A 288,358-nucleotide genomic window follows, 5' to 3' on the forward strand; every position below is an offset into this window, starting at 1 on the left:
AGGATAATCAATGGGACGAGGTAATACCGGGGTACAAAATATATCAGAATGACAGAGTAGGGCATGCTGGTGGGGGAGTGGCACTAAATGTGAAAAAAAGCATGAATCAAATAAAGTAAAAATGTTAAATGTATCAAACTGTCTCATAGAATCTCTATGGATAAAAATTCCATGCTTGACTAATATGAGTATAGCAGTAGGAATATACTACCGACCACCTAACCAGGATGGTGATGGTGACTGTGAAATGCTCAGGTTGATTAGAGAGGCTACAAAAAAAGAAAACTCAATAACAGTGGGGGATTTCAACTATCCTCATATCAACTTGGAACATGTTACCTCAGGATGGGATGCAAAGATAACATTTTTAGACACCATTAATGTCTGCTTCTTGGAGCAGCTACTCCTAGAACCCACAAGGGAAGAGGCAATTCTTGATATAGTCCTAAGTGGAGCACAGGATCAGATCCAAGAGATGAATATAGCTGAATCGTTCGGTAATATTGAGTGTAATGTAATTAAATTTAAGATCCTTGTAGGAGGAAAAATACCAAAGAAACACACCACAGTAGCATTTAACTTAAAAAAGGAGAAGTACACAAAAATGAGGGACTTAGTTAAATGGAAATTAAAAGGAACAGTCACAAGGGTTTCAGCCAAGCTACACGTGGCACAGACGGTAGAGGAAGGCAAATGTTTCAGAAAGACACTAATCTCTCCCCTGAACCCAGGGCTCAGTTAGGTCACTGTCAAAACTCAGAGCAATCTCAGAGCTGCTCTAACTTAACCATCTGGTAAGGGCCCTGTAATGGGGTCTCTCAGGTCCTGCCTCCATTTCCCCACTCTAATGTAAACTACCAGGCCAGCTCACCAGCCAGCGCTTTCAACAAAACTGGCACCAGTGTACAGTATTTCATTCCCTTCTCCAAAGGATGCATTTTTTGTTCAAACACAAACACAAGTGCACATCAATCATGACAGGTAAACCAGGTTCTGCCGCCTCCCCCCTCTTAAGGTCTCAGAGGGCTACAGCGGCAGCCTACACATTAATTATCCCCAGCCAGGTCTTTCATCCAGCTGCTGCAGGAGCCTCCCTCCAGCTCTCCCCCTAAAAGGCCAACAAACACCTCACTTACCTCACCAGCTGGGTGGCAGCTGATTAGTGAGGGCTAAGCCAAACTCCCGCAAGGTGCCAGCCACCCTGGGACAGCCCCTAGGGGCCATGACACAGCCAGGATCACCGGAATGCGGTATGCTCCACCAGGGAAGTATGAGTAGAGCTGGTCAGGATTGTCCGTCAAAACAGTTCATAGGTGGAAAACAAGGCTTCTGCAAAATCAAAATGATTTTTTTTTCTGTCAGAAAAATCTAACTGGAATATTTCATTTGGGGTCAGACTGTCCAAATCCAAAGTTTGTTTCATTCTTCTTCGAGTGATGATCCCTATGTGTGTTGCACACGAGGGTTTGCACACACCATGCACCTAAGTCCAGAAATCTTTTGTAGGCAGTGTCTGTGGTCCACACATGCAGTAGATCACCTCATGGTCTGAACTGAGGGCATAAAGGGCAATATGGACCAACGCCTCACCCCTTTTTTCTTACCACCACATGGCCTGAATTGGAATCCCATCTGCACTTAGAATCATAGAATCATAGAATATCAGGGTTGGAAGGGACCTCAGGAGGTCATCTAGTCCAATCCCCTGCTCAAAAGCAGGACCAATCCCCAATTAAATCATCCCAGCCAGGGCTTTGTCAAGCCTGACCTTAAAAACTTCTAAGGAAGGAGATTCCACCACCTCCCTAGGCAATGCATTCCAGTGTTTCACCACCCTCCTAGTGAAAAAGTTTTTCCTAATATCCAACCTAAACCTCCCCCACTGCAACTTGAGACCATTACTCCTTGTCCTGTCCTTTTCTACCACTGAGAATAGTCTAGAACCATCCTCTCTGGAACCACCTCTCAGGTAGTTGAAAGCAGCTATCAAATCCCCCCTCATTCTTCTCTTCTGCAGACTAAACAATCCCAGTTCCCTCAGCCTCTCCTCATAAGTCATGTGTTCCAGACCCCTAATCATTTTTGTTGCCCTTCGCTGGACTCTTTCCAATTTATCCACATCCTTCTTGTAGTGTGGGGCCCAAAACTGGACACAGTACTCCAGATGAGGCCTCACCAATGTCGAATAGAGGGGGACGATCACGTCCCTCGATCTGCTCGCTATGCCCCTACTTATACATCCCAAAATGCCATTGGCCTTCTTGGCAACAAGGGCACACTGCTGACTCATATCCAGCTTCTCGTCCACTGTCACCTCTAGGTCCTTTTCCGCAGAACTGTTGCCTAGCCATTCGGTCCCTAGTCTGTAGCTGTGCATTGGGTTCTTCCGTCCTAAGTACAGGACCCTGCACTTATCCTTATTGAACCTCATCAGATTTCTTTTGGCCCAATCCTCCAATTTGTCTAGGTCCCTCTGTATCCTATTCCTGCCCTCCAGCGTATCTACCATTCCTCCCAGTTTAGTATCATCCGCAAATTTGCTGAGAGTGCAATCCACACCGTCCTCCAGATCATTTATGAAGATATTGAACAAAACCGGTCCCAGGACCGACCCCTGGGGCACTCCACTTGACACCGTCTGCCAACTAGACATGGAGCCATTGATCACTACCCGTTGAGCCTGACAATCTAGCCAACTTTCTACCCACCTTATAGTGCATTCATCCAGCCCGTACTTCTTTAACTTGCTGACAAGAATACTGTGGGAGATCGTGTCAAAAGCTTTGCTAAAGTCAAGAAACAATACATCCACTGCTTTCCCTTCATCCACAGAACCAGTAATCTCATCATATCTTCTATTTTCCTCTTCTGTGAGCCCATGAATACAATTTGTAAACATTTTAATACTTATGTGTTTTAGTTCTTTGTGTTAGCATAGTTAGTTTAATTACTCCCTGCCCTGGACAGTTTCTCCCACCAAAGAGGGACCATGCCAAGAGTTCTGGGATTCAAGATCTTTATCTCCTGTCCCCATTCCTTCTCCATCAGCAACAACCACCAGCACTGCCTTTATTGCCTTGGGGAGACTTATACTGCCACCAACATCAGCTGCTGCACTCCTTCCCTTCCTGAACTCAGAGAAGAGAAGGGGACATGAATATAAGGACAGATCTTCATCCAGATTTGCCTCTAAGAGAAAGGATCCCCCCCAATCTCGGTCAAAGTCATGTGAGCCCCTTTGCATGGGTCGTGAACAATTAGGTCTGCATAAACCTTTTGTCCAAGAAGGAAAGGCATGAAAGAAGGATCCAATTGTACTGGCTTCAGCTCCACCCCACAAATCTAATGAGTGGTACCCAATGGTTCCATCTGTGGCATCAATACTGGGATCCAATCCAACAGCTTTGATATTCTCGTTTTGGGATCCTCTGAACACTAGATGATTCTGATCCACTACTTCCCCATTCATGGGCCCCACATACATCAGTGAGGACCAAAAACTTTACCTTGCTGGAGGATGTTTTGCCCTACCCACAATCTCTTCTTAGAGACATCCCTACTCCCCACTCCCCCAGAAAGCAGCTTGAGGGGAAGAATATCACCCCTGACTACATCTCCAACTAATGTCCTCCCACTGGTACTGCCAGTGCTCCTGGTAGAATAGGAGCCTAACATCTTCTCAAGTGAATCTGATGCTCCAGTTGACACTCCCCTGACAAGGGAAACAATCCCAGTCAGAAGTCATGAACCTGCCACATCCTTCCAAATACGACTATCCAGAGGATTGCTGGTACCCAATGCCTTTCATAGAATATCAGGGTTGAAAGGGACCTTAGGAAGTCATCTAGTCTAACCCCCTGCTCAAAGCAGGACCAATCCCCAATTTTTGCCCCAGATCCCCAAATGGTCCCCTCAAGGATTGAACTCACAACCCTGGGTTTAGCAGGCCAATGCTCAAACCACTATGCTATCCCCTCCCTCAATATAGAACCCAGGTCTCGGAGACCTAGTCCCCTGTTCTGTCCACTAGGCCACACAGCCTCATCCTCCCCCTCTGGTCAATACCTTACTGGGGTCCGTGGGAGCCATACAGCAGAAGACAAGGATCCGTATGGGTATCACACCGATCCTCATCTCCCAGACACTACCAAACAGCTTCATTAGAAGTTACAGAGGAGGAAAAGATTGCCCGTTCCACCAATTCCAACTGGTATATCATCCTCTTCACCAGATGAGGTGGTTGCTTCATCCACCCGATGACCACAGACAATACCAGGAATTGTTGCAGAGGGTGGCCACCAAGTTGCAGATACCTCTTGATGAAGGGCCTATTGGACATTCTTCAGCCCTCTAGCCCTTCCAGAGTGGCTCTTCCAGTTAACCAAGTCATCCTGGAACCTGACACATTGGTGTGGCACACTCCTGCCTCTTGTGCCTCTACCATGAAGACAGCTGAGAAATGGTATTTTGTACCAGATGAAGAAGCAGAGTTTTTATTCACCTATCCAGTAGCCAACTCCTTAGTGGTGAAAGTGGCTACAGAAAGGTCCTGACTGCAGTACTCCAATACTACCCAAACTGACAAGGATTCTAACCACCTTGACCTTTTGGGTAAGGAAGCACTCTCATTGACAAGTCTACAATTCAGAGTTGCTAACTACCAGGCACTGTTAGCAAAATATGATTTCCTTAATTAAGCCAAATTTACAGATTTTAAAGACAAACCTCCTCAGGAAGACAGGCCCAGTTCCAAGACCTCATTCACAAAGGCAAGCTGGTGGCCAAAACACCATTTTAAGTGGCAGTTGACACAGCTAAAACTGCTTCTAGAACCACTGTCACAACTGTAAGCATGAGGCATGGTTGCAATCTTTGAGATTCTCCAGAGAAGTCCAGAATACCATTGAGGACCTTCCCTTTGATGAATCTAACCTTTTTAATGCAAAGACCAATACATCTTTTGACACTTTAAAACAACCTTATGCTCCCTGGATATTTACATCCCGGCCCCAAAGAGGAAACATCATAAGCAACCCTATAGGCCCAGACCACTTCCTCAAGCGTTTTATCATCAATGCTCATATAAACTCCCACATAAGCAGCAAAGGACTCAAAGACCTAAATATACAGCTTCTTCCAGCTCTACAACCACCACCCAACCCCATCCCCCTCACAAGGGGTTCTTTTAATGGTGCCAACATTGATGCCATGCCTCATTACTCCCTGAACTTTTGGTGGCTGCTTTACCCGCCTTGCTCTCAACTGGGCAGCAATAACTACAGACAATTGGCACTAGATATCATCCTCTAAGTCTACACAATCGAGATTATCTCACAAACCCCCTTCCCAGGCCCTTTTCAGGGACCACTCTCATGAAGAGATTCTGAGTCAAAAGGTAAATTCTGTTCTCCAGAAAGGGGCCATAGAACTGGTGCCCCTTGAGCAACAGGGGTAGGGGTTCTACTCCCTATATTTCTTGGTCCCCAAGAAATCTGGTGGATGGAGATCAATTCTTGACATGTGCCACCTGAACGTATTCATCTGAAAATTAAAATTCCACATGGTCACATTGTCAACAATAATCCCCTCTCTGGAAGATGGCATTTGGCTCATGGGCCTTGATATAAAAGACACTTATTTTCATATAGATATTCACCCATCCCACAAATGTTCCTCAGACTCCTTATTGGGCAGGACCACTTCCAAATCAGATTTCTTCCATTCAGACTGGCTATGGAACCCAGGATCTTTACAAAGGTCCTTTCAGTAGTGGCAGCTTGGATGAACAAAATAGTGTCATCACCTTTCCATATCTCAAGTCCAGTTGATAACAGCATTCCTACGCTGTCTTCTGTCTTCCTTGGGAATATGCGTTTATCACAAAAAGTCTATTTTGACCCCCACAAGGTCCATAGACTCCACAGGAAAAACCTTGGACTCGACTATAGCAAGAGCCTATCTTCTGAGAGATTCCATGTCATGAGCGATCTAATAAAACATGTCACCCTCAAACCCTGGACTGCAGTCAGGACTTGCCTTTCCCTCCTTGGCCATAAGGCCTCATGCACCCATGTTACACCATTTGCCTGGCTCCATGTTAGCTGCCTACAGACCTGGCTTCAGTCCATCTATTCACCAGAAAAAGACAACATCAATGCCAAAGTAACAATTCCAGCCAAAGTTTTGGTCTCACTCACCTGGTGGACAAAGCTGAAGAAAGCCAGGGTCGGAATTCTTTTCCTCACCCCTATGCCCAAGGCAACTACAGTCACAGATGCCTCCCTATTGGGCTGGGGAGCTCATATGAACAGTTGTGCCGTACAAGGTACTTAGACCCCTTGAGAAGCAAGGATGCACATCAACTTACTAGAATTAAGGGTGGTCCATCAGGCCGGCAATGCATTCCTTCCACTCATCTGATCCCTTCATATCCAAGTAATGTCAGACAATATGATGACTGTCTCCATATAAATAAGCAGGGGGGGAGCAAGGTCTTTTCCCATGTGTGTAGAGACATCGACCTCTGCAATTGGTGTCTCAGATATCACACTCTCAGCAGTATACTTACTAGGCACACAGAATGCTTTAGCAGACAGTCTCAGCAGGCATTTTTCAATAGACCACGAATGGGAGATTCTCGAGTCCATTCTCAATGACAACTTCAATCAATGGGGAACACCATCCTGGGATCTCATTGCCTCACAAGAGAACAGGAAACTTCTCCTGTATTGCTCCAGAGCAGCTCTGGGCTGAGACTCGAAGGGCAATGCCCAACTGTTACCTTGGACAGACCACCTCGGTTATGCTTTTCCTCCCATCCCACTGGTATCACAAATATGGCAAAAGATCCATCACAGCAGAGCTCAGGTCATCCTCATTGTACCCAACAGGCCAAGACAGTTCTATTCTCAGACCACCTGAGGATTTCAACCTATCTTCTCATCAATATCCCCCCATTTCTGGATCTGCTGATGCAACACAGTGACACAATCAAGCATCCCAACCCAGGGCCACTGCAAATCACGGCCTGGTATTTGGATTGACATCAGATGTAGAGCACCTGCAGTAGAAGAGGGCCTGAAACATAAGCCATTGTATCAGGTGCCTGGTATGAGGCCTAATGCCTGAACTAAAGTAGTGGTCAAAATTTGCTAATATAAAGCAAAGCTAAGTTGTAAGCAAGAGGCAGGCCCTGCTCACAGAATCTGGCAAGAACAGGGCTGATATTGCAGAAACATACACTTCTAAGTAGTGCTAGGCATAAGAATATATACACAAACATATTCCAGAAAGGTGGTACCAGAACACCTCGATACCAGCACATCCCCAAAGATAACAGGAACATGCTGACCCATCATAAAGATAAGGTCAGGATGACAGAATGATGGATAGAAATGTTTTGATTGAACCAACAAGTACAAAGTAATGAGTGGTGGTTAGCTACGTCAGAGAGTGGCACCTAACTACATCAAGGGGTAATACATAATTCGTTTGTATCTGTGTATAAAGATGCATCTCAGAGGCAATGTCTTTGTGTGGCCAAGGAGAGAATGGAAAGTCCCGCCATTCACTGAGCCGGTCCATTGTCACAAGCAAACATATGTTAGTGTACCTGTAACCATGAAGCCAGGACACTACAACCATGCTTTGTCAGCAATAAACCTGACCAAGATCCTTCACCGAAAACTGAGTCTGGATGTATTAGGCAGTTAGATCAGAGCCTGCTGTACGGGCTATATCAGCAGAGACAGTACAGCACGCAGAGAGAACACACACACACAGCCAAACATCTGACCGCACTGGTGACCCTGACTGCTGATCTGCTAAATAAGCGAGCTGCCCTCTGTAGAAATCGTGATCTAACATGGCAGAAAACTATGTGTTAGGGAATCCCCTTAACCCCTCTCTGAAAATCCCCACAGGGTTTCATAAGGTATGTAGCCTTTAAATGTAGAATATTGTAAACTACAACCATGGCTGTTAAATGCTTAAAACAACATGCCACAAAATTGGTAGAGCAAGTAACAGAAACAAAGAAAGAGTTAAAAAAAGCAGGAAAACTTACAGATCCCTGGAATGCTCCTGCTCTCCTAACAGGGCAGCAAGCAGTCCAGAGACAGCTAGCACAGGAACACAGTAAAACTTTGGAAACAGCTGTAACAAACCTACAAAAAAGAAATGTGCCATCCTCTGTTATAAATAATGGCAGTCAACGGCAGTCTTCAGGTAGCTACCCTGTGTCTGAAGAATGGGGAAAGAAATGGAAAAAGGTGGCCCTAGCAAAATTAACTGTTAATTAATGGAGCCTGCTTTATGATAGCATCAGCCTTTGCTATCAACTAGTTCATATTGCCCTGAGAGAGCCCTTTCCACCAGGGCACAGGCAACCTCTACAGCATCTTTGTGAGACATACCTTTACTAGACATTTGTAGATCAGCTACCTAGAGCTCCTTATGCATTTTCACATGACACCACGCTTTGGGCTAGTCCTCTACTACAGATATAGCTGTGGAGAAAGCAGTCTTACAGACAGCCATAACATCTCCTGTTTGACTTACTGATCTTACATGTGCGGAATACACACGGGGCGCATCACTTGAAGAAGAAATGGAGGTTACTTACCTGTAACTGGAGGTTCTCCAAGATGTGCGGTCCCTGTCTGTATTTCAGTCCCCACTCTCCTTCCCCTCTGCTGCAGATCATGTTTAGATTCATGGTTAGAAAAGGAACAGGAGAGGCGTTGGTACACACTGCCCTTTATGCCTTCAGTTCAGAGCATGAGTTCTACTGCGCATGTGCAAACTAACAGACACTGCTAACTAAAAATCTCCAGACTCAGATGCATGATGCACCCCACTTGTGTACCCCACTTGTGGAATACTGATAGGGACCACACACTACAAAGAACCTCCAGTTACAGGTACCTCAGGTACCTGTAATACAGGTACAGGTATTTTCGGTTCAACATTGAGTTGCATCCCACTGAGCAGCTGCAGTGCTTCATGGGAGTTGTAGTTCAGGTACCTCATGTCCCCATTCCACCCTGTGCACTGGGCTACATCTCCCACTGCATACCAGCTCTGGCTAGAAGGAAATGGTGTATAACTGGCTAAGCCAGTCCTATGCCAGCCTGGGAGTCCCCCACATGAAGGTACTCCCCAGATACTCTTAGAGCAGCTTATTGCCCCCTTTGCCATGCAGTGTGGTGTAAAAGCAACATATCAAGGGCTGAGAATCTGCCCTGTGGGGTTTTTTTTAATGGTAGCATCCATTTACAGAAGATAGCTTTCCTAGCTAACAGGATGATGATGGGATTAACTGCATCCTCAGCAAGTTCACAGATGACATAAAGCTGGGGGGAGAGGTAGATATGCTGGAGGGTAGGGATAGGGTCCAGAGTGACCCAGTCAAATTGGAGGATTGGGCCAAAAGAAGTCTGATGAAGTTCAGCAAGGACAAGTGCAGAGTCCTGCACTTAGGAAGGAAGAATCCCATGCATCGCTACAGGCTGGGGACCGACTGGCTAAGAGCAGTTCTGCAGAAAAGGACCTGGGGATTACAGTGGATGAGAAGCTGGATACGAATCAGCAGTTTGCCCTTGTTGCCAAGAAGGCCAACAGCATATTAGGCTGTATTAGTAGCAGCATTGCCAGCAGATCGAGGGAAGTGATTATTCCCCTCTATTTGGCACTGGTGAGGCCACGTCTGGAGTATTACATCCAGTTTTGGTCCCCGCACTAGAGAAGGGATGTGGACAAATTAGAGAGAGTCCAGCGGAGGGCAACGAAAATGATTAGGGGGCTGGGGCACCTGATTTATGAGGAGAGGCTGAGGGAACTGGGGTTATTAGTCTGCAGAAGAGAAGAGTGAGGGGGGATTTGATAGCAGCCTTCAACTACCTGAAGGGGAGTCCAAAGAGGATGGAGCTCGGCTGTTCTCAGTGATGGCAGATGACAGAATAAGGAGCAATGGTCTCAAGTTGCAGTGTGGGAGGTCTAGGTTGGATATTAGGAAACACTATTTCACTAGGAGGGTGGTGAAGAATCATAGAATATCAGGGTTGGAAGGGACCCCAGAAGGTCATCTAGTCCAACCCCCGGCTCAAAGCAGGACCAATCCCCAACTAAATCATCCCAGCCAGGGCTTTGTCAAGCCTGACCTTAAAAACTTCTAAGGAAGGAGATTCCACCACCTCCCTAGGTAACGCATTCCAGGGTTTCACCACCCTCCTAGTGAAAAAGTTTTTCCTAATATCCAACCTAAACCTCCCCCACTGCAACTTGAGACCATTACTCCTTGTTCTGTCATCCGCTACCACTGAGAACAGTCTAGATCCATCCTCTTTGGAACCCCCTTTCAGATAGTTGAAAGCAGCTATCAAATCCCCTCTCATTCTTCTCTTCTGCAGACTAAACAATCCCAGTTCCCTCAGCCTCTCCTCATAAGTCATGTGTTCTAGTCCCCTAATCATTTTTGTTGCCCTCCGCTGGACTTTTTCCAATTTTTCCACATCCTTCTTGTAATGTGGGGCCCAAAACTGGACACAGTACTCCAGATGAGGCCTCACCAATGTCAAATAGAGGGGAATTATCATGTCACTCGATCTGCTGGCAATGCCCCTGCATATACAGCCCAAAATGCCATTGGCCTTCTTGGCAACAAGGGCACACGGTTGACTCATATCCAGCGTCTTGTCCACTGTAACCCCTAGGTCCTTTTCTGCAGAACTGCTGCCGAGCCATTTGGTCCCTAGTCTGTAGTGGTGCATGGGATTCTTCTGTCCTAAGTGCAGGACTCTGCATGTGTCTTTGTTGAACCTCATCAGATTTCTTTTGGCCCAATCCTCTAATTTGTCTAGGGCCCTCTGTATCCTATCCCTGCCCTCCAGCGTATCTACCTCTCCTCCCAGTTTAGTGTCATCTGCAAACTTGCTGAGGGTGCAATCCGCACCATCCTCCAGATCATTAATGAAGATATTGAACAAAACCGGCCCCAGGACCGACCCGTGGGGCACTCCACTTGATATCGGCTGCCAACTAGAAACATGGAGCCATTGATCACTACCGGTTAAGCCCGACAATCTAGCCAACTTCCTATCCACCTTATAGTCCATTCATCCAGCCCATACTTCTTTAACTTGCTGGCAAGAGTACTGTGGGAGACTGTGTCAAAATCCAGATTCCAAGCTCCCCCCAAGGTGCAGGGTTGTTGTGCGATATGGTTCCAGTTTGGCCCATTACACAGAGAAACCTTTATTATGATATTTGGATCCACATTCAAGCCCAGACTTCAAATCTTCCTCCAACCCAAAACACATCAGGAATGTTTTGATTTGGATTTGCAGTTGGGTCCATCTCTTGTTGGGATGGTGCCACTTCACTGTTGGGTAATAGTGCAGAGAGCACACTTGGGCAGATGTTACATCCTTTGTGCTGTATCATGTAGTCTATTGCTCCCAGAAAAATCCTCTTTATAAACTGCACATGTCTGGTGTGGATAGGAGAATACTGCATTTACCTTCAAGGTCATGGAAAACTAGCAGAAAGATGGGAAGAAAGAAGGGAAGGAAAAATTACAAAGGTTCTAGAGGATCTGACATGATATAATAGTGAGAGAGCAACTGAGACATGGATGTACTCAGAGCTAGATCAACATAAAGAGCCTCAAATCGTTACTGTCTCTCCATAAGACAGAACTGAATAGAGGCTACATACCTTGCCAATACCCTACGCTGGAACTTTATTCTGTGCATGTTTTTAGAGACCCAGTCATTCTAACATCACATATAAAAATCTCTCTCTTTATAAACTCATTTTATTGTAATTTTTAAGGAACACAATATAGTATAAAGGTATTTCGCAATAGAGATGGCCAATTAATGAGAATCAAGACCTAGGATACAACGAAAGAAGAGCTGCACAATATTGCTGAGATCAGAGGTTCCTGAATGTTTCATTAGCAATAAATGAGGTGGCGGGCAGGCAGAGCTGTAGGAAAGACATCTCCTTTAAGCATGCCGAGCAACCAGTGTTGTATGCTGATGCTGTACATTTTTATGTGCCAACAACCAGGGCTCAGCTTGCATTCCCCCATGGTGTCACATTGAACTAAGTCCCTCCTGAAACCTGATCCTCTTGCTACAGTCCCACTCATCAAACTGCACGGGGGACTTGTGAGAAGACAGCTAGCTGGTCACATGGTGCTGGCTAAATTGCACGGAGACAGCAAAAATCTACATGAAATACATTCCTAATATTACATTGTGTGGCAGGGAGGGTATAAAACCGTAATTGGTCCCTTTGGTTCAGGTTCCCCAAATGATCCCACCACCTGGCTTTTGACATTGTGTGCCACCGAGGGCTTGCCTGTTATGGGCTCCTGGTTTAGGCACCATCACTGGACCTGGGTTTCAAACAATAGACATGCCATGAAGGAAACTGACCACATCCTTACCAGAAATCACTCCGTAGTGAAATCTCACCGAGTCTGCAGCAGCACAGAAGCACCAGTAAAGAAGAGCTCTATGTAGCTCAAAAGCTTGTCTCTCTCACCAACAGAAGTCGGTCCAATAAAAGGTGACTCCCCAACCCTATATCTCTCATATCCTGGGACCAACACAGCTACAACACTTTAGTTCTCACTCAGCTGTCACTGCAACTTCCAACTCCTCACAAGCCAGACATCCATCAACAATACAATGTCCAGCATCTCTCTGAGGTTCCTGCTGAAGCCGTAAGATACACCCAGGCTATCGAGGATCACATGCATAACTTTGATACCCTCTCGGATGACATGGCAATCGCCGGAAGTAGTATACATAATGCTATATCACATGCCGCAACTGGAACAATCGGGCATCAGATGATCATGAAAGAAACTGTAGTTTTCTGAAGCAGCCTTTGATATATTAATGAGAAAGGCAGAAGCACACAAGCAGGGAGATATCAAAAAATGTAAACTGGAAAGCCATTTTCCAGGCCATGGCAAAACATGACTATATGATCTGCATCAACTCCCTGGCTGACAAAGCAGAGGATAGCCTAAAGCCAACAATCTGTGTCATGTCTACAAAGCGCACACCTGGGTGGCAGCCACAACCTTCTAACATCCCCATCACAAAACAAGAATACTTTACCTGCTCCTGGACAGATGGAAATCACATTCTGAAAGCATGCTGTACCACACCCCTGCTGACGACTGTCCAGAGCTATGTGACCTGACAAACCACACGGCTGCATTGGTGACAGACACTGATCCTCCATTACTCAAGGTAGTACGAAAGGCCGTCCAAAAGTCATGGAACATACATGCTGCTGGATCAGACGGTATTCCACCTGAGCTGCTCAAAGGTACCTTGAAACATTTCACTGGCCCGTGTGAGCTGTCATTGATGTCATGCAGCTCTCTCAGGTTACAGCAGCATGTTTGTAAGGCAAATCCTGTTTGGTTTTGCTTGTATTTGGTGAGTCAGATCAGAGATGGTAAGGCTGAGATGTTCCAACCCACCTCAGGTTCCACACCATAAAATTGTGACCCACCAATATTTTGTTTCAACATTGTATAAATGAATAGTTTTCAGATCCAGACCCACTCCCTGGGTAACACAAAATGTACTAGCAAAGGGCTGCAGTCCTTGATTCTTCTGCCTTCATTATCTCTGGTACTTACATTATCCTCCATTACCACAGCATCTGCACACCACCCCTGCGAAGCAGGGAAGCGTTATTAGTAACATTTTACAGATGAGGCACAGTGAGGCTAAGTAACTTGCTCAAGGTCACACCGGAAGGTTGTGGTGCAGCATGGAACAGAATCCATGTATTGAACCCAGATGTTCCAGACCCCAGGCTAAGGCTTCCAACACCTACTCACATCAAGGAGCCCTTACTATTGCAATGAATCCCATGGACTTTAGCGAGCACTCCTCAAAGCAAATAAAAGTTTGAAATCTGACCCAGAGTGTTCAGAAGTGGAACAAGAATTCATGATGTTTGGAGAATCAAATGTTGAGGAAAAGAGTCTGTTACTATTGGTGGTGGAATCTTCTTCCTTTTGAAGTTTTTAAGGTCAGGCTTGACAAAGCCCTGGCTGGGATGATTTAGTTGGGGATTGGTGCTGCTTTGAGCAGGGGGTTGGACTAGATGACCTCCTGAGGTCCCTTCCAACCCTGATATTCCATGATTCTATTGATCCTATGGGCTTCAGCTCAAGTTTGTCTGGTATTTACTCCTCGTCTCCTGTGGAGAGCATTCCTTCCAGAAAGTTGGCAAATTTCCACACTTAAATTCTCATGCATTAAGCAAGTATCTCTGTACAGTTATTGGAAGGTCAATCCAAAGGTACTTAGGGAAAAACAGACCACTGTCCATAGTAACTTCCTCCTAGTCTGAAGGTGCAAGTACGTTTCAAGTTAGTGCCAATTGGTTCCATTAATATAGTTTAATTTTTAAAAATTCCCTGTGGTCTCTGGTACAATGCAGGAGCCACAGCCACACCCAGAGTCTCTTTCCAGGCACAGGAATATTTTCAAACCATGGACAAAACCAACCAACCAGTTCCTTAGCCCACCCAGGGCTAGAGCTCCCAGAGGACTTTGCCCTTTGGTCTCCTGCTTTAGGGCCTATGGCAGAATTCTGCTATGCTTTTAGCTCAGCACCACCTCCCATGGCTTTCTTCCTGGAGGTGCTTTCCCTCCCAGCTCCCCCGCAGCAGGTTCCCTCTTCCTCTCCTCCCATGGGACTCTGGCAACTTCTCCTAGGAAACTCCCTGCTGCCCCTGCTCCCTGAGCAGCACCCTGCTTTACTCACAGCTTGGGTCTTTATAGCCCTAGGTGCTGCCCTGCCCGCTAAACTGGGAGCACCTATTCTAGCACGGGGGTGCTGGACCTGCTTCATGCAAAGGGGCCTGTGACAGTCACCTCTGCATTGCTCTGATCCTGGGACAGCCTTCCTGAATTCACTCTCTCCCTGCTCCCTGGACTGCGGGACGCAGGGCTGGCGTGTTTGCAGTTGGCTCCCGCTGCACTTATCTCCAGCTGTAAGGACTGGTGGGTGTGGCTCTGACGCCTGAGTCTCCCCTGCTAGAGGCCCAGTGATGTCAATAGGAGTGACCTGTGCCCTGCAGTGGGAGAACAGGGGCCCAAGTGATCACACCTGCGAGCCAATGGGAGTGTTTTCACAGGCTAAGGAAGCAAGTGATTGGATGGAGAGATGCGGGGAGTGGGAGTGGGGGTTCCCTGAGGTTATGGGACTGGGTAAGGGTTTGGTTCACTGGTCACAGGATCTTTCTGCTCTGCAGAGGGGAGCAAAATGGGGGAGACATGCTGCAAAGCCATGACACTGGGGACACAGTGAAGAGACCACTATGCTGTAGCCTGACCTCCCTGCATAACACGGGCCAGAGAACTTTACCCAGAGAACTTAATAAATGCTGATGGAGCTGCATCAGGAACATGCGGAATACCCCGTGTCTGCTGCAAGAAGAGGCCGCTCTTTAGCTGTTTGGAGAACCTCTGGTGTAACTGGGTGTCCCAAATGGTAATCTTCCTGTAACCTTTCAGTAGCAAAACAATCAACTCCAGTAAGGTGTGATGGTTGCTTCACTGTGATCCAGGGTTGAGTTCAGGCTGTATTGTGCGGCTGTGTCCTATGGTCCAAATGAGTTTATTGGGCAGGTGGATGCCTCTGCCATTGTTCAGGGGTGATTCTGAGCCCCATATGTTATAGGGAGGCACACAGGGTTGAGCTGCATCCCGTGGGTTGGTAACAATTCCAGCTGCCCCACTCCTGAAAGAGCATGGTAGGCTTCCATCCCAGCTCTTGAAGGTCTCACCTCTTGGCCACCAGCCTGGTTTCAGAAGTACTGCATGGGACAGGCTCTGGCTGCGGTTGAGCAATCCCAGGCATTCTTGTGGTTGTGCCATTGCTCCAGCTGGCTGGTGGGAAGAAGGATGAGCCAATATCAGCCCTAGGAGCACAGCAAGTTGCTACCAGCCCATTGAACCAGCCAACGTGCCAATTTTCTGTAATGAATGAGCAGATCAGGACTTTTTTATGTTGACCCCTCCTGTCCCTTACCCTGCTTTCATCAACCCAGAGCTAGTAGAGTTGTCAATGACCTTAGGTTACATCTAGCCCATCCATCTCAGGAGCAGGTGTAGAAATGGGCCCTGCTGATTGTTCTCCAAAGCTTTAGCTGGTCAACTTTTACACATCCCAGCACACACAGTGCAGTTCCACAATTCCCTGGGGAGACTAAGATGCATTGTAATAGAGCTCACACTTAGTTTTAGCTTGTGCCACTCTGAAGTGTACAATTGAAAGGTTACAACTCAAAGGCAGCAAATAAAAAGAGTTTCTTAAATCACAAAAGATTGCCTTTTCTGTCAGAAATGCACATCCTGCCCTTTTCAGGAATGGAGTCAATGCAAATATCAGGTGAATGCTAAGTGACTGCTCAGAGTGACTCTTGTTCAGCTAGTGGCGATAATCCAGCCATTGGACACACATTAAACATCAACTAGGTGTAAAGACAGCACATTCTGGCAGTAACAAGCACTTCAGCTATTCAGAACTAATTCAGGAATGATTTCCTAGCACATTCCTGCTGTGATGCTGAAAGCAATGTCCAGGGGCGGGTGTGCAGTGAGACAGCTGCTGGTGACTGGCATGAAACTCATCTGATCTGGAGGAGAATTTGCAGAACATGACAGGAATTAATCATTCCAAAAGTCTCATTTTATAGAGTACTGAGAGTTTGGCTCCAGTACCCAAAAACTCCAGCTGTTGGGTTTTATACCAGATTAGCCAGTGAAGACAAGACAGGTTAATTATACATTGCCAGTCTTTTAGCAAGAGGCTCCCAGCAGAGTTTCCCATGTGATAAATCCCATATACATCCTTAAAAAGATTTGTCCCTTTGGAGAGACATTACTGGCTCCAGGGGCACCTCCTCAGCTGATATAAATTGGCCTAGCTCCTGCTGAGGATCTGGCATCAGGACTCAGACCAGCAGCCCTTCCAAATGGATGGAGCTCTTTCAGAGGCTTGGATGGAGCGTGGGACTAGGGATGTGTGGTGTGGAATGAGAAGAGAAGCGATTCAATTGTAGCCGTAATGAGCTGGGTGAAATGCTTCAGGTTTCTGACCTCCAAAAATGTGACGAATTTTTCACGCACAAAAAAATCCCAGCCATACCCAAGACAAGTCATTGCCACTTGGCAAGCTCACTAAAACTACGTGCATATGCTGGAAATCTTCCTCCAGTTCCGCACAAGACCCCAATCATGGTAGCCACCCCACCCCCAGGTGCTGCACATTACATAGCAAGAGCCTGTCCCTGCCCCAAAGAGTTCACAGTCTCAGGGCAAGATGGCGCCTTACACTATGCATAATCCACAGTCTTCTCTAGCATCATGGCTCCATCTCCAGGCTCTTCTTTATCTTTCATCAGGGCCATCCTACACTTCACCCCATAGGTGGGCCATTGTGTCCTGCCCACCACAGGAGGGGGAGAAAAAGGAGGATGGGGTGGAGCAGTTTTAGAACACACAAGTGGCTGTTATACCTATGGCTTCGCCAAGCCACACCTAGTTCCACTTCCCTGAGTACTGATGCCCCATGTCTTTTTCCTCTGGAGTGTCAGTAAGTTCTTTAACCCGACAAGCCCCTAGCTGTAAGACCTCAGTTCTAAACCCCATAGCTCCTTCTCCTGGGCTGCCTTTCCTAACACTCACCCAGCACTCCTTTCTCTGGTGCTGCCTCTCTTACCACAGACTGAGAGGCCAAGAAATGGGTGGAGCCTTGACTCTGCCACAGATACTGCCCAGAACAGTTGAGCCAGTCCGAGGTGGGAAATGACCTTGCCTGTCCCTGCAGCGGGCTAAGGGAAAGCTTTTGCTCAAATAATCTGACACGCATTTACAGCAAACAAAATAAGATGGAGGCTGCAAGTGTTGTAAATCAGAAGATAAAAAATGGGAGTGTTAGTTTAGCAGTCTGCACACTAATGAGAGGTATACGGGTAACAAAAAATAATGGATACTTAGAGCTTAGTTACTGCTTTTCATCAGTAGATCTCAAAGCACTTCACAAAGAAGGTCAGTAGCATTACCCCCATTTTACATATGGGGAAACTGAGGCACAGAGTGGTGACATGACTTGCCCAATCACCAGTAGGCCACTGGCAGAGGCAGGAATAGAACTCAGGTCTCTGAGTTACAATCCTCTATCCACTAGTCAACACTGCCTCAAGCACACTAGAAGGGATAAAGAAGAACTGCGATCTCCTGGGCATATCTGAAATATGGGGAGCTGGTTAGTGCGACTACCACATCAGTGGAGAGAGAGAGAGAGGAGAAATGGAGGTGGAATAATACTACAAAACCCTTGTCCTAGAGAAGTCAACAGTCTATAGAACATCTGCTCTGGGACAGCGCCTGAGCATCTGCTGTGGGTGAACTCTTCAGCCTCTGAGTGTGGCCAGCACGAGAGTGGGTGCCCACTTTCAGTTGTTGGTGAGGTTAAGTCTTTCCCAATGCTGGTGAGTTAGGAGGACTCCAAAGTTTATTGGGCAAACTCCGTGTTTCTTGCTCTGCTCTCTCATTGCCTTTCAAGAGGACCAATTTTTGAGCAATTGGAAAACTGCAGCGGCAGCATCTCAGTTCTTTTCTTTTTGCAATGAAAGCCCCCGTTGCTTCATCGGGGGGTGGGGGGTGCCAGGGGCACCTAGCTTCAGCAGAACATCTACCAAAGACTACAGCCCAGACTGTACTCTATTGGGTTCAAATGGAGTCTGTCCTCCAAGGTATTCCTTGGGGCAGGTGTCTCTGGAAGGACTTTTCCTTACCGCTTGGAGACCTGCTAAGGCGGAGCCAGGGGCTGGAGCAAGGCAGTGAGGCGGTGTGATAAATTAAACACACAATGTTTTTCATTCAGCTGACCAAGGTCAGCTTGAGAAAAGGAAAGCCAGCCTCTGCCCCTACCACGTACAACGGCCAGGTCTGTGCTATTTGGGGAGGTTTAAATGCCCCAATGGGAGGTGGGTGCCTCCCTCCCGTGATGACTGTGCTCTCTAGCTGTATCAATAGGTTGTTTGTAGCCAAAGGGCCAGAAGCTGCTGCTCAAGAATAGGTTTCACGGACCTTGGGCTTTCACTGTCGTCATGCACTGCAAAAGGCTTGCCCTGTGCAGCTCTTTCTACCCGCTTTAACCACGCCCTGAGGCACCTTTAATCATTTTGGCAGCCTATATAGGATGGGATTTAAAAGGCACCTAAGTCCCATTGACTCTCAATGGCACTTCCGCTCCTAAGCCAGCTCAGTGCTTTTGACAATCCAGCCCCAAGACCCAGCCGCAGCTCACAGCCCTGCACTGTGGGGTGAAATCCTGGTGTCCTTACCCATGTTTGACTTTCTCAAACTCCCATTGCCTGTGTGCCCCAGTAGGGCCCTAGTGCTTAGCCTCGGGTAACTGGAACGTAGGGTCTACTGCACAGTGCTCCTTTGCAGTGCACCCCATCGCCCCCCTCCTGTGCAGCGTGAGCACAAACTCAGGAGGAAACTCACCAGGGTGTGGAGACCCTAGGCCATGCCCTCCGCACTAGTGACATTCTGAGGCGGGGCTGTGCAGGGGACACTGTTGGAGCTCCATCTCCCTGTGTGTGTCAGGTCGTGGGGTGGGGTGCATCTCAGCACCAAATCCTGTTAAGCTCATATGGAGGAAGTCATTGGGGGTGACGTGGGGAAGGACCAGGAGAATCCACCCTTAGGCAAACCAAATGGCCCAGGACCCCTATGGGGGAGGTGCAAAGGGTAAGAAGCCACGCACTGACCTAGTGGCTGTAAAAGGTGTCTGCTGAGATAGAAGGGGAATAGAAGGGGATTCCATAGTCATGATCCCTCGCATAAGGCCCAGTTACTACGCAGGGCCAAGTGTAATTTCTCCCAGAGTGACTGACCCATCACATGCAAAACCAATACTGATGCAACTTAGAAGCTGCACAGTTAGAATGTTATGCTATCAGGAAAAACAGAAGTGAAAGTGCCTACAAGATCATTATCTCAGGCACAACACCTCTGATTAACTATCTATAGTCATTTCTTTGTTAAACAGTGACAGCGTGTTAGTGTAATGGTTCATGTCTACTTTTCTTGTTAAATGTAGGAGTGTTTTTTTAACATACAATATCCTCTCGAAACAAAATTAAATACACCGCACAGTTTGAAAGAAAATGCCTATTGAGTTGTCGGAGCATAAATCACTCACTTTCTATCCCGGTCATGCTGCAGAGAATGGATAAAGTGCTGCAGACTAGGAATGCAAAAGAAATCTATTGCAGAAAAAATCATTCTCCCAAATATACATTAGCCAAATCACAAGTGGTTTCTTCAATTTTTCCTTGAAAGTTTCATAGATTTGTGAGCTGATCTTACAGTCAGTTGCCCATTCAACTCCTGGACTACATTAGGAATTGCAGCAATCAATCTACATTAATAAATCACCCTTCTTGCACAGCACAACTTGCAGCCCCAGCAGTGAGACACATGGTTAAAAGTATTGTCAGTGACAGACTCAAGGGCCAACGCAGAGCACATGAAATAGCTCACAGCACCTTCCACGCACCGACAGGGAGCTGGGGTGTGCAAGGCGTTTCACTTGTGTTGACTTGCCATCTAGAGGGGTCCCCCAGCCTTCCTCATGCCAGCAGTCACCGAGGCAGCACATTCAACCCCTGGGAGGAGGCGTGGTACACCAAGTAGCATCTGCACATTCAGAAAGAAGCCATATCCAGCCCTCTTTGGTGCCATGGCTGCAACACAAAGAGCTCTTTCAGGTAGGTGTGAAACTCGCCCAGGGCCCTGCAGAGATCTATCCTGGTCATAGGAGCTGAAAGGCTGCATGCAATCTGAAAGAGCTTCTCCAGCTCCTTTATTTGCTCCATTCAGGGCCTTTTCCATACACCTGAGCAAGCCAGAAGGATTAGAAGAGGGCAGGGGTTACTGCCTTTCTGGGGCAGAACAGAGCACCGCCCTCAGAGCTGTGAAGATAGATAGATAGATAATATGCATGTAGACAGATGGACTACCCTAGTTCACCTATCAGCCTGTGTCCATTAGAATACTAGTGTGGCATTCGAGCTGTGGAGCTGGGTGACTCATTTCCAGGTGAGTTGAGCTCTGCTCCCGGAGCTGACACAGCTTGGGGTCTGTGACATCGTTTTCGCAGATGACTCCAACTTGATGTTCAGAGCTTTAATGATTCACGGCTTGTGTCGGCAGGGTAAGGAACCCTCCACCCTGGGGACAAATGACAGAGAAGGTAGGAGATGGATGGGAAAAAGAGGGAGAGCGAATTCACTTTGGAAGAGCTGGATTCTCCATCACTTGGAGTCTTCCCATCAATATCAGGTTGCTCCTTCTGCTCAAGATCAACCAGTAATGGGCTTGAGGAAGGAAGCCCTGAGTGGTGTACTCTGGCCTGTGCTATGCCGGAGACTAGATAGTCATAATTGCCCCCTTCTGGCCTTAAAATCTGCGAATCTCTGAAGATAATAAAGGGAGGGAGGAGCCAGGGTTAAAATGGCTCAAGATAACATTACTCATGATATTGCAAACGTCATTCACTGAGGCAATCGGCCCCACACCACTGAACAATGATTGGCTCTAGGAGATCATTTGGCCCTTATTTTTCACCTCACTGTGTTCCATAGCTGGGCTACTTTAGCATCATTCATTTCCCCCTCCTCACAGGCCTGCTTTAATCTGGGGCTTCTTTTCCCAGCAATAGAGCACAGAAGCCATTCGCATTTCCCTGAGCCCAGCTAGCAGCACTAACATGCTCTGCATTTCTGCTGCCCTTCCTCTCTCCCTGCACTTTAGCTGACCCCTTCTTTCCCAGAACAACCAGAGGCCAGGCAGCAGCACTTCAAGCATTCTTGGCACTATTTGTTCATAAACTTGCCCTGCTGTTTCAGGAACCTCTCTTCTTGCCTTGGTAAAATGAAAGCTGTTGCATTGCAAATTTGGACGCTGAAGGTGCAAATTTGCCCACCTCAAATGCTGCCACAAAAGGCACGTTCTTTATGAGTCAGTCATATGAGTAGCAGCATGCTATAAACAGCCTATTAAAAGCATGCTTTCTCAGGCAAATGCTGCTTCAGTGGCTAGTCAGAAGAGTATTTCCTTCACTGAGACACTAAATTAATATTGGTGCCTGGCAGACATAATGATGCTGAGTAAATAACCTGCAATTGAGTTTCATTGTTATGATGCTTTTTGTTGTTGTTTTAGCCCCAAGAAAATGGCAATGAAATGGAAAGAAAGCAAACAGAAGTCGGTGAGTGCCTGAAATAAATGTGTGTTTTGAGAGAGAGATTAATACTGAATCAAAGGTGGTTTAATATCCCTTCCAAAGTGTTTGTTAGCATTAACTGTTGTAACATCTTACCCACGTAAGTGTCCCATTGTTTTTCGAATCTTGCAAAGTTCTTGATCTCAGTGCTATCACGTGGCAATAAGTTCCGCAGTCTAATTGCATTCCACTAAGACCAGACAGCGAGTGTGTGGGTTTGGGATCTCTAAGTACAGACACAACAGAGAAGCCATAGTAATTCCAGTTAACCAACAGAGTGAGTCTGGATTGAAGTAGAATTTGGCTCAGTGCAGCTAAAGCACAGAGATAGAAACAACATGGCAAAGGGGGACATGGTCTAGTAAATAAAGTCTGGCTAGCACCATAGCATTTAGCAGCTCCCAGCACAGGCCAGGATGCCATTGTGCTGGGCAGAGACAGTCCCTGCCAAAGGAGTTTATAATCTAAGTATATGACAAGAGATAACGGCTGGAGACAGATCGGACAGCACAAGGAAATAATGAGACACTGCTGCTGAGCAGGGTGGGCAGGGCTTTCTGCCCCCCAGCAGCACGACTGCTGTCAAGTTCTTTGTGTTCTGTTCTTGGTACTGCCATAAGCTTTTGTGTGACCTTGAACCATTTGTAACACTGGCCTACATCCGTCACCATGGCTGGTTTGAGGAAGCTCAGTTCAATTCTCACAGGTCACCAAATAGCTGCCATTTGGGTGGTTTTCAGTCACTGCTCAGCAGGGCCAGATTGAACCCAGTTCCCTTTCTGGGCTGGTTTTTCTACCTGTGGGTAAGTGCTCGTTGGTTAGCAGCAGGAGTTGTATTTGGCACATCTGAGCTGATGCCAGTTGAAGAGGGGTTCTACCCTTTTGTAGAATAGACAGACTGGAGGTCAGTCAGGTAGCGATGGGCACAGCAGTCATATTAATTTACGGCGTGTTATTCTAAAAAGATGTTTTAAAGACCTAACATTATTGCCATACAAAGTGGCATTAGTCAAGTAGAATAGAGGCATCTCCATATGGGAGGTTAACATTACAAAATACACATTAGGGTTTTTTTAATTAATCAGTCTAAGCAAGAAGAATGCATTTAAAAATCTAATTAGAAAACTCATTTACTTTAAAGAACCAGAATGAATTAATATTAAACCTCAGAGCCATAAAGTCGATAGAACAAACTACCATGAGGTGAATTATGGATGCTTCCTTTCTTTTAAAGAGTCATCTTGTGAAAATGACAGAAGAGATCATGATATTGTTACCAAATTTGTCTGTTACTTTGGGGTATGCTTATTTATTAGGGTTACTCTTCTTGGGCAGGGTGCTGTAATTCTATCAATGTTCTGCTTGTGTCACTTGTGTTCTCATACGGCGCTCTACTTCTCCTTTCTGCAAGTCCTCTCCCAATGGAGCTATCCTGCAGGACCTAGGTTCCCCAGCACTAGGTTCTTCCAGCCCCAGAATCAGACAAACACACACACACACACACATTAACTGAGCCCATCTGAGAGGACCGGGTTAATCAGCACTCCCAAGCTGACCCTTTATATATCCCTGGACCTGGTAGGCTGCGTTGAGCAGCACTTCCAATCTGTCACCCTCATATGCCATGGGCACCACACTGGAATAGAGTACACATGAGCAGACTGGGTCGAGCAGCACTTTCAAGCTGCCTCCCTTATACGCCACTGGACTCATCAGGCTGGGTCAAGCAGCACTTTCAATCTGCCACCCTCGTATGTCCCAGATTCAGCACGTCCTTATCCCCACTTTCACATTATAATTGTTCTGGTAGTAACCCACTTGATGAGCAAACCCCACAGGATTTTTGGGCGCTGCAGGGATCTTTGGCTTATGTGTGACAAGCGTTGCTGCAGAGCGAATGGGGAAGCCCAAAAACACCCACGAGGAGGGGGAGAGAGAGGCAAGCAGCTTAACCATGAAATTTATTTATTGCCAGGTAATAACCATACAAGGGAAGCCAAAAAAAACCCAACCAGTTATGATATTAAATCTAACTTAAATTTGATTATAAAAGTCAGGTTTAGAAAACTATAACTGATCACACAAATCAGCATCAGAACCTAGAGAGAGCTGGGTTCTCACCACTCCGTGGAGCTTGAATCGATCAAGGGTCCCAGGTGATGGTGGTAGCCGAGGGTCTGGAGTGATGAAGACGGGCAGAGCCCCCAACATGATCAGTCAGGAGATGAAGTCCCAATGGAACTGATGCAGATTTTGGATCCAGGCATCAGAGCACTTACTTGAGCGTGGTAGGGGTTTTTGTAGGGAAAGAACAATGGTCCAAGGGAGAACACTAGATTTCTTTATGGGTAAACTGATGGCTCAAGGGAATATACCAAAGTTGTTTTGTTCAGGCTAGACAATAGAAACTGATCATTCCTGGCTATGGGAGGTGTTCCCTCGAGGGAGCTCACAATGCAATTAGGCAGCTTCAGTATTTAGGATACCAATAAGGGATTTATTACTAGAATTGGTCTGATAACTACTGAGCTGAGTGTGCAGGCGTGGGTTCATTAACATCTGGAGCAGAGGTCCCCCATCATGCAGTGCTTTCCTGCTTTTCTGGTCCCAGAGTTCAGTGCGGTTCTTGCCTTGTAATCTCTGTTCTCCATTCTGTATGCTAATACAGATTTCTCCCTCTCCTATCTTCAATGCAAATGAGGCTAGGGGAGTTTCCTTAATCCTGTCACTCTTGTCCGAAGGGGTTTAGGTGGGTCTCCCACTGCCTTTCCATTGCTTTTTGTAAGTCTTTCTTCTGATTGGCTTTGGTTCAAGCAGAGGCTGGGACGGGGGGTCAGGGGAGGAAGGTCTTTCATGAGTCAGACAGGCTTCCCACGAACACAGAGCTGACAGGTAACAATATTTGATGCCCTCTCATCCTGTATTTCTAAAACCAATTGTGAGTCTTTCTGTAACCTTACAGAATAAATAAAGAGGAGACATCATCTTCCTAACTGTCAGGATGATTAAGCACTGGAATAAATTGCCCAGGGAGGTTGTGGAATCTCCATCGCTGGAGGTTTTTAAGAGCAGGTTAGACAAACACCTGTCAGGAATGGTCTAAATAATACTTTGTCCTGCCATGAGTGCAGGGGACTGGACCAGATGACCTCTCAAGTTCTCTTTCAGTCCTATGATTCTATGTCTCTCTGCATCCTGTGAAATAATCCGCAAACTTCTGTCATTCTGGGTCAGCAACTATACCTGTGATTTAGCAATAAGAAAATAAAATAAAATACAACACAGTAGAGAATCATAGAATATCAGGGTTGGAAAGGACCTCAGGAGGTCATCAAGTTCAACCCTCTGCTCAAAGCAGGACCAATCCCCAACTAAATCATCCCAGCCAGGGCTTTGTCAAGCCTGACCTTAAAAACCTCTAAAGAAGGAGATTCCACCACCTCCTTAGATAACGCATTCCAGTGCTTCATAGAATCATAGAATCATAGAATATAAGGGTTGGAAGGGACCCCAGAAGGTCATCTAGTCCAACCCCCTGCTCGAAGCAGGACCAATTCCCAGTTAAATCATCCCAGCCAGGGCTTTGTCAAGCCTGACCTTAAAAACCTCTAAGGAAGGAGATTCTACCACCTCCCTAGGTAACGCATTCCAGTGTTTCACCACCCTCTTAGTGAAAAAGTTTTTCCTAATATCCAATCTAAACCTCCCCCACTGCAGCTTGAGACCATTACTCCTCGTTCTGTCATCTGATACCATTGAGAACAGTCTAGAGCCATCCTCTTTGGAACCCCCTTTCAGGTAGTTGAAAGCAGCTATCAAATCCCCCCTCATTCTTCTCTTCTGCAGGCTAAACAATCCCAGCTCCCTCAGCCTCTCCTCATAACTCATGTGTTCCAGACCCCTAATCATTTTTGTTGCCCTTCGCTGGACTCTCTCCAATTTATCCACATCCTTCTTGAAGTGTGGGGCCCAAAACTGGACACAGTACTCCAGATGAGGCCTCACCAGTGTCGAATAGAGGGGAACGATCACGTCCCTCGATCTGCTCGCTATGCCCCTACTTATACATCCCAAAATGCCATTGGCCTTCTTGGCAACAAGGGCACACTGCTGACTCATATCCAGCTTCTCGTCCACTGTCACCCCTAGGTCCTTTTCCGCAGAACTGCTGCCTAGCCATTCGGTCCCTAGTCTGTAGCTGTGCATTGGGTTCTTCCGTCCTAAGTGCAGGACCCTGTACTTATCCTTATTGAACCTCATCAGATTTCTTTTGGCCCAATCCTCCAATTTGTCTAGGTCCTTCTGTATCCTATCCCTCCCCTCCAGCGTATCTACCACTCCTCCCAGTTTAGTATCATCCGCAAATTTGCTGAGAGTGCAATCCACACCATCCTCCAGATCATTTATGAAGATATTGAACAAAACCGGCCCCAGGACCGACCCTTGGGGCACTCCACTTGATACCGGCTGCCAACTAGACATGGAGCCATTGATAACTACCCGTTGAGCCCGACAATCTAGCCAGCTTTCTACTCACCTTGTAGTGCATTCATCCAGCCCATACTTCCTTAACTTGCTGACAAGAATACTGTGGGAGACCGTGTCAAAAGCTTTGCTAAAGTCAAGAAACAATACATCCACTGCTTTCCCTTCATCCACAGAACCAGTAATCTCATCATAGAAGGCGATTAGATTAGTCAGGCATGACCTTCCCTTGGTGAATCCATGCTTCACCACCCTCCTAGTGAAAAAAATTTTCCTAATATCCAACCTAAACCTCCCCCACTGCAACTTGAGATCATTACTGCTTGTTCTGTCATCCCGTACCACTGAGAACAGTCTAGATCCATCCTCTTTGGATGGTAGTTGAAAGCAGCTATCAAATCCCCCCCCCCATTCTTCTCTTCTGCAGACTAAACAATCCCAGTTCCCTCAGCCTCTCCTCAGAAGTCATGTGTTCTAGTCCCCTAATCATTTTTGTTGCCCTCCGCTGGACTCTTTCCAATTTTTCCACATCCTTCTTGAAGTGTGGGGCCCAAAACTGGACACAGTATTCCAGATGAGGCCTCACCAATGTCGAATAGAGGGGAATTATCATGTCCCTCCATCTGCTGGCAATGCCCCTACTTATAACAGCCCAAAATGCCATTAGCCTTCTTGGCAACAAGGGCACACTGTTGACTCATATCCAGCTTCTTGTCCACTGTAACCCCTAGGTCCTTTTCTGCCAAACTGCTGCCTAGCCACTCGGTCCGTAGTCTGTAGCAGTGCATGGGATTCTTCTGTCCTAAGTGCAGGACTCTGCATGTGTCTTTGTTGAACCTCATCAGATTTCTTTTGGCTCAATCCTCTAATTTGTCTAGGTCACTCTGTATCCTATCCCTACCCTCCAGCATATCTACCACCCCTACCAGTTTAGTGTCATCTGCAAACTTGCCGAGGGTCCAGTCCACGCCATCCTCCAGATCATTAATGAAGATATTGGACAAAACCGGCCCCAGGACTGACCCTTGGGGCACTTCACTTGAAACCGACTGCCAACTAGACATGGAGCCATTTATCACTACCCATTGAGCCCAAAGATCTAGCCAGCTTTCTATCCACCTTATAGTCCATTCACCCAGCCCATACTTCTTTAACTTGCTGGCAAGAATACTGTGGGAGACCGTATCAAAAGCTTTGCTAAAGTCAAGGAATAACATGTCCACTGCTTTCCCCTCATCCACAGAGCCAGTTATCTCGTCATAGAAGGCAATTAGATTAGTCAGGCATGACTTGCCCTTGGTGAATCCATGCTGACTGTTCCTGATCACTTTCCTCTCGTCTAAGTGCTTCATAATTGATTCCTTGAAGACCTGCTCCATGATTTTTCCAGGGACTGAGATGAGGCTGACTGACCTGTAGTTTCCAGGATCCTCCTTCTTCCCTTTTAAAAAGATGGGCACTACATTAGCCTTTTTCCAGTGATCCAGGACCTCCCCCGATCGCCATGAGTTTTCAAAGATAATGGCCAATGGCTCTGCAATCACATCCGCCAACTCTTTTAGCACTCTCGGATGTAGCGCATCCAGCCCCATGGACTTGTGCTCATCCAGCTTTTCTAAATAGTCCCGAACCACTTCTTTCTTCACAGAGGGCTGGTCACCTCCTCCCCATGCTGTGCTGCCCAGTGCAGTAGTCTAGGAGCTGACCTTGTTCGTGAAGACAGAGGCAAAAAAAGCATTGAGTACATTAGCTTTTTCCACATCCTCTGTCACTAGGTTGCCTCCCTCATTCAGTAAGGGGCCCACACTTTCCTTGACTTTCTTCTTGTTGCTAACATACCTGAAGAAATCCTTCTTGTTACTCTTAACGTCTCTTGCTAGGTGCAACTCCAGGTGTGATTTGGCCTTCCTGATTTCACTCCTGCATGCCTGAGCAATATTTTTATACTCCGCCCTGGTCATTTGTCCAATCTTCCACTTCTTGTAAGCTATTTTTTGTTTCAGAGTAGCAGCTGTGTAAGTCTGTATCCGCAAAAAGAAAAGGAGTATTTGTGGCCTCTTAGAGACCAACAAATTTATTTGAGCATAAGTTTTTGTGAGCTACAGCTCTGATGAAGTGAGCTGTAGCTCATGAAAGCTTATGCTCAAACAAATTTGTTAGTCTCTAAGGTGACACAAGTACTCCTCTTCTTTTTTGTGTTTAAGATCAGGAAGGATTTCACTATTAAGCCAAGCTGGTCATCTGCCATATTTACTATTCTTTCTCCACATCGGGATGGTTTGTCCCTGTAACCTCAATAAGGATTCTTTAAAATACAGTGAGCTGTCCTGGACTCCTTTCCCCCTCATGTTATTCTCCCAGGGGATCCTGCCCATCAGTTCCCTGAGGGAGTCAAAGTCTGCTTTTCTGAAGTCCAGGATCTGTATTCTGCTGTTCATGGTCACTTTTCCCATCTACTTTTGCTTCCCCTACTAATTCTTCCCGGTTTGTGAGCAGCAGGTCAAGAAGAGCTCTGCCCCTGGTTGGTTCCTCCAGCACTTGCACCAGGAAAGTGTCTCCTATACTTTCCAAAAACTTCCTGGATTGTCTGTGCACTGCTGTATTGCTCTCCTAGTAGATATCAGGGTGATTGAAGTCTCCCATGAGAACCAGGGCCTGCAATCTAGTAACTTCCGTTAGTTGCCAGAAGAAAGCCTCATCCACCTCATCCCCCTGGTCTGGTGGTCTATAGCAGACTCCCACCACGACATCACCCTTGTTTAAGGTGTTTGAGGTTTTCCTTGGGGTGTAGGTGGGGCCTTGGGCTACCCCCAGTGGTAGGGTGTTGTCTCGGGTTGCCCCTTCTGGTATCCACTCCAACTGCTACCAGCTTTCTTCTTCTCTGCCACCTCCACCCATTTGGTTCCGATCTCCCCAGCCTCAATTACAGTTTTGGGCTTCCCATCTAGGATGTATCTTTCTATTTCCTCAGGAACACCCTCTACGAACTGCTCCATTTGCATGAGGAGAGACAGATCTCCCCGAGATTTAACACTTGCTCCTGATATTCGGGCATCCCAATTTTTTACAACGTGGTAGGCGTGTCGGGAAAATGCCACCTTAAGGCTCTGAACCACCAATGGGCATCCTCGGGTGTTAGCCCCATTCTAATTCTGGCCTTTTGTTTAAAAAGTTCGTACTTGTTCATGTGTTCTTTAGGCATTTCAGCTGCCACCTCTGCTAAACATCCACTGAGTTGCTGCCTCAGCTCCACCATATACTGGTCTATAGGGGTGTTGCTCCCAAGGCAGGCCCTTTCGAAATTTTCTAAGAAGAGCTCTGTATCATCACCTACCTTATAGGTGGGGAATTTCTTGGAATGGGGAGGGGTACCTGGAGAAGGACTGTTAGGGTTACCTGGTTGATCCAGTTTAGCCTTTTCCAGCTCTAATCACTTCATCTCTAACTCCACTTCCAAGCGCTTCGCCTGCATTTCCGCTTCCAAGTGCTTCGCCTGTCTCGTCTCCTCTCCTCCGCTTCCAACTCCAAGCGCTTCACCTCCCTTTTGTCCTCTGCTTCCAAGAGCATCATCTTTGGGAAGACTGGTTTTTCTAAGGTTTCGGTGCCTGACCTCAACCTCATGCACAGGGTGCTGCACTCTTAGCCTAACTATTTTGTTGCCACGATGCTAGAAAAGAAAAAAAAATAAACTGCTTGTTAGATTCCCTGGCTTGGCAGGCTGAACCCTCTGGTTGCCTGTTCCCCCTCAGGCAGCAAAGGAAAAAGAAAGAAAAGAAAAGAAAACTCCCTGGCTTTCAAGCAGCCAAAAGGAAAAATAGGTCATTTTCAGATTCTGAGGTCTGTGCTTCTGGTTCAAAATGATCCCACCACTCTGCCACCATGTCAAGGCTGAATCCCCACTCTGTCACTGAGTGCAGAACGTGGGGGCCCCCAAGGATTCTAAAAATTAATACTGGCCACTCCAGGCTTGTATTAAACTCCCAAGGGTATAGCTTTTCTCTGACCTTGGCTTGGTAAATGCTGCCACCACCCAAATGCAAAAAAACAAAAACAAACAAAAAAAACCCTTGGACCCAGGAAGGAGTACTTGGGAATTCCTCCCTATGGGGTACCCTCAAGCCCTTTCTCGCTCACACACACACACCCACCCTGCCTCCAGGGAAGAGTTAAGGAAGAAAACAAAGGAAATTAGCTGTTGCCACCGGCTAATCAAAAAGCATAAGCACAGACATCTTAGGATACCAAAAATCCAATCCTGTTCTTAAAAACGTAAATTTTATTAAAAACAAAAAGAAATCATCTGGAATTTAGGCTTTTGCTAGATTTCAAAAGAGCAGTTCCAAAAATCAAGTACCCAAAATAGCTTTCTTGGGGGTTCAGCTTAAAGGTTACACGCAAACTAAAGCATCTGGGGTTAGCACAGAAGTCATCCACAAGCCAATAAGAAATAAAAGAAATAAACCTAATCGCGTTGTTTTTAGACATTCCCTAATTTTACTTACATATCTGAGGCTCTAGATAAGTAGGTATGAGGTATGCATGTACTGCTCCGTGTCCGTGCAGTTCAGAGAACAACAGACAAAGGGAAAGTTTCTTTCCCAATTTTAAAAAGTTCTACCTTCCCATTGGCTCCTTTGATCAGGTGCCCACTCCTTTTTTTTTTTTAACCTGTGGGAGTGTTAACCCTTTACATGTAAAGCAAGCAGAGAACAGACCAAGAGGGATTTTACAGCTGGCTGGCTGGGTGTCCATCAAAGGGAGCTACTCTTGATGTATCACAGTGCCCGCTGGCATGAAATCAAATTGACACCTGATAAGTCCTTTCCAAGGGCCTGGGAGGAGGAAATGGTTGAGGGTATGTGTTTATTCTCTGTTTTTCCCAAGAGTCAGAGGGAAGAAAAAATACCGGGCAGCTAGGAGTAGGCTCACAGTAGGTGTGAGTTAGATGTAGTATCAGAGAAATTCATCATAGGAGTTAGCTCTGGCTGTAGAATTCAACACGCACTTTCCCAGAGAGTGTAGCTGCAGCTTCCTAGAGATTTCTGTGACTTCCTCCCCCACTATAGCCCCCCCAGCACTATAACCCCCCCTGCCTCTCCCCAAGGAAGCAGAATGACAGTGGGGGAGAGGATCAGTCACAAGAGGCAAAGGGATTAGGACGTAGGCTAGGGCGAGCACTGGGAGTGAGGATGGTGTAGGGCAGGAACCAATGAGCCATAGCAACAAGCCACAAAGGGCTGTTTCTTCCTTTGAACTAACCAGAGGGGGATGAGGTGGTGCGGTGCAGTGCAGGGTGAGCTTTTGGGAGCCGCACTCACTTTCCCAGGTCCCTGCAGATTGGCAGCCAGTACCTCCCCATGGCTTCACTCTCCATCTCCGATCACACCAGCAGTAAGTCACCCCAGGCAGACCCTGCCAAGGCCTTGACAGAACGTCTTGGCTGGCTGAGTCTTGTGCCCTGTAACTAGAGTGGGTTTGGTTTTGCAAAGCTAAAAGCTGCCCTGGCACTAGGTCTGGGCTGGGGCCTGGTTTGGGATTTACATTGACAGTTTATAAACACAACACAAGGAATAATTATTATATAGGAATGTAGCATAGATCTAGCCCAACTTGTTCCATATGTTGGGCCGTTCCTTAGACTGTGAGCTCTCTGGTGCAGTGACTGTCCTGTTTGTAGGGCACACAGCCCAACAGAGTCCTGATCTGGGGTATGGTTCCTAGGAGGTGCAACTTTAATTGGCTGAGCAAGGCAAGGCCTTGAAGCCTTACAGACAGAGAGAGGCTGTGGGGCTGAATGTAATGCAATGGCTTTTGAAATCCGCATCAGAGAATTGAAAAAAGTTCAGGGAACCATCTATGTATCAATGGGCAGAACCTTAGTGACTGACGGGTAGGAGGACTGGCTGGAGTTGGGCAAGGGGCCTGGGTGGGCATACAGCTCAGCCTACATAAGCAAAACAGCGTATGAACTTCTAGTACAAATAAATAATAATAATGATGATAATAATTAACTGTTTTTTACTACATCACAGGTGCTTATGGCCTGATTCAAAGCCAGCTGGGTCCATGGAAAGACTACCAAAGGTTTTGGATCAGCTCCTGGTGCCTGGACAGACAGATATTAACATACTGGATAAATCCGAATAAACATGCATCCCAAGGGAGGAGGGCGTTCCCATGAGGGAGGGAAGAGGAAAGCATGGTGGATTCAGTCCTTACCTAGCCCCAGAGGAGCCAATCCCACCCAAAGAGCTGGCTGGGGGGAAGTTGAGACAAACACCTGCAGTTCCGCAATGGGACAGCAGCTGGAATAGCCGAAGCAGGGAACTTTTAGCTCGCATTACAATGATCCTCATAACTTGGAGGGATTGCAGGCTTTTCACAGCTCCATAGGGCAAAGTCAACAGCATGGATGTTGCTGCCAGACTGACTAGCTCTGCAAATGCGGCACCCCTCACTCACGGCACTCCAGACTGAACACTGATCAGTAGGGTACGTGGCCCCGCTCCCATGGTCTGACTCTCCAATTCAGTCCTTCCCTGCTTTCCTTGGTCCTGGTTTCTCCAGAGCGGCTGTGGGGCTTGTAGGTATCAGAGGCCTCTAGCAGAGCAAACAAGAACTCAGGCTCTACTTGCCAGTGTGCTAATAAAAGCTGGGAGGTGAGAGTTGGCGGAAGCTGAAATCCACCTCTGAAATGGCTGGCTGCCCCAGAGTTAGTTGTTCACTGGCTTCTGATGTGCAACTGGCCAAGCTACACACCAGCCTGTAACTCAAATATTTATTAGCAATGCTCGGTGCTAAAATCAAAGCACAAGATGCAAGCGATGTGATGCTCTGTACCAGACCCAGCTGACACAGAGCCCACGGGTGAGACGGGAGCTTGCTGGGGCTGCCTGCTCCTCTGCCTGACACAGCAGCATGCTAGAGGAGAGGAGAGTGACTAGCTGGCTGGCTGCTGGCGCGCTCTCCACTGTAAAGACAACTGCTCAGACACTCCTACTTCCGGCACTCCCTCCAGGTAAGAGACTATGTCCTTTCTGTTCTCTTACACAAGTGTAAATCCAGAGTAATTCTGTTCGCTACAGTTCTCAAGTCATTATCCTTCATACACCCCATTGACTTCCAGTTTGTCTACATCCTTCTGTACCCGTGCCTTAGTGGGTCACAACTGAGAATGTCAAATTCAGGATAAACTACTGAGAAATAGGGCAAACACTACCTAAAACTGGTGGTTATTCTTTTATATGATATACCAAACCAGCCACAAAAGTAAACTCCTGTTTCACCACACTGGCTGACAACAAAACGTAAAGGCAGTTTCCTCAGGCATTCCAGTTCTTATATCACCACCAAAAACACTGGATTCAGAGATGAGTGGTTCTTTACAACACTCTCATCAAATAACAGGGTCTTCTGATCCCAAAGGACTAGCCACACTCCCAGGTCAATATATAACTTAGATCTTACCCAAAAATCACGCTGGTGTCAATCCTTTAGTATCTAAAAATCTAAAAGTTTATTCATAAAAAGAAAGAAAGGTGAGTTAAAATTGGTTAAAGGAATCAATTATATACAGTAATGGCAAAGTTCATGGTTCAGGCTTGTAGCAGTGATGGAATAAACTGCTGGCTTGAGTCAAATCTCTGGAGTACATCCACAGGTGGGATGGGTCATTCAGTCCTTTGTTCAGAGCTTCAGTTTGTAGCTAGGTTCCTCCAGAGGTAAGAAGCAGGATTGAAGACCAACTGGAGGTGTTTCCAGGACCTTTTATAGCTTTTGTGATGTAAAGGGCATCCCATTGTTCTCACTGTAAAAAATTACAGCAACAAGATGGAGTTTGAAGTCACGTGGGCAAGCCACATATTCATGCCCAATTTTGCTCAGTCATTGCAGGAAGCCATTACCTACACTCCAGACAGCATGTTTCCATGACGGTCCACTCAGTGTAGATGGGCATCTCCCATGGTCCACTGTCAAGTAGGAGAAGGGAGGTGGTATTTCCTCTATATTTGACACAGGTGAGACCACTGCTGCAATATCGTGTCCAGTTCTAGGGTGCACCCTCCATAAGGGATATTGACAAACTGGAAAGGGTTCAGAGAATAGTGACAAGAATGATTCAAACTCTGGAAAACCTGCTTGCAGAAGCTCTATTTAGATTATCAGAGAGAAAGTTAAGAGGTAACATGATCACAATCCACAAGTCCTACATAGGAAGATTTTTTAATACCCAAGGACTCTTTTGCTTGGCAGAAAAAAGCAGAAGAGAAACCAATGGTTGGAAGTTGAAGCCAGATAATTCAGGCTAGAAATAAGGTGCAAATTTTAATAGTGAGAGGAATTAATGGAACAATTTCCCACTGACTGGGGTGGATTCTCCGTCATTTGGAGTTTTTTAAGCTAGAAAGTCACACACTTTGTTGCTTATGCAGGCTGAGCTGCAGGTGATGGGAGGGCAGGAAAGTAATGTCTATCCCCGCCTGAACCCGTATCAATTGTACAGGATACTGCCACTACACCTACATTTGCTTGTCTAGTTGCCTAAGCCACTCACCTTCTTCACACTTCCCTTTGACAGTGCCCATGTTGTGCTGCAACCGAGAAGCCTGAGCAGCAGCACTGTGACATCAGAGGTAACTCAGCCAATCACCACTCCTCTCTCCAGTAACCCTAACCTTAAACCCTGCCATCTGCCTTCATCATCTCACCCCTTGCCAGAGCCCACTTGGTGCTGCAGTGGAGCAATCCCTTTGCCTGCTGCACCTAATGGGAGCTGCCTAGATAAACAGTTCTAACTGAGCAAAGCTCAGTGACCTCGCCTGAGCCAGGCAAAGTGTGAAGACAGCCTCACTCCTACTCAGCCAATACAGCTCCTGAACTGAAGCAGCCCCTGTCATTCCCACCCTGAACCCCTGACCCCACTGCATGCACACAAAGCTGCTCAGTCCTGACCTGCAGTTTCATCTGCTGACTCATTTAAATGGGACTGAAGTATGCAAGTGAAGTGCGGGGGGAGCGAGTGATGAGGGACTGTTACCTCTGCAGTCACAATGCTCCTTTGCCCACAGCACCCCCAGATGAGTACTGTATGGAAATCAGGCCTCACCAGTTTTTACCAGAATCCACAGGGTTCTTCCCACTGATGCCTTGAATGTTCCTTGAAACATTACAGCCAGACGTGCCCCTCCGGTGAATGATGGCCGTACTCTGCTCAGTGAATCAACGCTGGAAGCCTCTTTCTTAAAAACATGCTCTAACCGAAGCTGTGCAGGTCAGATTCGATGGCCATAATAGTCCCTTCTGTCCTTAAAAACCCATGAACTAAAATCAGTTGAGCCATCTCTGAGCTTGCTGAGCTTAGTGTTTTTCACCTTTTGAATAACTGTTGCTCAGATACTTTTCTTGTCGGATAGCTCAGGCCTGGGCTCTTTTAAAACATCAGATTTGGCACGAGATGGGCTGAGATCTTCGTCTTGTTCAAAGACATCGACCAACATTTTTAAAAGTGGGGAGGCCGAACGTTAGGTGCCCCAGTCTGTATTTAGGCTCCTAAATAAGTGGCCTGGAGTCCAAAGTGGCGAGCTTGCTCACACTGACCTAATGGGCTGCCAGCCTGGTGGAATGGGGAATGAGTGGGGGGGATTCAACACTGCCAGCAGAAGGGCTTTGGCAGCCAGAGGGCTGAGAGATGGGGAAGAGACAGAGAAACTGAGCAGGGAAGAGAGGTGTCCCGGCCTGGAGAGAGCAGGAGGGCAACAGCAGTGCTGTGTGCAGGGGAGCTGGGAACTGTTTCACTCTGGGACGCCTTGGACTGTGTGTGACCCTCCCCACTCCCTAGGGTCTCATGGCAGGTGGCTGAGTCATGAAGGGGGGAAGCGTGAGGATGGGGGGGGGTGTCGGTTACTATTTGTGAGACACTCTTGGTAAATGAACTCCTCACCAGGAGCACTCAGAATAAAGCCTGCAGAGGTGAATGCACCCGACTAACCACCAGCTCCCCTAGCTGCAGGAGTGCAGTACATCGAGGGCCAGATGCAGGAAACCCATCGGGAAACAGAGATATACTTGGCTGGAAGTAACTACTCCCAATTGCCCTTCTTTACCAGCAGGCACAATATTGTGGGAAGCAGAGACTGCAGATGACTCACTCGCTTTTTTCAAAGTAAGCTTCCCTCGTTTTGGCTTCAAGTAGGTTGATGCTCTGTTATTTTTGGAGGAATATTTCTGAATGTGAAATTCAGCCCAGAGTTAGCAGTTGCTTAAATATTCAGGGCCAATTTCATTTTCCTAGCAAGATGTTTGGAAAGCAAATAATTTGGTCAGTAGGCACCAATTACAGCAGAGAAGCGGGTTAAACAGCAGCCATGTACAAATACCTCCATGGTATTGTATTCAATAGATACACATGGAATATTTACACTTGGACGGCACAGATTCCATTAATAGCCTCCTCCTGGGATATGCTTGGAAAGAGCTCTTCATCCAGAAGTGGTGTTTTTGAGCTCTTAAACAAAGAACATACACTGCAGGTGGAAAAGCGCAATTGAAGGAGCATAAAGAAACACTGCATATTTCCAAGTTCCTAACAGTGGGGCTGGCTGCAGAGGAGTTCCTGTTAACAGGACTAGCTGCAGGTGTTATCAGCCCAACATCTGAGATCCATCTCAAGTCCTGAATCTTGATATGAGTGACCGGTCAGGTGCGTCTCATCTTCCAAGTCCTTCCGTAGGATCTGTGGTGTTCATCATTTTAGATAGAGGCACCAACTTCCAAATTAGCTGATCGCCCCCTACCTAATCCTCTTTCTGAGAACAGCCATGAGATCTCAGCCTCAAACCTGAACAGTTCTGTTTTACTCCATGCTAAAACACAACAACAACATCTCGACATTATTCTTCTCTTCAAGGGATTTTTGCTTGGCTCCTTCTAAACAACTGTTCATAATACCTGCCACTTATCTCAGATCTTGGAGCTGCAATGCTACCAGTCTTCTCCAGAGATTCTGTTTAGTCTCTATCCCCATCCAGTCTATTCTCTATGATAGTTCATATCCCTCTTCTTCCAAAGCCACCAAAAGTCTTAGTTTTGACACAAACTTCTGTGGCCTTGGACAAATCACTTTAACCTCTGTATATCCCTCCTGCTTGACTGCAAAATGGGGATTAGAACACTTCCCTCCTTCACAGGAATACTGTGAGGCTTAACTTAACCTTTGCAAAGCACAGTAACATCAGCATATGAATGGAGTTGCTTGAATCTTCTTTCTGTTGTGGCAGCACTTTTCAGTGGGCAACCTTTACAAACTTCTGGAGTGACCCCGAGCAAGTCATTTGGCGTCTCTGTGCCTCAGTTCCACATCTGTACAATAGAGATAACAGCAGCAGCCTGTCAGAGGCCTGCGTGTGAGGATAAACACATTAATGATTGTGAGGTGCTCAGGTATAACAGAAGTGGCACCTCAGTTTCTCCCATTCTGTGCCTGGGGAACACAGCAGATAAGTCTCCTGAGGCCTGAAATGCTTTAGTTTACCTAAAATCATTGGGCTCAATACACAGATATCTGGGTGAAATGTAATGGCCTCTGATATACAGATCAGACTAGATGACATAATGGTCCCTTTCTTGCCTTAATACTCTATGGAAGATGCTCTATGAAAGTATCTAAAATAGATAATTAAACTCACTTTTCTTCCTAACTGGCTGATCTCCTCTGCTATGGGTCCTTCCATATTGCTTTCTTTAGTACAAATATCTGAGATTGAGTAGGCTTTGCAGTTTTGGAACAAGTGGATTATACATTACTGGTGGTTGAGAAAAGAACAGAACAAAGTCACCCTCAGCAAGGGAAGGATGACTCTAAAGAGGCTCAAATAGCTAGGATTTTCCAGGCTATAACTTTACAAAGGCATCTGTGCTTGTTCCTGTTCTGGTGGGCTGGTCTTGTATTTCTAAACTGCCAGTGAAACAAATCTAAAAGGACCATATCAGGTGCTTAAGACCCCAGATACTGTTTAAAAACATTTAGAAATCTAGTCTGACTAGATATGGTTCCATGATTATTTGATTCAATTCAGTGACTAGTACGTTTATTTGTAATCTCTCAGCAGTGTTGTAAATGAAAAGGCAACAGCTTTGACCAACTCATGAGAACCAGAACGCACACCTCTCCACTTTCAAACCTGCCAGTGTGTTACAAATAATCGAAGCGTATGACCAGTCACTAAAATTTTGAACACCTGGGTTTTGTTGTATGTTGCACCATAATTGACAGGCTATACTTTAACTTTAAAGGAGACTTTCTTACTGTGCAAATTAAATAAAAAAATCAGGAAGAACAAATTATCTCACTTATACCCATGAGTTTCCATCCCATGATACTCCTAGGGGAATTCTGGTGCCACTAAACATGCACAGAATTCACATCCCCCGCAGGTTTCTTTGCTCCCCCGCAGAAAAATGACTTTCTGATAGGGAAGCAAAGGGAAGCTGCAAGAGCAGTGTCATAAATATAAAGGGAAGGGTAAACACCTTTAAAATCCCTCCTGGCCAAAGGAAAAACCCTTTCACCTGTAAAGGGTTAAGAAGCTAGGATAACCTCGCTGGCAACTGTTCACAATGGCCAATGAGGAGACAAGATACTTTCAAAGCTGGAGGGGGGAAGAAACAAAGGGTCTGTGTCTGTCTTGTGATGCTTTTGCTGGGGACAGAACAGGAATGGAGTCTTAGAACTTAGTAAGTAATCTAGCTAGACATGCGTTAGATTATGATTTCTTTAAATGGCTGAGAAAATAAGCTGTGTTGAATGGAATAGATATTCCTGTCTTTGTGCCTTTTTGTAACTTAAGGTTTTGCCTAGAGGGATTCTCTATGTTTTGAATCTAATTACCCTGTAAGGTATTTACCATCCTGATTTTACAGAGGTGATTCTTTTTACTTTTTCTTCTACTAAAATTCTTCTTGTAAGAAACTGAATACTTTTTTTCATTGTTCTTAAGATCCAAGGGTTTGGGTCTGTGGTCACCTATGCAAATTGGTGAGGATTTTTATCAAACCTTCCCCAGGAAGGGGGGGTGCAAGGTTTTGGTGAGGATTTTGTGGGAAAGATGTTTCCAAATGACTCTTTCCCAATAATAAACCCGGTTAGACATTTGGTGGTGGCAGCGAAAGTCCAAGGGCAAAAGGTAAAATAGTTTGTACCTTGGGGAAGTTTTAACCTAAGCTGGTAAAAGTAAGCTTAGGAGGTTTTCATGCAGGTCCCCACATCTGTACCCTAGAGTTCAGAGTGGGGAAGGAACCTTGACAAGCAGTCACACATCACTCCCTAGCGGTGCATGTACATAATTTCAGGCACCCGGAGCAGCTGGTGGAGAGGTAAATCACCATAGGGCTGGGGACACCCCAGCCAGTGGCTTCTACCCTGAGCAGGGATCAGCTGCTAGTCCCAGCTGGGCTGGAGGCAAGAGAGGATTGGATTTCCTCCTCCCCTGCAAGGAGTGGCTGGGGCTGTGTCAGACCCACCCTCAGAAACCTCTCCCAGCTGCAGGAAGCTCAGCATCCTACCCTGCTTCCTGCCCTCATCACTCATTGGCTGTAGGGAGAGGGGCTGTAAGGAGACCTGTTCCTCCATCTACCCAACCCCCAGGCATCCAGAACTCCCATACCCTGACACCCCTGCCAAGTCTCACCCCATACACCCAACCCCCCCCCCACCAGCACTCCATACCCAAACCCCACCCCACTGAACCTCAACTCCTGCATCTGGAGCCCCCTGCCTCCAGACCCCCCACCCCTGCACCACCCTGAGCCCCCATACCACTGACCCCCAACTAGTTGCACCCAGACGCCCACCCCACCAGGCCCCACTCCCCCCAGCACCCAAACTCCCCTGCTGAGACCCCCCACACTCACACCCCTCCACTGAGCCCCAACCACCTTCACCTGTAGGTCCCTGCAGAGTCCTATTACCCCTGCACCTGGAACCCACCCCCCCATGAGCTTCTGTGCATCCAGATCTCACCACAACTAGACCCTCCACTGAGCTGACTGCACCCAGATTGTCCCAAACAGAACCCTCTCACCACACACCTGGATCCCCCCACAGTGAGCCCTTTCACACTTGGATCCTGCCTGGTTGAGCCTGCCTGCCCCACACCTGGTGCACCTGGTGCAGAGGGGCAGGGCCCCCGGGGTGTTTCTGGGCCAGGCCCAGGCCTTGTGCTGTGTTAGGGTCGGGTGCAGTCTCACCACTGAGTCCGTTTTCCAGGGGTGGGGGTGCTGCAGGGTGATCTCCCACCTTCATGCAACCAGTCGCCTGTGCTCCCCACTGCTATGCTGGATCCTCTGCATTTATTTATTGACAAATAAAACTTTCAGAATTTTAAAATATTGTGCACAGAATTTTTAATTTTTTTGGCGCAGAATGCCCTCAGGAGTAACATGAGCTGCCAGCAGGGCTTGAATCCTGGACCTTCAGATCCCCAGCATAGACCACTTGAGCCAGAGGAGTAACTGTAATCTTCTATTTTGTGCAGCCACCAAAGGCAGATCTGATGCACACTTTGCCAGTAGGTCACACAGCTATTTGCTAGACAGAAGTTTAATACCGGGGATAACAGATCCAAGGTTCTATTGCAGGCTGAAAGGAGACTATGGTCAACTGATAGAGTCAGAGGTTGGGCAAAAATTTTAGCTGAAAATTTTACCTAGAATAACCCAAGCACATATATTTGGAAACTTCAATCTGAAAAGCAGTGTGGTAGACTGAATAAGCCTTGAGTCTGCCATAAGAGGCCTGAGTTCTATTGCCATCTCTGCCTAAGGTTTCCTTGTATAACTTCAGCCCTCTCATTTTGCAAAGCAGTTAACAGAGGGTATGAGGCCTTAGCCAGTAATAAGGACTATGAAGTGTACAGACATATGAACAAGTCAGTGAAGGTGAGACCAAAATTCAGAACCATGTGGCTGCTATCTCAGTGCACCTTCCCCAAGGCCACAGGGTACCTGGATGCTCTCCTGTGGAACACTGCCAGATTTCACAGTGCAGTGGCAAAGGCCCCCTTCAAGAGTATGCTTCAGATCCAGGCATTTTCACTAGAAACACAGGGCCTGATTCTGCGTGGCCCTTTGTGTTATTCACACCTGTGCAAAGGGGCATAAAATGCTACCAGTCAGAAAAAACGGCTACTCAAGTTTCGTAACTGTTGTTCTTTGAGATGTGTTGCTCATGTCCATTCCATTGTAGGGGTGTGTGCTCACCACTGCCAGAAGTTTTTCCCGCAGTGGTATCTGTAGGAGACCAGCTCTGGCGCCCTCTGGAGTGGCATGCATTTGTGCCAGAATAAGGGGCGCTGCTGGCTCCCTCCTCCCTCAGTTCCTTCTTTCCAGATCTCTGACAGAGTAGGAGGGTGGGTCATGGAATGGACATGAGCAACACATCTCAAGGAACAACAGTTATGAAAGGCTAGTAATCGTTATTTCTTCTTCAAGTGCTTGCTCATGTTCATTCCATTGTAGGTGACTCCCAAGCAGTGCCATCGGAGGTGTATAGGAGTTCATGGACATGTCAATTGCAACACAGCTCTGCCGAAGCCAGCGTCATCTCTGGCCTGCTGGGTGATGGCATAATGCATCGTGAACGTATGCACTGAAGACCATGCCATGGCCCTGCAGATGTCCTCCACCAGGAAAGCAGCCGAAGACGCCTGAGCCCTTGTCAAATGAGCCTTCCCTATTGGTGGAGGCACAGCCTGCGCCAACTGGTAACAAGTTGTGCTGTCCTGTTTGTGACAGCTGTGTCTCACCTGATTTCCTGACACCACCTTGCATAGAGTAAAAGTTACCAAGAGCTTTGGGTTGAAAGAACTCCAGGTAACAGGCCAGAGCTTGACAGGTGGCTTGCAACGTCTCGACACTGTGCTGAATGTGGACTCTGGAGTGGCCCTTGATGAGCCAGTCGTTGAGGTATGGGTAGATCTGCATACTCCAATGTCTGAGGTAGGCTGCCACTAACAACATGCACTTTGTAAACACCCTAGGTGCCGCTGCTAGGCCAAAGGGGAGTACTGCAAATTGGTAGTGGGCAGTCCCAACCATGAATCATAGGAACCTTCTCTGTCCATGAAATATCAATGTGTGAAAGTAAGTGTCTTTCAGATTGAGAATGGCTGAATCCAGAGAGTCATAGAATCATAGAAAATCAGGGTTGGAAGGGACCTCAGGAGGTCATCTAGTCCAAACCCCTCCTGAAAGCAGGCCAATCCCCAATTAAATCATCCCAGCCAGGGCTTTGTCAAGCCTAACCTTAAAAACTCCTAAGGAAGGAGATTCTACCACCTCCCTAGGTAACGCATTCCAGTGTTTCACCACCCTCCTAGTGAAAAAGTTTTTCCTAATATCCAACCTAAGCCTCCCCCACTGCAACTTGAGACCATTACTCCGTGTCCTGTCCTCTTCTACCACTGAGAATAGCCTAGAACCATCCTCTTTGGAACCACCTCTCAGGTAGTTAAAAGCAGCTATCAAATCCCCCCTCATTCTTCTCTTCTGCAGACTAAACAATCCCAGTTCCCTCAGCCTCTCCTCGTAAGTCATGTGTTCTAGACCCCTAATCATTTTTGTTGCCCTTCGCTGGACTCTCTCCAATTTATCCACATCCTTCTTGTAGCGTGGACACAGTACTCCAGATGAGGCCTCACCAATGTCGAATAGAGGGGAACGATCATCTGCTGGCAATGCCCCTACTTTATACACCCCAAAATGCCATTGGCCTTCTTGGCAACAAGGGCACACTGTTGACTCATATCCAGCTTCTCGTCCACTGTCACCTCTAGGTCCTTTTCCGCAGAACTGCTGCCTAGCCATTCGGTCCCTAGTCTGTAGCGGTGCATTGGGTTCTTCCGTCCTAAGTGCAGGACCCTGCACTCATCCTTGTTGAACCTCATGAGATTTCTTTTGGCCCAATCCTCCAATTTGTCTAGGTCCCTCTGTATCCTATCCCTGCCCTCCAGCGTATCTACCACTCCTCCTAGTTTAGTATCATCCGCAAATTTGCTGAGAGTGCAATCCACACCATTCTCCAGATCATTTATGAAGATATTGAACAAAACCGGCCCCAAGACCGACCCTTGGGGCACTCCACTTGATACCGGCTGCCAACTAGACATGGAGCCATTGATCACTACCCGTTGAGCCCGACAATCTAGCCAACTTTCTACCCACCTTATAGTGCATTCATCCAGCCCATACTTCTTTAACTTGCTGACAAGAATACTGTGGGAGACCGTGTCAAAAGCTTTGCTAAAATCAGGAAACAATTCGTCCACTGCTTTCCCTTCATCCACAGAACCAGTAATCTCATCATAAAAGGCGATTAGATTAGTCAGGCATGACCTTTCCCTTGGTGAATCCATGCTGACTGTTACTGATCACTTTCCTCTCGTGTAACTGCTTCAGGATTGATTCCTTGAGGACCTGCTCCATGATTTTTCCAGGAACTGAGGTGAGGCTGACTGGCCTGTAGTTCCCAGGATCCTCCTTCTTCCCTTTTTAAAAGATGGGCACTACATTAGCCTTTTCCCAGTCATCCGGGACTTCCCCTGTTCGCCATGAGTTTTCAAAGATAATGGCCAATGGCTCTGCAATCACAGCCGCCAGTTCCTTTAGCACTCTCGGATGCAACGTGTCCGGCCCCTTGGACTTGTGCACATCCAGCTTTTCTAAATAGTCCCTAACCACCTTTCTCCACAGAGGGCTGGCCACCTATTCCCCATGCTGTGATGCGCAGCGCAGCAGTCTGGGAGCTGACCTTGTTTGTGAAGACAGAGGCAAAAAAAGCATTGATTATGTTAGCCTTTTCCACATCCTCTGTCACTAGGTTGCCTCCCTCATTCAGTAAGGGGCCCACACTTTCCTTGGCTTTCTTCTTGTTGCCAACATACCTGAAGAAACCCTTCTTGTTACTCTTAACATCTCTTGCTAGCTGCAGTTCCAGGTGCGATTTGGCCATCCTGATTTCATTCCTACATGCCCGAGCAATATTTTTATACTTTTCCCTGGTCATTTGTCCAATCTTCCACTTCTTGTAAGCTTTTTTATGTTTAAGATCCGCAAAGATTTCACCGTTAAGCCAATCTGGACGCCTGCCATATTTACTATTCTTTTGACACATCGGGATGGTTTGTGCCTGTAACCTCAACAGGGATTCCTTGAAATACAGCCAGCTCTCCTGGACTCCTTTCCCCTTCATGTTATTCCCCCAGGGGATCCTACCCATCAGTTCCCTGAGGGAGTCGAAGTCTGCTTTCCTGAAGTCCGGGGTCCGTATTCTGCTGCTTACCTTTCTTCCCTGTGTCAGGATCCTGAACTCAACCAACTCATGGTCACTGCCTCCCAGATTCCCATCCACTTTTGCTTCCCCCACTAATTCTTCCCGGTTTGTGAGCAGCAGGTATAGAAAAGCTCCCCCCCAGTTGGCTCCTCTACCTGTTGAGGTTTCACAGGTCAAGAATGGGGCATAGACAACCCCCCCCCCAGGTTGGGATCAAAAAATAGTGGGAGTAAAACCCTTTTCCGCACAGGTGTAAGGGGACTTCCTCCATGGCACCCACCTGCAGGAGACCTTGTATCCCCTGAGCGAGCAGACGCTCGTGAAAAGGATCCCTGAAGAGGGACAGGGAACGAGGGTGGGGGGAGAGAGAGAAATAAACTGGAGCGTATATCCCCCTGCTACTGTGCTGAGGATCCATCGGTCTGATTTTATAGAGGCCCAGGCAGTGATGAAGGGGGACAAATGGTTGGAAAATAACAGAGGTGTTGCATCCAGGATACATGCTGGAAGGTCACCCTTGAGCGCACCCTCAAAATGCCTGCTTGTTACCCGATTTGCTGTGGGTAAAGCTCTAGTGAGCTGAGTGGGCTGGCTGACGGCCTTCCTGGTGCTTGTAACCCTTTTCCTTCTTGCGGAAGAGCTCCAATTGGAATGGACTCCTGAACCTGTGGGACTGTTGCAGCTTGAACCACTTTCTCACAGGTGCCGGTGTGTAAAGGCCCAGAGAGCGCAAGGTAGTCCTAGAGTCTTTCAGACCATGTAATTTGCTGTCTGTTTGTTCCGAGAACAGTGACATGCTATCTAATGGGAGGTCCTGGATGGACTACTGAACCTCCACTGAAAGGTCTGATGACTGTAGCCAGGATGCAGGCTTCATGGAAATGGCCAAAGCCATGGTCCAGGCCGCAGAGTCTGCCACATCCGAGGCCATTTGAAGGCCACAGCCCTACCCTCATCAAGGATCACCAGGAACTCCTTCCTGAGCTCCTCTGGCAGCGAGTCCACAAACTTGGCCATGGACTGCCAAATACTAAAATCATAACGGTCAAGAAGGGCCTGATGGTTGGCCACTCTCGGCTGGAGGCTGGCCGTAGAATAAATTTTTCTGCCAAAGAGATTGAGCCTCTTTTCCCTCCTTATTCTTAGGCGTTGAGCCCCATTAGTCTCATCTATTGTGCTCATTGGTTGTTGATACAACCAGTGAGCTTGGAGTATGGTGGATATACAGGTATTCAAACCCCTTAGCAGGGATGTAGTACTTTCCTGCCCCCCATTTCCAAACAGGTGGAGAGAAAGGGGGTTTGCTGCAGGGACTTGATCAGTTTCACCACGCCCTTGTGGACGGGCAATGCCATCCTGGAAGGGGCTGCTGCACTTAGCACATCAAACAGGGAGTCAGAGGGTTCAGCCAACTCCTTGGCTTCCAGCCCCAGGTTCTATACCACTCTCTTCAGAAGCTCCCGGTGAGCCCTTGCATCATCCCGGAGAACGGCATGGGAAGGCCCTGCTATCGCCTAATTGGGCGATGACAAAGATGATGAGGCGGGTATAGGGGGGTCTGCCAACTCCGCTGCCTCTGCCAAGGGAACTTCAGCTGAAGCTGGCTGTCCCTGGGGACCTTGCTCTGACTCTGCTTCCAAGTCTGGGCGGGTTGGAGACTGTCGCTGACCGTCTTTCACATGCCCCTGATACTAACTGGTGCCACTGCATCGGTTGGGGAAAACTCCCAGGGGTTCCATAGCTGCCAGAGTACCGGCCACTGGCCCTGGGGCCATGAGGCCTCAGGTGGCCCAGAGGGAAATGCCAATGCCCCTGGTGGGTGGCCTTGGCCTGCAGGCAGATCTTCCTCCTCACTTTCAGAGCCTGAAGAGGGGGAGACTTGTCTGGGGGACCAGGACAGTATTGATGCTGCCTGTCTACCCCTTTCCCGTCAGCCCTCTCCACAGACCTCTGCTAGGGACCTACACAGGGATGATGGCTCTTGGTGCCGTGACTCTGGTGACTGTTGTCGTCGTTTGGCAGATCGTTTGGCAGATTGGTACCCTGGCGATCAACACCTCACACTTTGAGAGCAGCGCCACTCCATGAGTCGGGAGTGAGAATGGGAGTGAGAAGATCGACATCTTCCTGACACAAGGAAGAAAGGAAAGCAGCAGAATACGGACCCTGGACTTCAGAAAAGCAGACTTTGACTCCCTCAGGGAACTGATGGGCAAGATCCCCTGGGAGAATAACATGAGGGGGAAAGGAGTCCAGGAGAGCTGGCTGTATTTTAAAGAATCCTTATTGAGGTTACAGGGACAAACCAACCCGATGTGTAGAAAGAATAGTAAATATGGCAGGTGACCAGATTGGCTTAACAGTGAAATCCTTGCTGATCTTAAATACAAAAAAGAAGCTTACAAGAAGTGGAAGATTGGACAAATGACCAGGGAGGAGTATAAAAATATTGCTCAGGCATGCAGGAGTGAAATCAGGAAGGCCAAATCACACCTGGAGTTGCACCTAGCAAGAGACGTTAAGAGTAACAAGAAGGGTTTCTTCAGGTATATTAGCAAGAAGAAGAAAGTCAAGGAATGTGTGGGCCCCTTACTGAATGAGGGAGGCAACCTAGTGACAGAGGATGTGGGAAAAGCTAATGTACTCAATGCTTTTTTTGCCTCTGTCTTCACGAACAAGGTCAGCTCCCAGACTACTGCACTGGGCAGCACAGCATGGGGAGGAGATGACCAGCCCTCTGTGGAGAAAGAAGTGTTTTGGGACTATTTAGAAAAGCTGGACGTGCACAAGTACATGAGGCATGATGTGTTGCATCCGAGAGTGCTAAAGGAGTTGGCGGATGTAATTGCAGAGCCATTGGCCATTATCTTTGAAAACTCATGGCGATTGGGCGAAGTCCCGGACGCCTGGAAAAAGGCTAATGTAGTGCCCATCTTTAAAAAAGGGAAGGAGGAGGATCCGGGGAACTACAGGCCAGTCAGCCTCACCTCAGTCCCTGGAAAAATCATGGAGCAGATCCTCAAGGAATCAATTCTGAAGCACTTAGATGAGAGGAAAGTGATCAGGAACAGTCAGCATGGATTCACCAAGGGCAAGTCATGCCTGACTAATCTAATTGCCTTCTATGACGAGATAACTGGTTCTGTGGATGAAGGGGAAAGCAGTGGACGTGTTGTTCCTTGACTTTAGCAAAGCTTTTCACACGGTCTCCCACAGTATTCTTGCCAACAAGTTAAGGAAGTATGGGCTGGATGAATGCACTATAAGGTGGGTAGAAAGCTGGCTAGATTGTCGGGCTCAACAGGTAGTGATCAATGGCTCCATGTCTAGCTGGCAGCCCATATCAAGTGGAGTGCCCCAAGGGTCAGTCTGGAGCCGGTTTTGTTCAATACCTTCATAAATGATTTGGAGGATGGTGTGGATTGCACCCTCAGCAAATTTGCAGATGATACTAAACTGGGAGGAGAGGTAGATACGCTGGAGGGTAGGGATAGGATACAGAGGGACCTAGACAAATTAGAGGATTTCGCCAAAAGAAATCTGATGAAGTTCAAGAAGGACAAGTGCAGAGTCCTGCACTTAGAACGGAAGAATCCCATGCACCGCTACAGACTAGGGACCGAATGGCTAGGCAGCAGTTCTGCAGAAAAGGACCTAGGGGTTACAGTGGACGAGAAGCTGGATATGAGTCAACAGTGTGTCCTTGATGCCAAGAAGGCCAATGGCATTTTGGGGTGTATAAAGTAGGGGCATTGCCAGCAGATCGAGAGACGTGATCGTTCCCCTCTATTCGACACTGGTGAGGCCTCATCTGGAGTACTGTGTCCAGTTTTGGGCCCCACACTACAAGAAGGATGTGGAAAAATTGGAAAGAGTCCAGTGGAGGGCAACAAAAATGATTAGGGGACTGGAACACATGAGTTATGAGGAGAGGCTGAGGGAACTGGGGATGTTTAGTATACAGAAGAGAAGAATGAGGGGGGATTTGATGGCTGCTTTCAACTACCTGAAAGAGGATTCCAAAGAGGATGCCTCTAGACTGTTCTCAGTGGTAGCAGATGACAGAACAAGGAGTAATGGTTTCAAGTTGCAGTGGGGGAGATTTAGGTTGGACATTAGGAAAAACTTTCACTAGGAAGGTGGTGAAACACTGGAATGCATTGCCTAGGGAGGTGGTGGAATCTCCTTCCTTAGAAGTTTTTAAGGTCAGGCTTGACAAAGCCCTGGCTGGGATGATTTAATTGGGGATCGGTCCTGCTTTGAGCAGGGGGCTGGACTAGATGACCTCCTGAGGTCCCTTCCAACCCTGATATTCTATGATCTCGGACACTGTCAACATGCCCACGGGGATCCGTACTGGCGATCCGGAGACCTGTGACGGGACTCCAGGGACTGGTGTCTCGACTGTCTGGAGTGGTGCTGTGAGTTTGGAGACTAACTCGGATGCTCCAGGCACCGTGACTCTGGGGACTGGCGATGTGTCTCCACAAGTCTGCACCAGACAGCCGGTGATCAACGCCGGGATCATGGGGAACGCTGCCTAGAGTCTGGGGAATGATGACGAGCACTTAGACAGGTAAGCCGACCTGTATCCGGGGGCTGGTGGTGCTGTTCAGGCAAGCGCTGGGGGGGCACCCCCTGCAGCAGAGACCGGTGCTGCATGGATGGTGACCACTGGAAGGGTTCCAGGGCGGGTATAACCCTCAAATGGGGCTGTCAGGGTTCCTTCCCCACTTTGAACTCTGGGGTACAGACGTAGGGACCCGCATGCAAGACCCTCTAAGGTTATTTTTACCAGCTTAGGTTAAAAACTTTCCCAAGGCACAAACTCCACTTTGTCCTTGAACAGTATGCTGCCACCACCAAGTGATTTAGACAAAGAACCAGGGAAAGGACCACCTGGAGTTCCTGTTCCCCCAAATATTCCCCCAAACCCTTACACCCCCTTTCCTGGGGAGGCTTGAGAATAATATCCTAACCAACTGGTTACAAAGTGAACACAGACCTAAATCCCTGGATCCTTGGACACTGAAAAAAAAAAATCAATCAGTTCTTAAAAGAAGAATTGTATTTAAAAAAAAAAGAGAGAAAAGGTAAATATCCCCTCTGTAAAATCAGGTTGGAAGATAACTTTACAGGGTAACAAAAGATGCACAAAACACAGAAAAAACCCCTCTAGCCTTAGTTTCAAAGTTACAACAAAACAGGGATAAACCTCCCTCCAGCAAAGGGAAAATTCACAAGTTGAGTAAAAGATAAACTAATACGCCTTGCCTGGTTGTACGTACAATTTCTGGAATATGAGAGACTGGTTCAGAACAGTTTGGAAGACATGGGTTGATGTCCGGTCCCTCTTAGTCCCAAGAGCAAACAAACACAGAAACAAATAACCCAAAATAAAGCCTCTCCCCTAACCCCCCAAGATTTGAAAGTATCTTTTGTCCCCATTGGTTCCTTTGGTCAGGTGCCAACCAGGTTATTTCAGCTTCTTAACCCCTTACAGGTAAGGAGGAATTTTAGGCTACCCTTATGGTTATGACAGGGGCACCTCGCGGGCCGACATGAGCAGCACCGGAAGGGACAATATGTCCTTAGTGGCCTGAAAGGCCTCCAGCATGGACGGCACTGCCAGGTGCCGAGTGCTTCTGCGACTTCCCAGGGCGGCAGGCGGGTCTTGAAGAGGACTCTACAACTCAATGGATGCTGAGGCCTGGCCACCATCCACAGGGGAAGAACTGCCCCGCACTCTCCTCTGACTCTCTCCTTCCCTTTACAGGATGTAGGTGAACGCCCTCTCCTGGCCTTTCTTTGCTTTTTAGCTGGTACTGGGGATAGGGATCGGTGCCAGACGGAGGTCAGTGCCTTCTGTGCGCTCTGCACTGAGGCTGCAGTGCTTGGAGTGAAGGCTGATCTAGCCAGCTCTGAGGCTGGTGCAAGGGCTGACTCCATAAAGAATGCTCTAAGTTGAATGAACCGCTCCTTTTTGGTTTGTGATCTGACGCTCTTACAAATGCGACACTTCTCACTCACATGGGTTTCCCCTAAGCACTTCAGGCAGCTTTGATGGGAATTGCTGACTAGCAGATTTTTTGCAGCGGTCACAAGGTTTGAAGCCCAGGGGTTGGGGCATGCCCTGTCCCTAGGCTAAATCCTGTATGGGACTAACTATTTCTAACTTAGGCACTAATAAACTCTACAAACTTTCTAATAACTATCCACAAATGATTCACAACTAGGCACAGTTGAGAAGGTAAGGAGGCAAGGAGACAAGCCAAGGCAAGGAGACATTCCTGCACCGACACTGGCGGTAAGAAGGAATTGAGGGACGGAGGAGCTGACAGCGCTCCTTATACTGGTGCATACGTGCACCACTCTAGTTGGTGCCAGAGCTGGTCCCCTATGGATACCACTGAGGGAAAAACTTCCAGCGCCGGTGCATGTGACGAGCACACACACCTACTATGGAACAGACATGAGCAAGCACTCAAAGAAGACCTCTCCACTCATGGCGGTGGCAGCATTTTAAACCCACTTTATACATTGTGCGAACGAGTACACGAGATGCAAGGCCATTGGAAATCAGGCCAAGAAAGTTAAACTGGCTAGTTTCATTGCCCGGATGGTCTCAGGTGCAAAAAGTAACCAAATGGCATCAGTGGCATAAAGACAATTGGTTTTTCAGATGATTCCAGTTTTAACATTGCTAGGTGACAGCACCAGCAATAGTGGATTTAATGTTTGTTCTGACAGCGTCCCTTCAATAACACAGCTTGTCTGTGAATATGATTTGCTTGTGTCATGCAGTAAATACAGCTGCCGAGGACTCTTTGTAGCTGTTTTTATAGCAACACAATTTTTACATTTCTCCAGAGAGGAAATAATCAGGGTCAAGTAGGGCACCCATGCTCTGCCAGTTCCAGTCTAGACTGAAATGGGATTGTCCGGTGAATGTTAAAAACACACTGCATTGTAACTACTGTGTACTGACAAATATTTGCAGTTAGGAAATGAGTTCATGTCCTGGTATTAAAACCAGAGTAATGATTGCTAGCTTAAGTGGATACAAGCTTGGCATACAACAATATGACAAGACTGGTGAGCAACAGGCTAGAGATGAGCTAGAGCTGCAGAGTGCAGAACCAGCTCTGTGTAGGGCATTTGGACGTGGTTCTGTGGGGAGTATCCTGGGGAGAAGAGTTTGGGGATTAATATTAAGTTTGGGGACATAAGTATTAATACAATCATTCTCTCTACTTCTTTGGGGCTTATGCACAGAACTAAACTTTCTCACAGCATCGGCTAGTTTCAAGGCCGCACCATGGTGAGCCCTGGCCACAGCCCATGTGATCCCTGCCACAATAGCTGGATTACTCTACTAGTGCACTCAGGTACCCCAGTACATGGGAGCCCAGCCTCCAGCGTGGCTCACAAAGGCTTCACACACCACTGCACCCCCCTCTGCTTTGGTCTATGGGAAATATGGTACGACCTCCGTACTGAAGACATGGGTAGCTACACTCTGGCCCACATTATGCAAATGAGGTGCACTCCTGTGGTCTCTGGTAGGTTGGTGACATGGCTTTCAGTTGGGCCAAGGCTGGGCACCCAGCTCTTGCTCTCTGCTGTTTTACACCTGGCATCGTCATTGACACCTGTGCACAATGCATGAGAAATGCCAATGATAGTGCAACTCAGCAGAGAATTCAGATCTGGCAGCGGAATGAAGAGTCAGCCCTTGCCCCTCTCCCCCAACCTTACTTCATCTCACAACAATGATGATGCTAATACTTGAACATGATAATGTCCTTAAATGCACTTTTACTTTTGGTTTTTGAGTCACAGGCAACTGTTAATCACCCAAACAGAAGAGCTGGGAGTAATGGACAGAAATCCAAACCAAGGTAATCCTGCTGCTCATTGCAATTCACAAATGAAAAGCAAATTGTGTTTTTATTTCTGAAGGAAAATCACAAGAATAAAAGCAGTTTCTTACTGAAAGCAAACAGAAAGGGATGAAAAGCTACTGTCAAATGAAAGGCTTTACTTTCTGGGGGGGATGTCTCCAGATGTAGACGATGGGTTTCTTAAAGCTTGGAATTTAAGGCCTTATTTCTATTTTACAGAAACATTCTCTAGTGAAGGAGTACTTGTGGCACCTTAGAGACTAACCAATTTATTTGAGCATAAGCTTTCATGAGCATAAAATAAACATAAAACATAAAACCTTACATGAGCATAAGCTTTCATGAGCTACAGCTCACTTCATCGGATGCATCCGATAAAGTGAGCTGTAGCTCACGAAAGCTTATGCTCAAATAAACTGGTTAGTCTCTAAGGTGCCACAAGTCCTCCTTTTCTTTTTGCGAATACAGACTAACACGGCTGTTACTCTGAAACCATTCTCTAGTGAATATATAAATTATATTACTGTGCTTCATAACTGAATACATAGTTTAATAAAAATGGGTGTTTCTATAGAGAATCTGATCATTTGAAGTGCATCATGCCTGTGTATATAGAAGATGTCACTTTTATTTGCTACTAAGCATTTTGTATCTGTTTTGTGATAATTGTATGTATTCTGTGCCTTGCTACCCAATATATAACTAGCTGAACTAAATAGCAGCCTTTTCTGCACATTCTTGGTGCTTTGCATACCTTTCAGCATCGAAGGCCGCACTCATCTCTGCTCAGTATCTGGGGTTTTATGAGTCATAAATACGCTCACTTGCTGGTAAATGCTGAATGCAATTAGTATTTCAGTCTGCAGACCTGCAAATACCGTGTGTCTAGAAACAGAGAGTTCTGAAAGTGAGCCTGTGCCTGGCAGAAGCATCAGAAATCTACATGAAGGAGAGATTTAAAAACACCCCACGCCCTCTAAAACCTGCTGCAGAATTTAATTGGTAAGGTAAGTAATAAGGGGCAGCAGACAGAACCATTAAGGGTGCAGTGTTCTGGCCCCAGTGCATATTATAAAGAAGTGACAAATTTTCTTTTCAAGGCTGAGAATTAGAACCACATTCAGCTCTTCATTTTACCCACTCTCAGACCATGGTTTGTAATATGTCTTCTGATCAAACGGCTCTATTCCCTTGTCCTTTCTTGAAGAGAACTTATCTCTTCATAGGTGGGATACAAATCACTCCAACCAGCCCTTCTGCAATCTCATCCAGCTTATGTCTGCACTCTTCCTGCAGCTGCTTCAGCTCCCTCTTCAGAGTGGCCTCTTCCATTTGCAGTTTGCTGATCACCTCTGTGGCATTAACAACATTTGTAATGGGCTCCTTCGATACCGAACTGAGGAAACCTGTTTTGTTAGCAGAACGCTTTTCTTTAAATACCAGCCTGTATGGACCATGCATTCCATTTTTTTTATGGGCACAATGGTATTTAAGATCTGATAGTTTTAGCTTGACCGCTTCTGTTATTGTCCTGACAGCAGCACAAAACTCCCTTTCATCTGGTAGTGTTCTCTCTCTTGATTTGACCTGTAGAGAGAAAAACATGGTCAGGCTTATGTGCAGAATTCCTCACTCCAGACACCAATGCAAAATGTCAAGGCTGGAGTGTGCTGTACTGGAAATTCTCTATTTCACGATCAAATGTAGCAAGTAGAAGCAGTGACTGAGCTCAGCATGTAAACCTCTGTGCTTTTAAGAATAAGAGATTGACAAATCTTCAAAGCCCTTGCTCCTCTGATGACTGACATATGGCGATTTCCTCTCCACTCCTTATGGCAATTACAAAAAGCATGGGCAGTTTGAGCCTGGATGAGATGTGTGAAAAAATGTGCATGGCCTGTTTCCCCATTCACGCCTGTAGAAAGGATGTGTAAAACACTACTATTGTAACAGGGTAGTGGGTAATGCCTCTTTTGCACAGGTGTGATTGCACAAAGGGCAGGACAGTGAGGAACCATGTCTGTGGTGAGAGAGCTGAGCCAAAGAAGGATTCTCTATACGGCTTTAATATAGGCCAACTGAGAATACTGTATGAGACAGGGCTGTGTGTGATACTAATTGTGCTGTAACTGGCTGGTGATACAATATGATATGATAGTCCAGATTTGCCAGTAGCCAAACTAATACAAGATACACTAATGACTATGGCCCAGTCCTCAAATGCATACAAAAAAAATGAGTAACTTAACTCACATGAGCAGATCCACTGAAGTCAATAAGACTAAGTACACTACTCAAGTTACTCAAGCATGTGCTTGCAGTAAGGGGCCCTTCAACTGCAGCTTCAGGACTCCTGGTACCAAGGGGTAAATAAGACTTTTAGGGAGATGCAGGCAGAGATCAAATGTCCCTGCTGTTTGCAACAGCACCCCTAAATAGACTATGCATCACAAAACTAACATCACAGCATGTCTTCAGAAACTGCTCACACATTAGAAAAAGAACATACAAGACTATGCAACAGTGTCACCAGGTGACTCCTGGCACCCACTGCAAATGGACCTTACACCTCTTATGATTATAGTTTATCTTTGCCATGTTTCATTTGACTTGATTTCTAGAGTATGTGTTTTGTGATGGGAAAAGAGAGCAGGCAATAGCCCACTGCTCCCCATGGTTCAAGAGAAGACATTAGTGCTCATGTCTAGAAGAATAAAATTAAAAGGCCTAGACATACTATGCAGGACTTGCAAAAAATGGGAAATAATAGAATTGTTCAAAGTTGGAGCGAGATCAACCCAAGGGCTTGATTCTCCTCCTGTGCTTACATCAGTGAGTCATTCAGTATAATGCATTTGGTTCTGCTGTTGAACTCTGTGCCTTCACAAGAGAGGACTTTTCAGGCAAAGAAAAGCACGGCACTTATTTGATGCAAATATCAAATCTTTGCCCTTTAATCAAAAAGCCTTTTATATAGCACTCCCACCTCAAAGCCAGGATTTTTTTCTCCACAACAAATGCCTAGCAGTCGAGTTTCAATCTCAGCCTCGGATACACTTACACGCACTCTGTAGTCCCTGCTCACTGTGGCTTGTTATTCCAAAGAGCCCACCTACAGGAGATGGGATTACCTATATTTGATTCTGATTTAAGGCGCGTTGGCCTAATAGACCAACCACACCTACCACGGGGTGGGTTTCCGGAAGAGTGACATTTATTTTCATTGGGCTAGACATCACCACATTCTTTCAGTAGATTATTTAATTACCTTCTGTTTAACAATGTTACTTCAATTTGCAAATACATCTGTATAGTATACAAACTCAGAGTTGTTAGGATATAGATATTCAGGTCTGTCTGCAAAGGCTTATACGTCAAGAATTTAGGTGTATTCTTATCACTTACCTAGTTATAGAGGTATAAAAGAAAGAATCAAAATCACTGTCTGCCGGTGTAAGGGCCTTCCCCTACTATGACAGTCTGAGGCCCTGTTCTTAGGCTAAGGCCTTTGGCTAAGCAGCAGAGGCATCCATAAACTGAGAAATGTATGGTCACATCCTTACATTCCAAACTAATCACATTGAAAAGGTGCTATGGGCTGTTAGGAATACGGTCCTGTCCTGATAATGCCTATCACCTCCAGAGAAAGGGAAGAGCCTAGAAGATGTAAAAGAAAACTTAGTTTGATAGCATCCTGTCTGGCAAGAACTCACTTATCAATAGTTGGGATGTGAAATCCTCATTTCTTTGTTGTTCTATCACTGTAGTCCTCATTTCCCTTTTGTTTGTCTGTATAATCTGTCTGGTTCTGTGATTGTTTCTGTCTGCTGTATAATTAATTGTGTTGGGTGTAAACTAATTAAGGTGGTGGGATATAATTGGTTAGATAATCATGTTATAATATGTTAGGATTGGTTAGTTAAATTTCAGTAAAATGATTGGTTAAGGTATAGCTAAGCAGAACTCAAGTTTTACTATATAGTCTGCAGTCAATCAGGAAGAAAGGGGGGAATGGGGAATAGGGGTGGGGGAATTGGAATCATGTTTTGCTATGGGGGGGGGGGGGAAATGGGAACAGGGACACAGGCAAGGCTCTGTGGTGCCAGAGCTGGAAAGGGGGACACTAAGGAAGGAAACTGGAATCATTGCTTGCTGGAAGTTCACCCCAATAAACATGGAATTGTTTGCACCTTCGGACTTCGGGTATTGTTGCTCTCTGTTCATGTGAGAAGGACCAGGGAAGTAAGCGGGTGAAGGAATAAGCCCTCTAACGTCTGTACCTGGTGCCACTAAACAGTGTGGACATGAATAGCTACCTATAGATTCATTAGTTCTCATTACAGACTCCTAACTGATTTGCTAATTGTCTTGCTGCACGTGACTGTGTCCCATTTTTCCCAAAGGGTGCCCATATCTCAGCTCAATAGGCCGTAAGGATGTAATGAAATTTGGAAGAGGCCGCAAGCAAAAATTAAAAGCAGATCCCTCCCTAAATGCAGTGTCCCCACAAAAGTAGCTGCAAGCATACGCAAAATATTTGAAAACAAGTCAATTTTCAAGTTAAGAAAAAAGTACCAGTGGGTAAGGGCAGGTACATGATACGCTCAAAAGTGCATGCAGCTGGTTTAATATAAAGAAGAGGAAATACTTTTTCACACAATGCACAATTAATCTGTGGAACTTATTGCCCGGGGATGTTGTGAAGGCCAAAAGTATAACTGGGTTCAAAAAAGGATTAAGTGAGTTGATGGAGGATAGGTCCATCAATGGCCATTAGCCAAGATGGTCAGGGAGGTAGCCTCGTGCTCAGAGCAACCCTAAACCTTTGACTGACAGAAGCCTGGAGGGGAAGACAGGGGTACAGCTCTCCAAAATTGCCCTGTTCTGTACACTTCCCCTGAAGTTCTGGTACTGGCCACTGTCAGAGAGAGGATACAGGGCAAGATAGACCACGGTCTGACCCAGTATGGCCATTCTTAAATTCTTATGCATGATAATCCATTTATCAATTTGCTCTAGGTTTCTTTGTGGCAATTCCCTCCACTTATATTGTATGTATTATAGATGGAACAATGAGCTTGTGAGAGTTTCTGGCAGGTTTTCCATCAAGGTATCACTACAGAGAAAGAGTTAAGTTAAACCTCCCCATCCATCAGGGTTTGTTGGTGTCAGCACTATTAATTAACCGTAGCTAGTGATTTCCAAATTTCTCATAAAAAAGTGATGTGCATAATGGTACATCTCCTTTGGACTAGACTGAACAATCTTAACTATCATCTAACATAGTTTGGGAACAGCAGTATAAATATTTAAGATGAGACAGCTAATAGGCCATTGAACTGTGTTCTGTGGCCACTACAGGATTACTCCCTGAAGCACATTTTCTAGCATTTTATCTAATCTACTTTTAAGTAGGGCTGTCAAGCGATTAAAAACATTAATCACGATTAATCGTATAATTCAAACAAATTAATTGTGATTAATCGTGCTGCTAAACAATAATATAATACCATTTATTTAAATATTTTAGGATGTTTTCTACATTTTCAAATATATTGATTTCAATTATAACACAGAATACAAAGTGTACAGTAACAGCAAGGAGTCCGGTGGCACCTTAAAGACTAGCAGATTTATTTGGGCATAAGCTTTCGTGGGTAAAAAAACACTTCTTAGATTGAAGTTTTTTTTTACCCACGAAAGCTTATGCCCAAATAAGTCTGTTAGTCTTTAAAGTGCCACAGGACTCCTTGTTGTTTTTGTGGATACACATTAACACAGCTACCTCCTGATACTTGACATCATACAAAGTGTACAGTGCTCACTTTATATTTATTTTTATTACAAATACTTGCATCGTAAAATACAAAAGAAATAGTATTTTTCAGTTCACTTAATAGAGGTACTGTAGTGCAATTTCTTGATCCTGAAAGTTGAACTAACAAATGTAGAATTATGTATGAAAAATAACTGCATTCAAAAATAAAGCAATGTAAAACTTTAGAGCCTACAAGTCCAGTCAGTCCTACTTCTTGGTCAGCCAATCGCTCAGACAAACAAGTCTGTTTACATTTGCAGGAAATAATGCTGCCTGCTTCTTGTTTATAATGTCAACTGAAAGTGAAAACTGGCGTTTGCATGGCATTGTTGTAGCCGGTGTCACAAGATATTTACGTGCCAGATGCGCTAAGATTCATATTTCAGAGTAGCAGCCGTGTTAGTCTGTATCTGCAAAAAGAATAGGAGTACTTGCGGCACCTTAGAGACTAGCAAATTTATTAGAGCATAAGCTTTCGTGGGCTACAGCCCACTTCATCATATGTCCCTTCATGCTTCAACCAACATTCCAAAGGACATGTGTCCATGCTGCTAATGGGTTCTGCTCAATTACGATCCAAAGCAGTGCGGATCAATGCATATTCATTTTCATCATCATGAGTAGATGCCACCAGCAGGTTGATTTTCTTTTTTGGTGGTTCAGGTTCTGTAGTTTCCGCATCAGAGTTTTCCTCTTTTAAGACTACTGAAAGCATGTTCCACACCTCCTCCCTCTCAGATTTTGGAAGGCACTTCAGATTCTTAAAACTTGGGTCGAGTGCTGTAGCTATCTTTAGAAAAATCTCACACTGGTACCTTCTTTGCATTTTGTCAAATCTGCAGTGAAAGTATTCTTAAAATGAACATGTGCTGGGTCATCATCGGAGACAGCTATAACATGAAATATATGTCAGAATGCAGGTAAAACATAGAGCAGAAGATATTCAATTCTCCCCCAAGGAGTTGAGTCACAAATTTAATTAACACATTTTTTTAATGAGCATCATCAGCATGGAAGCATGTCCTCTGGACTGGTGGCCGAAGCACAAAGGGGCATACAAATATTATGCATATCTGGCATGTAAATTCCTTGCAGTGCCTGCTACAAAAGTGCCATGCGAATGCCTGTTCTCACTTTCAGGTGATATTGTAAATAAGAAGCGGGCAGCATTATCTTCTGCAAATGTAAACAAACTTGTTTCTCTTAATGATTGGCTAAACAAGAAGTAGGATTGAGTGGTCTTGTAGGCGTTAAAGTTTTATATTGTTTTGGTTTTGAGTGCAATTATGTAACAACAAAAATCTACATTTGTAAGTTGCACTTTCACGATAGAGATTGCACTACAGTACTTGTATGAGGTGAACTGAAAAATGCTATTTCATCATTTTTACAGTGCAAATATTCGTAATAAAAATAATATCAAGTGAGCACTGTATACTTTGTATTGTGTTGTAATTGAAATCAATATATTTGAAAATGTAGAAAAACGTGCAAAAATATTTAATCAATTTCAATTGGTTTTCTATTGTTTAGCAGTGCAATTAAAACTGCGATTAACTTTTTTGAGTTAATTGCGTGAGTTAACTGCAATTAATCAACAACCCTACTTTTAAATATTCCAAGCAATGGAGCCTTGAAAATTGTTTTTATCCCTCTCCATGATAAGTTAAACACCCTTTAATCCCTCTCCCATACTGAGACTGGGTGAAATTCTAGCCCCCTTGAAGTCAATGGCAGAAGTCCCATTTGATTTCAACACTGTGAGGATAGCACCCAATGCACTTATATCAAGCCTTTCATCTGATTATTTTAAAGTGCTCTGCAGATAATCTATCCTCTCCACACTCCTGCAAAAGTGAGCAATAGCTCCATTTCTGATATGAGCAGCGAAATCAAGTAGGAAAAGTTCCTTAGAACAGTGCTACTCAAAGTGATGGTCCGCAGACTGGTGCCGGTCCGCAAGCCATTGGCTGCCGATCTGCACGCACATTGGAAAAAAAAATTGCTGGTCCCCCACATCAGATAGCTTGAGAAGCACTGCCTTAGAACACACGAAGTACTTTATCAATGCAGAGACTTTTGCTAAATTGGTCCCTGTGCTTGTTAAGGGGTTTGCTCAAGTACAGAGGAGAGGGACTTGGTCTTGTAAAACAACCAAAAAAACCAAACCAAAACAAAAAGAACACCCCAAAAAACCAAAACACACACACCACTATCACAAACACTGATGAATCCCAGAACATATCTTAGCTAAAAGAATGTCTGAGGACCAATTTTCTCACGCAGACTGAGGAACAGATCTGAAAAAATAAAGAATTCATGTGTTACTTGGTCACCTCCCCCCACACTGTATGTGATTAAACAAGATGTGAAGTCTGTACATAGGGAACTTAACAATATGGAATACTGGAGGAGAAATGCTCCTATTACTTATATAAAGTGAAGTCCCCAGAAACTAGAGTGCAAATCATGTTATTTTGGAATGACAGACTCATGCAGGACATCTGCTAGCCTGGACATTTTCTAAATGGAACACCTGTTTTTTCATGCTCTTTACTAACCAAAAGGAAAGAGTTTTTATTAACTGTTATGGGTGACACATGATACCTTTACAGGACTTCTTGGAATATCTTGTTCATTCCAGTAGAGAGAGCACAAATTTCAAATGATTAGAGGAACGTTTAATTTTCTGCCATGATGCAGAGCCTGCTGTAAAGATACAGACAACACCATATTCTATCTGCAAATCAGCCAGGACAGCAAAGCTGTAACAAGAGTTCTATCCATTCTACCATGGGAAAGGCCCTACATATTTATTAGTAAAGTGCTCCTAAATTCTGCAGCAAGGCCCCTACTTTCTGGGGCAGTATTAAGTGAAGTCAAAAAAAGAGGTTTTCAAAGAATTAAATATGAAAACAGATAATGCAACCAGCACAGAACTACTCATGTCATTTATGACTGGGAGGGATTAGGAAGGAAGTTTGGGTTTTTTGCACTGAGGAGGCGGCTGAAGTCTTTGATAATGAGTAGCCTAGGTGGCAAATTCCATAGCTATGGAACTGCAGAATGCTCTAGTTGCTGTTTAGAGATTTTACTGGTTAACAGGCATGAAGGTGAGTTACCTGACCTTAAAGTAGTTTGTTTCTCTCCTTTTACACCTTAGGTGCTCAAGGCAATTTCAGCAGCCTCCTCCTGTATATTTAGTTAACTGCTGCTCCTTAAGCTCTCATTGTCTCTCATTAGTCAGCAAATCCTGTTATTCTGGAGTGAAAACAATCTCAGCAGACCACTTTATATTAAACAAACATGTTTGAAGAGATAAGGATCCTCAGCATTTTAAGTCATCAGAATCAGATGAGTATCTCATCTAGCCCAGAATTCTGTATCCCAAAGCTCTGCTTTTCAATTTAGATCTACCAGCTGTAACTGAAATCCACCATGTGCTATGTAGTGCAGTATGACAGCTGCTGCGCATCCTCTCTGAATAAAATAAAGTGACAGTCATAGTTTCTACATTTCTAGAGCCCACTTCACCCCAAAGGAGTCCACAGTGTTTTAAAGAACCATACAGAGAATACATCAACTAACAGTGACATGCAGCCACCCCTGAAATGGAGCAAAGCATGTGTTGAACAGCTCACAGTGATACTTTACAAGAGATTAGTATAGGAAAATAGGGAAAGAACAGGTTACAAAATATTTAGATAAGTTAGATGTATTCAAGTTGGTAGGGCTTGATGAAAGTCACCCTAGGGTACTTAAGGAACTAGCTGAAGCCACCTTGGAACTGTTAGTGATTATCTTTGAGAACTCATGGCAGACAGGTGAGGTCCAATAGGGCCAGAGGAGGGCAAACATAATCTATATCTGTAAAAAGGGGAACAAAGAGGACCTGGGAATTACAGACCAGTCAGCCTAACTTCGATACCTGGAAAGATACTGGAACAAATTATTAAACAAGCAATTTGTAAGAACCTAGATGAAAATAGGGTGATAAGGAATAGCCAAGATGGATTTGTCAGGAATAATTCATGAAAACCAACCTAATTTCCTTCTTTGACAGAGTTACTGGCATAATGAATGGGCGGAAATAGTGGATGTAATATACCTTGATTTTAAGTAAGGCTTTTGTCACAGTCCCACATGACATTCACATAAGCAAACTAGAGAAATCCAGTCTAAATGAAATTACTACAAAGTGGGTGTACAACTGGCTGAAAAAAGGTACTCAGAATAGTTATCAACAGTTTGCAGTCAAACTGGGCAGGCATATCTACCAGGTTCCACAAGGGATCTGTCTTGGGTCCTGTACTGTTCAATAGTAGAATAGGTGGAATACTGTGTCCAGTTCTGGTATCCACAAATTCAAGAAGAATGTTGATAAACTGGAGACGGTTCAGAGAAGAGCCATGAGAATGATTACAGGATTAGAAAACCTGCCTTATAGTGATAGACTCAAGGAGCTAAATCTGTTTAGTTTAACAAAGAGAAGGTTACGGGATGACTTGATCAGTCTGTAAGTATCTACATGGGGGCACTTCAAATTAGCAGAGAAAGGTCTGACACAATCCAATGGCTAGAAGCTGAAGCGAGACAAATTCACACAGGAAATAAGGGTAATTAACCTTTGGAACAACTTATCAAGGGATTATGGTGGATTCTCCATCACTGACAATTTTTACATCAAGAGTGGATGTTTTTCTAAAAGACATGCTCAAGGAATTATTTTGGGCAGTTCTCTGGCCTGTGCTATGCAGCAGATCAGACTAGATTATCACAACGGTCCCTTCTGGCCTTAGAATCTATGTTTTACTGCTTTCCTCTAGTCTAGTTTTAAATGATTTTTAAAAATCCACAGCTAATTAAATCTTTTACATTAATATAATCGCTAAACGAATATTTAAATTTGACCACTTCCATTGGGATACTATTCCAAAGGCTACTATTGTTTAGTCAGGAAATGTTCCTGACAGCCTAAACTTTCTCTTTTTAACTTTATCCCTTGACTCCTCTACAACCACTTGTACCACTCTCTAAAATAATTCCTCTCCTCTTTTGGTGTCTGAACTCTTCAAATTCTCATAGGTGATTATTACAGGGACAAAAGGATTGCCATACCGAAATCAGATCATCTAGTCCAGCAATCTCTCTCTGACAATGGCTGGTTAAGATGCTTCAGCAGAATGTGCAAGGAGGCCCATAGCAGACAATAAATGGAATACCTTTCCCAAAATGGAAGTTTCTCCCTACTCCCATAAGTTGGTGACTAGCTTATGCTTTGAAGCATGAGGATTTATAGGCTTTGATCCTGTCAACATTTGTGCATGTGCTTAACTTTACTACCACAAACAGGACTACTCATGCTAGTAAAGGGACACACATGCTTGTTTGCAGGATCAGGGCCATATAGCCCTTCTAAAAACATGTTTTTATCCTGTCTAACATAACCCTGGATGTTCTCATTATCCATTGTGACAGGGTCAGGCCAGATGGCTACAGGAGAGTGATCCTATTGGGATCCACGAAGTGGGCAGGCAGAAGCCCACCCATTGCTAAAGGGTCCCCCTCCAGCCTAAGGGGACCACAGGACCTGGAAGCCAAGTGATTTCAGGGGACAACTAATAAAATAACAGGAACAGGAGTGTGGTCAAAGGGTCAAACAAAGGGAACCTGACGGGGACACCGAGCAGAGAACCCCGGACAGCGCTCACTGCTCCTCGAAGACGTCAAGGGAGATAGAAGGCAGATATATTAGCCCTAGATTAAGCAGGTCCCTTTCCCCTGGGTAAGGTAACAGGGGAGACTCCAGAATAATCACTAAGTTCCCTTTTACATCTTCTAGGCTCTTCCCTTTCTCTGGAGGTGATAGGCATTATTAGGACAGGACTGTATTCCTAACAGCCCATAGCACCTTTTCAATGTGATTAGTTTGGAATGTGAGGATGTGACCGGTCGCTTCCAAGATTATGGCTGCATCTGCTGCTTAGCCAAAGGCCTTAGCCTAAGAACAGGGCCTCAGACTGCCACAGTAAGAGAAGGCCCTTACACTGGCAGACAGTCATTTTGATTCTTTCTTTTATACCTCTATAACTAGCTAAGTAATAAGAATACACCTAAATTCTTAGAGTGTAGGCCTTTACAGACAGGCCTGAATTTCTATACCCTAACAACAGGCAGGCTAATCAGGACACCTGGTTTAAAAAGGACCTCGTTTTAGTCAGTGAGGGGTGCGCAAGGAGCGGAGAGTGAGAGGGCATGCTGCTGGAGGACTGAGGAGTACAAACACTAACTGGAATCAGGAGGAAGGTCCTGTGGTGAGGATAAAGAAGGTGTTTGGAGGATACTATGGGGAAGTAGCCCAGGGAGTTACAGCTGTCACACAGCTGTTACAAGAAACACAGTAGACAGCTGTGATCCACAGGGCCCTGGGCTGGAACCCGGAGTAGATGGCAGGCCCGGGTTCCTGCCATCCCTCTTCCCTCTATTGGATATAAGAGGAGCTGACCTGGACTGTGGGTCCCACCAGAGGAGAAGGTCCCTGGCCTGTCCCCCAACCCAATAGGTGGATCAGCAGAGACTGCGGGGATTGTTCCTTCCTTTTCCCCATGCTGGCCAGTGATGAGGTTAGCTGAGTGAACTAGCAAAAGTGGCCAAACTGAGGGCTGCCGTGAACCTTTGAGGAGAGCAAATCCGCCAATAAGCGCAGGACCCACCAAGGCAGAGGAGGAACTTTGTCACACCATATAAATACCCCTTTTTTTAGTATCCTGATAAGCTCTTTTCCTCAAGGTCAGCATGTGGCAATGAGTCTACAGCCACATCATGGACTGTGTTCTACTTTTATCATTTTTAAAATTTGCTGCTTTTCATTGAACATTCCTTTGGTCTTGTTGCACTAGAGATGGTAACTCGGAGCACCTGATTTCCTCCTCTAGACCATTTATTATTGTCTCATTTCACCTCTCCTAAAATACACAGTCCCAGTCTTTTTAGTCTCTCTTCCTAGCAATTGCTTAGACAAGCTATACATTTAGTTCTTTTAATCTTTCCCCAGAAATCAGCTCTTCTATCCCTTTATTAGTTTTTGCTGCGCTTTTCTGAACTCCCTCATTTGTCTGCATCTTACTGGTAATGTGGTGCCCAGAACATAGTGTCTGATCCTGGAGGGTGCTGAGAGATTTCTGAGAGGAGCTGAGTTGCCTCATCAGCATTTATTTAACCAGCTCAGGAGGTATGGCACACTGACAGTCATGCAGAAAATGGTTCCTTTCCAGCTAAGCTCACATTCATCCTGCTTTTACTTACACAGAACTGGGTCAACATGTGAGATATCCTGAAGAAGTGCTGGGATTAGGCACCACCATATGACATTTAAATCTTTTTCAATAATACCTGTAAACCTTCCAGCTGCAGAATGACAAGTTCACATCTCCGCGTGTTCAACAGCATTTCACAAGGTAACCCGAGTACTGCAGTGTGTAGCAGAGCACCCTTTGCATCTCACAGTTGTGTATTTGAATGCTGATGCTACTAGCTAAGGATGAAGTTTAAATCTGAGCAGCAATGCGGGTCTTTGAGTTCCCATCACAGGAAAGGACGTGCGTGTGGGTGGCTGGGAGCGGTTCGATTCTGCAAATGGATCGTTGCCAAGATCAGGCTTGACAAAACCCTGGCTGGGATGATTTAGTTGAGGATTGGTCCTGCTTTGAGCAGGGGGTTGGACTAGATGACCTCCTGAGGTCCCTTCTAACCCTGATATTCTATGATCTGTAAAACTGTAGTTAGTGTCACGTGCGAGAGTAGCTGGAGAGCTCTGGGAGAGGACTTACTCCTTTCATTTTTAAACTGCATTCTCTCTTATCAGCTGCAGCCATTCCCAGGACTTTTGCAGCAAATTATTTCAGAATATCAAAATGTTACTGTTCAGAAAACAAACTGCAGCAAGCCTAAAAATAGTAAATGTTCCTCCTCTAATGATAATCATCCCTTCACTGTCACTGATCCTCCTTTTACCCCACTGCCTATGACATGAAAAAATGTATGACTTCCTGTTCAATACATGCATTACAATAGTACCGTTTGTCTTTTGTGTGAACAATGATGTAACCCACTGTCTACCCTTCAGACCTACCTTTTGAGGTTTGATGACATTTGGGGAGTGCATAGTCATTTTATCCAGAGTGGTCATGGAAAAAGTTATTCTCTGATCAATATTAGGGAGGTTGAAGAGGTTAGATAGAGTGAGGCACCCAGCCCAAAGTCGCATGTGGATAGCATAGGAACTTCCATGGACCATATGCAGAGAGCAACAAAATCAAAGGTTGTGGACTCTGGCCTCAAGTCTCTAATCAGAATTCAGAAACAGCAAAGATCTAACAGGTCATATGGTCTGTCCACCAGGCCAGTTCAGGACTGTTCCTACAGCACATTTAAATATTCTGAACAATGGGTTTTCTGCCATTGCCTTTGGGATACTATGCCATAGGCTACAGGATCCTACCATCAGAGCCTTCTCCTGACATATAGTTGACAGGTTCACAGTTACAGGCCAGTATTCAGGGTTTTTCTCTGGGACAGCAGGAACCTGTAGCCCAAAATTAAGCTTGGAAGGATCTGACTGTTATCGCTACATGTTGGTAAACATCAATTTCACCGTACACACAAAAAACAATGTCAAAATATTTCCATCCCATAATAAAAATGGACACACAGGCACAGAAAGAAAAATGCTGCTTGAGAACTCATTAGTGTTTGATTTAAGGATATTTACTTTGTATATTTTGACATGTGATGTTGACAATTTGTGATTTCATGGTTATAAAGCTTTACTTTTTGAATCTCAATGTCTACTGTCATTAAATAATTGTCTGACTCGCCCCAAAGCGTCCCATAACTGAAAATTTAAAATGAAAAATAAGAAAAAAATGCTTAAATATAAACATCAATGTTATCAGTCAAATTACAAAGAAATGAAAATCAAATTCTGCCATGTTGGATAGCACTGAGATACTACAATAAGAGGTGCTCAAGAACTGGGGATGGGTGCATTATAAAAACTTAGATAAATGGATGTGGGAGGGGAAGGTGTTAGCATTGGAAACTGAGGATTTCCAGACATAGACATGGAGGTTTGAAAATTCTAACTTACTGATTTTCAAATATTTGTGTTTAATAACTACAATGTTCAAATCATACTGGTTTAAATTAACTGATAAGTATTTCAACATGGATTCTGCCTTACAGTTGGTGTCTAGGAATTTCTTTTTCTTTAAAGAAAAGCTTCTGGAATGTTCTATTTTATTGACATTGTTTTTAATTATTTACTCAAAAATTATTTTAGAAGAGAATAAAGGAAAGTTCTTACACCTTATAGACAGCACGCACACCTAAACCAATTTCCTTCAGGTGTGTTTAAACCACCCTGCTCCATCCCTCCATTTATATGCACAAGGCACATATACAAATGCATAAACTAGCGCTGAGCGGGGGTGAGGGAATAAGATGAGTCACCATGAACAGTGTGCATACAAAAACTTTGGCAGACATTCCACTCTTGCTCATCTAAGAAGCTCTGAATAGCTCCTCCAAACTGCAGACCCTTCATCCTGCCACACTTTTCATCTTCCGGTCCCTAGTCAAGGCCTTGCTCTTAATCTTTAAGGCCCTCAACAAGTTGGAACCTGGCTACATAGGAAACTGCTTCAACAACGCACCATAACAGCTCCATTCCCCTGAGACAAAGGAGCAAAGTGAATCCAGGACAAGGTTTGCCGAAGCCAGAAATACAGGGAGTCAGCTGAGAAGTCCCTGCCTCTGGCACAATCTACAGACCAACAACAGAGTTGGGAGCTAAGCATTTGCTGAGCACCTGTAAGAAAGCCTTCCTGCCATAACTGAAGAAATTACAGCAACAAGCATGAAAGAAGATGTAGGCAGAAGTAAACCTGACAAACCCAGGAAAGGGGGAGAGTAGAGTCCACCTAACAACTCAGTGCAAACATTATTTGCTATAAAAATGGGCTCCCTGGAAATACCACAGGCAGATCAGACAGCTATGTGAGGAGAAAGGCCTCAAAAATTATTCTACTGCAATCAATTTGTGGGAGAAGTGTGATACGGTAAAGACACAACTTCACATTAATGAGCTGTAAGATATGCACAAGATCATATAGGCTTATACATTTGATTTTGGGTTATATTACCTCATATTATTTTATAGTTGATTGTTTTATTTCACAAAGCAGAGAAGTATAAAACAAGCAGGAAAGTTCCCTTTTGAAAACTCTCAACCTATTTTCTCCCAAAAGAGATGACACCAAGCTAATAAAAGCAAGAGACCCTAGTCATAAATCTTCTCTCTCCTGGCTCTCCTGCAGTCACCACTGATGATTACTTTGTTGGTCACCCATAAGAGTTTGTATTTTGCTTTCTAAAATGCTGACTAGATTTTACTCATTCAGGGGCCTAGCTCCTGCTGAATTAGCCATGCCTGGAGCTGGGGAGCTGTGCAGGGTGCAGAGCTTCTCTGCAGAAGCTATTCCAGCCCATGGCCCATTCAAGGTAGGAAGGAAAGAGATGGCTTGCAAAGCACCAGATTTCCTCTCCCTCTGTCTAACCCAGTTCCATTCCCTATGCCAGGGGTGGGCAAACTTTTTGGCCCGAGGGCCACATCTGGGTATGGAAATTGTATAGCGGGCCATGAATGCTCATGAAATTGGGGGGCTGGGGTGCGGGAGGGGGTGAGGACTCCAGCTGGGGGTACGGGCTGTGGGGTGGGGCCAGAAATGAGGAGTTCAGGATGTTGGAGGGGGATCAGAGCTGGGGTAGGGGATTGGCGTGGGGGGGGGTGAGGGCTCCGGCTGGGAGTGCGGACTGTGGGGTGGAGCCGGGGATGTCGGGCTGGGGGTGCAGGAGGGTGCTTTGGGCTGGGACCGAGGGGTTCAGAGGGCGGGAGGGGGATCAGAGCTGGGGCAGGACATTGGGGTGCAGGAGGGGGTCAGGTGTGCAGGCTCTGGGTGGTGCTTACCTCAAGCAGCTCCCAGAAGCAGCGGCATGTTCACCCTCCAGCTCCTACGTGGTGGCGTGGCCAGGCGGCTCTGCGCGCTGCCCTGTCCACAGGCATCGCCCCTGCAGCTCCCATTGGCCGAGAACCACGGCCAATGGGAGCTGCAGGGGCGGCGCTTAGGACGGTGGTAGCGTGCGGATCCCCTTGACTGCCCCTACATGTAGGAGCCGGAGCGGGGGACATGCCAATGCTTCCAAGAGCCGCGTGGAGCAGAGCAAGCCGCTGACCTTGCTCCCCAGTAGGAGCTCAAGGGCTGGATTATAACATCTCGAGGGACGGATGTGGCCCCCGGGCCATACTTTGCCCACCCCTGCCTTATGCCCTGCCTGGTACACATGCACAACAGAGTTTGCACTGGTTCTGCTGCACTGGACTCTTCAGCCCTACAGGGTGGCCTGCATTTCCCTAAATGCTCTTTGATGGGGCGGGGGGAATCTCACTACATTTTACCCGAGATTTGACTACCAACCATTTCTAACATTTATTTGAAAGACAAAATAAAAGCATCATCTGAGGACAAACCCATGCTGTCAGCAAAGGCATCTGAGAGACGTAATTCTTTTCTCAAGGGCAGAATATCATCATCCACAATTTGCTTGTTAAGAGAGAACTGGCTTTAATTTTAACAAGGGTGCAAAATGGTTGATTAAAGCTCCATGCTATCTGTTTAAGCAATAAAAACAAGGAAATAAAAATTAGGCCTTCTTTCCTCCCCACGTCCCTTAATAAGACTTAACTCAAAGCCACAACAAATGCTCTCTCTCATTTGCAGATTTTCAGCACTGCACAAATTCTGGAATAAGTGTTTAACCAGTGATCTTACTAAAACACACTCCAAGAGCTGAATCAAAATTATTTGAAATCCAGAATGTGCTTTGACTTAAGTTAGGAAGTATTTATAAAACTTTATCCAAATTCATGCTTTTAACTTTCTGCTCTTACTCATTAATGTCTCTGAAGTATATATGCAACCCTTCCTTTAAGGTTTTTTTTTAAAATACGTTTTGGAACATAGGCATTGCTTATGATTTCTATGGAACCAAACACTTTGTTATGATTGCTTTAATATTTCTATGATTAACACTTACAAATTTACTCAAACGTATAAAATATCACTAATTCATGAACTATTTAATTGGTGTGTTCGTGCAATTTATTCTCCAAACACAGACATATTCAGTCCTGGAGAATTGAAAGAAGAACAGATTACTCACTTGGTGCAGTAACTGGTTCTTCAAGATGCATTTCCCTATGTGTGCTCCACTTCAGGCACATGTACCTCTCAAACCCTTGATCGGAGATATTCTGTTAGTGTCCAGCCCACAAGTGTCCTATGACTCCTCATGTTGGATACTGAGGCTATACAGGGGTGCACAGGCGAACCACCCTCACTTCCTTCTCCCCCAAATGTCCCCTAAGGAACAGTCTGAACTAGAGGGAAAGGAGGACGCACCCATAGGGTCACACATCTCAAAGAACCGCACTTACAGCACAAAGTGAGTAACTCTTCTTCTTCGAGTGTCGTTCCTATGGGTGATCCACTTCAGGTGACTTCTGAGCAGTATCCCCAGATGGAGGAGGGAGCTTCACAACAGACTCCAGAATGGAAGACAGTACCAGAACCAAGTGTAGCATCACATCTGACAGCACAGATCAGGGCATAATGTTTGAAAAACAAATGTATTGAAGTCCACGTAGCAGTGCATCTTATTTCAGAAACTGGTACATTCTTCAGTGATGCTGTAGATGTTACCTGCAATCTGGTTGAATGTGCTACACTCTTTGTGGGGGATGGATGGCCGCAACACTATAGAAAATGATAATGCATCCAGAAATTCATCTCGGTAGTCTCTGAGTAGAGATTGAGGACCCCGTGGATCTATCCATGAAGGAAATCAAGAGCCTAGGTGACTTCCTAAATTGCTTGTTCCTATTTAAATAGGAAGGCTAATGCCCTTTTAATATCTAGGGTACCTAAACAGAATTCCTGTAGAGAACAATGTGGCGTTGACAAAAAAAGTGGTAGATGAATAGATTAAGGTGGAACTCTAATAGAACCTCAGGTAAGCATTTCAGGTGTAGACATAAAGCGACCTTATCCTTGAACACTGTAAAGGAGGGATCAGCCATTCAGGCTCCCCAACCCTCCAGGCTGACGTGATGGCTACTAAAAAGACCGTCTTCCTACATAAATGCAACAGAGTACATGTTGCCATCGGTCTGAATGGAGGTCACATAAGAAAATTGAATACCAGGTTGAGGTATATGTCTTGACCAGTATGGAACTGGAAGACGATCTTGGGCAAAAAAGCCGGGTGCGGGCACAGCTGGACCTTGTCCTTATAGAAGACTGTATAAGGCAATTCAGATGTGAGCACCATGATTTCAGACACCCCATGGGCCAAAGTTAAAGCAAACGAGAAGGCAACCTTCTAGGAGAGAAGCAGGAAGCCAAGGGCTGGAAGGGGGGAGTCTCATACTGAAATGGCCACCAGATGAACATTGACCGAGGATCGCAACAGGCCCTGGAGTTTAAGATGGAGCAAATAGTCCGGGATGCCTTGCAGTGGAGCCCCTTCTGCACAAACGTGATGAACTGAGGCCCAACACGTGAAGCGCTTCCACTTCACCATATAGGTGGCTCTGGTGAAGGGTTTCCTGCTACCCAGCAGAACCTGCTGGACAGCAACGGAACACCACTGTTCGTCCCCACTCAGCCATGCAGTAGCCAGGCTGTCAAGTGTAGCACCACCAGGTTTGGATGCAGCAGATTGCTGTGCCTCTGGCACAGCAAATCTGGCCGAAGACACAGCTGCAGCAGGGTGGCTGCCAAAAGACACAGCAGCATGCCAAACCAGTGTTGACGAGGCCACACTGGGGCTATGAGGATGATTGTTGCTTTGTCTTGCTTCACCTTGAGCAGGACCCTGTGGATTAAGGCACCAGCGGGAAGGTGTACATCAGCGCTCCTGACCACGGAATCAGGAAGATGTCAGACGGGGAGCCCTTGTCCCTGCCCTGCAGAGAACAGAACATGTGGCATTTTCTGTTCTGCCAGGTGGAAACAAGTCCACCTGGAGAGTCCCCCACCTGTGGAAGATTAGGCTGACCACCTCTGGATGGAGCGACCATTTGTGGCAAGATGAGAAGGTCTTGCTGAGATGATCTGCCAAAACATTCTTGGTTCTGTGGGTGGCTACTAGATGATTGGCATGTCGCACATAAAAGTCCCAGAGGCTGAGCACTTCTCGACAAAAGGCCGAAGACCTGTTGCCGCCCTTCCTATTGATGTAATACATCGTAGCGGTATTGTCTGTGAGGACCTGCACCACCTTGCCTTTTAGGTGGGGCAAGAAGGCCTGGCAGGCCAGGCAAACCATTTTGAGCTTCCTGACATTGATATGAAGGGCGAGATGGTTGTGGAGCCAGAGGTCCTGGGTGCTGAGCTCGCCCAGATCAGTTCCCCAACGCAGATCCAACGCGTCCAAGACCAGGCTGATCAGTGGAGACAGGATAGTGAAGGAGACTCCCCGCAGTACCTACCTGGGATCCCGCCACCAATACAAAGACAGGAGGATGTGGTTCGGCACCGTAACCATTTGGTTCAGGGGATGCCTGCTGAGGGTGTAGACCGAGGCTAGCCACGCTTGCAGAAGCCACAGATGAAGACAGGCATAGCTGACCACGTATGTGCATGCGGCTGTGTGGCCCATCAGTCGCAGGCATGTGTGGGCCATAGTGAGTGGGTGGCTCTTTATGTGGGAGATTAAACCCAACATGGCCTGAAAACATGCTTCCTTCCAGAAGGAAGGCCATGGCCCACGTGGAGTTGAGGACCGCGCCGATGAACTCTACGCATTGGACTGGCATTAACATGGACTTTTCTGTGTTAGTAACAGGCCCAGGTCACTGCAGGTGGATCGCACCAGATCGAGGCTCCTGCACACCTGCCCCGGAGACCTGCACTTGATGAGCCACTCACTGAGATAGGGAAGATCTAGACCACTCACCATCTCAGGTAAGCTGCTACCTGTGCCACGCAATTCGTTAACACCCTGGGGGCCGAAGACAGACAAGAGGGTAGTGCTGTGAACTGGAAGTGGCGCCCGGCCACTATGAAACACAGGAAATGCCTGTGTCCCAGGAATATGGAGACATTAAAGTAAGCATCCTTTAAGTCGAGAGTGGCGTACCAGTCCCACAGATCCAGGGATAGGATGATGGAAGACAGGGAGACCATGTGGAACTTCAACTTCTTTAGAGACTTGTTGAGGCCATGCAGGTCCAGAATGGGTCTGAGACTCCCCTTTGCCTTCCAGATTAGGAAGTAGCAGCAGTAGAATCCTCTTCCTTCCATATCCTGAGGAAGCTACTCTACAGCCAAAAAGCCCAGGAACTTTACGACTTCCTGAACAAGGAGTTACTCGTGAGAAGGGTCCCTGAAGAGGGACGGGGAAGTCGGGGGGGGGAGGGGCACAAGGGAGGGGTGGCCAAAAATTACGGGGTATAACCCCGAGTCACTACATCCAGGACCCAACGGTCCGACGTAACCCACAACCAGGCCGAGAGGTAGGGAAAAAGGCGGTTGAGGAAAAGCTGGGAAGGATCCGGGCAGTTGGCTGGTGCATTGCTCCCGACCACACTCTCAAAATGAGCGCTTCTGGCCCCCTTGGTGCTTCGCTGGGCCAGGCTGAGCAGGAGAATTGGATGACAAAGGGTGGCGGTGACTAAACCCTACGTCCCTTTTCCTTGCAGGTGCCTGCTGAGGCTGCTACTGTTGTGGTGGTGGGGGAGGCTGGAATGACTGCCTCGACGCCTGAGGAGTATGCATCCCCAGAGAGCGGAGAGCCCACTCTCCAGAGGCATGCAGATGAGCATCCGTTTGGTTGGAAAAAAGGCCGACACCATCAAATGGGAGGTCCTGAATAGAGGCCTGCATCGCTTGGGACAGGCCGGCAGTCTGGAGCCAGGAACTGCGCTGTATGACCATTGCCGAGGAGACCACTCAGGCAGCTGAATCAGCCACGTCCCAAGCCATTTGGAGAGAGCACCAAGCTGCCACGGTACCCTCCTCCACCAGAGTTGCGAACTCCTGGGCTGCTTCCTGGGACAGAGTCCTTGAACTTGAGAAGAGAGCTCCACAAGTTAAAGTGATAGCATCCCAAGAGGGCCTGGTGGTTTGCCACCCAAAACTGCAGGCTGGCCATAGAATAAGTTTTTTGACCAAACAAATACAGCCTCTTGGCCTCTTTATTCTGAGGAGTGGAACTGGTGGGCCCATTTATCCCTCTCGTTGGCTGCCGACAAGATCTATGATCCCAGTGGAGGGTGGGTGTATAAGTACTCGAACCCCTGTCGCAGGAACAAAGTATTACTTTTCTGCCCTTTTGGATGGTTTTGACGATGTTCAGGACCGCACTGGGAGCACGACACGGGCCGGGGTGGATGCTGATAACATATTAAAAAATGCATCTGTCTGCTCCTCTCTCTCCTCTGCCTTTAGGTCCAGGGTGAAGGCCACCCTGCGGAGCAGTGCCTGATGCTCCCTAAAATCATCTGGTGGGTTAGCGCTCAAGGGGCCCGCCACTGCCTTGTGGGGAGGATGACTGGACAACCAGGGGAGGGCTGTCAGTGTCCTCTCCCGCCGGAGAGGGCAGCCTGGGGTGGTACCAGCTCCTCACCTGCAGTGGCTACCAGAGTGTCCTGCACTGAGCCCAGTGCCATTGGTGCAATGGGCGCGGCCTTCAGCCTGTCCGACTCAGCGACCAAGGGCTGGTGAGAGTGGGGCAATGGCATGACAGGGCCCAAAGTGTTCCAATAAGGCCATTGGGTCAGCATCGATGCCGTAGACACGCCCTCTGGAGCCCAATCGCATTGCTTTCTGGGGAAGGGGCTGAACTGTGCCTTCGAGCCCAAGAAGTAGTCACCCTCCAGTGACCAGGGTGGGGCTGTCAAAGCTTGGGTCAGACAACTCACTGGTGACCGGCACTAGGAGCGGTCTGACCAGTCCCAGGTGTAAGGAGAGCGACGCAGTGTCTGGGAGCGGCCTCGAGGTCCAACCTAAAGTCAATCTCTCGAGAAACACTCACAAAAACACACACATGCTACTGGTTTTCATTTAGGAGAGGAGAGTGAAGTGTGCACTTGTTTCCCAATAAAAACAAAGCCACCGAACAACAAAAAGGTTTTTTAGGATGTGTATGCAGAAGAAAACTTCCATAGCTTGATGATAAAGATGACGGCTAAGGGAATGTTGATATAATTATTACTTTTAGCAAATATTACTGTAGAGAGTAGCAATAAATTTAGGCCCTGGGAATTAATGGGGAATAAATGAAAGGGATGCTCCAAGGCTAATGTTTATAGGAAGCATTATTTGCACTGTAAATTGTGAAGACATTTTAGAAGAGTTGTAAAGCTGAGCTACAGCCACTAATGGAACATATAATTATACAAGCAGCTGCATCCCAAATTTTGCCAGGACTTCCAATTAGTGTAGAATGTATGCATCTCTACCGTATGCATTTTAAACAAGAAATTCACTATTCAAAAGCTAGCTCCCAGGTGTCATCCCAAAACAAACTGAAAGGGAAGTTGCAGCGTTCCAAAGTACCTATTTTATCTAAAGCAGAGAGTCACCATCTGAGCGGCAGCAGTCAATGAGAAAGGGATCCTCTGAGTACAGAAGAGCCCCACGTAAGCTCGAAAGCTGACACTTTTTGACAAAAATTTTGTTTAGTTAAAAAACAATTTTCCACTGAAAAACAGTTTGGATGGAAAAATGTTTGAATGGGCCAAATTGGAGGTGAGGGACCTCTCCATCACCATGATCAGTAGCAGGGAGCCAGGACTGGGAGGGAAAACATTTTGTTACTTTTCTGGGAGAAGGAGGCAGAGGGTTGTATTTGGGGCTCAGAGGAAGGGTGAGTTTTGAGGTGTGTCTGTGTTCAGGGTTTGTTTGGGTCTGGCTCTGAGTGAAGGAGGATTGATGACACTTAATTATGGATTTGCCAACAGCCTCATTTTATGTCATCTCCTATGCCAGCCTCACTGGCAAGGGGTCTTGTATGAGCTGGGTATTGTTTTTCCTGTTAGGGTTGGGAGGGACAATCAGCACATTGGAGTGGGGACTAATTGCCCTATGCTGGGGAAAAAACCAGTGGGGAGGTTTAGTATCTCACAATAGTGTGAGACCCTGCAGCATTTGAAAGAGAGATCTGGAGAGTGAGAAGCTGGAGGGTTGGGCTGGGTGATAAAGAAAAGAACCAGAAAACAACCCTATAATTGTTTAAAGTAAAGTTAAAGTAAAGCTAGGCCTCTGTCTTTTTTCTATGCTTATCTGTCTTCTCTCTAAGGTTATGGGTGGAAGGAATGTGAACTGTGTGTAACCTGTACTCCCTGTTTTGGGGAAAGAATTCCTTATACAGATAAGCCTCCATGTTTATACCTACCCCAGAACTATAAACAGACTGGGTTAACCAGCTTGAACTGGAAGAGATATCACACTGTATGTTGAACCAGGCTATAAAAGCCCATCTCTGTTCTTTGTTCGGGGCTTCACCATTTTCCTCTGTAAAGGAATTGTGAGCCCTTCAGCTGTCGTACTTGCTAGCATTAAAATGCCTCACTTTATCAAAGAGCCAAGACTCTGTGTTTTGTTTGGCTAATACAGAAGTCCAGGGAAGGCTACCCTCCTAACCCTAGATGGGAGGGAAAACTTTTTTCCCTAACAATGGCGGGTGAGCACGCTGTGTAAGAGACTTTTGTAGCCTGCCCTGATGTCTTCATTCTGGCATTCTACTATGGCAGGAGGGTCCCATAAGACTGAAAAACACTGCTGGGTGCTGCTGATAAGGAGGTCAAGTTGAAGGCAGGAGAAACAGTGTAGTTCTGGTTCCCCAAGGCAGTAAAAGACCATGGCCAAGATTTTTAAAAATTGTCCTAAAGTTAGGCTTTATAATCATTATTTGGGCACCTAAAGAAGTGGACTGTTTTCCAGACTTGTGGAGAACCCATCAGCTCCCACTGAAGACAATAAAAACCGCTGGGTGCTCAGCACTTTTCAAACACCTGCCATTTTGGGATGAGGAACATGTTCTGATGGTCTGTCCTTGACTGTAAAGGGCACCAGAAGGCCATTACTGTTCTTCTAAAAGGCCACTATTAAGGGATTATTGAGATGTTATAACAAAATTTTAGCCTGGGGACTACTTTTAAAGTACAATAGCACCCAACAAGCTATTTGCCAACTGGGGATTGCTGTAGCACAGCAGTACTTTGGAAATGTCCCTGACAAACCACTTACACAGGGGGATGGCGCAGGAGCTTGTTATGCTAGCTCTGCACCAGCTGATGACTCCTCCTTGCAAAGGGGATCCCTGTCTAGGATGATCTACCAGCTTTCTGGCTCTTGGCACCACCAATTTGCACCAAGAGGCTGCAGTGGGAGAAAACCCTTGCTCTACAGGCCCAAACAGTAGTCTGAGTGCAGACGGCTCAGGTGAAGATGGAGCATCCCATGTTGAACTCTGACATTCATGGGTTGCATGATCATATAAAATGAAGGCAACATTAATTTGCCTATTTTGTGAGGCCCTCAGTTGGGCAAAGTTTTTCCCAGGTTACTGTACAAGTCATAATATCGTGTGACAAACGCAAGTAACCCCACTGACTTCAATGGAGATAGCCCATTGTGTCACTAGCTGCAAAGTCTGGCTCTGTGTGTGCTCGTTAAAGATACACTTATCAAAACCAATACTACACTAAACTACATGCCCCGGTTATGACTGACCCTAAACTAAAACTGATTTCTCCAGAATAAATGGGTAACTTGCAATGTAAAGCTGGTAATTTCACCTTTTCAAGCACCTAACCACTTTTTTCAATTCTCCTGTCACAGCATGGGAAACAGTCTATCGCTTTCCAAACTTCCCAGAGTAATCAAACAATATGGCATGAAACGATATTTATAAACTGATATTTGCAGTGATCTCCTCCAGCCCATACACACCTAAAGTCTTTTAGATTCAAATGACAAAGGCAGAGCTAGGATTTTTCATACCTTACACTCTGGAACCCCACAGAACCCCTCTACCTTTATCTCTAGATATTACATTTTAACTGTGAAAACACAAGTAACTCTGCATATTTCCTAAACAGGCACTAAAATATTTACAATGCCTAAAAAACGAGTTCCCTCATTGGAATGGGATTTCTTCCAGTTTTCCGTTAAATAAAGCTCACCCAAGATTTAGTGAAACATAATTTTTCAGCTGCATTCACGACGTGTTTTATTGACATGGTCAGTATCCAACTTCTTAGCAAACAATATGGATAAAATATTTATGTTAGTTATTGATTACATTATAACTAACTTTGGCACCTGAATCAGCATGTTCCATGTCCAAAGAGATAGGTATTTTTACCCCAGATCAGAGTTAATCCACGTGCCAAGCCGAGGTGACACTCATAGGATATCTGAAGGGGTAGGGAAGTAAAGAGGATATAGCAATGAGAGTGCCAAAAGACCTGAGAAAAGACAGTTACCTTTTCCGTAACTGGTGTTCTTCGAGATGTGTTGCTCATGTCCATTCCACAATAGGTTTGCGTGCTCGCCACGTGCACCGGTGCCAGAAGTTTTTCCCTTAGCAGTACCAGTAGGGGAGCGTCTCTAGCGACCCTTAAGAGTGGCGCCACTATGGTGCAGGATAAGGGGCGATGCGCGCTCCCCCCACCCTCAATTCCTTCTTGCCAGTCAACTCCGACAGTGGGGAAGGATGTGGAATGGACATGAGCAACACATCTTGAAGAACACCAGTTATGGCAAAGGTAATGGTCTTTTCTTCTTCGAGTGATTGCTCATGTGCATTCCCCAATAGGTGATTCCAAGTTATATCTGTTGGAGGTGGGTAGGAGTTCACAGACACTCGGGACTGAGTACTTCTGTCATAAATATAAAGGGAAGGGTAAACCCCTTTGAAATCCCTCCTGGCCAGGGGAAAGCTCCTCTCACCTGTAAAGGGTTAAGAAGCTAAAGGTAACCTCGCTGGCACCTGACCAAAATGACCAATGAGGAGACAAGATACTTTCAAAAGCTGGGAGGAGGGAGAGGAACAAAGGGTCTGTGTCTCTCTGTATGCTGCTCTTGCCAGAGACAGAACAGGAATGGAGTCTTAGAACTTTTAGTAAGTAATCTAGCTAGGTATGTGTTAGATTATGATTTCTTTGAATGGCTGAGAAAAGAATTGTGCTGAATAGAAAACTATTTCTGTCTGTGTATCTTTTGTGTAACTTAAGGTTTTGCCTAGAGGGGTTCTCTATGTTTTGGAATCTAATTACCCTGTAAGATATCTACCATCCTGATTTTACAGGGGGGATTTCTTTATTTCTATTTCCTTCTATTTTTTATTAAAAGTCTTCTTGTAAAAAACTGAATGCTTTTTCATTGTTCTCAGATCCAAGGGTTTGGGTCTGTGGTCACCTATGCAAATTGGTGAGGCTTTTTATCCAACATTTCCCAGGAGAGGGGGGGGTGCAAGTGTTGGGAGGATTGTTCATTGTTCTTAAGATCCAAGGGTCTGGGTCTGTAGTCACCTAGGCAAATTGGTGAGGCTTTTTACCAAACCTTGTCCAGGAAGTGGGGTGCAAGGTTTTGGGAAGTATTTTGGGGGGAAAGACGCGTCCAAACAGCTCTTCCCCAGTAACCAGTATTAGTTTGGTGGTGGTAGTGGCCATTCCAAGGATAACGGGTGTAATATTTTGTACCTTGGGGAAGTTTTGACCTAAGCTGGTAAAGATAAGCTTAGGAGGTTTTTCATGCAGGTCCCCACATCTGTACCCTAGAGTTCAGAGTGGGGGAGGAACCTTGACATGGTGGCACAGTGGTGGGATTAACCTGAAATCATTTTGAGATCCAGTTGAGATTTTTTGAACTAGAAATACAGATTTTAAAAAGGAATTTTTAGGAAGTCCAGAAAGCAGCTTTGAAACTGAAAGCAGCTTGGTTTCTCTCTGCTTTGTGGCCAAGCAGAGACAAAAGGGGATTATCTTGTGAATTACAGGTTTTCTTTGCCTGGAGGCAGGGTACTTAACTCCTGCAGGGAAATTCACAGTCTTCCAACCCAGAGGTTTTTTTTTCCTTTTCTTCCTAAAAGTAAATAGGGGGTGTGTGTTCTACCCATTTGCTTTTTCTTTGGGCTGGGTAAGCAGGTTTCCAAGTAGTTGGAGGTTTTTTGCTTTAATTTGAGCCCAGAGCAGAGACAAGGGAATTGTCTTTTTCTGTAGGCTGACAATCACTATCAGAGAATAGGTATTCTATTCCAGCACAGCAAAATTTTACAGCCAAGTTTTGTTTGTTTATTTCTAAACCTCGGGTGTAAAGTTAGTAAAAACAGAGAGGTTAGAATGGCAAAATCCGCGGCTCGACTACAGCTCGAATTAGCCAAATTTCAGGCTGAGGAAAGACAAAGGGAACATGAAAGACAGATAGAACTCATGCAGCTGAAGAAGGAACAAGAAAGGGAGGCAGAACAACACCAAGAGGCTGCCCACAAGAGGGAAATGGAGGCAAGGAAGCATGTGGAGGAGGAGAGGGAAAAAGAGAGGAAGCATGTGGAGGAGGAGAAGGAAAAAGAGAGGAAGCATGTGGAGGAGATGGAGAGGATAAAGGCCCAGCAGAATATACCAACAAACCCTAGCAATCCTTCTCCAGGTACCACTTCCCATCCCAGAAAGTTCCCCACCTACAAGGCAGGTGATGATACTGAGGCCTTCTTAGAAAACTTCGAAAGGGCCTGCCTTGGGTACAACATCTCTACTGACCAATACATGGTAGAGCTGAGGCCGCAGCTCAGTGGACCCTTAGCTGAGGTGGCAGCTGAAATGCCTAAAGAACACATGAACAAGTATGAACTGTTTAAATCCAAGGCGAGAGTCAGAATGGGGATAACACCCGAGCAGTCTCGTCGGAGGTTCAGAGCCCTAAGGTGGAAACCAGACATGTCATTTACCCGACATGCCTACCACATTGTAAAACATTGGGATGCCTGGATATCAGGAGCAAGTGTTGAATCTCCAGTAAATTTGCCCTTCCTAATGCAAATGGAACAATTCTTAGAGGGTGTTCCTGAGGAAATAGAAAGATACATCCTAGATGGGAAACCCAAAACTGTAATTGAGGCAGGAGAGATTGGAGCCAGATGGGTGGAGGTGGCAGAGAAGAAGAAAACTGGTCGCAGTTGGAGCGGAGAGCAGAAGGGACCACCCCAGACCACACCCTATTACCGGGGGCCGCCCAAAGCCCCACCTACCTCCCAAAGAGCCCTCCAGACCCCTTATCGTCCCACCACCCCGTTCTCCAGCAGCCCTCCTCGCCCCAGTGACCCGTCAGCTGGACGATGTTTTAAATGTAACGAGCTGGGGCATGTAAAGGCCAACTGCCCCAAGAACCCCAACAGATTACAGTTCATTGCACCGGAATCACACCAGAGGTCCACAGGCCCAGATACCTCCCAGATACCCTTGGAGCGGAGGGAAACTGTGAGTGTGGGCGGGAAGAAGGTCACCGCGTGGAGGGACACCGGAGCACAAGTGTCAGCTATCCATGCTTCCTTAGTGGACCCCAATTTAATCAACCCAGAGATCCAAGTGACGATTCAACCCTTCAAGTCCAACTCTTTCAATTTGCCTACAGCCAAGTTGCCTGTCCAGTACAAGGGCTGGTCAGGAATGTGGACTTTTGCAGTCTATGATGATTATCCCATCCCCATGCTGTTGGGGGAAGACTTGGCCAATCATGTGAAGCAGGCCAAGAGGGTGGGAATGGTCACCCGCAGCCAGGCTAAACAAGCCGTGAGGCCTAGCTCTGTTCCGGAAACTTCTATCAGGACCCAGTCAGAGGTGATGGACCTGGACCCCAGGCCAATGTCTGCAACAGCAGTAGTGGATCCAGTCCCAGAGACCCAGACGGAACCAGTCCCAGAACCGGAACCAGCCGAACAACCAACACCAGACCCCGTGTCAGCACTGAATCCAGTACTTGCAACCTCAACACCAGAGGGCCCCACCGAACCTGAACTGGCAGCAGCCGATAACCCGACCCAAGAGGCTCAGCCGGAGCCTGAATCCCAACATAGTGCACCAGCGGAGAGTGGTTCACAGTCAACAGAAACAGCTCCATCCCCTATATCGCTTCCAGAGGGACCAAGCCTAGGTCCACAATCCCATGAGGAACTGATGTCTCCAGCATCAAGGGAACAGTTCCAGACCGAACAGGAAGCAGATGAAAGCCTCCAGAGAGCTTGGACGGCGGCACGGAGCAACCCACCGCCTCTCAGCTCTTCTAATCGATCCAGGTTTGTTATAGAAAGAGGTCTTTTATACAAGGAAACTCTTTCTGGTGGACACCAGGAAGACTGGCATCCTCAGAAACAGTTGGTAGTTCCAACTAAATACCGGGCCAAGCTCTTGAGCTTAGCCCACGATCACCCTAGTGGCCATGCTGGGGTGAACAGGACCAAAGACCGTTTGGGGGGATCATTCCACTGGGAGGGAATGGGCAAGGATGTTTCTACCTATGTCCAGTCTTGTGAGGTGTGCCAAAGAGTGGGAAAACCCCAAGACCAGGTCAAAGCCCCTCTCCAGCCACTCCCCATCATTGAAGTTCCATTTCAGCGAGTAGCTGTGGATATTCTGGGTCCTTTTCCGAAAAAGACACCCAGAGGAAAGCAGTACATACTGACTTTCATGGATTTTGCCAACCGATGGCCGGAAGCAGTAGCTCTAAGCAACACCAGGGCTAAAAGTGTGTGTCAGGCACTAGCAGACATTTTTGCCAGGGTAGGTTGGCCCTCCAACATCCTCACAGATGCAGGGACTAATTTCCTGGCAGGAACTATGAAAAAACTTTGGGAAGCTCATGGGGTAAATCACTTGGTTGCCACTCCTTACCATCATCAAACAAATGGCATGGTGGAGAAGTTTAATGGAACTTTGGGGGCCATGATACGTAAATTCATAAATGAGCACTCCAATGATTGGGACCTAGTGTTGCAGCAGTTGCTCTTTGCCTACAGAGCTGTACCACATCCCAGTTTAGGGTTTTCCCCATTTGAACTTGTATATGGCCGTGAGGTTAAGGGGCCATTGCAGTTGGTGAAGCAGCAATGGGAGGGATTTACACCTTCTCCAGGAACTAACATTCTGGACTTCGTAACCAACCTACAAAACACCCTCCGAACCTCTTTAGCCCTTGCTAGAGAAAACTTACAGGATGCTCAAAAAGAGCAAAAAGCCTGGTATGATAAACATGCCAGAGAGCGTTCCTTCAAAGTAGGAGACCAGGTCATGGTCTTAAAGGCGCTCCAGGCCCATAAAATGGAAGCATCGTGGGAAGGGCCATTCATGGTCCAGGAGCGCCTGGGAGCTGTTAATTATCTCATAGCATTCCCCACCTCCAACCGGAAGCCTAAGGTGTACCATATTAATTCTCTAAAGCCCTTTTATTCCAGAGAATTAAAGATTTGTCAGTTTACAGCCCAGGGAGGAGACGACGCTGAGTGGCCTGAAGGTGTTTACTACGAAGGGAAATGTGCTGGTGGTGTGGAAGAGGTGAACCTCTCCATGACCCTTGGGCGTATGCAGCGACAGCAGATCCAGGAGCTGTGCACTAGCTACGCACCAACGTTCTCAGCCACCCCAGGACTGACTGAACGGGCATACCACTCCATTGACACAGGTAATGCTCACCCAATTAGGGTCCAACCTTACCGGGTGTCTCCTCAAGCTAAAACTGCTATAGAACGGGAGATCCAGGATATGTTACAGATGGGTGTAATCCGCCCCTCTGAAAGTGCATGGGCATCTCCAGTGGTTCTAGTTCCCAAACCAGATGGGGAAATACGTTTTTGCGTGGACTACCGTAAGCTAAATGCTGTAACTCGCCCAGACAACTATCCAATGCCACGCACAGATGAACTATTAGAGAAACTGGGACGGGCCCAGTTCATCTCTACCTTGGACTTAACCAAGGGGTACTGGCAGGTACCGCTAGATGAATCTGCCAAGGAAAGGTCAGCCTTCATCACGCATCTCGGGCTGTATGAATTTAATGTACTCCCTTTCGGGCTGCGAAATGCACCCGCCACTTTCCAAAGACTTGTAGATGGTCTCCTAGCGGGATTAGGAGAATATGCAGTCGCCTACCTTGATGACGTGGCCATATTTTCGGATTCCTGGGCAGACCACCTGGAACATCTACAAAAAGTCCTTGAGCGCATAAGGGAGGCAGGACTAACTGTTAAGGCTAAGAAGTGTCAAATAGGCCTAAACAGAGTGACTTACCTTGGACACCAGGTGGGTCAAGGAACTATCAGCCCCCTACAGGCCAAAGTGGATGCTATCCAAAAGTGGCCTGTCCCAAAGTCAAAGAAACAGGTTCAATCCTTCTTAGGCTTGGCCGGTTATTACAGACGATTTGTACCGCACTACAGCCAAATCGCTGCCCCACTGACAGACCTAACCAAAAAGAAACAGCCAAATGCTGTTCAGTGGACCGGAAAGTGTCAGAAGGCCTTTAACAAGCTTAAAGCGACACTCATGTCTGACCCTGTACTAAGGGCCCCAGACTTTGACAAACCGTTCCTAGTAACCACAGATGCATCCGAGCGTGGTGTGGGAGCAGTTTTAATGCAGAAAGGACCTGATCAAGAATTCCACCCTGTAGTGTTTCTCAGCAAAAAACTGTCTGAGAGGGAAAGCAACTGGTCAGTCACTGAAAAAGAATGTTATGCCATTGTCTATGCTCTGGAAAAGCTACGCCCATATGTTTCGGGACGGCGTTTCCACCTGCAAACCGACCATGCTGCACTGAAGTGGCTTCACACCGTCAAGGAAACTAACAAAAAACTTCTTCGGTGGAGTTTAGCTCTCCAAGATTTTGATTTCGACGTCCAACACATCTCAGGAGCTTCTAACAAAGTGGCTGATGCACTCTCCCGTGAAAGTTTCCCAGAATCAACTGGTTAAAATCGTCCTTGAGATGTGGAAAATATTGTTAGTCTTTATGTACTTGGTAGTATATTTAGAGATGCATGTGTCTTATTAACTCTGTTTTTCCTAGAGCTCCAGGAAGAAATCCCAGCCAGTGTTTCACCCTAGCTGAGATTTGGGGGGCGTGTCATAAATATAAAGGGAAGGGTAAACCCCTTTGAAATCCCTCCTGGCCAGGGGAAAGCTCCTCTCACCTGTAAAGGGTTAAGAAGCTAAAGGTAACCTCGCTGGCACCTGACCAAAATGACCAATGAGGAGACAAGATACTTTCAAAAGCTGGGAGGAGGGAGAGGAACAAAGGGTCTGTGTCTCTCTGTATGCTGCTCTTGCCAGAGACAGAACAGGAATGGAGTCTTAGAACTTTTAGTAAGTAATCTAGCTAGGTATGTGTTAGATTATGATTTCTTTGAATGGCTGAGAAAAGAATTGTGCTGAATAGAAAACTATTTCTGTCTGTGTATCTTTTGTGTAACTTAAGGTTTTGCCTAGAGGGGTTCTCTATGTTTTGGAATCTAATTACCCTGTAAGATATCTACCATCCTGATTTTACAGGGGGGATTTCTTTATTTCTATTTCCTTCTATTTTTTATTAAAAGTCTTCTTGTAAAAAACTGAATGCTTTTTCATTGTTCTCAGATCCAAGGGTTTGGGTCTGTGGTCACCTATGCAAATTGGTGAGGCTTTTTATCCAACATTTCCCAGGAGGGGGGGGGTGCAAGTGTTGGGAGGATTGTTCATTGTTCTTAAGATCCAAGGGTCTGGGTCTGTAGTCACCTAGGCAAATTGGTGAGGCTTTTTACCAAACCTTGTCCAGGAAGTGGGGTGCAAGGTTTTGGGAAGTATTTTGGGGGGAAAGACGCGTCCAAACAGCTCTTCCCCAGTAACCAGTATTAGTTTGGTGGTGGTAGCGGCCATTCCAAGGATAACGGGTGTAATATTTTGTACCTTGGGGAAGTTTTGACCTAAGCTGGTAAAGATAAGCTTAGGAGGTTTTTCATGCAGGTCCCCACATCTGTACCCTAGAGTTCAGAGTGGGGGAGGAACCTTGACAACTTCCCTGCTGAACCTGGCATCCTCCCTACTCTGGGAGACTATCGCATAGTGCAAGGTGAACGTGTGGACCGAGGACCATGCGGCAACCCTACAAATGTCCTGAATAGGGATGTGAGCCAGAAAGATGGCCGACGAGGCTTGCGCCCTGGTCAAGTATGCCCTCACAATCGGCGGAGGGCGAACTCCCGCCAGGTCGTAACAAGTACAGATAAAGGAAGTGATCCAGTTGGAGAGCAGCTGAGTGGAGATCAACCAAACTTTCATGAGTTCAGCCGTGGCGATGAACAGCTGCGAAGACTTCCTGAACAGTTTTGTCAGTTCCAGGTAAAAAGCCAGGGCCCATTTCACATCTAGCATGCGGAGGCGGCGCTCCTCACTAGATGCATGGGGCTTGGGACAGAGCACTGGAAGAAAAATGTCCTGGCCCATATGATAGGCAGAAACCATCTTACAGAGGAAAGAAGTGTGTGGGCGGAGCTGGACCTTATCCTTATGAAATATCGTGTACGGGAGTTCAGAGGTCAGGGCCCGTAGCTCTGAGACCCTCCTAGCAGACGTGATTGCCACAAGAAAGCCTACTTTCCAGGAAAGGTGGGACCAGGAGCATGTAGCAAGTGGCTCAAATGGAGGCCCTGTCAGCCTGGCCAGAACCAAGTTCAGGTCCCACTGTGGGACCAGGGGTCTAATGTAAGGAAAGAGGAGATCCAAACCCTTAACGATTTGACCGGTCATGGCATGAGAAAATATTGTGTGGACTTGTACTGGCAGGTGGAAGGCCGATATGGCTGCCATATTGACGGACGAGGGTGCTAGGCCCTGGGCTCTGAGATGAAGGAGGTAATCCAGTATAAGCTGGATCGGGGCAGCCACTGGCAAGACGCCCCAATCAGCAGCCCATCGGGAAAATCAAAACCATTTTGCTAGGTGGGCCTGATGCGTGGAGGGCCTCCTGCTCTCTAGGAGGACGCGCTGGATTCCCTCCGAGCAAGTCCTCTCCTCTTGGCCTAACCATTGAGCAACCACGCCGTGAGGTGGAGGGCTGCTAGGTTGGAATGGAGGAGGCGACCTTGGTCCTAAGAGAGAAGGTCCAGACGGGTTGGCAACAGCCACAGGGTGGTGACTGTCAAGCTCGTGAGAGTCCCGTACCAGTGCTGCCTGGGCCACGCCGGGGCAATCAGAAGGACACGAGCCTTGTCCGTCTTGATCTTTGCCAAGACCTTGCCGATCAGTGGAACCTGGGGAAAAGCACACAAAACCTGACCCGACCAGGACAGAAGGAAGGCGTCGGAGATCGTGCCCGTGCCCAGAACTCCCCTGGAGCAGAAATGAGGACACCTGCGGTTCTGCCTGATCACGAAGAGGTCTGCTTGGGGAATGCCCCACGTTCACAACATCCTGTGCACCACCTCCGGGTGCAGCGACCATTCGTGTTGAGAGAAGAAGTCCTGGTTCACGCAATCCGACTGAGAATTTCAAAGCCCAGTAAATGGCGGGCTTCCAAGTTGATATCGTGGGCTATACAGAAGTCCCACAGCCTGAGGGCTTCCTGGCAGGGGGCTGAGGAGCAGGTCCCACCTTGCCTGTTGATGTAGAACATTGAGGCCGGGCTGTCAGTGAGAACTCTGACCACCCTGCCTGCCAGTCACTAGCAAAAGGCCAAGCAGGCTAGACAGACCACCCTGAGCTCCCTGACATTTATGTGCAGGGCTAGTTCCTGCATGAACCACAGACCTTGGGTCTGGAGGTTTCCCACATGGGCTCCCCACCCCAAGTCTGACGCATCGGACACCAACTCTACAGTTGGAGGCCGGCCCCTGAACAGGACCCCTTGGAGCATGTTCCCCGGGGTGGACCACCAGCGGAGGGAGGCTAGCATAGGTTCGGGCACAGTGAGAATCTTGTTCATCCTATCTCTGGACTGGGAGAATGCCGAGGCCAAATCAGAGTTTAAGAGACCACATCCCGAGTCTGGCGTGACGAACCACATACGTGTACGCCAACACATGACCCAGGGGTTGGAAGGACGCTTTGGCAGTCGTCATGGGAAACCTCATGACCACCCCGATGAGTTCCCTCAAGGTTTCAAATCTGTCCGGTGGGAGGGAGGCTCTGGCTGATGTCACGTCCAGAATCACACCAATGAACTCTATGCATTGCACTGGTACCAATGTGGATTTGGTGCTGTTTACCAGCAGCCCCAGTGTAGTGCATGTGGACAGGAGGAGTGCTACGTGATCCTGTACCTGTGATCTGGAGCTGCCTTTGACCAGCCAGTTGTTGAAGTGGGGAAAAATCTGGACCCCCGATGCCTAAGATAGGCCATTACCACAGACATACACTTTGTGAATACTCTGGGAGCCATTGAGAGGCCAAATGGGAGGACAGTGAACTAGAAGTGTCCCTGTCCTGCTGTGAAGAGGAGGAAATGCCTGTGGCCCTCTAATATGCGAAAGGGGAACCATGCGTCCAGTAGATTGAGGTTGGCGTATCAGTCTCCGGGATCCAGGGCGGGGATGATGGATGCCAGAGAGACCATGCGAAACTTAAGCTTTACCATGTACTGGTTCAGGCCTCGCAGGTCCAGGATGGGCCTGAGCCCCCCTTTGGCCTTCGGGATAAGGAAATAGCGGGAGTAGACCCCTTGTATCTGAACTCTGCCGGCACCACCTCCAATGCTCCTAAGTGGAGGAGCCGTCTCACCTCTTGCTCAAGTAAGTTCTCGTGAGAGGGATCCCGGAAGGGGGGCAGGTGGGGTAGAGAGAAACCAGAGGGTATAGCCCCGGGAGATGGTGTTGAGGACCCATTGGTCCGAGGTCAGCAATGACCACTCGAAGAGGAAAGTACATAGGCGGTTGCAGAAGGGAAGGTCGGGTGGATCCCTGGTACAAACTGGTAAGTTGTTCCAGGGCGTCCCATCAAAACTGGCGCTTACCCACCTGCTTGCCCTTGGAAGGCCCAGGCTGGGGCACAGGCCGAGACTGCCGCTGTGGGCATTTTTTATAGTCCCTTGATTTTTTATAAGGAGGCTCATATTTGTAGTGGGTGGTCTGACTGGGGGCCTGCTGCGGCTTGAACTTGGTCCTGGCTGGGGCTGGGACATAGAGACCAAGAGTCTTTAATGTCATGCAGGAGTCCTTGAGACAGCGTAACTTCACGTCTGTTTGTTCTGCAAACAGGGCCTGCAAGGAGTTCTGTGCCTCACCGGACAAACCCAACAACAGGAGCCATAACGCTCTTCTCAGAGACATCACAGAGGCCATAGATCTTGCAGCTGTATATGCGGCATCCGAGGCTGCCTGAAGGGCCGCCCTGGCAGCAGCTGTGCCCTCCTCAACCAGAGTCTTAAACTCCTTTTTATCACGCTCCTGGAGGGAGTGTGCAAACTTCGGCTTTGAACCACACAAGTTAAAGTCATATCTGTCCAGCAGGGCTTGTTGGTTCACCACCCTCAGTTGGAAGCTCAAGGAAGAATAAATCTTTCTACCGAGTAAGTCTAGTCTCCTCAAGTCCTTATTCTTAGGGGTAGGAGTGGGTTGGCCCTGACGCTCTTATGGTTGACCGCCTCAACCACTAGAGAGTTGGGGGCGGGGTGGGTATATAGATACTCGTGCCCCTTGGCGGGCACGAAATGATTCTGCTCTGCCCTCTTAGAGATGGAGGGCGAGGAAGCCGAGGTCTGCCACAGGCATTTGAGATCTTTGCCACCCCTTTGTGGAGGGGGAAAGCCACCTTGGCCAGGCGCTGCAGCCAAGAGGACATCATAGAGGGAGTCTGAGGGTTCCTCCACCACCTCAGCTTGTAGATTGATGCTTAATGCCACCCTTTTCAAAAGTTCCTGGTGGGCTTGTGTGTCCTCCTGAGGAACAGGGGGAGGAGGTGCCGTGATTGCCTCATCTGGGGAGGATGAGGATGGGGGTGTGGTACTCTGCGTCCCCACCGGTGCCAACACTTGGTTCCCTTCTGAGCGCAGAACTGGGGAGAAGCGCTCCGCTGACCCTTTCCTGGGGGGCTGAGAGAGGGAGGCCGATGGTCTTTCCAAGGCTCCGGCCACCAAGCGAGCCACCACCGAGGGCTGCATCGGGGTCCACAGGACCATTGGTACCAGGGCGCTGGCCAGGGAGACCGGTGTCATTGCACCTGCTGTGGCACCGTCGGAGCAGACTGCCCTGCCTGGCTCACTGACTGTCAACTCCGAAGGGAGGCCAGGCTGGCATATGATCTACCTCTATCCCGGGACGGGAACAAGTGAGGACGTCAAGAGTGGTGCTGGGCTTGAGACTATGAACCAGGTGTGGAGGAGTGGGAGTACTGTCTGTAACAGCTATTCTGCAAACGGCTCTGACAGGTGGATCCGTGACGGCCTGTTGCCGATGATCTATGCTTTGGGCTGTGGGAGCAGTGCTGTGGCAGGGACCTCACCCGGGACGAAGAGCGGGTGCAACGTCGACATCGGTACCGCGAGGGGCTACAATAGCTTCTCGGAGTCAGCAACCTCCGGTGCCGTCTGTTCCAGTCCCAGCAGGGCACACTCTGATCGCTAGGTCTGCACTTCCTCGAGGTGGAGCGGTGCCTGGATCCCCTGCTGCTTGGCACCCAGCCAGACAACCTGGTGGGGTTCGATGGGGACCAGTGTAGGCTGTGAGTGGAACAGTCACTCTGCGTAGAGCGGCAACGGGAACCTTCCCTCGACTGTGTGCAGTACCGTCTGGGCGGCAGCTGTGGAGGTCTGAGCGCCGGCTTGCCTCTGGACTGGGGAGCTGCTGGCGTCAGTGCAACCCGTACCAGTAGAGATATAACATCTTGAGCTGCCTGCAGGGCCTCAGGCATGGAGGCTACTCCACTCTACTTGAGTCGGAGGCCACGAGGTCGATGGGGATCAAGAGCTGCCCAACACAGGTCTAGTCTTGCCCCCAGCCTTGCCCCAGTGCCTTGATGGAGAAGACCTCTTCTTCGCCTTTTCAGAGTGTCCTGTGGACAGGAAGCGGTGTTGACTTGTGGAAGGCACCATTGGGTTGCCAGGCACTGATGCCACGGAGCTCAGTGCCAACTCGGAGTGGTGCAGTGGTGCTGGGGTCAGGGCCAACTCCATCAAAATGGCTCGGAGCCGTACGTCCCGCTCCTTCTTGGTCCGAGGCTTAAAAGTTCTGCAAATTTTGCAGCAGTCACTGGGGTGGCTTTCCCCCAGACAGCGTCAGTGTGTGGATCACTCACAGGCATAGGCCTTTTACAAGTGTTGCGCGACTTAAAGCTACTTAACTATACTACTACTTTTTTTCTTTTTTTTAAACTACAGGTACTAACTAACTACAAACTAAACGAAGTCCAAACAGAGAAAGCTACAGCAGAGCTGGAGCAGAGCAGTTCCGAAGCACCTTCACTGGTGGCAAGAAGGAACTGAGGGTGCGGGGAGCGTGCAGCGCCCCTTATACCGCACCATGGCGGTGCCACTCCAGGGGTCGCTAGGGGCGCTCCCCTATGGGTACTGCTAGGGGAAAAACTTCCGGCACCGGTGCACATAGCGAGCATGAACACCTATTGTGGAATGCACATGAGCAATCACTCAAAGAAGAGCCAATATTGGTGAGCCTGCGTTGGGGTTTCTAAAATCATTTGAGCATTTTCTTGTTTGAACTTTCAAGTACTCAGTCGGAGGTACTGGCGGTAAGGCATAATAGGGTCCAGAAAACGGGAGCCAAAAAGTCTGGATCTAGCCTGAATGTCAAAGAAACCCCAAGCTGTTCCACCATGACGTCAGTACTGCGATGACCTCAGAGACTCCACATCAAGCCACAGCATCAGACACATAACAGGCTGTCCTTCGGGCATGTCTGGATACTTGCCTCAGCTGGAAGGTGAGCTAAAATAGACAGTGATTTATTACAGGAAATAAAATAATAAAGACCCTTTGGAAATGACTTCTTTACAAGGCAGATCAAATACTATGCTGTCACAAATGGAGCACCTCTCGAACATCAACTGCTTCAACCTGGAGCAGGGTGATGAGACCCAGTCAAGAATGGAATAGCCCAGAGCCAACTGGAATAGCATCCTTATTCTTTGTACTGCAGCAGTGCCTGCTGAAGTGGGGCCCCAAATAGGACTGGAGTCCTGCTGTGCTAAGAACTCTACATACTCAGAGCGAGATGCAGTCCTACCCCAAAGAGCTTGCAATCTAAACAGCCAAGACAAAGGGCAAGTGAAAGAATGGATTATCATCACACTTTTACAGATACGGAATGGAGGCACACAGAGATAAAATGATCTGCCTAAAGTCTGTCCGTGGCAGAGCTGGGAAATGAACCCAGTCCCAGATCTCCAGAGTCCTAGTCCAGTGGTTTAACCACAAGGCCAAAATATGTCAAAGATGCACATCTTATTAGCTACATTACAACAAACACAACAAAACAAAAAACTGCACCTTAATCCCATCTCCCGCTGCCCTGGTGACCCAGCTATCCTGTGTTACAATTGCTAATCAAACGTTCTATCCTTATTCAACCCTGTGCACCCAAGAGTGAAAGATACACCACCATCATTGCTGCCACCTCTCCTTGAAAGAGTTGAAAAATAAAGATTCCAGAAATGGTGCTTGTGTGACAACCTCTCAACAGGAACAGTTTCTCTTGCCCCACTTATCCTGTACAGGTCCAGCCTCTCCCCAGCAATCCCATGGAGAGAAGGGGGTTGTAAAGAGTTCTGTGTGTTGGCTTTACCTTTTAATAATGCAGCAATAACACTAGCAGAAGACAGAGTGGCACTCAGGCCCTGGTTCTCATGGGAGACTTCAATCACCCTGATATCTGCTGGGAGAACAATACAGCAGTGCACAGACAATCCAGGAAGTTTTTGGAAAGGGTAGGGGACAATTTCCTGGTGCTGGAGGAACCAACAAGGGGCAGAGCTCTTCTTGACCTGCTGCTCACAAACCGGGAAGAATTAGCAGGGGAAGCTAAAGTGGATGGGAACCTGGGAGGCAGTGACCATGAGACGGTCGAGTTCAGGATCCTGACACAAGGAAGAAAGGAGAGCAGCAGAATACGGACCTTGGACTTCAGAAAAGCAGACTTTGACTCCCTCAGGGAACTGATGGGCAGGATCCCCTGGGAGAATAACATGAGGGGGAAAGGAGTCCAGGAGAGCTGGCTGTATTTTAAAGAAGCCTTATTGTGGTTACAGGGACAAACCATTCCTATGTGTAGAAAGAATAGTAAATATGGCAGGCGACCAGCTTGGCTTAACAGTGAAATCCTTGCTGATCTTAAACACAAAAAAGAAGCTTACAAGAAGTGGAAGATTGGACAAATGACCAGGGAAAAGTATAAAAATATTGCTCGGGCATGCAGGAGTGAAATCAGGAAGGCCAAATCACACCTGGAGTTGCACCTAGCAAGAGATGTTAAGAGTAACAAGAAGGGTTTCTTCAGGTATGTTAGCAACAAGAAGAAAGTCAAGGAAAGTGTGGGCTCCTTACTGAATGAGGGAGGCAACCTAGTGACAGAGGATGTGGAAAAAGCTAATTTACTCAATGCTTTTTTTGCCTCTGTCTTCACGAACAAGGTCAGCTCCCAGACTACTGCACTGGGCAGCACAGCATGGGGAGGAGGTGACCAGCCCTCTGTGAAGGAAGAAGTGGTTCGGGACTATTTAGAAAAGCTGGATGAGCACAAGTCCATGGGGCCGGATGCGATGCATCCGAGAGTGCTAAAAGAGTTGGCGGATGTGATTGCAGAGCCATTGGCCATTATCTTTGAAAACTCATGGTGATCCGGGGAAAGTCCAGGACGACTGGAAAAAGGCTAATGTAGGGCCCATCTTTAAAAAAGGGAAGAAGGAGGATCCTGGGAACTACAGGCCAGTCAGCCTCACCTCAGTCCCTGGAAAAATCATGGAGCAGGTCCTCAAGGAATCAATTCTGAAGCACTTAGACGAGAGGAAAGTGATCAGGAACAGTCAGCATGGATTCACCAAGGGAAAGTCATGCCTGACTAATCTAACTGCCTTCTAGGACGAGATAACTGGCTCTGTGGATGAGGGGAAAGCAGTGGACGTGTTGTTCCTTGACTAAAGCAAAGCTTTTGAAATGGTCTCCCACAGTATTCTTGCCAGCAAGTTAAAGAAGTATGGGCTGGATGAATGGACTATAAGGCGGATAGAAAGCTGGCTAGATTGTCGAGCTCAACGGGTAGTGATCAATGGCTCCATGTCTAGTTGGTAGCTGGTATCAAGTGGAGTGCCCCAAGGGTCTGTCCTCGGGCCGGTTTTGTTCAATATCTTAATAAATGATCTGGAGGATGGCGTGGATTGCACCCTCAGCAAGTTTCCAGATGACACTAAACTGGGAGGAGAGGTAGATACGCTGGAGGGTAGGGATAGGATACAGAGGGACCTAGACAAATTTGAGGATTTTTGCCAAAAGAAATCTGATGAGGTTCAGCAAGGACAAGTGCAGAGTCCTGCACTTCGGACGGAAGAGTCCCATGCACCGCTACAGACGAGGGACCAAATGGCTAGGCAGCAGTTCTGCAGAAAAGGACCAAGTGGTTACAGTGGACGAGAAGCTAGATACGAGTCAACAGTGTGCCCTTGTTGCCAAGAAGGCTAATGGCATTTTGGGATGTATAAGTAGGGGCATTGCCAGCAGATCGAGGGACATGATCGTTCCCGTCTATTCGACATTGGTGAGGCCTCATCTGGAGTACTGTGTCCAGTTTTGGGCCCCACACTACAAGTAGGATGTGGAAAAATTGGAAAGAGTCCAGAGGAGGGCAACAAAAATGATTAGGGGACTGGAACATATGACTTATGAGGAGAGGCTGAGGGAACTGGGATTGTTTAGTCTGCAGAAGAGAAGAATGAGGGGGGATTTGATAGCTGCTTTCAACTACCTGAAAGGGGGTTCCAAAGAGGATGGATCTAGACTGTTCTCAGTGGTACGGGATGACAGAACAAGAAGCAATGGTCTCAAGTTGCAGTGGAGGAGGTTTAGATTGGATATATTAGGAAAAACTTTTTCACTAGGAGGGTGGTGAAACACTGGAATGTGTTACCTAGGGAGGTGGTGGAATATCCTTCCTTAGAAGTTTTTAAGGTCAGGCTTGACAAAGCCCTGGCTGGGATAATTTAGTTGGGGATTGGTCCTGCTTTGAGCAGGGGGTTGGACTAGATGACCTCCTGAGGTTCCTTCCAAACCTGATATTCTATGATTCTATGATATACATAGATTAGATAAACTAGAGATGGGGTCATCCCAGGGAATGAAAGGTGCTTTGATGGGAATAAACAATATTTTGCACCCGATGGGCACCATGACCATGGGGAAACTGACCATGTCCTGAAATTATTTTCAATAACTGATTTTAAAATGGTTTCCACTAGCACATTCAGAGCAGTGGGACATGGCACAGCTCTGCACTCAAGGGTCCTGGAAATATCACTTTCCAAAACATATTGAAAAGATCTGTCCAGCCAGCCCTCTCTGGAATCCCAGGTCACTTCATAGATCACTGGTTTCAGAACAAAAATAGCGAGATCCCACTACACCTTCGTATACAGTCCTAATCCTGTCCTTGGATGTACTTACATGAGTTCTCCCAAACTCACCTGCTTCCAATGCTCCCTGGAGCCAAATATGATTAGGAGGGCCTCAGACCTCAGCAGAGAAGATGATGCAGCAGTGTTGTTATGTCACCAACTCAGGCCTTAAAATTTTTTGGCCCCAGGGGGCTGCACAAGCAGGTGAGTCTGGGAAGCTGACGTAAACGTATTCAACAACAGGATTAGGAGTCCACAGGAAGGTATGGCAAGGAGGCTTGGATATTCCTTGGGTTTGTATGATGGCAGTATCCTCTTGTTTGTTCCCCAGCCCTGGGAGTCACTTTGGCATGGCAGCTGGCCTTCTCTGCTGTTTCACTTCTGAAACAGACAGCACTAAAGACTTCTGCCTTCGTCACAGCTGCATGTGTTGCGTAGAATATTCAAAGTAAAAGGGACTGATAAAATAAGTAATGAAGAGATCCCAGAATGGAAACCACTACTTATAACAATACAAGTAGTAGTCCAGAAGAAGAGATAGACATATTTGGGGCATCTTTCAGGAATGCCTGATTATAGGCTACCTAATCAAGCATTTCTTTGGTGACCCCAGGGCAAGAGATGGAGAGGCCTACCTAGAGCACACTCCACAGCACAATGTGCGACAGTCCGGTTCTCAGGGGAGGAAGGGGTAAATTACATGGGATGCCCAGTTCCAAGCAATGTCCATGTGCACCCATAATAAGGAGCACGTTCTGAGACAGATTAAATGAGGCACAGCTCTTGGGCTTGTGGGATATGCAGGGGCTCACTACAGGAGCTGACCTTCAAGAGATCCAGTCAGTGCTTACACTAGTTTATTGCAAGTGGCCCTTTTCCAGAAGGCCCTATTCTTCCTCCCTACTACATAATGAGACACCTCTCAGAAAACAAAACCCTCAACCATAGCAGAGGGAGGCACACCACCAACTCAACCACTCAAAGTGTCAGCAGGTTTCACTCACTGGACTTTTGGAAGCAGTTGAGGAACTGAGGGCTGCCACCTGCACCTTAGAGCCATGACATTCCATAAAATATTACAAAGAAGAGGCAAAAGTAAAGAAAATATACACTGAGAGATGAGACCTCAAGAAATGAGACACCCAGCAGATACTGTTCCTAATGAGCAAGCTGAAGAAACAGGAAAAATACAAAAGCACAACTACCAGTAGCCCTAGATGATACCTGCACAGAATGGGAATATGCACCACAACGTACACAAAGAAAGTAGTGGGTTCCAGTGCTCCATACAGTCATGGTTGAAAACTTATGGCATGAGCCTGGGGCAATAATCTCTAGTATACTCATAAGCCTCAATATTCAGATTCATGACTGGGCAAGCATGCAACCACAATGAGTTGTATGGAGGGGTATACGCAACTTCACATGAGCAGATCTACTCGATGCGACCTCATCCTCAAAAGAGATTCATTAGTAGCAGTACAGCATAATTACAACCATAACCCCAAGGGATTCTGGCTTGACTTGGACTGCTGAAGAACACGGAAGACTCCCAAGTTGCAGCATCACACGCCTCACAGAAACTCAGCAGGGTGTAAGTGTCTATCTGAATAAAACTAAAGAAATCATCATCCACAGTCAAACATCTTCAGTGTTTCAATGTGCATTTCTGAATGTTTAACTCAGCTTGAAACCAAATCCCCTCTCAAACTGGGGAGTAAATAATAAATGAAATGCTCAGAAAAGAACAAACAAAGAACAATTTCTCCTTTGGAAGAAGGACATTTCTGCTTTTACAGTTTAATTTATTTCTGAGCAGAGAGTCATTTTTAAAACTTAGTCATTTCATACAAGTTTTTGATCCTTTGCAAACCCTGAAAATGTCTCCAAAGAACAAAGTTTTTGCCTGATTCTAGATGGAATAAAGCCTAGAATTCAGGTCACATTTCTGGATATACAGGTATGTTTTCTCTCTCCCCTCCTCCAAGTTTCCGAACCTATTACTCCCTCACACACAGGTATCAGTAAACTGTCACATCAGTCGAGGTGGCAGAAGTCTGGCAATTGGTACTTATGCACAGAGAAATTCTTTCAGAGTTTGGATTGATTAAAATGTCATTCCAACCACAAGTTCAAAGAAGAGCTGCAGGATGACAAAAACTTCTCACCCAAGAGCTAGTTTTTAATTTTAAAAAGGGATTTAGGACAAATCATTTTAAATAAAAGACCTGCTATGTGCAAACTAACTAAAAAGTCGACCATATGAGTAGCTGAATTACTTTCTATGTCACAATTATAATCAGTCAACAAAGAGCTGGTTTTCTGATGAAAAGCAGACATCACCATTACTATTCACTGAGAAATGCCTACAGTCAGGCTGCCAAAAAATTTTGTTCTAGAAGGCCTTTTTCAGATGCTTATTCCTTTGCTAAGCTTTTTTTACTTTAGGGCTGAAGTTTGGGAAGTTTCTCCTCAGGTTTTTCTTTTTATTTTGAAAGTTTCAGCAAAAATGCTCTCACCCTTTTCAAGACGGAAGAGAGTGGGGAAACATACTTTTGCATTTATTAATAAAAAGCTTGGGAACTTTAAAAAAAAAGACCTAAAGATTCAGTGGGAGGTGACAAGAACTTGAAGTTTACAAAGGAAATAAGCTATGAAAGTTGGAGATGTGCCTTTAGTGGTTGGATGAAAATAGATTTTCACGTGACTGAGATACAGTGGTTCTAATAGCATACTTTGTGGATGCACACATTTTTGTTATACGATCCAATCTAAGCAAGTGGGCACAAGGCTGTAATAAAGACCCATGGGAATCTTCTTAAGAGATCCAAGATTATTTCTGGCCTCAGTAACCCAGGACCGATCCATATCTAAGACAGATCAGTCAGTATCCACTGACTCCACCGGCTACTGTACATCTTCTCTTTTCTGACACATCAAATTCTTCCCTCTGCAGTCTTTTTTCACAAGAATCTCATTTCTCCTGGGGAAGAGGTAGAAGATTGTTTGAGTGGGGGCTAGAGAAGGCTCGGCATTCAGCATGCCCGCAGGAATAAGACAGACTGAGGGGAGACCGTATTATGCGTAAGGAGGACTACTGACAGCTGGGAGGATTGCTATAAGAAAGACTGATGGAGAATCATCTGACTTTCTGCTTCCCAAAAGGCGCTGTCATCTAGTGTTACAGAATGGTTCTTTGTAGGATGTGGAACGGGTGGCACTTCTGATAAACCATCCTTTTAACATCACATCTCACTGTATTGCCTTTGTTTCAATGGTTATACCTTCCATTACATTCACTGAATCTCAGACATACTGCAACGTATGACCAGGACATCAACCAAGTACACAAATCCAGGACAAAAAGAAAAGGAGTACTTGTGGCACCTTAGAGACTAAAATTTATCTGAGCATAAGCTTTCGTGAGCTACAGCTCACTTCATCGGATACATACTGTGGAAACTGCAGAAGACATTATATACACAGAGACCATGAAACAATACCTCCTCCCACCCCACTCTCCTGCTGGTAATAGCTTATCTAAAGTGATCACTCTCCTTACAATGTGTATGATAATCAAGTTGGGCCATTTCCAGCACAAAACCTGGATTTGTGCTGGAAATGGCCCAACTCGATTATCATACACATTGTAAGGAGAGTGATCACTTTAGATAAGCTATTACCAGCAGGAGAGTGGGGTGGGAGGAGGTATTGTTTCATGGTCTCTGTGTATATAATGTCTTCTGCAGTTTCCACAGTATGTATCCGATGAAGTGAGCTGTAGCTCAAGAAAGCTTATGCTCAAATAAATTGGTTAGTCTCTAAGGTGCCACAAGTACTCCTTTTCTTTTTGCGAATACAGACTAACACAGCTGTTACTCTGAAATCCAGGACATTTATTTCAATGTGCAATTAATGAATCCTTACTTTTTTCTTTTATAAAAGTAAGGAAATGAAACCCCAAAAGTTACATTAATGCAATCTTAAAGTGGAGATTTTAAATACACAACGCTATTATGGCATTAATATTATTTAATATGAAGGCAGTATTTAACAGCATTTATGGTAATATATATATAGAAGTCAGAGTTTACTTTGCTCCGGGAACCATACACTGGAATTTTATTTTTTAAAGTTCAAAATCTCAGCTCCCTTATTGCTTTAAAGTAGATTTTCCCATTCAACAGAAGAATGCTATTGGTTGGCCAATGCAATCACAGCTTTAGAAACAGTGGTCAGCCCGTACAAAGCAGCCAAACAAAGGGAAAGAGCTAACTGCAACCATCTCCCCTGCTTTTTGATCCCACATGACACTCTCTCCACAGCTGCTCTCTCCTGTGGTGACCTCTCCTCTCACATCCATCACCCCAAAATGGTTCATGTACCTGTTATCCATATATCAGCAACTTCTACCTCACTCTCTTGATCAACACTCCATTAGCCTCTATTCTCCCCATGCCCTATTGTCTTTCACCCTGCAGTTTTTCCAACCAACTTCTTGGATTTTGATTGCTGTCTCTTCCTCTCATGACAGTCATCCTTCATGACTTAAGCCTCCTGTCTGACACCTCAACATCCTGTCTTCCTCCCCCTCTGACTCATTTGACCTTCAACCCTGGATCAACCCCACTTGTCAGAAGGGCCACTTACCCATCCATCCTTGTCTTCATTACACCTGCTCCCCTCACCATTTCCGAATATCCGAGTTCCCCCTCTACAACCACCACCAGATCCTTAACACACACATTCCCTGATTCACCTTCTTCCACCTGGCCTTGTCATGAGCTCCAATCCATCAACTTCTAGGACTTCTCTTCCACACTCCAATGTCAGATGTCCAATCCTTCCACTACACTTGGTTCTTTTGCCTGTCCCACCATGAAGTCCATTTCGCTAACCCCACAACCTTGGCTCACTCCCAATGTTCTCCTGCTCCTGGCCACTGAATGCCCCTGGAGAAAGTCCACTGGCCACAAAGACTTCTTCCACTTCAACTGTGTTCTCTTCTCCTTCAGTTCTACTGTATTCCTGGGCAAGCAACACTATTCCTCTCTTGCTGACTCCCACTCAATTCCTGTTACCTCATTGCAACCTTCCACTCCCTTCTGAAAACCTCCTCCCTCTCAACTTCCTCAGCCATCTCTAGGAGACTCCCTCTCAGTGAAAACTGACAAGACCTGCTGTAATAAATGGAGTGGGGGTAGCTCCCTTTTATGGACACCCAGCCAGCCAGTTAGCTATAAAATTCCTCTTGGTAGCTGTTCTCTACTTGCTTTACCTGTAAAGGGTTAACAAGCCCACAGGTTAATTAAAAAAAAAAAAAAAAAAAAAGAAGTGGGCACCTCACCAAAAGAGCCAATGGGAAGGTAGAACTTTTTAGAATCAGGAAAGAAACTTTCCCTTTGTCTCTGAGTAGCAGCCGTGTTAGTATGTATTCGCAAAAAAAAACAGAAGTACTCGTGGCACCTTAGAGACTTTAGTGTATTTGTTAGTCTCTAAGGTGCCACAAGTACTCCTGGTTTTTCCCCCTTTGTCTGTTCTCTCTGGGCTGCAGGGACACGGAGCAGCAATGCTATAAGCAGGAATGCTGTGTAAGGTTTGAACCAGGTATGAAAAATTATCTTCCATATCTAGAAGGAATCATTGGAAGGCAGGGAATGTTTAGAAGATGCAGTTAGGTTTATTTCTGTTTATTTTTTAAGGCTTGTGGACTCCACTGTGCAAACCCCAGATGCTTTTGTTTGCTTGCAACCTTTAAACTGAATCCCCAAGAAAGCTATTTTGGGAGCTTAATTTTTGGAATTGCTCTTTTAAAATCTAGCAAAAGCCTAAGTTCCAAATGTAGTTTCTTCCTTTTTGTTTTTAATAAAATTTACCTTTTTTAAGAACAGGATTGGATTTTTGGTGTCCTAACAGGTTTGTGCATATACTGTTTGATTAGCTGGTGGCAACAGCTAATTTCCTTTGTTTTCTTTCTCAGCTCTTCCCCCCGGGGAGGGCTTGAGGGTACCACACAGGGAGGAATTCTCAAGTGCTCCTTCCTGGGTTCAAAGGTGTGATTTTTTGCATTTAGGTAGTGGCAGCGTTTACCAAGCCAAGGTCAGACAGAAGTTGTAACCTTGGGAGTTTAATACAAACCTGGAGTGGCCAGTATTTATTTTTAGAATCCTTGTGGGCCCCCACCTTCTGCACTCGAAGCGACAGAGTGGGGATTCAGCCTTAACACCTGCCATGACCGCCCACACTTCTCTTTGATTAACCTCTCCTCCTTTGCCACCACCACAAACACCATGATTTCCCATCTGATGTCCTCTTCTTCCCCTCCATTAGGCCCAATGATCCCATCCTCTCCTGCCTCCCTCTCCTCCATAGTCACTATCCTCTTACTCCTCCCCTCACTATGCAAGCACATCTGTCTGGTTTCAGAATGTATCCTCATTGGAGTAGGGACCACCATATCTGTCTGGTTTCTGAATATAACCTCATTGGGGTTGGGACTGTACCTTATTTTTTGTTTGAAAAGCACTTAACACTCTGTGGGCATTATCTGAAACAAGTAATAAATAATCATAGTAAGAGTCACAGGAGTTCTGTGGTGAGAATCAGCTCATGGTTCATACACAGTAGCAGTCATCTTGTCCATGACAATAAAATGGAACAATGAGGTATTTTCCTTAAGTCAAGAAATAAATACAATCCTTACCTTTTCATACCATGCTGACTTCTTGCAAGTTACTAGCTCATGCAGCCCATCATGTAGAGTCACTAGATCTTTGGTCAATTTGTCAATTTCTCCAATAATATTGTTAGCAATGTGGCAACACAAGTTAGCATTTGGCAAAGTGTTTTTCTCTTTACAAACATCTTCTGACTTGAATGTATTCGCATCTTCAGATAGGGTATCTAATACAGTTTCCTAAAGGAAAAAATACATGGTAAAAGTTCATTAACTTTATAGTACCAACCGGAAATAATTTGCTTGCCATGTGTTTCCCCAATATTTAATGTTAAGAACCTACTGTGAATTGACTGTGCTGATCTCAGACACAGTTACTCCACATATTTAAAAAAACAGTACTATTACTGAACAGAACCTGCTCAGCTTGCTAATAAATACATGTTTTAAGGTATTTCTGAATTAGCAAACACCCAACGGACAGGAAACTGCCTACTGTAAGCTATACTGCACTGCTGTTATTGAAACCAAACACAATCCATGGAATGTAAGATGGTCACAGATCAGTGCTTCAGAAGCTCTGAACATGGCCTCCAGAGATCTGAGGAAGGGGTGTTCTCTTTATGACCTCTATGTTCAAATGTCAGGACTAGAGGGAGAATTTTTTTATATATATACGTATTTAAGGATTATTAATATAATTACTGCACTCAAAGTGAGTAGTGATTATTTCAAACTCTGGCCTAAAACAGTTAATCTGTTTTGTCTTAAAACTTACCCATACAAGCATCAGTCTTGAATTCAGTGCACAATGGCTATCTAAGGCCATGTCTACACTACAGGGACTGTAATAACAAAGCTACAATGTCATAGCTATGCCAGCATAACTCCATAGTGTAGACACAGCAATGGAAGGGGTTTGTCTGCTGCTATCTGAACTCCACCTCCCCAAGCACTGGTAATTAGGTCAATGGAAGGATTCTTCTGTCGACCTAGTTGAACCTACACGGGGAGTTAGATTGGCATAGCTACAGCTCTTGCGGGTGGGTGGATTTTTCACACCCCTGAGTGCTGCAGCTATTTAAATGTAGACCAGGCCTGAGGATTTGTCCTGAAGCTCGTCAGTATTAGTAGTAGTAGCAGCAGAATAGCACCTTCTACATAAAGTAAACGGGCAAGAGTGAAGTGCTATAGCCCATCAGACCAGGAGTATCAGGTAGAGGAGGCTTTCTTCAGACACTTAACACAAGTTTCCAGATCACAGGCTCTAGTTCTAATGGGGGACTTCAATCACCCTGACATCTGCTGGGAGAGCAATACAGCAGTGAACACACAATCCAGGAAGTTTTTGGAGAGTGTTTGGGACAACTTCCTGGTGCAAGTGCTGGAGGAACAAACTAGGGGCTGAGCTCCTCTTGACCTGCTGCTCACAAACAGGGAAGAATTGGTAGGGGAAGTAAAAGCAGGTGGCAACCTGGGTAGCAGTGACCATGAGATGGTCAAATTCAGGATCCTGACAAAAGGAAGAAAGCAGAGCAGCAAAATACGGACCCTGGACTGCAGAAAAGCAGACTTTGACTCCCTCAGGGAACTGCGAGGCTGAGGGGGAAAGAAGTCCAGGAGAGCTGGCTGTATTTTAAAGAAGCCTTATTGACGGCGCAGGAATAAACCATACCGATGTGCAGAAAGAACAGCAAATATGGCAGGCGACCAGCTTGGCTTAACAGAGAAATCTTTGGTGAGCTTAAACACAAAAAGGAAGCTTACAAGAAGTGGAAACTTGGACAGATGACTAGGGAGGAGTATAAAAATATTGCTCGAGCATGCGGGAATACAAGTACTGTAGTGCAATCTCTATCATGAAAGTTGAACTTACAAATGTGAAATTATGTACAAATAAAACTGAATTCAAAAATAAAACAATGTAAAACTTAATAGCCTATGAGTCCAGTCAGTCTTACTTCTTGGTAAGCCAATCACTCAGACAAACAAGGTTGGTTACAATTTGCAGGAGATAATGCTGCCTGCATCTTTTTTACAATGTCACCTGAAAGTGAGAACTGGCATTCGCATGGCATTGTTGTAGCTGGCGTTGCAAGATATTTACATGCCAGATGCGCTAAAGATTCATATATCTGTTCATGCTTCAACCACCATTCCAGAGGACATGCTTCCATGCTGCTGATGGGTTCTGCTTGATAATGATCCAAAGCAGTGTGGACTGGCGCATGTTCATTTTCATCATGAGTCAGATGCCTCCACCAAAAGATTTATTTTCTTTTTTTGGTGGTTTGGGTTCTGTAGTTTCCACATCAGAGTGTTGCTCTTTTAAGACTTCTAAAAGCATGCTCCACACTTCGTCCCTCTCAGATTTTGGACAGCACTTCAGATTCTTAAACCTTGGGTCGAGTGCTGTAGCTATTTTTGGAAATCTCACATCGGTACCTTTTTTGCATTTTGTCAAATCTGCTGTGAAAGTGTTCTTAAAACAAATATGCTGGGTCATCATCAGAGACTGCTATAACATGAAAGGAAACCACCTCTAAATGGGGTTCGTGAAATGTCTGCTTGAAGTTCAGTGTAAAACTGGTTTATGGTACTTTCTTCTGCATATGTTGCAGGTGATTTATAGTCACAGGACCACCTTTACCTGGTAGTTTAATGCTCATTATATGTGAAGACATGAACCTACAGCTTTTCAAAGAACTGTAATCTTTTTCTGATAATATAAAGGCAACTCTGACCAAAAGCACCCTTGTACTCACACCCTTCACACTATCGTAATAATCATTGTACAATATATGTCTTGTGAGGTTTCATTTGAAAACAAATAACTCACTGGTCAATAACAGCATGGTGAAATGTATGTAGCAATATTATATGTAAAGTTATGAAATCGCCTTGTACAATATAGTTAGCACATGTTCAAATACACACAGGCCTGACTCAGCAAAAGTTGTTAAACAGATCTATCCAGGGCCGGATTTCCAGTTACTCACAGTAGACTCAAGCTTAGGGATGCCAACGTTCTAGGGGTGCCTAAAAATTCAAGGTTTGTTGCTCCTGGCTCCCGGCAGGGGGCGGGGCCAGATGAGGGGGAGACGGCCCCACACAGCCCGGCTGAAGCGTTCCTGGCAGCATGGAAGGTGAAGCAGCCTCCTGTGGCAGGGGAAGAACTCAGAGCAGTCCAACGCAGGGGGCGCTGCTGGGCAAGTGGGTCCTGAGGGAACCCGACCTGGGCAGGCCCTGCTCCTGCTCCAACCTGGCTGATTGTGCTCCTCCCAAAGGGCCATGGTGATCCCCGACCGGCCCTGACCACGCTGCTGGTTCAGCCTGGAGGACAGAGTCATCTCCCAACAGGGCTGGTGAGTGAGGCTGGCGGGCAGAAGGGCGGGGGAGAGTGGGTCTCTAGGGGAAGGTTGTGTCGGGCTCTGGACAGTGGGGGATGGGGGAGGTCTGTGGGTGTTGGGGTACTGGGCAGTGGGCAGTTGTGGTGGTGGGGCTGTGCGGTGGGGTGCCTAAAAGTTAAAAGTCGGGAGTAACTCCACTGCATGTGGTGGCTCGACACTCCTGGCTGCCACCGGGCAGCAGGAGCAGGACCTCCAGAGTTCTGAGCCACCATGAGTGCCCCCTCTACAGCTCCGAGCTGCCACAGGCAGTGAGAGACCCTGGAGCTCTGAGCTCCTGCGGGAGGTGGGGGGAAGTGCAGAGCTGGGGCCCCCGCAGCTGCCCATCCACCCAGGGGTGCTTAGGGGCTCGCAAGGTGTAAATCCGGACCTAGATCTATCATAAACCAAGGCACGTCTGTTTATCTCAATTTACATATATGTAGTAAACATGGTCCTCAAGGCAGCAGGAAGAGGAGTTGGCAGGAGACCAGGCAAATTTGCATTACATCAAACACAGGGGGGTGAAAAGAAAGAACACGGAGCCTTCTTCACCACTAGACTCCAAGTCACGTTCTTTACAGTTTGACTAAACTTTGTTTTGGGGGGTAGCCCTCAGAAGAATCCACTTCAAAGGTTCACTAAAATATTTAAAAAAAAAAAAGAGCAGAAAACAGAGAGCTCTCTCTCTCTCATGCACCTTAGAAGACGAAGGAACCAGCCCTTTGACTTTGTGGAGAACTCCTGACCTGAGAATTTGGTCAGCCCTTTTGTTGGGAACCTGTGGTAAGGATTTTTACCTTGAACCAATTCTAGCTTCTTAAGTTCTAGCTACTAGGAATCGTCTTATCTTTATTTTTCTTGTAACCATTCCTGACTTTAATACCTTACACTGTACTCACTTAAAATCTCTCTTTGTAATTAAATAAACTTGTTTTATTTTTAACCTAAACTAATCCATTGTTGTGTTTAAACTGATCTGTTTGGTAACTCCAGCTAAAGAAGTAAACTGTTGAATATTGGCCTTTTACAGGGGCAATGGACTTTTAATACCTGAACTGCCCAGGAGAGGGTGGGACAGTGCAGAATGCATATTTTGGGGAAATTTGGGATTGGTAGTGTGTTGGGGTCACTGTGCAGGCAGTAACCAAGGGTGGTGGAAGCCAGAGTGTGACTGGAGAGTTGCTGACAGGCTGCTGGGGTCACAGTTGCTGGACCAGGTCTGTGGTTACACACAGACACTCAGGAAGTGACCTGCATGCTCTTAGGCTGTTAGTGCGTGGCCCAGGTTGGGAACTACAGCACCCACGTTGTGGGGCAGGCAGTGACACAGCCCCTCACTTTGCATGCCAGAATGCAACAAATGCCTTCTCTGTGAACGCTATCTTTTCATTGTAAAATGATTTTACAATGCTTTATGGAGAATTTGCTACTTCCAGTCCAGTGGGGTTCACAAATACTGAGAATGTCTATGGGAAAGGATGCAGCTCTAGTTTCAAGTTCACCAATTAACATTCCTGCTTTGCAGTGTAGTTGTAGCCATGTCAGTTCATACTGCATTCTCACATTCCATGTTCCAATGTGCATTCATTTTGGTACTGTGCAATCTGTTCTTTCCTAGCAAACGTTTCACAACTGCCAAAGTTCCCAAACTGCTGGCATGGACCTTTTAAGGCTGGGCGTCATCTGAACCAGTACGGACGTTGTTTTGATTTTTGCGCATTTTGCCAGTTTTTTGGCTTGAGAGAGTACCTAGACTCCCAGCCACCCCAAGTTTAGGCAGCCCCTCCTATCAGTTACCCATTGAGGGTGCCCATGTTGCCCCATGAGAAGATTGGAGAAGCACATTGGAATTGTGGCCTAGTCTGATCCCCACTCCTACTTAAGGTACCATGGGGTTGTCCCTGCCAGTTTTGACTCACCAGCAAGATCTGCTAGCAGGAAATCCACTCAACCTTTGCAAACCCCAAAACCTACCAAGAAGAAAAAACAGAAGTGTATCAAGAACATCTGTAAACTGAAGACTACTCTCAGTAGAAAAACAAATGCAGAAAGCTCAGCAAGGAACTAAAAGTCACTCTCCAAAAGACTACAACTGAGTGGCTTCAGAGAAAAAGCTAACAGCTTGAAAAACAAACACTTTAAAAAAAGGAACATAAGAGGACTTTTTCAGGAAGTTAGATTACTTATCAATAAAGTTAACATGTAACAAGTCAGCTATATAGTAGATAAAGATCAAAAGAATATTTTCATCAGCTACTGAATGTGAAGAGTCAAATGGACCCAACTTTCCCCTGAGACCATCAACTGCAAAGACAATAACAAAGAACATATAGAAAAGGAGTAGTTGTGGCACCTTAGACACTAACAACATATAGTGGAAACAGAAACCAAAACCACAATCATGTCTCTGAAAAATGACAAGGCACCTGGTCCAGATGGTATACCGCCTGAACTGTTAAAACATGGCAAAAAAGGCACTGTCATGCTCCTCTGCAAACTGCGCAACCTTAATTGGAGGAAGGGTGAAGTACCTGAATGTTGGGAACGCTCAACCACTGTAGCACTCTTCAAGAAAGGTGACAATTGTAAAACAAGAATACTGACAAACCATCTGCAGAAAAGCTGCAAACATTTGAAATGAGGTGCCTGTACTGTACCCTAGATGTGACAAGGCTAGATAGACTATAAAATGACATTTACATAAAAATTGTAGAGTTGAAGTTTTCCATGCTTGGTCTCTGTTTGATGGCAAAAATCCTCTCAGGCATTTTTAAGTGCTGAAAGGGTAAAAATATATATATTTGTCCTGTTCTTTAATTTTGATATTTAACTCAAAAGTGGTTGAAATCTGAATTTTCCAAGTTGACATGGAAATAGTTATTAATAACTGCTTTAGTAATGCTGTCCAATACTTTGCTAATATGCATCTGATGAAGTGGGTTCTAGCCCACAAAAGCTTATGCCCAAAAATGTTTTTAATCTCTAAGGTGCCACAAGGACTCCTCGTTTTTACTAATATCTATATTTTGTAATAATATCTGTTTATTACATTTAAAAAGTTGTTTTAAAACAATGTAACAAACATTTGAAAACAAAGAGCTGAGAAGTTGTAGTTGAAAATTCTCCAAACTGCTAGCTAGCTGCACACTGAAAATGAATGCAGTCAGCATGCATGCACATAGAGGAGTTCACCACACAGGTATTTTGTTACAGAAATGTAAAAACTCAGCTGCTGAAGCTGGAGAAAATTAAGAGTGTGAGAGCCTTAATCATTTCAGAGCAACAGGTCTCCAGCAAGTCAGCAGCAGAGCGCACTTGGATCTTATATGCCTTGTGTTTTGCTGTGTGGAGCATGAAGATACTTTGGGGACTGATACTGTATTCTATGAAGGGATAGACAGATTAGAGAGAGGCTTGTGGGCAAGCCCTTCAGACCCGCTATAAGGAGATTAGAAACACCTTGGTAGCTGCTGAACCCAATTAGAACCAAACAAGGTTGCTAAGATCCACCAATGAAACCTGGCCTCGTTTTTCCAGGTCTTTTATATTCAGACATAATGATGCTGCTTCAGCCATTAATGTGCTACAGAGTGTGCTCTAGGGCAGTGGTGGGCAAAATGGAGCGCGACCCCAAGGGGGGTGCAGAGGAATGTTCAGGGGTGAGCGTTAGTGCTAGGCGGCTGGTGCCAGCCCCGCACAGCAGGGCCCAGGCCAGCCCCCACGGGGCCAGGGAGGAAGTACAGTCTTCACCCCCCCCCCTTACTCACCTCAGCAGGTAACCCAGCCTGTGGGTCAATGTGACACACTGATTGCCATTACCAGCAGCCTCTGCTCCCAGTACTGGCTCCACCCCCAGGGAGCATCACACATACCTTCCCCCACCCTGAAAACCTGAGGGAGGAGGTACTGGCCCTGCCCTAGCAATGTAGCCTGTGTGCAAGGTAGAAACAGCGCACTGCTGAGGTAGCCTTGGCTGTGCAATAATGGAGGCGGGGCATGGACAGACTTTTAAGGATAAGGGAGGGCGTGACTGGAAAAGTTTGCACACCATTGCTCTAGGGAGGCCTATCCATCTCTTGCACTGGGGTCACCAAAGAAATGATTTTTTAGGTAGCATATAATCTGGCATTCTTAAAAGATGTGCCAAATATGTCCAGCTCTTCTTCTAGACTACTTAGAATCACAGAAGATTAGGGTTGGAAAAGACCTCAGGAGGTCATCTAGTCCAACCCCCTGCTCAAAGCAGGAACAACACCAACTAAATCATCCCAGCTAGGGCTTTGTCAAGTCGGGCCTTAAAAACCTCTAAGGATGGAGATTCCACCACCTCCCTAGGTAACCCATTCCAGTGCTTCACCACCCTCCTAGTGAAATAGTATTTCCTAATATCCAACCTAGACCTCCCCCACTGCAACTTGAGACCATTGCTCCTTGTTCTGTCATCTGCCACCACTGAGAACAGCCTAGCTCCATCCTCTTTGGAATCCCCCTTCAGGTAGCTGAAGGATGCTATCAAATCCCCCCTCACTCTTCTCTTCTGCAGACCAAACAAGCCCAGTTCCCTCAACCTCTCCTCGTAAGTCATGTGCCCCAACCCCCCAATCATTTTTATTGCCCCTCTGCTGGATTCTCTCCAATTTGCCCACATCCTTTCTGTAGTGGGGGGCCCAAAACTGGATGCAATACTCCAGATGTGGCCTCACCAGTGCCGAACAGAGGGGAATAATCACTTCCCTCGATCTGCTGGCAATGCTCCTATTAATACATCATAGAAGGCAATCAGGTTGGTCAGGCATGACTTGCCCTTGGAGAATCCATGTTGACTGTTCCTGATCATCTTGCTCTCCTCCAACTGCTTCAAAATGGTTTCCGTGAGGACCTGCTCCATGTCTTTTCCAGGGACTGAGGTGAGTCTGTAGTTCTCTGGGTTCTCCTTCTTCCCTTTTTTAAAGATGGGCACTATATTTGCCTTTTTCCAATCGTCCAGGACCTCCCCCAATCGCCATGAGTTTTCAAGATAATGGCCAATGGCTCTGCAATCACATCAGCCAATTTCCTCGGCACCCTTGGATGCATTAGATCTTGGACCCATGGACTTGTGCATGTCCAGCTTTTCTAAATAGTCCTTAACCTGTTCTTTCATCACTGTGGGCTGCTCACCTCCTCACCATACTTGCACAGGACAGAAGTGTGAGAGCTGAACTTATCTGCGAAGACCGACGCCAAAGAAGCATTGAGTACTTCAGTTTTTTCCACATCATCTGTCACTAAGTTGCCTCTGCCATTCATTAAGGTCCCACACTTTCCCTGACCTTTTTCTTGTTGCTAACATACCTGTAGAAAACCTTCTTGTTACCCTTCACATCCCTTGCTAACTGCAACGCCAGTTGTGTTTTGGCCTTCCTGATTACACCTCTTCTTGTATTGTTGTCGGTAATGACGCCCATTCTAGTGCTTCTTCATTACTTATTTTATCAGTCCCTTTTACTTTGAATATTCTAAGCCGACACATACATTGAGAGCTGTTAAGTTTGTGCTGGATTGACTTATTTTTCCAGGACTCATTCTTGGAGGATGTTTAGGACATAGCTTCTAAAGATTTTAAGTTTGGTGTTTTTGCTAATCACATTAGACTTTCATCCTGTGTTAAGTTTTTTTTAAATACAGCACTTGCTTCACCTATGCTGTCACCAGTATCACGAATTATGCTACCCATATAATTAAATTTATTAACAGTTTTCAAGGTTTCTCCTTCCAAGTACATAAAATCAGTAGGTAAATTAACTTTCATAATTTCCATCTTTGATTTAGTGATAATAAGACCTATTTGTTTGGTATAGTATTTAATTACACAATCATACCCTACTATTTTGCCCTAAGACTGGGAGTTCAGTATTTAAATATTTAAGGCAAAATTCTAAGCCAAGGCTTTATTCAGTCAAATTTTAAGTAATCTAGACATGCCGATTTATACAGAATTACTTTTTTTACCATCCCCCATCCCCAAATTTAACATTTTTTATCAACAGCTCCTCATTTCTCATGGTTAATTATCCATATTATATAGTCCTCCCCACGCCCTATTTTTCATACTAGAATTTTAGAAAGCATTTCAGTAGCAGAGCTATTTTAGAAACCTAATTAATTTAATCTCCCTCACTACTGAATGAGCCTAGTTCCTCTCTAGCATTTTTATACTGACAGATTTGTAACAGCCATTCTTAAACCCTTTGGTAGCATTAACACATTTTGCTGTCCTTTTCTTGCCCCTACAAGCCTTAGCTGACACTGCAGTCTCATTTAGTTCCTGCCCCCTTTCTTCATTTCTAGGACAGTTTCATTTCTAGGTTCACGTCTTTGAGCAGCCCGGCAAGAGGGTATGTCAATTAAAAACCCATGGCTGGCCCATGCCAGTGGGCTTGGGCTAAGGGGTTGTTCAACTGAAGTGTAGACGTTTGGGCTTGACCCTGTGAGGTGGGAGAGTCCCAGAGCTTGGACTTCAGCCCCAGCCCAAATGTCTACACATCCATTAAACAGCCCTTTAAGGCTGAGCCCCATGAGCCAGAGTCAGCTGGCACAGGCCAGCCACAGGTGTCTGTAAAGGAAGGACATTCCTCTTTGGATTTGCATGGTTCTCATAGAAAAATCAGGAAGAAAGCAGGCTCAGATATTGATGAAGGCAAACACAGAATGCTATCTGTCAAAGAGAGACTTCACCACAAGGAAATCTTACAAACTTTTGTCATTACCATTCAAAATGCAGAGACCAACTTCTCTTCTGTCACAGGCCTGTAATTCAGACTGCTTCCATCTGGTCACAGAACTCAGCCATGCTCACTTTGCTGCAATGAACTATCAAACCATTTCTCAAAGATCCCTTGCATCAGGACAGACTCTGGGGACATCAAGTACAGCAAGATGAGCACTGGACCAACACCACCCTATTTCTAAGAATTCATCCCACTCAGACAACAAGATGTCCCTGAGGTCAAAATACAGTCCAGGCCACCACCCGCCACTCTAATGCAGGCCAGTCCTGGCCAATGAAAGGGTTGAAAACATCCAGTATTCCTGATAACAGGGATAGTCAACATCTCCTGTGAAGAAGGGAATCTATCACTCCAGCCAACACTTAAGACACTAATATGCAACCCCAGCAATATCACAAAACACTGCCCACTGTTTTTGAAAAAGCTGTCTGAGAAGCTGGAAAAGAACGGACTTCAACTTGATCTACCAGTTGCCAGCATCCTAGATCCCTCTCAACAACATTTCAGGCCAGGGCACAAAACCAAGACAGCAGTGGCTGTTCAGGTGGATGACTTCCTCTTATCCAAGATTCTGTAGATGTCCCTCTGAACTTTGACACAGCATTACATGCTGGTTGATGGTTCTGTCTGGCATGCTGTTTGCATTTGTCCCCTCCAGTTTTCTCAGCGTCTGGCCAAAAAACAGCATCTGGACTAAGAGCAGTTGCCTAAAGCTGGACACTGGTAAGACAGAGGTGATACTGATGGGGACAAGAAGAAACTTACTTCCTGCACTCCAGTCATTTACTGGAACCACAGTCTCTGTGATGTTCTGGACTCCACATGCATAGAACATGCTGGTGAGCTCAATATATAAATCTGTTAATGACTGGTTATACTAGAAAGATAAATAAACCTAAAATGGTAAGTTGAAAGGTGTGAGGGGCTGGGTAGAAAACTGTATGAGAGCAAGAGACAAAGAGAATAGAATATATTTTTGTTGGAATGGAGTGTACACCAGGCCTTTCTCACACGGCTTCTGCCTCCATGCTTGTGAGTTTAAGGGTTCTGAAAATAAAGTCTTCAAGTTGGCAGATGAGATAAAGCCTGGAGACAGAGAAAGGAAAGAGGAATGTGACAGCCAGAATCCAAGAGACTTGGCTGGCATAGATGACTGGAGAGAAGAGGCCATTCATTGTAAAAATGTTAAATAATCTGGGAGTAAGGAAGCAGATCAGGGAATCTGAACTAAATGTAATTGCCATTCCCCACAGTGAACAGAAGAGCTGCAGGTTACTGTGAGGGAACCACTCAGTCCATCAGCTCAACACACAGCCACAGTAAAATGGAGAAATCAGAAATAGAAGGTTACTCTCCTGTAACTTGAGTTCTTGGAGATGATCTCTGTGCATTCCCAGAGTGGGAATGTGCAGAGATCATCTCAAAGAACTAAAGAGACCGAATATAAATGGACCGAATATAAATCAAGGCAGTGAGACTGTTAGCCTAGCTCTAAAGTATGTAGACTCCTGTAGAGATAATAGGTGCAGTTCTGCACACTTCCACAGAAAGGGGCTGACAGCACAGATTATACTACTTGGAACAATCTACATGATAAAGAAAGGTTAAGGAATCGGAGTTTATGCTCACTGGTAAAAGGTGGCCTCCAAAATATGAAAGGGATTGATACAGTTGATAGAAATATATTTTTATACTGTGATGACTTAAAATACTAGAGGATGTAATCTAAAAGTTGAGAAAACTATACATAAGAGTAAACAGGAAATCAGATAGAAGTATCCCATGCAACTGGTGATAAATATATGGGGAAAATTCATCAGGAAAAGTAGCTGATGCAAGCAAAGAGACACTGTGGCTTGCTTCTTAAGGGGAGAATGGATGGGGTCAAATGAAAACCACAGTAGCGTGGAATTAAGAAATGTAGAAGCACTTGTTTTCTAAACCAGATAACCTTTTTCTAATGCAAAAAGTTCTTATGATAATTTTGCTAGATAGAGTTACAACATGGGTCAAAATACATCTTATCTGGGTTCTTTAGTATGTTCTACAGCATTCAAGAACAACAAAAACAGAAAGGAAAGAAAACAGAAATTGATCCCACAGACTGACAGAAAATACACATTTCCAATTAGGAATGATAGTGTGTTAGATTTTCAAATAACGATGTATTATTGGCCAGTATTTATTCAGGACCTCATCCAGCGAGGTGCCGAGCCCATCCTATGATGTTCTCATACCCTCCACAACCAGCTCAGCGCCTCACAGTAGCAGGCCCCTGGTGAGTAGATCAAAGCTCCATAGCAACTGCAGTTACAGTTTGCCTGATCTGAACACTTGCTTGTATGATTCTGGATCTGTGCCAATCCTAATGCTGATACTTTTCAGAGCAGCACAATAATAGAGATAAATAAAGCACCAGCTATTATAGAAACAATCACCTTTGCTGACAACACACACGTGCTAGTGGGTTTTGAAGTACTTTTCAATACAGGTTAGATGATTTTCTACTCCTTTATTTTACTCTCTGTATAGAATAAGGTACACTGACAATTAATGGTCCTGCCTCTACAAATTCTGTAACTCATTTTGTTAAATTGCTGTTTAAGAATTATTTTCAGCAGCTGTAAATGGGTGAAAGTTTAATACAGAAGTGAGATGTATAGAAGTCATAAGATGCACAAAGGAAGACACTGATTTTCTGATGATCATTCAACATAGTTCAAGGGGATTTCAACACACTATCTGGCTGGAAAAATGAAGTTGTTTGAAATTTCAACTGCTTACAAATTTAGTTGTCTTTGAGTCTGTTTCTCTTCTGACAATCCATTTAATTTATAACAAAATGTGTGACTGCTATGTTTAAGAAAACATAAAAGATCAGGCATTTCCATTTGTGATAACTGTAGATGCCTGCAATTCAGCTTCTCTTCCCTCCAGTTTCTTAACTTATCTGAGTAAGTCATACAACAGAGGCTAGAATGATAAGGGAGATCTAATATGTCCTTTAATTTAACTGGCCTCATCTTCAAAAGGAAGTTGTACAGGTTGTTGACAACTTTCATTTTTCCACATATATGGGAAGAATGTTTGAGGAGCAGTCAGTTGTTTGTTAGATGTAAGAAAACTACACCCTTAATATTTAGTTTGATTCATTACCATCCAGTGCCAATAAACTGGTTCCAGTCGTTTCCATTCCAGAAAGGCTTCTAATCGAGAGGTTTCAGACTCAAGTGACTGCAACAACTGGGGAGGGGGAAAAAAAGAAAAGAAAATCAAGTCCCATTTAGTCATCTGTGCAACATATAAAGTGCAATTTTTAACATCTGTTTGGTCTGAATAATGAAGGCTAGCCAATCACATACCAGGTGCCACTTCTTACGTAGGACACGTTCATCATAGTGCACCTTATAGATTGACATTTACATGCAGAAAATTGGTTTGCTAAAGATATAAGGATTTAGAATACATATAAACTTGTCTGGATGTATACATCTCACCCTATTCTGAACTGCAAACATAAATGCTTCTTTCAGAAGGCAATGGGGTACACAGTGAGGAACGGAGTCATGTGTCCAATACTCCAGCAATTTCTTCCCTCTGACTATATGCTGCTATGACTGGGGATTGCACTATACATTATTTAATGGGAAGCAATGTAAATCCCAGCTATGCAAATATGGCATGGAAATGAAGAAAAGCTTTTCCTCACATCCATAAGGTATTCCACTCCCCAGCCATACAATAACCATAAAGCCCATATACACGAACGTGGCTTGACATGTCATTTTGAAGGGATCAAGACAATACAACTCATACATAAAAAGGTCTTTACTCATGTAGATCCTGAAACCTCATGTGCTTCTTAGATACCAAAATTAACAACACGGCTCAGCCACACTCCACACACTGCTGCTAAAGTGGTCGGTCACTATCACATTTGGATCAAACCATGTCCCCCACTATTCTTTGAGTCTGGCCAACATACCAAGTTTCAATCCCTCTCCTCTTTGAGGTCATGCACAGCTGTATCCCAGCCAACATCTCGGACCTGGTCTCTTTTTGCATCCCCTCCAACTCCACCATTCTAGAAATCATGTCAACACCGACATCCAGTTATTTCTACTTCTCCCATCTCTGTGCCTTTTTCCACACTGCTCCTATGCACGGAATGACCTCAGAATCTCAGGATGCCAAGCCCATCTCCCTGTTCCTTATCCAAATCATTTAGAAACACTCACTTCTCCTGCAGTGTCCACAAATAGTAACTGACAAAGAGGAATTCTTTCTGAAATGTTATGTATAGCCAAATTGTCTCCCTAACTGCTCCTGTTACACAAGGAGCTCCTCTACCACAGTTCCTACTTATAGGCAATGCAAGAACTGAGGGTTTTTACAAATGATTTTAAAATTGTGTATACCTAGAGGGGGAGAAAATATATATCACCAGATTCTTCCCCCAGTTTCAGATTGTATATGTATATAATGGCCTCCATTTTCAAAAGGGGTAGCCTAACTTGAGTCATCTTAGAGAGGAGTGGAAATTACTGTACACCTTCCCTCCAGAAATCAGGCTACTATGGCAGCTCAAGCTGGGCACACAAAATTAACAGTCCCTTCGGAAAATTAAGATGAGTATTTAAAGTTGGAGACAGAGATCCCAAGAATGGCTAGTTATACAGCAGTATAATAAAGAGATTCCTAAAACTCTCCTAGCTAGAACAAGATTGATGGGAAAACAGGAGATAAATAGAAGATAAGTAAATTATGTGCAAGTGCCAAAGTCACTCACCATCTTTGTGACAAAGAAAGGCATCAAGGTAAAGGCCATTATTCAAAATGAATGAGTCCATACCACTATGGCATCGCAGGCAAGTTTTTGAAGAACTCCAAAAGCATTTTTCTGTCATGATTTCAAAGATGAAGATCAAGACTGGAGCTCTAATTCAATCTACTTAGTGCTGACATAACTATTTTCAGACAGCTTTGTGTCTTTTACTTACTTTGTACTGCAACGGCTAAGAGAGAACTCAAAAACAGGAGTTATTTGCTGTGCTATTTAACCCCTCAGAAATAATCTGCAGCTGATAGAATGAGGGGAGGAGAGGTACTATGATAAAATACTTGCTACAAATAACTGAATGCTAGATCCAAAACACGTTACACACTGTTCATGCAAACAACACAGGCTGATGTGTACTTCTTTACTGTTGTCAGTGACTGCCAGTTATGCAATAGCAGGATTTTATGTTTGTATAATTTAGAATGAAGGATAAAGAATAATAATGTAGCATGTATTAAATGTATTGGTGTATGAGTTCATCATATCCTGCCAGCCACCCTTTTTGAATAGCAGAAAGGATTGGCCTAATGGGCCATTTGGTAAAGATGTGTCAGCCGGAATCTGAGTCTGGGCTGATTTCAAGGCAGTAGTAGACTTTTACGGTCACTACTTTGTTGTAGGTTTAGCATTTTAAAATAAGTAAAAGAACACCATGATTGTTTTCTTGTGCATTGCAACTTGATGTTCCTGTTCAAAATGTTCTGTGTAAATTAATTCTGTTTTGCGTGTGAATGAGGAATGTATGTGTAAAGAAATAAGCATGAAGGCCATCTCTGAGCCAGATGTACAAGGAAGGAACCGGAGACAGACGCAAGGGCGCCAGGAGGTTGCAACGCGCCCCTATTGAAATGTCAGAGGAGGGCAGATTGACGACTCTAAAGATGAGACAGGCATCTTTAGAGGGGGACGAGATAGTTGTGATAAAAAATGAAAAGGACAATTTAAGAAAACAAGCACTCGTCAAACAACAATTGGTTACAGCATGACGGTGCAAAACTCACTGGTCCCAATGAAGGAAAATCACTATATAAACAGACTGCCAAGACTGCCCCGGAGCATCGTGTCGCGAACGACAGAACCCAGGTCCTCCTACTCATGATCAACCTAGCTGGCCACTAGATTGATCTGGACTGGTAACTATAACATCAACTGGCGGGACAGCGTGTGTGTGGTGTGACTGAATGCATATTCTAAATTGTTGTATCTTCAATAAACGCAGCATATTGCCTTTTCCTCTGAAAAAGATCCCCTGTGCTTCTTAAAAGCATAACATTTTCAGGATTAGCAGGGATGTTAAAGGTGACCTGCAAAGAGGAAGGGGAGAGGAGAATTGGACTTCTGCCCCTTTTTTCTGCAGTATGACAGCTACAGAGGGGCTGATGGTTGGGGGGGAATCTTTGTTCATTTGGGTTTTTCTTTTTGTTAAAAAAAAACCTTAGAAATATCACACGTCAGCTTTGATCTTCCCTAGTTTGGCTGAAGGAACTATGGATATTTGAGAGGATGTATGTTATTAGCTCTCACACCTTAACTGAAAGGCTAAGAGCATTGAGCCTTCACCAAAGGCTTTCTTTCTCTAACATGTTGATCCGTGGAACTAAATATGAGTTAAGTAAAAACAAAGCATCTTAATAAGTCTGGCTACTAACCCCTTCCCTTCCCCATTGCTCAGCTCTCACACACTTAGCTCGTGTGCTTTCATTTTCCCCAGTTCTCCCATAATCCTACAGTCTTCAGGTCTGGTTAGGACTTGAAATTGTAAAGAACAAGCAGTATTTTTTAAAGAAACCTTCCATTAGTCATGTGATGTAAGAAACTACAAAAGGCGTCTGCTTTTCTCATGCTCTTGTTTTAACTGGTTTTATTCAACTCAATTAGCACATGGGAAGCATTCATTTAATTCACCACAGGTCAGAGACAACTGTTAACTAGACGGCTTATGCCATAAATCAGTAATGGGATGATTACAGAGCTAAACCTAGGGGATAGTATTCAAACCCACTGGAACGTTCAGTGACAGGCGACTGGCAGCGTCCAAGATGTTAGTTTCCATCCCTTGAGATGGTTGCGACTATTTCTGGGTGACAGGACTCTGTTATCCTTTTCACAGCTATTGCAGGTTTATGAGGTTATTGCAGCACAGAGACTAGAAGGAAGCATAATATAAGTGGAATCTCTAAGGTGGAATCTCCATCCTTAGAGGTTTTTAATACCTGGCTTGACAAAGCCCTGGCTGGGATGGTTTAGTTGTGGTTGTTCCTGCTTTGAGCAGGGGATTGGACTAGATGAACTCCTGAGGTCCCTTCCAACCCTAATCTTATCTAATTCTATGATAAGCTAATATCATATGATAAGCTAATATCATATGATATCATATGATAAGCTAAGTTCTAAAAATATCGTTCAAATTTTACTGCAAAAATAAACAAACAAAAGCTAGCCTATTTCCAAAAAGTTGTCTTCTGAGTCCAGGTGCCACTAATCCAGACTCATGGGCTCTCTCCTGGTGTCCTAACAGGCAGAGGCTTTCAGTCACACATACCTGCCCTCAGCAGGCAAAGCCCTTGCTGTGATGGGATGTGCACCCCACACCTGAGAGGCCAGTTAGGTTACCTAGCATCACCTGAGGATATGTCTACACTACAAACGTAGGTCGACTTATAGCCACCACAGCAATTACTGCGGTGGTGCATGTCCACACTACCCTCCTTCTGTCAGTGGTGCGCATCCTCAGCAGGAGCACATCCACTGACCTAAGAGGGGCAGTGTGGGGAGCTAAGAGCCCGGTGTCTCAGTTCTGCTGGGAGCCTGGCTGCCCGCAGAGGATCTCGGGCTCCTGGCACGCTGCCCACTCCCCCCCCCATTCCCCACTGAGAGCTGGAGGAAGCCACTTCTCGCCCCCGGGGAGTGGGGTCAAACTGCCCCAGCTTTTTGGCCACCCACCTACCCAGTCCTACTGGGAGCTGGGCAGCCTTTTCAATTTCACAGCTTAGTTCAAAGCCAATGGGCTGGCTCCCAGCTAGGAGTGGAATCCAGCCACCCAGATCTCCAGGGGAGCAGGGAGTAGCTGAGCTCTAGCTGTCCGGCTTTCTTGTCAACTTCACAGTTCCTGCCAAGTTATCAGAAGCTGTTTGAGAGCAAGCAGAGAGCAGAAGGGGGCATCCAATGCCACAAGATTTTCCAGATCTAGACAAGAGGTGGCACACTACTGGTGAGTGGGAACCCCATTACCCTGTCATACCATTCAAATTCTCAAGGCCTCCCTCCCACAGCTCTAATGTCCATCTCTCTCCAAACAGCATTTTGTACCTTCAAAGCCATTTGCCAACATTAAGTAATTAATACTAACTGCATCCATTTGAGGCTGGGATTTTCAAGAGTCTCTTATCCTCATTTTGCAGATGGGGAAACTAAAGCCTAGATATGCTGCTGTTTTGCATCTTCCAAGAAGACACAACTTTCCTCTTACTGCCCCCAACACATATTAGGTTCTGCTTTAATGTGTAATGAGCAATCTAGTCCTCTACTCCCCAAAGCAAGTGATCCATTTAGAAATAACTCTAGAAGAATAAAGTCCTCCATTTGAGCTAAGGACCGATGTGCTTCTCCTTTCTAATAAAACAAAGGCTTCAACATCTACAGGAGGAGGAGCATTTGATGTCTCTCACGATCAAAGGGAAACATTATGTAAAGCAAATTTTTGCTTTGAATGGAAATTGAAGTGAAACTTAGAGATAACATATGAAGATTGTCTCTCTTCGTGCAAAACTGGGATAATGGGAGTCTCATAAGAGATCTGCTATTTTCCCCAGCTTTCTGCAGAAAGTAACTGCCTCAAACTACTTACACTGAAAGACAAAGTAACGCCAAATTCCAGTTACCAAGACCTGTTGCAAAATAACTCCATAATGGATGTTGAAAGCAAATGCTTATTGATAATTTCTTCTGTAAGCCCTTGTTTTAAAAAAAAAAATCACTTGTACAAATGACTTGTCAAGCAATAGAATCATAGAAAATTAGGGTTGGAAGAGACCTCAAGAGGTCATCTAGTGCAACCGCAATTAAATCATCCCAGCAAGGGCTTTGTCAAGTCGGGCCTTAAAAAACTCTAAGGATGGAGATTCCGCCACCTACCTAAGTAACCCATTCCAATGCTTCACCACCCTCCTAGTGAAATAGTGTTTCCTAATATCCAACCTAGACCTCCCCCACTGCAACTTGAGACCACTGCTTCTTGTTCTGTCATCTGTCACCACTGAGAACAGCCGAGCTCCATCCTCTTTGGAATCCCCCTTCAGGTAGCTGAAGGCTGCTATCAAATCCCCCTTCACTCTTCTCTTCTGCAGACTAAACAAGCCTAGTTCCCTCAGCCTCTCCTTGTAAATCATGTGCTCCAACCCCCTGATCATTTTCGTTGCCCTCCACTGGACTCTCTCCAATTTGTCCACATCCTTTCTGTAGTAGCACTAAAGAAACCACATGTATTGTGGATGTCCACTTGATACCGGCTGCCAACTAGTTATCGAGCCATTGATCACTACCCGTTGAGCCCAACAATCTAGCTAGCTTTCTATCCACCTTATAGTCCATTCATCCAATCCATACTTTTTTAACTTGCTGGCAAGATAATAATAATGATAATGATAATAATGGGTGATCACTCATTACTGAGTATGATCATCTTCCATGGGAGTTTTATTAGGTGGCTAATAAAGCCAATCCTTGAACCACAAGTTCTATTGCAATGAGGGCATATGTTTTCAGGCTCAGCAGGAGACCGTTGACTATGACTGGAAGCCAGTCTCTCCTTCCTTCTGCCTCTTATCCTCTTCAGCTTGTCGGCAAGCAAGTTCAAAATGCAGGGGACCATCACGTAGGACTACACTCCAATTTTAACAATCCCGGGCAAGTGTCTTCCAAGCGTCAATGTCAATATTACACTTTCTTAGGTTGTCCTTCAGTAAGTCCTTATAACGCTTCCATTGTCTACTCACGTTACAGTACCCTTCTTTTAGCTGAGAGAACAGGACCTGTTTTGGGAGGCAATGATCTGGCATCCGGACAATGTGACTAATCCAGAGTAATTGCTGATGGATGATCATTGCCTCAATACTGGTGGTCTTTGCCTCTTCCAGGACACTAATATTGGTGCACTTGTCTTCCCATTTGATCTTCAGAATCTTTCAAACGCAGCGTTGATGGTGCCTCTCAAGGACCTTCAAGTGGTGTCTATAGGCTGTCCAAGTTTTGAACCCAAACAACAGTGTTGGGAGAATAACGGCTTGATAAACAAGAAGCTTGGTGTCCATTCGAATTTCATGATCTTCAAAAACCCTGCGCCGTAAACTAGAAAAAGCTACACTGGCTCAGCTCAGGTGATGTTGAATTTCTGCCTTGAATGAAAGATGACTTCCAAGGTAAAGGAAATGATCAACTTTCTCCAGTGCCACTCCATTAATTTTGATAGATGGGGCATGTAATACCTCATTTGCAGAGGGCTAATAGAGCACTTCAGTCTTCTTGATATTAAGAGTGAGACCAAGACACGTGTAAGCATCGACAAACACATTCAAGATAGTTTAAAGATCTTTCTGAGGGTGGGCAAAGATTGCGTTGTCATCAGCATCCTGAAGTTCTACAATAGATGTTGTGGAGATCTTACCCTTGGCTTTCAGCCTGCTAAGCCTGAACAGCTTTCCGTCCATTCTGTTTCAAAGCCAGCTGTAAACTTCCCAACGACTAGGTAAAGAATGACGGCGATAAAAACCACAAACATGGTTGGAGCAATGATACAGCCCTGTTTTACTCCTGTTTGTACTTTGAAAAGTTCACTCTGTGAGCCAATGCTGCTCAGAACAGTCGCTTTCATGTTATCATGAAGCAATTTTAGGACACTGATGTATTTATCAGGACATCCAATCTTAGAGAGTACAGTCCAGAGGGCACGACGATTCACTGAATCAAAGGCTTTAGTTAAATCAATAAATACAGTGGTTGGTTTTGCTTCCGACACTTTTCGTACAGCTGCCGTGCTGTGAAGATCATATCCACAGTTCCACAACATGGTCAGAAACCACTTTGTGACTCTGGTAAAATTTCTTCTGACAGGGTGAGTTGCAAGGATCCGCGCCAGAACTTTGCCTGCAATGGCTAGGAGGGAGATAACACGGTAATTTCCACAATCCGCTTTATCCCCTTTCTTGAAGAGGGTGACAATCAGGGCACCCCTCATTTTACTGGGTATCTCTTTCTTTATCCAGAATTTAAGGATAAGCAGGTAAAGCTGCCGAATTAGCTCTGGTCCACCGTCTTTAAAGATTTCAGCAGGGATCCCATCTAGACCTGCTGCCTTGTTGTTCTTCATCTGCTTGGTGGCATTGTGTACCTCATACAAATTAGGAGGGTCTCCGAGCTCATCCCTTAACGGTCAGAGGGATTTGCTCAAGGATTTCATCTGCAACCATAGAATTACGGTTAAGGAGATCTTCAAAATGTTCTTTTCAGCAAGAATTGATGGCTTCGTTGTCCTTCAGAAGTGTGGTTCCATCCTTGGAGCGACGAGGATTCAGACCATGGTAAATTGGCCCATAAACAGCCTTGGTGGCACTAAAGAAGCCACATGTATTGTGGATGTCTGCGAGATGTTGGAGTTCTTGTGCTTTCTCAGTCCACCATTTGTTCTTGAGTTCTCTGGTTTTAAGTTGGACTTCCGCCCTCGCCTTGGCTTGGGCTTCTCTCTTTAGTTTACAATTTATGTCATTCTGCCAAGCACAAAATGCCATTCTCTTCTCATTAATGAGTTGCTTAAGTTCAGCATCACTCTCATCAAACTAGTCCTGATGTTTTCTGGTTTGGTAGCCTATGGTTTACTCACAGGCACTGATGATTACTGCTTTCAACTGGCTCCAGTGTTCCTCAATTACTTCTGGAAACTTTGAGGGGAGCTTTTCTTCTAAGACTGCTTGGAAGTGGTCACGCTTAATAGGATCCTTCAAATCTTGAATCTTCAACTTGCGCCTGACCTGCTTCTTTTGCAACCTCCATTTGGGAGCCATCTTAAATTTTCATTGTGGATCAAAGAAGGTGATGATCAGTCCAACAGTCATCAGCACTTGTCATTGCTCTTGTGAGAAGTACGGCACTATGATCTCGGGCACGAACTATAACGTAGTTGAGGAGATGTCAGTGCTTTGACCATGGGCATCTCCAAGATGTTTTGAACCTTTCCTTTTGTCAGAAGAGAGTGTTCATTATAAGTTCATGTTCAGCACACTTGGTCAGGAGCAGAATTTCATTTGAATTGCTTTTGCCAACTCCTTCTTTCCCAATTGTTCCCTTCCACAGGTCTGAGTCTCGTCCCACACGTGCACTGAAATCCCCCAGAGGGATGATCTTGTCTTCTGTAGGGGTCTCCAATAAAATGGTTTCCAACTGAGAATAAAAATCTTCCTTTACATTCTCACTGGCATCCAGTGCTGGTGCATACGCGCTCACAACAGTTGCCTGTTGATTTTTGGTGAGCCTCAATCGGAGTGTCATAAACCGCTCATTGATACCAACTGGTACCTCGGAGAGGCACCTTACGAGCTTGTTCTTTGCAGCCATCCAGCCAGGAAAAACAGAGGCAAAACTATTTTCAGGGTTCCTTTTCTAACCCCTGCCCCATGTGGGGTGAGCAGAGTGGATTCTAAAAAGGACTGTTCAGTCATGGGTGCAGCTGCCGAGATGCTCGACCCACCTCAATCCTCGAGGAAGACAACTGTATCACACCCACCGCCTGTGTGTTGGTCTGTAACTAGGAACTTCCGGATTTCACTGTCCTGTTCCCGTCGCCACTTGCCAATCGCCACCAGACTTTTGACTTGTGCAGAGTTATTTTTCCCAAAAACTGGAAGATGCCTGTGGGGGACTTGTTTTAAAGTGGGGAGACTGATGCACAACAGTCACCACACTATCCTTGACAGATAGAGAACTTGAAACCAATGGCATGGGCACCATGACGATTGGAGAGCCTCTATTTTCTGCAGCCTTCATCTACCTTCACAGCCGTTGTAACATTACGCAACAGTTTCACCTCCTTTGTGCAGTTATCCTCCATCTGCTCTGCTGTTAGGGACTTCTTGGATCACACTTTGTCTGGAACCTCGCCCTTAACCGTTCTGCCATGGGTAATCCTAAGGGAGTACATGACTCCAGGCAGCATCACTCTTGGGGTCATTGAGACATGCAAGCCTCTCCACCACTACAAGATGGTGATCCATGGAGAGGTGCTGGCAAGAATACTGTGGAAGACCGTATCAAAAGCTTTGCTAAAGTCAAGATATATCATGGCCACTGCTTTCCCCATATCCACATATTTCATCATAGAAGACAATCAGGTTGGTCAGGCATGACTTGCCCTTGGAGAATCCATGTTGACTGTTCCTGATCATCTTCCTCTCCTCCAACTGCTTCAAAATGGTTTCCGTGAGGACCTGCTCCATGTCTTTTCCAGGGACTGAGGTGAGTCTGTAGTTCTCTGGGTTCTCCTTCTTCCCTTTTTTAAAGATGGGCACTATATTTGCCTTTTTCCAATCGTCCGGGACCTCCCCCGATTGCCACGAGCTTTTTAAGAAGCCTAAACTGACCTTAAATTTACTAGTACCCCAGCACCCTCCTAGGAGCCCAAGAGTCATATGATTTACATGACATGGAACAGATGACATGCACCCTCATCCTTTGCTATACAGGTGTGAACTGCAAACGCTGCAGTTCCCATTGTTCGATGGAGCACACTGCATGACTGGATTTCAGATGGGTTTTGGAAATCTCAGCCTGGGCTAGCACATCTCTTAAAGCGGCTTTGAATAGCTCAGCCAGCTTCTGCGAGTTGCCCACCTGTATTAAATTTGAAGGCAACTTCAGGTACATCACTCAGAAGCAAGCTCAGAGAGAGAGTTCATCTGGTAGTTTGACTTTGACTATGAGAGATCTCTGCAATTGGAAGATATGCCTATTTGTATCTCAGGGTACACATGGGCTAGAGAAGAAAGGTGACTTGAAGACTGGTAGTTATGTCAAAACCACCCTTTCACCCACTATGCTACAATAGGAAAACATGCAGATAACATCTCATATCAGTCAGATCACTATGCAGATAGCACATCTATCATGTGTGTAAAGGCAAAGCTACATCCACATTATACAGCTCATCCCAAACATGGTAATAAAACTTGTATGCTACCCACATTATCATGCATTCTGTATATGCCATCTACTTTACAAATGACTCCAAATTTTTGAAAATATTAACAGGACTGTGCATTCCTCCACTTATACAGCCGGGTGCCTCAGTTACAATCATCTGACCATTCTTGGGCCCGGATTCTGAGAGGAAAGCACCCTCATTTCCTGCTGACAAAGCTCAATGGATTAATCTCTGAATGACGCAGTTTCTGTGTATTTGCAGAATTTGGTTAGGCCACACCACCATCCAGAATATAAGCTGCTGTTGTTTTGTCTTCCCTGCCCTTCACTACATCCACAGAGGACAGTTTTTGCCTGTGTGGTGGAAACACTCTTCCATGAGATCCATGCAGCTAAATCAGTGGGTTCCCTCACACCCAGAATTAGGGCTACATGCTCCTCTCCACACACTTCCACTAATGAGGGGGAGTACAAATCAGTGTACCTGGCAGCTGAGGGCACATAGGGCAGAAGTGCCAGCTCCAAACCATCTTCCCTTCCCCTCCCTCCCATGGAAGACATTCTTGCAGGGATCAGGTTTTCTGGACTGGAAGAGCACAGGAGAGGCTGGATCAGTTGCTCAACAAGCTTCAGATGCTTGGAGCATCCTGGCACAAATCTGTGCTGTCTGGGTTAGAATTAAAACTTGTGCTGGTTTCAGTGCCACACACTGACACTGGGGGGCGGTATAGAGGGTGGAATCACACAGCAGCATAGCTCCTCTGGTATGGAAACAAACAGTCAAGAAGCATTGCACAGGGAGCCATAGCTTTCCAAGAGTGAAACCACTGCTCATTATGAAGGAAGGAGAATGTACATCAGCTGCCAATGGGGTAGAAACTCCAACAGTGGGCACTCAGTTTCCTAAGTTCTTATGTAAGTAGTATCACGGATGATGCAGCCTCTAAACATTATTTTAGTCTGGTTATTTGAAGCCTACTTGCACTTGTTTTTGTGTTGTGCTGCCTATTAATCTTTTTTGAGATAGTTATTGTTACACTGCAAAGCATCCCAATGCATGCAAAAGGTATTCTATAAATCTATAGTTAATAATTTGTAGGATAATGCCTCCTCTTGGTAGGCTGGGTTCCAGAGATCTCTGATGCAATAAGTATTTAATTTCTGGTGCAAATAGATCATAATTCATCTACTATACCCCTGGCAAAAAGGTTCTCCTGGATACTGGTCTACCTAAATATTTTTAAAAATCACCTCTGTATTTTCAATGTGAGCACAAGACAGACTTTCAGAAGTAAGTGGTGTTTCTCTGCTCATCAGAATAGCATCAGTGACTGTTCTACTGATTCATCATGTATTTAGATATGAGCAATTCTACCCTTAAAATGCTGCATCAGTGCTGAGCCACTATAACACTTTAATGAAGGTGCTCTATGCTGGCAGGAGAGAGATCTACCATCGGTGTAGTTAGTCCACCTTCCTGACAAGCTCTCCCGCCGACACAGCACTGTCTATGTGGGGGGTTAGGTCGATATAACTATATTGCTCAGGGGTGTGGATTTTTCAAACCCTTGAACGATCTAGTTATACCGATATAGGTCTGTGGTGTAGACCAGACCTATGACTGCAGACAGAAAAATCAAATGAGATTACAGATGATCTCACACCTTACTCTGAGATTCAAGCAACTCTTGAACTTTGCGGCTCTGGCCCTTTTCTAGTTAAGATGTGAGTATAAGGACCTGAAAGCCAAGGAATTCAAAATTGAAGGTCAAGTTAAAGAAGTATCAAGAAATTGGTAAGCAGATAGGAGATCTATTGTGCTTTTATTTGTTTGATGAGAAATTTAGCTGTATTCAACTTGAATTGCAGATATGTACAATAAAGACACAAAATAAAAAGCTAAAAGGCACCAGTCTTCAGCAAGGCCAATAAAACCAAACAAATTTGGAATTTTGGACCTCTAATGAACGAAAAACATTAGCATATTTTTCAAGAAGTCAGTGGAAGGGATTCTCTCTCTCTCTCTCTGTGGACACAGATCCATGGGGAGGAATGGTTCTACGCCAAGACCAACAGTGGTATACTACTTTTGAGAAACAGCAGCAGGAGGAACAACCCACATGTTATGCATTGATTGCTGAATTTATTCTTTTAGGAGAAAGTTCCTATGTGAGCTCTGTGCAGGTACTAGGCTTCCAGACATCATAAAACTGGAAAGAAAATCATAACGACTTGGAAAATAGAAGAATTATAGCCTAATTTGAACACTTGCTGCTTGTCTCATTCTTACATTGAGAGACCTTAGATGAAGAGAGACATATCCAGGCTCTGAAGACTGGGCAGTCTGTGCTTTACAGAGGAAGTGTTAATTTTTCTTTTCTTTTTTTTCCAGTCTTAGTTTCCCCTAAAGAAGGGTTTTCAAATTCTGAGAAGGCCCCATTTGAAATATCCTCAGCTGGCCCTCTCCGTCTTCTTTGTCCCTAAATACAGATGGAAGTGTTCTACTTCTAGATTAACAAAAGCTTTGTTTAATGGACAGTCTAATTCTAGGTGCAGACTAAATTCAAGAGGACAGCAACTGGAAGCAAAGGGCCCACTTCTCCATTCATCTACCAGTTTTATGCTGTTGACTTCAGAGTTACTCCTTTCTTACATCTTCATGAGCAGAAAATCTAGGGTGACCAGAAGCAAGTGTGAAAAATCAGGACAAGAGGTGGAGGGATAATAGGTACCTATATAAGACAAAGCCCCGAATATTGGGACTGTCCTTATAAAATCGGGACAGCTGGTCATGCTAAGAGAAGCAAACCCACAGTTAAGAACTTAAGTGACAAAGATGATCTTTATAAAACAATTATATATATGTGGAAGGGTCAGAAAACAGCTGTTTAAAATTAAACTGAAAGAAACTGCAATTTAAAGTGAGCAAGTACAAAGTGAAGGATTTGGGGTATAAAAACTGTAGTGCAGCCTCCACAGGGATAAGCAATGAGCTGTAATGTACTGACTAGTACAGGAATTAACAGATTCATGAAGAGATTATTTTCCGTCATTTTGACTTAAGTTTGCTCCAGTGCCATCAATTACCTTCTCAACAGTTATAGTAAAATTTAAATACTGTGGTGCATATTTAACACACGAGGCAAGGAGCAGAAATGTATGGAGTTGGGATTTGAATTTTAATAGACATGATCAAGTTGAATACGTAGCACAAAGTACCTGGAAAAGAAAGAATACAGGCTAAAATTTTCCAAAGGAACTAGTGATTTTTGGATGCCTTAACTTAGCACCCAACTTGATTAAGAAACTGGAATGATACAAATTAACATGAATTATAAATTGACTAATTGATAGGTCTCAGAATATAATTGTAAACAGGCAAGCATCCTCAAATGGGTGTATTTCTAGGGGAGTCCTGCAGGAATCAGTTCTTGGGCCTACACTATAACATTTTTATCAATGGTTTCAGAGGAACAGCCGTGTTAGTCTGTATTCGCAAAAAGAAAAGGAGTACTGGTGGCACCTTAGAGACTAACTAATTTATTTGAGCATGAGCTTTCGTGAGCTACAGCTCACTTCATCAGATGAAGTGAGCTGTAGCTCACGAAAGCTCATGCTCAAATAAATTGGTTAGTCTCTAAGGTGCCACCAGTACTCCTTTGCTTTTTATCAATGACCGGGAAGAAAACAAAAACATCACTGATAAAGGTGTGCAGAGGACACACAGATTGGGGGAATGGCAAACAATATAGATCACTGATACAGAGCAATCTGCATTGCTTGGCAGACTGGTGCAATCAAAAAATCTGTGTTTTAATATGACCAAATGTGAAGTCACACATTTGGGAACAAAGCATGCAGACCATACCTATAGGACAGGGAACTCTGTCTTGCGAAGTGTTGACCCTGAAAATGATTTGGAGGTCATGGTAGACAATCAATTGAAAATGAGCTATCAGTGCGATGCTGTAGCCAAAAGGGCTAATATGATGCTTGGATGTACGAATAGGAGAATATCTAGCAGAAAGATATTATCTCTGTATTTGGCACTGGTATGACAGCTACTAGAATATCGTGTTAATTTCTGGTGTCTACATTTCAAGAAAGATGTTGATAAATTGGAGAGGGTTCAGAAAAGAGCCAAAAGAATAATTAAAGGATTAGAAAGCCTGCCTTATAGTGATAGGCTCGAGAACCTCAATTTATTTAGCTTAACGAAGAGAAGTATTAGAGGTGTCTTGATCACAGTCCATAAGCACCTAAATGGGGAAACAGAAAACTGATATCAGACAGCTCTTTAATCTGGTGAGTGAGGGAATATCTTTTATTGGATTAATTTCTGTTGATGAGAGAGACAAGCTTCCATCCACAGAAGTTGGTCCAGTAAAAGGTATTACCTCGCCCACCTTGTCTCTCTAATATCCTGGGACCGACATGGCTACAACTACACTACATAGCTCTTTAATCCAGTAGACAAAGATAAAACAAGATCCAGTGGCTGGAAGTTGAAGCTAAACAAATTCACACTAAAACTAAATTGCAAAATTTCAACAGAGAGGGTTATTAAGTATTGGAACAATTTACCAAGGATTGTGGTAGACTCTTCATCACTGACAATTTTTAAATTAAAATGTGATGTTTTTCTAAAGGACTTGCTCTAGTTCAAACAGGAATTAATTCAGGCATGTCGCATGGCCTGTGTTCTGCAGGATGTCAGAATAGATTATCACAATGGTCCCTTCTGGCCTTATAAGAATCTATGACACTTTAGCAGCATGATTTTCAGACAGTGCTAAGCACCCATCTTCTGAACATCAGGCCCTTTCAAAGATGCATCTAATTGGGCACCCAAAATCACTATTCATTTTAGAAAATCTTTGCCATATAGTTTAAAAGGATATCATCAACTTAAATCACAGCTCAGTCTGGAAATTTGTTCACATTCTGTTGCTACAAACAGCACCTATGTAGCAGAGATCAGATAAAAACAAATAATTTCTCAGTTTTTCCTCAGTTTATTGCCTCTGTGCATTTAACAATACTTCATCCACAGTCAGTTTTACCATTTTCCTTGTATAGTCAGTTTTCCCTGTTTCTGTGGGTTTTCACACAGCAGGGACAAGAAAAACATTTATAGAAATTGGCAGGGTGCTCAAGGGCTGAAACTACTTCTAGCTCATTTTATGGACTTGACTGGATTTGAAATTAATGGTGCCTTTTAAATTATTCCATTTACAAGTTCCCTAGCTTGACTTGTACACTTGCTTGGTTTGTGGAATGGTGCTAGCCACAAAAGGGATATTTCCTTGGTGTATGGGGAAATCACAAAGCTTAGCAGAGATGATTTCATTAGATTCCCCATTCATTAGTTACCTCCTCCTCACCCAAGACCTACTTGTTTGTCTCATCTAAGTGTTGTGCCTTGTCTTTGAATCCCGATCTTGCGATTTACAGCACATGGCCAACAGCTGCACCCGCACAGAGCCTGTAAGCCAGAGGGCTAACTCATCAGGCCCCTGCACCAGAGAACTATGTTACTAGGAGATCACTTACCCAACATTTTGGTTAAGATGTACTGGGTTGGACTAGCAGAGTTCTTAGATTTCCATTGCCCAACACTGGCAGTAAGCAAGTGCTTCTCATTTGTAAGCCCCTACCTATGGAACTTGCTCAGACCAGTGGTCTGCCAGGGTCCAGGTGCGGAGATCTTATATGATTGTTGCCATTGGTATTTGAGTAACCATCTCAGCAGGTCTTCTATAGTTAACTGATTTTAACTAATTTGTCTCAAAGGGAGACTTTTATAGTATGCTGGTATTAATTTTTGACACAACGCTCAGGTTCTATCATGCTGGGTGTTACATAAAAAGAATAAGGCCAAAGAAGCATATTGGATTTCAATACACCTCTTCCCATATGTCTGTCTTTGGCAATTGTTTAATCATAAGCACAAATGGTCAAGATTTTTTTTTATTTCATATGCCAACTTTCAGCCCAGAATATTACTGTAAGGTGGAGAGAAAAACGTTAACAACAAGGAACAATGACAAATCCTTGACATCAACAGGAGATGTAATTCCTGCAGACTGTATAAACAGGAAAATATTTTCAGTCATTTTGCCAGTAAAGCATGCTTGGATAATCATGTTCACATCAGTCCAGATGCTTGATACAGAGATTCTGCTGAGATGCAAAAGCTGACTCTTGCATTTCACGGATAGCTTCATTTCTTACACTATATGAAACTATCACTACACAGTTCAGCAGTTTATGGAGTTGGTGATGAACCACTGCATCATTTTTCAAGGACCAAGAACTCTACACACTTGGTCAATAAAATGTGCTAAGTAATAATTAATCACAGAAGCTTACCTTTAAAATATGATGATGACTGGAGAACTGTGGCTCTATTAACTCTTTTCTTGTCTGGGGAAGTTTAGCTGGAGGCAATATTAGTGACAAATTGCAGCCTGGGGAAATTTTCAGATCAAGGTAGAATGATTTGCTTTAGTGTTGTTCTATATCGCTGCCAGTTCTTTCAATGGGACACTAATTGCAGCCAGAAGCCACCTTGCTTAAAAAAAAATCTGAAGAAATATTTGAACACTAAAACTGTCAGAAGTCATAAAAAAATAAAGCACCCGTCCCAAGATGTGGCACTGGGAAAGTGAAACTTGAGTGCAGAGTTCACTATGCAAATGCTTGGAAACTCAGTGTAGCAAACAAATACTCTGCCTATAGGCTGTAGAGCTCAAGTATTACAATAATGCTACCACTAACTGACTTGCAGCACTCAGGGTTTCTGCAGATATTTTTCCTTTAATGATATATAAATATGCACGCACACCCCTTCTGCCCTCAGCTGCCCTCCTGTGTTACTTTTTTGTACATCTGTGCTTCTTTGGAAGGCGATTGTTTTGCATCACTTTGGAAGTGGGTTGTCAGGAAATCTGGGGGAGTGGATGGGTGATGTGGCAGAAGTAGAAATGCACTAGTGTCTGATAATGGAATGAGAGAGGGAGTAGCAGCAGAGGAGAGGGAAGAGAGGACTGGCAGCAAGCACAGAGTGGGAGCCAGAAAGTGGAAATAAGTTGTTGGTAGTTTTAAATGCTTCACTCTTGATCCCTAAGGACAAGCACACACCTTATCCTTAGGATTCTAATATCCATTTTATTAGCTCCCCTATACTGCTCACCTCCTTCGCTTCCTCGCCCCTCTCCACTGCAGGTCAGAGCCATTCCCCACTCCCCTAGACCCTCTCCTTCCTTCCCAAATCATCAAAAGTGCCCAGCATTGCCCAGGTACGCAGTAAGCATCACATCCCCGTTAGCCTGACCTTCAACTGCCTTGTGGCTCCGGGACAATTTTGCTTCATCCCCAGGGTCACTGATCCCTTCCTCCAGGGCCCAACCCTCCCAGAAGCAGAAAGAAAAAAGATGGACTGAGGAGTAGATGAAAGGGAAAGAAACATTAAAAAGGAAAAAAAGTGGATACAGGGAGGGGTGGACCTGCCACCACTCCAGTTCCTTCTCAACCACAGAAGTCCCAAGGAAGAGACTCCTAGGCAGAAGAGAAGTGGGGGGGTGGGAGGGGGTAGTGGAGCACCCATAGAGACACACATCTCAAAGAACTCCAGTAATTGTACAAAGTACATAACCTTTCCTTCTTTGAGTGGCATCCCTATAGGTGCTCCATATAAGGAGATTCCCAAGCAGAACCTGCATCGTGGAAAAGGGTGCCAAGGAAGTGGATTCAGTACGGCTCATAAGACAGCTTCACCCAAGGCCACATCAGTGCTGGAGACAGGCATGAGAGCATAATGCTGGTAAAATGTGTGTGGCAAAGAGCAGGTGGCTGCCCTGCAGATGTCTGGGATTGGTACATTTTTGAGAAGGGCTACCTAGAGTGAGCAGTAAGTCTTAGAGGGGTAGGAACTCCCAAGGCTCAGTACCATGACAGGACACAACCTGCAACCCATTTGGCCAGTTTCTGGGAGGAGATCAGTTGTCCCTTCATTTGTTCTGCAACAGAAACGAAGAGTTTAGAGGATACCCAAAGGGGCCTAATCCTGTTGAGGTAAAAGGCAAGAGCTTGCAACATCCAGTGTATGGCAGCTCACTTCTTCTCTAGAAGAGTGAAGCTTGGGGGAAAATACCGTTAGGTGAATCTACTGATTAATGTGGAATTCAGAAGAGACTTTAAGAAGGAAGGGACGTATAGATATAGAGTCATCTTATTTTGATAGACCACCACATACAGTGGGTCCACCCTTAAGGCTCCAAGCTCCCCTAACCCCCAGGACAAAGTAATGGCTATGAGGGAAAAGGTCTTAAGGGATATATGAAGGAGGAAACAACTCCCCATAGGTTTGAATGGGGATTTCCTCAGAGCATTGAGAATTAAGGTGATGTCCCATGGCAGAGTTGATTCCTTGATAGGAGGGAAGAGGTTGAATGGACTTTTGATAGATCTTACAGTGGTGGATGGGCAAAGACTGAGAACCCTTTTATGGGAAGGTGAAAAGCTGTGATGGCAGCTAGGTGAACTTTAATGGATCTCAGTGATAAGCTATGATCTTTCAATTGAGCAGGTAATCGAGACAGTGATCCAAAGAGGATTAGACAAGAACTATATCTTGGCAATTGCACCAAGCCTGGAAGCATTTCCACTTCTGTAGATAAGTTTTTCTAGTTGTGGGCTTTCTGCCATTGACTTATAAACTTTGAATTTCTGGACAGCATACTTGTTCTATACCAGAGAGCCATCAAGAAGCCATGCTTTGAGGTAAAGTGCTGCAAGACTGGGATAGGACACCCAATCCCAATACCTGGGTGAGGAGAGATGGGGTCAGAGTAAAAAAGACAGGAGGCTGTTGGGACACGCAGATCAGCTCCAGAGCCACATCTGCATCAGCAATAATGATTGTGGCTGTAAGGTTGGCTACTACTTTCTCTTGTCTCAATTTGTTTAGGAGTTTGAGCAGTAGAGCAGGACTTGAGGCCACATAATGACATGGGAGTCTCCCACTGAGTTGTGGACACGCCCTTTCCTCAAGCAGAATCATCTGCACTTTTCACTGGAGGGAGTTGCAAAGAGATCTATCTACCTGTGGATGGCTGTTAGGATATAGATATTCAGGCCTGTCTGTAAAGGCCTATACTCTAAGAATTTAGGTATATTCTTATCACTTAGCTAGTTATAGAAGTATAAAAGAATCAAAATCACTGTCTTCTGGTGTAAGGGCCTTCTCTTACTGTGACAGTCTGAGGCCCTGTTCTTAGGCTAAGATCTCTGGCTAAGCAGCAGAGGCAGCCATAAATTGGGAAGCATATGGTCACATCCTCACATTCCAAACTAGTCAGATTGAAATAAGGCAATCTGGGGCTGTTAGAAAGGTGATCTGATCCATCACCTCCAGGGAAAGGGAAGAGCCTAGAGGATGTAAAAGGAAGTTTAGTTTGAGTTTTCTTTGTTCAGTAAGAACTCACTTATCAATAGACACAGCTGGGAAAACCCTTATATCTTTATAGATATAGCTGTGAAATCCTCACTTCTGTATTGTTTTGTCATTATAGTTCCCACTTTGTTATTGTTTGTCTGTGTAATCTCTGTCTGGCTCTGTAATTGTTTCTGTCTGCTGTATAATTAATTTTGCAGTTGTACACTAATTAAGGTGGTGGGATATAATTGGTTAAATAATCATGTTACAATATGTTTGGATTGGTTAGTTAAATTTCAGTAAAATGATAGGTTAAAGCAGAACTCAAGTTTTACTATATAGTCTGCAGTCAATCAGGAAGTAAGGGGGGGAATGGGGGGGGAATTGGAATCATGTTTTGTTAAGGGGGGGGGAATGGGAACAGGGACACAGGTAAGGCTCTGTGGTGTCAGAGCTGGGAAGGGGGACACTAAGGAAGCAATCTGGAATCATGCTTGCTGGAAGTTCACCCCAATAAACATTGAATTGTTTGCACCTTTGGACTTCGGGTATTGTTGCTCTCTGTTCGTGCGAGAAGGACCAGGGAAGTAAGTGGGTGAAGGAATAAGCCCCCTAACATCTTAGTGCGGTGACTTGGATACATCGCATCAGATAGGTGAGTTGCAGCCTGTACGTCCCCCATCTCCAACAGTCCGCGCAGCTGCTTGGAGGGGGTATCGCGAACTCTCGTGATGCTAGTTGCAGGTTCTGGCAAGCCAGGGTAAAGGATTTTTTGGATAAATGGATAAGGAAGAACCAGGGCCCATACCACATGCAGGGGTCAACCTGGGATGAGATTAAAAAGGAAACAGAGGAAGCGTTAGGGGACCCAGAGGGATGGGGGGTGGCTAAGGAGCCCACCCTCCTTGGCACATGGGTAGTGGAAGAAGGTCCCTGCCCATGGGGACTGAATGCCTTCCAGGGAAAGGAGGCACTTCAGTCTGCTTGTGAGAGGTCTGAAGTAAGGGCAGCATTATGGGAAGCTGCCAGTAATCTTTCAAGTTTGGTGCTGCTTCAGCAAGGGCTGCTGAAGGGTTGTAAATTAGTTAGGGGTAGTGAAAAATGATTTGGCACAACAGGGTTTAAAGTCAAAAGCAGAGTTAACAGACTACCTTTAGAGACTGGAGCTGGGACTTGGTCCTGGGGGAGTGGAAGGAGAGAAAGAACGAACGAAAGAACGAACGAAAGGCAGTTTTGCAGGAGCAGGTAACAACCCCCACTCTTCTCCCAGAGCCAGTATGAGAACCTGGGGATAAGGGTTCCCAACTGTTTCAACCCAGGGAGCCTACTCTTGCCTCAGAGCTAACTATGTCCTTTTCTTCTTTTCCTTCTTCTTTTTCTCAGTTTACTTAATTTGCTGCTGGTAGCCTATACTTTAAACTGACCTGACAGGCTTAATTGGTTTCTTCACACCTCTTCCCCCTCCTCTCCCCTGCCTTTCCACACTTTTGTTTTTCTAAAGTTTTAATGGAGGGTACTTTAGATACTTATGAGAGACGTTTTTGGGTTTTTTGGACAAAGTATGAGGGAGGTCTGCTGTATTCCACTGGAATTTTTTTTGGAGTAAAAGATCCATGGGCACCCATAAAGACAAAAGTTTTACTGCCTTTTTGAACAGTCTCAAGGTAAAGACAGCACAGGTTAAGGCAGGTGTGTGGCAATAATTGTACTTGATGGCTAAGGTGTTACAGACAAATTGCACTACCTTAAAGAACTAAATGTAGGAGTAAGTGATTTAAAGAAGTGAGTGAAAAGTTACAAATAGCTTTTGCAAAACTTGATAATACAGGGTTTGGAGGAAAGTAAACATTTGGGAGCTGTGGAAATGGTAAAAAGTAACTGTTGTGAAGATGTTAAAAGAGTAACAGTTATGGTGTTACAAGAAAGACTTTTTTGTTTAATGATAAAACCCATATATATATAAATGTAACTGTATGTACAACTCTGTGCAGTCACATTGGATGGAAGCTTGGTAATTAAATTATCCAACGGGGTCAGGTAGAGTGGCTACAACTACTATGCTTCTGTCCCCAGAAGCCTTTACAGCTATTCTGAGGGAAAATGGGCCCTTTCCCCACAAAAATGGTCTATAAGAGACTGCTGCAGGCAGCAGGCGGAGAGATAATCTGATCAAAATTATTTGACTATTGGGTAATGTAAACAAAATCACTAAAGGAATGTAAGGAGTTTCTATTGGAACTTAACTTGGCTGCCCCTGGTTGTGTCTAGTTGTACAAGATGGGAGTGTAATCGGGGTACAGTTGTATAAAAAAGAGTAATCACAGTGCAACGGATGTTAGGTAAAAGAGAATTTTCTGTGTGCACAGGTAAAAAAGGAAAAGGGGAGGAATGATGGGAACACTAAGCCTTGGGGTGGCTCTGGGGGATGGGACTGTCGCTTTGGTGGGTGTGCATAAAAACTCTGTGGGCATGGGGGAGGCAGTTACACCTTGTGTAAAATTAATATGGCTAATATAATGCTATGGAGGTTAAACTATGGAAGGAATGTGCATTTTCCCAGGATGAGTGCAATGTATATTGGAGAAGGGGTAAAAAAAATGCAAACAAAACATGGTACTTAATTAAAATCCTATTATGGCTCCAAAAGTAGGTTGTGCTTTCTTTTTCAGATCTTTGTGTAATTTGGAGCAGGAGATGAAAGTGGAAAGTAATCAGAACTCTAGTGGAAGTGGAATGTTTCACTTTTAAGACAGTGTCTGAGCTGCTAATAGCTTTGGATCCAAAAGCAAGCTAGAAAGCCTCTGTGTAAATGCAAATTACTTAACTGATGGGCACAAAGGAGCTGCAAATAATGAATACATCTGGTCAGCAAACCAGCTACTAGAAGACTCAGATTATGGCCCTCCAAGAAAGGGAGCCACTCTACAAGCAAGCTGGTACCAGCGAAAGAATAACCCAGAATACCATGGATCTATGTTTTGTGTTTGTCTGTGGTGTTTGTCTTGTTGCTAGCACTGTTGTGTTTTAATTAACAAAAAACCTCATGACCTGGGGGGGGGGGGGTGGCTTCAAAAGGCTGACCTTGGGCCGGAGGGGTGAGATGTGTATGGGAGTGCAAAATGCTCAACTAGGAGGCCAGCACCTGTGTAATAGCTACCAGGGTACCTGGAAATGGAACAGCAACTAAGATGGTACCCACAAACCAAACTACACACATCTACATGCTGCTATCTGAACTTTGGTGCACAAATGGATCTGTGAATCTTATTGCTGTAAATAATCAAACCAGGGTATATTACCTGATTCCATACCAAGTGGTTAAGTTTGAACAATATCCCATTTCTCTGTGAACATTCAAAGGACTTATATGGACAAAAGCACGCAAAACTTGCAGGGGCAGCTTGTTGCAACTGCCAGCAACTGGACACAAGATTGTGACCCTGACGAAGGAGAAGAGGCAGTGTTTTGGTGGTGGCTCGAATGTTGGACCATACTGCAGTGGTCAGGACTCGGTGTTGCTGTGGATTTTGTATTGTTAACAGTACTTGTGTTATGTTGCATATGGAGATAACCTATAAGTAATGTAGTAAGCCCTCCCCACCCTACAGTGTACCAGACAACCCAGACCCAACCTCTTCTGGCCCACTTTAATCGGAAGTGTGGAACACTAATGGGAATAGGTGTGGCATGCCCGTATGTGAGAAGGTGCAGGGCACTATACTACATAAGGGGCAGTGAGACACATGGAGCAATGAGGCATTCCACCTTGATGCCTGGCCCTATCAGGAAATGTGTCATCATACGTCCTATGCTTTTCCAGGGATTCCTGGGCAGGAGGATCCCTAAAGGAAAAAAAAAAAAGGGGGGGGGGGAGTGGAGTGTTAGGATATAGATATTCAGGCCTGTCTGTAAAGGCCTATACTCTAAGAATTTAGGTGTATTCTTATCACTTAGCTAGTTATAGAGGTGTAAAAGAAAGAATCAAAATCACTGTCTGCTGGTGTAAGGGCCTTCTCTTACTGTGACAGTTTGAGGCCCTGTTCTTAGGCTAAGATCTCTGGCTAAGCAGCAGAGGCAGCCATAAATTGGGAAGCATATGGTCACATCCTCACATTCCGAACTAGTCACACTGAAATAAGGCAATCTGGGGCTGTTAGAAAGGTGATCTAATCTATCACCTCCAGAGAAAGGGAAGAGCCTAGAGGATGTAAAAGAAAGTTTAGTTTGAGAGTTTTCTGTTCAGTAAGAACTCATTTATCAATAGACACGCTGGGAAACCCTTATGTCTTTATAGATGTAATTGTGAAATCCTCACTTCTGTATTCTTTTATCATTATAGTTCCCACTTTACTATTGTTTATTTGCATGGTCTCTGTCTGGTTCTGTAATTGTTTCTGTCTACTGTATAATTAATTTTGCTGGGTGTAAACTAATTAAGGTGGTGGGATATAATTGGTTAAATCATGTTACAATATGTTAGGACTGGTTAGTTAAATTTCAGTAAAATGATAGGTTAAGGTATAGCTAAGCAGAACTGAAGTTTTACTGTATAGTCTGCAGTCAATCGGGAAGTGGGAAGGGGAGAAATGGGAACGGGCAATAGGGGTGGGGAAATTGGAATCATGTTTTGCTAAAGGAGGGAATGGGAACAGGGACACAGGTAAGGCTCTGTGTTGCCAGAGCTGGGTAGGGGGACACTAAGGAAGCAAACTGGAATCATGCTTGCTGGAAGTTCACCCCAGGAAACATCGAATTGTTTGCACCTTTGGACTTCGGGTATTGTTGCTCTCTGTTCGTGCGAGAAGGACCATGGAAGTAAGTGGGTGAAGGAATAAGCCCCAGGTAGATATGCTTCTCGGGACACTTTGTTGTCCAGTTCTCACTTGTGGTTGATGCTTAAATGTCTGCTGAGGAAATCCACCATTGCGTTCTGTAGTCTCAATAGATAAACAGCTGAGATCTGTATGTGGGGTGATAGGCACCAGTTTCATAGTTCTATGGATTTGATGCCTAGCATTTGTGGACTCTGTTGGATTGTAGAAATGAGGTTGGACATTCGGCTGAATCTGACCCTGGATAAGTATGCTTTGGCAGAAGAGCAGTCCAGACTGGCCCCTATGAAGTCTATACATTGCGTTGGTGTTCGGGAAACTTCTCCACATTGAGGCAGAGACCCAGAAAATGAAACAGAGACAAGGACCTAGCTGACTGTACCTTCAAGAAGTGAGCAGCCTTTCAGGAGCCAGTTGTCCAGAGAGGCATCATCCATCGTCTTTCCCTATCTGGCAAAAATAGATTGCTGAGGCCAACAGAATTTTGATAAAGACCCTTGGAGGGTGGAGAGGCCAAAGAGTAGGGTGTCATATTGGTAGTGGTCCTTGCCTACTATGAAATGTAGGAAGCACTTGTGTGAGGAATGAATGGCAACATGAAACTATGCATCCTGAAGGTGGAAGAAACCAAACCAATCTCCCACATTGAGAGAGGGAATTATTGTTGCTAGGGTCACCATTCTGAACCTTTGGGAGTGGACAAAGGGGCTTAAAGTCCTGAGGTTCATGATTGGTCTCCACCTCCCCCACCCCCACTTCATCTGTACAAGGAAGTACCAGGAATAGAACCCTTTCCCAATGAATTTCACTGGAACAGGTTTGACCACCCCATAGCCTAGAGAGTTGTACCTCCTGTCTTAAGAAGTCTTCATGAGAGGGACCCTGAAGAGGAACGGGGAAGGGGGGATGGTAAGGAATTAAACTGGATGGAATAACCTGTGGAAATTATTCTAGGATCCATCTGTCCAAGGTGATGTGCTCCCAAGAAGGTTGGAAATGGGAGAAAGACTCCCCAAACGGGTGGGAAGGGATTAGGTGCAACACAGGATCCCGAGTGAGAGGTAGATCATGAACCTCAAGCAATGGGTCAAAACAGATGTTTTGAATATGTCACTGCCTGGAACGTTGCTGAAGAGGCGGCCCCCTTCTTAGGAAATCTAGGCTTCTTCCCGAGAGTTCAGCTGCTCTCGTGGACTGATGATTGACTGGGTGAGATCACTGAGCCATCTGCGACCGGTTATATTTTCTTTTTGTCATAACTGTATAGATGCTCAGAGACTATAGTGTTGCTCTGGAGTCCTTAAGAGAATGGTGGGAGACCCATCCGTGGTGTCTCTCAACAACTTGGGGCCTTCAAAAGGAAGGTCTTCTCCAGTATTTTATACTTCCCCAGGGAGACTGGAAAACTGCAGGCAGGAAACTCGGCGCATGACTACTGCCATAGCCATGGAATGTACAGCTGTATCAGCAGCATCTAGCAAGCCTGCAGAGGTGCCTCAGCAACTATCTAACCATCTGTAATCAGGGCCTAAAATAGTTCTCTGTGCTCCTGAGGCAAGTATCCAATAAAAGATGAAATTTTCTGAATATTCTGTGAAGTTATATTTAGCCATCAAGACTTGACTGGCCACTCTGAACTGCAAGGAGGCAGAGGAGTAGCTCTTGTGGCCCCGTTCCAATCATTTCAGCTCTTTATCAGATGGTGTTGAACAGCACCCATGTTGCATGTTCCATTCGTTAGGAGCTTCCACCACCTGGAGAATTAGGAGTCAAGTGGAAGAAAGAATATTCTGAGCTGGGGGGGATGCGTGAGGATATAATACTTTTTGTTGGATAATTTACATGTAGGTGGGACAGTGACTGGAATCTACTACACCCTACGTGCTGGAGTGAGCAAAGCTTCATTGATGGGCAAAGGGATCTTGCCCTGAGGAGTTGAATGAAGGATATTCAACAAGGGAGTACCCGGTTTCCTGAATTTCTTCTAACAGGATCTGTAAGGTGTCTGTGTGGCAAAACTTGGGGCATCAGCTGATGTTCCTGATGTGACCTCTTTTGAGATGACACCTTGTAGCAAGAGTCGCCATACGGAACCCACAGGTTCCAGTAGGCTCTTGTGGTGGAGCACAAGGGATTGGTGCAGGACTCCAAGGATATCCTTGCCATGGTAATCAGAACTACTTCCATGACAAGGGCCAGGAAAAAAACCCTGAGAGCCCAAAATGGGAAGACAAGGAAAGAGGGCAGGAGAACTCCCTGAAAGCGTGAACTTGTGCTAATAATAGCAAAAAAAATACATTAAGAAAATCTAAAATGAAAAAAAAAAGTATAAGAAATCAAGGTGTAGAGAGCCACATGTCTCTGCTAACAGACAATGCGATGTTCCATCTCAAACTGCAGGCAATTGAGAAGGAACTGGAGTGACAGTGGGTCCACCCCCCCCCCCCACATACCCTTGTATCAGGGCACGAGAGTGTCTCGGACACAGGCGCAGACCCTGCTGACAAAAAATCTCCCATCAAGCATGCACAGCCACACGCATATCCTGATGCGGAGCACCAATAGGGGCACTACTTGAAGAACTGACTCATATTTCAAGGCACAATCACCATGGGATCAGTACTGCCCAGCTGGACAGGAGTATCACCTCCCTCAGAAGCATCAGAGACTGGCCACTGCTAGAGACACTAGGAGTTTGCATACTCTGGTTCTGATGCCAGTTACTCACTGCAACCCTTCATAATTTTACACACATCAATCATACCTCCTTGGGCCTCCTCTTCTTTAATGAATGTTTGACACTGTTTCCCACAGGTTTCAGTAATTACCATGGCAATCCATGCATTATGTAATAAATCTCTGGAAATGCTGAAAATAATAGCGTATGGAATTTGAAAGAAAATAGTATAGCAATCTGCCTGCCACCTTCTGAATAGGGAATTGTTTAACTACCAATACCCAGAGACAAAATCCATTGTTCTCACCACACTCTAAGAGTGGGGCGGGAGCAGTCAATGTCAGACACATTCATTGCTTTCTGACATCTACTGCAGAGGAAGTGTTTCTCCTTCTTGTGCTGAAGTGTGAGGAGGAGAAACACCATGAACTACGAAAGGTTATTTGTTTTTATTTTTAATTGTTTCCTCAATGAAGAATCACTCTCCTTCTCTTCGGGAGATAAAATGTGTCAACTCAGTTATCCCATGCCATACGTATCTATCATTGCTTCAGTAACATCCGTAAGGAAGATTTTGCCATGTAAGCTGACAGAACAAAAACAGGGAACAGTTTTCTCCTAGCTCCATAACCTTCAACTCACCACACATGAGGCAGCTGGTGCTTTATCTCAGAAAGCCTATCTGAAATAAAATGAGAGAAAATGTTCTTGTTTTTAGAGTTACTTTTTAAAGGTGACCCAGGTGGACAAACCAGTAAGAGCAAAACGTTTTAGTATGATGAGCTGAATGTCCCAAATAACCATGGGAAGAGTAGCCTTCCCAATGTAGCTCATCAGTTCTGCAAGTCCTACAATCCTGACCCCTCACAGGTCACTAGCTCTCATGGAGTGCAATGCCCCAGCATTCTATCTGCTCCACTCCTGGCCCCGCATTGCCAGCTCCACATTTGGGGCCCTCACCCACCCCCAGCTGCATCCCCAGCCCCCTTACCCCATCTGCGTCCCCCTCTCCTGAAGCCACAGCCCAGCTCCCGGCCCTGGCTCCAGGGGGGGCAGACAGGGGTAAAGTGGGGCACGAGGTGAAAAGGTTGGGGACCACTGTCCTACAGGTTGGCTGCAGCAGGGCACCATCAGCAGCAAAGGGCACTGAAACCACTAGAGGGCAGCACTCTGTGGCAAGGCTGGACTTCAGGACCTAGAGAAGCAATGAACATAAGATAGCTGTGTCTGCTTGATGAACTGAGAATGTCTTTCTGACCCAGGTGATTTGAGACATTCAGAACATTATATAACGCCTTCAAATTCAATCTGACCTAAAGCTTCCAGTTTTTCTTATTAAAGCAGCCACCATCAAACCCTAGTGGTATGCGTCATTCAGTTTCCTTGAGTTTTTCCTATTTCAGCCTCCAGGCCACAAACAATGTTTAGGTTTTAAGGCCCAATGGGTAACTTAATACACTGTGTTTATATTTCACCTTTTCTTTATAACCACAATGTTTAATTTATCACATTCAGGCAGAGTTTTTTTCCCTTGCTTATGGTATACATATTACATTGATGTCATGTGATCCTCTGCATGTCTCTTAGATTTTTTCCTATCTTCCTTATTGGCCATCCTACATTTTAATTGAATCCTTCATAGATTTTAAGGCCATAAAGGATTATTATTGTCATCTTGTCCAACCTCCTGCATAGAAAAGGCCATTGATTTGCATGGCACATAAAAACACACAGGAAGTCAAAGTTCTGATACTCTGTACTGAAAATTTTGAAATGAATCTTTATAGTTCATAGCTTATTGCTGGTGTTTCTGACAGATGAGAGACCTGGGATGTGTAAGGTGTTCAAACGTCTATACTGAAACATCCCAGACAGGCATGGACTTTTGTGACAATAAGGATTAGGTGGGTTTCCTGGGTGGTTAATTCAAGTTCCACAACACTGGTTATGCAAAAACCTAGCCTTTTAAAGCTTTGCCCTGAGAAGATAGCCATTGACCGGTGATTACCCATTACAAGAGGCCAAAGATCAAACACCCAAACTGTATAAAGAAATGGCTGGACTGTCCCAAGGTGTTTCTGGTTCTTGATCTGAACCCCAACATGAACTCATAACCAAGAAAGCAAACCCAGTTCAGGGGTTTGAAAGACTGACACCTACCAGAGCCCTAGGGTGGAGCTGACCTCTGGTAGGCTTTTAGTATGTGTGTAGGTTTGTTTATTGTTCTTTATATATTTTCTCTATCATGCTTTTGTCCTACAAATAAATGCAGGTTACTTTGTGAAGGCTGGTTGGCAAAACTTGCGTATGCTGTTATAGAGAAAGGTTACCCACAACTGCTGGTCCCCGGTCAGACCTGCTGGGAAATCGCAGTGAGGGGCAGCAGGACTGCAAGCCTAAACGTCTAGTGTGGCGGGACAATGGTTTGGGAGCCTGAAATCTTAAGTGGGTGCTCTCTAGAAAGACGGGGGAGGGGGGGTTCAGAGTTGCAGTTAACCCTGAAACTGTGGCTGTGTTATTCTCACACCTACTAAAATAATTTGTGACATGTATATACATGGTATTTTACCCTTCTCATAACACTATCTCCTCAAGAGAGACAACTATTGGTGCCTAAGTTTGTGACTAGTTATAAAATCTACTCTCATTTGCAACAGTGATATATTACCTTATTTAGACCTACTGCATGCTCTGTTCCCACCCTCCATAACTGCATGGCTCCATCCAATGTAAATGCTTACAGTATCTACCGATAGCACAAGTTAAAAGCAATTTAAATGAGAGAAAACTGGCATCGACTGACATTTTCCAGCAGTGATGGTAGTGAATTTTTTATTACACAAACAAATATGGTAAAAGAAGGTGGCCATAACAAGCACTCAAAAGTTAGGAAATGCCACAGTTAAGGTTGCTCATGCATTTGCATCATAATAGTGTATTTAATTATATGATCACATACTGCTTTTTACATAGGATCCCTGCTTCATTAACTGCACAGGCTGCATGGAGCTCACTTAATGAGCAGGTATTCAAAATTATGTTTTCTCCTCATTGTTCAGTGTGCGCCCTCAGGCCTTATTTACTGCACACTATTCAACCCCTGATCAGAAGACAGGATCATTATTTTCCTCAAGCTTTTCTATGGGTCTCAACATAGCATCTGAGTGCTTCACAAACAAGTTAGTTCACCTTCACAACACCCTTGTGAGGTGAGGTATTATCCTTATTTTACAGATGGGGATTTGAGTCACTGAGAAATTAAGATAAAAAATGCCACTAAACTTGGGACACCTAGGAACTGATTTTTAAGAATACTTAACATTGCTTCCCATCAACTTCAGTTGCAGCTGTGAGCGCTCAGCAATTCTCCAAATCAGACCTATGATTTGATTGGAATTTGACTGGATTTGATTGGAATAACAAAGACTTGATGGGGTAGTTTACATGACTGGAGCACCGTCATGGATGGGTATAAACTGTTCAGGAAGAACAGGTATAGGAGGAAAGGTGGAGGAGTTGCACTGTATGTAAGAGAGCTGTATGACTGCTCAAAGCTCCAGTATGAAACTGGAGAAAAGCCTGTTGGGAGTCTTTAGGTTAAAGTATAGAAGCAAGATCAACAAGGGTGAAGTTGTGGTGGGCATGTGTTATAGACCACCAGCCCAGGAGGATGAGGTAGACGAGGTAGAGTGTTGGGGACAACTTCCTGGTGCAACTACTGGAAGAACCAACCAGCAGCAATTCTCCTCTTAACCTGCTACTTACAAACAGGGAAGAATTGGTAGGGGAAGACGAACTGGGTGGCAACCTGGGCAGCAGTGACCATGACATGATTGAGTTCAGGATCCTCACAAAAGGAAGAAAGGAGAGCAGCAAAATACGGACCCTGGACTTAAGAAAAACAGACTTTGACTCCCTCAGGGAACTGATAGGCAGGATCCTCTGCGAGGCTAATATGAGGGGGAAAAGGAGCACAGGAAAGCTGGTTGTATTTTAAATAAGCCTTATTGAGGGCACAGGAACAAACCATCCCAATGTGCAGAAAGAATAGCAAATATGGCAAGCGACCAGCTTGGCTTAACAGTGAAATCTTTGATGAGTTTAAACACAAAAAGGAAGCTTACAAGAAGTGGAAACTTGGTCAGATGACTAGGGAGGAGTATAAAGATATTGCTCAAGCATGCAGGGGTGTAATCAGGAAGGCCAAAACCCAATTGGAGTTGCAGCTAACAAGGGATGTGAAGGGTAACAAGAAGGGTTTATACAGGTATGTTAGCAACAAGAAAAAGGTCAGGGAAACCGTGGGACCCTTAATGAATGGAGGAGCAACCTAATAACGGATGATGTGGAAAAAACTGAAGTACTCAATGCCTTTTTTTGCCTCGGTCTTCACAGACAATGTCAGCTCCCACACTGCTGTCCTGGGCAACACAGTATGGGGAGGAGGCGAGCAGCCCTCAGTGGTAAAAACAGATTAAGGGCTATTTAGAAAAGCTGGACATGCACAAGTCCATGGTCCAGATCTAATGCATCTGAGGGTGCTGAGGAAATTGGCTGATGTGATTGCAGAGCCAGTGGCCATTATCTTTGAAAACTTGTGGCGATCAGGGGAGGTCCTGGACAATTGGAAAAAGGCAAATATAGTGCCCATATTTTAAAAAGGAAAGAAAGAGAACCTGGGGAACTACAGACCAGTCAGCCTCACCTCAGTCCCTGGAAAAATCATGAAGCAGATCCTCAAAAAAAAACCATTTTAAAAGCACTTGGAGGAGAGGAAGATGATCAGGAACAGCCAACATGGATTCTCCATGGGCAAGTGATGCCTGACAAAGCCGACTGCCTTCTATGATGAGAAAACTGGCTCTGTGAATACAGGAAAAGCAGTGGACGCGATATATCTTGACTTTAGCAAAGCTATTGATAAGGTCTCCCACAGTATTCTTGCCAGCAAATTAAAAAAGTATGGATTGGATGAATGGACTACGAAGTGGATAGAAAGCTGGCTAGATCGTCAGGCTCAACAGGTAGCGATTAAGGGCTCAATGTCTAGTTGGCAGCTGCTATCAAGCGGAGTGCCCAAGGGGTCGGTCCTGGGGCCGGTTTTGTTCAACATCTTTATTAATGATCTGGATGATGGGATAGATTGCACCCTCAGCAAGTTCGCGATGACACTAAGCTGCGGGGAGAGGTAGATATGCTGGAGGGAAGGGATAGGGTCCAGAGTGACCTAGACAAATTAGAGGTTTGGGCCAAAAGAAATCTGATGAGGTTCAACAAGGACAAGTGCAGAGTCCTGCACTTAGGACGGAAGAATCCCATGCACCGCTACAGGCTGGGGACCAACAGCCAAAGCAGCAGTTCTGCAGAAAAGGACCTGGGGATTACTGTGGATGAGAAGCTGGATATGAGTCAACAGTGTGCCCTTGTTGCCAAGAAGACTAACGGCATATTGGGCTGCATTAGTAGGAGCGTTGCCAGCAGATCAAGGGAAGTGATTATTCCCCCTCTATTTGGCACTGGTGAGGCCACATCTGGAGTACTGCATCCAGTTTTCAGCCCCCCCACTACAGAAAGGATGTGGACAAATTGGAGAGAGTCCAGCAGAGGGCAACGAAAATGATCAGGTGGTTGGGGCACATGACTTACAAGTAGAGGCTGAGGGAACTGGTCTTGTTTAGTCTGCAGAAGAGAAGAGTGAGGCGGGATTTGATAGCAGCCTTCAACTACCTGAAGGGGGGGTTCCAAAGAGGATGGAGCTAGGCTGTTCTCAGTGGTGGCAGATGACAGAACAAGAAGCAATGGTCTCAAGTTGCATTGGAGGAGGTCTAGGATGGATATTAGGAAACACTATTTCAGTAGGGGGGTGGTGAAGCACTGGAATGTGTTACCCAGGGAGGTGGTGGAATCTCCATCCTTAGAGGTTTTTAAGGCCCAGCTTGACAAAGCCTTGGCTGGGATGATTTAGTTGGTGTTGGTCCTGCTTTGAGCAGGGGGTTGGACTGGATGACCTCCTGAGGTCTCTTCCAACCCTAATCTTCTATGATTCTATGACCTCCTCAAATTGGGCACCCAGAAAACGAGGAACACACAATTAGTGATTGTCTTGGTTACCAGGCTAACTGCATTCCTGTCCCTTCTCAGGGTCTCAGCGCGTACACCCCCACAGGAGCCAGGTCTCAGTCCTGTACCCCTGCAGAGATCAACCATGACTCCTCCAGCAGGTCCAGTGACATTAGCTCCTGTAAGCCTTTTTTCTCAGTGACTGTAGATGTTTGCAGTGATACCAAAACAGCTTCTTCAGTATGAAGCATCATTTATTTATTCCTGAAAGGTGCAAAGCATTTAGAGCAAAGTGTAACTGACAACAGCACAAAGACTACACGCATGGTTATTACACTTCTGTTAGCTCCCCTCAACCCAGTTAACCCCCACACCTTCCAAATTCCACAACAAATGAGGCAGAAGTCCTACAGACAACAGTCTGATTTACTACACAACCCTGATTCATTCCCAGGGCATGTCCATCTCTGTGCACTAAATGATGTGGGAGGTATAGAAGACAAATATCCTGGAATATATGGATAATAACTATCAATTCCTCCCAGCCCTCAAAAATCGGAAAAGCTACACAACACCTTTGTTTATCCCAAAATAGGGTCCTTCTAGCTCTGATCTCCACCTAGAAATAAAGTCAATAAAAAAAATGTAATGTGAGACAAGTTGTCTAAGAGACCACAAATAAGCTAAGGTTTGAGGTTCTACTCCTCCAAGAATAGAAATTGAGATGTCTAAAAATAAGACTACTGTTAAGTGCCCAGGCAAGAATCTCTCATAATTTATATAAAGATGAAAGTTCTCTCTCCCTCCCTGTCTAGCGAAAAAGAATCTCAAATGTTGCCAAGCAGAGAAACATGCTGCTGACCTATGCATTCCATACTGTGAGTGAACCAAGAGTTTAAAGCGGTTATGAACAGCTTGCTGTGTCAAGGGACCAATTTCTTTGATTCCCCAAATAAATCCAAGACACCTTTTCACCCCAACTTATAAAGTGTGCATTTGTCTGTCTTATTAATCAAATACCATATTGTTCCTTCAATGTTTTTCACCCAGAATTAGAAGCTGTACATTTATCTGCCTTTTGAATCAGATAAACCATCTCTCTTATGTGTGGATCTCTCTTGTTCCATTGTAAACCCTAAGGATGTGAAGTCAAAGAATGTATGGACTAGGACTACTAAATTTAGAGGAATTACTTATAAAAGATTTTTATTTTACTTTCTAAATTATTGTTGCACTACTGAAGTGACATGAACAGCACAGCACAAGGAAAGGGGGATATTGAAAGATATAAGCCCTTAACCAGGGTACAATTTTGAATTGTTAAAAGAAATTGCTTAAAGATGAGGGACTCCAATTAACAGCCTAGGCAATACAAGAAAATACAGAATTACAATCCATGAAATGAATGAAACATAAAAACCTTCCAATTGATAGAAACATCAAAGAAATTTTCTAAATGCCGACACCATCTACTTATATCAACAGAGGCAGCAGAGAAACAGAAAGCTGAAATCTAAGAGCTGTTAACCAGTGTCCAATAGGAAATAAAAGGATTGCCATCCTCCAACTAACCCTGAAAAATAGCATAAAACCTGAGGTCACTGTGTGGGACCCCAGACTTTGTTGACCCTTGGGAGGCTTCTTTCCTCCTCCAGGGTTACAGGACTAAGTGGAGTTGCTGAACCCATCAAAGAAGCTGCAAAACCAGAAGTGCTATGGATAGACTCTCCCCTATCTCTGGCCTGAGAAGAAGTAGTGAGGTTTCATTTCAGAAAATGAATTTCTCTTTTTGTTCTTTAAAATAACTGAAAGTTCCTTGGTGAGTCTATGCTCTTTCTGGCAAGACCTGAAGGAATGGTATTTTGGATTTTTACTAATACTATATGCATGTTTATAAGTCCAAGTACATCGGCCTATGTAGCAGAGTGTGGCAGGGCCCCCTCGGCTTTTGCCTCTGCTAGGTTCACAAAGTAACTCTGAGACCCTGGGTTTAGTAACCACTGGTGCACTTTATTCTCAGGCTTGTTCCCACCACCATTTCAACATGTACAAGTAGCTCTTCACCATCTGTAGGCAGGAGGGAGGGGAGAGCTACCTCCCTGCTTCCATTCCCTGCCTTTTTCCTTTTCTCCTGCTCTTCCCTGGCTTTCTTCCCCTGAGGCTTTTATGCAGCCCCAGGCTCATTAGGTAGCAGCTGTGTCTGCCTCCCCAGTTAGGGCCAGGTTATCTCCAGCCCATTCTAATTGGTTCCACTAACGAGGGAATCTGCAACCCTTTGCCCACCACCCTGTTACAGCTTAACAAATACCTCAAAATATAACTTTAGGCAATTGCTTTTTATATTTTAAACTGGTCTCTTTCAAACCAAACACTAGAAATAACTAGGATCATATTCACAAAAGTGCCTTAAGACAAAGTGCATCCTTACTCCTTGGAGAATGACTGGAAGGCTGACAAACGTATTTGATACTAAAGAACTGATAACAGATTATTTTCAATTAATGCAAAAAACTCTTGAGGATGTATATTGTTCTCTGGTATAACTGATTGACCGCACTATTGTTTATGACAACTGCCTACAAGTTTGGATTTGTTTATTCAGTATAAACAGGGGTTCTCAAACTGGGGGTCGGGACCCCTCAGGGGGTCACAAGGTTATTACATTGGGGGGGATCGCGGGCTGTCAACCTCCACCCCAGCTCCACTTTGCCTCCACCATTTATAATGGTGTTAAACATATAAAAAAGTGTTTTTAATTTATAAGGTGGGGTCGCACTCAGAGGCTTGCTTTGTGAAAGGGGTCACCAGTAAAGAAGTTTGAGAACCCCTGGCCTAGAATATATGTTGTACAGTAGTTACATTTGATTGATGAACTGTATATTGTATATTTATGTGGTTCTTGGTGAACTGATCAAACTTATTTGAGAAACACTGTCCAAGATACAAGCTGACCTGAAAAGAACCTCACATTATAATTAGTAAACTAATGCTCACTGCAATCAATAAAAAGGGGTTATCCTAATTAAATTCTATCCCTGTTTTGGTTACAGCACATTTCAAACTGGGAAATCCAGTTTGTCAGAGTTCAGTTTTAAAATCTAACCAGCACCTCAGCAAATTCATAGAATTGGCTCCCCTTTCATACTTAAAGAGAGACAGGGGTCCTTTGGGGAAAAAATAGCAGGTAATCTTGTAGTTAAAGACTAGCATAATACATATGCATAAGGCAACTGAATTAAGGTTGCACAGGCAATTTCATCATGGGGCATCGTGTTGACACACATGGGCCAGCAGCAGGATTAGAATCTTTAGATCCAATGCACAGACCTCTGCCACTTGAGCTAATGGAGTAACGGACAGCAGTAGTAAATTGTTATTGTTAGAGAATGAGCAGGCTGACCCATCTTGTACAATTGGAGGCAGTCAAGTTTCAGTGGAAACACCTTATATTTCTTTAGCGATTTTGTTTAAATTATATTTAGAAACCATTTCTGTGGGAAAAGGGCCCACTTTCCTTCAGAATAGCTGTAAAGGCTCCTGGGGACAAAAACATAGCGGTGGTAAAAAGAAAAGGAGTACTTGTGGCACCTTAGAGACTAACAAATTTATCTGAGGATAAGCTTTTGTGAGCTACAGCTCACTTCATCGGATGCATGTATCCAATGTATACTCCTTTTCTTTTTGCGGATACAGACTAACACGGCTGCTACTCTGAAACCTGTCATAGTGGTGGTAGTAGCCACCTGACCCCCATGTATAATTTGTTTAACTACCAGGATTTCACCCAATGTGACAGTACCAAGTTGCACATATATTTACATTTACATAACTGTTTTATTCTTAACCACAAACTTTTTTTTAATGACATTAAACTGTTACTCTAACATTTTTAGAACTGTTAACATTTAACATTTCCATAACTCCCAACCATTTACTTCCCTCCAAATTTTGTAGTATTAATTTTTACAAAAGCTACTTGTAACTCTTCACTTAAATGCAAAAGTAAGCAATTTAAAGTAATTTTTTTAAGGTGGTACATTTTGCCTCTAACGACATAGCCACCCTGCAACACACAGCTGCCTCACCCTGTGCTTCCTTTACCTTGGAGTTATTTTAAAAGGCAGAAAAATATTTGTTTCCATGGTCACCTATGGACCTTTTACTTTAAAAATTTCAATGGAATGCAGCGGACTTCTGTCATGCTTTGTCCAAACAAACTTTTCACTAAGTGTGCAAAGTACCATCCATTAAAACTTCAGAAAACCAAAAGTGTGAGAGACGGGGGTAAATTCGGGTCTTTATAAGCAGGAGGGGCTGGGGGGGTGGATAAATGGGGAACAAGAATTTTGCTTTAAGGCATCTATTTGACCCTTCACAGTCAGGTTCTCTGACTTAAGACGATTAAAATCATCCACACAATTTCAGCCATTTTGACTGCCAGCACACTGATGACTTATCATGAGCTATTCCTCAGCAATTTGCTGCAAGGTTTCCATTTTGCTTTTAAGACTGGTAACCTCCTCCCATAAACCTGACACACCCTCACACAGAGCCTGCAACAAAACAGAGTTTTTCTTATCCTGGGAGTATTTGGATGCCAGGGAAGCTTCCACCCACCCCTGGATGGCTGGCCAATCCTGACAATCCTGGAGGTGGGGGGAGGGTGGCAGCGCATAGGGACCCCCCATTTCCAAACTTTGAAGATACATTTCTTGGCAGTAACTGCAGCCACAAGTTCCCTTAATCAGCAGTTTGCAGGGAAGGGAGGAAGGGGCCATGACCCCGAGCTCGTTTATGTAGCTGGGAAAGGAAGTGGGGGGAGATAACACTTCTTTACACAAAGGGTATTCTTTAAACAACCGTATTTCTCATGCAGCTGCACCGCTTATCTATCCTTAACAAGCAGAAGGGAAGGGAGAGGGATGGCACTTTATCAAGTGAAGAAACAGTGCATGTCTGTGCCTCACTCCCTATTACCATGCTAGCAGTTCCCCAGGTCTTTACTTAACTCTTACATACCCCACAGTTATCCTCTATGCAGACCAGCCCTAAAGGCAGATGAGAGATTTTGCTAGTAGGTTTCATGGGTATTTGCTGACACCAGAGGAATGGTGAGACTAAGGAATCCTCGGTTACATTCCAGGCTGTAGTCTTCTGCCCATTTCCTGCTAAACTTGACTCCTTTTGCCTCGTGGTCTACTCCAACCTATCCTTGACCCAGTTCTATCGCTTCCCCATTCCTGGCTCCTTATCCCAGCACCATTATCTTAGATTACCCAGTCCCAGTCTCTACCTCTTAGACTTCTCATCCCAGTCCCTGTCCCTCCCTCCCTCTCCCCCCCCCCCCCCCCCCCAGGCTCACCAACTCCTAATCTCCTGCCATACTCCCAACCTCTAACTGCACACACACACAGAGTCTCTTTGCCCAGATAGACCCAGCTCCCCCCTGCTGGCTCTTCATCCAACCTCAGTCCCCCCAACCTCATCCTGGCTCCTGGCCCCTGCCTCTTTACCCAGCTAGTCCAAGTTCTTCTCTCAAACCCCAAATTTTTGTCAGATCTGTCTCTTCCCCTCCTGCCCCCCGCCATGACCTCCTCCTGGCTCTCAGTTTCCCCATTCCTACTGCCCTAACCCACTTCCAGTCCCAGTTTCCCACCACTGCAGATGCTAGTCCCCAATCGTCTTACTCAGCCAGTATCAGTTTCCTATGTACTTAAAATCATAGAAGATTAGGGTTGGAAGAGACCTCAGGAGGTCATCTAGTCCAACCCCCTGTTCAAAGCAGGAACAGCACCAACTAAATCATCCCAGCCAAGACTTTGTCAAGCCGAGCCTTAAAAACCTCTAAGGATGGAGATTCCACCACCTACCTAGGTAACCCATTCCAGGGCTTCACCACCCTCCGAGTGAAATAGTGTTTCCTAATATCCATCCTAGACCTCCTCCAATGCAACTTGAGACCATTGCTTCTTGTTCTGTCATCTACTATCACTGAGAACAGCCGAGATCCATCCTCTTTGGAACCCCCTTTCAGGTAGTTGAAGGCTGCTATCAAATCCCGCCTCACTCTTCTCTTCTGCAGACTAAACAAGACCAGTTCCCTCAGCCTCTCCTCAGAAGTCATGTGCCCCAGCCCCCTGATCATTTTCGTTGCCCTCCGCTGGACTCTCTCCAATTTGTCCACATCCTTTCTGTAGTGGGGGGGCCCAAAACTGGATGCAATACTCCAGATGTGGCCTCACCAGTGCTGAATAGAGGGGAATAATCACTGAAGAGCTACCTTAATGGAGCAACTATTTAATAGAAGCTAGGTAGAGAGCAGAAGCAGAATATTTCAAAAGGGCAAGCATTTGCTATTTTTGTTCAGAAAGCTGTGGTGAACATAATTATGCAAATTCTAAAGAGCTGTCACGCTGACCTTTTGAAACCATGTGTCCATGGGTGCAATATATACTTTACTAGTGAGCCCTGAAATTCATTAAAGGTCAATAACTATACGATTTTTCTGATTAAGTCTTTAAGGAACTTATTTAACAGGGAAAATAAAGTTAAGCAAAACAGTTATACTCTCTTAGAAACATTAGGTCAGAAAAGCTGCGACTAGAAAGAGTTTGGTAAAAAGTAGGAGAATAACACTGCAGAAAGGAGTCTATCAGCTCTGAAGCTTAGCTGCTTTGGCTGCAAACTTTAACATCACATTCAGAGGGTGCTGATTTGTACGAGTCCCTCAGTCAAAGTGCTAACCTTACCAAGTCCATGAAGAGCTTACACAGCATCTGATCTACTGCCTAATAAAGTCAAATGGTAAAGCTCCCACTGATTTCAGCAGAAACCAGACTAGCGCCTCCATCCTCACAGAAAAAAAACTGTAGCAAACAAAAAAAAAAATCAACAAAATTTCTAAAAAACATTCCAAGACAGCTGATCTTATTGAGAGCAAAGGAATGAAACAAAGTGGAGTCACAAGCCAAGCCACTTCTGAAAATATGATGTTCCAAAAAACATTTTAACGAAAACGGGAAAAAATCGTGTTTTTTAAACTTTCACATCTCTGAAACACCTTACCCAATTAATCTAAAAATTTCCCCACAATTTTCCTTTGGCAGAAGGCCACCAACAGGAGAATTTGTGCTAATGTTTAAGGAATTTGAGGTGGGAACGGGGGAAGTTGTCAAAGGAGCCTTAAAGTAGAAAGCAAGTTACAACATGAACTATGGATCGAGTATGATAACTCTGTAATACATGAAGTGATAAAACTGTGAAATCAATAGTGGCAATGGAGGAGTGAAGAAACGGTTACCTACCTTCTTGTAACTGTTGTTCTTCGAGATGTGTGGCTCATGTCCATTCCAATTAGGTGTGTGCATGCACAAATCACCAGAAGGTTTTTCCCTAGCAGAACCAGTCAGGTAGGCAGTGGAGCCCCCTGAAGTCACGCCTTCATGGCACTGCAGATAGGGCCCTGCCAACCCGCCATCTCTCCAGTTCCTTCTTGCTTGTTTACTCCGACAGAGGGCAAGGCAGGTGGGTTTGGAATGGATATGAGCAACACATCTCAAAGAACAACAGTTACGAGAAGGTAGGTAACGGTTTCTTCTTCGAGTGCTTGCTCATATCTATTCCAATTAGGTGACTCCCAAGCCTTACCTAGGAGGTAGGGTTGGAGTTCATGGAATCGCTGATTGAAGCACAGCTCCGCCGAATGCTGCTTCATCCCTGGTATGCTGGGTGATAGCATAATGGGAAGTGAATGTGTGCACTGAGGACCATGTTGCCACTCTATAGATTTCCTGGTTCAGGACCTGGGCCAGCAAGGCTGCTGAAGACACCTGAGCTCTGGTGGAATGCACTGTCAGAGCAGGGGCAGGAACCTTGGCTAGGTCGTAGCATACCCGGATACAGGATGTGATCCAAGAGGATATTCTCTGGGAGGACACCGGGAGACCCTTCATCCTGTCTGGCACCGCAACAAACAGCTAGTTCGACTTGCAGAACAGGTTTGTTTGTTCGTTCAATTTAAAAAGCCAAAGCCCGCTGAACATCCAGGGAGCAGACAAGGACAAGGACAAGCTCCTGGCTGTTGGCATGAGGCTTTGGGAAAAAGACTGGGAGAAATGTGTCTCGGTTGGCGTTGAAGTTGGAGACCACCTTTGGGAGGAACACTGGGTGTGATCGGAGCTGCACTTGTCCTTGTAAAAGATGATATAAGGAAGGTCAGATGTGAGGGCCTTTAGCTCAAACACCCTTCTGGTTGAAGTTATGACCGGGAAATCCACTTTATATGATAGACAGAGCAGAGAGCACGTCACTAAGGCCTCGAATGGAGGCCCCATCAGCCTTGAGAGCACCAGATTAAGGTCCCAGGCCGGGGTTGGCAGCCGGATCTGAGGGTATAATCTGTCTAGTCCTTTAAGCAAATGCTGCACCATCTGTCATAAATATAAAGGGAAGGGTAACAACCTTTATGTGTGCGGTAACATAAAATCCCTCCTGGCCAGAGGTACAGAATCACTTTACCTGTAAGGGGTTAAGAAGCTCAAATAACCTGGTTGGCACCTGACCAAAAGGATCCATAAGGAAAGAAGATAGTTTCAAATCGGGGGGGGGGGGGGGGGAGAGGCAGGGGGGTGGAAGAGGTTTTGTTTGTGCTCTCTTTGGTTGTTCCCTCTCTGGACGGAAAGAGAGACCAAGCAGCTAAAACATCTCCTGAAAACATATCTAAAATTATAGAAATTGTAAGTAAAGGCGAGGAAATGCATTAGGTTATCTTTTGTTTTAGCGTGTGAATTTTCCCTATGCTAAGAGGGAGTTTTATTCCTGTTTTTTTGTAACTTTGAAGCTGAGCCTAGAGGGGAATCCTCTGTGTTTAAATCTTTTTATTACCCTGTAAAGTCACCTTCCATCCTGATTTTGCAGGTGTGATTCTTTTACTTTTTTCTTTAAATAAAGTTCTTCCTTTAAGTACCTGTTTGATTTTCAGTGTCCTAGGGACAAAGGGTCTGGTCGATACTCACATTATTCTCAAGCCTCCCCAGGAAAGGGGGTGAAAGAGCTTGGGGGAATATTTTGGGGAACAAGGAACTCCAAGTGACCCTTTTCCTGAATTTTTGTCTAAATCACTTGGTGGTGGTAGCAATACCGTCCAAGGACAAAGAAAGAATTTGGGTATTGGGGAAGTTTTTAACCTAAGCTGGTAAAAATAAGCTTAGGGGGTCTTTCATGCAGGTCCCCACATCTGTACCCCAGAGTTCAGAGTGGGGAGGGAACCCTGACACCATCAGGTTAGCAAAGATGGAGAGGTCAGCCTCTTCTGGGTGAAACGCTAAGATGGCAGCCAAGTGAACCTTTATCGATGATTGTGACAGACCCTGCTGTTTCAGCTTAAGCAGGTAGTTCAAGATAAACGGAATTTAAGACTTAGTCAGAGGGATACAGCTCTGCAAACACCAAATCGAGAATTGCTTCCACTTGGCTGAGTAGGTAGCCCTGGTTGAAGGTTTTCTACTACCAAGAAGAACTTCTCTAACACGGTCTGAATATGCAATTCAGTCAGATTCAGCCATGCAGCTTCCAAGCCACGAGGCGAAGAGATTCGAGATTGGGCTGCTGGAGCCGTCCACGATATTGAGTGATGAGATCTGGAATTAACGGCATCTCCACCGACAGTTCCAGCAACATGATTTACCAATGCTGGCACCACCAGGATGACTGAGGCCCTGTCATTCTGGATCTTGAGGAGGACCCTGTGGATGAGTAGGATAGAAGGGAAAGCGTAGAGGAGATGATCCCTCCATGGAAGGAGGGACGCATCTGAGAGAGTGCCCGGGTTGTGGCTCAGGAAGGAGCAGAATTGCAGGCACTTCCAGTTGCTCCCTGTGGTGAACAAGTCGACTTGGGGAAATCCGCACTGTTGGAAAATGTTGTTTATTATGTCCAGATGAATGGACCACTCATGGTTGTGAAAAGACCTGCTGAGATGGTCCAGTAGCTTGTCCAACTGAAACAGAAGCTCTTTACCCCATTGCAAGAAATCAATCCACAGATAAATCATTCACAGGGAAAAAAAAACTGCTGTAAACAACCAATCTGCTTTTTTCAACGGAAGTTGTCAGGAGATCTAGGAAGCAGAATAGACCTATCCTAAAACTTGTTTATTATACAATCTCTTTTAACTTGCCAGTTTTGATGAGAAATTACGAAATCCCACCTGACTGACATAGACCCTATGCACAATGCACATGTGCTGCTTAATATAACATGTGAGTGATCTGTAAGGATTGACTTAACAAGAATTGGGAGAGCTGAGCCCTCCCTAAAATCACACCCTATGAGAGTCGATTTTTGCATGTACTCCACTGCACTATTTAAAAAAAAAAAACTCAACTTCTTCGAGTTCTTCCTACAAAGAAAAACGTGCATTCATGCCATGACAATGGATTGTTCATGGGCACAGATTTGTTTATGTGTACAACCAACATGAAATCAGATAGGTTCATTTATTTGCCACCAAGATCTGGAAGTTAAACACTTTACATCAGAGGTTCCTTAAATTAAGGGCTTCTTTACATAGGAAAGTAATACAGAATAAGGTCAGGTCCAAATCTGAAGTGAAATAGCTACTTGTAGCAGGAAAGGCTGCTGGCCTAGTAGTCAGCTTGTGGCCTTATCTTTAAAAAAGAGAAGAAGGAGAATTTGGGGAACTACAGAATGGTCAACCTCACCTCAGTCCCTGGAAAAATCATGGAGCAGATCCTCAAAAAAACCATTTTAAAAACACTTGGAGGAGAGGAAGGTGATCAGGTACAGTCAACATGGATTCACCAAGGGCCAGTCATGCCTGATCAACCTGATTGCTTTCGATGATGAGAAAACTGGCTCTGTGGATAGGAGGAAAGCAGTGGACGCGATATATCTTTACTGTAGCAAAACTTTTGATACAGTCTCCCACAATATTCTTGCCAGCAAATTAAAAAAAGCATGGATTGGATGAATGGACTATTAGATGGATAGAAAGCTGGCTAGATCGTTGGGCTCAAAGGGTAGTGATCAAGGGCTCAATGTCTAGCTGGCAGTCGGTATCAAGCAGAGTGCCCCAGGGCTTGGTCCTGGGGCCGGTTTTGTTCAACACCTTTATTAATGATCTGGATGATGGGATAGATTGCATCCTCAGCAAGTTCGCGGATGACACTAAGCTGCGGGGAGAGGTAGATATGCTGGAGGGAAGAGATAGGGTCCAGAGTGACCTAGACAAATTAGAGGATTGAGCCAAAAGAAATCTGATGAGGTTCAACAAGGACAAGTGCAGACTCCTGCACTTAGGACAGAAGAATCCCATGCACTGCTACAGGCTAGGGACCGACTAGCTAAGTGGCAGTTCTACAGAAAAGGACCTGGGGATTACAGTGGACGAGAAGCTGGATATGAGTCAACAGTGTGCCCTTGTTGCCAAGAAGGCTAACAGCACATTGGGCTGCATTAATAGGAGCACTGCTAGCAGATCAAGGGAAGTGATTATTCCCCTCTATTCGCACAGATGAGGCCACATCTGGAGTACTGCATCCAGTTTTGGGGCCCCCACTACAGAAAGGATGTGGATAAATTGGAGAGAGTCCAGCAGAGGGCAACGAAAATTATTAGGGGGCTGGGGCACATGACTCATGAGGAGAGGCTGTGGGAACTGGGCTTATTTAGTCTGCAAAAGAAGAGAAGAGTGAGGGGGGATTTGATAGCAGCCTTCAACTACCTGAAGGGGGGTTCCAAAGAGGATGGAGCTAGGCTGTTCTCAGTGGTGACAAATGACAGAACAAGAAGCAATGGTCTCAAGTTGCAGTGGGGGAGGTCTAGGTTGGATACTAGAAAAAGCTATTTCACTCGGAGGGTGGTGAAGCCCTGAAATAGGTTACCTAGGGAGGTGGTGGAATCTCCATCCTTGGAGGTTTTTAAGGCCCAAAAGCCCTGGCTGGGATGATTTAGTTGGGATTGGTCCTGCTTTGAGCAGGGGGTTGGACTAGATGACCTCCTGAGGTCCCTTCCAACCCTGATATTCTATGATTGTATGAATGTAAGTTGTGTCATTCAGGGGTGTGAAAAAATCCCCCCCGCCCCTCAAGCAACATAGCTTACATCAACCTAACTTAGGTCTACACTGCACTATGTCAGTGGGAGATGCTCTCCCACCAACTTAGCTTCCACCTTTCGGGGAGGTGGAGTACTGAAATTGACAAGAGAGCATGCTGCTGTTGACTCCAGTGACACCGATTTAGCATGCCAGTGTAGACAAGCCCTCAGCGCAGAATGAGAATCCACCAAAGGAGTCAATGTTAAATAACTACTGCTCTTTAAATCCACACCCTAGCTTATTCTGTACTAACTTCACATGCAGACATGCTTTAGGGAAAATCCATTTAAAATAGAGAAATGTTTTGGTCAACATGTGACGAGTATAAATATTTTCATAAAATTCTGAAACCAAATGATAAGCTATTCACATCTAAGTGTTAATGAGTTTCTGTTAAGGTTCATTTGGCAGTTCCTTGCCATTACTTATTTGCTGTGTTTGATCTTGCACACAGTAGATTGATTTACTGGCATTTAAAGGTGACTGCTTTACTTATTACTTTAACAATTACACTGATCTCTCTAGTGCCACCAGCATTTTACCAGTGACCTCAGTTCTGCTTGCAGCTTTTAATCTTTCAAAGCAGAACAAAACAAGATTGAGTTCTACACATAAAACAGAGAGAGAGAGGGAGAGAGTGTGTGTGTGTGTGTGTGTGTATGGGTGGCAGTAAATAGGCTGCTTTTCCTTAAAGTTCATTGATCTCTGTGTGGTCACACTTGTGATGAGAATGTTAATTGAACAGGTCTGAAGGACAACATATATTTTAATAGCACAAAGTAAATCACCAGAGATGGGGACAATGTAATGTAGAACTAAGACATATTACTTTTAGACATGTTATAAGAATGGGCTTACATTGTCTTTCCAGGTATGAAGGAATATCATGTTTATCCCACATCATGCCCAGTGTCCTTATAGGCAGGAAATTAACACAACCACTCCTTCAGAGACAATGCTGCTAGTGGAAAATGAGAGGCACCCTTCTCGCCCCTCTGCCTTATGCTACATAGGCTGTGGTACTTGGGCACATGGTACTTGGAAGACCCACAGCACTCTAAGACCATCATGGCCCACAGTGCTAGAGGCCAGAACCCTGAATCAAACCTGGGACGTCACAAGACAGTGAACAGCAACCAAAAACCTAAAAAGACACCCAAGACTCTTATTGCTATTTATTGCTTAGAGCCTTAGATTGTGCCAGAAGCATGCCAGGAGCTTTACAGACAAAAAGATAAACTCCCTGATCCAATCAGCTTCTGAGTTCAACAGATGACACACAGGCAAGGGCAGACGTAGGCTGTCTTCATCACTAGGCAAAGTTCTGGCATTTCTTTGGTGAAAGGCTTGGCACCTATCACCATGGGCTGGCAACAGCAATCAGGCCCCAGTGCCCTTGCCCTTCATGAAGAAGGAGAGGAGCAGGGTTGAGTGCTGGAATCTCTGCCTATGCACCATACAGTGAGAGGGGGGATACAGACGTACTCTTAACCCCATCTGCTGCTCTCAGCAATGGCTGCCAAGGCATATCCACAATCAACTAACCCAATAATTTACATGCCAGAGAAAGTCAAAGCAGTCTCTTGATGCAGAGGGTATTTACACTCTCTTCCAGCTGCCAACAGGAATTGTGTGTGTAAATCCCCTGGTAACTGGTGAGGACACACTGTCATCCCCTAAAATCCAAGCATTTGACGTTTATAAAATACTTTTCAATCCCAAAGACACAGGAATAACTTCACCGACCACTGAAGTACTGCCATCTCAGGACTGAACACAGAATCGAACAGATCACACAAACTCTATCCAACCACTGACATGGGAAGTGATAAAACAATATCACATACAGTTTAAATTGCAGGAGACATTTGTGTAAACAGAACACAATTAACTAAACTGGAATATGACTTAATCCCTGACTAGTGAGAAAGTGGCAAAGATTCTATTACAAATGGAAAATTACCCTCCTATGAAGCCTGCACAGAAATTCAAGAAGACATAAGAATAACAGCTGCTAAAGTTCATATATAAAACTATGACAAAAAAACAAGAAATGGTAATTTTAAACAAGTGAACGTTACATGACTTTTACACTTTTTAACATCATAGCTATCTGTATTCTATCACATTTTGTCTCTCGGGATGAAATCTCTTGTTTTATTATAGGTCAGAGCAAGTTCTCTCACAGGAAATCTCTGATGAAAATGAATTATTGACATCAGTAAAACCAAGCCCAATGTTCCTTCTATAGTAGCTAATTACTGACACTTTGATCCACTCTACATTTCTGTCCATTGAATTATACCCAAAACAGGAATTTATTTATAATACCATCTACCAACAGGGTACATTACAATACGACAAACTGATATGCTGCCTCTTTTTGGTGATCCATAAAGCTATTATTTTTTAAGGTGACAATAATAGAAATGTCACATTACTTTGAGAGAAAAACAAATTTCACAATATTCATACCAAAACTATTTGGTAATGCACAGGCTAATTTGTGCTGCTTGCTGTCTACATTAGCATTTGAAACTCAGATGCTTAAAGGACACAGAACTCAAGTAATAATCTTTAAAAAACCCCAACAATGTTGCAAATCAAAGGCTTGATGCTGGCCGACCAGGTGCCAGCTCATGCCCATGCCAACTCACTTGTGTATTAGTATTGATCAAAGTGATTGTTAAATGTATGAGAATGTATTTGATGTTTAAACTTCATAAAAACTAATAGGATGTTGCATGCATTGTTTTCATTTATCTGTATCCTGTTAGAATGCAATAGAAAATATCAACATTGTATATACTCCTGTAACTAAATAACCCTTCCTAAGAGAAAGGAGCCTTGTATAATGTAAATGAAAAACTTTAACACGAAAATACCAAATCTTGCGCATTTCAAAGCAGGCGGTCATTATATGTGATGATCAGAGATCAAAGACTCAAAATGCATTCTGCTCTCTCTGCTATCAAAGAGCCCATATGTGTAGCCGAACTGTCAATTTGTTGACACAAAGAAAAGTTCATCATCTCTGGACTCTTTGGATTCTAACAGGGGAGAATAACTGAACAAGAAGATGGAGATCAAGAGACTTATTCTGGGTAGCCCTGAGAGACTTTTGGGAAACTAGCAGATTACTACATCTCTGCCACCATTTGCAATTACAGACCTTTACTCACATGTACATATATTTTACCTGCTTTAACCTCTAAAAACTATCATTTCTTTTTCCTAGATAATAAGCATTAGTTAGTTTACTTCAGAATTGGCTCTAAGCATCGTCTTTGGTGTGAAATCTAGGATGTAAATCCACCTGGGTGAGTGACTAGTCTCTTGGGACTAGGTGTAGTCTGGAATATTTGTGTTTGTTAGTGTAAGTGACCATTTAGCACATAGTCCAGCTTGCCTGGGTGGCAAGATAAACAGGAGTGTGAAAGCAGACGGTCTATGATTCCATGGTAAGACTGTTACAGTGACCCAGGAGTTCACATTTGTTACTGGCTTAGTGAAATCTAATTATAGAACATGCCACCAATTTGGGATGTCTGCACTTCTTTGGACAGTCTGTCCTGAGGTAGGCACTCACAGTTGTGAGCCACTCCAGACAGTGTTACAAAAGGTATTTTTGTTAATTTTCATAGAGCACTATTTTGCTCACTGCTTATAACAGCCACTTGAAAACTTGATATTTGAAATGGTTCTGCCCTGGCAACTGTGCACTAGTTTGTTATTGCAGAGCTGCTCAAAAGTACTAGACAGCTGACTTTTTGAAGTTACACTGAAACCTTTGTTTTGAGGAGGAAAGAGAGAGACAAAGAATTATACAGACTTTGAAAACAGAGACAGGACAAATTTTAGGTCCCTTGACAGTACAGAGCATCAGCCTTCACCAGGACTTCCTACAAATGCAAGTTTGTGATAGGAGAATGAAAGGGACATTCAAGGTGTTAAAAGCTTCATATCAGATTATCCTTAGAACATAATTGTCATTCTGAACCAGTTACAGCAATGAGTAACAAAACCAAAGCCCCCATTTATTATAGCCGGGACTCCCCTGGGCCCACAAATGTCATTGAAACATGGAAGTCACAGACAGAAAACCACCTGTAGTTACCTAGTCCCATATTCATTAATAAAATGATCTGCAGATTTTCATTATAATTTTTGTCTTGTCTTGTCCTCATTTGTTCAGGTACAGGCAGCCGATCAGTTGTGTGGGAAAAGACTTCCATGATCTATTTCCACTATCTCAGAATGCCTATAACTTAGAACAAGAGGAATTCCCAGAGCTGTTTGATGCTGGAAGCTCAGCATCTAAAAATAGGCAATCCAGCATGCCAGTTAAAGATGAAAATATGTTAGAAACAGCCTCATTTTCTGTGGAATGTAGACCAGTATGTGTATAAGGACTTCTGAGCATCAGAATACAAAACATGATCTAGTACCACAGCATTACCTGTTTGTAGCTATCTGGTTGTCTAATGAGATCGGTTTCTGTGACAGAGAAATGACCGATGGTCTGGTCCATATGACAGCCACTAGTGTAAGAATGAATCTGAAACAGACAAAATTAGATAAACAGATACAAATAAATATAAACAGACCAGGTCATTAATGACTGAAAATTGGTATTATCTGAAGGCTGCTTGCATGAAGTGAATTGGTAGTCATGACCCAATTCCCAAAAGACAGGTGCACACACAACTGCCTCTTGCTGAATCGGCCCTGTTTGTGACAGTCTCATAGAAACCAAGGCTGAATGACCCTGCGGAGTGAACAACCTTCTTACTCATAAAATGGTCTCACTAGGTCAGCAGTGTTAGCCAGGTGGCATGTGGAAGTTTCCACTGTTGCTGCCTGGTCTAAAGTCAGAGGGTTTCGCTTCCCAAGATGTCTCAGGGTCTAATACTTTTACCCCACAACAGAATTCACCTAAAATATTTATAAAGCATAAAAAAAGTTATTAACACATTTACATGCATACCTGTTAGAGATATACACGATGTACAGCTTCTAATCTGTTCCCTTAATACAGAAAACGCCATTTAGGTGTATTAAATCTTTGCTGTAAATCATAACTAGCTCTTAACTGATGCTGCCAGAAACTTGCCCCAGCTGTTTTGATGATATCATCATCAATTACATGGGAAAGAATCTTCCCAAGTTAGTCAGGGGAACAATAAAAAGCAATTCCCCCTATTCAATGCTGATCCCTTTGTTACTGTAATAAGTGCAGCTGTCAGACAAGATACTAGTGCACATTTGTCATACAATCTTTCACATTTCATTAATATTTCTGTCCACATGACATGAAAATGTTAGTTGTTTTCTTCTCTTGTTCCAATATTACTATTATCATGCACTTAGGAATTGACAAATATTTTAAATTGATGATTAATTATCCTGTCTCCTTAAAACTTAACATAATTCTGGTATTTCTTTTTCAAAACTCACTTCTGGTGGCAATCTGGCACAACACACAGGTCTGTGCAGAAGTTTTTAAAAAAGAAACAGCTCCAAATGCAGTTCTCTCACTCTAAATCATGTCACTGCTGCTTCCTTCCCTTTATTCAGTTCTAGACTCTCCGCCATCCTGATGTATTATGGCTCTGAATCCTTAGGCTTTCTGGAACTAGGATTCAGATCTGAGCTCTCGTCAATCATAAGTCATGTCAAAGAGATCTTAGGACATAGTGACGTCAAGGACATCAGGGCCTTCAACCAAGCCAGAGTACTTGATTGGAATGGACATAACATTGGTGCCATTGTAAAGGGTCAAAGCATTTCCTTCATCGTGAAAGCCTAAAGACAGTTTTCCTGGGCTCTTGGGCAGAAGGGTACACAGATTAAACAGGACTTAGAAGAGCCTCTCCAAGAGGCATCACTAACAGGGCACACATTTTCCCAAAATAGACATTTTGCTGCCACAGCAGACCTGGTATTTCAACTCTGCCTTCTAGGCTAACACCTTCTTGGGAACGTAACGGACCAACAACACACAAAGCCACAGAACAGGTTGAATCCCATAAGATGGCACAATGGCAGGCATTACATTTAAAATACACTACCATAAGCCTCCTTTAACAGACTATAACTCCATACTACTAAAGCCCAAAATCAGGCTGAAAGAAGGAAACAATTGCAAGAAAAATGAATTAATTAATGTTGGGGGACTCAGTCGTTTTTAAGCTGCTAGTGAAAAAAAATGGGCTGGAGTGGCAAGAAAGTAGCTCTTCATATAACCGTGCGCCAAGGAGCGCTGCGCTTCAGGAGGTTCCAAGCTCTCTGCTGAAAACACGTGGGAAGCCTGGGCTGCCACAGGAACTGCCAGGCCAAATGAGGCCAGGTCCACCCAGCCCAGCCACCTAGGACAGTAGCTAGCACCACATTTCAGCAGAAGACACAAGAAATTCTGCAAACGCAGTTATGTAACAACTTGTCCGCAAGGGAAAGTTTCTTTGGTTGAAGCTGGTTCATGCTCTGAAGCATGAAGGTTTATAACCCTTTCCGTACGCTTCTTTTAAATATTTACTACTATAACTAAATAGTCTTGTGGTCTGGTCTGTATAAATGTCCCAACCTTTCTTGAATCCTGCTAAGCTTTTGACCTCAATAATTTGTGGTAAGAATTTCCACAGGCTAAGTGTGCAGCATATGTGAAAAAGTATTTCCTTTCATCAGTTTTAAGAACGACTGAAGGTCTAGAAAAATCTGCCTTACAGTGATAGACCAAAGAAGCTCAGTCTATTTTGTTTATCCAAGAGAAGGGCAAGAGGGGACTTAATCATTATCAAGAAGAACCTACATGGAGAGAAAATATCTGACAATAGAGGGCTCTTTAATCAAAGAGACAAAGGCAGAACAAGATCCAGTGGCCGGAAGCTGAACCCAGAAAAATTCAAACTAAAAATAAGGCATTTTTTTTAAAAAACAGTGAGGGTAATGAACCATTGGAATATTTACCTATGGATACAGTAGATTCTACATCATTTGAAGTCTTTAAATCTAGATTGGATGGATCCCTATAAAAGATGCTCTAGCTCATCCAGAAGTTATTGGGATTGAAGCAGGAATGGTCTGATGTAATTTCATAGCCTGTATTATACAGGAGGTCAGACTAGATTATCATACACATTATTAAGGGCAGAAGGGTTAACATTGCTCCTTTCAGTTTTGCTCATTTCTCTTTGTCTTTCTATTATGAGTAGAGCCCTAACAAATTCGCGGCCATGAAAAACGTGTCAAGGACCGTGAAATCTAATCTACAACCCCGCACCGGGCTCCAGATGCTAGTCCTCCAGGGATGAGGAGAAAGGTGACTTCCTCCTTCCCTGCAGGGGCTGCTCCTGGGGCAGGTCACACTCACCTCTGGGATCTCCTCCAGCTGCAAGAAGCTCCACGGCTTCAGCTGTTGCCTCCCCCCACAGGGGAAGGCTGGGGGCTCCAGCTGTCACCTCCCCCAGCACACGAAAGCTGGGGGCTCCAGCTGTCATCCCCCCAATGGGGCAGGAGACTGCTAGGAAAATGGTACCTATGGTAACCCACCCCTCATACCCTGTGACCCTCACTTCTCCGCTTCTGTTGGCAGTGGCACTGGCTTTATGGCTGGGTCCCCAGCTACCAGCGTCCCTGTCTAGCTGCCCAGCTCTGAAGGCAGGGCCACTGCCAGCAGCAGAGCAGAAGTAAGGGTGGCAATCCCACAACCCCCCTACAGTAGCCTTGTGACCTTCCCACCCTGCCCTTTTGGGTCGGGACCCCCACAGTTACACCACCATGAAATTTTAGATTATAAACATCTGAAAACATGAAACTTACTAATTTTTAAAACATTTGGTTGTGAAATTGACCAAAATGGACCCTGAATTTGGTAGGACCCTAATTATGAGATCCCACATTTCCTCTCTAAAGGTCTGTCTATACTGCACTCCAAAGTGTGTGACTGCAGCTCAGGTAGACAAATGCATGTTAGCTTTAATGTATCTAGCATGGATAAAAACAGCAAGGAAGCTGCAGCAGCATAGGGTTGAGTGCCAGGCATTCTAATTTACCAAGTTTATATCTTAACTTTCTCACACTGGTGTATAAATAGACATGGTTATATTATGAGCAGGTGCCCAATTTTATAAATCCATGATCAGACACCTCATTGAATTAACAGAATTTACCTCTGTGATCATAACTTGCCCCCTTCCAGTTCAGTAGCAATTTCTGTCCTAGCCTTTTACCAGATACAGAGATACCTAACAATACCAAATGGAGAATCATCATGTTTTCCTGAAATTCAGGAAAATTCTGATATTTCTTTTCACATACTTGTTCTGGCACAAAAACAAAAAAATTCAGTTTTAAAAACAATGCCGTATAAATTTACAATGGACACACTTAAAAAGTCCTTTCCTGCTTTAGCCATATTCTGGTTTCCAGCAATATTTCCTATACCCAACATGCAGAATACTGCCAGAACTACTAGTATCTCTAAAACCAGAACAAACTTAAAGTGCATACCCAGTGTCTGTTTAATGACACTCCAAACACAGAGACTAGCCTTCCAGAACCGGTTTGAGTTAACATACTGAAATCTGTAGAAAGTTGCCACCAGTTTACTAAAACTATAAATTATGATCAGCAGTAATAAATTCTGTTCCATATTCAAGATACATATCCTGATAAGTTACTAAACACAATGAGTAAATGCAATAATTATAATTTTGTAGAGCCATCATTCTGAAAATCTGTCAGTACAACAAAAAAACATTACACCCCTTTGCATGTGGTGTTTATGGTTTCATACCAGAACAGCAAGATCTCATATACAAATCATATTAGGTCAGCTGAATTTCCAAATGAAATACCTCAAAAACCTCAATCTTTTGATAGATGGCAGCTTATTTTAAATGATAAAAACTATATTAGTGCAATGGTACGGTATATTTCTGCATCCAGAGGGGCCAGGAAATATATAATAATGGTGCACACAGCAGCTGTAACTTGCCTCCTTTGTGCATATATAGTGTTTTCTGTGACCATGTGTTAACTACTAAGCATTAACATATGTGTAATGGAGCACTGTTACAAGGCATTTAGAACTTTATCTTTCAATTATCCAGAACACAGAGCACTGTTATTGCTACTCTGCACTTAATTCACACTGTAGTGACTAGGTATCAGAGCACACATAATATCATTAATGGTTATGCACTGAATACTAGGGCTCAAATCCATCCTTAGATGCATGCAGCTTTAATTGCAGCTCTGTAAAAACATCAGAGAGCAGAATTTGGCTTAACATCTTAAAAAAATATGTACTTCTATCCTCAGGGACCTTAGATTTATATCTGGCCCATTTACTTGTGAAATCATAGACCCATAGACTTTAAGGTCAGAAGGGACCATCATGATGATCTGGTCTGACCTCATGCACATTGCAGGGCACAGAACCTTACCCACCCATTCCTATAATAGGCACAGAACCTCTGGCTGAGTTACTGAAGTCCTCAAATCATGATTGAAACACTTCAAGTTACAGAGAATCCACCATTTACACTAGTTTAAAACTACAAGCAACCCGTGCTCCATGCTGCAGAGGAAGGTGAAAAGCCCCCATGGTCTCCACCAATCTGACCCGGGGGAAAATTCCTTCCCAGCCCCAAAGATGGTGATCAGTTAGACCCCGAGCATGTGGGTGAAATAGAGAACTGGGAAAGATTTCTCTGTAGTAACTCAGAGCCCTCCCTATCTAGTGTCCCATTACTGGCCATTGGCGATATTTGCTGCTACGAGTCGCAGATCACCCATATGCTATTGTAGCATCAGTTGTTTTACAGTCACCAGCTGTGCAGAGCCCTTTATGATGGTGAAAGAATTAGTTGGATTCTCTTCTGACTTGCATATCATCAAAACAATTATTCTCTTGAGACCCAAGCATAATCTCTGTTGGGGGTGGTGCTGTACAGTACAAAAAATAAAACAAAACGAAAAAAACAGCTTGATTTGCACATCCCAATTTGACCCTGCAGTTCCGGAGAGGGGGGAGGAGAGATGACAGTCCCACATCATGAAGATACCTTTGTAAGTGGCACCATTGTTGTGGACCTTAGTAGAGGCCAAGGACTTGAATCGGCCATGAATCACAAACTGCCCTCTTTTGTTCCAGGTCAGGATTGAGACACATTTAAAATGGGTAGTGTGTAGTAAAAGAGTTCTTCACTGCTGCACATGCAGAACCTAATCAATGCTACATGAAGGACTTCAGCCTCCAGGTTTTCAGTAAGGCATCTTCCTCTAGTGATACATTCATTTAAAAAACAAAACAAAAACTCATTAAAGTCTTATGGTTGTAGTGCCATATATAGCCATTAAAGCGGAGAAGGCATCTTCATTCAAATCCTCTTGTTCTGACTCCTAAGTACTTTCTGATAAAACTTTCCTTTGGGCTGCAATTTCTTGGGCTCATTTATAGGCTCAGAGACTTTATGGAGGTTCCCAGTGGCTCAATTTCAGTTATCCAAGCATATGAAAAAGGTCTTTCACTAGTGAAAGTATTTTGAGTAATTCTTTTTCCTTCCACGGCCATCAGTGCTCCCCACTGGGAGTTGCGGCTCTGAGACTTCCCTTCTACAGGCAATGATGCTCAAAGCTGTTGGCAAATTTCAAGTGAGCATGCAAAAATCAAGCTTAAAATGGAAAATAACCTGCAACCTTGACTTTGCAGCGGCTACTGCCTCTTTGTGATTTGGAATTGCTTTAGCTTTGCTGGTTTAATTCAGGCTTTCACTAGTATTTTAAGAAGGGGGAGGATTGTATTTAATTTTCTAATTGTTGCTACTTTTGAAGCTGAAGTTGTGTCCAACACTTTGAATAAAAACACTGAGAGGTGGACATCTTGCATTACATTTCTGTGTGTCTGTATGAGTAACCTGCACTTCTGTTCTTGCCAAGCAGCGCCCAATTAGGAGGACATGAAGAACAAGCTCAGACATGTTCTGATAAATACACAGTGAACCTATCTTGGTGGGGAGAAGGGTGAATATGCCAAGCTGCAAGGGAGAGCCAGTCAAAGATTATAACCTTGTGGTCATGGTACATAATCTATTGGTTTTCTCAGGATTTTGCATAGAGGGCTGCAGAGGGATATATTTGTATTTACAGGGGTCTACATTTATCTAGATAAAACATTGCACAAAGCTAGTGAACCAGTGTTAATTACAGACCTGGGATTTACTGGTAGGGCATTAATAATAAATAATTCCACTGTGCATCAGAAGAACTTTTACCTTATGTAAGAGTTTACATTGCTCCTGACTCTCAACGTGCAAACTCCGCCACTGGAACCGCAGCCTGCCATTTAACCACTGCAGATATCTGACATCCACTTCTCTTTTCAAACAAGGTTCAAGTGCTATTTCGGTCCTATCCTTCCAGCTGTTAGACAGATTATCTTCACACTAAAAGAAGAAGATAGCAACAAAATGGTTTAAATCACTGTCTACATTTCCAAGTCATTAAGCAGTAAATAGCAGGCAGGATGAATAGGACAAACACCAGCCAAAAAAAATAATCAGCACCAGAAAAGAAAATAATCCCCTGAAAATTAACAGGACCTTTCTGAACCTATGGTGGGTATGCCCTAAACTAATAGTATTTTGGAGGAAAGTAAAAAGAATTTTGAAGGTAACTAAAGACAGGCTACCCACAGAACACATAGTGATTCTACTAGGTTACAGCCTTAGAGGCCCAGCTAAGGTGAGCTTGGCTGAAGTAGAATTAGAGGCCCACAAACCTTAACCCTTAAGTCACTGCCTCATCCTTTTATCCAGAGTGACTCTACTGCCCTGACACAGACTGCCTCGTGCCTGTATCCTGAATGACCAAGGGGTGATTTTAGTGGAAACGAGATTTTTATCATTTTCCAACTTGCACCAAAATCAACAGGCTTCTGCCAACTGAAACGTAGAACATGTCCTGAAATTGATCATATTACATAAAGACCAAAAGAGAAACGCTATCAAGTTCTGTGTAAAGCCTCACTTCGCTCTGCTAAAAATACTATCAGGCAAAAACGAAGTACTTGCATCGTTCCTACTTGACAGGCTGATTGTCCCTTCCTCCCTGTCTCCAAGGCAGAAGTTTTCACATGAAAACCAAAGAAATCACATTTAATTGCATGCAAGGAAACAACCCAATTCTCCAGAATAGCACAGCGCATTCCTATAAGAAAAATTCTTTGGAAGAAAAAGCTTTCTCCATCCAAAATTTGTATGCAGTGTAGTTGTTGAGTATCTTGAGCAACAGGAAAACCAGAAAGAAATCAATTATCTTCTGTCTTATGGTCAGTGTGGCAACCACCTGATTAAGTATTGCACCCTGATGTCAGCCCAGTCAGCTAGAGGAGCTGAGTCAGTGACCTCACAAAGGGACTTGTGTCTTGCCCTTCTCAGCCCTTGCAGGCAAGTTCAGCATCTTCTCCCAGCTCTGTTTTGCCTTCTACCAAAAGAAAAGGAGGCAGCATCTAACAGAAGATTATTTCAATCCATCAACCTCTGTGTTCTGGATCCTGTACGCTCCCCATTGTTCCACCTCTACCATATGTTGAAAGAAAAGTTGAAGTCTCAGCTTTACCAGGAGGAGTATTAGCTGGTGACCCTGGGATCCTGAATGCTCCCTTCACCTGGAGAAGTGGGTCAAATTTTGAATCTGACTATTCACTTCCTACAGTTTCTTTCTGCAAGGGAAGTTGGCTGCACTCAATATTTCCCTCACCCTTGCTTTGTAAATTAGCAAGGATCAGAACCACTTGTTAGGGGGCTTATTCCTTAACCTGCTCACTTCCCTGGTCCTTCTCACATGAACAGAGAGCAACAATACCCGAAGTCCAAAGGTGCAAACAATTCAATGTTTATTGGGGTGAACTTCCAGCAAGCATGATTCCAGTTTCCTTCCTTAGTGTCCCCCTTCCCAGCTCTGACACCACAAAGCCTGGCCTGTGTCCCTGTTCCCATTCCCCCCCTTAGCAAAACATGATTCCAATTCCCCCACCCCCATTTCCTGTTCCCATTCCCCCTCCTTACTTCCTGATTGACTGCAGACTATATAGTAAAACTTGAGTTCTGCTTAGCTATACCATAACCAATTATTTTACTGAAATTTAACTAACCAATCCTAACATATTGTAACATGATTATTTAACCAATTATATCCCACCACCTTAATTGGTTTACACCAAGCAAAATGAATTATACAGCAGACAGAAACAATCACAGAACCAGACAGAGATTATACAGACAAGCAATAGGGAAATGGGGACTACAGTGGTAGAACAAAGAAATGAGGATTTCACATCCCAGCTATTGATAAGTGAGCTCTTGCTATACAGGACGCTATCAAACTAAGTTTTCTTTAAATCTTCTAGGCTCTTCCCTTTCTCTGGAGGGGATAGGAATACAATCCTGTCTTGATAATGCCTAACAGCCCAACAGCACCATATTTTAATGTGACTAGTTTGGAATGTAAGGATGTGACCATACGCTTCCCATCTTATGGCTGCCTCTTCTATTTAGCCAAAGGCCTTAGCTTAAGAACGGGGCCTCAGACGGTCACATTCAGAGAAGACCCTTACACAGGCAGACAGTGATTTTGATTCCTTTCTTTTATACTTCTATAATTAGCTAAATGATAAACATATACCTAAATTCTTACAGTATAGGCCTTTACAGGCAGGCCTGCATATCTATACCCTAACACCACTGTCAAGGTTCCTTCCCCACTCTGAACTCTAGGGTACAGATGTGGGGACCTGCATGAAAACCTCCTAAGCTTACTTTGACCAGCTTAGGTTAAAACTTCCCCAAGGTACAAACTATTTTACCCTTTGCCCTTGGACTTCCACTGTCACCACCAAACGTCTGACTGGGTTTATTTTATTAGGAAAGAGCTCAGAATTCTCCCAACCCTTGCACCCCACTTCCTGGGGAAGGTTTGGTAAAAATCGTCACCAATGTGCATAGGTGACCATAGACCCAAACCCTTGGATCTTAAGAACAATGAAAAAAGCATTCAGTTCTTACAAGAAGAATTTTAATAGAAGAAACAGTAAAAAGAATCACCTCTGTAAAATCAGGATTACCCTTACAGGGTAATTAGATTCAAAACATAGAGATTCCCTCTAGGCAAAACCTTAAGTTACAAAAAAGACAAAAAGACAGGAATATCCATTCTATTCTGCACAGCTTATTTTCTCAGCCATTTAAAGAAATCATAATCTAACGCATATCTAGCTAGATTACTTACTAAATTCTAAGACTCCATTCCTGTTCTGTCCCCGGCAAAAGCATCACACAGACAGACTCTTTGTTTCTCCCTCCCTCCAGCTTTTGAAAGTAGCTTGTCTCCTCATTGGTCATTTTGGTCAGGTGCCAGTGAGGTTATCCTAACTTCTTAACCCTTTACAGGTGAAAGGGTTTTTCCTCTGGCCAGGAGGGATTTAAAGGTGTTTACCCTTCCCTTTATATTTATGACAACCACTAACAGACCCATCAAGGTTTATTTAAAAAACAAAGCTACAAGCAGAAACAATCTGATGGATGTGTTTGCCCAGCCCTTTCCTCCCCAGGTAACCCCTCTTAAAGGAACAGAGTCCACAACCTGAAAAAGGCTGGAAAAGAAGAGGGGGAAATGGTGAGACACCACTCTGACTTCCTCTCCACTCCAGCCTCGGCCTGGAAAGGTGCAAGAGGAGAAAACAAGATGACCTTGACAACAACTGACAGAAATGTGAGAAATTAGAGCGCCACTAGCCATTTTCCAGAAGCAGTTGAATTGGCTGTCTCTCCATGCTCCCCCTTTGCATAGCCTCCCTGATGTGTGTGTGTTTGGGGGCGGGGTGGGAAGAGGAGAAGCTGCAGCGGTTTCTTTAGCCCCATTATTTTCCCTTCAAACCCACTTCCATCAAAAGTTCTACCACCACAGGAGACAATGTTGCCACATGTGCTCCATGTGGGTATGATAATTCTGCCACCTACCCCTTGCTGCAGGGCTCCCTGTGATTACTCTGCTACTGTGTGGGAAGATTCTGCTGCCCCCTGCCTCCCTCGTGCAGATGAGGACTGTGCCACATGTCCATGAGATCTTTCTGACTCATTTCAACCAACACAACTGTAGCATGCAAATTAACTAGGGAGGAATGATGATTGATTATCTCTGATGTCACAATTACAATGCTTAAGATTAAGACCTGAGCTTTTGACATGGCATGGACTAATAGTATAATTAGATACAATAATCATTAATAATTAAGCTTAATTACAACAAATTCTTCAAAGGAGTAATGAAGATGTGTGCATGTGAGAATATTTGGGCCTTCAGAAACTGTGGTTCTGCACCTGACGAGAGCCTCACCCCCCATCCCCGCAAATAATGTCACCCCAAGGTAAGTTTCTTTATAGGGGGCCATTTTAAAGGGTTTTCTCTGCTGAAGTTAAGACCCCATTTTGAGAAAGCACTTAAGCAGGTGCTTATATCCCACTGACTCCAATGGAATTTAAGCACATGTGCTTTCCTGAATCAGAGCCTTCACTGTTAACAAGTAACATCTTATAAAAAAAATTCAACTGGTCCATGAAGGGTGAATGTATTTTCAATTTCAGGCCTAAATTAAAACTGTAAATTGTAAAATAAAGAGATTTTAGTCCTGTCTTAAATATAAATTTCAACACAACCTTGACAGGTGAATTAACCACAATGCACGTTTAACTTAACCTCAGCTACTAAGATGCCCCCGTAATACTGTACAGGTGTATATTTATTAATGAAAATGAAAAAAGGTGGTCTGACTGCAGGGCAACCTACTAGACCTACTGTGAGTCTTTCCCCTGTTCTCTGGTTCAACTATAAGTGCTTACTATGGAAACAGACAGACATCCTCATTTTGCCAATAAGGAAATGCAGTCACCTTCCCTGGATCCCACTTGTCCAGAAGTTCAAGGCTGTTGCCTCTTTAGATAAGTTTACCAAGAGTTATTTAGTAAACAGAACAGCTGCCTATGGCTCACATGGTTTTGCAACATTAGCAGAGGCTACTGAACTATGAAATTGTGTAAAAACAGCAGTGCAGTTCATAAACTTGACAACGCAAACAATTAGCTTGGGGAAAACCCATAGCTGTATATAACATATTAAAGCATCAAATGTATATGCTGCCAAGGAGCTATATCCTCAAACTCAGTGGGTTACAAACACTTATACTAGATTCTGCCTTCCCTGTTATTTACTGTTCAAGTCTTTACAAAGGACTTGTATTAGAGATTTCAGAACACCATTCATGATGCTCCCAAGAGGTTTACCTCAGAAAAGAACAGTATTAGATTTAATTGCCTTGCAAGTCCAGTGACAGAAACACCACCTGGAGCTAAATGTTATTGTAGCAACTTGTTTTATTAATATTAAAATAAGAAAGCCATTGCATTTTTCAACAGAAGCTTTCTATTCCTAGTATTTATTTCACACCTACTTTATGAAACGTCTAGGCCTGCTATGGAATATGTAGCCTGACATAAGTAAACAAGAAAAGGAAGAGAGCCCTTGGATATTAGACTGTGATCTCAATTTCAGTCCCATCTCTAATATCTAGGGTTATTTACTGCTCTCTCACAGACAGAAATCACTAAAATGCTGACCCCAGCTAAAGCCTTTGCTTCTAATATCACTTTGCATTTATCTAATTCTATCTAGCAATAGGCATTCATGCAAATTCAGTACTGTATGCTGAATGGGCAGAGCATTCTGTCAGCAACACAGAAAACATAGCAACGGCAGCCACTGAGCACTCAAACTATCCTTCCCCAAGCGGAACTGCACTAAAATAGCTACAGGGAAACTTCCCTTCAATCACATATCAGAAAAGCTCTTTCCCAATAAAATGAAGTGTTTGATAGAATGAACATTTCTCTTTACTTACTCTGATGGATGCTCAGGGAAAAAAAGACTCATTCACCCAAACTATGGAATGGTGCCGCCTGTGTACAGCAATGAAGTTGCATCAAAGCACGTCAATCTGCTCACCAGAGCTTTTAAGTCTTCTCTAATTGACCAATACAGCATTTGTCTAATCCTTGTATACTAGACTATCTAGAAATAACTGGGATGCCTGTGATGAGGGCAACTGTCCAACAGAATCTCAAATGAGGTCCTTAGTCTCACCCTCATTTAATATTACACTTCTGGAACATCTTCTGCCTCAAAACTGGAAGGTGTTGTTACAGGACCTCGCAGTCTATTTATTGGTGGGTTCACAAACATACACAACCCTGTAAAAATGACAACCGGCACTTGTTCATTAAACAAAAGATCCCCATCTGTGTCCTGCTGTAAGCAGCTCACCTCCTGTTACTGGAAGGGCTATTCTATTCACACTCACAGAGATATAACGCAGGCCCTCTCAGGATTACTTTCTGCACCAGAGACACTTCCCATATGAAAGGAACCATGCCCCTTTTAGAGCTCTCTGGATGCCAAGGAAGATTTATAGTGACTTGGCTGGATCTAAATATATTTTGTGCCTGCACAACACAGCATTAAACCTGTCAGTAACTACAGGCAGATAACAGCATGTCACCCCAGGCACAAGTCTAGAGAGTCTTTGAATCAGGACCTCCATTTTCTTTGTAGCTAAAAAAAAAAAAAATCTTTACAATGATAAAAACATAAGCCACCTCAAGAGCTGGAGATGCCCTAATGCTTTAAACCACCTTAAATGTTTACAGCAGCATAAGCACTTAAACTGGCAGCAAAGTACAGTGTCACTTATGAAACAACTTCAGCCATCTTTAGTCCTTAAAAATGACTGGTGACTACTGATGAGTTGAAAGGTGACCACTGAATAGATGCATATTTAGATTATTGCTCATGCATGTACTTAGTACTAATGAACACTCACAGTTAATGACTTTGCTGTGCCCATGCACAGTAACCAATTATTAATTGGCCTAGCTGATATCCAACTGAACTGTTTTCACATGTTGCCATGGAAATTTTTCTCAATCAGAATGATTTACATGCCAACGTTTTGAAGTTCAGCCATTCAAGTTTCACAGGAACGTGTGTGACAATTATTTTAAACGGGAAACATTTTTTCCCTCCACTGTCCCTCTGCTCAAAAATGAATTTTGCTGTTACACCTCCCTTCCCCACCAAAAAAACCCTCACCACACCATTGGGAAGAGACAAAGCAGTCCCCTTTGTTCTATGGAAAATCAAAACAGTGGTGTTACTAGAGCAGGCTAAAAGGGAAATAAAACAACAAGGCCTTCAATTATATAAATTGTTCATCACAGAACAATGTACATTTCAACATGGACAAATATATTTGCAGATAGGAAGTAATACGCAATATGGGAAGTGTTTCTTAGTGCTAATTATTCAAGGTGGGGTGCTAAGAAATTGGTGCCCTGGCCCTGAGGTGTAGGACTCTGGAATTGTCATGCCTGTTATCTACACCTTGTCCCAGTGGGCCCCCTAATCAAATCCTGCCCAACATCCAACTCTGCATTACCTTTATTTTTCACACTGGAAATTGTTGCAAGATACAACAGATTCAGGGAGATCCCAAAGGACTCGAGGTAATCTGCCTTACAATACACTGTTGTCTGCAGCACTGCACAGAAACCTCTGCATTGTATGGCAGCATCACATTTTCCTGTATTTTTCCTTACCTTTCTAATTCACAGATACCACATCTTCACGTTTCCACAGCTTTTCCATCAATAAACCTACTGTGTTGGTAAAATGGCATATTCTTCAACCTCATCCTTTATAAGCAATGGGAAATTCAAAGACCTCTGCTCTCCGCATTGCTGTAAAAACAAGGCTGAGATGCTCTTTTGTGACTGTGAGCTGCCATCTGTTGGTGAGTTAAGGAATCCAAGGATAGATGCCTCGTTTGCTACTGGCTTTACACAGTAAAGGTGCAGAATTCATCCAAAGGTGAACTTTCTGCTCCCATATACATACACAAACAACTAGCTACCTTCTTCAGATACCACCAGGGTGAATTAAAAAAAATCTGCTTTTTTCATCAAAAAGCATTTTATCAAAAAAATCAATCTAAACATAGTTTTAATTAAAATAGCTCAAAGACATCTCATCATGGAATAGGGATTATAAATTCTAATTCTATAGTATGAGACAATATATTAATGTAATGTTTAAGAAAAGTTTTGTAAATGAGTTCCAACCGTTCATGGATTAGGGACTCAATCTTATGGGATTCCAGGGGCTTCTGCATAAATTATTTAGGTTGATCTTTCTATCTATCCAATGAGACTCAGTGCTCAGTCTAGAAGATACCATCAGAGGTGCTTAGTTTTGCAATTCTCAAACTGGATTGATGTCTCCAGAGATAACATGCTTGTTAACAGCAAAAATGTTTCTAAATAAATCAATAAATATATAGAGGTGAGAAATAACAGACCTTAACCCTATTGTCCCTCTGCAAATTTGTGTACACAGTCAATCCCTTACCTCTCTCTAAAAGTTCAAAGTTTCAAAAAGTTCAATGAATAGAAGATTGTTGGGGGTGGAATAGATCTGGACAAGGAGAAGAAGTCTAGAGATAAATGCGAGAAGGGAGAGACAGGCAGTAGAAACAAAAGTGAAACTGTTTGAGCAGCATATTCCAGAAGTCTTGAGGCCTTTCTGAGTGTAGCCTTCATTGATTTGAGATCTACCATACCATTCTTTCACTAGAAGGGAAATCCTATAATGGCAGCAGGCCATAAAAGAGACCCAGTTGGGGAACATTTTAATGAAGTTCCTCTACCTGTGGGTAGAGGAAACAGTGCAACAAAGAAATGCAAGGCCTGGTTTCCCTCAATGAAACAACATCATGAAAAGTGTTCCTTCGCAGTAGGAAGCTGCTTTGAAGATGATGAAAGGAACATGTCTGAACATGCAGGATCTTCAGGTTGGTAAACTTTTTAATTTCATATTTCTTTCTTAAAGAACTGTCTGTCTTACTTCTGGACTATTCTTGAATTCTCATATTTCAGCAAAAAATATAGTTGTTACTCTATGATACTATCATTTTAGATGCAGTTGTAATAAAAAATAAAGAGCTGAAATAGGCAGATCTTCCTTTTACAATTTCACCTTTAAAGTATTACTGAGTGTCAGTGAATGCAATTGGTAAAACTAAATGAGCAGTAAGTTAATAATAATTGACTAACTGCATCGACTTATTTTGTTCAGGAGAATCCATCCTTAACATACAGGATTCTGAAGACAATCCACCTTCAAGATCACGTCATTTTCTATAGTTTCAGAGTTCTCTGCTAATGATAGTGTTTCAATCACATCATTTATGTCACATAACCACAGTATATGACCTATAGCAAAAAGAAAAAAAACCTCCATCATCCAGAAACAACCATAGTTAAGTTTGTGATAAGAACCAGCAGATTACAAAAAGAGGTAATTGATGAAAAAATTTCCCCGTTTGTTTATGCAACAAACTCTCCTTTCCGTACGATTGAGAACCCACACTTCATTAACATGGTTCAGTCATTAAGACCAGGATACAGTCCACCCAACAGAGCAGATGTTGCAGGCAAATTGCTGGATAAAGTGTATGAAAGAGAAATTGAGCATTGTGCAAAAGGACTAGAGGGTGAAATTGTTAACCTGAGTCTTGATGGGTGAAGCAATCTCCACAATAATCCTGTTATATGTGCTTGTGTGACAACAGAAGAAGGGAATGTCTTCCTTACAGAAACAATTGCTATATCAGGAAATGCACACACAGCAGAATACTTATAAGAAGTAGCAGTAAAAGCTATAACAAACTGTGAAAACAAATTCAAAGGTCTAGTAGGCAGCTTGGTCACAGACAATGCTGCAAATGTATCCAAGATGAGAAGAAATTTAGAAGAGAGTCCCAAACTAACAACATACGGTTGCAGCGTTCATTTGATGCACCTCCTAGCCAAAGACTTCAGTGTTCCAGAAATAAAGACTAATGATGTTGAAATTGCAAAGTACTTCCGTAACAACCACTTTGCAGCAGCTGCTCTGTAAAAAGTGGGAGGAACCAAGCTAACTCTCCCACAAGACGTGCGATGGAACTCAGCAGTGGACTGTTTTGAGCACTACATCAAGAACTGGCCTAACCTGATGACAGTTTGTGAACAAAATCATGAAAAAATAGATGGCACTGTCACAGCCAAAGTTCTCAAAGTTGGGCTTAAGAGAAAAGTTGAACACATGCTGACTACCCCTGAAGCCAACCATAATAAACTTCAGAGCTAAGGTTGAACCATTCAAGAAATATAGGTTTGCTGATGATGTTCTTCTGCCGGTGTAAAATATAGGTTTGCTGATGATGTTCTTCTGCCAGTGTAGAAAGAATATTTTCTTCCTTTGGACTAATTCATTCCCAACTGAGAAATCGTTTGGGACCTGAAAAAGCAGGAAAGCTTGTTTTTCTTTTCCAGATTATGAACAAACAGGAAAATGAGGGTGAAGACGACTGAGTTAGCTGCAGAAGCCAATATTTTACATACTGGAATTTTCTTACATAGAACAGAACAAATAACACCAAGGCTTGTCTACACAGAGCACTCATGTGGGCCTCTGATCTTGCCCAAATGTAACAGGACATCAGCAGACAAAGGTCCCCTCCTCAGAGCAAAGCTTCAAAGGCTGAGCTCTTACATAACCGGAGAGGATATATTTGCGTACACCTCGCCCTATAGTGGGAAACTCATTTAATTTTTAAATTTCATTCTTGTCTGACACACTGTTTCACATAGTCATCTGAAGCTCAATACACTTCCCAGGGTTTTTGTTAGTCATGTCTCCCCCTTAGAGATGTTACACACAATCCCCCAACACATAAATATTTTCATTTTTAATACAATGAACTCCTAACATTTAAACTTTATTCAACAAGGTTTGTCCAGGATATTACAGGAAACTGCTATATCTGTCACAAAACATCCCTTACCATGATGGCATCACTGCCTGCCCCAAATATCTACAAGACAATAGGCAACACTCAGATAGCCACCCCAACCACATCACCAAATTCATCCATTTCATTCTCTGCATAACAACTACATTTAACAGCAAACGCTTTGTACAAACCATGGGAACAACCATGGGTACTAGGCGGATTCCCCAGTATACCAACCTCTTCATGGGCTGCCTCAAGGATGAATTTCTGGAAAAATGCACCAGGAAACCAATGATATTTTGAGATACATGATGATATTTTGATCTTCTGAACACAACAAACTCCACCACAGGTTTCCACCAATCACCATGTAACCACCAAACTCTCTCTTAAGGTATGTCTACACTACGGAATAAGGTCGAATTTATAGAAGTCGGTTTTTTAGAAATCGGTTTTATAAATTCGAGTGTGTGTGTCCCCACAGAAAATGCTCTAAGTGCATTAAGTGCATTAACTCGGCGGAGCGCTTCCACAGTACCGAGGCAAGCGTCGACTTCCGGAGCGTTGCACTGTGGGTAGCTATCCCACAGTTCCCGCAGTCTCCGCTGCCCATTGGAATTCTGGGTTGAGATCCCAATGCCTGATGGGGCTAAAACATTGTCGCGGGTGGTTCTGGGTACATATCGTCAGCCCCCCGTTCCCTCCCTCCCCCCATGAAAGCAAGGGCAGACAATCATTTCGCGCCTTTTTTCCTGAGTTACCTGTGCAGACGCCATACCATGGCAAGCATGGAGCCCGCTCAGGTAACCGTCACCCTATGTCTCCTGGGTGCTGGGAGACGCGGTACGGCATTGCTACACAGTAGCAGCAACCCCTTGCCTTGTGGCAGCAGACGGTACAGTACGACTGGTAGCCGTCATCATCATGTCTGAGGTGCTCCTGGTCGCCTCTGTGAGGTCGATCAGGAGCGCCTGGGCAGACATGGGCACAGGGACTAAATTTGGAGTGACTTGACCAGGTCATTCCCTTTAGTCCTGCAGTCAGTCCTATTGAACCGTCTTATGGTGAGCGGGCAGGCGATACGGACTGCTAGCAGTCGTACTGTACCATCTTCTGCTGAGCAGCCATGAGATGTGGATGGCATGCAGTCCTTCTGCACCGTCTGCTGCCAGCCAAAGATGTAAAAGATAGATGGAGTGGATCAAAACAAGAAATAGACCAGATTTGTTTTGTACTCATTTGCCTCCTCCCCTGTCTAGGGGACTCATTCTTCTAGATCACACTGCAGTCACTTACAGAGAAGGTGCAGCGAGGTAAATCTAGCCATGTATCAATCAGAGGCCAGGCTAACCTTCTTGTTCCAATAAGGACAATAACTTAGGTACACCATTTCTTATTGGAACCCTCCGTGAAGTCCTGCCTGAAATACTCCTTGATGTAAAGCCACCCCCTTTGTTGATTTTAGCTCCCTGAAGCCAACCCTGTAAGCGCCCCTCCCAGCGTCAGAGCAATGGCAAACAATCGGGCATCTGAGAGTGCTGTCCAGAGCAGTCACAATGGAGCACTCTGATGGGGCTAAAACATTGTCGCGGGTGGTTCTGGGTACGTGTCGTCAGGCCCCCGTTCCCTCCCTCCCTCCGTGAAAGCAAGGGCAGACAATCATTTCGCGCCTTTTTTCCTGAGTTACCTGTGCAGACGCCATACCACAGCAAGCATGGAGCCCGCTCAGGTAACCGTCACCCTATGTCTCCTGGGTGCTGGCAGACGCGGTACGGCTTTGCTGCACAGTAGCAGCAACCCCTTGCCTTCTGGCAGCAGACGGTGCAATACGATTGGTAGTCGTCCTCATCGTGTCCGAGGTGCTCCTGGCCGCGTCGGCTGGGAGCGCCTGGGCAGACATGGGCGCAGGGATTAAATTTGGAGTGACCTGACCAGGTCATTCTCTTTAGTCCTGCAGTCAGTCCTATTGAACCGTCTTATGGTGAGCGGGCAGGCGATACGGACTGCTAGCAGTCGTACTGTACCATCTTCTGCCAGGCAGGCAAGAGATGAGGATTGCTAGCAGTCGTATTGCACCATCTTCTGCCAGGCAGGCAAGAGATGGGGATGGCTAGCAGTCGTACTGTACCATCTTCTGCCGAGCAGCCATGAGATGTGGATGGCATGCAGTCCTTCTGCACCGTCTGCTGCCAGCCAAAGATGTAAAAGATAGATGGAGTGGATCAAAACAAGAAATAGACCAGATTTGTTTTGTACTCATTTGCCTCCTCCCCTGTCTAGGGGACTCATTCTTCTAGATCACACTGCAGTCACTTACAGAGAAGGTGCAGCGAGGTAAATCTAGCCATGTATCAATCAGAGGCCAGGCTAACCTTCTTGTTCCAATAAGGACAATAACTTAGGTACACCATTTCTTATTGGAACCCTCCGTGAAGTCCTGCCTGAAATACTCCTTGATGTAAAGCCACCCCCTTTGTTGATTTTAGCTCCCTGAAGCCAACCCTGTAAGCGCCCCTCCCAGCGTCAGAGCACTGGCAAACAATCGGGCATCTGAGAGTGCTGTCCAGAGCAGTCACAATGGAGCACTCTGATGGGGCTAAAACATTGTCGCGGGTGGTTCTGGGTACGTGTCGTCAGGCCCCCGTTCCCTCCCTCCCTCCGTGAAAGCAAGGGCAGACAATCATTTCGCGCCTTTTTTCCTGAGTTACCTGTGCAGACGCCATACCACAGCAAGCATGGAGCCCGCTCAGGTAACCGTCACCCTATGTCTCCTGGGTGCTGGCAGACGCGGTACGGCTTTGCTGCACAGTAGCAGCAACCCCTTGCCTTCTGGCAGCAGACGGTGCAATACGATTGGTAGTCGTCCTCATCGTGTCCGAGGTGCTCCTGGCCGCGTCGGCTGGGAGCGCCTGGGCAGACATGGGCGCAGGGATTAAATTTGGAGTGACTTGACCAGGTCATTCTCTTTAGTCCTGCAGTCAGTCCTATTGAACCGTCTTATGGTGAGCGGGCAGGCGATACGGACTGCTAGCAGTCGTACTGTACCATCTTCTGCCAGGCAGGCAAGAGATGAGGATTGCTAGCAGTCGTATTGCACCATCTTCTGCCAGGCAGGCAAGAGATGGGGATGGCTAGCAGTCGTACTGTACCATCTTCTGCCGAGCAGCCATGAGATGTGGATGGCATGCAGTCCTTCTGCACCGTCTGCTGCCAGCCAAAGATGTAAAAGATAGATGGAGTGGGTCAAAACAAGAAATAGACCAGATTTGTTTTGTACTCATTTGCCTCCTCCCCTGTCTAGGGGACTCATTCCTCTAGGTCACACTGCAGTCACTCACAGAGAAGGTGCAGCGAGGTAAATCTAGCCATGTATCAATCAGAGGCCAGGCTAACCTCCTTGTTCCAATAACAACGATAACTTAGGTGCACCATTTCTTATTGGAACCCTCCGTGCAGTCCTGCCTGAAATACTCCTTGATGTACAGGCACCCCCTTTGTTGATTTTAGCTCCCTGAAGCCAACCCTGTAAGCCGTGTCGTCAGTCGCCCCTCCCTCCGTCAGAGCAACGGCAGACAATCGTTCCGCGCCTTTTTTCTGTGCGGACGCCATACCACGGCAAGCATGGAGCCCGCTCAGCTCACTTTGGCAATTAGGAGCACATTAACCACCACACGCATTATTCAGCAGTATATGCAGCACCAGAACATGGCAACGCGATACCGGGCGAGGAGGCGACGTCAGCGCGGTCCCGTGAGTGATCAGGACATGGACACAGATTTCTCTGAAAGCATGGGCCCTGACAATGCATGCATCATGGTGCTAATGGGGCAGGTTCATGCTGTGGAACGCCGATTCTGGGCTCGGAAAACAAGCACAGACTGGTGGGACCGCATAGTGTTGCAGGTCTGGGACGATTCCCAGTGGCTACGAAACTTTCGCATGCGTAAGGGCACTTTCATGGAACTTTGTGACTTGCTTTCCCCTGCCCTGAGGCGCATGAATACCAAGATGAGAGCAGCCCTCACAGTTGAGAAGCGAGTGGCGATAGCCCTGTGGAAGCTTCCAACGCCAGACAGCTACCGGTCAGTTGGGAATCAATTTGGAGTGGGCAAATCTACTGTGGGGGCTGCTGTGATGCAAGTAGCCCACGCAATCAAAGATCTGCTGATATCAATGGTAGTGACCCTGGGAAATGTGCAGGTCATAGTGGATGGCTTTGCTGCAATGGGATTCCCTAACTGTGGTGGGGCTATAGACGGAACCCATAACCCTATCTTGGCACCGGAGCACCAAGCCGCCGAGTACATAAACCGCAAGGGGTACTTTTCGATAGTGCTGCAAGCTCTGGTGGATCACAAGGGACGTTTCACCAACATCAACGTGGGATGGCCGGGAAAGGTGCATGATGCTCGCATCTTCAGGAACTCTGGTCTGTTTCAAAAGCTGCAGGAAGGGACTTTATTCCCAGACCAGAAAATAACTGTTGGGGATGTTGAAATGCCTATATGTATCCTTGGGGACCCAGCCTACCCCTTAATGCCATGGCTCATGAAGCCATACACAGGCAGCCTGGACAGTGGTCAGGAGCTGTTCAACTACAGGCTGAGCAAGTGCAGAATGGTGGTAGAATGTGCATTTGGACGTTTAAAGGCGCGCTGGCGCAGTTTACTGACTCGCTTAGACCTCAGCGAAACCAATATTCCCACTGTTATTACTGCTTGCTGTGTGCTCCACAATATCTGTGAGAGTAAGGGGGAGACGTTTATGGCGGGGTGGGAGGTTGAGGCAAATCGCCTGGCTGCTGGTTACACGCAGCCAGACACCAGGGCGGTTAGAAGAGCACAGGAGGGCGCGGTACGCATCAGAGAAGCTTTGAAAAACAGTTTCATGACTGGCCAGGCTACGGTGTGAAAGTTCTGTTTGTTTCTCCTTGATGAACCCCCCCGCCCCTTGGTTCACTCTACTTCCCTGTAAGCTAACCACCCTCCCCTCCTCCCTTTAATCATTGCTTGCAGAGCCAATAAAGTCATTGTTGCTTCACATTCATGCATTCGTTATTCATTCATCACACAAATAGGGGGATGACTACCAAGGTATCCCAGGAGGGGTGGTGGAGGAGGGAAGGAAAATGCCACACAGCACTTTAAGCACAGCACTTTAAAAGTTTACAACTTTAAAATTTATTGAATGACAGCCTTCTTTTTTTTGGGCAATCCTCTGTGGTGGAGTGGCTGGTTGGCCGGAGGCCCCCCCACCGCGTTCTTGGGCGTCTGGGTGTGGAGGCTATGGAACTTGGGGAGGAGGGCGGTTGGTTACAGAGGGGCTGCAGTGGCAGTCTGTGCTCCAGCTGCCTTTGCTGCAGCTCAACCATACACTGGAGCATACTGGTTTGGTCCTGCAGCAGCCTCAGCATTGAATCCTGCCTCCTCTCATCACGCTGCCGCCACCTTTGAGCTTCAGCCCTGTCTTCAGCCCGCCACTTACTCTCTTCAGCCCTCCACCTCTCCTCCCGGTCATTTTGTGCTTTCCTGCACTCTGACATTATTTGCCTCCACACATTCGTCTGTGCTCTGTCAGTGTGGGAGGACAGCATGAGCTCGGAGAACATTTCATCGCGAGTGCGTTTTTTTTTCTTTCTAAGCTTCACTAGCCTCTGGGAAGGAGAAGATCCTGTGATCATTGAAACACATGCAGCTGGTGGAGAAAAAAAAAGGGACAGCGGTATTTAAAAAGACACATTTTATAAAACAGTCGCTACACTCTTTCAGGGTAAACCTTGCTGTTAACATTACATACATAGCACATGTGCTTTCGTTACAAGGTCGCATTTTGCCTCCTCCCACCGCGTGAACGGATTTTGGTTGAATGCCAGCAAACATACACTGCAATGCTTTGTTCTACAGTGATTCCCCAGTACGTGTTGCTGGCCTGGAGTGGTAAAGTGTCCTACCATGAAGGACGAAATAAGGCTGCCCTCCCCAGAAACCTTTTGCAAAGGCAGAACCGCAAATGCCAGGGCAAAGTAATCCTTTCACATGCTTGCTTTTAAACCATGTATAGCATTTTAAAAGGTACACTCACCAGAGGTCCCTTCTCCGCCTGCTGAGTCCAGGAGGCAGCCTTGGGTGGGTTCGGGGGGTCCTGGCTCCAGGTCTAGGGTGAGAAACAGTTCCTGGCTGTCGGGAAAACCGGTTTCTCCGCTTGCTTGATGTGAGCTATCTACAACCTCCTCATCATCATCTTCTTCGTCCCCAAAACCTACTTCTGTATTGCCTCCATCTCCATTGAAGGAGTCAAACAACACGGCTGGGGTAGTGGTGGCTGAACCCCCTAAAATGGCATGCAGCTCATCATAGAAGCGGCATGTTTGGGGCTCTGACCCGGAGCGGCTGTTCGCCTCTCTGGTTTTCTGGTAGGCTTGCCTCAGCTCCTTCAGTTTCACGCGGCACTGCTTCGGGTCCCTGTTATGGCCTCTGTCCTTCATGCCCTGGGAGATTTTCAGAAAGGTTTTGGCATTTCGAAAACTGGAACGGAGTTCTGATAGCACGGATTCCTCTCCCCAAACAGCGATCAGATCCCGTACCTCCCGTTCGGTCCATGCTGGAGCTCTTTTGCGATTCTGGGACTCCATCATGGTCACCTGTGCTGATGAGCTCTGCATGGTCACCTGCAGCTTGCCACGCTGGCCAAACAGGAAATGAGATTCAAAAGTTCGCAGTTCTTTTCCTGTCTACCTGGCCAGTGCATCTGAGTTGAGAGCGCTGTCCAGAGCGGTCAGAATGGAGCACTCTGGGATAGCTCCCGGAGGCCAATACCATCGAATTGTGTCCACAGTACCCCAAATTCGAGCCGGCAACGTCGATTTAAGCGCTAATCCACTTGTCAGGGGTGGAGTAAGGAAATCGATTTTAAGAGCCCTTTAAGTCGAAATAAAGGGCTTCATTGTGTGGACGGGTGCAGGTTTAAATTGATTTAACGCTGCTAAATTCGACCTAAAGTCCTAGTGTAGACCAGGGCTTAGGGCATGGCTACACTTGCAGATGTAGACCACTTTGAGTTAAGCTAGCCTTTGGAGAGTGCAGTAGGGAAAGTGCTGCAATCTGTCCACACTGACAGCTTCAAGAGCACTGGCGTGGCCAGATTTGCAGCAGCATTGGGAGCAGTGCATTATGGTCAGCTATGCCAGCATGCAAGTGACTGCAACATGCTTTTCAAATGGGGGGGGTGGAGTGTGTTGTGTGTATGTGGGGGAAGAGAGTGGATTTGTGGGGGGCTGAGAGCATGTCAGCATGCTGTCTTATAAGTTCAGACAGCCGCAGACCCCCTCTTCTTCCCCTCAGCTCCCTCACACACACACACACACAGCATTCCACAGTAATGGTTGCTTTGTCTCAGAGCAGATAAGCATGCCGGATGTCAGAAATTGAGCTTTCAAAGGGCATATCCGCATTCCTACAGTGATTCAAAAACAATGACAAGAGTGGCCACTTGACTTAAGGGGATTATGGGACGTTTCCGGAGGCCAATCAGAGCACAGTAATGCAACACCTCGTTCACACTGATGCCCGGGAATTGTAGCCAAGGAGCAGCAAATGTTATTCCACTTGCTGAGGTACAGTACCAGGAGCGCTCTACGTGCCTTGCCAGTGTGGACGGGTAGTGAGCTAGGGCGCCCGGGGCTGCTTTAATGCGCTCTAACTTGCAAGTGTAGCCAAACCCTTAGAATACTCCCACAACAGCATCAACTTCTTGGACTCCATGATCAGTTTCAACAATCAGCTACAGACAGCTGTATACGAGATCACCACACTTACCTGCACAGATCCAGTAGAACACCAAGCACAACAAGACATCCATTATTTACAGCCAGCTGCTCAAATACCACAGAATACGCTCCAAGGAAAAAGTCAGGGATACACACCTTAACACACTTAAAACTGCCTTTGTCAAACAAGGACACTCCACCAGAGAAGTAGATCCCCTCATGGAACAGCCAACCCAAATACTCCAAGAGAACCTGCTTCAACATGGGGGGGAGGGGGAACAGGGGACTGTAACCGCACACTCCTAGTTGTCACCTACCATCCCACATTGGAACCCATATAGGATATCATCAAACAATTACAACCCAAGCTCGATGGGGACCACATCCTGAAAGAAATCTTTCCCAATCCCTCTTCTGGCTTTCAAGCAACCCCCCAACCTCACCTAGCTCATCATCAGAAGCAAGCTCCCCACAGACCATGGTATATTCAAAGCCGCTCCAGACCACGGTATACTCAAAGCAACCTGCCATAACAGTTGCAAAACCTGCAGACATATGTCCACTGCTATGATAATCAATACCCCCCACAACATACCTTTCAAGATCCATGGGTCCTACACATGCCTATTACAGGATACACCTCATCCAGCGCATCAAACATCCCAACGACAACTATATGGGTGAAACTAATCATTTTGCTCTTGTCAAGGTTCCTTCCCCATTCTGAACTCCAGGGTACAGATGTGGGGACCTGCATGAAAACCTCCTAAGCTTACTTTGACCAGCTTAGGTTAAAACTTCCCCAAGGTACAAATTAATTTTACCCTTTGCCCTTGGAATTTCCACTGCCACCACCAAACTTTAACTGGGTTTACTGGGAAACGTAGTTTGGACATGTCTTTCTCCCCAAAATCCTCCCAACCCTTGCACCCCACTTCCTGGGGAAGGTTTGGTAAAAATCCTCACCAATTTGCATAGGTGACCACAGACCCAAACCCTTGGATCTGAGAACAATGAAAAAAGCATTCAGTTTTCTTATAAGAAGACTTTTAATAGAAGTAAAGGAATCACCTCTGTAAAATCAGGATTACCCTTACAGGGTAATTAGATTCAAAACATAGAGAATCTCTCTAGGCAAAACCTTAAGTTACAAAAAAGACACACAGACAGGAATAGTCATTCTACTCAGCACAACTCTTTTCTCAGCCATTTAAAGAAATCATAATCTAACACATACCTAGCTAGATTACTTACTAAAAGTTCTAAGACTCCATTCCTGTTCTATCCCCGGCAAAAGCAGCATACAGACAGACACAGACCCTTTGTTTTTCTCCCTCCTCCCAGCTTTTGAAAGTATCTTGTCTCCTCATTGGTCATTTTGGTCAGGTGCCAGGGAGATTACTTTTAGCTTCTTAACCCTTTACAGGTGAGAGGATTTTTCCTCTGGCCAGGAGGGATTTTAAAGGGGTTTACCCTTCCCTTTATATTTACGACAGCTCTCAAACGAATTATGCTCTCACGTCGAAAAATAATAAAAGACAAAAAACATCCTATCACCGGTGAGTGAACACTTTTCACAAAGCGATCACTCCATATCAGATCTCTTAGTCCTCGTCTTCCAAGGAAGCCTACACAACACCTTCAAAAGACGAGCCTGGGAACTTAAATTCATAACTCCACTAGACACCAAAAATCATGGGCTCAACCAAGACATTGGTTTTATGGCTCATTACAACAATTTATAACCTACTAACTCTCCTTTGTTCTATGAATGCAGAGGTGCTAATTTCCCACTTCATTTTAACAGGTCTCCTGCAATACCTATTAACCCCTTATGCTTAACCATTTGTCCTACCTTGTAATCAGCTGTGACTGAGCACTTTTCTGAGCTCTGTGTAGCTTGAAACCTTGTCTCTTCCACCAACAGAAGTTAGTCCAATAAAAGATATTACCATACTTCAGATGGGGGCTCGTCTGGGATAGAAGCTTGTGAACTGATTGAGGAACTGAGACTGAGATCCAAAAGAGGTGAGTATGTTTAATTTACCACCTCATTAGACTAGGGATAGAAGTCGCTTATCCCCTTTCAGACACATCTTGTTCCCACTTTTTAAAAATGTAAATGCAAAGGAACCTAGACACATGTAAACCAAGCAGAGGGGTTAACCGGGGTACCAACTGGGAGGGGAGACGTTCAAGAGGGTTATGTACTGTTTAAACTAAGGGGTGTGTTACGGAGGACTTGGACAAACCACCAGCAAGCGACTGGCCATGAGTTAAGCCCAGAACTGGCTGGGTACGCGAGTGGTAGGCGTGCAAACTGGTGGTCCCATTTCCTCATTGCACGTAACATTGCAAGCCCTGCGGGGGAGTCGCACATCCCCATCAAGGCTAACAGCCGTGGAGATTGAGACCATGGTGTTAAGGGGAGGGAGATGTAAATTGCCAACAAGGTCAGCAGCCAGAGCAATTAACAGCTATGGCATCAAAGGGGGAGATGAAAGTCAGCCCTCGGGAATATGTAGAGTATAAACACATAAAAACTCGGCAGGCAGCAGTTAAAATAAAACAAACTATGCTGCAGCTGGACCAGAGAAAGAATTGGTTAAATAGCGAAATGACCAAAAAGGTGATAAAGCAGAAATAGTTTTATTGGATATACTCAACATAAAAGAAAAAGAAAATACAACTTTAAAAGCCGAGAATAAGGCACTAAAAGATAAAAGCCAATGCCAGAATGATAACACTCCCTTTAAAATGTATAACTGTCAAGAAACTGGAAAAGATCCCAGCAGGAGAATCACAATCCCTAGGCCTGGGACATGCATCCAAATCAGAAGAGTGGGAGCTCACACCCAGTTACAGCTCACCATCTGGAGATCTAAGAAATAAAAGCCTGTATCTATGAAAAGGGATGATTCAGCGAGGAAAGCAGGATCGGGCCTAAACAAGCAGGCAGGCAACAAATAAAAAATTAAAAAGCAGGCTGGAAGCCCTGAGGGCACAGTGGCAGGAGTAAAAAAAAAAAACAAAAAAACAAAAAAACACACACCAAGGAAACAAAGAAAAACTGGTACCAGATGAAGAACAACCCAAAATACCATGGATCTACTGTCAAAACAAAAATTGTGTTTATGTTTTGTCTTGTGTTGTTTGTCCTGTTGCTAACATTACTGTGTATTAAAAACTACTGCATTGGAAAAAAAAAAATTCCCAAAGTACAGGAATGGGGAATTCAGATCCCTGGACCAATGCTTGGAATGGTGAAATCTGAGTTAACAAAAGGTGTAGTTTTGGGAGATAAGCAAGTGATTTAAAAAGAAAATACTCAGGTAGCAAAACCATATTAAAAGAAATTAGTTTTAAGGCAAGAATCAAAATAGTCTCATCCACAAGCAGGCAATTCGAGAGTTAAAAAGACCACGGACAGTTAAGAAAGTCCGGAAAGTGCTGGGACTCCTTAATTACTGTAGAATGTATATACCGGAGTACTCAGAGATGGTGCAACTAATCCAAAAATTTACCAGAGGGGGAAATGACTCAGTAATATGGGGCACAGAACAAGAGGAGGCATTCATAAAGGTAAAACAAGCTCTAGCCTCCGCCCCCAACTTGGGTTTACCCAATAATGGGAAAGCCGTTCCACCTTTACTTCACTCACAGTAAGACTCAATATGCTGCTGTGCTAACTGGTGCTGAAACCCTGAGGAATCAGTGGGAGTTGACACTGTGCGTGCAAAACCCCAATTTCTCCAAAGTAAGGAACAAAGGAATAAATGCAGCTGAATACCTGAACATAAATGAAAAGGTACACAAATGTCTCAGATAGGGAAGAGGAAGTGTTAAAAGAAGTTAAGAAAGAGCCATTAAAAGAATTCAGACATAATTTTGTAGGTAGATGTGTCAAGAAACTATGAAAATAAAGTGCCAAACACAGAATGAGCAGTGGTAGTTAGTAATGGAACAGTAATAGTATCAGGTCAGCTGAGTGGTTCAAAACCAGCTCAAAAAGCAGAGCTGACAGCCCTCACTGAAGCTCAAAGAGCGGGGGGAGGACAAAAGGCTCACAGTGTACACAGACAGCAGATATTCATTCAGAGTGGTCCACGACTACATGGACGGGTGGTCATGCAGGGGTTTTATAACAAAAACCGGCAAACCCATTAATAATATAAATGCAATTAAACTAACAAAAGCTGTCAAACTACCATCAGAACTGGCACTAGTCAAAATAGAATCATAGAATATCAGGGTTCTGTCTGGAAGGGACCTCAGGAGGTCATCTAGTCCAACCCCCTGCTCAAACCAGGACCAATCCCCAACTAAATCATCCCAGCCAGGGCTTTGTCAAGCCTGACCTTAAAAACGTCTAAGGAAGGAGATTCCACCACCTCCCTAGGTAACGCTTTCCAGTGTTTCACCACCCTCCTAGTGAAAAAGTTTTTCCTAATATCCAACCTGAACCTCCCCCACTGCAACTTGAGACCATTACTCCTTGTTCTGTCATCTGCTACCACTGAGAACAGTCTAGATCCATCCTCTTTGGAACCCCCTTTCAGGTAGTTAAAAGCAGCTATCGAATCCCCCCTCATTCTTCTCTTCTGCAGACTAAACAATCCCAGTTCCCTCAGCCTCTCCTCATAACTCATGTGTTCCAGTCCCCTAATCATTTTTGTTGCCCTCCGCTGACTCTTTCCAATTTCTCCACATCAAATAAAATCACATCATAAAATCTCAAGCAAGGAACAAAACAAACACCAAAAAAAAAAGTAAGAAGGACAAATCACCTTCGGTATGGGCCGGTGGGAGGAGCTGGTAACCCCTGAGTGCATACGAGCTCCGCTGCTCCATGCCATCCACTCCCCAGCTCACCTGGGATGGAGGCAAATGAGAGCTGCCCTGAAGCACTGGTGGTGGCCAGCCATGAAAAAAGATGCCTTATAATTTCTTAAAAGATGTGCACAAGTAAATGTGGGTAGGAGGAAGAAAGTACCCCTGAACCATCAACCACGGCCAAAGGGACCATGTCAGAATCTGCAAATTGATTTTACTGGGCCCCTTGCAAACAGGTTGCAGAACTACATTAAGGTATTGAACAATGAATTAAAATAAATCTATACAACCAAGTAAAAAAATAATCAAACCCAGCTAAACAACAACAGCAGTCTAAACAAATCTGCATTTTAAGGTGGGGGGAGGGAGGGAGAAGGAAACATTTTGAAGGCACCAAAATCAGGTAAAACAGTTTAAACCATGCTTGCCAATACTAACATAGTCTCCACAGGTGAACAAGAAGAAGGACTGAAGGGTGACCATGAGGAGATTCCTGCTGTGGCTCCTGCTGATCCTGTGGTGCATGATGAAGGACACAAGTAGTGTGTGAAAGGGAGGACTGGATACCAATAGGGCCAGTTGACTAATCCTAGACAGCTTAAAGGATCTGTCAAACTCTATATCCACCTCATTGGATATAACAAAATACCTGGGTCAAGAATTCACCAGCCTGTTAATAAATGGTACCAAAATAAAGGAATTGAAGGAAAGTTGTTGGAGAGCAAGGCAAGCATTGGTTACAATTCTCTGTGTGGTGATGGCCAATCTCCTGGATGGCCGGGTTCTCCCAGCCCTTATGGAAGTGGTGGGACCCCATCTCCACAGTACCCCTCCATGGGTATGGGGAAACAGAGAATGAATGAGAGTCCAAAGACTGGCTTGGACAGGTCATAGCATAATCTTCAGTCTCCTAGTGCCTCTGGGAATCCCTCACTCACAACGAGCTAGAATGGTGACCTCCCTGCCAGTATGGAGGAGAGGTCATGTTACTAAAATAGAAGGCATTGCATATTCCGCCAGGAAATATTCCGCTAGGTCGCCAGGAAAGCGTACTCTAGTAAATGTTGCACCCACTCTAAGAAGAAAATTCTGTGTATGTGCCCTTATAACGTTCGAACAAATCTGTCTAGGTTCAAGGTGGCCGTCACTGAGAAACTGGTGCACACAGAGCTGGTCCAGATGAACGGTACCTACTGGTGTGTGATTGCCCAGAGCCACTCCATTGAATTAAATGGAAAGCCCTACCCCTCGACACATCCATCCATGTGCATGACAGTCCCCCGAAAGGCAACCCTGGCTGTTGACGGGACACAGCTCTACCATACTCCGCCAATGACGGGTAACCTTACATGGGATCCAGAATGGCTCTACGGCGGTAAGTATCTAGAGGAAGGTCTTCTGGCCCTGCAGGCGAAGATCGAGGAGTTGGTGGCCAAGGCCCAAAGACACATTGGGGAAGGCCGTCTGAGGTACACTCGGATAGGGGAGACCATGGACCAGGCCAATGTTAAGTACTCTCAGGCGTGGAATCAGGCAGTGGAGGTTAAATCAATAATTACGGGCAATGCCATCTCAGATGACAAGTCAGTGAGCAGAGTCAGCATAACTCCGAATGCAATTGGGCATCCTTATCGCAAGCTATAGACACATGAAGCGCTGAGAAAGGCCTCACAGTTATTCCCTAACGCAGGGAAGAGATAGTGGTACAATACCCCTCAGATCCCAGACAGAGTTCGGGGAGAGGCCTAATATGATTGACATGAGTTATGACACCCTCCCCTCACAGATGTATGCCAATCCTAGCCCACAGAAATGCAAGGGTAAATTTATAAACAATTGTTATTGTTAAATACTAATTACTGCTTTTTTGCTTTAAAATCTCCAAGAATGTACCTGTTGGTCAACCGGGAAAGCTGCTACCTCATTCCCCTGCACCCCAAAATTAGGATTTAACCTATACACTTTAATAGACATAGTTTGGGGGTAATTACCTGTGTGTCAGCAATATGTTAATTTGAGCCTTGGGCGGAGCCATTATGTAATCTTTTAGACCACTGGCTTATTGTGCTTATCATGTCTTGCTGCTAGAACCTATCCAGTGGCTTGGGAAAACCTGTCCCCATCGCTTCTCTTTGCCCAATGAGCGCCCTATATAATCTATTGTCATTAATTGTTCTGCAGTGCCTCTGAGCCGAATAAGCAAAGTGACACTCCACCAGTGCTGTGCATAATAAACTCCTGTGCTTGACTCTACACCAGGGACAGGCAAACTTTTTGGCCTGAGGGCCACATCGGGTTTCCAAAATTGTATGGCGGGCCGGTTAGGGGAGGCTGTGTCTCCCCAGATAGCCAGCTGTGGCCCAGCCCCGCCTCCTATCTGACCCTCCCCTGCTTCTCGCCCCCTGACGACCCCCCCGGGTCTCCTGCCCCATTCAACCTCCCCCCCCCGTTCCCTGTCCCCTGACGGACCCCCCCCCGGGGATTCCTGCTCCATCCACCACCCCCTGCTCCCGGTCCCCTGACCACCCATCCGTGACGGCCCCCCTGCCGCCCCATCCAATCCCCCCCTCATTCCTGACTGCCCCCCCAGGACCCCTGCCCCATCCAACCCCCGTTCCCCACCCTCTGACCCCCCCCCGACTCCTATCCACGCCCCCAACCCCCTGACCACACCCTCAAACTCCCCTGCCCTCTGTCCAATCCCCCCGCCCCCCTTACTGCGCTGCCTAGAGCGCCAGTGGCTCTGGGAGGCCAGGCCGCGCGGCTCTGGGAGGCCAGGCCGCGCGGCTCTGGGAGGCCAGGCCGCGCGGCTCTGGGAGGCCAGGCCGCGCGGCTCTGGGAGGCCAGGCCGCGCGGCTCTGGGAGGCCAGGCCGCGCGGCTCTGGGAGGCCAGGCCGCGCGGCTCTGGGAGGCCAGGCCGCGCGGCTCTGGGAGGCCAGGCCGCGCGGCTCTGGGAGGCCAGGCCGCGCGGCTCTGGGAGGCCAGGCCGCGCGGCTCTGGGAGGCCAGGCCGCGCGGCTCTGGGAGGCCAGGCCGCGCGGCTGCAGAGCGTGGCACGGCACGCGGAGGATGCAGGGGAGGGAGAACAGCAGGGGAGGGGCCAGGGGCAAGCCTCCCGGGCCAGGAGCTCAGGGGCCAGGCAGGAGGGTCCGTAGTTTGCCCATCTCTGCTCTACACGGTGTGGATTACTGTTCCTTCAGAGCACTTTTCTGAGCTCTGTGTAGCTAGAAACCTTGTCTCCTCCACCAACAGAAGTTAGTCCAATAAAAGATATTACCTCACTCACCTCGTCTTCCTCCTATCCTGGGACCACTACAGCTACAACACTGAATACACAAGGTATTGTACATAATGGATATCTAGGAATCACTTAGACCACTAAAACATATCTTCTTGAGTAAAATGCAGCAGGTGTTTAACAGTGCACAGCAAGGCTGTATATAATATTCAAGGGCAGGAGACTAAAAATGCCACTTACATTTTAGTCATTTAATATATTCAAATGGAAAAAAAAAAGCATGATTCATCTACCTACTATGAAAGAGATAATAAAGGAGGAGACCAAAAAACAAGATACTGTACCTACCAAAATCAATGGACCATACAGCGTATATTAGGGCTTATTTACATGTGAAAGTCAATCTGGAATGAGGTAAAGTGTGAATTTAAAGCAGATTAACTCTTTCTGATTATCTCCATGTGTGAACACTCTTATTTCATACTACTGGAAATTCAAACAGGGAGTTAGGCCTAGTCTAGTCTATTCTAAAATATTCAGTTGGTTTAACTATGTTGGTCAGGGGTGTAAAAAACCCACACATCCCTGAGTGCGGTTGTTATGCCCACCTATGTGCCAGTGTAGACAGCACTAGGTCAACGGAAGAATTCATCTTCAACCTAGCTACCGCCTCTTGGGGAGATGGATTACCTACACCAATCGGAGAACCCTTTCGCATCAGTTTCTACACTGACGCCCTACTGCGGCACAGCTGTGCTGCTATAACATTTTAAGTGTAGCCAAGCCCTTATATAATCTAGGGCCCCTAGAAGCTAACAAGAAAGAAGGCCAGTGGTGCCCTATGGTTGCTCTCACTTGCACTGGGAGCTGGTTCAGTCTCCAGCAACCAAAGGGCTGGAGGAATAGTAAAGCTGGTTTAGGACTATGTTTGCCTCACCGTTATACATGCTGAGCATGAGCTCAGCACAGTTTAGGATTATACTCTCAGATTTCACGAAGATAAAAGTGCTACCTTTAAAGTCCCCACATCAGCACTGCCTCCCACCCTCCACCTTCCCCATATGCTCCTCTCCTGGCAAGAAAAGCCTAGGAGAGAGTGCAAATCCTGCAGCATGTGCTGAAGGTCATCAGATCTGGGTTTGGACAAACAAAGATAGCGAGCAACTTTCAGAACCACTGAATCAATGACATCTCATTGAGAATGTGCTATCACCAACACCCTCACAGTTAAAGTAGGGAGCTACTTTGACAGCCTCTGACAAATGCATCTTCCATGGTATCACAAAGGAAGAGAGGCACTCTCTTTAAATGACATGGCCTATTTAGGGCTTTATAGACAATCATCTGCTGGACAGTGCAGTACACAAGGTGTCAGTGAAACGGGCTCTCTGCAAAAAACACTGCTTAATAAGCAGGCTTCCTCACACAGCCCTCTTTGCAATTCCTGGGTAGTATGATGGTGCAACCCCATGCAGAACACATCATGTGTAACTTCAGATTCAAGCAATACTGTGCATATTTGAAATTCCTGGGCTATCAAATAAACTTGAAAATTCAAATGAATGGTGAATGTGTAATACCTAAAATATAAGCCCTTCTGATCATTTCAACAGACACATCAAGAAAACTATGCCTTGAAGCATTTGTTAAAAATTGTAAGAGTGTATTCAGTACATCAGACAAAAGTAATGCTATTTATTAACCACATTCCTTTCAAATTGCCAAAGGCTCTTGTATTCACTGGATAAAGAGTCTGAAATTCTGAATGAAAAAATCTGAATTTGTAATAACGGTGTGTGTAAGTGAGAGAGACAGACAGACAGACAAGGTGAGTGAGGGAATATCTTTTCAGACGAACTTCTGTTGGTGACGGAGACAAGAGCTCTTCCTCAGATCTGTGAGGTGTCTCTCTATAAACATACACCTAGCACAATGGAGCCTGATCTCAACTGAGGGTACATCAATACTAAAATAACAAAACTAAAAACTTCACGGCAACAACTGTCAGAGCTTGGGTCAATTGACTCGGACATAGACTATGGGACTAAATTTAGTGCTGCAGATGTTCACACTTGGGCTGGAGCCTGGGCTCTGAGACCCATCCACTTTGGTAGGTTTCAGAGCCCAGGCTCCAGCCAGAGTGGGAATGTCTATACTACTATTTTTAGCCTTGTAGCAAGAACCTGAAGGTAGGTCTACAGTGCAATCAGACAACCTCAGCTGGGCCGTGCCAGCTCACTCAAACTCACTGGGCTCAGGCTAAGGATCTGTTTAATTACATTGTAAATGTTCAGGCTCTGGCTGCAGCCCAAGCTCTGGGGCAGTGGTTCTCAACCTTTCCAGACTACTGTACCCCTTTCAGAAGTCCAACTTGTCTTGTGCACCCCCAAGTTTCACCTCACTTAAAGACTACTTGCTTACAAATCAGACAAAAATATAAAACCGTCACAGAACACGATTACTGAAAATTTGCTTACTTTCTCATTTTTATGATATTCTAAAATAAATCAATTGGACTATAAATATTGTACTTTACATTTCAGTGTATAGTATATAGAGCAGTATAAACAAGTCATTGTTTGTATGAAATTTTAGTTTGTACTGACTTCGCTAGGGCTTTTTATGTAGCCTGTTGTAAAACTAGGCAAATAGCTAGATGAGTTGACATGAATTATTTTTCAAATAGAATTTTATTCAGTAACAAAATCAATGCAAAAAAAATCTGAGCAATTTAAAACAAATACATTAAAAACTGAATAAATTAATGGAACAGAACTTTAGAAGGAGAAAGAACATTCATGTCTATTTTACCTGCACGTACAGCAACTGGGGCTGTCACAAGTGTATGTGAAGCTGTGGTTGTCCTTAATGTCCTCCAGGATGGAGTGATAAAAGTAGGGATGTGGCCCCTGATGCCATGTGGAATGCTGGAGGGAGTGCGGGGGGAGGTGCTGCATTGGAGTTTTCTGTGGATTGTTGAACCTGTAGGTCCACAAGAGTCTGCAGCATCTGTTTGCAGTTGGAGAAGCCCCATTATGTCCTGGTGCATCTCCCCCTCCTTTTCCTGCGGCATGTCCTGAGCCGTTCTCCTGTCTGCTCTTTCCTTCCCACTCGGTTTGCAACATTCACCCTCCAGGCCCGTTGCTCACTGTCTGATACAGCCCTGGCTTGCAGGATCTCACTGAACATGTCATCCTGAGTCCTCCTTAGACACTTCTGCTTCAGAGAGCTTATGAATGGCACCACTCAGCTCCAGCCATGGTGAGCACGGCCTGCTGGGGGGAGGGAAATGAGGAAGGAGTTGCTCAGTTGCACGAAACTATGAGTATAGGGCAATGGCTGTAGTGATTTTAGTGGATATCTCACTCCCGAGAATAACCAAGGCACAGATAGCGCAGCTGCTTCTGGCATCCCAAAGCTGCTAGGGCCCGTATGCTGTTATGCCTATGTATTACAATGGTGTCTGCCAATGTTATCACTGACTAGTGTGGGAAAGTGTCCTACCACAGAGGAAGAAATAAGGTTGCAATCCCTAGAAACCTTCGGGAGAGTACAGCAGTGTAACCTCCGTGAAAGGTTCATTGAAATCTCTCTGGAGGATACAAGGGACAATCCTGTATAAACAAGCTGCTCCGCATGGTCCCCCTGCCTAATCCTAGAGGAATGTAAAGCAGATAACAATGTTACTTATCTTTGCTATACCGCCACCTCTTCTAGTACTAGTAAATTAATGAAAATTCAATAGCTGTGTCTGTTCAATTGGAGGCACCATCAATACATCATTGTAATGGGAAATACAATTCCACACTTACCCAAGCTTCCTTCCCCTGCTTTGGGCTCTTCCATGCTGATCTGCTGGCACTGACTGGACTCACAGAGTCTCAAACAGGTCCTGGCTCGCAGCATAGCTTAAACCCCTGCTAGCAGGTCCCCCATCCTCTTCCTCCTCCACCCTCCCATCCTCTCTGATCACACCAGGGGCCTGTGACTCGGGTTCCTCAGAGGTATCCACAGTGTTCTGTGGGCTGGTGGCGGTGTCTGTGCCAAGTATGGAGTGCAACTCTTTGTAAAAGCAGCATGTCTACGACTCAGCACGGGACTGATCATAGGCCTCCTTGGCCTTGATATGCTGCAGCACTTCCTTCGCTTTCACATAACAATGGTGCTGATACCTGTCGTACCTCTTCTCCTGCATCCTCCCATTCAATCTGCTCGTAGATGTCCACGTTTCTGGGGCTGGTCCATGGCTGTGCAAGCACAGCCTCTTCTCCCCACAGGCCCGGGAGAGCCAATATCTCCTGCCTACTCCAAGAAGGGGCATGTCTGGAGCCTGAAGCCAGCATGGTCAGCTGGCCAGTTGCACACAACAATGGAGAGATGCTAGGTATGCTCACCAAGCCAAGCCAGACAATCAGGAAAAGGCATTTTTAAAGGGTAGAGGAGAGCCTTCTGGTCTCCATGACCCTAGGCAGTGGAATTCACAATTTTGACCAGAGCAGTCAGTGCCAGGCATTGTGGGACAGCAGCTGCAAGACTGTCAGGGTCGATATAAGTAACATAGTATCTACACTCAGACTTAGTTGACTTAAGTGCATCGACCATGGCTCAGTGCTGCTCTGGGCGGTGATGTTACTGCATTGGTGGGAAACAAATTTAAGAGTAGACACATGCACAGCTGGGTCGATACAATGCAGCTTACTTCAACCTAACTTTGTAGTGTAGACCAGGCCTGAGTTTATTTGGTCTTGCTGGGGAAAAAAAGGTATATCTGCAGGAGGCATAAATTCTGTGGTATCATCAGTAATTTCTTATTATGAGATCACAAAGAAGGATCAGTTTTCAGATGTACAGAAAGAACCAGGAGCTGATTTAATTGACAAAACCAAGATCCAATGTCCACGCCAATTTCCCTAGTAATAAACAAGAGAATAAACACCACTATTGCCCCCTAAAAACCAGGAGCAGCTACACACACTTAAATTAGTTTCCATTTTAGAGCGAATACTGGTGTCAGCAGTATTCCTCATTGTAATCATAGCGAATACGTAATCAGAGTACAGCTATTCTTTGCACAAGTCATCATTTATTTACAGAATGGAAGAAAGTTGTGTTTCTCACTTCCTAAAACACAGCACTAGTAATTAGGTTCCTGTGAAAGTGATAGATTTATGACCAATGATTACATAAAACTGAAAGAGCTATCAACCTATTTCCATTTATCCTGCAGTATACTTGAAAACTGTTATGATCTGGCAGAGACTAATTGGAATTCTAAATAGTTTTGCTGGTTTTTATTTAACTCACTACACCAAAGAACCTTAAACCATCCCAGTCTGATTTGCACAAGGCCTAAGTACACATGACTTCAAATGAAGTTATGGGGAACTATAGCTACTCAGCACTTCCATAAATTAAGCCCCATTCTTTACACTGGACAGAAAAAAACATTCTTCTTGCACACAGTCCCTGACTAGACAGCAAATAGCCTTTCCCAGTGTTGTACACCCCAGCTGATCCTGCAAGAGCAGTGATGCTAAGATATCCATTCCAAAGACTGCCGTGAGAAACTATGGTGCAAATTCACAAATAATGAAACCAAAAAAGCCATGTTAAATTTTACATATTTAGAAACAAAAGGAAAAAGTCCAAAAAATGGGCACCACATTTTAAAAGGCAAATATTTTTCTTTAGAGAGATTGTAAACAATACAATTTAAAAAAAAAAATAATAATAAATTAGAATGTTGGCTGCTGCACAGAAGTGGCAGCACAAGGTTCCCAGAAAATTCTTGATCTTTCAAGGTGACTGTCATGGCCAGATGGATGCCCCAAAGGTCTGAAGCACACACCTGCCTTTGGAGAACTTTTACAATAAACCCCACCCACCTTTTGTTGTTTTCATGTAGTGGTGAAGTATTTAATAGTGTTCCATTAGTAAGCACTTACTAAAGTACAGTAATGACGTAAAGCATATCAGCAACATGAATGAAGGGAACCAGACATGGCTAAGGGCATGTCTACACTACAATCTTAAGTTGACCTCTATTAGGTAATTACTGTGATGGCTGATGTCCACACTATGCTCCTACACTCAGTTACCAGGAGCACTTCCAATGACTGAAGAGGAGCAGTGGGGGGGGGGGGGCGCTGATAGGCACAGTTCTCAGCTCCGCACAGCTCCCCACCTTCTCGCCTCACCAGTACCAGCTGATAGATCCACACCTGGAGTCCAGTTGGCTGCTGTACTCCTGGCAGGGAGCAGGGACCCCAGGAGGCAGCAGGGCTCCCTGTGGGGAGCGGGGAGCCCAAGCAGCAGCCCAAGCCAGAAGCCTGGGTGGCAGCCCAACTTGGAGCAGAGACCTGTCAGCAGCTGGACTGGGGAGCCTGGAGCCAGCTTTCTTGACAATTTCACAGCTACAGCAGAGCCATGAAATTGACAGCCAACAGCCAATGTGAGGAACCCAATGTCCATAGGGACACTACGTTGCCCGAACTACACCAACATAAGCCCTATGCCTCTTGTGGAGTTGGAATTATGTCGGTGTAGTAGGGAACTTACATTGGCGGGAGTAAGGCTGTAGTGTAGACACTGACATAGTTAGGTCGACATAAGCTGCCTTTGGCGACCTATCTCTGCAGTGTAGACCAAGCCTAAGTCAATGGTTTTCTCTGAATGATTAGGTTTCTGTTTTGCAGTTTAAAATATTAGATGAAGGATAATACATCATCTCACCCACACACATCAAGCAATTCATTGTTATGTTCCTCACTGCAACTCAGCTACATTGCTCATATGCAATATGTATTTTATACTACTCCAGGGACACGCATTTTCTCTCATATCACTGTGCAGAATTATGCTTGGAAAGGTTTACAAATCCCTCAAAATTTGGTAATGGTCCCACCAAAGCATTTATAGACCTTGTTAAAAGCTGGTAGGTTTTGAAAACAAATGTTTAGTATAAATGGTAATGCTTCTTTTTTGGTGTTCATGGAGGAAATGTTTAATAATTTAATACAAAAGATAATTCTCAGATAAAAATTACATTAGGATGGAGTTAAAGCTGAGAATATTTCGGTGCAAAAAAAATTACCAGAAACAAGGATTACAAAGCCAGAAAATTCAGAGATCAGGTTAAACTTAAAAGAAATCCAAACAAGTTAAGGTCTGCAAATGCTCAGTTCAGGCATCAAAATAACACTAACTCAGCCCCAGTAGTGACACCATGCGGGGGAGGGGGACAGGGAGGAGAGAGCCTCATATGCCTTTAAAACTCAGTTTCATGTAAATCACACACTAAATTGCTTTAACCTCTATATTAGAGTGAGATAGTATCATTATATAGTTATTGCATGGTATGACTTTAGATGGTGTATAGCTATTCCCAGGTCAGGCACTAGCCTCTAAAATCATGTGGAAATCCAGCTGTGGGAGAAAAGGAAAAAATGGTAATCAGAATGTTGTGATTTTATGTCTGATCTCTCTCATGAACTATTAAGGCTAGCAATATGTTTTAAACCACTAAAAAGCTAGAACTCACAGCATGTGATGCTCTGCATATGCATTAATATGTGCACTAGTAAAAGTTACCTTCGTGCAAACAAGCACAAAGATTTCTGAAAGTTTGTTCCAATTTCTAAAAATGTTTGAAATATGTCAAAAGCCTAAGTCTATAGCAAATATGATTTCTCAAAGAAAACCTTGAAGTCTCAAAAATAAATAAATAAATAAATAAATGAAATCACACGAGTAAAAGTGCAGACAAAGTACCTGACAAGTTCTGTAAGAGGAAAACATTTTCATTCTCTGGTCTATGAAACACCTGAACAGAATTCCCCAAAAATTCACTTCTGGGATGGTAAAGTAGTCTCAGACCAAATGGAATTTTTTCAGACATTTAAAAACACCTGAAAATAGGATCTTGAAATGGAAGTGCTTCCTCAGCAAGAACGGCACTGTGCATTTAAGTCTGCAAGCTGCTGAGAACTCTGGCCAAAACCAGCTACACACTTTAACATGTGCTTAGCTAGAAGTACGTGTGTAGTCCCAGTAAAATCAATGCAGTTACACCACAGTAACCAAGAGAAGAATCCAGCCACTCTGTGTTTATCTTAAAGACATAACAGAAAGTCAAGAACAGCTACTATGCTTGTTCAAACAGAAATGAATGTAAGTTTAAACATTTTGCACATAGTGACAAGCCCATCTAGTGAGGCAGACATGAAGGGCCCACCCTGTCAAGGGAAAAATGCAGTTAATCCCTAATTACTCTACAATGACAAGTCTTTTAGATTTTAGAATTAAATTCTGACTACTCTACCCAGAACAAGCTATGTCTGAATCACAAATGAGATCTGAAGCCCACTAAATAGCTCATGATATGCCAAACACCATACATATCAAGAGCCAATTATATTAATTCCATTCATTTGGTCTCAAGCTATTGCTGTATGACTCTTCCTTCTTTGCTGTTTCTTAGCAACACAATTTTGCTCTCATTTGCAGTGGATGAAAATGGGGAAATATTTCCACAGACTCCAAAGAACATCAGACCAATTATTTATTTAAACTGAGACACTGGTGTGCATGACATTTTCCAGACAAACAACAAAACCTCCACAAGGATTTTACAAGCTAAGGCCCCAATCCAGCAAAGACTTATGCACATGCTTAACTTTGAACATATTTACGTTTTTTCAGAATCAGAACCTAAACGATTTCTAACACAATAAGCTAAGCAGTGGAGAGGGGCTCAGGGAGGGTTATAGCCAGTAAGATATTGTGAGGTCTTCTTATTGTGTATGCTGTCATATACACAATCTTTTATAAATTACATTAAAATTTAAGAGTGGTAGCTGTGTTAGTCTGTATCAGCAAAAAGAACGAGGAGTACATGTGGCACCTTAGAGACTAACACATTTATTTGAGCATAAGCTTTCGTAGGCTAAAACCCACTTCATCAGATGCATGCAGTGGAAAATACAGTAGGAAGATTACACACACACACACACACCATGGAAAAAATAGGTGTTGCCATACCAACTATAATGAGAGTAATCAGTTAAGGTGAGCTATTATCAGCAGGAGAAAAAAACCTTTGTAGTGATAATCATGATGGCCCATTTCCAACAGTTGACAAGAAGGTATGAGAAACAGTAGGGGGAAAAATAAGCATGGGGAAATAGTTTTACTTTGTATAATGACCCATCCAATCCCAGTCTTTATTCAAGCCTAATTTAATGGTGTCCAGTTTGCAAATTAATTCCAATTCAGCAGTTTCTCGTTGGAGTCGTTTTTGAAGGTTTTTTGTTGTAGATTGTTCTTTTAGGTCGTAATCGAGTGACGAGGGAGATTGAAGTGTTCTCCAACTGGTTTTTGAATGTTATAGTTCTTGACATCTGATTTGTGTCCATTTATTCTTTTACATAGAGACCGTCCAGTCTGGCCAATGTACATGGCAGAGGGGCATTGCTGGCACATGATGGCATATATCACACCCATTTTTTCATGTTCTCTGTGTATAGGTCTTCCTACTGTATTTTCCACTGCATGCATCCGACGAAGAGGGTTTTAGCCCATGAAAGCTTATGCTCAAAGAAATGTTAGTCTCCAAGGTGCCACAGGTACTCCTCGTTCTTTTTATTAAAATTTAAGACAGTGGCCAGTAATGATCAGGATGGCTAGCAACCAACAACAGGAACAAGCTGTTTAACTGCTACAAAATAAAACCAGTAAGTGACAGAGGAAAAAAAGAGCCAGTTCATTTCTGTTTATTATTTCATGTTCTGGATTTTTGGTTTCTGTTATCACTTTTTAATTCACCATCTTTGTAGCCATGGGATTTTCCATAGCACCAGCGAACATGGAACCAAAATGAATCATAGCGTGCGATTCGCTGATTTGCTATCCAGTGGTTGCCACGGGGATGTAGTACCAGAACCCCAGGTTCCCCTCCAAATCCCTAGAGGGAAACAGCCTTAGCACACTTTCATTTAATAATTCCATTGTTCTCTGCCCTGAAAGCCACAGCTTTTCTAGGGCTTTGGGGTTTTTGTTTTTAAACTTAGAAGCATTTGCCAGAGAACTCTTGCAGAACCAGAGACTATGAAATCACAACATGAGACTGAAACCCCAAACTGAGAAGGGAGGGGATTTTCCAGTAGACTGTTTAAAATCCATGACTTGTTTTTGTTAAATCCATTCACCCTGTGAAAGATTCAGCCTTCATCATTATTATTATTTATTTATATTACCTCAGCCTAGGAGGCCCAATCCTGGATCACGATCCCATTTAAGACAGACACTGTATACACACAGAACAAAAAGATGGTGCCTGCCCCCATGGGCTTACAATTTACCCAAACTCTCTACATCTCAGGGCTCAGAAAGCTTACCTCCCCAATTCTCTAGACCTCCGAGGGGTTATCAAGCAGAAACTGGAAAGACAAGACTTGATATTTGGGATATTTCTATGATAAAGACAAGCAAAAAACTTTTCAGGCCTCCTTTATACACAATAAAGAACAAGTTGTGTCCCCTTTGCCCAGCTGCTCTGCCTCACAAATGGGAAGACTCTGGGAACTAGAGGATCAGAATTATCAAGGATTTCAATGCTTTTGATGCAACTGAAAACTCCCCTGTGAAGAGCACGGGAACTATCTGTGGACATGTCAACATTAGAAGCACTTTACCAGTATAGCTATACCCATATACTATATTATGCCGACACAGCACTCCTAGTGTGGACACAGCTTATATAAACAAAGCTGCCCTTTTACAGGAATACCTTACCCCACCACCCTCAAACAAATCTAGCTATCCCAATTAAAATGAAGTTTTGCTTTTATAATTAGGTCCACACTAGGGATTTCTATCAGCACAGCTACGTCAATCAGGGATCACAGCTCTTAATACTCCTGACCAATACAGCTATGCTAGTAGAAGCCTGTAACGTAGACACAGTCTGTATTTTTATGAATATTGTGGAAACCTCTATTTGATTATGAGTGTCTGACTTCTATAGAGAAGCCTAAGGGTTAACTCAGTCCTATGAGGCTCTATAAGACCACAGGAAGGCAGATAATGAGGGTGAATTAAGCCCAATCTCCAATACTTGATGAGAAAGATAACTATCAGTACCAGTGGAACTGGTGGATCCAGCTTGTAATCTTCCTTGTCTATAGGGTCAGGAGGAAGTTCCAGTTGCTCTCTTGGACAAGAGAGGTGATGTGACACCCTATTAGGTCACACAGTCCCTGGGTATCATGCACAGGCATTTCATGGGCACCAATAGGAAGGTCAAAGTTGGGTTGTGGAGGTCCCCAAAGGATGGGGAACCTCCAGTCCCAAGGAGAGTGTCCTGGTTTGGGTAGGGGATGCTGGTTCCAGGAAACTCTTGACCTCCTGTCTGTACAGATCTCGTTGGTGGAAGCAAGGATGGTTCCTCCAGAATATCTGATTTTCCGATTATAAGAAGCTCAAATCTCGCTCAATCAGCAGTGCCAATGGTTCTGTCAAAGTAAAGTCATGGCTAGTAGACAGGAAGGGAGTAGACTTCTCCCAGAGCCAGTGTCTCTTGGTGGAGTCAAAATCTCCCTGCTGAGGTTCAGTCCTGACAACCAGCGCAGATCCAGGAGAACAAAGACATTCACTGAAGTGGTGTGTCTTTCCATTCTCCTTGGGTCACCCACGGGTTTGTCAGCCCATACAGACAGAGCTGAAGTAGGAAGGTTCTGATTTGGCAGATCCACAAGGGACTGGGATGGTACCCCCAGTGGCTAAGGTTCCTGACGGATGCTCTTTGTTGGTACTAGCAGTCCAAGGTCTCTTGATCTGGACAGTACTGCTAGCAATGGCACTGCCAGTGCAGAGTCCGGTAGCAGCGGAGCCTTGCTCCTATGCACCTTTCTATCATCGACATCCTAAGCCTTTGGAAGCTGGGCACAAAGACCTGCCCGACCTGGACGGGGTGAGCGTGGGATCTGTCCTCTTTGGAGTGGACTTCGAAGCAGATCTGCTCTTGTGCTTATGAGACTGTGCTCTGCTCTCCTGCAGAAATCCTGAGAGGTTCCACAGGTGTAGTCTCCTGCATTAGACTTCATGGTAGGAAGCGTGCTCTTTGATCACTCTGGCCAATGTACTGCAGGGTTCATCCAGCCTGGGTCTGATTGAGACCTCTTAGCCTTCTCCATTAGGTGCTTTTTAAGCCAAAATGCTTGCACCTATCAGGTCCAGCTAAGAAAGGAGTGACAGGTGCTGCACCTGCCAGAGATATGCACTTCTCCCAGGCAGTACAGGTGGTCATCACTGATCAGGAAGATACAGAGACAGGAGATGCAGCTTTTCAAGCTTGCTATACTGTGCATAATCTAATTCCCATTCTGGGAAGCCAGAGGGATCCCCAGGGTGGGGATTCTAACTACCCACTAGCTATACTAATAGAGTGGTCCCCAAGGTGGCGCCCGCCAGGGCATTTTTGTTCGCCCACAGGACACCCCACTGCCAAAATGCTGCAGCCAAGCACAGCCACCAGAGAACCACCCACCAAAATGCCGCCGAGAAGCGTTACCGCTTCTCAGCAGCATTTCAGCGGCAATGCTTCTTGCCACTGCCGCTTCTCAGCGGCATTTCGGTGGCCGGTTCTCCGGATGCATTTCGGCGGCGGGGTGTCCGGTACCCGCCACAGTCTTCTGGGAATAGCAATATGCTATTCCCACAGAAAGGTTGGGGACCACTGTACTAATAGAACCATTAACACTAATTACACTAAAGATAACACTAATAAACTTTGAAATATTTACAGGTTTGAAGACAAAGGAGAAGTTCTGGACACTAAAGGTTCCAATTCAAGCCATACAGCAGTAAGAAGGAACTGAAGAGGTGGTCGGTTCACCCAGTGCTACTCCATGGATCCTAGATGCAGAACACAAGCAGAGCAGGGGCGCAGACACGGATCAACAGACACTGCTTTCAAAAGTTCTCAAGTCTCCGGTGCATGGAGCACACATGTACCCATAGTGGAATGCACAGAGCAACCAGTTCTCAAAGGAGGCTAAGTTTACGTAAGGCAATATGCTTTAAGCCTTAAAGCTTTTGTTATTTTTAACCTTTTCTCTGTTTGTGCTGCTCCTATAATAAATAAAGCAGACACTGTTTTGAACAAGCTGTTTTCTGTCATTTCTGGAGAAGATTCCATAGCAGGTGTCAAAAACAGATATGGTTGGTCAACATGGAGTACTGTAGACTGGTGATCCAGTCTAAAAGTGCGGTGAATCAGAGTTCCACTCAGAGAAATGCACATATAGGTCTGCCACTTGAAAAAAGTACCCAAAAAGAGATTACAGATGAAGTTCACCCCAAACCATAACATCCTCCTGAAGAGAATAATTTTGACATTTCTCTCTCTCTCTCGTTGAATATTAGTACTACATTTTTAGAGCTGGAATAGTTATACGCACGGATGTATCAAGACAGTTCTTGTTCACAGTACTCCTTGAAGTCATGTGTTCCTTTTTTTATTGCTCTTGATGTTATTTTGTTTAATGTCAGACCCATTCTCTACAGGCCTAATACATGGAATTTTAATTCTTAAAACTATAAATAAAATCAGAAGAGCAAGCCCACACGGATTCACTCCACACAGTTGCTCAAGTGAGCAGGACTTGTAGGAAGAACTTTGCCCATCCAGAAATGCTGATGAACCTCGGACACCCAGGAAGGAGAAGATCAGACAAAGGGAGGGGTGTCGCAGGACTTTTGTTGTCTTCAAAAATCTGTAACTCTCAGAGTAAAGTCTCTGCAGCCAAGAAATTCCCTTACCAAGCCTGTGTTCCATCCTTTCCTACCACATAGTCCCCAAAGGGACGAAATTAGAAGTCCAAAGTGCCCACAGCCTAGATGGAGAGCGTGCAAGCAATTGGGAGGGGACGTTCAGGAGGTTATCGGGCAGCAGTGCCCCACGTCCCAGGGAAAGACGTTGGGCAAGAAGTCTGAGCCCAGGAGTGTGCTCTATGGCTAAAAACAGTGACAAGACTCTACCCTGACCTAGTTGGCTTGGAAGTGCATGGGACCTAGAGACTGGGTCCACTCGCATCTCACTGGTGAACATGCAGAATACAACTGGGCCGGTTGTAACACTTAGCACTGGCCATTTTAAAAATTTAGCTTGTGTGTCCTTTGGTGCTAAGAGCAGGGAGTTTATTTGGAGTAGGTATGTAAGTGTGGAGGGAGAAATCACCTTTTATAGAATCACAGGACTAGAAGGGACCTTGATAGGTCATCTAGTCCAGCCCCCTGCACTCATGGCAGGACTAAGTATTATCTCTAGACCATCCCTGACAGGTGTTTGTCTAACCTGCTCTTAAAAATCTCCAATGATGGAGATTCCACAACCTCCCTAGGCAATTTATTCCAGTGCTTAATCACCCTGACAGTTAGGAAGTTTTTCCTAATGTCCAACCTAAACCTCCCTCATTGGTGAGGCCTCATCTGGAGTACTGTGTCCAGTTTTGGGCCCCACACTACAAGAAGGATGTGGATAAATTGGAAAGAGTCCAGCGAAGGGCAACAAAAATGATTAGGGGTCTGGAACACATGACTTATGAGGAGAGGCTGAGGGAACTGGGATTGTTTAGTCTGCAGAAGAGAAGAATGAGGGGGGATTTGATAGCTGCTTTCAACTACCTGAGAGGTGGTTCCAGAGAGGATGGTTCTAGACTATTCTCAGTGGTAGAAGAGGACAGGACAAGGAGTAATGGTCTCAAGTTGCAGTGGGGGAGGTTTAGGTTGGATATTAGGAAAAACTTTTTCACTAGGAGGGTGGTGAAACACTGGAATGCGTTACCTAGGGAGGTGGTAGAATCTCCTTCCTTAGAAGTTTTTAAGGTCAGGCTTGACAAAGCCCTGGCTGGGATGATTTAATTGGGGATTGGTCCTGCTTTTGAGCAGGGGGTTGGACTAGATGACCTCCTGAGGTCCCTTCGAACCCTGATATTCTATGATTCCCTTGCTGCAATTTAAGCCCATTGCTTCTTGTTCTATCCTCAGAGTTTAAGAAAAACAATTTTTAACCCTCCTCCTTGTAACAACTTTTTACACACTTGAAAACTGTTATGTCCCCCCTCAGTCTTCTCTTTTCCAGACTAAACACACCCAATTTTTTCAGTCTTCCCTTATCTTCATTTCTTCATTCCCCAACATATTTTATAACACTCGGGCAGAGTTTAAACAGTATCATATGCTAGACCTTGTATGTGAAGTAGAGAATTTTAAATGGAAAGTTATCAAACGTTATTTGTCTGCGCAATTTGTTTGGCCACTGTTTCGGATTTCCCAGTTTCAGCAGATCCAGCAGATTCCCACCCAGCCTTAGCTCGCTCCAGAGCAGGCTTTCTGCATAATGACATCTTTTTATTGGTGGAAGCATAACAGTAAATCTCACTACTCCCTCAGGAAGGCTGAAAGTTCATTAGTTACTCAATGAATAGTGATAGCAGCTATTAGGCACTCAAATATTTCTTAAAATGCTATTTGCCACTTCCTGGCATATTCCACGCACCGAGAGAGAACTCATACAGCCCACCCCTTTGCCTAAATTGTAGGAGAACCCACAGGTATTGTCTAGAAAGGGAAAATCCAGAAACCCACAGTTGCGATTTTAAATCCTACTATATAGTACATTAACAATTGATGGGGTGGGGAGGACAAACAAAAAAAACCTGCTCACCGTGCAGACAGAGGCTTCATCCCTGATTTTCACTCTATTCACAGTCAGTAGCTGCTCCAGCAGGCTGATTCTGTTTAGGAGCCAGGAAAATGCCAGCAGTAACTCCCTGCTACCCTGTGAGCCGTCAGAAGGGAGCTGATAGAATTCTGGCCTGCCATAGCCATGGTACCATAACACTGACTTTACAAACCGAATTTGCGTGCCTGAAAAGTAGAAAAGCAGGAAAATGTGTCACATTCCACTACCCACCCTTTTCCAGGAACAGCTGCTTCCTGGAGAAAATTAACCACATTTCATATCATACTGAGGGTAAGGAGACTGATGTTCTCTGGTTAGGCATGAACAGATACAGTACAGGCAGCAAGAATTCAAGCTTCCCCTGTGCTGCCCCACCCTGACACGCTGGAACCACCTCTATAGAGGGGAATAGAAATTCAGTCTCCAGACCCATTCAGCCCTTTGCCTCTCAGACTAACAAGGCCAATTTGCAACTGGCTTGCAGCTGGTGGGTGCCTTTCCTACTAGCCACTGGACTCAAACTGACCCTCCTTTCATATGGGCCACCAAACACGCTACAAGATGGCAACTCTTCTAGGTCACTGTTGACCTGAGGTGGATCAAAACCTAGAGATGAAAGGTTCCACAGCCTACTACAAATCTCTGAGCACTAGTGAGCAAATAAAGTTACAGTAGCATACATACAACAGGCACAGCAGGCTGCAGAGACTGCATTTTGTGCTCAGCTATATTCTCTTCAATTTTCCTTCATCATGGATTTTACCTGACAATTGCAATGTGACCTGAAGAGAGGTCTGCTTGCCTCTTTCACCAATAGAAGCTGGTTCAATGAAAGATATTACCTCACTCACCTTGTTTCTCTCAATTACAATGCAAATACTATGGATTGTAAAGCAAGAGTCACTTCACTAGGGGAGAAAGAGAAAAGGTTAAACCAACAAATAAAGTTTCTTCCCTTCCCAAGTGAAGTGTTTCAATATCTCCATGTTGTTTCACCACAAAGCATCAGTAAACCCAAACTCAGGGCCCCACGTAGTCAGTGCTTAACTTCCATGTCCTCTATCACATCTGCATGTTCCTCATTTGCCTACTCCCTGTCACTAGCATGATAAACTTCTCGTCTGGTCACATGCATTGTGAGCTTTTTCCCCTGAATGCTGTTGACTAATGAAGCTCAAAATAACAATGCCTGACTGCCAAAGAAAAAGCATGAATGGAAAGAAACATCTGTGACTCTAGAAAAGTTATTTGTTAATCTTAAAAAAGAATTCCTTGGGGAAAAGTGTCTAACCACATCACTTGAGCTGTGAAATGTTAAGGGAGTTTTGCATGCTAGGGGCAATCATACCAAGCTAAAACACAGCCACTAGAAGCCCGAAACTTGAACGTACTCGTTACATTCGAATAGCACTCATTACACTTAAACAGCAGCACATCCTTAACAGTAGTCACTAAGTAGCTGCCTGCACTGGCAAGAGCTAGTAAATCTACACAGGCAGTAAGCCCACTTCATTTCTCAATTTGGAAAGGAGAGTCTTTAAAAAGTGGGAGGAATAAAGCTAACTCTCAGCAGTGGACTGTTTTGAGCACTATATCAAGAACTGGCCTAACCCGATGACAGTTTGTGAACAAAATCATGAGAAAATAGATGGCTCTGTCACAGCCAAAGTTCTCAACACTGGGCTTAAGAGAAATGTTGAACACATGCTGACTACCCCTGAAGCCTATTTCTATAGCCTTGAACAAAATGCAGAGAAATAACTGTTTTATTGCTGATGGTGTTGAAATTTGGAAGGAACTGAGTGAGATCTTAAAAAGAGAAATATGCAATGACAGAGTTAAATTACAAGCATTAAAAAAAAAAAAAGAATGGGACAAGCACTATCTCCAGCTCATTTTCTTGCAAATATTTTCAATACTTGGGTCAAACCTGAACTCCTGAAGAAGAGAAGTTGGCTATGGCATGGACATCCAGCAATCATCCCTCCATAATGCCAACCATAATAAACTTCAGAGCTAAGGCTGAACCATTCAAGAAATATATGTTTGCCGATGATGTTTTAAAGAAAGTCACATCAGTGACTTGGTAGAAGTCACTTAAGCACTTGGATTTAGAGACTGTTGAAGTGATAATCTCATTTTTAACTGCAGTAGCTTCTTCTGCCAGTGTAGAAAGAATATTTTCTTCCTTTGGACTAATCCATTCCCAATTGAGAAATCGTTTGGGACCTGAAAAAGCAGGAAAGCTTGTTTTTCTTTTCCAGATTATGAACAAACAGGAAAATGAAGGTGAAGACCACTGAGTTAGCTGCAGAAGCCAATATTTTACATTTCTCATGTTGACTTGCCTCACATAGTCTATTTAATTTTTGTTTTTGTTTTTTTTAAAATTTCATTTAATTATTTTAGTTAAAAACAATTTTAACAAAAACAAACCTGATTTTAAAAAACATACATGTTTAACTAAATTCAAAAATTCATATGCTTGTTTTGTTAAAATAGGATGTTTGCTGTTGAAGAAAAAAATCCAGAATCCATAACATTGTTGTTTTAGTTAAATAAAACAATTTAAATATCTGTCTGGTGATGTTCTCCTCCTAATACAGCATGGCAAGAAAATCCTCCAAATACTAATGATTAACCTGTTGAATTGGAGATAGTTCACCTCCCAATGACTTCATAAATATCTGCTTCAGTTACCTTTGGTACATGAAATAACCAAACAATCATTCGTTTTCTGATATAGCTGTAAAACTAATCTGAAAAGTTTTCAAAATAAATCACTTTCAAAATGTATAGTGTGTACCTTCTAAAAATGAAACCTACATCTGTCTGAGTTGTGAAGAATATGTATTAAGTTTATAAACCAACAAGAATGCACTTTTATGTAGAAATCGATGATTAAATCGAGTCTTCCTGACCAGTGATTTAAATCAAATTGATTTAAATCAAATCCACCCTGTTTAAAAGAGTATGAGATGTTCATATGCTATAGCAGTGATGGCCATATAAGTAATCTAATCTAATATAGATAGATGCACTCTGCCAAAAGAAGAGTGTGACAGTGTAGAATAGAGAGAAGAATGCTCCTTATATAGCAGATAATGCTAATGACTGCGGTACAATACCTGTTTTTTGGCCAATGCTTTACTGAGGCACTTCATTAAGGTAAGGGAATTTGCACAGAATGGTTCTGTTGATCTTTATAATAAACCCCTCTCAGCATGCACATTTCACTTGAAAAAGACAGTTTAGTGAACACGGGCCAAGCCGTGATACAGCACTCATGTTGTGCCCTTCCTTTTTACGACGCCTGCAGAACCCTTCCAATGAATTACAGCTTTGTATTCAACAGAGAACTACACATTATTCTGAGTTTATGCATGCTAGGAAGAAAGAAATGTGAGTCAAGGCAAGGAATGAAAATGGATGCATTACTTCGTGTGCTCAGGCAAAAACCACCTGTAGAGATGTCACAAATCAGAGTTATTAAGGAAAATTATTGCTGCAGAAAAACAGTTCTGGTTTGACAGGTGAGAATGAAAGAGATACAATAGCTACAGAGCTCTTTTTGGCAGTATCAAAATTGCTACACCAAAAGATAACTGACACGTCAAAAGGCAGATCCCACTGGCATTTTAAGAGTTCATGCAGATTGTAAGCTAATGGAAAGAGGAGTATGAAGGTACTGGCCGTGACTTCATTAAAGTTAATGCCAGAGTTCCAATACAAGGCTGACTTTGACTCACTCTCTAACTTACTTGATGAAGGAACTATTGTTCTGAATTTTGGGGGTATGTGTGAACTTTTTTCCCCCCAGAAGTTTAGGATAAGAAATAATTATATAGAGAAAGAGGGAAAATATTCTCTTCCAAAACAGGATGACTTCCAAGATTTTCCAGCCACTGAACACTGGGGAGATTTGCTGGTGTGTGGTTTGGTTCTAGTTTTGGGTTTTCTGCACAAGTGCAACAGCTCATTCATTTTAAACACACTGTCTGTAGTACATAATACTTTCTAAATGATTTCCCAAATTTGAAGTTATGTACTATCACTCATTAAAAATATGACAATCTTTTTCTATATGAAGTATAAAGTGACCATTGGTCACTCCATAATTACGATTGTTTAAAACAGAAGTTTGAATCCTCCCTAAAATTCACATACATAGTAAAAGTGACTTGAAAACCCATATGCTAGTTCACAAATTGGGGTATAGCCTGTAGTATAAATCTGAGGGTCATTTAATCAAAAGGTTTCAGAGTGGTAGCCATGTTAGGCTGTATCAGCAAAAACAATGAGGAGTCATTGTGGCACCTTAGAGATTAACAAATTTATTTGCGCATAAGCTTTCATGGGCTATAACCCACTTCATCAGACGCATGGAGTGAAAAATACAGTAAGCTGTATAAATATTACAGTGCATGAAAAGATGGGAGTTGCCTTCCCAAGGGGGGGGGTCACTGTTAACTAGGCCAATTCAATTAAGGTGGAAGTGGCCTATTCTCAACAGTTGAGAAGAACGGGTTGAATATCAAGAGAGGGGAAATTACTTTTGTAGTGCTAACGAGGCCAATGCAAAAGGATTCCCAAGCCAATCTCTCGCCAAAATGACCAGTTTTTAAAATTTGGAAAGTCTATCACTTTTTTGGAACACATGCTGAACAAAAACACATGGGCAGAAACCACAGGATACTTGTATCCTTGGGATACCCTGCAAGAGCTAGTGTCTGGAACAATAACCAGTTCCAAAACCTAACAATAGAAAATAACTAGAGGTTGTTTTGGTCCTACAAGTGGCAAGGATTGCTCAGATCTCTGGCAATGCGCACAGACTCCAGGTCAAAACTCAAAGAGCAATCTCAGAGAAAATACTTTTAGTCTACAAGGTGCACTGACCTGGGAGCCAGGAGACTGTGAAATCAAGTGTCCTCCTCCACTGACTGCTTTTAATATTTGTGTGCACTTCATAACTTATACTGACCAAGTCGTGATACTCCTGTTCTAGGGCCAGGAAATTATTACTTTCCCTCAGTTTTACAGAAAAGTTAACTGAGAAGTTACACAAAGAAGGGAAGGATGGCCCAGTTGTTAAGGTACTAGTCTAGGTCTCAGAGACCCAAGTTCAATTCTGCTACGAACTTCCTGTGTGACAATGGGTGAGTCACTTAGTCTTTCTGTTTCCCAGATTGTCATCTGTAACATGGGATGTTGTGAGAATAAAGTACATTGATAGAACGAGGAGTAATGGTCTCAAGTTGCAGTGGGGAAAGTTTAGGTTGGATATTAGGAAAAACTTTTTCACTAGGAGGGTGGTGAAACACTGGAATGTGTTACCTATGGAGGTGGTGGAATATCCTTCCTTAGAAGTTTTTAAGGTCAGGCTTGACAAAGCCCTGGCTGGGATGATTTAGTCGGGGATTGGTCCCGCTTTGAGCAGGGGGTTGGACTAGATGACCTCCTGAGGTCCCTTCTAACCCTGATATTCTATGATTCTACACTAAAGATTAGGAGGCACTGAGATACTGCAAAAATGGGGGATACATAATAGAACACTGGTCTTGAATATGGCAGACCCAACTTTCGTTCACTTAGCCATGTGATACATGTGCTAAATCTGTATGCTTGCTATCCTGCCTGTACCACTGCTTTAGCCACTAAACCAGACTGCTTGAAATCAAACCAGAAAGAGACTCCAGAAATCCTAATTCCCAAAGTCTAGCAAAAACTGTGCAACTCACTAGCAAAGTGTGTGTCAACTTTCTGATTACAGGTTCATCATGTGCACATGAAGATCTCAAGTTCAGACTCTGCCAACAACCAATGTGGGAGCAATCAGAGTTCCATATGATGGCATTTCTATTTTCCCAATTTAATATTTTAGAAGTCCAATCAACCTGTAAATTAATAGATTAGAGGCCAAATTATGTGTTCAGCTATGCTTTCTGCATGTCTATCCCTATCAAGGTGCAAGAGACACAGCTGAATTGCCTTAGCACATAGGTGCACATGATGGAACTTCAGTGTTAATGTCTGTGCATAGCAATTGAAGCAGCAGGAAAAAAAATGATGATCCTGTGATTAAGGCAGTGGACTGGGAACTGAACCAGGGGGAACCAGTGTTCAATTCTTGGCTCAGCCATGGATTTCCTGAGAGATCCTGGCCAAGTCATTTAATCTCTGCTTCATTTTCCACAACTGTAGGCTACTTTGGCTCTTCAGAAGCCTGACAAGCATAGTTTGACTCATGGAGATTTCAGGAGCCAATTTTGGCTGGTTTGGGGCTGAGAAACCTTCTAAGGCTGTGGGAGGATTCCACAGTCACGTCATCCCTGCTTTAGTGAAGGGGCACACTGTAGGGGATCACTGGGGGATATCCAGGGAAGACATAGCCCTGGGAACTAGCACTGTGTCTGTGGTAATGTATATTTAAATACCAACAGTGATTAAGCTCTTTCATTTGACAAGATGGTAAAAGAGCCAACCTGTACGCAAGCTTTCTCTGCAACATGGTTCCTGGTTATAGCTGTATTTTACATCCTCTCTAAAGTACATACACATAGTGGATTCCTTCTTCACTCCGAGACTTGGCTCCACAGCACAGGCTGTATAGCTCTGAGGCACAGTTCATCCATTATAATCCACCATTATAATCCGCAGCCCTAAAGTAGGATTTAATGGCACTTTACTGTGGAGTCAAGTGTCATGTTTGGAAGGAGAAAATAAGAGATTAGAGAGGAAGTAAAGCTGTTTTCTGTAATTATCTCTGAGCACTCTGGGGACTTGTAAGGCCAATGCACAGTGTAAATGCAACTGCAGTGACCTGTTAGGTAAAATGCACCAAACAAGCAAGAGCCTACAGCTGATGAGAGAACATCCAGCTTGCCTGACTGACACCTCATTAACATGGATAAAACAAGCTGAGTATGAATCAAGAGCCATCTTCACACCTTTGATGCAAGAATTAGCGTCAATGGGATAAACTGAGATGTTCAGAATGGAGTCTGAAGCCCCCATTGCAGGGAATGGGCTGCTGAGGAAGGGGAGCTCTAAGTCCAGCTCAGGTCACTCCCAGAAACAGAGACAAACCTTACAAGCACTGGGTGGGAAAATACTTTATTACCTATGGTATCAAGCTCAGTCCATCCTCCATCATGGATTTGCTTTAGAAGAGAATACAGCAGCCTCCAAATCTGCAAGCTCTATGAAAGAACAAAAAGGAAACATCAGCATTCAGAACAGTTGCCATGTATTTGTCTTTAATTACTCAGCACTGGCCATTGTCTTGTATTGCCCCATGCTTCCTCAGATTAATGGCAATAACGTGAAGATTGTGCATTCAGCAAAGGAAAAAGTGTTACAGGATTGTTGACTGCCTGGATCAATTGGCACCTCTCACACACAACAGCACTGCTTCTAAAAAGGCACAGCCACATACTGCACACTTTATACTTACACTTGTACCAGTTCGTTCTGGGATGCCTGAAAGAAATGTTCTATAATGCTGCAGAAGCAGGGGCTTTAGGGTAATTTGTAAACACGAGGCATTGCATTGTGGGCTATTATTACGAGAACTAGCTCAATGAATGTAGTTAGAAGCTAGGATAGCACAGTTACAGACTATGACGGTTTAAGCCTTAAACTCTGAGGCAAGCCAAGGAATTGCAGCCAACATTTGTAAAATGCCTACACAAATACAAAACAGCCTATATGCAGACGTAGGTCAAGGCCTTCCTGCCAATGGAGTTTCCAAAGCCCTAGTACAGAGGGGGCCTAAGATCGTTCAGGATGAAGGGAGGGAAGTATACTCGGAGTGACAAGTAGAATGTGCTGCACACCAGAGGGAAGTGTCAAGCTTCAATTTTGAAAATAGAAGTTTCCAGGAAATTCTCCAGAAGCCCTGAAAAGTTCCTTGCCTTGGACAAAATTCTAAGTAAGAGAAGACATGGAAAGAGATCATCCGACTGAAAAGAAAGGAAGGGTGGTATGGAGAAAATTTTGCTCTTGGACTTCGAAGATTATTTCCCTCTAACATAAATGAGAAGGGATCATGCATATCTGGCTGTTTAGGCTTTTTATTTCCCACCATGGGAGGAGGAGGAAGCTGGTGTCATTACAGGGATGGCAGACATATCATGACTAAAGGTCCTCAGGTGGGTTATGAGGGTACCTTCATGGTGGGAGGTGAGGCGGTGACATTACAGAGTCAAGGCTTCAGGGGGAATGTAACCGTCAGGCACGGGAGGGGGGAAGGTAATTCAAATTAAGGTAGGGTGTGAATTTAGAGCTCCAGAACTATTCCTGAATAACTCTGTATGTGAAGATTCTTAGTACAGAATAAGGGCAGCTGCACATCGAGTTATTCAGCAGTTATTGCAGAAAATCTCCATGTGTGGTGACATTACAGGGATCACAGCAAAGGGATGCCAACGCAACCAGGTGGTAACAAGCTAGCGAAGAACACCATGGAGAGCTGAAGGGCTCAGATACACAGAGTTGTACAGATTAGCTATCCAAACAGTATGGAGGAATTATTTTAATTAGAACTACCAAGTAACATTGAATATTCATACAGCACCATCCCATCCACACACCTTAGAGTGTTTTATACTGCTCACTGTTACTATTGCTCCTTTACAGCAGGCAAAACCGATGCACAGACCTTGTTGCCACTGGGGATTTGTTCCAACCCCACTCGCTGGTGTAGCTGCCCAGTGCAGACTTTCCTACAAGCAAAGCTGTTACAAGCCACAGTTTGCACCATTGCAGTGTGACCTGGTTGCACACAGGGCTGAGTGGCAAACTGTGCTTATATCAGCTGCACCCGTCTCACCAGGGGCTTGCAACTGGGCAGCTATGCCAAAGGCAGGAATACCCAGTATGAAGAAGGCCTGAGAGCACAAGGAAGTTGCCTAGGGTCCCACCACAGGGGGTGATGGTATGGGAGAAGAGATGACATTATAAGGGCAAAGGGAGAAGCAGACAATGTTATGGAGCAGGGGGGATGATGTGGGGTAACGGGGGCAAACCTAGGAGGCGGAGGGATGCTAGGGGTCAGTAAGAGAGGAGGGGTATTGCTATGGGGCAGGGGGCACCGAGAGGGGCAGGGGTGCTGCTGGAGTGCAGTGAAGGGGCATTGTTAGGGGGCAGCGGTGCTGCTATGGGGCCCGGAGGGGCCAGTGATGTTGCCTTGGGGCAGCGGGGCATTGCTATGGGGCAGTGGGGGCGGTGGCCGTTGCTATTGGGCCGGGGGGGGGGCGCGGTCCCGGCTTCCCCCGCTCTCACCGCCTCGGGCCGGTCGAACTTGGCGAGGCGGAAGGTCTCCGGGGCGGGCCGGCTCCCCGGTGGCAGCGCCCGGCACAGCGCCCCAATAGCCGCCGGCAGCGCCCCAGCCCGGCCCCGCCACATCCCGCGGCAGACTCCGACACTCGCCAGCTAGCGCCGCTCCCTCCGCTTAAACGGCGCCTCCGCGCTACTGCGCAGGTGCACACGGCCCCGCCTCCCAGGGCGCATGTGCACGGTGCGCGTGCGCAAGTGACGAGTGAAGCCACGCAGAAGCCGTCACCCTCGCCTTGCACCCTCAGTACTGCCCTTCCTGGGAGCACGTGGCCACGTGCTGGGCTCCGAGCGCTGGGTCAGGCTGCCGCGGCCCGGTGCCTCCCGGCCGGGGAGTGGCTCTTCCCTGCGCGTGCAGCGCTCTGGGGCAGAGCCCAGCAGCCCGGAAATCCCGCAGCAGGGCTCTAGCGGGTCCAGCCCAGAGGTCGGTGCCAGGCTGGCCTCTGCTGCTGCCCTGGGGGCTAGACGTGTGCAGAAGGGTTTGCAGGAAAGCCCAGAGTCTGAGCTCATGTTACCTCAACAGCTGGGGCTTTATGTAGGGCATAAAATAGCAGAAGATTGGCAGTAAAATCACCAGAGTGGGCAAGTTCTCTGGGCCCCATCATGCTCTAAACATTTATTTCTGTGTGACTCGGCAGGTTCCCGCCACGAGCGGACACAGCTGTGCAGCACCTTGTTGCTGGGACTCAAGAGAGCTGGGGACTCTTGCATACTAGATAGGGCATGTGGTCTGTCCGGGATTTCTTTTTCCTACACTAGCACTTATGTCGGTATAACTTATGTCGTTCAGGTGTGTGAAAAAAAAACCCTGAGTGACATGTTTCACCAACAGAAGCACTAGTAGGGACAGTACTACTACGTCTCCCTCTGACATAGCTTCTGCTTCTCGTTGGGTGTGGTTTAATTCTGCTGACAGGAGAGCTCTCTCCCATCAGCATAGAGGGGCTACCCAGGAGACTGTACAGCAGCGCAGTTACATCGGTACAGCTGTGCCACTGTAAGGTGTGTAGTGTAGACATGACCAAAGATGATGACGTGTTTCTTTCATCTGTCTTGTGAAAAACGTAGCTATTTTGACATTTCATCTCAGTTTGGGACATAGTCAAATATTGAAATACCAGAATTGGATGTTGGACAGGAATTCTGATTTTCAATCTGCTCTGAGGGGACTAGTAAGTAACCAGAATCAGTCATTTAAACATTCACATAGCGGATAACAGATTTCAGAGTAGCAGCCGTGTTAGTCTGTATCCGCAAAAAGAAAAGGAGTACTTGTGGCACCTTAGAGACTAACAAATTTATTTGAGCTGTAGCTCACAAAAGCTTATGTTCAAATAAATTTGTTAGTCTCTACGGTGCCACAAGTACTCCTTTTCTTATAGCTGATAACGCAGTCCCAGGCTAGCATCCTAACTCCCCGGACAATTCTTCCTTTCCAGTGCTCTTTCTTATTTATCCAATGGCCACACAGACATAAAACATGGTTTAGAATACTAATAGGAATCTACCAGGATTCGAACATGGCTACTTAGCTAGGCCCACATAGGCAAGGAAAAGATACACTATAAATAACATTTGAGCGACAAACAAAAGTTGTGTTATTATAGGATTACTTTTATTGTGCCTGATCCTGCAAATATTTATGCAAGGGAGTAGAGTTGGCTGAAATGGCATGTGAATAGCTTTACTTAGGCAAGGTAGTTCCATTGACTTCAGTGAAACTACTTGACCAAGTAAGTTACTTACATATAGAGCTGCTGGAAAATTTAAAAAGAAAGTCAGAAATTTTTTTTTAAAAATGTTTCCATTTTGCTGGGCTGCAAAGGGACCCACATCTCGTTTTTTCAAAATTGTGTTAAATACTTTTATCAAAAATATTTTTGGACCATTATGGAAATTTTTTGTTTGTCAAAATCCTGCTTCTTTTTGAGTAAAAAATGTCAGTTACTCTATTGATAATGTTTAGGATCAAAAATTCCCTTCAAAATGTGGCCAAAAATATTACTGGAAAAAAACTGGAAACAGTACGTCACATAAATTTTAATTTTTAAAAAGGAAAAATAAAAATTTCCAATTAAAAAGCTTTTTGGTCAAAAAATTTCAGCTGTACTCCTCTGCAGACGTTTGCAAGATTGGGTCTAAAAAGCATGCTCTATGTTAGCCCCCACATTCTAACCCTGCTGGATACCCTGGCTAAAACATAGTTTATGTTTGGCCACATAAAATAGGGGCTTGGACCTTGCAAATAAAGGTACAATGCTGATATCTGCAAGATAATGAGTGTAACTGTCCAACTCCCCTTCTGTCAAAAACAGTAGAACTCTGGAAACGTTTCCCTTTGAACCAGCCACAGTGATCTGGGGATTTATGAGCTTGTTCCCCCACCCACTCACACATACACCTCACTGAGCATTCTAGTCACCCGTCACAGGAGAAGGCCCCTTACCTCCTGGCAGGGATTTGTCTGAGCTCCTCTCTCTCAGCTCTTGCCACTTCTTTATATTTGCATTTTGTCGCTCCCTCCCTTTCCATGTTGTGTCGCCATGGCCAAGACACGGAGCATCCAGCTGCCCTGCTCTCACTCCGGCACTGTGCTGACCTCACCCTGACATCACATTGCTGGGCTCTGTGCAGGCAAGATGACTTCTTGATGCTGAGATGAGACAGGAAGCTCCTCCAGAAAATGTTATGGGGGTGCGTCTCTAAAAGTAGCAGTTCCTGGGACCGACTCAGAGTCCGATCCCCCTTCCTGCAAAAGCCCAGGGGAGAAGGGACTGGCACACTTTGCTCACAGGAGACCCAGGGCTGCTCTACAGATGCCCAGTTCCATGAGCTCTTGCAATAAGCAGGAAGAACTAGATGGGCCACTTGGAAATTAGCAGAATCTGACCTAGTGGAGGCACAACTGAAAACTGAGTGGGGGGAATGCTTGTCCATATGGCCGGCACAATCCCTGAAGGGGAGATAGAATGGGAAGACGAGGCAGAGGGGGCATTTTACGTCAAAGGGGTTTACCAGGTCAGTAAGACACAATGGGACGGTGAGAAGGGGTGGGGAAAATACTTTGGACAAAGCAAAAACTGTGATGGCATGGACTTAGCAAGAGTAAAAACTTAAATACTTTACTGCAGCAACATTTCAGAGAGCTAACTCTTTTGGAAGAACACACTTCCAAGCCTAGAATTACACTGCAACTTGCTCCCACTTTTGAGTTTCCTCCCCCATCTACGTCAGTGAGTTGAACGTAGAGGGCAATTGATCCCTGTTGAGAGAGAAAGTAGGGAGTAGGTCCTGCAGGTCAGTCCCATGATGATTATCTCTTTATCTAGCAGACATCACCCAAAACTGAAGCGTGGTGGGAATGCAACTTAAAAACAAACCAGAGGGGACTGTGCACACAAGTTTGCGCTGGTTTGAATCACCCTGCAGAGAGAAAGAGAGCTCATCTTAACTTGCTTGGCCCTGACAGTTATCACTTGTGTCATGAGTATAGGTGTGTGGCTATTGTGCAGCTGAAAGCCACTCAGATTAGCACAGAGCTGTGTAATCATTGTGCTTCCTCCTGTAATGTGCCCAGTGCAAATGTTTGCTTATCTAATGACAGATTTTAAAATAAGCTGAAGCTAGTCCCAAAGGGCAGGCACTGAGCCTGAGAGAGCCAAAGGACTCTTCTCCAAAAGGCTGAGCACTTGACACACTTTAACAAGGGTGCCTTTCTCTGTTCTGAATATTGTTCAATCTGATTGAGGCTGTTGGCTCTGTTATTCTGGAGATCAGTGTCTTGCAGGAATACTTCTGCCTGCAATGGAGCTGTCAGTCCACTGGGTGTCATGATCGTTCCAGGCAAAACAAGCTCCAGAGCAGCAGGACCCAGCCCAACCAAACACCACTTCTGCATTGAATGGAGTCAGAGATCCCTAAATAGTGCAGTGCCCTGATGCTGTGCTGGAATCTGCATGGCACAAAGCCCTGGTCTACACTAGGACTTTAGGTTGAATTTAGCAGCATTAAATCGATGTAAACCTGCACCCATCCACACGATGAAACCCTTTATTTCGACTTAAAGGGCTCTTAAAATCGATTTCCTTACTCCACCCCTGACAAGTGGATTAGCGCTTAAATCGGCCTTGCCGGCTCGAATTTGGGGTACTGTGGACACAATTCGACGGTATTGGCCTCCGGGAGCTATCCCAGAGTGCTCCATTGTGACCGCTCTGGACAGCACTCTCAACTCAGATGCACTGGCCAGGTAGACAGGAAAAGAATCGCGAACTTTTGAATCTCATTTCCTGTTTGGCCAGCGTGGCAAGCTGCAGGTGACCATGCAGAGCTCATCAGCAGAGGTGACCATGATGGAGTCCCAGAATCGCAAAAGAGCTCCAGCATGGACCGAACGGGAGGTACGGGATCTGATCGCTGTTTGGGGAGAGGAATCCATGCTATCAGAACTCCGTTCCAGTTTTCGAAATGCCAAAACCTTTGTCAAAATCTCCCATGAAGGACAGAGGCCATAACAGGGACCCGAAGCAGTGCCGCATGAAACTGAAGGAGCTGAGGCAAGCCTACCAGAAAACCAGAGAGGCGAACGGCCGCTCCGGGTCAGAGCCCCAAACATGCCGCTTCTATGATGAGCTGCATGCCATTTTAGGGGGTTCAGCCACCACTACCCCAGCCATGTTGTTTGACTCCTTCAATGGAGATGGAGGCAATATGGAAGCAGGTTTTGGGGACGAAGAAGATGAGGAGGAGGAGGTTGTAGATAGCTCACATCAAGCAAGCGGAGAAACCGGTTTTCCCGACAGCCAGGAACTGTTTCTCACCCTGGACCTGGAGCCAGTACCCCCCGAACCCACCCAAGGCTGCCTCCTCGACCCAGCAGGCGGAGAAGGGACCTCCGGTGAGTGTACTTTTTAGAATACTATACATGGTTTAAAAGCAAGCATGTGAAAGGATTACTTTGCCCTGGCATTCGCGGTTCTCCTGGATGTACTCCCAAAGCCTTTGCAAAAGGTTTCTGGGGAGGGCAGCCTTATTGCGTCCTTCATGGTAGGACACTTTACCACTCCAAGCCAGTAACACGTACTCGGGAATCATTGTACAACAAAGCATTGCAGTGTATGTTTGCTGGCGTTCAAACAACATCCGTTCTTTATCTCTCTGTGTTATCCTCAGGAGAGTGAGATATAATTCATGGTCACCTGATTGAAATAGAGTGCTTTTCTTCAGGGGACACTCAGAGGAGCCCATTCCTGCCGGGCTGTTTGCCTGTGGCTAAACAGAAATGTTCCCCGCTGTTAGCCACAGGGAGGGGGGAAGGTTGAGGGGGTAGGCAAAAACACGGTGGGGGAGGCAAAATGCGACCTTGTAACGAAAGCACATGTGCTATGTATGTAATGTTAACAGCAAGGTTTACCCTGAAAGAGTGTAGCCACTGTTTTATTAAATGTGTCTTTTTAAATACCGCTGTCCCTTTTTTTTTCTCCACCAGCTGCATGTGTTTCAATGATCACAGGATCTTCTCCTTCCCAGAGGCTAGTGAAGCTTAGAAAGAAAAAAAAACGCACTCGCGATGAAATGTTCTCCGAGCTCATGCTGTCCTCCCACACTGACAGAGAACAGACGAATGCGTGGAGGCAAATAATGTCCGAGTGCAGGAAAGCACAAAATGACCGGGAGGAGAGGTGGCGGGCTGAAGAGACTAAGTGGCGGGCTGAAGACAGGGCTGAAGCTCAAATGTGGCGGCAGCGTGATGAGAGGAGGCAGGATTCAATGCTGAGGCTGCTGGAGGACCAAACCAGTATGCTCCAGTGTATGGTTGAGCTGCAGCAAAGGCAGCTGGAGCACAGACTGCCACTACAGCCCCTGTGTAACCAACCGCCCTCCTCCCCAAGTTCCATAGCCTCCACACCCAGACGCCCAAGAACGCGGTGGGGGGGCCTCCGGCCAACCAGCCACTCCACCACAGAGGATTGCCCAAAAAAAAGAAGGCTGTCATTCAATAAATTTTAAAGTTGTAAACTTTTAAAGTGCTGTGTGGCATTTTCCTTCCCTCCTCCACCACCCCTCCTGGGCTACCTTGGTAGTCATCCCCCTATTTGTGTGATGAATGAATAAAGAATGCATGAATGTGAAGCAACAATGACTTTATTGCCTCTGCAAGCGGTGATTGCAGGGAGGAGGGGAGGGTGGTTAGCTTACAGGGAAGTAGAGTGAACCAAGGGGCGGGGGGTTTCATAAAGGAGAAACAAACAGAACTTTCACACCGTAGCCTGGCCAGTCATGAAACTGGTTTTCAAAGCTTCTCTGATGCGTACCGAGCCCTCCTGTGCTCTTCTAACCACCCTGGTGTCTGGCTGCGCATAACCAGCAGCCAGGTGATTTGCCTCAACCTCCCACCCCGCCATAAACGTCTCCCCCTTACTCTCACAGATATTGTGGAGCACACAGCAAGCAGTAATAACAGTGGGAATATTGGTTTAGCTGAGGTCTAAGCGAGTCAGTAAACTGCGCCAGCGCACCTTTAAACGTCCAAATGCACATTCTACCACCATTCTGCACTTGCTCAGCCTGTAGTTGAACAGCTCCTGACTACTGTCCAGGCTGCCTGTGTATGGCTTCATGAGCCATGGCATTAAGGGGTAGGCTGGGTCCCCAAGGATACATATAGGCATTTCAACATCCCCAACAGTTATTTTCTGGTCTGGGAATAAAGTCCCTTCCTGCAGCTTTTGAAACAGACCAGAGTTCCTGAAGATGCGAGCGTCATGTACCTTTCCCGGCCATCCCACGTTGATGTTGGTGAAACGTCCCTTGTGATCCACCAGAGCTTGCAGCACTATTGAAAAGTACCCCTTGCGGTTTATGTACTCGGCGGCTTGGTGCTCCGGTGCCAAAATAGGGATATGGGTTCCGTCTATGGCCCCACCACAGTTAGGGAATCCCATTGCAGCAAAGCCATCCACTATGACCTGCACATTTCCCAGGGTCACTACCCTTGATATCAGCAGATCTTTGATTGCATGGGCTACTTGCATCACAGCAGCCCCCACAGTAGATTTGCTCACTCCAAATTGATTCCCAACTGAGCGGTAGCTGTCTGGCGTTGCAAGCTTCCACAGAGCTATCGCCACTCGCTTCTCAACTGTGAGGGCTGCTCTCATCTTGGTATTCATGCGCTTCAGGGCAGGGGAAAGCAAGTCACAAAGTTCCATGAAAGTGCCCTTACGCATGCGAAAGTTTCGCAGCCACTGGGAATCGTCCCAGACCTGCAACACTATGCGGTCCCACCAGTCTGTGCTTGTTTCCCGAGCCCAGAATCGGCTTTCCACAGCATGAACCTGCCCCATTAGCACCATGATGCATGCATTGGCAGGGCCCATGCTCTCAGAGAAATCTGTGTCCATGTCCTGATCACTCACGTGACCGCACTGACGTCGCCTCCTCACCCAGTATCGCTTTGTCAGGTTCTGGTGCTGCATATACTGCTGGATAATGCGTGTGGTGTTTAATGTGCTCCTAATTGCCAAAGTGAGCTGAGCGGCCTCCATGCTTGCCTTGGTATGGCGTCCGCACAGAAAAAAGGCGCGGAATGATTGTCTGCCGTTGCTCTGATGGAGGGAGGGGCGACTGACGACACGGCTTACAGGGTTGGCTTCAGGGAGCTAAAATCAACAAAGGGTGTGCCTGTACATCAAGGAGTATTTCAGGCTGGACTTCACGGAGGGTTCCAATAAGAAATGGTGCACCTAAGTTATTGTTCTTATTGGAACAAGGAGGTTAGCCTGGCCTCTGATTGATACATGGCTAGATTTACCTCGCTGCACCTTCTCTGTGAGTGACTGCAATGTGACCTAGAGGAATGAGTCCCCTAGACAGGGGAGGAGGCAAATGAGTACAAAACAGATCTGGTCTATTTCTTGTTTTGATCCACTCCATCTATCTTTTACATCTTTGGCTGGCAGCAGACGGTGCAGAAGGACTGCATGCCATCCACATCTCATGGCTGCTCGGCAGAAGATGGTACAGTATGACTGCTAGCCATCCTCAATCTCTTGCCTGCCTGGCAGAAGATGGTACAATACAACTGCTAGCAATCCTCATCTCTTGCCTGCCCGGCAGAAGATGGTACAGTACAACTGCTAGCAATCCGTATCGCCTGCCTGCTCACCATAAGAGGGTTCAATAGGACTGACTGCAGGACTAAAGAGAATGACCTGGTCAAGTCACTCCAAATTTAGTCCCTGCACCCATGTCTGCCCAGGCGCTCCCAGCCGACGTGGCCAGGAGCACCTCGGACATGACGATGACGGCTACCAGTCGTACTGTACCATCTGCTGCCACAAGGCAAGGGGTTGCTGCTACTGTGTAGCAATGCCGTACCGCGTCTGCCAGCACTCAGGAGACATAGGGTGACGGTTACCTGAGCGGGCTCCATGCTTGCCGTGATATGGCGTCTGCACAGGTAACTCAGGAAAAAAGGCGCGAAACGATTGACTGCCCTTACTTTCACGGAGGGAGGGAGGGAACGGGGGCCTGACGATATGTACCCAGAACCACCCGTGACAATGTTTTAGCCCCATCAGGCATTGAGATCTCAACCCAGAATTCCAATGAGCAGCGGAGACTGCGGGAACTGTGCGATAGCTATCCACAGTGCAATGCTCCGGAAGTCGACTCTAGCCTCGGTACTGTGGAAGCACTCCGCCGAGTTAATGCACTTAATGCACTTAGAGCATTTTCTGTGGGGACACACACACTCGAATATATAAAACCGATTTCTAAAAAACCGACTTCTATACATTCGACCTTATTCCGTAGTGTAGACATACCCAAAGACAGACAGTGTGGGTGTCAGACAGGCGGTCTGACAGAGCCTTGGCAGGGTGAGCATGGGTCAGAGGTGCCAACACTGTGAGAGCCAGAGGTTGATGTTGCGCTCTGTGTGAGCTGCATGGCAGTGGACTGGTTCAAACACAATAACTGGAATGGGTTACCTAGGGAGGTGGTGGAATCTCCATCCTTAGAGGTTTATAAGGCTCAGCTTGACAAAGCCCTGGCTGGGACGATTTAGTCCTGCTTTGAGCAGGGGGTTGGACTAGATGACCTCTTGAGGTTTCTTCCAACCCTAATTGTCTATGATTCTTTGATTCTATGAACTCCCTTCTGAAATTAGAGCAGTTCCCATCTGGGTGCACAACTGAGTCGCACCGGCCTTCCATGGAGTTAACACAGGAGTTAGCCTGCATTGTGGCTGGAGAGCTATGTGGAGTTCTGTCAGCAGAAAGAACTTTTAACTCTGCGCTTCAGTGACGCCAGTTTCCAGTCTTCTTTCCTTTTGCATATCCTTCAGCCCTTTAGTCATGCAGCTGGTTGCAGAAGATCCCTCTGATATTTAAGATCAATTTCAGAGTAACAGCCATGTTAGTCTGTATTTGCAGAAAGAAAAGGAGTACTTGTGGCACCTTAGAGACTAACCAATTTATTTGAGCATAAGCTTTCGTGAACTACTGCTCACTTCATCGGATGCATACTGTGGAAAATACAGAAGACGTTTTTATACACACAAACCATGAAAAAATGGGTGATTATCACTACAAAAGGTTTTCTCTACCCCACCCCACTCTCCTGCTGGTAATAGCTTATGTACAGTGATCACTCTCCTTACAATGTGTATGATCATCAAGGTGGGCCATTTCCAGCACAAATCCAGGTTTTCTCCACTCCCCACCCCCCCCCCAAAAAAAAAACAACCCCGCTCTCCTGTTGGTAATAGCTTATCTAAAGTGATCACTCTCCAACATTTTTATGGCTGACTTAGAACAATGCTTCCTCAGCTCTTGTCCCCTAACATCCCTACTCTACTTGCGCTATATTGATGTCATCTTTATCATCTGGACCCATGGAAAAGAAGCCCTTGAGGAATTCCACCATGATTTCAACAATTTCCATCCCACCATCAACCTCAGCCTGGTCCAGTCCACACAAGAGATCCTCTTTCTGGACACTACAGTGCTAATAAACGATGGTCACATAAACACCACCCTATACCAGAAACCTACTGACCACTATTCCTACCTACATGCCTCCAGCTTTCACCCTGGCCACACCACACGATCCATTGTCTACAGCCAAGCTCTGCGATACAACCGCATTTGCTCCAACCCCTCAGACAGAGACAAATACCTACAAGATCTCTATCAAGCATTCTTACAACTACAATACCCACCTGCAGAAGTGAAGAAACAGATTGATAGAGCCAGAAGAGTTCCCAGAAGTCACCTACTACAGGACAGGCCTAACAAAGAAAATAACAGAACGCCACTAGCCGTCACCTTCAGCCCCCAACTAAAACCCCTCCAACGCATTATCAAGAATCTACAACCTATCCTGAAGGATGACCCAACACTCTCACAAATCTTGGGAGACAGGCCAGTCCTTGCCTACAGACAGCCCCACAACCTGAAGCAAATACTCACCAGCAACCACATACCACACAACAGAACCACTAACCCAGGAACCTATCCTTGCAACAAAGCCAACTGTGCCCACATATCTATTCAGGGGACACCATCACAGGGCCTAATAACATCAGCCACACTATCAGAGGCTTGTTCACCTGCACATCCACCAATGTGATATATGCCATCATGTGCCAGCAATGCCCCTCTGCCATGTACATTGGTCAAACTGGACAGTCTCTACGTAAAAGAATAAATGGACACAAATCAGATGTCAAGAATTATAACATTCATAAACCAGTCGGAGAACACTTCAATCTCTCTGGTCACGCAATTACAGACATGAAAGTTGCGATATTACAACAGAAAAGCTTCAAATCCAGACCCCAGCGAGAGACTGCTGAATTGGAATTCATTTGCAAATTGGATACAATTAACTTAGGCTTGAATAGAGACTGGGAGTGGCTAAGTCATTATGCAAGGTAACCTATTTCCCCTTGTTTTTTCCAACCCCCCCCTTCCTCAGACGTTCTTGTTAAACCCTGGAGTTGTGCTGGAAATGGCCCACCTTGATTATCATACATATTGTAAGGAGAGTGATCACTTTAGATAAGCTATTACCAACAGGAGAGTGGGGTGGGGGGAGAGAAAACCTTTTGTAATGATAATCACCCATTTTTTCATGGTTTGTGTGTATAAAAACGTCTTCTGTATTTTCCACAGTATGCATCCGATGAAGTGAGCTGTAGCTCACGGAAGCTTATGCTCAAATAAATTGGTTAGTCTCTGAGGCGCCACAAGTACTCCTTTTCTTTTTATTTAAGATCAAGAATGTTTTTTTAGGGCTAGTGGAAGTTGTCAGGTCCAGGCTGTTCTAAGGTTTGAAAAGCCAGTATATCAAAGTCGATTGTCCATATCACTCCCATCCTCATCTTCCCTTTGTCATCTGCGCTTTGTAAGGTCCTGTAGAAGTTTGCATTCTACAGCTGAAGAATTTGTACAGACTTGCATGTAGAAATCGGTCAACCCTACACTCAGCTGATGCAGCAACTCATGGTGTTGGATGCCATCAGATGGTCAAGAGACATCTACATAGAACACATCACTGGACATCGGCAATACCAGGAGGGATGAGCTGGAGTGCCGATGAGAAGCGCAGTGGGGAAAGTAACTGAAATACTTCCCTGATAGATTGTATTTTCTAAATGGACAAAACTACCTAATTCTCAAATACTGAGGGACAATCTTCACTCATTGATATATTTTGCTTTCCACAAAAAAATCTCTGTACAACTTTTCATGAGTGATGTACCCAAATACTTGGATGCTAATATCTAAACTGTATTCTTAAATTTATTCACCTAAATCTGGGTTATTGCTGATTATGTACTATTTGTATCATATTGGAATCATATGACTTTTAAAAACAAACTTTGTGGATAATCTAGCACTATACCCAGATTTAGAGACACTCTTTTCTCAAACCTATGTATTATATAATTTCAACATTAGCTTTAATTAAAAAAAATATATCAGTTGTATGCATGATGCCTTGTCACAACACTAATTGTTATTCCTCAAGTCGGCACTATACAATGAGAGGCAAGGTCGGGGAGGTAATATCTTTTATTGGAACAATGTCTGTTGGCGAGAGAGACAGGCTTTTGAGCTTCACGGAGCTTTTCTTCAGGTCTGAGCTTAACAATGATGTTCTGGACCTCGGAGGGTTGTTTATAGAGAGAGGCTGAAATTTTCAAGACTGTGTTAAGGGACTGAAGTTGGGCATTCATTTCAATGGGAGTGGCGTGGCCAAATCCAAAAACATAATGAATCTGCATCTACTAATACTTCTATAAGTGGCGGGTCACAGAATCTTTATGAAGATTGGTGAATGGTGCTTCATTATCACCTGTTTGTCCAATCAAGATGTGAAAAGTATCTGTATTATTCAGTGGATTGTATAAGGCTGTAAGGATGGCTAAAATCCCTGTGATAGCCGGAGGTTTATAGTGGTTCCATTTTAACATTTCTGGTCACAGACTCAAGGAAACTGATTTTAAAATATAAATTAGTTATTTCATCATTTTTTCTTCTCAGTGGCAAAGAGTCCTATGGCACCTTATAGACTAACAGACATATTGGAGCATAAGCTTTTATGGGTGAATACGCACTTAGTCGGGTGCATGTAGTGGAAATTTCCAGAGGCAGGTATAAATATGCAAGCAAGAATCAACCTGCCTCTGGAAATTTCCACTACATGCATCCAACGAAGTGGGTATTCACCCATGAAAGCTTATGCTCCAATACGTCTGTTAGTCTATCAGGTGCCACAGGACTCTTTGCCGCTTTTACAGATCCAGACTAACACAGCTACCCCTCCGATACTTTTCTTCTCAGGTCACACAAGTCTCATCAGGAGGCCATACCACTCCCCTGTCCTCAATGTGTCCTTAATCCAAGTGCCACATGAGTGGGAAGGGTGGTCTGGAGCATAAGGCACTGGATTGGGACTCAGAAGACCTGGCTAAGCCACAGATTTCTTGTGTAACCTTGGGCAAGTCCTGTAATCACCGTGTCTCACTTCTCCAGCTGTAAAATGGGCCTAACATTCCCCTCTTTCACAGGTGTGCTGTGAAGATACAATCAGTGAATGACTGTGAGGTTCTCAGATACTACGACAAAGAGAGCTATAGACCTACTGTGACAAAGTTCCTCCTCTACCTTGATGGGTCTTGCACTTATTGGCGGATTTGCTCGCCTTGGAGCTTCACGGCAGCCCTCAGTTTGGCTGTTTTCATGAACCCACAGTCCAGGTCAACTCCTCTTGTGTCTGACCAGGAGTTGGGAGGTTTGGGGGGAACCTGGGCCTGCCCTCTACTCCGGGTTCCAGCCCAGGGCCCTGTGGAATGCAGCTGTCTAGAGTGCCTCCTGGAACAGCTGTGCGACAGCTACAACTCCCTGGGCTACTTCCCCATGGCCTCCTCCCAACACCTTCTTTATCCTCACCATAGGACCTTCCTCCTGGTGTCTGATAATCCTTGTACTCCTCAGTCCTCCAACAGTATGCGTTCTCACTCTTAGCTCCTAGCACCTCTTGCTCCCAGCTCCTCACACGTGCACCACAAACTGAAGTGAGCTCCTTTTTAAACCCAGGTGCCCTGATTAGCCTGCCTTAATTGATTCTAGCAGCTTCTTGATTGGCTGCAGATGTTCTAATCAGCCTGTCTTAATTGTCTCCAGAAGGTTCCTGATTGTTCTGGAACCTTCCCTGTTACCTTACCCAGGGAAAAGGGACCTACTTAACCTGGGGCTAATATATCTGCCTTCTATTACTCTCCTGTAGCCATCCGGCCCGACCCTGTCACAATATGTACACAGAGATTCAAGATTTGAAGGATGGTCCTGGGCCAATATCCTGAACCTCGGCACCTTTCCTTGTTGAAGCCTCTGCTTACTAGGGCAAGAAACACACACTGGGTCAAATACCACATTGAGAAAGAGCCTTCAAAGCACTGTAGACTAGCATCATCACACAGACTGGTCTTAGCTGGAGGCCTCCAGAAATCCCAAGGAGCTCTTTCTCCAGAGAGCTTGGGGAAAAGTCTCCGGGGCAGGGATGATCACTGTACTACCCTACCACTCTTAACCTCTGAACATCACTGTGTCTCATTTCTCTTCTTCTAGACAGGTCCAGTCACAAAAGACTATGGACTCCACAAAGCAAGAAGGCGCCAAAAGGACAGGGAACTCGACACTTCCGGTAAACATTGAGAACTTGGACAGCGGGAAGGGAAAACTGTCAGCAAAGCATTGAGACAATCAGTGCATCAAGCGCCAAAGGAATATCGACCTTCGAGGGCAAAGACCAGTTAAACAATCTGCAGCTCAGCAAAATCGCAGATGCATGTGAACTGCAGTGGCCGAAAACCCTCCTCTCCTCGAAGGCACTGACATCTCAGAGCCGTAGATAAAAGGAAACTGGCGCTGAGAGGAGGCACACCAGGGAACTGAAGTGCAAGCCAAGCAAGAGACACAGAATCACCCTCTAAATTAAAACCCAAGTTTGCAGGGACAGCAGGGAGCTGGAGCCAGCCTGAGAGGTTGCAGTGCTGATTGGGGGGTGGGATGCTCCTTAGCTGAACACAGAAAGAAGTGACTGAGGGAGCAGGGGCAGGGGCCATTGGACCAGAACACAGGGCAAGGGCTCAGCTCCTGGCCGACCGCCAGCGCTTCACAAGGGTAGAAATTCTAATAGGGAGCTTTGGAACTGTCTGCCACTGGAGACCTGAGACCCAAGTGTTGATACCTGTGTGATGAGACCATCAGAGAAGCAGGGGGCAATCCCAGCAGAAATATGAGAGCCTGGTCGTGGTTGGAATAAGATGCAAGATATGTTTTCTCATTCAGGCTTTCCTCTAAGTACATTTGGTCTTGAGGCTGCTCTCTGGAAAGCCACATCGGCTGCTGCAGGAGGCCATGGCACATGCTCCAGTTCTGAAGAAGCTGTTTGGCACCTAAAGCGCAGCGGACTATTACAGCGATAAATGCTTCTTACAGCCACAATGAAATCAACATGCATCATGTTCTCCTGCTCCAGTTTTCCAGTTACCAGGGGCTCTGCTGTGATTGTTAAACAGAATGTGGCTCTCTGATCTCACTCTGGGTGCTGCCCCCAGTCACAGATCTGGAGATTGTGGCCAGTTGAGAACTGACACTTGAGCACATTGCTCCCAGAGCTGTGCCAGCACACCACCAGGGGATTTGTGAAAAGCCAAGCGCCGCATCACCATCAGTGTCAAAATCACTGATGTGAGGATCCGCCCCCTGCAGGTGTTTGGACAGCACATGGAAAGGGTTCCCCTTGGCAGAAACAGGATGCACTTGCTGAATCTGTCTGGGTTAGGAATATCATGTAAACAGTAGGGATATTATTACAGCAGGAGAACAGGGCACAGCAGGAGAACACCCCTCACCATAACTGTTCTGTTGTCATGCCCTTGAGCCACCTCGGAGAAAGGGTTTTGGTGATTCAGACATTGCCACTGCTCTGTGGATACTAGAGAAGGGCTCTCCATCTTACTGTTTACTCCTGTGATAAATGAAGGGGGGGCGGTAGATCCCTTTTATGGACCCAGCCAGCCAGTTAGCTATAAAATCCCTCTTAGTAGCTGTTCTCTACTTGCTTTACCTGTAAAGGGTTAAAAGTCACTGCAATGCATAGGTAAAAGGAATTGAGTGGGCACCTGGCCAAAAGAGCCAATGGGAAGGCTAGAACTTTTTAAAATTGAAACAAGACTCCCCATTTGTCTCTCCGTTGTTGTTCTCGAAGAGAGGCAGATAGGGCTGTAATTATGCTGTAAGAAGCTTGGAGCCAGGTATGAAAAATCATTGGTATCATACCTAGAAACTACTCATTTGAAACCCCAGATATATAAGTAGATCAGAAAATGTCGAAGAAGATGTGATCAGGTTTATCTCCATTTATTTCTATAAGGTTTGTGGACTCCTCTGTGCTAACCCCAAATGCTTTCGTTTTGCTTGTAACCTTGAAGCTGGACCTCAAGAACGTTATTCTTGATGATTAATCCTTGGGGGGGGGGGTTAAAATCTAGCAATAGCCTGAGTTTCCAGATGTATTTTCTTTCTTTTTGTTTTTAATAAAATTTACATTTTTTAAGAACAGAATTGGATTTTTGTGTCCTAAGAGGTCTGTGCACATGTTGTTTAATTAGCTGGTGGTAACAGCTGATTTCCTTTGTTTTTCTTTCTGAGCTCTTCTCCAGAGGGGGTGGGGGTGAAAGGGCTTGAGGTAACCCACAGGAAGTAATTCCCAAGTGCGCCTTCCTGGGTTCTCAAAGGGGTTTTGCACTTGGGTTTTGGCAGCATCTACCCATCCAAGATCAGAGGAAAGCTGTGAACTTGGGAGTTTAATACAAGCCTGGAGTGGCCAGTATTAATTTTTAGAATCCTTGCGGGGCCCCACCTTCTGCACTCAAAGTGCCAGAGTGGGGAATCAGCCTTGACAATTCCTAGTAATGGCTGGATTTGCTCTGTAAGAAGACAAAGGAAGGAAGCACACAGCTCTGGCAGTCATTCCTGCAGCACTGCTGTAGGGCAAGGCAGCCTCGGGGAGAGATTATAGCTGTGTGTAACTCGAGGCAGAGCTGCTTTATAAATGCCGATTGCAGACACCAGTGGGCTAATCAATAATTCAGGTCTAGCCCCTGGAGGAGGAAGGATGTGTCTGAGAATGTTGAAGCCATGTGCATGCTGTTGAAACACCCTAGGTGCTTAATTGGAAGTGCTGAAGTTGCTAGGCAACTGGGGTTCAGGACCGCTTCTGTTCTCAGCTCCCTTTTCCTCCCAGTGTGGTACCAACTGTAGTGAGTGCTTAGAATCTGTTTAAGTGGCACTGGCTTTGGTAAGGTCTAGTAACCCAGGAGGTGAGAGGCAGCTATGGTACACAGCAGGCAAGCACTGTGCAAGCTTCCCTCTCCCTGCCTCAGAACAGGTAGAGCTGGAAAGGACAATGTGATGGGTTGGGTCACAGAAACCCCCTTGGGACTGCCACCTGATGTGCTGAGACTACTTCAGAACCCTGCCTTGTTGAGCCAGACATGCCAGTCTGCTCCAACACAGACCCAGGGTCTGAACCACTTCCCCCAAAAACTGCAGACATAACTGAAAATGGCTTAGAAAGTGCTCCTGTCTCTAGCACCCAGATACCCAGCTCCCAATGGGACCCAAACCCCGAATAAATTTGTTTTACTCTGTATAAAGCTTATCCAGGGTAAACTCATTAATTGTCCGCCCTCTATAACACTGATAGAGAGATATGCACAGCTGTTTGCTCCCCCAGGAATTAATTACTTACTCTGGGTTAATTTATAAGCAAAAAGTGATTTTATTAAATATAAAAAGTAGGATTTAAGTGGTTCTAAGTAATAACAGACAGAACAAAGTAAGTTACCAAGCTAAATAAAATAAAACACACAAGTTTAAGCCTAATACAGTAGGAAACTGAATACAGATGAAATCTCACCCTCAGAGATGTTCCAATAAGCTTCTTTCACAGACTAGACTCCTTTCTAGTCTGGGCCCAATCCTTTCCCCTGGTACAGTCCTTGTTCCAGCTCAGATGGTAGCTAGGGGATTTCTCATGACTGCAGCCCCCTTTGTTCTGTTCCACCCCCTTTTATAGCTTTGGCACAAGGCAGGAATCTTTTGTCTCTCTGGGTCCCCACCCCTCCTTCTAAATGGAAAAGCACCAGGTTTAAGATGGATTCCAGTACCAGGTGACATGGTCACATGTCCTGTGAGACCCCAAACCTTCATTCTTCCCAGCCTGACTCACAGGAAGGCTTACAAGTAAATAGAGCCATCTACAGTCAGTTGTCTTGGTTAATGGGAGCCATCAAGATTCCAAACCACCATTAATGGCCCACACTTTGCATAATTACAATAGGACCTCAGAGTTATATTTCATATGTCTAGTTTCAGATACAAGAATGATACATTCATAGAAACAGAATGAACACATTCAGTAGATTATAAGATTATAAGGGGAGGTTTAGGTTGGATATTAGGAAAAACTTCTTCACTAGGAGGGTGGTGAAACACTGGAATGCGTTACCTAGGGAGGTGGTAGAATCTCCTTCCTTAGAAGTTTTTAAGGTCAGGCTTGACAAAGCCCTGGCTGGGATGATTTAATTGGGGATTGGTCCTGCTTTGAGCAGGAGGTTGGACTAGATGACCTCCTGAGGTCCCTTCCAACCCTGATATTCTATGATTCTATGATTCTATGATTTGTAATGATACCTTACAAGAGACCTTTTGCATGAAGCATATTCCAGTTACAATACATTCACACTCATTAGCATACTTTCATAAAATCATATGGAGTGCAACGTCACAGACCCCACAGCAACACTTACAGAGGCCATCTCCCCCACCCCTCATTGCTGTACTAGCTGAACAGGTCACCATCAGTAACCCACACACTGCTCAAGGGGGGGAAATAGCCCTTTCAAATATAACAGTTTTCAAATGGGGAAACTGAAGCACAGGCGGATTAAGTGACTTGCCTAATGATGGCTGGTTGAGCTGGGAATTGGTCTCCTGTAGCCTAGTCCAGTGCCCAAGGCCATCCTTCCTGTGCCCCACAGCTGCTTCCGCCTTACTGTCAGCTTTTCCATGGACTCTGTAATTAGCTAATCTCATCCTGTGTGGCAGCAGGTGGGTCACAAAGGTGAAGGCAAGCCATGAGGAAGGGATGGGGGAGTTGGTCATTAGGTTAATAGAAGGAACCGGGAAATGCGATATTTAGATTGGGTCCGACCAGGAAAAGCAAAGGGAGGGGAGGGCTGACAACAGGAAAAGGATGACATAGCAAATAGGCTGGTGTGGCATCCCCCTTCTGCACATTTGTTTAATGTCTGTTTAAACTGTAACTTGGTCTTACTAGACAGTAAAAATGTACCTTTTGCACTACTGAAATATTATTTTGGTGCTTTGCGCAATCAGGTTGAAAAGGTTCCAAGTAAGGAACTTTTGTCACTTAATTTGCAGACTATTCTGCATCCTTGGTCATCTCCCTGCTGGAACATTCCTTCTGCTCATCCCTTTCTTAATTTCCATGCGTTACTTGCCCTGTTAGTAAAGGGTATAAGTTAAGGTATGGTGAGGTGATGCCCAGAACTGACAGCTAGAACCTGCACTTCTGAAGTCAATGGGAGCTTTGCCAGACTGCAGGAGCAGACCCGAAATTCCAGGTGCGATCTGACCACAACTATACTGAAAGGGATTATTACCACTAGCCCTTCCTTGCAGCAAATGCCTCTCAGGTGCACTGCCTGCTATGACTCCAGCACTAATTTCACCATGACCCTTTTGCTACCAATTTTTTAATTTTCTCCCCAAACAGCTGTTTCCTTAAATGTTCTTGGCTCCTATGCAATTAGCTGCATCCTTCCAACCTGAGTCTCATTCTCTGCTCCTGCTTCTAGTTTCCCAAATCAAATCTACTCGTGCCCCTCAATCCTAATCTGCAGCCCCTCCTGTTACTGCAGATAGGAGGCAAGCCAAGTCTCTGCAGCTGTCTGTCCAAGCTGCCAGATAACGCTATTATGGAGGTGCCAGTCACAGCTGTAAAGTTAAGGCTGAGTTTTGAAGCAGGGATTCATCCTCTGTGTTCTATTTGAAGATTGTGCTGTGTCTGCCCCCACATCACAGCTCCTGCTCTCTGAACACAGAATGAATTTCCTGGGAATTTCTGTGTCAGTTTGTTAATTGGTTTATGATTAGTTTCAGGTTAGTAATTTAGTTTAAAATTAATTTTTAATGGGTCCTTTGGGGACAATAGCTGTCAGCCGTTGGTCCCAAATGATCTCAGTAAGGGGACACCACAGACTCTTCAAACTTCCCAGTTAGCTGAAACTCACTGGAATCTCGCACACTGGCTGCATTTGAAGAAATTGTTTTAGGATTCATGGGTCCCTCCTGAGATCTGCAAATAGAACAGGGAGTCAACACAGAACAGGGCTCCCAACCCCACACCCCAAGTACAGCCCTTACCACATTCTTCGTGGTCCTCACTGGTTCCCACTGCCATCCATCTGCGGAGCAAATCAGCTCCTTCTGAGTCCATTGCAGTAGGTGGGGGGGCAGAGGGAACTTGCTAGTTCTGCACTGAACAGCCTGAAGGGATGTCCTTTGCCTGAACTCTGGCCCAGACTACTTCTGTCCTGAACTCCTAGATGGACACTCAGAGGGGAAAGAAGCCATCTATTTAAGCACAAACGGCAAGAAAAGCAGCAAAAGATATGAAATTTAATGCAAAAAAACAGTACAGAAGAAATGACTGAGAAAAGAACGAAATTACATTCCTTTCCTGCTCACACCACATCCTCCTGCCTGCCGAGGCACTGAGCTGGTTCATGCTAAAGAACTGGGCCACTGCAACCTGCACGGGTCTGAGGAGCCATGCAAGCTGCAACAAAGCAGGGCATACACGGGATCACTGTCTGTTCAAACTACTAGCTTTGATGCACAAACATGTAATCCCCCCTTTGGTTGCTCAGAGGGGCAATTCCACATGTCCTCTCCTAGTCCTTGGAGTGGAGGAACTGCTGTTGTGTTCTTTCCATCCCCCACCCCATCACTATCCTGTCTCTTCCTGCCCCTCCCAACCTGGTCCCACCCAGTTTTTCACATTATCTCCCACTACTCCTCCATAGTTTTGTTCAATGAGGGACAAAGGCTCCACCTCCAGCCAATCAGATTTAGAACTGTGCGGAGCCATGGAACACTTCCAGATGGCCACTAGGCTGTGTTTGTTGTGGATTGCAATAAGAATTAGTGAGCCCCAGCACCCAAGAGGACGCTAGAATTTCTCTCACTCCTCAGCTCTTGGGGTATATTTTGTGCCTGGCCTGGATTGAGTCCATATTTTTTTATTCCAGAATAGTAAAACTGTCTGTAATCTTCTTGGGAACTCAGTTTCTAATTTAGTCCAGCCCTGAATGCCTCTGACCCCAAACCCCAGCATTCTCCAAAGCTTTGTGTCATGTTAATAATGATTCAGTGCATTTCCCAGGCCCCCGAGTGTCAGGACAAAAATGTGTAAGTTGTTAATGTTCCCTGCTTTTCAAGTAGGAAATCCCAACTATCAGTGGAATCTGGGCTGACTCCAGTACTCCCAACCCTGACAGTCACCTTTTTCCTCTAGCTTTTAATAGCTTGCTGGGGCCGGGGATGGGGGAGGAGTAATATTTTTACTTTTCACTCTCATAACTCAGCCCGTTAAAACAAGAGAGTGGCTTGGGGTATTGGCATTGGGGCATGGAGCCATTCACTTTCAGCTCACTGCTTCCAAAGTCCAAACCAATGAAGCTCTTTCCAGCTAAGTGGACAAGTGCCATCATGACAACTGGCGATTATTGGCCCATTGTTGGCAGTGTCAATAGAGGAGACAAGAGTCAAATAGACCACAGAGAAAGAGCTCTTCTGTCTCCCCTGCCAGGGACGCTCCTGGGCAGAGCTGAGCCACAGTTTCAGGGGCCAGTATGAGTGAAGCTTACGCTTCTGCTGCCTGTGTTGGACCGGCTCTGTGGATCATTAGAGAGCTGCCATCTGCAGGACTGACAACATTAAAAACTGCAGTAGCTCCAAAAAAGACAGCTACCCTATGGAAAGTCACCTGAAATAATTGTTGTAAGCCAGGGGGGTCTGTTTCTTTAGTGACTTCATTCTGCAATCAGGAAAGGGAATTTCATCCTGATGCTGACGGGAGATGGGGAAAATGTCAGACTGGGGGGACATGGCTGGGCACCCTGGGCAATTATTTCTGGAGAGTTTAATGGGACAATTTCATATCCTTGTCTTTCCAAATACGTGTGTACCTAAAGTGACACAATATGTTTCTCTGATATAGCACCTTTCATGTCCCAAGACATTTTATATTCTTAAATAAGGGAATTGCAGCTATGAATAATACACATCAGCAGTAGGAGAGTGAGATTTAGAGGCTGAAGCAGCAGGAAAAGATTCTTGAAGTTGGCCTTTGAAAGATAGGGCAAGCTGATACCGCAAAGAAAAACAGTGTTGTAGGAACTCCAAGAGAGAAGGTGCTCATACCCTGAGATCCAAGCCTTTCAGAAAGAATCTGCCAAATTATGTCCCTAACTACCTCTCCACCCAGGAGACTAGTATCTATCCAGAGCCACACACAGAAGATGAGGAATCCTGATAGTCAGTGTTCTACTGCTGTCTAGCAAACAGCTGTGCAGTGTGTGGTGTCCTCCTCCAGTGGTTTGTCCACACAGAGACTAACTGTCCATCTATCTCCTCTGCCATTTACTCCTTTAGCTCAAGGGACAGAAGATTTTGTGTGTGTATGTATTTAAAAATTCTGGGTTCAAACTGACTGTCTCCGGGGGTGGGGGGCATAGTATCCAGGATCAGGCCCTACTTTAGTTCTGAATGGGATCCACTCCTACTCATTTATCAAACAGCTAATGAACATAACTAATATCAATTCACGCATACCAGCACATGAAAGAGGAGCGAAATTATGACTGGTCTTTTTAAAAGAAAACCTTGCATTTCCATCTAGGAATTATACCAAAATACAGCCCCGATTCTAAAAGAGTCTACATGGGTGGGACTCTATGCCCACAGGGGACCACCCTGAATTCAGGCAGGCTCTTCCTGTGAGCCAAGAGGCTGCTCCTATGGAGTTTGCTGCACGATCAGGCGCTAAAAGACAGGCTGTGTTATGTCATCTGATAGCTGAAGACCCTCCATCAATTACTGTGAATTACAAGTAGTATTTTCAAAGGACCCTGGGTCCAAGCCAGGATCAGGGTCCCAGAATACTAGATGCTGTACATACACCTAAGACAGGTCTACAATGGGCCACTATAGCAGTGTCAGGTCAGGGGTGTACTTCTTTTTTTGGTGACATTTCTATCCTGGCACCCACCCACAGTTCTGCTGGCATAAAAGTCCTTTTGCTGATCTAGCTTCAATCGCTCACCAAACCAACATCAGCTGGACCATCAACAGCACTTTTTTGCTGGTGTAAACTGCAGCGACACTAGGAGGGTTTGCTGGCATAGCTACACTGGCAAACTTTTTCTAGTGTAGAATAGGCCCTTATAAGAAATGGTCCTTGTCTTCAAGAGCTTACTGGCTAAATAGACAAGAACAAAGGCTGGAGAGAAATGGCTCTTTTCACCATCAAAACAGAATGAGCAGGGCACTGACATAAGCCTGGTGTGTTAGCAAATAAACGAAAGAGAAAAAAAGAAAGAGAAACTGGAGCTCTCTCCTGGCAATGGTCTCCTATCCCTTAATGTTACTTTCAACAGCTTTCTCATTTTTTAAAATATATTTTAATAATTGCCCTGGACGGTTCTAGGTATTTGTAGTAACTCTCTGCCTGTTTCTAATCCCTCTCCCTCCCCCCACTGCCTTGTGCAACTGCAGTGTTGCTGGCTCTCACCCTATTTAGTGATTTTCTTAAAGTCCGGCTTTTGTGTAGAAACACAACACAATTTAAACCAGGCCCGACTGTGGGGAAAAGACTGAACATGTGACCTAGTGCACACGAAAGACTTTGCCAGAAGCCAGAGAACAACACCACACTTAAAAAAAAAAATCACTCATGATTTTTAAGACAATCAATCTCATGCTTTTCAGTGCTTGGGTCTGGCCATGCTACAGCAATCCCACCCAGTGATTTGAGTGGCTTCTCCTGGGAGTCCTGCCCTTCCTCTGTTCCTACCCATGTTACCCACCAACGGCCAATTCTCCCCAGAGAAGTCTGCTCACTGTATGGTGGCCACAGAAGTTGGTGATCCAGAGCAGAAGGACGGCCTGCCTGGGGATATTAGCACCTGCACCAATGCATCTGAAATTAACACTGTACAGCAAATCCCAGCCCGAATGCTCAGAAAGAAATCCTTCCCCCTACTCCCCATAATTCCCCCACTGTACTTGGGAAAGAAAAGCGCTTGTGGAAACCGAGGATTCACTGCGGTATCACTCCCCCACTTGGTGCTGAGCACGTGCCCCTGTGCAGTGTTCTGAGCCCTTTGCACCCTGTGCTCTGACACTCACAGGGTGGGAGGGGTAGCTTGTACTGCCACTCCCTGTGCTGTGCCAGCTCTTGGGATAGAGGGAAGACTTCAGTCCATAGGGCCAAGTTGGCACTAGTCACACCCTCCCCAACACAGGTGACAGGGCACAGGTTACAGGGCACACCCTCCCCAACACAGGTTACAGGGCACAGGTTACAGGGCACACCCTCCCCAACACAGGTTACAGGGCACAGGTTACAGGGCACACCCTCCCCAACACAGGTTACTTGTACTGCTGTGTGATCCCTGGGCATGTTCTCTCCTACAGTCGCACCTTCCACACTCCTTCCCATGCTGACCCCTCTGGGAAGCTGCCAGGGGCTGAGGGCCAGCTGGGACAAACAGCTCTGCATGGCGCCAGAGCAACAGACACTCCTCCACAAATGCAGCAAAAAGGAGGCACTTGCCTCCCAAAACATTGGGATGGAGGCAAAGGGAGCTGCATAAGAGTCAATACATGTGATATGTCTGCTCCGCCCCAGGGCCCAGTGTCAACTGGCAGTCTGCAGTGCTAGGCTGCACACGTCTGGGCACAGCACGGTCAGGGGAGCTGTTCTCAGAGCAATGCGCTCGCTTACTTGGATTACATTGCAATCAAAAGGGTTTTGTCTGAACTCTTTATCGTACATTCGCTTTCATTCTCAGCTCGCTGGAAACAAGGTGCCACAAGTACTCCTTTTCTTTTTGCGAATACAGACTAACACGGCTGTTCCTCTGATACATGGGAGTGTGGCTGTGTTAGAGATCGGGAATAACTGATTTTTGGTGTGCTGGCAGTTCTGGAAAAACAGACTGTTCAGGTCAAAACGAAGTGAAAAATTCTGAAATTTTCACTGTGTAAACAATGTCCATTTTGGGTCAAATGAAAAAGTTTGTTCAACCTGAAACATCTTATTTCTGGGCATCTTTACAGGACTAGTGGTCAGAGGAGGTGCCGTCTGCTATTAACCCCGTGGTTAGGCCTCTCCTCCAGTATATGGCAGACTGACGTTCAATTCACCCCTCTGTCTGATGTAGAAACATGATTGTATTTGGGTCTCCCACCTCCTAAGAGAGGCCCCCCCACCACAGGGGTCTTCCGGGGCAGCTTTCTCTCAGGGCAAGTCTACACTTGAAATACTACAGGTGCAACTGTGCCACTGTAGAGCTTCAGTGAAGGCACTATCTACGGGAGGGGTTCTCCCATCGACATCGGTAATCCACCTCCATGAGAGGTAGTAGCTAGGTTGATTAAAATATTCTTCCATTGGACGTTAGGTCAGCTTAACTACGCCACTTGGGGGGGTGAATTTTTCACAGCCCGGAGTGACATAGCTAAGCCAACTTAATTTTCTAGTGTAGATCAGGCCTCAGTCTCTTCTCCTACTCAGTCAGTACAGCTCCTGACCAGCAGCAGCCCCCACTATTCCAGTACTGACCCCCCCAAACCCGAACACACACACTCCTGGCAAAGCTCCTGACCTGCAGTTTCATTGGCTGAATTTATTAAGCCAATGAGATTGAAGTATCCAAATGAACTAGAGGGAGGGAGTGATGACAGGCTGATTTACCTCTGAGGTCACAACGCTCCCCTCCAGGCAGCTCCACCTGGGCAGTGTGGAAATCCAGTTTTCCAGTGCTCAGTTTTCCAATTGTCACAAAACCCACACTAGACGTACACAAAAAATAAAAGAAAAGGAGGACTTGTGGCACCTTAGAGACTAACCAATTTATTTGAGCATGAGCTTTCGTGAGCTACAGCTCACTTCATCGGATGCAAAAAATAAAAAGGCTTAACCTTGTGACCTTCGTGCTACAGTAACAGAAGTGTGTTTTGCAACAGATATAGGCTGAAGGTGGCAGCATTGTCCTCACGGCTTTACAGGCTGACTACACAGCCATATAAACCCACCTGTCAAAGTCAGGTTAACACATCCTGAAGGAGTCTGGCTATCACCCAACCCACACATGTGGAGCACTAGGAAACAAGCTTAGCTGGAACCAGAGGCTTTCTGCGCTGCTCCCCAGCCTGCCCACTGCAGCCTGTGGCTTTTTTGTTGGCCATCAGATATTTGGGAAGGAGGGGACAGGTTTTCCTCCCAGCTACCATGAGACACACTCTCTACCCCAAATGCTGGAGGCAGGTGTAAGAGTCATTCACTCCCTTCCATGGACAAGCCCCTCTGCAGAGAATGAGTGACCTAGGGGCTGGTCAGGCACGGGAGAGAGAGCCCTGAGGAGTTCCATGATCTCATAGGGAGGGCCGAGACTGGGCAGGAGAGAAGAGCTCTGGGGTGGAAGATCAGAGAAAATATGCAGAGGATTCCCCGCAGAGAGGCAAGGCTAATGGGAAGTGCTGAAAAAGAGAGAAGGGATGGCTCATCCCCCCCGCAGAGAAATAAAGGGAAGTGGCCCCTAGTGCTGCCACACAGCAGGGCAAGGTACCATCTGCCTGGACATTAAGAGATGCCTCCCTTGCCAGCACCCTGGGAGTAGGTCAGATTTTGCAAGTCAGTAAGTCCTCATCCATGGCCAGGGCACTGAGGCGCCACGGTAATGTGGACAGATAATAATACAATGCAAACATTGTGCAAATTGGAGCTAAGACTTTGAGAGGCCCAGTGCAGCCCAGTCTTGCCACTTAAGCTGCCAAACACAACATGGCACAGATGGGACATCAGGGCCCTTATTATAATCAGCAGTGATCTCACCTGCCAGCTCAGACCTACTCCATCTCTCTCTCTGGCCCAGCCTCTCTGGGCCCTACCTAGACCTGTCTGACCTCAAGATCTCCAGTCCTTAGGGCTTCTCTAGGAACTGCAGTGCTTTTGTAGGAGTGCCAGGGCTCCACAGCAGTGAGAGGGCTGCTGAACAGAACAGGATGGGGACAGGAAATGCTGGCCCAGTGGTTAGAGCCCTACCCTGGGAGATCCAGTTGAGTTCCTTGCTCTGCCACAGAGTTCCTGTGTGACCCTGGGCAAGTCACTTCATCTCTGTGCCTCAGTTACCCTCTGTACAGTGGGGCTGTAACCCTACTGCCAACAGCATTGGCAGCAACAAGGGCCAGATCCTTATTTTAGGGGATTCTCTACAATTTGTTAATTTTTGGCTTTAGCTCCCACTCAATAATCTGGGAACCTATAACCACTCTGGGCACCTTCGCTAGGCAAATCTGTGCCCACTCATAAGCACAGAGGTTTAAACCAACTAACTTTATGGTGGGAGGAAGAGAAAAGGGAAAGGCCAGCTTGAGTGGGACAAATATTTACAATTTAACATCTTCCACCCCCCAGGTACCTCAGGGAGCACGGAGAACATGTCAGAGTCCCAAACAATTGGACCCTGAATGGCTGATGCAGTTTGTTCTGCCCCCTGCCTCTCACTCTCAGTTTGTAGGTTCCCAGCTTCCTCACTCACAGCTTGTGGTTCCAAGAGTCCAGGAAAACCAGGGTCCCTGGTTGGTAGGCAGCTCTCAGGCTCTCCCACCTGTCCTGCAATACTGATTTCAGCAACTAGGACAAGGAGGCCTCCCCAGAACCACCAGGCTGATGCAGATGGTTGCTGTGAATCCTTCTGCTCCTGCCGTAGTGCATGCAACTGCTCTCACTCAGCTGCTCCGGCTGCTGCTCTCCTGCTGGGAGCTGTGGTCTCTGGGTGAATCCGGCTGCTGCTCTGAGCTGCCGACTGCTGGGTTCTCACCTCTGCTTGCCACTAGCTAACCAACAGAAGCCTCTGGTGAGTTCTGCTCACAGTAAAACAATTCCAGCTCTTAACTCAGCTTTTGTAGATAAGTGAGAATCAGTAGCTTTAAGAGCACCTCAGAGTCCTTAGCACACAGAAAAGTATTCACAGTAGCAAACCAGAAACATGCAATCTCTCTCTCACTCTTTGTTATCTGGCTCTAGCCAGGGTCTCTTACCGCACCTCGGCAAACATCAGTTTCCATTAGGGTGACATCATACTCAGTCATTGTCCAGACTTTGCCCAGGTGGGTTCCCAACAGGGTAAACTCAATAATATGCTCCCAAGTATAAAACTTAGTCAAATTATACCCCTGTGTCCCCGAACTACCTGCAGTTACTATGTAAACGAGGCCCTGCCTTGCTCCGTCGACTCCCTTGCTCTCCAGTAGATGTCATCAAAGAGCTCACTTAGTTATCTTCTCCCATAGGCTTCAGGCCACAGGGCCCACAGAGCTAATCGCACTGCCCCGCCCCAGTGGGGGGTTATGAGGATAAAATACAAAGAGTTTGAGGTGTTCAGACACTACAGTGATGGAGGCCAGATAAGCACCTTCGATAATCATACAGTGATGGTCCTTGCCATAGAGGGGGCACTTCTGGAGTTCACCAATGATACTGCAGGTGATGTATCATTTTCCTGATTGAAAATTTGGTTTTCCAATGGAAGACAGAACCCCAGGGACAGGTTTCGGGTGATTTAACTAGGAGGGAAATGTCTGGTTTACGATTCCCCAAAGCAGGCTCTACCTCTTCGCCTCAGCTCTTATACCTTAAGCTTCTGGACATAGCATTAGTAAGACTAGTGGATTACTAGGAAGACTAGGAAGATTAGTAGATACTGCGTCCAAGTCTGGTGTCCACACTGGAAAAGGAATGTTGAAAACCTGGAATGGGTTCAGTCAAGAAGACTGATGAAGCTCAATTTAGTATATCCAAGAGATGATGGAGAGGTGACTTGGTCACAGTTTATGGGTACCAACAAAGGGAAGAGATTTCTGATAGCGGAGGGCTCTCTGATGAAGCAGACAAAGACATGAGAGGATCCAATGGGCAGAAACCAAAGCCAGACAAACTCAGACTAGAAATAAAGTGCACATTGTTAACAGGGAGGATAATTAACCATTGGAACATGGGGACGTGGTGGATTTGCCATCACTCGGAGTCTTTAAATCTAGATTGCAAGTCTCCTTCCCAGAGATCTGCGTTAGCTCAACCAGAAGTTATTGCAACTGATACAGGAATCAAAGGGTGAGGGTCTCTGGCCTGTGCTATGCGGGAGGTCAGCCTAGATGATCACAATGGTCCCTTCTGGCCTTGGAATCTATGAATCCATGAAAACCCTTACTCCTCCCTGGGGCTGAGTCCCTCGCCCGGCTCTTTCATTGTGTGTAGGACCCACACAGTGTTGAACTCACTGTGACTCTCTCCCTTGCCACTGGGACCGTTCACTCTCTCTGCCTCCACGGGTCTGAGCCCCATCTCTCTGCTGCCTGAGCTTTCTCACAGCTTTGGCCCTAGTGCCGTATTCCTTCATGATAGATTCCTGGTACTGGGCTCTCCCCCTAGGGTCCTAGACCCATCACTGCCACTTCGCTGAAGTTCAAAACACACTTTTTTCTTTCTTCTCTGGTACTAACATGCTACCAGTCTGGGACCCAGGGCCTTTGTCCCTGCAGCTACACAGGCCATTCTGCACTTCTGGCTTTGGTAACGTTTGCCCCTGTCCTGCTCCAGCCAAGACTCTGTCTGGTATCAGAGCATGCCACCCTGCCCCCGCCAGCATGACCTTGCACACAGGTCATGGCAGCCAGGGTGGTGTCAGGCCCGTGTTGTTCCAGAAGTACCTGGATGGCCAGTATTCGGGGGTGCAGTGGCCACCCTACTTGCAGCATCTAGTGCTATTCCAGCCCCTGCTGAGCACAGACCCATTCAGACACAGGCTCTGTCTACACGGCAACTAGCCCCCACAAATGGCCTGTGCCAGCTGACTCAAGCTGCAGGGCTGTTTCGTTGCTGTGTAGACTTGCAAGCTCAGGCCACGGCTCTGGGACCATCCTACTTCACAGGGTCCTAGAGCCAAGACACCAGCCCAAGCCCAGAAGTCTGTACAGCAATGAAACAGCCCCACAGCCTGAGCCTGAGTCAGCTGGTGCGGGGGCTAATTGCTGTGTGGACATACCCTGAAAGACTAGTCATCACAGAGAGAGGGGCAGTGTTGAGGTGTGTTTAACTCATTTCCACTTGGGACAGTGGGAAGAACTGAACCCATCTCTCTGGAGGCAAGAGGTGAGTCTCCCACCCAGGTAACAGCAGGCTGGATTTTAAAGAATATGGTTGTTGGGGTGTGGTTCTCCTCTTAATTTTAAACCAACAACCATTTCCTCAAAGTCTGACTCAACCGGTTACAAGCTGTGCTTTGTTTATGCCGATGCCGTGGTAACCAACCACATTCATGGCACCCCTTGCCGCACTGTTTGCTGTCTGTTTCCAGGGACGACGGATGTAGCTCATGGTCTCTTGCTGATTGTCCTGTGAACACACCAGCAGCAGCAATGGAGCTCCCTGGTGTCTCATCATCCTGACCCAGGATCGAGCCCACACCCGCGAGACAGCATTAGCCTTTCATTCGGGGAGAGCATCCCGGATTTATTACCCTATCAAAGGCCCCTCTGCTGGGCCAACCTAGCTTCCCAGCCAGGAGGTTTCCTAATTTGCCCTCTCTGCCTTCCCCAGTCCAGCTATTGCACACTCCAAGTTTCCATCTTTGCAAGTCAAGGATGAACTAGCACCTTCCCCAAGAGCCAGCCTCTCGCCTGCCAGTCCCACTGTGCCAACACAGGCAAAATGCACCCCAGGATGTGGCTGTGGCTTCCTGTTTGGTAAGCCATGAACATAGGTGGCAGTAGGATGCCACTCCTTGAGGTGATCTGATTCTCTACTGGGCCAATGCTGGAGTTACATGTACACTGAGCCCTCAGACTGCAGGCTTTTCCGGTTCCTGTCCTAGGTCTCTCAAACACTTGGTCACTCCATTCCTTCATTCATGCACCACTGGGCCCAAAGGCCTTGATTGCCTCTTTGGGTACCTGCTCCCACTCAGGAGGTTGGAGGAGGAGCTCACATGCACACACGTGCCCCAATGCTGACCTCTAGCTTGCTCAACAACTGTTTCAGCCTCAGCAGAAGGGCTGATCAGGCCTTTGCTCCTGGCTAATCTATAGAGGGCTCCAGCTGGCCAGCTCAGGGAGCTGGGACTTTTTTTGAGGCCAGCTGCCATTTTGAGTTTGCTTCTGGGCCTTCCCCTGCTGCCTGGCTCCATCTAGGCGCTCTAGGGGCATTTCTGCTTCTGGCTCAAAACAGGAAGTGAGGAAGGATGTGAAAAAGAAAATAGGTTTAGTGAATGCAACACAATGCAACACAACTCACTCCCCTTTGTCAAGCTCACTCAGCCTGCTCCTTATTGGCTCTTTCCCAGCATTTCCATTCTGTGTCATTGACCATCCCAGGTTGCTCCTTCCCAGGCACAGGCCAAAAACAATCCCTTAAACAAGGATCTACTTAGTTCCAGCTCAGTTCTACCAATGTATCTGCATAAGTCTGCTGGCCCTTCCCTCCAACTTCAGCAAGGAATCATGGGGCCAGGCCCCAGTTTTTCGTTTTTCTGCCTCCACCTCCAGGAACCCTGTGAAATCTTCTTGCCTTGCTCTTCGCAGACTGGGGCTGTTAATTTGTTTCCTTTCTTTATGAATCCCCTTGAGAGGAAATGCTTCATTAGCCACCCTGCAACCACCAGGCAGGATTTCTTTCCTCCTTCCAGAGGCAGTGCAGCTTGTGCTTGGGGCATTGTTGCTTTACTGGAGGCATAACGTGTCAGAAGGCTCCAGCTAGGAGCTGCAGGAGCTGGAAATACCTAGATCTTTCCATAAAGCCCATCACCAGAGTATCTGTGCGACAGCCTCACAGCATTTGCCACACAGGGAGGTGTGCTGTATCTGGGTTAACTGACTCAGTGTCACCAGGGGCCTGGACAAGACCAGCAGTGGTGCTTGAGAGAAGCACCTGGCTTGCTAGGTGGTGGTGGAGGAGTGTTATGGCAAAGCTAGAACTGCCTGAGGTCCCAGCCACCCAGCCAGACACAGGTGCCACTTGATCAGCCAAGGGTCCAATAAGGCATCTTGATCCTTCACTTGAGTAACAAAAAGGCAGACGGACATTTTATCCCTCACTATTTGCTCTGGATTTTCCCCCTCCCCCGTGAAGCACCATCTCTGCCTTCTCAGGACACATTCCACTGAGCTAATCCTCACCCAGCCCCCTGCACAGAGGGGAAAGCAAAAAATGCACAATGAAAGAAATATGAAGTTGAATGTCATCAGCATGCTGGCACTGCGGCACCTGCTGCCTTTCTATCTCCCTAGCCACATGGGACTGTGAACCTGGGGGAGGATCAAAATTGAATCCTGCAAAACCCCATGCCTGGGAGCAGAAGAATAGTTAACCCAGGGAACCCTACGGGAACCCTCAGAGAGTAAAGGACAGTCCTGTTTTGGATACATGTATTTTCAGTTGGTTTTTCCTTCTGTCTCGTAGCTATAATTCCACTCTTCTTTCATTAGCCCCTCAACAGCGGGAGTGTTTGAACCAGATTTCTCTACTGCTCTTCCACAACAGATACATCAGATGCTAGCACACCATCAGGGGACAGGGCACTAGACAGAGGCAGGAGACCTGGGTTCTATTCTGGAGTGGTTTTACCTCCATATTTGGCACTGATGTGACCGCTGCTGGAATAGTGTGCCCAGTTATGGTGTCCACAGTTCAGGAAGGATGTTGATAAATTGGAGAAGGTTCAGAGAAGAGCCATGAGACTGACTGAAGGATTAGAAAACCTGCTTTGTAGCAATAAGCTAAATAGATTGAGCTCTTTTGAATCTAACAAATGAGGTTAAAAGGAAGGACTCAATCACAGACTACAAATACCTGCTTGGGTAACAGAAAGTTGATAGAGGGCTCGCTCTAGCAGGCAAACGTCTACCAAGATCCAGTGGTTGGAAGTTGAAGCCAGACAAATTCAGACTGGAAATATGGCATACATTTTAATCGGTGAGAGTAATTAAAAGTTACAACAACTTACCAAGGGTCATGGTGCATTCTCCATCACTGACAATTTTTCAATCAAAATGGGGTTTTATTTTATTCTTTTAAAAAAATATGCTCTCATTCAAACAGGAATTCATTAGGGAAGTTCTCTGGCCTGTGTTACACAGGACATCAGACTCAATGATCAGACTGGTCCCTTTGGGCTTTGAAATCTATGAAACACACACACACAAAACCCTAGAGCTGGTAGGAAATGTTTTAAAATGTTCAAAACCAGACGAGATTCTGTGGATTTTCCCTCCTCCTCCCACTTCTGTAAGCAGCTGCATCACTGACACAGAAAGAAACACAGTTCAGAGTCGTTCTTAGCAAAAGGCACATGGGCTTGTATAAAAATCAGACCCAGCACAGGTTCACTCCAGACCCAAACCTTGCCTGAGACTGTAGGACAATCACTTCAGTTTTGTTTTCTTTTACACACCCTCCCTCACTTCCTGTTTTTTCAGCCACAAGTGGAAATACCTCAGATTGATGAGAATAGCTTCTGTGGCAGATTCGGGTTTTCTGAATTCACAAACCAAGCACATTCACAGACTAAGGAGGTTTTGAGAAGCACCACAGCTATTAGATGAGCATCTAACGATTCTCCGTCATTCAGCCCCTTACCCTTCCCTGTCATGGTCTCTCTCCTCCACCGGCTATGGGGTGGCAGTGAAAGTGGCTGTGAAACAAATGTTCATCTCCTGGCTTCAGCGAGTAGAGATTCTGAAAGCCTGCACTCCATGAGACGGCTCTGGAAAATCCATCAACCCTGGAAATCCAGAGGGCGTCATGAACATTTCTGACTTACCCTGTGGCTGTTAGAATTTTGTTTGGAGTTGTTCATGGCATGAAAAAGAGTTTGGCTTAGTGTCAATAATTCTTTTTCAGAAGGTTGGGCTAACAGAGGAGCAGTCACAGGGAGTAGGCCGTGGGTCTGGTGACTGTTCTGTATGACTAGGGCCCTACCAACTTCACGGTCCATTTTGGTCACTTTCACGGTCATAAGATTTTTTAAATAGTAAATTTCATGATTTCAGCTATTTAAATCTGAAATTTCATGGTGTTGCAATTATAGGGGTCCTAACCCAAAAGGGAGTTTTTAGGGGGGTCACAAGGTTATTGTAGGGCGGGGAGGGTGCTGTACTGCTACCCTTACTTCTGCACCTCTGCTGGCGGTGGCCCTGACTTCAGAGCTAGGTAGCTGGGGAGTGCTGGCTGTGAGCCCAGTTCTGAAGCAGCCGGGCAGCAGTAAGGCTGGGATGGTATGGTATTGCCACCCTTACTTCTGTACTGCTGCTGGCGGGGCACTGCTTCAGAGCTGGGCACCCGGCCAACAGCCACCTCTCTCCAGCTGCCAAGCTCTGAAGGCAGCACAGAAGTAAGGGTGACGATACTGTGACACCCCTCCCCCAAATAACCTTGTGACCCCCCTGCAACTCCCTTTTGGGTCAGGACCCCCAATTTGAGAAACGCTGGTCTCCCCATGAAATCTGTGTAGTATAGGGTAAAAGCACACAAAAGACCAGATTTCATGGTACATGATGGGTTTTTCATGGCTGCGAATTTGGTAGGGCCCTATGTATGACATTAGAAGAAATCCTGGCCACATTGAAGTCAATGGCTGGGCAGGAAATGCCTTTGAGGGTTAGAAAGAAAAAAAAGATACGTTACAGAGAGAATCTGAAAGAGCCCAGTCTGGTTAGCTTATTAAAAAGAAGATCAAGAGGTGACTTGATTGTAGTGTACAAGTACCTTCATGGGGAGAAGGTACCAGTACTAGTGAGCTCTTTAATCTAGTTATGCCTTTCATCACAACAAGAACCAATGGCTGGAAGTTAACTCCAGACAAATTCCAATTAGAAAATTAGGCACAATTTTTTGTTTAAGGGCAATGAACCACTGGAACAAACTATCAAGAAGAGTGGTGGAGTTGCCATCTCTTGAAGTCTTCAACTTTGGTTCCTTGTACTCCACCATCTGCCTGTCTATATCCATCTGTTAGCCTGTACTTGGATCATAAGATTTTTGGGGCTAAGGCCATCTTTTTCCCCCTGTGTCTGTACAGCACCTAGCACAGTGGGGTCCTGATCTATGCCTTGGGCTTCAAGGTGCTTTGGTAATACTATAAAGAATAAATCCAGACAGGATGAGTCCATGGACGATAAGCTTTAGTTAGACACAAGTTATTGGGCTCAATACAGGAGTAACTGGATGAAATTCTCTGGTCTGTGTTATACTGCAAGTCAACCTAAATGACACAATGGTCCCGCTTGGCCTTTAAAAAAAAAAAAAAAATTCAAGGAACCATGTGAGTTTTGCTATTAACTTCAACACAGCCAGGAATTTACCCATTGTGTTTTACAGGATCTTTGAAGACGGCTTCTTTCTATACTATCCTCAAGAAGCAACACATGAAACAAGTTACTGTTTTTCAGATTCATCCTCACATTTATAACCCACAGTGGTTCCATTTCATGCTCTTAATTAGCTGATATTTGTCCTGTACTTTGAAAGCTACAATTTTGTCTTTAATACAATAATGTTGGACAGGTCATATGCAGCGTTATTTATGATCAGACTGTTTCCTGGGCATAATCCTTGGTGCTTAAGACAGGCACTAATTATTTACAGGTTTGCAGGAGGGAGCAGATAAGCTCACAGTAAGGGGATCTCTCATACATTACTGCCCCCTGAATAACATCAGGAATATTTTTACCCTGAATATAAAAGGGATATTTTGCAATTGACCAATGATTTTGCAATCACTATTTATGCTGATACAGATCTTTCCTTCAGCTCCAAGATATCTGATCATACAGTTGATTGTGCATTCAGTTTCCCCAGAGAAGAAGAAGCATGTGGAGTTTGGGACTACCGCAGTAGCAATCCAGAGATGCTTCTTTGAAGTGAATGGGGCACTCTGGAATTACACCAGTATACATGAGAAAAGAAACAGGCAGTTTATCTCAGGGAGTTGTGAACTGCCCTTGGCATGCAGGCCGCCATGGTTTGTAGAAAAGTGGGTGCACTGATAAACATGCAGCTATGCCCATTTCACCCCACCTCTTTCCCCTCAAGGAATTTGCCTTGAAGTCAGATATAGAAACAAGAACCAGAGTGACCACCCAAAACAGGTACTTCTATACGGTCCTCCGTGAGCAGAGGTGGGGAAAGCCACTTTCACCACACACAAGCTGAGCAGGCCCAGCATACAGGTATGCACACCATGAGCAGATGTGAAAGGCCTTTAGAAATTGATCGAGAATTGCTGGAGTGAAGCAATCTCAGCAAAGCCTGAGGTACGTAGCATGACTGGAGCAAGGAAATCCTTTGTCTGCTGATCAGTTACATGAGGCCAAGATCAAAGGCCCAAACTGCATGAAGAAAAGACTGAATCTGAGACAGTTATGAACTTGTCACCATGGGGAAAGCCCAGCTGTGGGTTTTGAAGGACTGACACCTCCCAGAGCCCAAAGTTGGAGTGACCTCTGGTAAGCTTTTTAGCATGGAGTTTTCTCTATCATGCGTTCACCTTAAGAGTAAATGTTCTTGCTTAAAGAGCTGTGTGGTAATTTATAACCGTGGGTCATTAGACTGTTCATAGCCTCTGAAGGGAAAGCAAAGCAGACACGGGCCTGTTGAGACAGCCTGGTTTTCGGGGATTAACGCAGTGTAGGCGGGGCACTGTGCATCCTGGTTGGGGAGAGATGCAGGTGGAGTTATGACAATTTACACTGAGGACCTGCCCCCTGTAATGCAAACTGCCCCTCTCTTTCAATGGCATTTTTATCTATTTGCATGCACTGGTTCCTGCATCCAGTCCATAACTTCTGGGTGAATTTGAGCTTTTTTTCCCCCTAAAAGACACCCAACTTCCCTGTCATACTTCAAGTGTTGGAGAATCCAACACATCCCTAGGTAAGGCGTTCCAATAGTCACTGTTACAAACGTGCACCTTGTTTCTAGTCTAAGTTTGGCTAAATTCAGTCTCCAAAAATTGGAACTTGTTATGCTTTCATCTGCTCGCTTAAAGAGCCCTCTACTAACAGAAATCTTCTCTCCATGGGGGTACTTATAGATCATGATCACGTCACCTCCTAGCCTTCTCTTTTCTAAGCTAAACAGAACAACCTTTAGTCTCACTTGAAAAGCAGGTTTTCTAGGCTTCAGTTCATTCTCAGGGCTCTTTTCCGAACCCTTTCCAGTTTGCCAACCTCCAATTTAAAATGTTGATACCAGAACTGGACACAGTATTCCAGTAACGGCTTCAACAATACCATATGCAGAGGTAACACCACCTCCCTACTTCTGCTCCATATATCCCTGATTATGCATTTAAGAATCACATGTGCTCTCTGAGCCACAGGATCGCAGAGGGATCTCATGTTCAGTGGTTTCCTCCATGACCCCTAAGTCCTTTACAGAGTCACCGTTTTCCAGGATATAGGATGGGGGCCTGTAACTGTGACCTACATTGTTTCCCAGAGGTGTGGCCTTGCATTTAGTTGGATTAACACACATTTCACCAAGTGACCCAGATCACTCTGTAGATCGGGGTCAGCAACCTATGGCACGTGTGCCAAAGGGGGCACACGAGCTGATTTTCAGTGGCACTCTGCTGCTGGCCTGGGGTTCTGTCTGCCAGCCCCCAGCCAGCCGGGGTCCTGGCCGCCAGCCCCGTTCAGCCCACTGCCAGCCTGGATGGACGGAACCCCAGGCCAGCAGCGGGCTAAGCAGGGCTGGCGGCCGGGACCCTGGCTGGCAGGGGCCGGCGGATGGAACACCAGACAGGCAGCAGGCTGAGCTGCTAAGCCCGCTGCTGGTCTGGGGTTCCATCCACCGGCCCCACTCAGCCTGCTGCCCGTCTGGGGTTCTGTCCACCAGCCCCTTGCCAGCCGGGGTCCCAGCCGCTGGCCCTGCTCAGCCCGCTGCCAGTCTGGGGACATGGGAAAACTCAGCAAGGAAAAGCAAGGGCAAGGATCACACTAAACTGATAAGATCTGCATTTTAATTTAATTTTAAATGAAACTTCTTAAACATTTTTAAAACCTTATTTATTTTACATACAACAATAGTTTAGTTATATAATATAGACTTAGCGAGAGAGACCTTCTAAAAATGTTAAAATGTATTACTGGCACGTGAAATCTTAAATTACAGTGAATAAATAAAGACTTGGCACACCACTTCTGAAAGGTTGCCGACCCCTTCTGTAGATCTTACAAGAGTGAAAAAAGGATCTGAAAACTTTCCTAGCCCCTGAAAAATGCATTTGTTTCCCAGGCTCAGCTAGAAGTAAGAGAACTGGGTTTTATGAAGCAATCATCAGAACAGTTTATCTCCCAGCTGGAGAACATGCAGCCCCTAATCTCATTTAGTGTCAGACTGAGGTGACAGAAATAGAGATTCAGAACAAAAGAGTGTCCATTTTAGCCTTAATTCCTGGAGCAGCACTGGGAAACACCCCCAGAGCCGTGCAACCGAGTCACTCTGTCTAAATGAGGCTGGTCAGGACCATGAACTAGAATTGCTGCCAAGTCCTGGAGGTTCTCCCCTACACAGACCATGCCCCATCTACCAACATCTCCATCCTACCCCTCATGGTACAGCGACAGACTAGAGAACCCAGTCCTTTGCAGGGGCAGAGGGAAACAGGGAGCTGCAAGCAGCTTGCGGGGTGGGGGGGGGAGAGTTGTTGTGTTCCTCTACAATAAAGAAAGATCCTTGACTGAAAACTTGCAGCTAGTTAAGATGCTGCTTTCACAGGGTTTGTTCTACAAGTGTAACAGGTGGTTCCCCTGTTTTCTTGCTTGTGCAGAATTTGGTAAGGAAGTCCTGCTTATCAGAATGAGCTCAGAGCAATTTCCGGCAAGGGCTGCTTTGCTCTATGTCTGTTTTATGTTCCCCCAGATAACACTGAGCACCAGGGCTGTGCCAGGAGCTGTGTGAGCTGATGGTGTTAAGAGATGAGTAAAAAGTTTCCTGACCCCAGTCCCCTCATGAGCTTGCTGGTGTTATCAAGATGAGCAACAATTTTGCTTCAGAAACAAGCACTGTAAGGGGACAAATACTAGCTACAAATGGCGTACTCAGAGACCAAGTGTGTGCAAAGCACTTCCTCCTTATAGAGCCATCGGGTTAGAGGGGACTGCCAGGGTCATCTGCTCTCACCCCCTGCCAAGATGCAGGATTTGTTGTGTCAGCTTCTGACAGGCCAGGAGCTGTGATCACCAGGAGGGCAGGGAGATTCTCTGTTCCGGGCTCCTTGGATGTCCCCATCCAGGGAAGCACAGAGCACCGGCTCACTTGGTCTACTGCTGCCCTCCTGCTCCATGCCCTAGTGTCAGTGAGCCCCCTATTGCCATCCATATAGATCACATGAAGACAACATGTTAAAGCTTCCTCCTCTGTCCTGGGCGTTAGGGGTACCTGGCGTAGCCTCGCCGTATCCATGGTCTGACTCACTCGCCATCCCCCCAGCAAGAGGAATGGGAAGCAGAAGCAGCACAGCATGACCCAATTAGCACTGGCATAAGCATCCCGCATTCCCAGCCCACCGAAATCAGTGCCACTCCATGATTCTCTGCAGGGAAAAGGAGGACACTGCTTGATTTCCAGAAACCCAACGTCACAAGAATAAACAAGCATCAATCACAAACATCCACCAAATCAGCACATCCAGAACAGATGCATGGCACTACACCAGGCCCTTGGTGAGTGCAGTAAGGTGACCCAGCAAGGGCTAGGGACAGTTTTCCTCTTCTTCTCTGGGTTCTCAGGCTGAGCACAGCTCTGGGGAGAACTGAGGTGCCTCACACAACAGGATCCTCGCAGCAGCACAAAGATCTAGTTTAAATGGGATGATGCTACGGTCAGTATTCTCAAATCAGTAACTGATCCATCATGTTACTGCCCAGCCTAGGAGCTGGTAGACACGGCCATGCAAGAAACACACTCGCCCTTCATGGATTAAAGCAACCATCCTTCCAGCTAGTGCACCATGGAGCCCTCCAAGAGCATGTCCCCTTGCGAAACAGAGCTTCTGGAGAGCACCTGTGATTTGACTCCAATACATAGGCATGCTCCCAAGGTGAAAGCTGTGCTTGCTCCTCATTTCGGAGACTTGAGCCTCCCAGGCATGGAGTTCAGCTAGCACTCTGGATGTGGAGCAATTAAGATGATGCTCTGAGGCCTGACTTGGTGGATGGGCTGAGCCATGAAGCCAGACAGAAGTGTTTATGAACCTAGATTGAGCTCACGTGTTCCTGAGCTGTGGCCATGTAGACTGCAACAAAAAGATACAGAAGAAATGGGCCAACATAGTCGTGATGGTGCATCAGACTAATGCCACATTAGGCAACATAGGGCTGAGCAAGCTGATTTTACATGTTTTTGCTGTGGCTGAGCAGACCATTAAGTGACTGGTTGGTATTTCAAAGGGGAGCTGTGTCAAAGATCCATAGAAACGGACATAAATAAACCTCTGACAAATACAGCTCAACAACTTTAAAACTAAAGTGTCACCCAGCAGCTTCGCCCCAAGGAAGCCAAGCATTTGGTAGCACTGCTCACAGCCACCTTATCTTAGGTGTTGCCACGTGCCTTTCTGCTCCTGGACCAATGATGCTTTGCAGGACTCCTCACCTCTAGCTTTCCGATGGTTGTTCCTCATGGCCACCAACTTGCCTTTTCTAGGGATGCAGAAACTATGTAATTGTCTTCTCTGAGCCATCAGATGTGAGATTCTCTGGGGATAAGACTAGAACCTGGGTCTGCACGGTGGCTGATATCTCCATGCCACTGTCTGCCACCCATGGTGGGGTTGCATGCATGCTCTCAACAGGGTCTATGTGGTAAATGCCACAGGAAGTACCACCTCACAAGACCAGACTGACAGCTTCCCTTGTGATCCTTATTGGTCCAGGTGACAGACCGGCAGCTCAGCTTGTTCTTGGATTCCCAACCCTGGCTTGAACCATTGGCTTTCACCCTTGGACTCTAACTCCGGACCCAAGCCTTGGCTTTGGCCCTTGGGCTCCGACTCCAGACCCAAGCCTTGGCTTTGGCCCTTGGGCTCTGACTCCAGACCCAAGCCTTGGCTTTGGTACTCGGGCTCTGACTCCAGACCCAAGCCTTGGCTTTGGTACTCGGGCTCCGACTCCAGACCCAAGCCTTGGCTTTGGTACTCGGGCTCCGACTCCGGACCCAAGCCTTGGCTTTGGTACTCGGGCTCCGACTCCGGACCCAAGCCTTGGCTTTGGTACTCGGGCTCCGACTCCAGACCCAAGCCTTGGCTTTGGCCCTTGGGCTCCGACTCCAGACCCAAGCCTTGGCTTTGGTACTCGGGCTCCGACTCCAGACCCAAGCCTTGGCTTTGGTACTCGGGCTCCGACTCCAGACCCAAGCCTTGGCTTTGGCCCTTGGGCTCCGACTCCAGACCCAAGCCTTGGCTTTGGTACTCGGGCTCTGACACCGTGTTTTGGCCCCAAGCTTTAGCACTTGAACTCTAACTCTGGCTACAAACCCTGGCTTTGCCCCTTGACCTCGGCTCTGTTCCCACCCCCTGGCATCGGTACTAGGACCCTGACCCCAGTCCCAAACTCAGGTGACCGCACTTAGGCTCCAGCCCCGGTTCTGACCCCTGACCTAGGCACTGGATACAGGCATTGGCCTGACTACCCAAGCCCCACTCATGACACCCCAGACGCTATCGGCCTTCCACAGAAACACCTTCCTTCTGAAGACACAGCAGCCCCTGGGTTCTGCATTCACAACCCCTGAAGTTTTCAGCTTTGCCTCCTTCCCTAGGCCGCACGTATCACTCTGCATCCATCGACGCCACAAAGATGAAGGGAGCAGGGTTGTTTCATACACTTCTCCCCTTTCACACAGCAGCTGCCTTTCCCCGTGGCCACAGATCCTTAGGTTCCCACATTCCACCTGCCTCCTTGCCCACCTGGCCCTCCACTGGGCAACATGCTCAGAGTACCCAACCTACTTTTCCCTACAAGCCAGTCTCTTCATAAGGCTCATCCTACTGTAACAGGCTGCTCCTCACTCCACTGAGGGTACTAATACACTCATGCGTCTGACTTCACAGTATAGAGGTTCACATGGGGAACAGAACATTGTTTTCAAGGCCTCCTGCATGAAAGTTTCTCTCTTGTCTCACAGAACAGTTTGGAAGAGAGGTTACTCTGAAGTAGGCAAGGAGAAGGCCGGGAAAATGCAGTGGCCAGATTGGACGACCCAAGTGGTCTTTGCCAGCCTTGCTATCCTGAATTCTATGTTAAGCCAGAACTCTAGTCTTTTTTTGGAATCAGGAAAGTGCTCCCCCTTATAGTCTCATAAATCAAACAACTTCAGGTAGAGGGGGAGAAAATGAGCTGATTTGAAAGAGCCACTCCCTCCCTCTCTCTCCATTTGTCTTGCAGAAAACCACAGAATGTCGTTGGCTTTTCTCCTTGGTTTCTAAAACCTTTCTGCTTCCTGTTCTCTGTCCTTTGCAGAAACTGTTCTGCTTTTTCCATCCAATGACGTTCAGACCTAGCCCACTGTCAACTGCCAAAGCAGCAGTCTTTTCTTCCTGTCTCGAGGAGGAAATGTTAATAGTAACTGAAACCTAAATGAACCTCCAAATTCGCTGATCTCAGTCCAGCCTTCAAACATAAAGCAAAAGCAGCCTGCTTCTCCCTCTTTGTGTGGGGTAAATAAATAAAAATATCAGTAGACTGTTATCTGTTCTTTGGGCATGGCCTACAAAGGACAGGATTTCAGATGCTCATTCGAGCCAACCCTTGCCCGCTGCTGCTCCATTTGAGTGCCCAGGAGCCTTCTCTTTTGAACTTTGTCTTTCAGTTGGATCCCCACCAACAATATCTCAGTGTGCCCTGACTGGGCACCAGTCACTGCAGGGTACCCTGCTGGGGGCTTTCAGTACTGTCATCTCATGAGAACCCCTTCTCTTGTCTCTGTCTACACTAGGAGCTGTTCAGGAAGACCATGGACCTGCTGTTTGTGTCCGTGACCTCAGACTGCTTCTTCATGCCTAGTGCACTGAACTCGCCTGTAATTCACCTCCAGGAACTTCGTGCATTGGAGTGCCCCTGTATTTAATATTCTCAGGATGCTGTAGTGCGATTTCCTATTGGCTGAGGATGTAACAGTCAGTACCTGTACTCACTACTGCCCTCTATGGATAGAATTTGGCACCTGCCCACTGCATGTATCTTTCCCTCTACTGGTCATGGAGGTGCTGTCTTAGTTCACAGGGTAGTTTTGGAGCCAGAGTTTATTACAGCAGCACTGAAGGGTGTGACACACCAGAGCACTGAGAAGAGACTGAATTCTATTTCCTGGCCCCAATCATATAATATTGAGTCAGTCCTCGGGCCGGTTTGGTTCAATATCTTCATAAATGATCTGGAGGATGGTGTGGATTGCACCCTCAGCAAGTTTGCAGATGACTCTAAACTGGGAGGAGAGGTAGGGATAGGATACACTGGAAGGTAGGGATAGGATACAGAGGGCCCTAGACAAATTAGAGGATTGGGCCAAAAGAAACCTGATTAGGTTCAACAAGGACAAGTGCAGAGTCCTGCACTTAGGACGGAAGAATCCCATGCACCGCAACAGACTAGGGACCAAATGGCTCGGCAGCAGTTCTGCAGAAAAGGACCTAGGGGTTACAGTGGACGAGAAGCTGGATATGAGTCAGCAGTGTGCCTTTGTTGCCAAGAAGGCCAATGGCATTTTGGGATGTATATGTAGGGGCATTGCCAGCAGATCGAGGGACATGATCGTTCCCCTCTATTTGACATTGGTGAGGCCTCATCTGGAGTACTGTGTCCAGTTTTGGGCCCCACACTACAAGAAGGATGTGGAAAAATTGGAAAGAGTCCAGCAGAGGGCAACAAAAATGATTAGGGGACTGGAACACATGACTTATGAGGAGAGGCTGAGGGAACTGGGATTGTTTAGTCTGGGGAAGAGAAGAATGAGGGGGGATTTGATAGCTGCTTTCAACTACCTGAAATGGGGTTCCAAAGAGGATGGATCTAGACTGTTCTCAGTGGTAGCGGATGACAGAACAAGGAGTAATGGTCTCAAGTTGCAGTGGGGGAGGTTTAGGTTGGATATTAGGAAAAACTTTTTCACTAGGAGGGTGGTGAAACACTGGAATGCGTTACCTAGGGAGGTGGTGAAATCTCCTTCCTTAGAAGTTTTTAAGGTCAGGCTTGACAAAGCCCTGGCTGGGATGATTTAGTTGGGGATTGGTCCTGCGTTGAGCAGGGGGTTGGACTAGATGACCTCCTGAGGTCCCTTCCAACCCTGCTATTCTATGATTCTATTCTATGATTCTAATATTGGTCAGGGTTACAAAAGTCACAGCCCTGTCACCTGACAGGGCTCATTTTCATTCAGGACTCTGTCCAGCGTCTCCAAGTCCAGCAGCCGCAGTCCAGTCACCACTTGTTCCTTTGCACCCAGCTGCAAACCATTTGCCTCTGGTAGACAGTGTGCATGGGAAGAACCCTGTAGCCTCCTAGACAGTGCTGGAAGCCAGGCTGAAAACATGCTGGGCCACATAGGCCAGACAGCTGAGATTTACCATTTAAAAAAAAATTGTTTGCTAATGGACAGCTACAGGCCATCTGATTTCTCCAAGCCTTACCCTTCCTTCTAGCCTGACCCTTCTGGGACCAGAGCAGATCAACAGAAAACCCTGGCTCAAGCAAATAGCTTCCTAAATAAAAAACTACAGCAGCTGTTTCTTCCTCTTGAACCCCTGTGCCAAATGCATTGATGTGTTTATTTGGCCACAGCTACAGCAGGATGTGGTGTAGTATTAAATTCTCCAACCGCATGCTTGGGTTTGGCTTCAGCTTCCAGCAGCATCCACTTAAACAGGGCTGACTCTGCTGAGGGCTCCATCTTAGACGTCCTGTTCGTTCCAAGCCCAAGTGCCTCTCTGTCTGGGCAGGTGTAATGGATCGAGTGACACCACCAAGAGTGTTGGCAGGATTTCAGTCGGTGAAGCTGCTGTTCCTTGTACTTAGCGCCCTGTGACTGGCTTGGCAGCCCCTTAAACTGTGCCTTTCTCCGACCAGAGACAGGGATCAGTGCACCAAGCGCTGCACAGATGGACCAGAGAGACTGAAGCAGCAGGGACAAGGTGTCTGGCAGCCATCCTGAGCAGAGCTATTCTATAAGTGATACTCCATCTGGCAGCTATAAGCTCCCATTTGCTTTTGCCATCTCCCAATCCTTGTGCACTGATGGGCATGTTTCTTCTAGAGCTTCTTCAGCTAGAGTTTGCTGCATCTGTGTCCACTCACCTCTTGTTCTACCAGGAACCAGCCCACCCTTGGAGTCCAGGCTTCAGCTAAGCACTGGGCATCCAGGCAGCATGCTCTGCTGTAATGCGGGCTTGGGCTGCAGTAGGAGAATCCAGCCCTGGTGAGGTTTCAGCAGATGTTTTGCTTGCACATAACTGATGTGTTTCTCCAACCCTGGGAGGCTGCCAGATCTCTGCTGCACTCAGAGGATGACAAGCCCGGAATATCCTGAGTGCTGAGGATAGCTGGGGAGCCGGGCGCCGCACCACACTGTGTCAGATTTCAGGCACTCTTGAGGACACATCACTTGATGGCTGGCCTGATGTCAGGGCTGCACTGAGCCTCACACCAAGCGGTGTGCCAGAGACTGGGATGGCATGCCTGGTGACTGGAGCAGTTAGACCTAGTGAGTAGAGCAGGAGTCGGTAGCAAGGAATAGGAGTCCAGAGTCAGAACCAGAGTCAGCAATCAGACCCCAGGGTCAGAGCTGGGTTACCTGCAGCGAGGCAAGGAAGGAGAAGGGATAATGGTAGCATGACAAATGGGAATGAGAATATGGAGGTAGATATTACCATATCTGAGGTAGAAGCGAAACTCGAACAGCTTAATGGGACTAAATCGGGGGGCCCAGACAATCTTCATCCAAGAATATTAAAGGAATTGGCACATGAAATTGCAAGCCCATTAGCAAGAATTTTTAATGAATCTGTAAATTCAGGGGTTGTACTGTATGATTGTAGAATTGCTAACATAGTTCCTATTTTTAAGAAAGGAAAAAAAAGTGATCTGGGTAACTACAGGCCTGTTAGTTTGACATCTGTAGTATGCAAGGTCTTGGAAAAAATTTTGAAGAAGAAAGTAGTTAAGGACATTGAGATCAATGGTAAAGGGAAAAAATACAACATGGTTTTACAAAAGGTAGCTCGTGCCAAACCAACCTGATCTCCTTCTATGAGAAAGTAACAGATTTTTTAGACAAAGGAAACACAGTGGATCTAATTTACCTAGATTTCAGTAAGGTGTTTGATACCGTGCCACATGGGGAATTATTAGTTAAATTGGAAAAGATGGGGATCAATATGAAAATTGAAAGGTGGATAAGGAATTGGTTAACAGGGAGACTACAGCGGGTCCTACTGAAAGGTGAACTGTCAGGCTGGAGGGAATTACCAGTGGAGTTCCTCAGGGATCAGTTTTGGGACCAATCTTATTTAATCTTTTTATTACTGACCTCGGCACAAAAAGTGGGAGTGTGCTAATAAAGTTTGCGGATGATACAAAGCTGGGAGGTATTGCCAATTTAGAGAAGGACCGGGATATCATACAGGAGGATCTGGATGACCTTTTAAACTGGAGTAATAGTAATAGGATGGAATTTAATAGTGAGAAGTGTAAGGTCATACATTTAGGGATTAATAACAAGAATTTTAGTTATAAGCTGGGGACGCATGAATTAGAAGTAACAGAGGAGGAGAAGGACCTTGGAGTATTGGTTGATCATAGGGTTATGAGCCGCCAATGTGATATGGCCATGAAAAAAGTTAATGCGGTGTTGGGATGCATCTGGCGAGGTATTTCCAGTAGAGATAAGGAGGTTTTAGTACCGTTATACAAGGCACTGGTGAGACCTCACCTGGAATACTGTGTGCAGTTCTGGTCTCCCATGTTTAAGAAGGATGAATTCAAACTGGAACAGGTGCAGAGAAGGGCTACTAGGATGATCCAAGGAACGGAAAACCTGTCTTATGAAAGGAGACTCAAGGAGCTTAGCTTGTTTAGCCTAACTAAAAGAAGGTTGAGGGGAGATATGATTGCTCTTTATAAATATATCAGAGAGATAAATACCAGAGAGGGAGAGGAATTATTTAAGCTCAGTACCAATGTGGACGCAAGAACAAATGGATATAAACTGGTCATTGGGAAGTTTAGACTTGAAATTAGACAAAGGTTTCTAACCATCAGAGGAGTGAAGTTTTGGAATAGCCTTCCAAGGGAAGCAGTGGGGGCAAAAGACCTATCTGGCTTTAAGATTAAACTCGATAAGTTTATGGAGGAGATGGTATGATGGGATAACATGATTTTGGTAATTAATTGATCTTTAAATATTCATGGTAAATAGGCCTAATGGCCTGTGATGGGATGTTAGAAGGGGTGGGATCTGAGTTACCCAGGAAAGAATTTTCTGTAGTATCTGGCTGGTGAATCTTGCCCACATGCTCAGGGTTCAGCTGATGGCCATATTTGGGGTCGGGAAGGAATTTTCCTCCAGGGCAGATTGGAAGAGGCCCTGGAGGTTTTTCGCCTTCCTCTGTAGCATGGGGCATGGGTCACTTGCTGGAGGATTCTCTGTTCCTTGAAGTCTTTAAGCCACGATTTGAGGACTTCAATAGCTCAGACATAGGTGAGAGGTTTCGTTGTGCAGGAGGTCGGACTAGATGATCATAATGGTCCCTTCTGACCTTAGTATCTATGAATCTATGAACAAGGCAGGAGCTGTTGTAACCATGGCAAATGGCATAAGCGTCAACCGAACTGCTGTTGCTGTTGGGTTGGAGAGCTGGTCTGCCGACTCTTCCCATCAATCAGCTGGTGTCGTCGACTACATGTTAGGTTGCCCAGAGACTGGCTCTGCTGCAGACCGCGATTCCTGACAGTATTGCTAGCAAGTGGGGGAGGAGAGCAGGAAGGCAATATGGACCTGGTCCTGGATTTGTCAGGAATAATGGTCAATCGGAATTAAACACCAGAGATGCTTTTTGTGGCCAGTAAGAGACTCACTCAGTATCCCCAGCCGTGGGCTTGTCCCTAGTTCCATGCCTATCTGGGGCAGCTTGCAGCCTGGCCTAACATAGTAATTCAGGGGGCAAGAGGGAGTAAATGCCCCATCCGCTGCTCGACTGGAGAGCCAGAGTGGTACACCAAGCATTACTCCCATGAGCAGGTGGGGGGAGAAGCAGCCAGGGATGACTCTGCTCCATTGTCATGGGGTTCACTTACCATCAGGGCACCTCCTTGTGGGCGTGTCTGGGGATTAGCTCCACCCACATCCGAGGCCCCCTTCTCTCACTTGTTCATGCACCTTGCAGGCCTCCACACCACAGTCCCTTTCTGCTGCCTCTTTCCTGGCTTTATCATAGGCCTGTTACTGCTCAGCTGGGTTCTATTCCCAATCAGGGGGTGCTTGTCTGGCCTAATTCCCCTAAAGTGTGGTCTATCTAGTTAATTGGCTCCTGTCTCAACGTCATTAACCCACTGAAGGCTGGTGTGGGATGAACACCCTGTCACATCCATCAAGAGATCTGAGCCAGTAGCAGGCTGCCAGAAGTTTCTTCTCCCCGGGGAAGGAAGTTGCAAGGAAGAAGTTATGCTGAATCCCAGTTCCTTCCCAAGCCTGTACCTGGGATCCCCCCAGGTGCTTTGAAAGCATCACAGGTCTCCCATAGATATAGCCCACAACCCTTTTACCTGCCTGCTTCAGAGCTTGCCACAAACACTGCTGATGGGCCCCTGAAAACTTACCCATCAAAAAATCACTAGTTGCTTTGGAAACATGTGGACACCTGTTTCCAATGAAATTATGGATGTTATAGTTAGTTCACTTGCTCCTGAACTCCTATCTGCTCGGGGGAGTGCCTGCAGTGACTGGGCACTGAGAGGGGCTCACTTGCACTTGGGATCGAAGTACAACGGCTCTTCTTGTACTCCCCACCAATCCTGGAGATGCCAGTTTGGTTCTACCGCAAATGTATCCACAGAGCTCTCCTTCTTCCACTGTAGTCTCTGCTGTGAAGGCATTTTGGAGATGGTAAACATAGGGAAAGCGCTCATTTAAGCCAAGATGAAAATGTACGGAGATGTTCAGAAAAAAGTTCATTATAAATCCCAAAGTGGGCAGCTGAGCCACTAGAGTGTAGACAGTAAAAAAAAAAGTGCATATACACATGTGCATTGTTAGTGTAACAGGTACACACACAGACACACATACGTACCCGTGTGCTAGCACAGAGCACTTAAACTCATGTACATTCAGACTTTAGAAACATTTTGTAAGCCAGTTGAGGTTGCTAGGAGACAATGTCAAACAGAACTCTGTGGAGCACAGAATGAGGTTATTGACCTACACACACACACCCCAAGACAATTCCACCCAACCAACACACCCTACACAACCAGTCACCAAGACTGGTCAAGTCTACAAAGCACTAAGGGGAACTATAGAAGGACCTAAGAGAGCTTCCTGACTGCCAGACGCTGGGACTGGGATGACAGGGGATAGATCACTTGGTAATTGCTCTATTCTGTTCATTCCCTCTGAAGCATCTGGCACCAGCTGCTGTCGGAAGACAGGATATTGGGCTAGATGGACCATTGAACTGACTCAATATGGCCCTTCTTATGTACCGTGGGTTCTTGGGCAAGAGTATGGAAGATGAAATTCAGTGAAGAAGTGCAAGGGGATATCCAATGGAAGGAATCATTTGAATTACTCACACTCATTGCTCAGTACAAGTTAACACTGGAAAAATATAAAGGTCGTATTGTGGACAGCTTAAAGAAAGCATGTGGTTAAGCATGAAAAACCTGAAGCAAATGCACTGTAAGAGAGAGTAATGCTAAAAATATTATAAGGCCGTGGTCTCAATCATTGGTACAGACTGCATGGGAATGCTATGTTCTATCCCCGCCATCTCATCTTGGAAAGGATATAGCAGAAATAAGGTCTGGTATAAAGATTATTTAACTCACTGAGAGGCTTTCCACTGACTTCAATGGGCTCTGGATCAGGCCCATAGAACATGTCCAGAAAAGAGCAGCAACAGCAAATTAAGTCCTGAAAAATTTCCATATGAGAAGAGTTTATGGCTTAGAGAGGAAATATGAGAGAAGTAAACACATTAATGAACAGCATTAATCAGCTGCTCCTTTTTGTCCTCCTAATAACAGAGCAAGGAGACATCTGGTGAAACTAAAAGGCAACACATTTCAAATGATCAAAGGCAATCCTTTTCTCACCCTTCCAAAAAGCACAACCCACATATCCTATGGAACTCACTGTCACAAGATATTTAGGCCAAGAGCATACAAGAGAACTGGAGTGAATCCTTCCCACTCACATGTTCCTAAACACTCCTCTCCCTAAGGAAGGGAGCAGAGCTGTCCAGATGGACAGAGTTTTCTACTCCTTTGTTTTTTTTGCTAGCGAGGGATCATGGTAGTGACACAGGGGAGTAGACCCCCTCCCTACCCTTAGGAGTATCGTTCTCAGAGACCCCCTTGCCATCTTTCCAGTGGCTCTTCAGCACCCAGTCAACGGATGGATCCCTGGCAAGGTGATTTCCCACCTTACACTCATGCTCCTTCCTCTCCTAGCTGTAAACATCCACAGGGAGCTGAAGAAAGCCAGCCTTGCTTTGTGTCAAGGTAACCACACTGTGGAGGGGCCACTCACGAGCAGTGCACCCCCTCTTGGCCAGGCACAGTGCAGCAGCCTCTGACTTTGGCACTCCTGGCAACAGCCCTTCCCACCCTGAAGTGATTTGCCCCTTCTCACAACTCAGACCTCCCGGCCAGGTCATGTATAGTTCCACCCCTTCCAGGGTAGTGGAGAGGCTAAAACAAAAAGGCAACTGACCTTACGCCAGGGCTTCAGCCCCACCCTGGGCTCATCGGGCCTTGAATCAGAGGGCTTGTACATCCCTTTTCCTGTTGCAAGTACAAGAATGGCTGTATTGGGTAAGACCAAGGGTCCATCTAACCCAGTATTCTGTCTTCCAAAGTAGCCAATGCCAGGTGCTTCAGAGGGAATGAACAGAACAGGAAATCATCGAGTGATCCATCCCCTGTCGTCCACTCCCAGCTTCTGGCAGCCGGAGGTTAAGGGGCACCCAGAACATGGGGTTGCATCCTTGACCATCTTGGCTAAGAGCCATAATTACAGAATTGCTGAACATTGTAAGTCAAGTTCACCCCAACGAGAGAAGGAATGGCAGTGAGAATCACAAGCAGCGCAGAAAACTTTAGGTGCCCGGTTCAGTCTTATAGCTCACTGAGTGGGCAGTAAGAAGGAAAGTACCTCATGTTAGATTTTAAATAAAAGTTGGTCCTCATAACAGTTTTATACTGGTGTGCCCCCATTGACCTCAATGAAATTACTCCTGCTTTACACCAGATTAACTGGCATCCTCTCTCTTACCATAGAATATGCATTTTATATAAGGCATGACTGGAAAACATTTTACACTGAGTAACTGTTATTGATCATTTATGCTCCCTGTTTCCAGCATATATCCACACATTTATTTTTCAGTTGCACCATGACTGTTCTACAATTTTTATATGTGGCTGTATGTGGATTTTTATATGTGGAACTCTTTGCCAGAGGATGTTGTGAAGGCCAAGACTATAACAGGGTTCAAAAAAGAACTAGATAAGTTCACAGAGGATAGGTCCATCAACGGTGATTGGGCAGGGATGGTGTCCCTAGCCTCTGTTTGCCAGAAGCTGGGATACTGGACTAGATGGACCTTTGGTCTGCTCCAGTATGGCCATTTGTATTTGGTTGATAGAAACACAAGTAGAAATAGACTAATTTGAATGTACTTTTTAAAATGGTTTGTAACAGTGGTTCTCAACCAGGGGTACATACACCCCTTGGGGTATGCAGAAGTCTTCCAGGGGCACATCAACTTATCTAGATATTTGCCTAGTTTTACAGCAGGCTACATGACAAGCTGAAGTCAGTACAAACTAAAATTTCATACAGACAATGACTTGTTTATACTGCTCTATATACTATATGCTGCAATGTAAGTACAATATTTTATATTCCAGTTGATTTATTTTATATGGTAAAAATGAGAACGGAAGCAATTGTTCAGTAACAGCATGCTGTGACACTTTTGTATTTCTATGTCTGCGTTTGTAAGTAGTTTTTAAGTGAGGTGAAACTTGAGAGTACACAAGACAAATCAGACTCCAGAAAGGGGTACAGAAGCCTGGAAAGGTTGAGAGCCACTGGTTTATAGGATAGGCACACACAAAAGTTAGATTTAGAGTATATTACATTTTCACGTAAGAACCCTGATTCTAAAAGTTACATCTGATGGATAGACATTTTTACCCACTATCAAAATGCACATAGTCATTCACCGATTAACTGTGTGATCCTATGATTCTAATCCCTATCAGCTCTTCCTGTATCAGCCTTTGGTTTGTTCATTTGCTTTGTCCTATTTAAATTTAGGCCTTTATCCTGTGAAGACTTAGCCAAGTCCTTATCCTTCGGCACTGTGAATGGTTTCATTGAAGTAAACTGAAGACTGCTCACAATCGGTAAAGTTGAATAAAAGTGTAAGTTTTTGCAGGATTGGGGCCCTTGATTTTACACTCCTGTGGGCACATTTTTTACCTGTTTTTATAAAGTTTCTAGCACAAATCTAGATGGACAAAAAACAACAATAAAAAATGTTAACAGTTACACTGCTCAGTACCCTTGGATAGAGAGTACTGCCGAGGCACAAAGAGGGTAAAGGTCTGAGGAAAGGAGAGAAAGTCAGAGTCAGGAAACCTCCCTGGACCTGATCCTACTCCCACTCCCACTTGAGCAGTGGTGGGCAACCTGTGGCCTGCGGGCTGCACACGGCCCATCAGGGTAATCTACTAGCGGGCCGTGAGACAGTTTGTTTACATTGACCGTCCACAGGCACGGCCGCCTGCAGTTCCCCGTGGCTGAGGTTTGCCGTTCCCGGCCAATGGGAGCTGCAGGCGGCCGTGCCTGTGGACGGTCAATGTAAACAAACTGTCTTGCGGCCTGCCAGCGGATTACCCTGACGGGCCGTGTGCAGCCCTGGGGTCACAGCTTGCCCACCACTGCATTTGAGCTAAGTGCAGTTTCTCCACTCATTTAAACAGGGCTTCCCAGGCAGAGCCAATTCTGTGCTGGGAGCACCAAAGAAGCCTGGCTACATGTGCCTTTACTGTCATACTTTCTGCTTCAAGTGAATCCAGAAGACACAATATCAGGCCTGTGACATAAAACCACCACCACCACGCAATCCCTGCCTAGATAAGGAAGTAGTTCTGCTTCTTTAAATCCCTTCATTTTTACTGGCATCTGCATTAGCCTTAATAGATGAACGAGGAGTCCTTGTGGCACGTTAGAGACGAACACATTTATTTGAGCATAAGCTTTCGTGGGCTAAAACCCACTTCATCGGATGCATGGGTTTTAGCCCACGAAAGCTTATGCTCAAATAAATGTGTTCGTCTCTAACGTGCCACAACGACTCCTCCTTCTTTTTGCTGATACAGACTAACACGGCTGCCGCTCTGAAACCTTAATAGATGGAACACCAAGAGGTTATTTTGGGTGAGAAAATGTACAAATCTAAGTAATGTTGCAATGCCCAATGAAATATTCAGAAGTACAGCACTAGTGGCTTATTGTAAAACTTTGTCATTAGAAATAGACTAACATGAGGTCCTCAGCTCTGCTTCTGTGGAATACAGCATGCCTCTCTTGCAAACCTGTTCTTTTACTTATTTGTCCCTGCCCTGCTGCTAGTCCGGAGAGGTTTCCAGACCATATCATCTTTCATTTCAAAGGTTTTTTGTTGGGGATTATAGTCAGTGATTAGCTAGTTTGTTGTAATGCTTGGCAGAGCATCCTCAGGTGAGCAGGTTACTATAATTCTGCTGTGAAATCATATTAATCGAGTTAATTCTATCAGCAGCATTTTCTGGGGGTTTTGAAGGGAGAACCCAGGTGCTGCTCTTTGCATAGCTTTCCTCACTTCTTTGCATTTTGACTTTTATTCCCCTGTGAACAAGCCATGTGTTCCTTTCTAGAGTGTTTAAACAAGGCTCCAATCATTACAACATGCTGGAGAAAAACAATCATCAAATGGCCCATTAAGCTTGATGCCAGCTCTGAAGAGAGGAACAGCTTCCTTCAGTTGGCAATATGCTTGCAGCTTAGTGGTGGTGCAAAGAGTAGCAGGCAACTGCAGTCTGGTTGCACTTCTGTGGTTCTGTCTTGTCCCATTTTGGAGAGTCAGTGAAGTGCTAGAAGGTGCTCGCAGGAGCTTTCCCTTTTTACTGTTCTGGCACCAAACTCTAGGGAGAGCGGGGTAATGTCAGCTGCTGCTGTCAGACGTTTAGGTTATACTGCTTAAAGTCCTTTTGTTTAAGGGACAGATTCTCCAGCCCCTCCTCTCTCAGCACATACCCACACCCCGAGCACAGGCTAAACTGGCTTGAGCACAGGCTAAGCAGGATCCCCTTACTGACAATTCACTGTCACATCACTAGGCCACTTCTCCCTGACAATTGGGCCAGAGATTATTTGCACCTGCAGATCCATCCCAGTGGATTTCATTGGGCAGTCTTGTCTTGGGTGACCAGGGAACCAGTTAACAGGCACCTGACTCATGCAAAGTCTATGGCTTATCTGGTTAATACCATCCATTGTTAACTGAGGACCAAACCCTATTTTGCATTCATTACTGAGGCCTGGCTGGATATTTTAAGTCCAATGTTTTCTAGATGAGAAGTAGGTTCAGCCTGAACCAGTAGAGGGTTTGGTATCAGCTATAACAATTACAGTATTATTGGTATTTATTGTTATATGTAGGATGATAGAGCAGGGATCAGGACCCCTCTGAGCTAGGTGCTGTACACAAGTAAGAAAAAGACAGTCCCTTCCCCAAGGAGCTTGCAGCTGTCCTTAGAAGTAGGAAGTGCCTTACCCCAAAATAGGGTTTGTTTTAGTGTATCTGGCAAGGCGAGGGTTAAGATGGGAATAGCTGTCATCCCATCTGTGTGTCAGAGTCTGTGTCTTTGCTTGGTGCTAGCTAGCTTGGCAATCTCACCATCTCGGGGGGGGGGGGTGTCTTATCCACGAAAGAGAACTCGCAGGTTCGCACGGCTACTCTGACAGCCAGCAGACAATGCCAGGCTGTCTGTGGCTCAGTGTGCCCAAGTGGGTGTTTCTGGCTATCTTGGGGGGCTCAGAGGGGGGGCATAGAGACTAAACATTAGTTGGGAGTGGCCCATCACCTCCATCAGCTCACACCGGTGCCCCCCTCTGGGCAGAGGGTCTCTTTCACTGGGTTACTCTTGAAAAGTGCTGGCACTAGGGGGGTTTCAGATCAGAGCTGGAGTCCTGTCTTCCGGGGCTGCTCCACTGAGGGCCTTGTAGGAAACCACATTTATCTAGTGTCATCTCCATGGCAGCTCCTAGATAGCTGCACTCCCTTTACTCTGGTGACACATGAAGCCTGAGGGGAGGAGACCAGAGTATTGGGGAAAGCAACAGCGCTTGCTCTCACTGGCTTAGCATCTGCTGTCCTGTGGCTGTGTAGGGGCTTTCCTCTACTAGAGAAGCTGCCAAGCCTCGCTCAGTGAATCTGCTGCAGACAGCACAGTGGCACCTTCTCACTGTGGGGAATTCCCCTCTGCTTCATGGCCACCCTCGACTGGCTCTGAGGCAGCAGCACTGTTCGGATCTGACTTTCAGCTGCTCTTGCTCCCACGGGTTCTGGAGCTGCTTGAAGAACTGGGGTCTGCCACATGCGAGATGAGCCATAGGATGGGTCACTGGGTAAAGAGAGCCGCCTGGCACTTGAGGCCTAAGGGCAATTCCCTGCCCTGCCACAAGCCTCCTGCTGGACCTTGGGCACGTCGCTTACAGCCAGATTGTTAAAGGGGTGTCGGCACCTGGGGGGGTTCAAAAGCACTGAGGTGGGTCAGTGATCTAACCAGGCACCTAAGTACTGTGCCCATTCCTGTCTCTGGGCCTCCATTCCCCAGCACTGCCCTGCCTCGCAGATGATTGTGAGATTAGAGTGAAACCTATGGGTGCTCAGACACTGTGGTGATGGGGGCTGGATAGCAGCGGAGATAGAAAAGGGAGGGCTGGGAAACAAGACTTCCCTTACACAAATGGCTATCTGATCTCATTCTTGCCTGCCCTCCCTCTCTGCTCTTAGGACGCCTGTCAAGCACAAATGATGCCATCTGACTCCTTTAACCCCTCCGAGTCCTGCCCCCATCTCTGCAACTGAGCTAGGAATGGGTCTATCAGCAGGTCTATAAGCAGCCACGTCTATCAGCAGCCAGGCCCAGAGCTACAGCGGAAGCAGAGGGGGCAGGCAAAGGGGATATTTGCCTCCCCAAATAATCTTCAAGGGACCCCAGATTATTATCAGAAAGGCCAAGCTATGTACAACCTTCATCCTTTATAAATCACAGCTAATACTGACCCAGTAGCCAAACGTTCCTTTTTTAACCTGGGCGGGACTCCCAGAAGGCTGTTGTCTTTTAACTAGCAGCATCCAGGGACCCCAAGACACCCGCTTGCCCCTCGTAGCAGTGAGACCCTAGAACCAGCCCCATCAGCAGCCTCTATTGCAAACCACAAGGTTTCGTTTGCTGTGCGGTGAGCCCTGGCAGGAGGGGGTGGGGTTGTGCTTGAGACTCCGAGGGAGTTACTGGGGGGCTGCTTCTCTGCCCCAAGGGCTGTCACATGAGACGCTGCAGGACTGTGTTTCACTGGGTGTTGAGGCTATGGGAGGAATAGCGAGGTTGCCGGCTCTAGTGCCAGCTGGATGCTGTTCACGCTTGGCTCTGAGATTGACTTTCATTGGACTCAGCCAAAGCCATGTCTCTGCTCTCCCAGCGCCTGGCCAAGGCAGCAGCTTGGTGGAGGGCAAGAAGCTCAGATTCCATGCCGGCCGGATGAAAGCGACATGGCTACTAGCCCTTGGGTAAGAACGTGCAGTGATCAAGGCCTCAGCTGGCATAGCAGGCTGCAGCAGCACAAAGCTCCAAGTCCCATATGGGCTTCATCCAAAGACTGCTGAGGTCCTTTAAAGCTCACAAGCGCTTCGTTATCTGATCCCTGGAGACCCTCGGTCAGCAGAACACGCTACTACAGCGAGGAAGCAGCTTTCATTCTGGCTTTATTAGTGGCTACAAATACAACTGCAGACTCCTGCCGCTAGAGGTTGGGTGTGAAAGCAGGGCTACATGTTTGGCTGGAAGGGGATCTGGGACCTTCTCTTTTCCACAAGACTTTCAGTGATATTGGCCAACTCCTCCCCTCCCCCACGCCACATCCTGATAGATAACAGAGCAGAGACTCTCCCATCACTGCCAGCTAAATTCCTCTAGGTAATTTATTGCTTTTAATGTGCTAGTTAATTACATAGTGAATTAAAAATGCATTTGTCAAGGTGCTTGCGCTGTCCTCCGGCTCCACAAGGAATCCTCTCCATCCAGCCCTACAGACGGAAGAAAAGGAAACACAGGTGAAAGGTCTGAAAACAGGGCTGCAGCACAGCGCTTGCACGGGGGGCTCAGTGGTGAATGGACGCAGCTCTTGGGTGGATACCCAGGAAACAAAGCAGTGCCTGTCACAGCCCCCATCTTAGACTCCAGGGACTGAACTGGGGACCACCACAGTTAAGGTGTGAGTTAGAAAGCTAGGCTCTCTAGCTAGGGGCTGTCACAGACTCATGTCCTCTGGGGATCGGGCACCAAGTTGAACATCTAACACACGCTAATCAGTGAGTTGCAACTGAACAGAGGTGCCAGGACGTAAGGGGCAACATTCAAAGCTGGCCAGAGCATGACTGGGGCTCTCGGATGTAGAATGAAGTGTGAATCTGGCTATGCTCTTGAGTACGCTAGCTCTGGTGTACCAAGGCTGAGAGAAGGCATGTGACTCTAGCCACTTTCCTGTGGACACAGATTCTGAATCACATGGGCTGGAGGAAGGATACCAGCCCCAGGGATGCAATGGGAATCCAGGAAACCAGGGCCTAGGATGCTAGGGCTGGCACAATGCAACATGACCATTAAGAGAAGCCTTTACCTGAGGTTTACTTGAATGTGTGACTCTCAGTTCCGCCCCGGCCAAATCCTGCAAGAGAACCAGAACGGGGTCATTACCACCTGAGGCTGGAGGCAGGGAGCAGGAACCAGTGCCACGGCGGGAAGAGCCCTTGGGCCAACGAGACAACTGCCTCTCCTGCTGACCCATATTTCCTCAACTGTCTGTAGCCGTCTGTCGTTCTTCTCTTACACCGATTGGCAGCTCTTTGGGGCAGGGGCTGCTGTGTTTGTGCAGCAGGGGCCTGGTTCACAACAGGGATCCAAGGCACTATGCCAATATGAATAAGAGCGAGTACAGTGAGAGACATGCCTTCCAGTGTCCTGGAACTGCCACAGAGCACAGAGACCAAACACAACACCCAAGCTGGGGGGAGGACGATGACCACAGCCTGAATATTCCCAGGGCCATGAGCCAAAAGCCTAGGAGACACCACTGACAGCCCAAACCGTGGCTTTAGATGGGACTTGGACAGAGCCGTCTGCAATACGACATTTCAAATGGAAACCACTCACACACTGGGGCCCAACTTCCCTCCAGATAGAGAGGGAAACACTAACTGGGGTACAGAGGAGCTGGAACGAGAGTCAGAGCCTCTAATAGCTCGGTCACGAGCTCAACGTGGCCTGTGGCCAGCAGTGACCCAGTGCACTAAGGGCTGAGAGCCGGGCAGCAGCCTGTGTGAAGTGGGGCATGGGGTCCTAGTCCCTCAGTGGCACAGGAGCCCAGGTCACAAATGTAGGAGCACTAGCTAGCTGGCCCAGTGTTGTCAGCCTCGGTGGAAAGGGCAAGCAAGGAGCGCATGGGCTGAACTCCCTGCTCAGCCGGAGCACGCTAACAGGAGGCAGGCCCCAGGGAAGCCAGCCCCGGAGCTGCTCCTGCCATGCCCATCCTCTGCAGACGCAGAGGATTTCAGTCTCATCTTTAGCAGCAGCAAATTCATGTTCAGATGGCAGGGACTGGACTAGGAGACCTCTTGAGGTCCCATCCAGTCCTACATGTCTATTTAAAACCTGTTCATAGTGTAAGGCCCCTCCCTACAGAATGCTGGAAGTGAACAGCCCCCCTGCTGGTAGCCCGAGCCCTGGCATGGTCTGTTAGAACTCCAGCCCTACAAGTGCTGATTAGACCCAGCCCACAGAGCATTACAGGGGGCCTACGTGCGGGGAACAGCGAGTGGCTTTTCCCCCCAGGGGATTGGTTCCAAAGAGCAGGAGAATCAAAAGGGGAAAGGAGCTCAGCCCTATAGCCATGGAGTTCCTGCCTCAACAGCCCGGACAGCACTCAGCCCCTGCATGGCTGTGAAAGGGACTGGGGTGTGAGTACACGTTACCCAGCCTTGTGGGGCTGTTCACAACAGCACCGCCAGAGCTTGCTCCTGCTCCCCCTTGGGGAGTCGCTGCTGAAAAGGAGGCTGGGGAATGACCTACCTGCCTGCCCCTTCCCCGCAGGCCTGCAGACCAGGAGAGGGAGCCATTTGAGGGCAGCCCAATGGCTGGCACAAGGTGTGCGGGAGCAGTCCTGGCAGAGACACTGCCTCCCGTAGGCGCAGCTCCACCCCACCCCAAGGCAAGAGCAGCAGGAGGAATCAAGGGTGATGCATAAAGAGGCCAAGTGGCACAAAGGGTGTGGAGTCCTCCTGGAAAGCCAGCTCCAGGTGCCAAGCATTGAAAACCAGGCCCAGGGGAAGGGCTAGGACAGGACAGGGTGAGCGTGAGGCTAGCAGCCCGGGAGGCAGCTGCCTACCCCTGGTGGGGAACATGCCTTTGTTACGGGGTTACTGGGTGATGGCTTCCCTCTTATCAGGCGCCTGGAAGCAGTGAGCTGGGGAAGGGACTTGAGACCAGGGCACTAAGGGAAGGAAACCCCTGTTGCGTGTGGGAGGAACATGGTCACCGTGTGGGTTATCTTTCAATTTACCCTCCAAACCAGCTGTGCGGAGCAGTCTGCCCTTCTCTCTGCTGTCCCAGAGCTCAGGCTGCAGCCCAAGCCAGAACGTCTACACTGCAGTTAAACAGCTATTAGCCCAAATCAGCTGGCACAGGCCAGCCGTGGGCGTCTGATTTTTGTGTAGATGTACCCTCAGTGCTCTCCTTCCCCGCCTTGCCCCCACAATCCTACAGGCTGCATACTCAGGAATTAAGGAATCTGAACTGGTGTCATCAGGGTTCCAGCTACTGATGTGCTAGCCCTGCCCTGGCAGCAGGACTGCAGCTCCTCTGAGCCCACTGAGGTGTCTTGGGGGGATACAAGTGGGTCCCATCCTCCAGAGACTGAGGATGCTGCTAGAAGAACCCTTTGCCTAGCGGCAGGAGGGGGCAGACTACAGTCACTCCTGACTCTAGTTCTCCCACTAAATGGCCTGGCGCAGCCTGGCATTTTACCCTTGTAGCTTCTAGAGATAAAGAGAGGGATTCCATGTTCCCAGCCAACCCACATGCTGACAAGCAACAGCTGCATAGCTCAGCCAGGGGTCTGGCTGCCTCATTGTCCAGCATAGCCCACTAGCTGCTGTTAAGGCTTAAGTCAATAACCTGCTGACTTGGAAAGGCATGTAGATTGTAGATGACACTTCACATTACACCCCAGCAGCCACAGAGTGGATGGCGGGGCAGGAATTCAAGTGGAATTCCACAGCTTCTAGCATTGAAGCCACATCAACAATCGCATTCAGCAAATCACATTCCAAAGGAGTGCATACTGACGTATTGAACCTGAAACCAAAGAGCTGTGGGGACTTTGGGTGGCGGCAGCAGAGAGGGGAGAATTCAGACCTGAAACTCAAAACTTTCTAAAGCTTGCTGAGTAGCAGTGTCTGGAGCCCTACAAGTTTTGAGATTCCTTCTCCTCAGCATTCTCATCTCTTCGAAGCCTCTAAGATATTCTGGCAAATTGCATGGGCTTGTGGGTTTTCACACCCTTCAATCTGTGACTACACGGCTGGGTTGGTCAGCGAGGCCGGCCTGTGAAAGTGTCCATACACCTTCACATTAGAGTGCCTCACTACAGTGAAATGTCCAAAGCACTTAAGTTGACTCATGCCATGTCCAGATGAGCAGGCCCATTTGTGCCATCACTCACACTGGTACAATGCCCATCAGCGCTGCAGTTGTGCTGCTGGAGCACTGTAGCGTAGATACGTCCCACAATGACAGGAGGGGGCTTTCTGTTGACGCAGGCAATCCACCTCTCTGACTGGCGGTAGGAGAATCCCTCTGTCGACCTAGCCACCTCTATATCATGGGTTAGGCTGACCTAACTACAGTGGTCAGGGCATGAAGCTAGCTCAACCTAAATTGTAGGTGTAGGCCAGGCCACAGCATTGACCTAACTCTGCTCCTGCTGAAGTAAAAAGCAAAACTCCCATTGACTTCTGAGCTGGGCCAGCGCTGAGACCTCTTGAGACCTTTTGAACATCCTACCCAGAGAGAAACCACAGTGCAGATCCAGAGGAGCACCTCTCCGGCCGATGTGACTGGAGACTGTGAGAGACAGAGCTTCTGCTCCAAAGGCCACAATTCAAGTTTGAGGCAGTGCCTATAAAGAGGTCAAGGGAAAGTTGCCCGGCCCCTGGAGAAAGGGGAAGGAGGCGTGAGTAGATGTCGAAGGGTGACTGCACACAGGAGGATGTGGGCTGACAGCCTTACGAGTGGAGATTGTGAAGGGGAGGACAGGTGTAAAGTGTAATGGGTGTAGGTGTATTTAGGGGTGTGCACATGGCTCTAGCGGTTTGCCCACAAGTTTAGGAACATATGGGGGAAGACAAGGGGCTAAGGGGGAGTGGCTATGGGGAGTGCATGGGGGGCTTGTGAGCTGGGAGTTCAGGCAGGAGTGGCTATGGATGGACACAGGGGGTGTGTGTGCGCATGGATCTGTGTGCTGGAACATGCGATCATGCTTCTGGGCAAGAATCCCAGGAGACAGACACCATCAGTCCCAGTACCCAATATCCCACCCCTCCCTACTGGAAGCCCCAAGCATGGAGAAACTTACCTTTGGGTCCAAACAAGGCAGAGTAGCACGGCTGGTTGCAATAGGGCTTCCCATCATGCTGCAGAGAGAGAAGAGACTCCTCAGTGCCACGTTACTCAGGGGAGTCTGAGACAAGCAGGCACCAGGAACTGGGCACCAGCTACTGGGCCCACTCTTAATCCTGTGTGTATGGAGCTAGATTCACAACTCCTGGGCCCTGTTCTCTTGTCCCAGCTGTGTCAGTGACCTCCCCTACTGCCTGCCAGTCCTGTCCTGGGCCCTGCCATTGTTCTGCCAGTCACTCCGAGTGGAGTCCTGACCTCAACTAAAGAAACAGCCACATGCTGGGAGAGCCAAATCAGAGCCTCGTCTAAGGTTCACTCACGTTCCTCCTCACCTGAGGCCTGCTCTGGATGTAGGTCTCTGGATAAGATTAGAGCAACCTGCGCCACCCAGCCCACAATCCTAGTGACACTCTGCCCTGTTACACACAATGGAGAGTTCCCTACAGGATTTCTCCAACTCAGCAAATCCCGACTGCAGGGGACCTGGACTGGCCCAGTGTCTCCGCCCTGTCAAGTTAGTTCAGTTACTATGGCACCCCGCTCACTGGGCTAGCTGTATATCTGAGCTCTGGCAGCCTGGTGCTGGCAAACCAGCCTGCCCGCACACACAGCAAGCCCACAGCTTGGAGCTGGCTAATGCAGAGTTCTTGCTACTTTGAGGCAGGGCTCCCAGGTAGTCCTATATTCCATGGAATCAACCAAAGAATTA

General features: G+C 45.6%; 4 protein-coding genes across 7 annotated transcripts in view; 1 reads left to right on the plus strand and 3 right to left on the minus strand.

The window, feature by feature from the left end:
• Window positions 1–24,298: 24,298 nt before the first annotated feature.
• On the minus strand, window positions 24,299–225,559 carry TEDC1 (tubulin epsilon and delta complex 1). Of its 4 annotated transcripts, XM_048862429.2 has the most exons (9): window positions 225,371–225,559; window positions 223,209–223,287; window positions 216,068–216,270; window positions 173,842–174,012; window positions 167,025–167,123; window positions 116,570–116,656; window positions 103,282–103,494; window positions 30,232–30,502; window positions 24,299–25,593 (listed from the first exon to the last, which is right to left on the minus strand). In XM_048862429.2, exons 1-8 carry the CDS (start codon window positions 225,491–225,493, stop codon window positions 30,266–30,268), a joined length of 1,212 nt encoding a protein of 403 aa, XP_048718386.2. In that variant the 5' UTR covers window positions 225,494–225,559; the 3' UTR covers window positions 24,299–25,593; window positions 30,232–30,265. The 4 variants fall into 4 exon arrangements, with proteins under 4 accessions (XP_048718386.2, XP_048718383.2, XP_048718387.2 ...); XM_048862426.2 differs by lacking the exons at window positions 24,299–25,593; window positions 30,232–30,502 and adding an exon at window positions 53,092–54,651; XM_048862430.2 differs by lacking the exons at window positions 24,299–25,593; window positions 30,232–30,502; window positions 173,842–174,012 and adding an exon at window positions 53,092–54,651.
• LOC125641893 (uncharacterized) lies at window positions 189,682–191,499 on the minus strand. The gene is made up of 2 exons (XM_048862433.2): window positions 190,590–191,499; window positions 189,682–190,202 (listed from the first exon to the last, which is right to left on the minus strand). The coding sequence occupies exons 1-2, from the start codon at window positions 191,167–191,169 to the stop codon at window positions 189,682–189,684; spliced, it is 1,101 nt and encodes a 366-aa protein (XP_048718390.2). The 5' UTR covers window positions 191,170–191,499.
• A 3,776-nt stretch (window positions 225,560–229,335) lies between the features above and the next one.
• On the plus strand, window positions 229,336–231,447 carry LOC125641891 (uncharacterized). Its single transcript, XM_048862431.2, has 2 exons — window positions 229,336–230,318; window positions 230,910–231,447. Exons 1-2 carry the CDS (start codon window positions 229,889–229,891, stop codon window positions 231,428–231,430), a joined length of 951 nt encoding a protein of 316 aa, XP_048718388.2. The 5' UTR covers window positions 229,336–229,888; the 3' UTR covers window positions 231,431–231,447.
• Window positions 231,448–282,871: 51,424 nt separating this feature from the next.
• CRIP1 (cysteine rich protein 1) overlaps window positions 282,872–288,358 on the minus strand; it is a 14,680-nt gene continuing 9,193 nt past the window's right edge. The window contains exons 3-5 of the mRNA XM_048862434.1: window positions 287,606–287,663; window positions 283,595–283,642; window positions 282,872–283,001 (exon numbers count right to left, since the gene is read on the minus strand). Coding sequence (XP_048718391.1) covers window positions 283,602–283,642; window positions 287,606–287,663 — 99 coding nt within the window. The 3' untranslated portion in view covers window positions 282,872–283,001; window positions 283,595–283,601. The remainder of the gene's footprint in view (window positions 283,002–283,594; window positions 283,643–287,605; window positions 287,664–288,358) is intronic.

This window comes from Caretta caretta, chromosome 8 (assembly GCF_965140235.1).
Source record: "Caretta caretta isolate rCarCar2 chromosome 8, rCarCar1.hap1, whole genome shotgun sequence".
In the NCBI taxonomy this organism is placed as follows: Eukaryota; Metazoa; Chordata; order Testudines; family Cheloniidae; genus Caretta; species Caretta caretta.

Excerpts from the sequence above, each read along its gene's own strand:
- LOC125641893 (XM_048862433.2), bottom strand. The coding sequence starts at position 191,169 with ATGCAGAGCTCATCAGCACAGGTGACCATGATGGAGTCCCAGAATCGC. Across the intron at positions 190,203-190,589 it reads AGGCGGAGAAGGGACCTCTG|CTGCATGTGTTTCAATGATC; the intron begins GTGAGTGTACCT and ends TTTCTCCACCAG.
- TEDC1 (XM_048862426.2), bottom strand. The coding sequence starts at position 225,493 with ATGTGGCGGGGCCGGGCTGGGGCGCTGCCGGCGGCTATTGGGGCGCTG. Across the intron at positions 223,288-225,370 it reads AGTTCGACCGGCCCGAGGCG|AGCTTGCAGATTTGGAGGCT; the intron begins GTGAGAGCGGGG and ends GTTCTTTCATAG. Across the intron at positions 167,124-173,841 it reads AATGTAAACTCTTACATAAG|ATTCATTCTTACACTAGTGG; the intron begins GTAAAAGTTCTT and ends TGTCTGTTTCAG.
- LOC125641891 (XM_048862431.2), top strand. The coding sequence starts at position 229,889 with ATGCCAAAACCTTTGTCAAAATCTCCCATGAAGGACAGAGGCCATAAC. Across the intron at positions 230,319-230,909 it reads AGGCGGAGAAGGGACCTCCG|CTGCATGTGTTTCAATGATC; the intron begins GTGAGTGTACTT and ends TTTCTCCACCAG.